The 280,098-nt window shown below is 49.7% G+C and overlaps 8 protein-coding genes and 1 long non-coding RNA gene across 14 annotated transcripts in view; 4 read left to right on the top strand and 5 right to left on the bottom strand.

Moving 5' to 3' along the window:
• The first annotated feature begins 1,125 nt into the window (after positions 1-1,125).
• Positions 1,126-55,763, top strand: FOXK1 (forkhead box K1). 2 transcript variants are annotated; one of them, XM_069870546.1, is made up of 9 exons: positions 1,126-1,508; positions 27,764-27,961; positions 38,114-38,270; positions 39,599-39,745; positions 41,429-41,622; positions 42,738-42,904; positions 43,599-43,874; positions 45,740-45,967; positions 48,254-55,763. In XM_069870546.1, the coding sequence occupies exons 1-9, from the start codon at positions 1,144-1,146 to the stop codon at positions 48,472-48,474; spliced, it is 1,953 nt and encodes a 650-aa protein (XP_069726647.1). In that variant the 5' UTR covers positions 1,126-1,143; the 3' UTR covers positions 48,475-55,763. The 2 variants fall into 2 exon arrangements, with proteins under 2 accessions (XP_069726647.1, XP_069726648.1); XM_069870547.1 differs by having other exon boundaries at positions 45,743-45,967.
• Positions 55,764-58,424: 2,661 nt separating this feature from the next.
• Positions 58,425-69,650, top strand: AP5Z1 (adaptor related protein complex 5 subunit zeta 1). The gene is made up of 17 exons (XM_069870398.1): positions 58,425-58,500; positions 58,955-59,092; positions 59,490-59,676; positions 60,930-61,074; positions 62,312-62,424; positions 62,920-63,088; positions 63,522-63,662; positions 64,037-64,074; positions 64,153-64,315; positions 64,578-64,756; positions 65,251-65,393; positions 66,237-66,386; positions 66,613-66,724; positions 67,123-67,220; positions 67,495-67,627; positions 67,807-68,021; positions 68,349-69,650. The coding sequence occupies exons 1-17, from the start codon at positions 58,460-58,462 to the stop codon at positions 68,617-68,619; spliced, it is 2,436 nt and encodes an 811-aa protein (XP_069726499.1). The 5' UTR covers positions 58,425-58,459; the 3' UTR covers positions 68,620-69,650.
• A 1,524-nt stretch (positions 69,651-71,174) lies between these two features.
• On the bottom strand, positions 71,175-96,386 carry RADIL (Rap associating with DIL domain). 2 transcript variants are annotated; one of them, XM_069870396.1, is made up of 15 exons: positions 96,369-96,386; positions 87,925-88,483; positions 81,868-82,130; positions 80,231-80,896; positions 80,018-80,055; positions 78,806-78,966; positions 77,991-78,103; positions 76,416-76,653; positions 75,719-75,891; positions 75,287-75,437; positions 74,740-74,930; positions 73,512-73,902; positions 73,076-73,215; positions 72,204-72,343; positions 71,175-71,576 (listed from the first exon to the last, which is right to left on the bottom strand). In XM_069870396.1, the coding sequence occupies exons 2-15, from the start codon at positions 88,472-88,474 to the stop codon at positions 71,471-71,473; spliced, it is 3,321 nt and encodes a 1,106-aa protein (XP_069726497.1). In that variant the 5' UTR covers positions 88,475-88,483; positions 96,369-96,386; the 3' UTR covers positions 71,175-71,470. The 2 variants fall into 2 exon arrangements, with proteins under 2 accessions (XP_069726497.1, XP_069726495.1); XM_069870394.1 differs by lacking the exon at positions 96,369-96,386 and adding an exon at positions 91,645-91,750.
• Positions 96,387-100,760: 4,374 nt separating this feature from the next.
• MMD2 (monocyte to macrophage differentiation associated 2) lies at positions 100,761-115,795 on the bottom strand. 2 transcript variants are annotated; one of them, XM_069870423.1, is made up of 7 exons: positions 115,707-115,795; positions 104,159-104,240; positions 103,315-103,475; positions 103,146-103,220; positions 102,785-102,886; positions 102,144-102,213; positions 100,761-101,154 (listed from the first exon to the last, which is right to left on the bottom strand). In XM_069870423.1, the coding sequence occupies exons 1-7, from the start codon at positions 115,751-115,753 to the stop codon at positions 101,140-101,142; spliced, it is 552 nt and encodes a 183-aa protein (XP_069726524.1). In that variant the 5' UTR covers positions 115,754-115,795; the 3' UTR covers positions 100,761-101,139. The 2 variants fall into 2 exon arrangements, with proteins under 2 accessions (XP_069726524.1, XP_069726523.1); XM_069870422.1 differs by lacking the exon at positions 100,761-101,154 and adding an exon at positions 101,191-101,575.
• Positions 115,796-119,959: 4,164 nt separating this feature from the next.
• WIPI2 (WD repeat domain, phosphoinositide interacting 2) lies at positions 119,960-145,677 on the top strand. 2 transcript variants are annotated; one of them, XM_069870409.1, is made up of 12 exons: positions 119,960-120,206; positions 129,583-129,665; positions 134,083-134,252; positions 135,477-135,573; positions 136,143-136,240; positions 136,685-136,777; positions 137,572-137,642; positions 138,575-138,682; positions 139,436-139,600; positions 140,559-140,666; positions 141,802-141,932; positions 142,763-145,677. In XM_069870409.1, exons 1-12 carry the CDS (start codon positions 120,133-120,135, stop codon positions 142,873-142,875), a joined length of 1,311 nt encoding a protein of 436 aa, XP_069726510.1. In that variant the 5' UTR covers positions 119,960-120,132; the 3' UTR covers positions 142,876-145,677. The 2 variants fall into 2 exon arrangements, with proteins under 2 accessions (XP_069726510.1, XP_069726511.1); XM_069870410.1 differs by having other exon boundaries at positions 141,802-141,899.
• Positions 145,678-161,036: 15,359 nt separating this feature from the next.
• SLC29A4 (solute carrier family 29 member 4) lies at positions 161,037-166,725 on the top strand. The gene is made up of 10 exons (XM_069870405.1): positions 161,037-161,228; positions 161,942-162,073; positions 162,187-162,300; positions 162,380-162,508; positions 163,004-163,078; positions 163,439-163,704; positions 163,783-163,918; positions 164,160-164,347; positions 164,616-164,856; positions 164,931-166,725. The coding sequence occupies exons 1-10, from the start codon at positions 161,069-161,071 to the stop codon at positions 165,071-165,073; spliced, it is 1,584 nt and encodes a 527-aa protein (XP_069726506.1). The 5' UTR covers positions 161,037-161,068; the 3' UTR covers positions 165,074-166,725.
• Positions 166,726-166,999: 274 nt separating this feature from the next.
• TNRC18 (trinucleotide repeat containing 18) lies at positions 167,000-222,810 on the bottom strand. Of its 2 annotated transcripts, none has more exons than XM_069870387.1 (28): positions 222,587-222,810; positions 204,564-204,689; positions 202,301-204,106; positions 199,230-199,332; positions 198,625-198,830; positions 198,260-198,406; positions 197,563-197,747; positions 196,370-196,793; positions 194,932-195,879; positions 194,118-194,293; positions 193,266-193,402; positions 192,682-192,810; positions 190,661-190,835; positions 189,294-189,657; positions 186,349-186,633; positions 179,158-179,397; positions 176,552-176,994; positions 175,575-175,739; positions 174,792-174,933; positions 174,242-174,359; positions 173,891-173,966; positions 173,522-173,630; positions 172,467-172,583; positions 172,013-172,177; positions 170,543-171,837; positions 169,961-170,197; positions 169,437-169,511; positions 167,000-168,876 (listed from the first exon to the last, which is right to left on the bottom strand). In XM_069870387.1, the coding sequence occupies exons 1-28, from the start codon at positions 222,786-222,788 to the stop codon at positions 168,670-168,672; spliced, it is 8,802 nt and encodes a 2,933-aa protein (XP_069726488.1). In that variant the 5' UTR covers positions 222,789-222,810; the 3' UTR covers positions 167,000-168,669. The 2 variants fall into 2 exon arrangements, with proteins under 2 accessions (XP_069726488.1, XP_069726489.1); XM_069870388.1 differs by having other exon boundaries at positions 194,118-194,290; positions 222,587-222,809.
• A 16,919-nt stretch (positions 222,811-239,729) lies between these two features.
• On the bottom strand, positions 239,730-245,777 carry LOC138727396 (uncharacterized). Its single transcript, XR_011338552.1, has 3 exons — positions 245,151-245,777; positions 243,726-243,857; positions 239,730-240,022 (listed from the first exon to the last, which is right to left on the bottom strand). It is a non-coding gene; the product is annotated as an uncharacterized lncRNA (long non-coding RNA).
• Positions 245,778-261,060: 15,283 nt separating this feature from the next.
• FBXL18 (F-box and leucine rich repeat protein 18) overlaps positions 261,061-280,098 on the bottom strand; it is a 20,169-nt gene continuing 1,131 nt past the window's right edge. The window contains 4 exon segments of the mRNA XM_069870590.1: positions 261,061-261,523; positions 273,598-273,816; positions 276,633-278,173; positions 279,061-279,261. Of these exon segments, the coding sequence (XP_069726691.1) occupies positions 261,367-261,523; positions 273,598-273,816; positions 276,633-278,173; positions 279,061-279,261 (2,118 nt within the window). The 3' untranslated portion in view covers positions 261,061-261,366.

Consider the following 280,098-nt stretch of genomic DNA (forward strand, 5'->3'; position numbering starts at 1 on the left):
GGGTTTTGATGGAATCATAGAATAGTTTGGGTTGGAAGGGACCTTAAACATCATCTATTTCCAGCCCCCCTGCAACAGGCAGGGACACCTCTCAGGCTGCTCAAGCCCCATCCAACCTGGCCTTCAACACCTCCAGGGATGGGGCAGCCACAGCTTCACTGGGCAACCTGTTCCAGGGCCTCACCACTCTCACGGGGAAGAATTTCCTCCTTACATCTACTCTAAATCTGTCCCTCTCCAGTTTATACCCATTGCCCCTCATCCTATCGCTACAAGCCTTTTAAACAGTCCCTCCCCAGCTCTCTCGCGGCCCCTTCAGGTACTGGAATGTTGCTCTAAGCCCTTCAGAGCCTTCTCTTCTCCAGGCTGAACAACCCCCAGGAGCCCAAGGTGGTGGTTGAGTCACCATCCCTGGAGGTGTCTAAAAGCCACATGGAGCCCCTCACCACAAGAAGGATGTTGAGGCTCTGGAGCGAGTCCAGAGAAGAGCAACGAAGCTGGTGAAGGGGCTGGAGAACAGGCCTTATGAGGAACGGCTGAGAGAGCTGGGGGGGTTTAGCCTGGAGAAGAGGAGGCTGAGGGGAGACCTCATTGCTCTCTACAACTACCTGAAAGGAGGTTGTGGAGAGGAGGGAGCTGGGCTCTTCTCCCAAGTGACAGGGGACAGGATGAGAGGGAATGGCCTCAAGCTCCACCAGGGGAGGTTCAGACTGGTTCAGTAAACAATTTTTCACAGAAAGGCCCATCGGGCCCTGGCAGAGGCTGCCCAGGGAGGTGGTTGAGTCCCCATCCCTTGAGGGGTTTAAGGGACGGGTGGACGAGGTGCCGAGGGCCGCGGTGTAGTGGCGGCTGCCCACGGTTGGACTCGGTGACCCGCGGAGCCTCTCCCAGCCCGGCGATCCTGTGCCGGCCCGGACGCGGCGCCCACGGCCCCGGGGCTCCCCGGGAGCGGCCCCCGGCCATGGCCCCGCGCTCCGCCGCACGGCGGCGCCGCCGAGCCCCGCAGCCCCCGCCCTGCAGCGCGGCGGGGAGAGAGGACGGGGAGGAGAAGGAGGAGGAGGAGGAGGAGGAGGCCGTGGCGGCTCCCGCCCCGCCGGCTCCGCCCCGGAGGCCGGCACGCTGGCTCGCTCGGCGGCTGGGAACATGGCCGAAGTCCGGGAGGACAGCAGCGGGGCGCGGGCTCTGCTGGCGCTGCGCTCGGCGCCCTGCAGCCCAGCCGCGCCGCCGCCGCCCCCGCCGCCCCCCGCCGCCCCCGGGCCGGTGCTGGCGCGGCTGCAGGGCCGCGAGTTCGAGTTCCTGATGCGGCAGCCGGCCGTCACCATAGGCCGCAACTCCTCGCAGGGCTCGGTGGACGTCAACATGGGGCACTCCAGCTTCATCTCCCGGCGGCACCTGCAGCTCAGCTTCCAGGAGCCGCACTTCTACCTGCGCTGCCTCGGGAAGAACGGCGTCTTCGTGGACGGCGCCTTCCAGCGCCGCGGCGGCCCGGCCCTGCAGCTCCCGCCGCAGTGAGAGCGGGACGGGGGGTGCGGGCCTGGAGAGGGGCTGCAGAGAGGGCAGGGGCCATGGGGCTGGGGGAGAGGGGCTGCAGAGAGGGCAGGGGCCATGGGGCTGGGGGAGAGGGGCTGCAGAGAGGGCAGGGGCCATGGGGCTGGGGGAGAGGGGCTGCAGAGAGGGCAGGGGCCGTGGGGCTGGGGGAGAGGGGCTGCAAGGAGGGCAGGGGCCATGGGGCTGGGGGAGAGGGGCTGTGGGAAGACGGGCTGGAGGACATGAGCTGCAAGGAGGACGGGGCCGTGGGGCTGGAGAGAGAGGGGCTATGGGGCTTGAGGGGAGAGGGGCTGCAGGGAGGAGAGGGGCCATGGGGCTGGGGGAAAGGGGATGCAAGGAGGAAAGGAGCCATGGGGCTGGGAGGAGAGGGGCTGCAAGGAGAAGAGGGGCCATGGGGCTGGGGGAAGAGGAGCTTCAAGGAGGACAGGGTCTACGGGGCTGGAGAGAGAGGGGCTGGGGGAAAGGAGCTGCAAGGAGGACAGGGAGTGTGGGGCTAGAGGGGAGAACAGGGGCTGGGAGGTAGAGGGGCTGCAAGGAGGTCAGGTGCAAGAGGGGCCGGGGAGAGAGGAGCTACAAGAAGGACAGGGGCTGTGGGGCTGAGGAGAGAAGCTGAAGGAGGACAGGGGCTGTGGGAAGAGGTGCTGGGGGGAGAGAGGCTGGAAGGGATGGGACTGAGTGGAAAGGGGCTGCGGGGAGAACAAGGGCTGTGGGACTGCAGGTTGAGGGGCTGAGGGGAGAGGAGCATCCTGCAAGGAGAGGAATGGGGAGGGTCCCTCAGCCCCACCAAGGAGACAAGAGAGCAGCCTGAGGTGATGATGGGGGCTGGCCGCTGGGGAAGGGGCAGTGATGGATCGCCCCAGCTCACAGGGGCCTGAGATGACCGTGGGGGCTGGCCTGTGGTGTAGGGGACAGGGATCCCTGCTGCACTCAACAGGCCTGAGAGGACAGTGAGGAATCCCTGCTATACACAGAGGACTTGAGGGGATGTTGGGGGGCCACCTTTGATGAAGGGGACAGCTTGGGACCCCTCAGCGCACAAGGGGCATGAGGGGTTGGTGACAGGCTGCCTCTGATGAAGGGGATGGTGAGGGATCCCCCTGCTCACTGAGGGGCCACTTGCTTGAAGTAAGTCCCAGTGGGTGAGGGACTCTCTGTGCTACAACAGAGTAACCCCTTGCCTGGTGGAGGTCCCAAGGTGGACGTGAGAGACGTCCACCTGGTGACCAAACAGCAGGTCCAAATCAGCGTCAACAAGGGATGTCCTCGACTTCCTAGCCTTGCTGCTCTCTGTGACTGAGAAAGAGGGTGATGTCAAGGCTGGGGCTGTTCCCTCAGGGAACCACATCTGGGGGAACAGTGTGAGCGCCTCACCTCAGGTCATGCCTCCAGCAGGCTGTTGCCCATGGTTATCGCCCTCCATGCTTTCCTGCCAACAGGCTCTTGTTCAGCTGGTGGCCCTTAAGGGGGTTCCAGGAGATAAATGAGTGAAGGACTCTTATGCGTGAGCTGAAACTTGCTACACCCAAGGCTTGTCTTCTCTGGAAAAGATCTAGTGGAAAAAGTTGAAAAACCACTTTGCCAGAGTGTTTATTTTAGGACTTGCAAGTTGGGCGTTGTTCTTGGTGTCTCTCTGGGGCAACAGAAAAAAGAGACTGTTGGGCCAGGCCAGGGGTGATGTTGCTCACCAGGACCCCTGCAGAGCAGGTGGCCAAGGTGTCTTTGCTTCATTGAGGAAGGGGATAGCACTGCAGAAGGGTTTTCTGTGCTAGCAGGGAGGTGATTGTCTGTGCTGTGATTTAGATAAACTCTTGCAGGAGAAAGAGGTTGACATTAGTCTATTCCTTCCTCGGAAAGCGTTGTTTATCGTTGCTGAGCACTGTCCAGCTACTGTCCAGCTACTGCAGTGCTTCACCCCGGGGGCGGCAGCGTGGTAGTGGTAGGTGATGTAATTCCCGTGTGCATCTCGTCAGGTCGTACCAGACAGACTGTGTCTAATGTCATTTCTGAGTGAAAACACACTGTAAAGGCAGCAGATTGGGGTTTTATGACGTTCTTCTCAGCTTTTTCTTGTTTGTGTAAAACATCTGTTTTCATCTGATGGTTTTTGGCTTTGGTACTGTTTACCTCCAGCACCGGGGTCCTGGAGTTATCCCTCTCTCGCCAGCCTGTTGCTCAGGGGAGGATTTTTTAATTACTCATTTCCTCTGAAGGCATCTTCATTTTGTGCTTAGTAATTCAGTTATAACTCCCTAGCTGCTTGCTCTCCGAGGCATTTTGGTTTGTAACGTGTTTCATTTTCTAAAAGATATGACCTTTAGTGTTTGCTTAATTATTCTTGCTTTGTAAAACAAGACCACCTGAAGCCCAGGGCATTTCTGTTGTCACTCCCTCTGGCTCTGGGTTTATCTGTGTGAGCTCTCTCCTCCCCGTCATTCTGTTTCTTCAGCTGGTTAATCATAAGCATTGTGCTCAAACTCTTTCAAGCAGCAGCTTGGTTGCTTATTTCTCTCCCCTTCCATTTGCTCGTGACTCTTGGAGTGGGAATGGCAGTTTTCCTTCTTCATCACTTTAAAGGGAGGAGTTTAACATACAGTTATGAGCTCTGCACAGTAAGGCATCCTCTTTGCTTGGCTGCTGTTTGAGCTACATAAATAAACTTGATGCTCCTCCCTTTCTGACTTCTAGAGTAGGAAAGTGTTTTGCATCAATCTAAAGGAATTTGCCCCTTTGCTTTGAACAGGTAAACAACTCCTTGCCTTCTGCTGGCCAGTCAAGGGTTTGTAACCCAGACCAGGGAAAAAAAAAATACTGTTGAAGCTTGGTATACACAGACCTGATTGAGGCATAAAACTGTTCTCCTGTCTTGAAAAACCAGACAATTCTGGTGTGGTCACCACACACACACCGCATATGTACACACATTCCTCCAGTAAACAAAACAAAGTGCTGGTTGGTGCCACTGCTTTTCTGAATGCTTACTTCTAGATAACTAATATCATCAAAAATAGGACAAGGTGAAGATAAGTCTTAGTACACAGACTTGAGAGTAGAAACTGTATTTTTCTTCTGGACATTATTTTGCAGTAGCAGCACTGTCCTCTTTGATACAGCCACACCGACTCCATGTACCAACAGAACATACAGCTTATGTTTCAGGAATTAATGGCCATTCCATTCAGTTATTGAGGTGGGAGATCCTTGTGATGTGGGGACCTCTTGTTGGTAATCTTTTAAGAACCAGTTGTTTGAATAGTTGTTCCCCCCTTTTTTTTCTTCCATCTGTAAAGGATAGCAGAAATATGCAAGGTCCTATTTCTTTTGGACTGATGCAGTCACTGCTGCTGTTCTGTTATAAGCAAGGGAGGTGCTTGTGTATCATGAGATCATGAATGGAAAGAGGGCTCCAGGAAAAAATGGGTGTATATTTAAGATGCAGTTCATATTATTTGTTAAAAAAATAGATCCTAGACTCATAGACTCTGTTTCTGAGGTTTTGTTTCACTTCACTTTTCCTGTATGAGACTTCTCTGTTATAAGCCCTCTTCTTAGTTTAGATGTAGTTATTCCTGAAATTTATGGAAGATTCTGCCAGGAGGGGTGGGGAAGGAAGGAGGAAGAGTTTCTGAGACCTTTCTTGAAGACTCCACGTACTTCCTAACACAACAGAGTTGTTCTGGGTCAAGGGCCTTTGAAAAGTTTCATTATCACTTTCTCCATCCAATCGTATGTATGGATAGTCGCCTGCAACCAGAATTTCACTGCTGGGTGGGAGCATCGTATGTCACAGCTGTGTTGCTACTGAAGATTGTATTTCACAGATGTGATGGCATAACTATGAACTATAGTTTAACAATAATGACCGACGACGAGGGCATTTCCTAGAGGTTAATGAAAATTAGAAACAAAATGGGTAGATGAGTAGAGGGCCAGCAGTACAGCTGAAGACCCCTTAATCTAATTAATTAATGTGCGCCGCTCTACAGCAGGCATTACAAATATAAATCAAAGTGAAATTATAGAAGAAGTTATATAAAAAATAAGTGCGTTAAATCATTATTTTGTTGTTTAGCTGTGCAGGAAGCTGAAAATCTGTGGATAAATTCTGTGTATTTTTCTGTTAAAAAGACAGAAACTCAAAACTACCAGTAGGATATACACTAGATTTTTAGAACTATTGATACAAACAAAAATGTAAGATGCAGCCGGAACCATTAGCTGGATCACTTTTTCCTGCTGAAAACAGTAGTTTTTACAAGTTTACAGAATCAGATCAATGCTTAATTATTTACTTTTTCTTTGTTATCTTCAAAATTGACTCAATTTTTAAAAGAAGTGACAATGATAAGTTTGAGATTTCCAGTAATTAATGTAAACATTTATTTTATTACACACGCACCAAACTGAAGGAACGAAAACAGTTGGAAGTAAAGCTTGCTAACCTGAATTTTAAGCAGCTATGGGTCAGGTTTTCAAATGCTCCTAAGTACAGAAGTTATATTGACTAAAAACTGCAAATGTTGATTGAGCGTAGCCTGATAATAGCACTTGAGCCTTCTGAACTGGAAGCTCAATAGACTGGAAAATGGTGCTTGTCTGTGAATATTTCGTGAGATATTTGCTTATTGCTTCTGTGACTATTTTGTATTTTTGCAGCAGTGCAAAATGGAGCAATGAATAGTGCAGCAGAGCCTGAAGTTTTTATTTTTCAGCATAAATGGATACTTCCAGTATGAGATTTTGAAGCGTAAAAATAAGTTTGTAAACTTGTATTTGTTTTAGCTTCTAGGAAATGGAAGAAATAAATGGAGTTTTTTAGTTTAAGCATGAAATACAAGGGAAGTAAATATATGGATGCATGAAATGAAATTAAAACATGGTGTTAAAATAAAAAGGAATTTATTATGTATATAAGCCCCACTATAAATTGAAAACTGACTGTGTGTGTGAAGTTTTATTAAGAGCATGCTGCTTTATTTGTAATGGGATTTTCCAAGGTAGTTAATAAACTTGACAAAAATAAATAGTCCAATAGTCTGAGCACATATTGAGGTGCTGATCCTGTAAAATGTTACGCATCCATTAATCTTGCTGTATTGTGAGTACATGCGTTCACTTTAGCATTTGGGTAGTAGGTGTCTGCAGCTGGGGTTTAGTAACCAAGCAGAAAGTTGGAAGCCAGATCCAGCAGTCTGTTTGTTTCCTTTTCTAAGGGTGATTGTACAGGCTGTTAGCCAGTAACTCACGACGCTAATTAAAGTAAAAAAAAAAAATTCACAGAATCTAGAGAAACGGAGATATGCACAATGTATCGCAGTGTTTTGGTGACCTCACTAACCACTCAGCCTCCATTCTTGCGGTTAGGATGATGCCATCATGGTGTGTATGAGCACGGGTATCCTTACATCTCGGCGGGAACTGCAAGCTGTATATACACATGCTAAGGAAATGCTCTGACCACATAACCGCGATTCCAGAACTAGTTGTTTCTGAAATGCTGCCTGTATGTGTTGACTCTGATAACGCCTCATGTAATTTTACTTCTGATTTTTTTTTTTTTTTTTTGTTCATTTGATATATATAGTTCGCTTTACTGCAACTTGTGGATGTAGGTTTTACTCTTACTGGAAACTCTTAAAAGATTTACTGCCTTAGTGCTCCGTCTGATGTGTTTCGTGCGCTTATTTGATTTCAGAGACTGTCTTTGAGAACCGGATTTCTGTTGCACAGCGAGATGGTGATAAAGGATTACTTGATTTTAATTACGGGGTTTATGTCAAGTAATAATTTTTGGCTAAGCAGCTCAATTTGTCATGGGTTATGTGAAAACATTTAAGGAAAGTTTCTCTCATGTGAAACTGCTGCTTGATTTGTTGATTCAAAAATAGCTGTGCTGGGTGTCAGGTTGTGAATGCAAACTAACGCCGTGCAAAACTCAGTGTACATGCTCTTATGCATTCTTGTAATCCAAACTTGGTTCAGTTTACCTGTGCCACACTCGCCTTGCGCATTCTTGTGCAGAGTCTCAGTTATAAAGGCTTAAAGGTAGATTTTAGCTGGTGCTGAGGTAACTTCTTCATGTTAAACAAGCTTTCAGTCACAACATGTATGCTTAACTCATTGTGGGGTTCTTCCAGATGGTACTGTTGTGGTTTTATAGAAATCTAGGGGTTGAATGAGTGTCAGTGTCTTTGATTATACAAAAACAGGAATAAAAATGATGAAATCTCTAGTAATTCACGTCTTAGTTGTTTTGGTGCCAGCTGTGTGAGCATCCTCACTGCAGAGCGTGTTTTGGCTTCTGCTGACAAATCAAAACAATGCCTGCTCCCCTACCTCCAGAAAACGGGACGCGCAGTCTTGTACCAAGTAACTGAAAGCATAACTGACAGCCAGATTAATGTGATTGTTTTCTTTGTAAGCAAGCTCCTACTGACTGTGCTCCGATAGCCATTTGGCATCAGAGCTGTTCTGTGGGATGCCAAATTCTCTTGCTCGGTGTTGCCGTTTCCTGGAGGAGTAGATGTGGTAACAGGATGTTGGTAAAGAGCAGGAAACAACTTGAATTTGCTACTTACACCATGCAAATAAAGCGTTATTACTGGCCCATGTGTAGTAGCTAAGCGTGTGCTATTGACAGAAGTTTTTGCAGCAGTTGCAGAGTGTGGAGCTTGGGGAGTGTGTTCAGCTGTGCTCTGGGGTGGTTGCTCTCAGTGCCGTAGGTTAACAAAAGGGATGTAGGCTGGTTAAGTGCTTGTTAAACCAGTGTCGGAGAGCTGACAGTTACCTCCAGCAGGCTTTCTCATTCAGGGTGGATCTCTGCTAGCAGCTGGCTCCAGATCAAGTTCTTCTGACACGTGCAAATTTTCTTGGAGCTCCTTCTAGCTCCTGTAAGTGCCTGAGCAGGTAGCGTCAGGTGTTCTGTAGTAAGGGCCAAGGGGCACCATAACCACAAAAGCTTCACCTTACTGCTGGATAGATGTGGATGAGCCAGCTTTCCCTTCCAATACGATTGGAAATGTAGCTTAAGAAAGAAAAATCATGTGCTTTGAGCTGGAGATGTTAATGAAAATGGAGAGGAATCATCTCCTTTTTTTTTCTGTACAGTTTCTTTCCTCTCCTTTTTCTTAATAGCAGTCCAGAGCACAGAAGCCTCTCTTACAGGCAGCCGTACCTTACACCGGCTTTGTTTTTTGAGTCTTTAGTTCTGTCTCTTGTCTGTCTGGCAATTCCCTGAGATTGCAGGCTCATGGCTAGGATATCCACTTCCATATTACTACTTTAAAACAATCAAAATATAAGTATGAAAGCTAAGTATGCTGTAGAGCTTAGTCTGCAGCGGTTAAGGTCTTTGTCTTACAATTGAATATGGGTAGGACAGCCAGTGAATGCCACAGGAAGACTGCTGAGCTTGTGCAAGGCTTTCTGGCTGGTAAACTTAAGTAGTTTTCAGGGTTGATTTCTGTATATGAAGTGGCTGGTGGGCCCTGATGTACCACACTGCGAGAGCAACACCAAGAGACGTGGGGAGTGAGAGGTTTTACAGTGATGTTTTGAACAAATCTGTAAGATGAAAAAGTTGAAGCAGTTTTTTTGTCTCCTGAATGTGGGCTATGAATACACATCTTAATGTACTTCTAGGCTTGGTTAATTGACTAATTGTGAGTACAAATTATTGCGTAGTCTTAATGCATCCACTTCAGTCGATAGTTCAGTATTAAACACCAAATAGTTCTTTCAAGTATTTGTAAGTCTTCCTATTTCAATTGACTGCAAACTCCTTATAAAAGCAAATAGATGGGATTCTTATAGAGCAGATGAATCTCTCACTTAAGTAAATATGAGTGAAAATTTCTATCCTTTGTTTTTCATAGTACAGATAAAATTTTACTAATGTTTATCCACTCTTGTCCACAAATGTTTTCTGCTAGTAATTTGCATCTTCAATTTCTTCAGAACAGCTCAATAAGGTGCGTGCATACATTGCTTCTGTATAGCACTTTATTTTTATGAAATACGTATTTTATTGGACGGTAAAACATTTAAGGGTCTTAATGGCCTAATTAATACTCTGCGTCCACTTCTGTCATGTGTATTTTGCTCTTCATTATCCTGCTGCTCTTTTTATCATGTCCTCATGCATTTTTAATCATAAAAATTTTGAGCTGTCTTGAGAGAACGCTCTACTAGAAGCCTGTTCTTTGAATATTCAGCAACTCTTAAATAAGATTTGATTGATAGTCCCTTCCCTCCCTACCCAATCTATTTTTAGTAATTTAAAAATGAGTTCAATTTCTTGAGTTGTCATTTGTGTATGTGTGATTTACTTTGATGCTTTCCCACCCTCACTTAAATGCACCAGATATGTAATTTTCATGTTGTTTGAGGACATCTTGACAGTTAAGGAGAAATAATGTAGAAATTAATTAGGAACACTGCTCTAGCTGAGGGAGCAAAATGGGACAGTCTTTATCTGGTTCTCCTAATATGTACTGTGTGATTGGGACAGGAGGATAAGTGGAAGAAAACTTCAAGTGCATTGTTACTACTTACTTTCCTTTTTGAAGAAACTTGTAGCATAAGAGACTGTTTTCAAGTACCAGTGCAATCCACTCCATCTTTCAGAACATAATTAGGAGAAAAAAACGTGGCAGAGGTGGTTTTATCACTGTGGAAAAGGATGTCCCTCGCGTTTTCTCTGCAATGGAACATTGTAGCTGTACCCTTTTTTTCTGCTTTGTTTCTCTTTAAAGAGAGTCTTGGGAAGTCTTCCCACACAAACTGTTTTAATCATCTATCTCCCTTAAGGCCACATACGGAAGCCACCAACATTTTGAGTAAGCAGGACTGGACTCCCTGCAGAGCCAGTTTGTACACTTGCTAAAGGAATTGTTCTTGAGCAACTTAAGGCCTTTCCTCTCTTGAGGGCATAGGAACTGTGGACTCTTAAACACTCAAAAATTCTGATTATGTGGGAGAAGAAAAGAACTAGACACAGAAAGCAGATTTTATTTCCACCTGATGGGTAGACCAAAAATGGTTTTGCTTTTCATATTCAGTTTGACATGTAGCCCAAGCTGGTATGAGCAGGCTCTTGGTGGGGGAGATGTGCCAATTGCTATTTATTTATTGATATTTTTCTTTTTTTTTTCTTTAATTGTTTCATGGCTTGTGTAACACAGTGTACCTTGGATTGGCTGCCTGCCCACCATGCGTAAAGGGGTGTTGACTGTCAACAAGCCTGGCAATTGGGTGGCTTTGCTTCTTTCTGTCTTGTCCATTCAGCTAATTACGATCTCTCTTTTTCTACCATGTCTCCCTCAGACACTGTCTAATGAAACAAACCCTAATTAAACTGTTTTAGCACTGCGAAGACCTGCAAAGGAGAAGGCAAAGGCTGGCACATGCTCTGCTGCTGATGTCTTCCTTTATGGAATATTAAGGCAAGCACTGAAGTTTTCTTCAGGCATTCTTGGGAGAAAAGTCCTTTTGTGTAGTGGTTTCATAAGTGTTGCTTGTGTTCTTTGTATTTTGTATAAACAATGCAATGCAAACTCTCTGTTAGAAATAGGCACAATCAAGTAGTTTAGACTTGCACATGGTCTGTTTACAGTTGAGCATCCCAGATCAGCACTCCTCTGCAAACATAGCCACAAAATGAATTTGGGAAACAAAATTGTTCTGATGGACAGTGATTCTGAATCCGAGGTCTCTTGGTGACAAGAGAGAACCTCTCTTCTCCAGGTGGTTCTCAGTTTCATCCTGCTTTGTGCTCCACTAGATAGTGTTACAAGTATGAGAATTTTTATTAAAAAATTATGGCAGAGAGGGGCTGGAATCCTGTTCCCTAAAAAGCTTGCGAACTGTGAAGTTGGTATGAGGCTTCCACGTAAGATACATCTGTTAAAGTAAAATCTTTGCCTCAGTATATGATACAGAATTAGGGAAATGAAGGGGAGCATTAGAATATGCCAGTAATATGACAAATTAACTCTCTAAAGTTTCCTGATTTAACAGTAGTGAAACCGCCGTGGCTGCAACTTACATATGTGCTGTCACTTCGCAAGAGTCACTGTCACTTCGGTTGGTTAAATTCCTTTCAAGAAAGAAACCCCTCAGCACAGTCGTATGCGCTGGCAGGATTTAAAATACCTTAACAATCTTGGGACTGGTTTACATTGTTAGTAGTCTTAGCCATGTCCTACTAGGTTGTTTTTCACATGCCAGTCCAGTACATCTTCTGCTTCTCCTGAATCACAGGAAAACTTTTCTTTTCCTCTTCTTTAGTAGGAAGGAAGGTTGTGCCTAGGATTCTCTTCTGACTTTTGTTTTCAGTGTCAGTATTTTGGAGGTTGTGGGTGGATGTCACTTTGTAGACATTTGTGTGAGAGATGCTCTGTGTTGCCCCAAACGTTTATTTAGCTGCAAGTCCAGAAGATGTCAGCTTTTAAAACATTTAAATTGCCTCCAGAGCTGCTTTTAAAACAGTAATCCTGGCTTCCTTTACTGGGTATTGATGGATTGTGAGATGTCTTCAGAGGGAGTGGAACACACTTGAGTGAGCATTTTGCAAAGTCTGCCTCCGTATGGATCATTTTTTATAATGTACATAAATAGTACATTAGCTCTTTCAAATCACTTTCTAAACGAACTGAACCAGCCTCAGAGGAAAATACATCATAGTCATGCTCTGTGTGTTAGAGCCCTCTTAAAGTCTGGCTGAATTCAAAGGTTAGTAGCATCCCACATGCAAGCTTTCTCTGGCATAGGTATGTGGGGATTAGGATGTTTTCTGGAGCTTTACAGAGGTTATTTTGTTTTGCACAGCCTTTGCTAATGTGTTTTTAGGTAGTTTCTTAGATTTGGAAGGGAAAGTCTTCTAGATGGCTTGTGAGAGGTTTCAAGGTGATGGGCCGGCTCCTTAAAAGCAAACCCTACAGTGATGAATGGCCCATTAGAAGAAAGTTGATGGCATTGCAAATGAGATTTACAGGAGAATTAAACTGCTGTAGTGTATCCAACAAAGATGCTGAAACAAGTGCCTCTCTCTGATGGTTATTAGATTTTATGAACCGATCTTTTCAAACAGTTCATTTTCCCTCCTTCCCCGGAGTATAAAAATCTGCCAGGGATCTGGATACTTCTAGTAACAAAGGAAGAGTCTTCCCAAGGAGATGGGAGGTAGGATGAAAATAGAGGTAGAATTGAAGTTGCATGTTGCCTGTGGCAGCTGTGGCCAGATTTCTGTGGTGAAAGCGGCAGGATCTGCGGCAAGCTGGAAATTCCCCGGCAGTTGAGCAAAGTTTTCAAATGCTTGGTATTGAGTTAGGTATGGAAATGAATAACCAGTGTAGAGGCCAGATGTGGCACTGCAGGTAGTTTCATGCTATCACTACGTATTTAATTCTCAGTGCACTGTTTAATTTCTTATTGAAAGCTGAACTCTTTGTAGAAGCTGTTACAGGGAAGTTCCCCAGGGTGTGGGTGCAGGTGGGGCTTTTTTTGGCATTGAGGTAGGTGTTAATTGTGGTTTATGATTGAAGGAGAAACATACTTAGTTGAGTGTTTCTGCCAAGATGAGCAGAGAAGGAAAACAGTTAATATTGACCTTTTTCATTTTAAACAAGATTAGTTGGAAAGCCTCTGAGGAGGGGTCTCGAATTTCGCAGAAGCAGGGAAGGTGTGAGATGCTGGTGGTGACCATTCTCTGCCGAGTCTTCTTGTGTTCCCTGCTGTGGTAGAATGGAAGCCAGACGTAGGCTCTTATCTTAAGGTTTGTCTTGGAGGGGGGGAAAACTCAGCACATCGTGAGTGGGGGCCAGACAGCCTTTTCTGGTGCAGAAACACTGTGGGCAATTGTGTGTGTTACAGAGCTACTAGTCACCATTTCTGTGACATCGCTGGAAAGCTACTTGAATGTCAGAGTGACTACTCACTCCTTGTTGCTGCTAGAATAGCCGGGGTCCTGGGGACTGTGTGTCGTAACTGGGGCCAAGAGCTGTGGTTTGACAGTATCCCCTAGGACAAAGGGAAAGTGAGAAGTCCCACAGGAAGGTGAGATGCATTCTCTACCTCTGAGCCTGTGGCGAGGGCTGAGTAAAACCTACTCCTGATCCAAGCCTGTATACAGTGTTTACCCTTTCCGTTCCAGAATGGAAATTTTGCCACTGCCTCATAAAGAATAGGTGTAGGACAAGGGTGGGGACAGCAGAATGCAGAAATAAGTGTCATTTTGCTTTGTTTCATATAAGTTGCCTTTCATTGTGTTCTTGAATTGACAGAGCAAGTTAGCATGGGGGTGGGTGGAATAACCTTATTTGTCACTGATTTGTATTGTATTATTTTTTTCCATAGCATAAAACCTTGGCTGCTGTCAGGCACACTAGAATGTTTATCTCCACAGAGTGCTATTTTCTTTTAAACTTCTGTTCCACTCCATAGCTCTGCCAGTTTGATCTTTAGTTTTGTTTAATGGGTATTTCCTGGTAGGGTTGGGATTTTGTTTTGGTTTGGCTTTTTTTCCTTTGAAATATCACATTTGGGATCTAAAATGGAAGTGCTGAACTGAACACTAGGATATGGTATGTATTGCTTTTTTTTGCCGGTGTTGTCAGAGTGGCAACCATATAAAAATGAATTTGTGTCCTCCAAATAGGCCCCAAACATGACTAAGTGCTATGCTGATGAAGAGTCCTCCAGGGGTTTGTGAAAATGCTGGATTGAGACATATCTTCACTCTCTGTCAAGACAGGAGTGAGGAGTATGATGGACACTGGCTGAACAGGACTCAAATCACCACTTTCATGCAGCCCATTTTACAGAGGTCCATGCAGGGCAATAATGACTAGAAGGTGTTCAGAAGCATTTGAACTGCATTTGTAAGAGCTACTTGTTCTGTCGCCCAGTCTAAACAGCTATCCAGCTCCATGATGAATGTGGTTACAATCCCGTGAGAGGTCCTGTAGGTCTTAAAAATACATAAACTGCGTAAGCAAGGTGGGCTGCACTTGTGGAGAGAGACAATTGGTCCTGTCCCTGTGTTGATTTTCATGCTAGCATGTGCAGTAAGCAGAAGGAGAGGAGTTAATTTTAACTTGATTAGCAACACAGAAGGGAATCAAGATGACTGCATTGTAAATGGCAGTGGGATGAGATCAATAAGGGTAGTTTATTTCCATGCATCTAAGTGGGTGTTCCAAGCAATTTAATTTTTATTTTTTATTTTTAGGAGAACCAAGAGTGTTAATGCATTTAATCCCTGAAATCCTTCTGTGGTCGCAGTTCTGGCTACTTTAATGTTGTTGCATGGTGGTGGTTTTCAAATGAACACCAGGTGCCTGTATCCTGTTCCTTAGCATTTCCTTGTTTCTCTTCTCTCTGTTACCTGATTCAGCAGCTAGTGGCAAGTGTTTCTTGGTACTGGACTCTCCATTTTTCTCCTACTCACCTTTGTTTATGTTCTGGAGCACGTTCAAAACTGTTTATGATTAAACATTGCTCAAACAGCCAGGTTAAGATTTATTGACATAAAGGAGGCTGGGAGGAGGGAGCAGCTGGCTGGTCTTCTGTGTCTGCTTGCAGCTGATAGTGATGGTATTGAAGTTGTCCATGTGTCTGTGCAACAGCGATGGTGCGTCACGCAGGCTGCCGTTCAGAACCACGGGGGCAAGGGGCTGACACCTGGCTGCACAGTCTTTTTTCCTTTTGTACATTACAGCGAAAGCTCCAGCAAGGGAGTGTTGTAGGTGATGCTTCTTCTGCTGGAGCTTGGGGTTCTGAAAACTTCCCACGGCTCTTGAGTAGGGAGCCACACACGCTGAGGACAGAAATTAGGCTTTGAAATGTGCTAATAGGGTCATAGTTGACAGGAGTTTTAAGCAGGGGTCCTTTTAAAAAAGACACGTACCCCTTAAAAGACAATGGTGTTATATGGAAAGCAGGGAGGTTTTTGCAATTTTAAGATTGATGATAAAAAGTGAGATGCACACATACCCAATTTTGCACATAATTTGCATTTTCTCTGAAGATCAAATATTTATTGGCTGGTGAAGCAATGGTTATGATAGGATCTAGACCTCTACGAGCTAGAATACCTGATTAGGGCAACAGTGGTACACAGGCATCTATATAGAGTCTCTTAACTCGTTATTTTTATGTATACAACCACACACACAACGAAATAACATAATGGGCTTGCTGTGTGTTACAGATGATATCAGGCAGTTGCAGTGCTGATAGTGAAACTTTCTGTTGCTGGCAGCCGACCTCATTTAAATAAAAGCATCAGCCACTCTTTGTGCCACCCCACTTCTTTGGTGGCAAACCTTCATATCAAGTGTTTGATGCCAGGCCACGTGTTCTGACACTTAAAACACCTCCCTGTTGCCAAGCTTCAAAATAAACAGCAGCTTATAGTTAATTTCTGACTTCAAAGACAGCTTACTAAATGTTCTCCAAGTTAGCTAGCTGGTGATGTCCCTGGGAATGCAACTGAAATGTTCTTCTCCACTGTTGTTTTACTGAGAGGCATGATAAATGAGATGGACTTTAATTGACAGGCAGAGTGGTGTTAGGTTAAGATGTGGCTTACCATATGACACAGAAAAAAGTTCACTGTGCCTTAATAGTTTGCTCAGAGGCACAAAGTTGTTTATAGTTAGGACTGCACTGGGGAAAGGAACAGCTTCTGTAATGGTATGGTAGAAGTGGGGCCAGGATTTGCCTTTGGGAAACTTTAATAATAAAAAAAAAAGGCAGCATTAATTAAAATATAGATGTCACTGATGATGCAGATTAATTTATACTGATGTAAAATCACATCTGATTTTTGTGAGTGTAGGCAAGACCTAGGCTTATCCATTTAGGACATTGGCAGACTTGCATTTGATCTAGCGATGCTTCAGACTGGCTGTACTCCATGAAATCTGCACTACGTGCTGCTCAGCTGCAGCTTGCTGGTTTGTAAAGGAATAGGAGGACTCAGAAGGGGAAGAGGAATTTGTCTTCTGATAGCAAGCCTTGTGTCCAGCATTCCTGGTTCGAAGTGAATGGCATATTTTGAAGCTGATGCCAATGTTTTGAAATGTGAAACTAAGCAAGATACAATTACAGCACCACCTCTTTGTTTCTCTGTGCCTGGTAGATGGGCAACAAGTAACTACCATGTTGTCTTCATGGAAGTATTTGATGCAGTGGTCTTTGTGATGAGCTTTAATAGAGTCCCTGACGCAAGTACCAAAAATCTGCCTTAATGGTATTTCTTATAAAAGCCAATTAGTGATATTCTTTTGATTATACCAAGGCTTGATTTCCGAGTCCACCTTTCATATTTATAATCCATCTGGAAATAATTGTCAAGGTTTTTCTAGACTAACATAAGTGTTTATAGTTGGGGTTTGGCATGTTTTAAATAGATAAATGAATTCATCCCTTGTTAGGTGTGGTTTATACAGTGTTCCCTCGAGTTTGTAAATAAGTAGTGATAACAATGATGGTATTTCAAGAATATCCTTCAGCTTTTCTGCAGGCATTAAGGTGAATGAAAAGGCACTGCTAGCTGGTTGCAGTGGTTTCTGCTGGAAAAGTTTCAGAAAGGCCATTTTTGAAACTGCACATTCCTGGCTCTTTGCACTCTGGCAGCTTTCTGTAGGAGGCTGGAGCAGCTTCAGGTAGGTTTTTTGGCATCGGTCTGAGCAGGAATACTCCAAGACCCATCCTGCAAAGCTAAGGTTAGTAGCATCTGGAAGAGACCAATCCATAACGTGAAGCTCCCAGGCAGGGTGGTGACTCCAGAGGAAACCTCCTCCCATTCCTGCTGGCTCTCCCCTAGCTGACTGAAACACAGTTTCAGTGATATTCTTTCCTGCTCTTCTATGAGGTGCTATTTTGATACTTGGTGGAATTATTCCCTGACCTTGTTGTGGTATTTCATTACTGAAAAGATGGCAACTACAGTATCTTATGTGTTGTTTTTTCCTTTCCTGCAGTGTGCTTTACTCCTCAAAAGGGAAAATCTGGAAGTGAAGCTGTGCTTAATATCTCCAGTAATTTCTGAAGAGTAAAATCAAAACATTATTAAAGAGATGTAAGGGATGTAAAAATAAAAATACAGCTCTTGATTCTTCACTACCAATTCTCCAGTGTGAAACCGCCTCAAGTGTTTTCACTTGAATGAAAAATTAAACTGCCACTGGTTGTTGGTGGTGTTGCTTGATTTTTTTTCAGTTTGCTCTGTGACAGCAATTAAAAGACTTGCTAGATAAGGAATTGTAGGGAAGATGTGTAGAAAAAGTTGATTGTTGAAATTTTACAGCTTGGTAACACAGTGCAAACTCTCCTGAAGGTTCTGCTTTCAACATCTAGTAGTTGGAGCCTCAAATAAAAAAAAAAATAAAAGAAAAAAGTGCTCATCTTCTCCTGTGCACAAATAAAGATGATCTGTATGAACCAAGCCAGCATTTTGATGTTTTTCAGACTGGGCTTCTAGCATCTCTTTTCCTTTTCAGTCTTCCTGACCAGGGTAGGAGTGTTTACTCTCTTCCACCTCTGCCATGTGCTTGGCTTCACTTGCTGCCTTTTCCTGGTGTGGGCAGTGGCTGAGCCCTTGCTGTAGGTGAGCACAGTGAGGTGGGATGTCTGCGGGGACTGGAGGGCCTGAAGAAACAAAAATAACTTCTGTGTACATCTGTGTGTGCGTGGTGCTGGCAGGGAGAGGTATCCCAGAGTTTGCCCATGCTTTTCCTGTGAACATTGCTGTCTTCAAAGGAGCTTGCTAAAATACCTATTTGAAAATCTGCCTGTGTGTGGAAGTGTTTCTCAATGTGTTTGAACCTTGATGAAATGGCATAAAGGGAAGCCCTGTGCAACGGAGCTCAATAGAAACATTCATTACAGCTAATTTACTTGGTGCTTTTAAGAGACATAGCTATTCATAAGTTGTGGTTTTGCCTGATGCTGCTGGTAGTATTTGTTTTAAATAGATACACTTGCCTGCACACGCTCTTTGCCCATCTGAAATCTTGTCTGGCCGTGTTGGAAATCTCATTTTAAACACAGTAATATGCAGTGCTAGGCAAATTGGAGTGTAACCTGTGGTGCCTTCGCATTAGGGGAAGAAATCCTTTACCATTTGTAAGGTTCCAGTTAAAGAGTAGCAAGGAGCATAAGGAAAAGGTCTTGGCTGTGACAAAGTGAAATGGCAATTTTAGAAGCATTATCTGTACTTGCTTTTCTCAAGGACAATCAATGAATAAACTGTGGAAGCTCGAAGTTACTAAAAAGCACTTATTTTGCACATGCAGATGTGCAAATCATCCCGTCTGGGATGACCATAAACCCACTCCTGCTCCTGCAGATGTGACCTGCTGGTTGCTATAGAAGAATTGCCATGGGTACAGGAAGCACTTGTTGGAATGTTGAAAACATTTTCGATCTATGCTTGGTCCTTTTGCATACAGCTGACTTTTCTGTTTCAGGAACTTTTGAAAATTTCCAGCCTGAGAGCATCAGTGTGATGGCTGATGTGATTCACCTGATAAAGACCAGAGCTCTTCTCATAATCAGAAAATGAAACACAGTTCATTCAAAGGCAAAGGCAGTGTTTGGATCATGTGATGCTGAAGTCTGTGGTTACGTGCTCTGATTTTTTTATAATCCATCATAAATCTTCAACATTTCTTCTGGTACCTCCTTTCCTTCCTCCCCATGATACTTGTCCCCTCCACTTCCTCAGTGCTAGTGCTTGTGTTGCCATGGAAGGCAAGGTCAGGGAACTGACCTGCCTGACAACTTAAGCCAACAAAAAAAAAATCATTATTTGAGGTACCTGGTTGGACTTGCTGTCCTGTTGCTTGGATGGTGCCATTAGCATCAGGGTGAAGAGGCAGTGGCTGGGTGCAAGGAATGGTGGTGGAGGTAAAAGAAATGCCTTTTACAGCAGAGAAACAGATTTAGAATGTGTAAAAGGAACTCTGCGTGAGTTTGAGCGGCATAATTGATACCTCTTTGGGGAGATTGATTTAAGGCAGAAGAAACCAGTGAGCTGCAGAATTTCACCTGATTGTCCAGTTACTCATCCTGGCAAGTCCAGGGTGACCATGGAAGGAGGAGGATTTCCAGCTATGTTGGATTCATTTCAGGGGAAGGACAGAAAATCTTTCCAGTACCTTGAAATTGTAGGCTAGTCAATACTAATTCCACTGGAACAGGTATTAGGAATCCCAGTGTCAGTTTGCCTTTACTAAACCTAGGTTTACATCAGCTGTAGTACAGGAACCCTAAGGAGCGGTTTATGTCAGGGATCTCACTATGGTGAAGCTGAGCTACTTGTGCATTTGTTGCTGGTACTTTTTCTGGAAAAAAGTTCCCAACTGAAGAAAATTAAAATTAATGAAGTAGAAATAAGACCACTCTGTCTTGAATTTGACTGTTTCAAACCTGTGCTCACCTATATCTGCATACAGACAGTTTTAGTTCAGTCTCAGCTGATACATGTACTTCTTTGTATATCTGTAATGTTAAGTGTGACAGTATGTATTAAATTGCATTAGAAAGCATGCAAGAAGAGTGATTTGTGAACTCAGGGAAACTGTGAGGTTAAAAACCAAGCCTCCTGATCTAAACTCATGTTGTGACTTAAAGTAATCATGACCAAACATTTCAATGGGTTGCTCTGCCTTTTCAGCAGTGACAGGTTGCTGTACTCCTTTATTTGCAGGTAATCTCAGTACTTTCTAAATCTAGTTTTCCTTCTGCTGTGTTAGAAATGGTGACTTCTGTAGATTTTCCTGTAATTAAACAATAGCGGATAATACCAGAGGTGTTTTTGGTGGGAGCTCTGTGTTTATTTCTTTGTCCTGCTCTTTCTGGCGGTGTGCTTGTCTTGCTCATCTTCAGATTGAATTTATTTGTTCTTCCTGGAATGAATGTGGATTCTGCCCTTCACCATTTACTTGCAGACCCTTTGCTTATCTCTTCTTGAATGCAACAAATTATTTGACCGACAATTACGTTACAGATGCCTCTCTGATGTGTGTTTGATAAAGGACTTAAAGGCAGGCCGTCAATAGGATTTCTGTTTTAAATCTGGTCAGATCAGTAGAGCAATTGAAAGGGAAATAGCAAATGCTGAAAACTCATTCCTTTAAGACTGTGGTAACCTCCAAAATGAAATAAGCGTTCTTAAAACCTGGCAGTTCTGCTGCCTATGTCCACTAGCCTAAAGAGATGTGTAAAGAAAGGAATTATAATGACTTAAATCACCATGGTGATAGATACACACTTGTTATGTTATGTGTGCTTAGATTTACAAAAATAAAATATATTTGTCTTCCTTCCTCCAGAATTCTTTCTGTAGTCTTAGTGCAGTTTTTTAACTTGGAATGCAGACAGCATTAGCCAAGTGATGATGTAACTGCTTTCTTATTGGTATCACTTACAGAGTGTTATTTAGGGAAAAAAATTTCTAGGGTAGGGAGTGGAACAGGAAATGTTGAATGATTTTATTATTGTTATTTTATTATAAAGGAGGGATGAATAGTACCTAATCTCCTGTGATGGCTCAGACAGCCTTCAGAGCTTGTTGTATGGTTTTATGGCATTCATTTAAACTAATATTCATTTTAATTCACTTGTGATTGAAAGGTGTTTTCAGTACTCATGTTTTTGTCCACCTGCTGCTGCAGATGGCTGTAGTTCCAGCAAAATAATAATTTTGAGCACAATACTTCCGATGATTATTCCTATCAGGGAGTAAGGGTCTCATTTATTTTTGTGAAGATGGAGAGAATTGATTTCATTATTTCACTTACTGAAACAGGGGAAACGCTTCTCAATATTTTGCCGTTGGAGAGTTTTGTTTTGTGCTGGGAATGCACAGCTTGCTGTGGAAAAGCTGAAGTTCTGCAGAGCATTGGTCTCCTGGGCAGAGTGCAGCATCACAACGCAACAAATCTTGGGCAATGAATGTTCCCAGGTCAGCTGTTTTGCCGTGGTCACAGCAATCAGCAAAGCCTTGTTTTCAAAGAAATGCGAATCTGAGGTAGTTGTTCTTGTCTCAGTTTGCTTATCTTTCCGAGGACAGACCTCCAGGGCGTAAGTACCTGTTTAGTTAAGTGAAGCAAACTCTTATCTTTCTCTAACCCAGTCTAGTTTGATATTGGGTGCACTGGTGCCTAAACTTTACCAGTGAGCCTTTTATTTTGTCCAAGGCACCTCCTTTCACATTGCTTCAAAATATCATGGGAATAGGGAATGGATTTATGACTTAACGGGAACTTGATTTTCATGGTTGTTCTTCCCTTAGTTGATTACAGAAGATGAAGAAAATTGATTACAGGAGGTAATTGGGGCACTTCTGTGTTACAGCTGCTACAGACAGTACCTGTTTGTTTGATTGTGGCCTGAAATATTGGTATTTATCCTACACATGGACTGAAAGGGTGAGAAGTATCCACTGTAACATTGTGTTGGGTACCTTGAAATACCTGGTAATGGTAATAGCCTGACAAAGATGACTGAGGGCAAATCCTCGCTTGTGCTGAGAAATCCAACATGATTTTGGAACTTTGTGCTAGCAATAATAACATTCTTCTGGGTACGCTATATGTAATTGACACAAAACACATTGGTTTCAGAGAAGTTACGGGAGCACAGAAGTAGCTGTTGTGTGGGGTTTGTTTGGGATTTTTTTTCTTTGATAAGGGTTTCTATGGGCATCCTTGGTCAACCTTTAGCTACTATGGACATAGTCCTGTTTCATCATGACAATTGCTGCTCTAATTAGAGCTCTGGCTGCCCGCCTTTGCTGAACCCAAGGATTTACTGATTGTAGCAATAACTGCCTTATCCTTATGAGCTGGGCTACTCTCCATCAGAATCGCAGAATTAGAATTGTTCAGGTTGGAAAAGACCTTTAAGGTAATAGAGTCCAACCTTTAACCTAACATTGCCAACTCCACCATGAAACTGTGTCCCTAAGCACCACATCCACTTGTCTTTTAAATACTTCCAGGAATGGAGACTAAACCACCTTCCGGGGCAGCCTGTTCCAATGCCCTTTCCGTGAAAATGTTTTTCCTAATATCCAATCTAAACCTGCCCCGGCACAACTTGAGGCCTTTTCCTCTCGTCCTATTGCTTGTTCCTAGGGAGAAGAAACCAACACCTACCTTGCTACATCCTCCTTTCAGGCAGTTGAAAGAGGGATAATATCTCCCCTCAGCCCCAGTTCCCTCAGCTGCTCCTCATAACCCCTGTGCTCCAAACCCTTCCCCAGCTTTGTTGGCCTTCTCTGGACATGCTGCAGCAACTCAATGTCTTTCTTGTAGTGAGGGACCCAAAACTGAACATGGGATTTGAGGAGCAGCCTCACCAGTGCTGAGTACAGGGGGATGTTCACTGCCCTGGTCCTGCTGGTCACGTCATTGTTGACACAAATCAGAGTGGCAGAGGGAAAGTCCAAGTCATGTGGCAGAGGGAGAGATTTAGGTACTGAGAGTTGGTGGTGTGGTAACAGTATCTGCAAGGTTAAAAAGAAAAAGGCAGTTGCAGCAAAGGGAGGCAGTCATGTGTAACTGGTTTTGAATGAAACCTCGTGTCTCTGTTACTGTTCTGATTCAAACTGTGAAGTGTCATTTTTAACAAAGCATTTCTTACAGTGTTTCTCGCTGGACCTGCACCTTGGCAGTGTTAGTAACATGGATGCTACTGGTGCATTTACACCCACAGCAGTCAGGAATAACAGGATTTCATAAATTATGGCAAGATAAAGTAGACAAAGATGGTACTGACTTGTTGATGACAGTGCATGTGTAACAGTCTTCCAACTTACCTTTCTGGTTATTCTCTTTTTGCATAATAAACTGGAATGATGTTTATATATAACATAACATATGGTAATATGTTATGTTTAAATATAATACATAACATATATAAATATAATTCCAGATTTTCTGTATACATTTTTGTGTGTGTATATATATTTTTCACCTTGGCTTTTTCATGATTTGTTGTTTCCATTTTGTCACTATGCTTTTCCCCAATGTAAATGTAAAAACATGAAAAAAATAGATCCATCATGATTTCCTGTCTCCTTTTAAAATGTCTTTAAGCAGCCTTTTCTTGGTCTCGTGCAGCAGATCCTAGCAGAGGTCATTTGGTGTGGAACAGCACGCCGGGTGCTCTGACAAAGAAATCAGTGACTGTAACAGCTTCTGTTGAACCTGGTGCTATGTTTTGGCAAATGCTTCTCCGTTTCCTTTGCATCTGGGAGTAAAAGGTGCTTCGAGGAGGAAGAGAATAAGTTGGCTTTTTATAGAGTCATGCAGGGTATGGAGTCATTTTGATGGGGTTTTTACCTAACCTTTTTTCTCTGAAGTCTGCTTTGGAGGTGACTGTTGATGTAAAGTCTAGTGCTTCTTAGCACTTTATTTTCAGCCCTTACAGGGATGAAATGCTTGTGGTTGCTGTCACTGGTTCACCACATACATGAAGGACGCCTAATGGTATGGGTGCTGTGTTGTCAGTGTGAGGAGCTTATCTAGGGAACTTTGGGAAAAACTGCCTTATTTTTTATAAAAACAATTTAAAAAATTCTAGCAACATCTTTTATATCACTGTAACCATGTGTGGCATGTGCAGTCCCCCTGTCCTTGGTCCCCAGTGTATATATAGCATGCATCCAGCGCTATGGACTCTGAACTGAAGTATGCAGCTGGGAGCCAGCAACCTTTGGAAACTTCATTGCTACTTAAGAGTTGCCTCTTGGGCACCTTTGGAACTATCAGTTGGCATCATTATGCTTTTTATGTTGAGTCTAATCTGTACTTTCAGACTGATCTTTTTCTCATGATGGAAATGTTAAGTAAGGAGTAGTAATTGCTATGCATCTTTGATAGGAATCATGCATCATGGATCAAATAGTGTAGCTCAGTTTAAATAACTTGAAATATATCCAGCAATCTTAAAGAATGCATGCTCAGTTCAGCTTGGGCTGTCTGTCTTGTCTTGCTTATCTTCTGTAGAAGTATAATTCTCATGGGCTTAAATCCTGCAGTAATGTATCCCATTCGTAAATAGGACTGCCTGATAAAATTTGAGTGCATCCTCCTTTGGTCAGAAATAGGTTAATTAAGGAAACAATTAGAAAATCTCATTAAAACTGCATTCAGGTTCAGTGTAATGAAAAGTGAGCTTCCCATAAGAAGATGATTCAGAAATCATGCTTTTCTGATTTCTCATTGACACAGTTCCCGAGTATTAGTATGTGTACACTGGCTTGAAGCAGTGTCTCAGGCTGTGCTGTTGTCACTGTTTGCATTACTGTGGTGTTTGTGAAAGAGACTGGAACAATAATGTTAATCCCAGGCACCTTCTTAGCCCTCAGGGAGGGGAGGAGTTCTGCAGGAATGTACAATCTATTTTGCATCGCATTTGCATTTTGTGGGTCCCAGATTTTTTACAGCAGTAAGAGCATAAATTCAGATAAATCATCCCCACCTTGGACTTGCAGGCAGTGTCAGTGTTGGAAGCCAGCAGAAACCAGGCTGCAGAAGCCTCCTGAAGCTGTTAGCACCCTTGCATATATCCGCTCTGATTTTCCTGGAACTGATTCCTTTCAAAATAGCCACATGCATGCTAGCTAGCATAATGTGTTAGCATAAAGCTAGTTGTATGTCCTGGGTTCTGCTTCAGTGCATTGGGAAGCTTGTCTTTCAAAAACCGAAATCACAGCAGCCAACAAATTGTTTGCTTGTGTAGTCAGCCCAGCCCAGCCTCTCTGATTCTCTCCCCTCATTCCAGTCTTAGATTGCGGGTAAGTCATGTGGCTGACTCGGAAATCTTTGGAGAGGCTTGCAATGAAAAGCACTGTTAGACAGGCCTTTTCAGCAGACTTTTACTGGGTTAGTTTAGACTTCGTATTTCAGCTTGACTCATGATTTTGGAAAAGCAACGGGTTTTTCTTAAGATTGTCCATACTCACAGACTGATGGGACTGCTTCACAGTGTTTTGGGTACAAGTATCAGCCTCTTATCTAACATTGTTACAGCACCAAGTACAGTAGCACTGAGGAGATAGTGGCACCATCACCTAGAAGCAGTAACATGTAGGAGATGTGGATCTTGCATTACTAGGTCCTTCTGAAAAGGAAGATCAAAGTCACAGTGGGATGGAGCTCCTGACTGGTATGAAGCTGCAGTGGTGATCTTCTGGCTTCAACAGTTCTGCAAAACTGCCTTAGGGCTCCGTGCGGGCAGGCCTGTTGAGATCAGTAGCAGGTTGGGATTGCACTGAACACTGGTAAACAAAGATTGTTTTGTCCTTGACTCAGCTGTTGAAAAATGCTGAGCACCTGGTGTTACAGCAGAGAATTCCATCACTCTGTGAAAGAAAGCTCAACTTCCTTCTGGTAAGGGCTTGAGAAATGATACAGGTTTGTTTACACAGGTATTGAGCCTTAGTCCATGTGGTGCTCACTGCAAATTTATGTATTACCTGCTTTTTTCTATAAGCACATCCATGCAGCAGTAGGAAAGCTTAAAATCCAGAGTAGCGTTTCAACAGGCTTGTTTCAGGTTCATCCTGGTGAGCTGCATGCCTGCTGCTGGGAGACATTGCAAGGCATGCACACTGCTGTTTCAAACTGCGCGTTTGTATTGAGTCTGCAGGGAACCATGTTTAGAAGGGTTAGATAAACACGATTAGGCTGCACTGCCAGCAATGATGTTCTTATTTAATGCATTAACGAGTGCAGGTGGCAGGACCTCTGAAGTGAATTAAAGCAATGCAGACTCCTGCTGTACGTAGCAGATCCACTGTCAGTACAAGCCACTGAATGCTGAGCCAGCTCATTTGAGAGATGAGGTGGGAGATGGGAATGAGGTGCCTGTGCCTGAATGATAATTTTGCACTCTTCACGGTGGGTTTCTGAACATTACCTTACAGCAGAACTAGCTTGTGTGGAAGAATCAAGAGCAAGAGAGTATGTCTTTAGAGCCATGATAGGATGTTTATCTGCATTTGTATCGATAGCAGTAAGATAAGGTGGCCACAAATATGGATTTACTTGCTTGCTACCTTGTTCTGTTACCTGGCAGGATTCAATAATGCCCTGGTTGAAAGAATTATGTTCAGCCTACACCAGCATTTACAGTGATGGAACGACACTTCCTGCGTGCTTTCATTTCCTCCTCCAGGCAAGATGCTGGAAGCCAGTACAATTACTGTGCTCTGCTGGCCTTTCCCACAGTGAAACCTGGTTTTTATTTCCTGCTGCTTTAACCTTACTATCAGTGATCCCTGGAAAGCTTGTATTGATTGTACATTATTGTCTAATTAAAGTGCAATAAGAATTGCAGAACACTTGCTCTTATGGCCTTGTGTCTATTGTAGACACTATAAATTAGAAAGCTTTCTGTTCAAATACGGGAATTGTCAGTGCTTATTTACTTTTGAATTTCCCAGAATTTCCTGAAGGCTACAGTTGTAGATGTATTATTTTTTCCCCTAAATAACAATTGGAAAGAAGTGTTATTTAGGGAAGAAATAAGGCCCTATAGGCTTGCTTGCAGGGGCCCTGTTCTGACCCTGTTAGCTATTACCCATGCTTTATAAAGGGAGGTACTTCTAAATGAATGTATTTTAATCTGAAACCTGCTAGCTGATCCTTTAGCATCGTGTGCAGAGATATAAATGGGTATTAGTTATACAATATGTAGAGGCCAGTCTTTAAATAGTGCTGACTGGTCTTACCTGGCGGCTGTTTGTTGCTCTGTCTGGACTTGATGGCTTTTGTACTCCATGTTGCTTGTGGTTTGATACTTCCTAATAACTTGTACCTTCATGAGTCATGTGCAAAGAGCTATTATAATAAAAAATAAATCCTAGGCCTTGATATAGCAGGAACCCAAGAGTTTGTCGTTGTAGTTCTGCATCTTGCTTAGTCATTGATTGAATACATGCCCTTGGGGAAATCACTTAGCTTATCCAAACCTTCAGCTTTCAGTTAATCACTACGTGATACATGATGCACTATGGTACATATGTAGAGATTTGTGACTGATTAGTAATTCTGGCCAGGACACTGGGCAGAAAGATGCTGTCTAGAATGGTGAACTGCTGTGCTATGAATGAATGAATGATTCACTAACTGCGTACAAAACCACTTAAATGTATTTGTATCAAATGTGAAACTGACTTTTCCCTTTCTTTCCCTTACAGATGTACTTTCCGATTCCCTAGCACTGTTATAAAGATCCAGTTCACATCTTTATATCATAAAGAGGAAGTAAAAGAGGAAGCCTCATCGCCTCCCCTTCGGCCACTTTACCCTCAAATATCGCCTCTGAAGATTCACATCCCGGAGCCGGATCTCCGGAGTGTGGTCAGTCCCCTCCCGTCCCCCACAGGCACTATCAGGTAAGATGTGAACTCTCCAAAGTGTGCGCTCTGGAAATTTCATTGGTGTTCTCTGACACCAGTCTGTCAGCCCTGTTTTGTTTGGTATAGTTGGTGCATGAAATGCCCCATTTAAAAACATTAGTTAAATATCTGATGTTCAATATTATGGGAGACTGCTAAAAACTGTGTTATGGTGTCTGGAGGCAGAGCACAAGGGTTTTGAGTTTGGTTTTTTTTGAGAGTTTAAAGGACTGGGGAGAACTTGAGTGTTAGTTTCACGCTATAGAGTTACTAATCTATCTTTGGCAGTGGAATTAGAAGTATCCATCAAGAGCTACCTATACACATGGAAAAGAGAAAGCAGACAAATATTTTCTGTGAGGACTGCCCGTTTTATTTTTATCTCAATCATACTCTGTTGTTGCTGGGTGGTGCTGATGTTATCTGAAGTCAGGGACAAGGGTGGCCATTGGCACATGGTTTCCTGGGAATAGAAGGAAATGGGGGTAGGATGCTGACCATGTACTGAGGGGCTGTAGCAATCTGAATGTACATCTGTGCAAGTATCCTGTTTTGTAGATAATCTGATTCATGAATGTGCAATAGAAATAACCTGAACATCCAGTTACTGTCTGGAATATTTTCTCTTTCTTCCTCAGCAAAGAGTTGTTTTTATGGAGTTGCAGAGTAATATCGTTTAACATTAAAGCTGTTACTTGAAGTATAATCAATTTCATAAAGTGAAGTAGACTCACGGTATAGGATGATGTGCTAGAGTTTTAAAACTTGCAAGCCTCAGAATAACCAGAGTGTACCTGGTAATAATAACGGCCTTTGGTTCGTTTTCTTTTCTGTAGGTTTCTAAAAAGGTAAAATACACAAACATCATCTGACAGTTAGCACTAATTCAGTGAGTAGTATTCAAATTTATATGGCTGAGAAGGACTTCAGTGTCACAATGAAGCCAGTTTGGTCTTGCATAGATCTGGAGGCGCTTGCTTGTTTGGGTTTTTCCCTCTGGTCTTGTAGAGCTGCACAGATGTGCAGTGCAGATATTCTAGAAAGAGGGGGCTGGACGTAACTGTGGTTTCAGTCCTCTGTTCAGGCACTGCTTTTAGTTTATATTTAACCTTCTCTTTTTAGATGAAGCTTGTTGCTGGGAGGGGAGGGGGTGGTTTCTTTGCCAACATATGGTAGTTAGTTTCCATTCAGTCATCTTGCGCAAAGCAGCACAGTGTGGTTTGCGTTACTAACAGAGGCTGTGTATTTTGACTCTGCCATATGCCTGCGACTGATATTTGACTCCCCGAGAACGTTTCTTTTGCATAAGGAGAAAGTGGAAATAGTAGTGTTGAATTGTGCTCGGCCTCTAATGGAGTGTTTACTGAGGATGATTAATGATTGCATCTGTTTGTCTTGAGCAGAAGCTAATGCAGCCAAGTCTTCAGAAAACCTCAAAAGACATCTGAGGTTTCACTTGCCAAACCCCTTTCATTTCCGAGTTCCTCTTACAGAGGAGGGGCTGACACATTTGTAAACATCCCTGCTCGGCCCCTTCAACCTTCCCCACTCCCTCTGCAGGGTCTCGCAGCTCTCCTACCCTGTGGGGCATAGTTTGGGGAGTGATTTGGGTGTTTGTACCCAAGAAAGGGAGTCGTCTTCGGGGAGCACGTAGCTACACATTCTGGCTTGCAGGGCAGCTGTCTGCTGTGTTGGTAGCTTCACAGCGAGGGTGAGGCTGGCACGGTGTCGTCTCCCCCTTCCCAAGGGCAGGTACTGGGAGGGCTGGCAGGGATGCAGTACGAGACCCACACCCCTCTCCCATCGCTGGCTTTGGGAGGTGGTTGCATGAGCTGGCCTCTCCTCCTCCTTCCTCTCCCCCTTCCAGTATTTACTTTCCTAATTTGGTGCGTTTGCCTCGCTCCTTCCTGATTGGCCCATGGAAAATTATTGCAGTTTGGAAATCCTGGGCAGGGTGAAATTTCCTTTTTGTAAACTGGTTCCTGGCCCCCTTTTCCTGCCTCCACCCCAATGCAGGGCAGGGGCTGTACCTGCACTCCCACTGCCAGATCCAGCCCTGCCCTCCTGACCCCCAGCCCTGCTCTGCCTCCCTGTTTACATTGCAGCTTGCTTCCCTGCAGGTTCCCCCCTGCAAGCATCTGGGGTTTTTTTCCAGCCTATTTATTTTCCTTTTGCGAAGTGCGCAGCTTAGAGGGAATGAGTTTTAGTTAAACAAAACCAAACCTGCTACCCTCAGCAGCTTTGCAAAGCAAGATTCTAGCTTACTCCTAGGGAGAAATGTGCTTACTGTTTTCTTCACTAGGTGTCTTATCTCCAGGAGGAGCCGTTTGTAGATGTGTTTTGAACACTGTTGTACAGCTTTAAGGGAAAATGTTGATTGGCAACATGCTGTGAGGCTTACACACAGGCATGGCTTATTTCTTCCTGCTTTGTGTTCAAAATTCCTTTTAAAAAAAGTCAGACTTGCATGTTCCAGAAAGGAAAAGGCCTCAGTGGTTGTAAGGACTTGTTAGAAGCAGCCTGTTCGTTTTACACAACATAAAGGGCAGAGCAGCACCAACTCTCCTCTCAGTAGATTCAAGGCATTGAAAAGCTGTCTCGAAACCATGTGTAGTTTTGTTAAATTTGGCTCTGCCTGTTGGGGGATAGAACTGACTCACAATTTGAGGAATTAAAGGGTGCTTTTTCGGTGCATGACTTTAGTGTTCTGCAGCTTGCGCTTGGAGGATCCTTTGGGTGCCACCCTTACCGGTGGCATGAAGTTCCTCACCTGTGCTACAAACACTTCACTTTGCCTGGTTTTGCTGTAAATCTATGATACCTACATGAATGTGACTCTATATATGTGTTATAACCTAGTTCCCAGAGTGTCTTGTGCTTGGATTATAAACAGATCCACAGAGATGAGATGTGATGCAGAAACCTATTATTCCTGGTCTCAAAGTCATGCTGAGTTGGAGTTTGGATTTATTGTGTTTAGTTTTCCTTTTAATGTCTTCCAGTTGGTGTTAATGACCCTGTAGTAGTATTTTCTGAATAGCATCTCTCCAGCACCACCCCTCAGGGTTGGGTTCTTTTAGTATTTATGAAAATGAAATTATTTCTCTGTACATGATTCCCCATTCTAAAAAGCAATTATGTTCTCACTGATATATTTAAAAAGAAAAAAAAGCTACAATAAAGAAATACTGACTGCTGTACTATGGAGGTCAGTATTGTTATTCATATTTTACTGCTGCTACTGCTGACTTATCTCTGCACCAGAATGAGTGTGGGCTTGAACAATTTGTTTTGTATTTGTTTATTTTTTCACTGAAAGGGCATGAATAGTGTGCTCACATATAGTCTTTATCGTGAAAAGAATATGCTTTGACGTGTAGGAGGAAGAGCCCTGTGAGAGCCACTGCTCAAATTGTGTCTAGTGAGGCTCTGTGCTAATAGCTAAACTGGTACATACTTTTGTGTGGACCCAAATTTGTATTTTAAAGAATTATTAGTACTTAATGAGCCTGTCCACATTCAGCCATTGATGGAAGGGTGAATACCTAGTTTACCAAGAAATTAATGCTATGAATAATGAAAGATGAGCTAGTATCCTTCTGTACCTTTTGTGTAATAAGCTTGATTAGTAAACCAGAAGATGTAAGCCAAATTGCCATGGTTTCAGAAGCTATATTTTTTTAAACCTTATTTCCTTTTTTTCCTTTTTTTTCACAAGGCAGAATTAGTTCAGTAACGTGTTGTATGCTCTGATAGCGGATTACTCACCGGTCTGCTCTCCAGAAACTGCAGTTATCTTGGTTTAGCCACGAACTTGTTTTGTGGCCTTTTAACAGGTCATTTAAATTCATTGTCTGATTTTTATTCATGTACAGTGTAATTACTACTTTCCAAGAGTGTGTAATAGATAAATTATGTATTGAGCTTTTATTCCGTAAAGCAGGACAGAAGTGTGTGAGCCACGTTATAGCAAATGTACAAATGCTGGCTACGCTTTGATTCAAACTTGGCTTGGAAAAACGCAGTGCTTTTTAATAGGCTCTAGGACAGCTGTGCAACACTATTTCAGAACACTTGGGATTTAATCTGAACCTGCACATTCCCTCCAAAAATACGGAGTGGGAAACTGAACGAACCCTGATTCAGTGGACCAATTCACTGACTGGAGCAGGATGCATAAATATCACCTGCTTCATTTTGTTCAGGCTTTCTTTCTTCCTGTAGCACTATTAGCCACTTAACTGAAAAGCCAGTAAAGAGCTCCGAGGCAGGTTTTTTGCAGGCTCTTTTGCATTGTCTCGGTTATCCATTACTTCCTGCACTTGGGCAGAGAGTAGATCTCGGGTAACTCCCACAGCTGGACAGACCGGTGATTATTTTTAATCATCCTGGTCTCCAAACCACAACCCGACTGCTGTGATGCATTTACATCACGTAAGAACAGCAACAATCTATACCAGGTTGGGGAGTTCCTATGCACATTTATTTCGGACAATGGACCACGTACTAGAGGAGATGTGCCAAGCCTTTTGTAGGAGGAAAGGCTGCAGATGTATCCAGCTCGCAAAAACTTCCTCTTCCCCGATTAGTATAAAATGTTCATTGAATCCACAGTCAGAGTGAGCTCACTTCCTTTTGAAGAGGGGAACCGCTGGAGCAGAGACAAGGAGTAAGAATTTCAGCTTTTGTGTATAGCTAACTTTCACTGTAGCTTGTTCAACAGTTTTGTTTTTCTTCAGCGATAAGTAGGCAGGGTAGCTCTCAGATTTCTCCTTTCACATCAAAATCCAGCTTGGTTTGGCAGTCTCACCACTTGTGATTGTTTCTGAAACCTGTCTGAAACATGCAACATGCAAGGACTCGCCTTTCTTTGAGTTATGTTTTTGGGGCTAGGCCGGGGAAGGAGAGAGCAGCAGAGGATTCTCACTCATTATTGCTGATTGGTGTATCATGGAAATACTTGTTTCGCAAGCCAGAGTGCTGTACTTTGACCTGATTCTTGCTTATTACATGTAGAAAGCATCCCTGTATCTTTTGGTGCCCCTTTTTGCAGTCTTATGAAGCGAAATATAGGGGTAGCCTGAGGTTTGTGGCGTTTCTCTAACCATAATTCTCATGTGCAGAGCAACACACACCAGTTTGCATTTGAAGAGGAGACTGGGGAGGATTTTGTTAAGAAACGGGGAATTCTCCCTTTGTACTCAATAGGGTCTTAAAAAAATACCTTCTCAGACAGGAAATCTGTATATTGGCGGGGTTGCCAAGGTTGTTGTAGTGCTTATCGCTGCTCTATCTTTTATACCTGCTGCACAATTGTGCACTTAGGCAGTTTTCAAGGGCACTGCCCATGCACATCCCATATCCTAAACCACAAAGTTGAAGAGATTATTTCTTTTTTCTCTTTAGTTATGCAGATTTCAAGTCAGGTGAGCATTTTAATGTGGGATGCATCCCAGGTAATCCTTCCTCTTTGTTATAGAAAGGGTAGGTGTTTTATCCATATCCCTGGTTAAATTAAGCCACTATAGCTTGATCCCTGCAGATATCTCCCTTGCACTAAAGGATGAAATTAAGTACTAAGGCAGCTTTCCTGCGTTCTCATAGCCTCTCACCTTCTGTGGAAACTGACACTGAAGTTTGGGAGTGTTTCGGTTCCCAGCTTGTTGATAGACTTGTACTGTGACCATAAATTATTTAACCACTTATTGCTTCCTTTTGAATTTTTTTTTTCTCCAGTCTATAAAATGTGGCTAGTATTGAGAGAGTCTGAGAATTTTAACATAAGGATCACTGTATGTGCTCAGGCAACAGATTCCTCCAGCCCAGTTTTCAGCTTCAGATGGGTATCTTTAGGGTAATGTAAGAACACAGAAAATATACCATAATGCAAACTTGCATGCAGTCTGCCTCCACCCATTTTCTTGGACCAGAGGCTGTCTCAGAGTGTGGACTTCCTGACCATCTGTCTGATAAAGCCCCTGATGGATTCCCCGTCTTCCTCCTTTCCCCAAGAACTTTTCCCAATCTCTAATCATCCTAGTTATCCCCATCAGTCTCTTCTCTGGATCTGCTGTACCCTTTTTTGAAATGAGAACAGACAAGCCGTGCACACAGTGGTGCGTCCTATCTTTGCACTCTGGTTCTTTAGTTAAAGCAAACTGCTTTGGGACATTCCAGCATAAATGCAGGAAGTTGTATCTTCTCCAGTAGCTGGTGTTTGTAGGCTTAATTGTTACTAAAAAGCACTGTGAACTTAAAAGGCTATATTCTTGTTGGCAGGAGTTGAAAGTGAATCATGATGCTACAAGACCTGTTGCATTCTCAATAGCCAGAAGTGAGCTGTGTGTTTAGAAGGCATCCTACCCACTACATGGATAAATGAGTTACAGACACTGTGTTCAGCTCTTACTTTTCTGGCCCTACAGCCAAAGAAGGGTTAACTATGAAATGGAAAATGTGCTGCAAAGGAGAGATGTGATTCAGCACGTGGTTGTAGACTGATTCTGAGCTGAGTATCAGCATCATGTTTGGGGAACTGCAGCTCAATGGCTGCCTGCAGTCAAGTGGTTCAAACTTGAGATGCTGAATCCTCAGTGGATATCAAAGATCTTTGGGACCTGTGGCATTAACCATGGTGCCATGGTGCTGCAAACTGCAGCTAGTTTGCTTATGCACTCTACATACTTCCAATGGTATAAAATATTTGCTCCTCTCCAAAATGCTGTCTTCCATAACAGACAAGCTTAACCCAAATTAGCTTGGAGTATGTGCTTTGTAAGCTAAGATTGCCTGCATGGACAGCAAGCATGGATCATAGCAGTAGGTTACAATGTCCAAGAGCTGGGTGAAGCTGCAGACTTAGCTCTGCTTTTCTCAGTCAAGGTTATAGTACCAAAATGGAGCAAGTTATCACCAAGTATTGATGCAATATTTGCATCAATATACATCAATGAATTGTAATCGCTGTCCCCATACTTGATTTCTGTTTTATAGCACAAACAGGTGTTTGTAGGGAAGAGTCTTTTTGTTCCATAATATTTTTAAAGGGGGTCTGAGTGCATGCAAGCATCTCTAGCCGGCCCCCAGCTCTGGGTGGTGAGGTGAATTCCAGGAACTCCAGGAAACTGAGGTCACTGCATTGTGTTTGCTTCTTTTCTTTTGACAGCACTAATGTTTAATTTTAACTTAACCCTCAGATGGATATTTTTAGTCAAACTGTTTCTTCACTCCTTCTGTCCTGTATTAAGGGAGGAACAGATCGTGTCTACTTGTTTTTTTCTAGTAGTCAGCTCTTCCTCCCTTCCCTCTGAAGAACTCTGAGGGCTTGAACATTTAACAACATGTTAGTTACCCTGTTTCTCTGCATGGGGCAGCTAAAAATTCATTGTTCTGTACCCTTGTCTCTTGATTTGATCATTGATCCAGGCTGAAAGGATGCAGATCTACCTGGACAGAAGTGCTTCATTCTGGTAAAAGAATAATACCTCTTGCAAATATCTGGCTACTGCTGTGGCTGTCCCAAGAGGCAGCTGCTTCTTTAGGGGGACTATCATATTTTTCAGTGACTATCTACTGGGAAAGGCTGGCTTTTCTAAAAGATAATGACACTTCAGGTTGGAGGGGCTTTGTCAGCACTCAAGAGAATCGCAGCCCCCTGCAGGTTAAGGGTTTGTCTCTTTGGTGTTAAGGGTTTTTTAAGAAAAAAAAAAAAAAGAGGTCATACTTAAAACTCATTATCGACCTCAGAAGCTAAAATTTGAGCAGCAAAACCTGGTCTACTTGCTCTTCTGCTCTGGAAGAAACTAATCTGTTCTTGTTTCTGACCTGCAAAGGACAATCTTTGAAGCCATACTAGTTTTGTTTGTGCAAAGAAATACAGCTGTGTGCAGAGCATGGGTTTACTGGGGAACTTTTCTCTGTTCCATATCTTTAACCTGAGTTACAGCTGCTGACTCTCTGGTTTGTTGTTCATGTATTTCTGCAGACAAAGAACAAAATCAGAAAACTCTGTTTCATCCTATTCCATTCCTAGTCTGTATTACAATAATTGCTTGGGTGCCAAGCACAAAGATAAAAAGCATTTTTGTCTTTTTAGTTTGTCACTGTTTCATGTATGAAAATGGCTTTCATTCATAATTATCTACACATTATATGAAGTGTGTATGTGGAAAAGCTATTGAAAAATGACAGGCAAATAATTAAATTCACACCAGCTCCCCATGTGAGTGCTAAGACATCAAGAGTGTCTTCTGTGGTTTAGCATTATCCACTTCCAAAGTAGGCTCAAAGCATGGAATAGCAAACTTTGATTCGTTTTCCTGCACAAACAGGTCTCTGCTTCTTGAAAGACTAGGTAAGAAATGCCTTTATCTCTGTCAAAGGGAAATTTAAATGTATGGGCTCATCAACAATATATACCTGAAAGCCTCACCTCTGGCTGCACTTCTGGATGGCATCACCCATCAATGCCAAGGACTGTTGATTAGTGCTGAAAGGGTTAACAGGTGCTGTGAAGGGGCTGATATATGGGCTATAGGTGAGCTTGGGTCTCCTACTGCAAGGGTGTGTTGCAGCTGAATATTTCTGTTGCCTTTTCCCTCTTCCTTGCCCCCCCCCCCGCTCCTTTAATTCACTTTTAAAAGAAACCAGTCTCAGTTGTGCTGAGCTCAGCACTGCAGCCATTTGCAAAGACACCACAAGGAGAAGCAGCTCTTCTCAGTTTCCAGGCTGGACTGTGGTAGGAAAAGGTCTTTCCTTCCACTGTCAGGTTGCTTACACACCAAAGGTATTACCCACTGAAGAAACTAGGGTTGTCTCACTGTTGTCTCTCCATCCACATGTGTATGTGCGTGAGAGGGAAGCTGTTTGGACAGTCACCTTGTTGAGGAAGGGACCCTGTTCTGTGTTTCTTTGTACAGCATTTAGCACGGTGCTCTGCTGAGTGTCAGGAACTGTATTTAGTTGTGTTGGGGATAGCACTGCTATCAGGCATCTGACTGGTAAGACAGTTGTTTATGCCAGTTTTACTGAATTCTGGTCCCAGCTGTGGGCTTCTGTTTCCATCGTTTCGTACAATTTGAACTGCTTCTTCTGATATGTAAATCTTGTGTGTATTGTTTCACTTTCTTGATCACTGTTTCCCTGCCCTTACGTAGAAAACACGTGGGGTCCTGGGAAGCGCTGCCCTGGCACTGCACCCCTGGATGCTGGACAGCACAGAATGGAGGAGAGAGAAGATGGGAACTTCAGATTCCCAGACTCATCCCTCTTCTCTCATCCTTCCAGCCCGGCAAATCAAGGATATGTTATCACTAGACAAGCTTTTTCGATTAGTTCCCATCTTGTAGCGCTCACTTCTGTGTGCCTGAGTGGAGCTGCAAATTATAGCTGCCTTTTATTTGTTTGCAGCAGCTTTTTATCAGCTGTAACTGTACCTGCTCAGTAGTTGTTCCTGCAATGCCATCTTGTGGTGGCCCTGGGACTCGAAATGTGTCTTCTCTCCATGCTAGCCAAAGCCCATGAGTGAGCTGATTGCAGCTGCCTTTTCTTAGCTGCCTTTGGGTGCTGGTGAGTGAAGGGAAACCCTGTCTCCAGCTTCCTGGCACTGATCAGCGTCTGATCTTCGGAAGCTCGTGTCATGTGTTAGATGGGGGCCTTCCTGGCAGGTGCCTGCACTGCGTGCTTTAACTATGATACTGTAAAACAACATAACCCATACCGCTTAAAAGAATTTATTAATTATTACCTGTGTTATGAGGAGCATGGTGTGTTGTTCATTCACAAGTTATAATAGCAAGCTGTTTATTTTGTTAAGTATTCATCCCTGATACGGTTTAAGTCCCTCACTATTTTAAGTGCCTCTCTAAACATAGAGGAGTTGATTAATACTTTGAGACTCTGCTGCTGTTATTGTGGGCAGTGTGGGGTGAGGGAGAGGGTGATCAGGATTCTGTAGAAATTCCAGTTTTATCTCTCTTTTTTTCTCTCAGTCTGTATAGGTTTTGGATAAGCCACAAGGGCAAAAACAAGTGCAGAGTGTATCTGCTTCTGAGTGACCTGGGAGCTTTACTGTGCCTTAGAGAATAAGAACTGCGTGTCCTGTTTATGAATAAACTAATGAATAACTCTGTTTTCTTTTTGTCTCTCCAGTGTTCCCAATTCTTGCCCGGCCAGTCCACGTGGTGCTGGATCCTCAGGATATCGTTTTGTTCACAACATTACCTCGGATCTGCAGCTGGCAGCAGAGTACGCCGCAAAAGCAGCATCAGAACAGCAGGCAGATGCATCTGGCGGGGACAGCCCAAAGGTTCAGAGAAACATTACTTACCCAGCAGCACTCACTGGGAGGCTTATTAAGACTTGGCAGTTTATTGCCTTTGGATGTAGTAAAAATATTAATTTAATATTTTTGTAATATTTAATAATGGTATATATGTAAAGATAATGTGCTAATGATGGTTAATAATAATGTTTTATGTAATATTTATTACCTTGGATAAAGTAAAAAGATGTTTAAGAATGTTCTGGCCATAAGGTTGCTGTGTACAGTGTCATCCAGGGGTTTGAAACTGTGCTTTCAAACCACTTATTAGTGGTAGGTCATGAATCTGCTTGCTTAGCTGCCCAAAATGTGTTCAAGTCATTCACTAGAAGGGTGAAGCAAGAAGAATTTATCTGCTTCTTTGATAAATCAAGAGGTGCATAAAGAAGAGGTGCATTAAAATCCAGTGCCTTGTTTTCTTCTTTTAATGAATGGTATTTTGCAAAACACAGTTGGAGAAAGGGGAAGCAGGGAAAGAAACCAGATCCTTGCCATGAGAAATTTGTATTCTGACTTTGATACAAAACCAAAGGTCTGTCAAGCAAGTGTTAAATGAGGAGAATATCAAGTAGAATTTAGATTTTAAAATAACTTAGTTATAATGGTAGAATTTAATTTTGGTAGGCTGATCTTCAGATCAAAGTTAAAGATCTAGATCAAAAACCACCTGATTTGGAATTGGGTGGAGAAGCGCAATACTAGATGTCTTTTTTTGTAGATTGAATCCTCCCTTAAGACATGAAGGGCTGTTCTGGATGGAGTAATACGAAGAGCTGGGAATATGAGATCTGGCAAACAAATTAAAGTTCCTAGAATGAAACAAATCCTGGTGGAGAGGGAAGGGACAGGATCAAGTTTCATATTGGGCTTGTTGCTGGGAGGAGAGCTAGTGGCATGATTGCATGAAACCTTTCTAACAAAGTGTAGCTGTAGCTGGGTAGAATTCAAAGCTATAGTTTCATGAGCACTGAAAGCAGTAAACATGCTCTACACCTTCTAACTCTTTGCTTCCAAGTGCTTGTCCTGACTTTTTGCTGTGCTGGTACAAGCATGTGTGGTAAATTCAGTGGTGAGTGGAACCAGATTCAGTTCGGTAGTCCTGCTGGCATGCAACCGTTTGTACTGAATTGGAAGGTGGCACTGTAAAACAGAAATGAAAGGGAAGAGCGTGATGCTGCTCTTAGTTGCCCCTGGTGCTCTCTTAGCATCTGTGAAACTACAGATCAACGCATTCTTTTGGTTTGGGTCATTGGTACGCTCTGGAGTAGGAATTCTTTGTTAGTGACTAAATTTCTGTTTGGCTTTTTCCACAGGATGAGTCCAAGCCACCGTATTCTTATGCTCAGCTAATTGTGCAGGCTATATCTTCAGCACAAGACAGGCAATTAACACTAAGTGGGATCTATGCCCACATTACCAAGCATTATCCATATTACAGGACTGCTGACAAAGGCTGGCAGGTGAGTGCTTGACACTAACAATCTTTTAAAATACTTTGACAGGGCTTATCTGCTTTGAAATGCATTTATTAAAGATTTAGGGCACTGGGAACAGAGCTGCTTTGACTATTCCCAGAGTGAATTTGTTTAACATAAGCTAACTAGTTTGTGAGTGATTAATTTTTTTGTATACTTTCTAGGGCAGTGTAGCATGTTACGTTTGGGCTCTCTGGTTTCTGAAACCCTTTTAATTGTTCTTGCTCTCAGTCATTCTTCTGCCCAGATGCTTGCCTGAATCTGGCTTAATCCTCAACCTTGTCTTTGTTTGGCATGATCAGTCAAAGCAGAAGATGTCCAGCCTAAAACTGAGGTCCCAGTTTTCAGTCATTATAGTACCTTAAATCCTTTGGGTTTTCCCGACATATCAGCTGCATTGTCTAAGTCACAGTTTGCAAGCTTTGAATCTCAGAATGGGAGCTTGGCAAACTTCAAGTCTGTACTTTCCTTGTGGGATTGAAGGAAATCTGACTAGCTTCATAGGAGAGTTTGAATATAGTTAACGGAGGATGAATCAAGCTTAAATGTTCACTTGAAGGCTGCTTTCAAAGTTCCAGAAACCTCAGCTCCACCTGCTTTCAGACTTTTTCTTGGCATCACACCTCTGAAATGGGCGTTTTCATTTGAATATAATACACTAATGCAGCTGGAAAGACTCTTGCAGCTGCTGATTTCATTGTGTTCAACTGGCAGAAGCAGTACTGCTTGGTGCACTTTGAGTACAGTTGGAATAAATCTGTTTCTGGCTCCCTGGCTTTTGTCTGTAGTTGTGATTAATTGTGGAATCCACTTTCTGCCATAACCTGCTCAGCAGAGTTGTGCTTTGTGAACCAGTTGCTGCATCCTGCTTCAAAGAGAGCTGCATTTCAGTGGATAGTGAAGTTGTCTTTCTCCTCCCCTACCAGTGGTATCTAAAGCTTTGCTTATGAAGCTGCTACAAAAGCTCTTGTTTTGTTTTGAAAGTGGAAGAGGAATGAGCTTGTGCACACCTGGGCTTACTGAGCCTTTCCTCTAGCCCAGAAGGCAGTGCTACACACAGTCAGAAGTGAGCTTTTGCAATGAAAGCAATAGTCTTGTCAACATCTGGAGAATTGTTGCGTTGCTAGGCTAGTGCCACATCAAAAATGGAGTCTTCTTGGAGCCAGCCATCTGAGGGCCTGTTGACTGGCTTGCCCTGAGGTGCAGGGCACTTTAGGGCATGTTTGGGCACCCCGGTGCTCATTTGGCAGGTAAGCAGTTAGCACAGGCACGAGCAGTTTTTGCCACTTGCCTAGAATAAAGCCTGTCTTTTGAGAGAGATCTTCTGTGGGTTGCAGTGATGTCCCCCTGCCCCAGCAAAAGCTCTGCTTCCATTGCTTTCCACAGAAAAGTCACTGCACTGCCCGGTTCCAGATGTATGTAAGTGATGGTGCAATACTAAGTAAACCCTTTCAGCATGGTTGGTAGAAACTCTTGACACGTTTCCCCAGGTTTTCTCTTGCAGTTCTGCAGCAACTTTGGAGGTGTGTGAGTTGAGTGACTTTTCTGTGGAAAGCACTGATTCTGACTGCAGATTTCATTTTCCCAAGCTGTGTGTTGAAACCCATTCATCTTTGTAATATGCTTCCTCAAAGCAAAATAATAATCTCATTCCTTTGCTTCCTGCAGAATTCCATTCGGCACAACCTCTCCTTGAACCGTTACTTTATTAAAGTCCCACGCTCCCAGGAGGAGCCTGGAAAGGGCTCCTTTTGGCGAATTGACCCTGCCTCTGAAGCCAAACTAGTAGAGCAAGCATTCAGAAAACGAAGGCAAAGAGGAGTGTCCTGCTTCCGAACACCTTTTGGGCCTCTTTCCTCCAGGTAACGTCAGCTTCCTCTAATCTCTATGCCAAACTCAATACAAAGAAAACAAACAAAAACTTCTCCTGAAGTACAGAGAGCAATCTTTACTTCTGTTTATAGCCTGAGGGATAATACAGTTAGGAAGTCCTGAGGCATAGTCTGAAAATTGCTCTGACTTCTTACAAGTTTACTGAGAAACATCCAGAACCAAACTTCAAAAATGCATCAAATAACATATCTGGTTTGGTGTCATTTCAAAGAAGATCAAAGGACTTATGAGTGTTTTCAGATGCCAATCTCTCATTTCAGGAAAACTGTGTTTAGGTGTGGATTAGATCATAGTGGGAATAACTTTAGTGGCATTTAAAATGCTCTCCTATAGGGAAGATCAGGTTGATCGTGGTTAGCAGCAGTGAAGCAATGGGAGGTGTTCTGTGTAGCCGCTCCAGTCAGCAGTGTAACTGCAGGAGAGGAGCTGTGCAGTTTTTTCTGAGCCCTGTAGCTGTGAAGATAAGACTTATAATTCAGCGCTGGCTGGAATAGCTTCATGTAACATTCCTCCCACACATCTCCCTTTTCTGTCTCTTAAAATAGGGAGGAAAAGGAAGAGACATTTTCAGCTGATTGCCTTTTCTGTCTTGTTTGTCGTTAAAGAGATGTTCAATTCCTCATGTGTTTGGCCACATGAGACCAGAGGTGGGAAACAAGTGGCTTGGGAGAGAGACATGATCTGTAATCATGTGCAGGGCCAGACACTTGCATCTATGGTGCATCCTTCTTCCTCTTTCTCTCCCCATTATTGTGAAACAGTGACCAGATCTTTTTAGAATGGCCTGAAATTATAAAGCTGATCTGAGCACAAGACACTTAGAGCTTTGATGTCAGCAGTGGAATGTTAAGCCTACCTTGAAGGTTTTAGTTTCCTTCAGCAAGGAATGACAGTATTTGGAGCAAGAGCATTTGTCAGGTTACTGTGTGTCTTTGAATGCTTCCCAGTAAGACTATAGTGGGTAGCGTGGAAGAAAGGCTGTCCTCCTGCTAGAGAATCCTGTACTGGGGATAACTATTGGTCTCTGCTGCTGCGTTGTGGTCAAAAAGTCTATGCTTGCCAACACTACGTTCTGGTGTTTCAGGAGTGCTCCTGCCTCCCCTACTCATCCTGGCCTGCTGTCCCCTCGCTCTAGTGGGCTACAGACTCCGGAGTGCCTGTCACGGGAGGGCTCACCCATTCCACATGATCACGACTTTGGGTCAAAGTTAGCCTCAGTTCCAGAGTATCGATATTCACAGAGTGCACCTGGTGAGTAGCTCTTGTTTTGTTAGAGGGTCACTTAATTGTGTCGAGTGCCTAGCTGAGGACACCACAAGAACACTTTTGCCAGCATGTTACAGGAGGATCTAGGTCTCTCTTCCCACTACTGTCAGAGACTGTTGATGCATATGCACCTTCAGACCATTTTTTATTTGTCTTTGGATGAGGGGGCAGGAGATAAAGGAATGTGTAGAAACACATGAGCTAACTTTGAATTAGGTGGCTCTAAAGAACTGACAGCAGAGTAGCTGTGGCTGCATGCAGCTCGCTCACACTAATTCACCAGCTTTCTGGATAAGATCATCTAGGCCACACAGAGCTCTGTGGTGCTGTGGCCAGGGCCCTGGTAATCTGTTAAGCCCTGGTAAGTATCTGCCTGTCAGCTGTGCTGTAACTTGGTGAAGTTGGAAGGTACAGCTCATGAAGTAAAGCTTGATTTTTTTTTTTTTGTGCTTGTTGTGGGTTTTGTTCACAGAAATGTGCTCAGATGGCAAGTAAGTTGTGGGGGTTTTTTTGTAAGTTAGGAAAGAGAAGAGTGAAGGTGGTATTTTTGAGACCTTATTTTATGTTCCCTCCCCCGACCCCTGCTGAAGGACTGAGTACTGCGGATTAGAAGTGCATCAGTGAAATGCATAGATGCCTTTTTGCCTTTCCTATTGATGTATGCTTCTCTTCTGTTTAGGATCTCCAGTCAGTGCCCAGCCGGTGATTATGGCTGTTCCTCCCCGACCATCCACTCTAGTGGCAAAGCCAGTCGCGTACATGCCAGCATCAATAATGACTTCTCAACAGCCTTCATGTCATGCAATTCACGTAGTTCAGCAAGCTCCCACTGTTACAATGGTCCGAGTTGTGACGTCCTCTGCAAACTCTGCAAACGGATACATCCTCACAAATCAGGGCACAGCAGGAGGAGAAGCTACGGGAGCAGTGTTGGACTTAGCTGGTGACCACCGAGGTAGCTTTTCAACTCCTTTGCTGTTCTGCTTAATAAGGCTTGAGCAAGCTTGAGGCGGGGGGTGGGTGGTCAAATGCTGTTTCAGTCACTGGGTGCTTAGCCCTTCATAAAAAATGTTTCTCCAGATAAAACTTAAAACCAAGTAAGAGCTCATCTATTTGATGTCTCCACCAGTGAGCAGGACAGCTCTGCTCCCTTGAATCCTGTGGGGAACAAATCTAACAGACTTTGGAGGCTGAAAAAACATACAGTGCTATAATTATTTGTGTTCTCCCCAGTATCAATATTATGCCAGTGTATTGGTCAGTTGGATGTGCTATGGGAATGTGTGGTTTTTCTAGCTAAAAGAGATTGCCCGGGGAAGGCTGAAACTCGCTGCGGCAGGATGGCCTTGTAAATAAAAGATTGAGCCCTTCTGCTCTGCAGGCCTGGATTCCTAGAGGAAAGCATGTGCTTCTGGAAGTGCAGGGAGGGCCCCATTAAAGCAGTCTTCAGAAACCAGTTGCAACAAAGGCCTCTTTTTTCCTAAGCTGGAAATTCCAGCCTTGGGGGATTTAGTGAGTTAAATGTTCTCTTGCTGTGATCTAGACAACACCTTGTCTGCTCACCATTTCAGAAGGGCTTAGTGCCACAAGATAGATGTGTGTTGTACCATCAGCAAGACTAGTTATTTGAATTGCTTTTATGTGGGCAGTGGGGCAATGGTTGTCTCCGAGGGAAAAGAAAAAATGACAAAGACCTTCCCCTAAGGCAGCAGCAGGACCACTGGCGTTTTTGGTTCAGCATTGGTTATTCTGCTTGAGTTTCACTTGCATTCTTTAGAAATTCCTGTCTGGATACCATACGTGTTCTTGAAGCGCTAACAGTTGCAGCTGTCTATCCATCACCTGCTTCCTTCTTTCATTCGCTAGTTGTTGCTGTCACTTGCTCTTTCCTCTCTTGTCCCTCTCTTATTCCCACTCGTTTCCTTTTCTAGCCTGTACCTTCCCTTTGTTTTTCCTGGTTGCTCCATTTTCTTCCTAATCTCCGTGCTTTCTTTGTCTTTCTCTCCCCGCTTCCCATCTGCCCGCCTGCTGGTCTCACCTCAGGGCTTCTGTCCCATCTAACTCCACCCTTGTTGTCTATTAATGTTAAAATGGGAGCAGTCTTCTCTTCCTGCTAGACTAACAAGTTTGTGCTTCCTGTCTGCCTTCTCTACTTTGAGACCCACAGAGCCCCTGGAATAGAAGAATGGCTCTCCTCTCCTGCATGCCCAGCAGAAGGCTGTCCTGTATCAGAAGGCTGTCCTGTATCTGTTATATACTGCTGAATTGACTCCTTACTTGTCCTGGGAAGGGAGATAAGTGGTTGAGTGCTCTCAAACAGTTATCTCAACCCAGGAACTGAACCTTTCTTTTTATTTTTTTTTTCCCCTCCCCCTTGGTTTCTTGCTGTACCTCCATAACCAGCAAAAGGTTGCAGTTCTGGGAAGATCTCTTTGTAAATTAATCTACGTGCGGGCCTGAGAGCAAGCTGTTGCAGTCTTGTGGCTCCAGGCATTGTTTAAGATCTTAATGCCTTCCCCTGCTGTGTGATACTGAGAACCAGGCCAATTTGCCTGTAATTACAAAGCAAGCTATGAAATTTGCAGTGACTGCTGTCCAGATCACAGCTATAATGCACCAACAAGGGAGGTGATGCCTTTTTAGGAGAAAACATCAAGTATATAATCTTGATTGGGTTTGTTTTTTTTTTTGCTCAGCAGCTTATGTTGTAAGAAAAAATATTCTTAATACTGATAGTGTGTGCAGTAGAGAATGTTAATGGGAGTGAAACCTGCTCCTAAGCCATGGTAGTAAATGGTTTTTGTCTGTTCTACTCTTAAGCAGGCATGGATGAAAAGCCAACGATCGCATTTGCCACGATACCTACAGCCAGCCGTGTTATTCAGACAGTTGCCAGTCAGATGGCACAGGGTGTTCCAGGACAGACGGTCACGATCCTTCAGCAGGCAGCTCCAGTCACCATTGGGCAGCATCAGCTCCCCGTGCGGGCAGTCACACAGAACGGGAAACATGCCATCCCCACCAACAGCATCACTGGCAGCGCTTATGGTAGGCTCGGTTCCCATTGCTTCCTGGGTTTTGATTGCTCTCTAAGCTTAGCAGCTAGGTAAAGCTGTAAGGGTTTTCGTTTCATAGTTATGTATCAAGTTATTCCATGTGTCCAACTCCAAGGGTATTCCAATTCTTTAACTCCTGCAGCTATAAATGCCAGTGATAGAGATCCTTCTGTCACCCTTAGTTTGCTCCTTTTCTCTAGTGGAAAAGTTTTGCTATCTGCCATTGCTCCTGAAAGTCCAATGTCTTTCCTTTGTCCTTGGCTGTTGTGTTTCCTTTGTCCTTTATTACTACTTATTCTCCGTGCCTTTTAAGGGTTACTTGTTGAAAGCGTTAGTGATTCTTGTGTAGAGCCTATTTTCATTTGTTTTCCTCCGGCAAAGAGCCTTTGTTTCCAGCACGCCAAACAATCGAATTTCCATAGTGCTCTTTAGATCTTGTGAAATATCACTCCATAGCGTGTTACAAAAATAACGTACTTTCCCATCTTAAGGTCTTAAAGCCTGAGAGAAATAACACCTATTTCATCAGGTGAATAAATGCAGGATTTTTTTATATACGAGATGTAGTCTAGTCATTTGTCGAGCCTGGTTTTTGAAATCACATGCTGGCCATGTCTTGGCAGCCTCTTCTTATTGCTTGCCCAGCACCTCAGGTTTTGTCCAGTCAAGGAAAATGGCAGGATAGCAATATCCAGGTTTCTTACAGCCCTTTTCAATGAGATGCTCAGCACCTGTGCTACCCCAGGCCTTTGCTAACAGGGAGCTTGAAATTAAGGGCACCGATGGGATCTTGATGGCTTCCATGAAGCAAAGTAGGGATGTTTCTACATAATTTTCTGCCACATCTATTCACAGTATCAGCTGGCTTGCAGTTGTATTATGGAAGTCTTACTGGGACAATGAAAAAATGATAGCAATTAGGTTTTTATGCAACTAGGCTATTAAGATATAAAATAGATCAGGTAGGTGGAGTTGCTGCTACCCAGCAGTAGTTTGTCTCATGAAGAACCAGACAGGTTTTTATTTAATGTTTTTATGTTAAGACACTCTAATCTCACCAGACTTCTAGCTGTCTTGTCAAACTGGAAGGTATTCCAGTTGCATCTGAGGGGGTTTTTTTTTGTAAGCAGTAGTGAATTTTCTTTTTGACAAAATGGAGCCTGGGCCTTTTGACTCTTGTCTGTGTGCAGTTAACTTCTTTTTCAGCTGCATGGTTTAGGTCCTCTAAGTCACTGAACTGTAATTGGTGTCTGCCCTCATCCTTGCCCTAGTTTTTCCCTTCATACTCTTGATACTGTACAGCCTCCTTCCTATGCCTTGGTAGAAGCTGCTGGGCTTTGAAGGCCTTTGTTCTGTTTGCTTTATTTATTTATCCTAGGGCTCCTTTTGATGCATTTAGCAGCGAACATGGTACTAATGTTCTGCCATTACGTCCTTTGCAAATCAGTCTGGAGGGCAGAGGACGTGCTGTCTCCCAAGCCCCCTTTGGCTCCCTCTGTGGTTGATGTAGAGTCCAAAAACTGCATGTGTGTTGTTTTCCAAACAGTGTTGTGTGCCAAAACCAGCGTGTAAGCACATTCTCTGTCTGGAACTAGAATTGTAGACATTTTTACGGAGGATTGCTACTTAAATCGTCTTTTTTCTCACCACTTTTCTGAGTGGGAGGGTGAGAGTTTTTGTCAGTACCAGAATACAAGATTGGGAGCCAGAAATTCCTACTTTTTGATCCCAGTTCTGATGGCAATGCATTTGGGTTTCTGGAGTAAGCTCCTTCCTGCCTGTCTTACAAGTGAGATGTCAATACACTCAGCGTTTGGGTTATAATCTAGTTCTTGACAGACTGCCTGTTCCTAGTGTGCAAACAAGGCATACTCTAAATTGAAGGCAAAGCACACAGATGATGTAACTTCCAAGAAGTTCTGAGTGTAGGTGGCGGGAGAAGAACCTTTCAAAGAGAGGGTGTGCTGTAATTTTGTGAGGGGATTGAGTCTGCCCTTCTGGAGATGAATGCTTAGCTGGCCGTGTCTTGTTTGACAATGGGTAGGAAGAGGAAAGTTCTCCCCTGAAAGGGTTTATTACCAACTTGCTGGCCTTGTCTCTCCCTCTCCCCCACAATCTCGGCTTTGTGCAAGCCTTACAAAATGGACTCAACAACAACACTTGAATATGTGCCAGCGATCACGTTTGACTGTAGTGTTTTGTTTTCTTGTTTTCTGGAATAGCAAACGCTTGTGCTGCTTCATCACATTAATTCTCTTTCTCTTGTCCTGCTTCCCAGCTCTTACAAATCCCTTGCAGCTTCTTGCAGCCCAGGCCAGCTCATCCACTCCTGTTGTCGTCAGCCGGGTGTGCGAGGCAGGGACCGAGGAGACAGCAGCAGCCTCTTCCAGTGAACCTGAAGTTAAAAGACCCCGGATAGAAGAGTCCAGTGGAGCAGTCCCAGCCCAAACTGGAGTCATCACATCTACAGTGCCACAAGGACAGGCAACCAGTGAATGAAGAATCGGTGGGAGGAGCTGGAGTGTTGCGGGGTGGGCATGGGATGGCAGGAGCCCTAAAGCAGCTTTCAAAGAAAACAGACCGCAACTGTTAACAGCTCAAAAGATAGCGGATAAAGAGCTCTTTTTAAAGTCAGGATTTTAAATGGGAGGTCAACAGCTGTTAAAATCATGAGGTGCCAAAAAGAATGGAAAACCCCTCCCAAGAACCCATACCTGGAACTCTGTTCTGTCTTTACCTATGGGATATTTTTTTCCTTTTTTTTAAAAAAAAAGATTCAAAAAAAAATACAGACAACTGATTGTATGACTGCTGGGATATTTTTAACTGTCTTTCCCCTTTTGGCTCCAAGGGGATGGGATTTGCAGTTCAGCATCTAAAGGAATGTAACCCAAATACAGTCTGCTCCCTGGAAAGAAAACTCCTCATTTTCTATGCCTTAATACTGTGCTTCTCAGAGCTTTGAACCATAGGACCATTTTAAAAAGGCCACCTAAGGCAATCAAACGCTGAAAGATGGGTGCAGTATCTCACAACAACAGCATTAAAGAAACATGGTACCAAGCTTAAAGAAAAAAGGCAGAATGTTTTGGTTTGTTAAAACAAAAATTCTGAATATGAACGAATGTTTATTTATGTGGAGATTCAGGAGGAAGAGTTAGAGGGCTCAACCACCTGGATTTTCAGATGCAATTTCTCTCCATTCCCTCTGAGGGAGAATAAGAGGAACTGTGTTAATTTGGTTCCTGTAAAGATATTAAAAAAAAAAAAAAGGGTTTTGTACCTTCAGTGATTTCTTACTATTAATCATCACTTGCTCTGGACAACAGCCAAAGTATCTTGATGACTGAGGATCACATGGGGAAGGGTGTCTCCAAAAGGTTCTGTGTGCATTTGATTGATCACATCCTGTGCTGGAGCACCAGATTTTGTTCAAAATATCACTGTAGGTGAAGACATTGCCAGTGTCTCTGTGGACTTGAAAATATTGGTTGTTCTGCACTAAAGCAGCTTGCCTTCACCTCCTGTTGGTAGTGTAGTCCAACTAGACGGACAATGGTGAGGAGCCTATGGCTGGATAGGAGATTGTCACTGACCCTCTGCCATTGCTAACAGCAAAGCTTTGCATTATTCTTCTGAGAGGGAAGCTGAGAGGTGGGCTGAGAGGTAGCAGAGTTCATACAGTGTTTAATACAAATTCTGTAAGTGTGCAGAGACCAGGGCAAAAGAGGCCTTTGATTTTCCGTGTGGCAAAAGTCACTGGAGGTCTTGAACAGGTTTTCCAAAAGGAATTCGGAGGTTTGCTTTCATTGCCTGGCTCCCTCTCCTGTCTCTCCTCCCTTGAGGACCATTTGGGTTGGCCAGTAGGAGGAGGTTTTTATTTAAACTATATTCCAGGCTCTTCATGCAGTACAAGTACATCTTACAGGTTAGCAGATTTGAGTCACTTCAGCCATGGGGAGCAGTGAGTGTGTGTGATGCCTTGTGACTGGCAAAGAAATCAATCCCTGCGTAGCCTCCAGCTCACCCCTTTGGGTTTATGCCTGTTTGCGATCCCCTTGGCAAACACGTCTTCTGGCAGAACAGCCAAGATCTTCTAATTTAGAAAATGTTATGGCTTTGGTAATGGCAAAAGAGACTTAAGAGGGATGGGATGTGCCTTTGATAGGTTATCCCCTTTCTGTACTGATTTGCTGTCATGTTGCTGCCTTGTACAATCTGGCATATGATCGTAGAGCAGAGAGGCAAGACCACCACATAAACGTGCTGCAGAAATATTTCCCCAGTGGGCAGTAAGGGATATTGTCAGTATGTCTGTGGGGATTGAGGGGGTAAGGCACATCCATACAATGTCTACTGGAATTTGGAGAGGGGAGGAGGAAATCCGCAAGGTAACAGCTGGCATCACTTGCTCCCTTCTAGGTTTCCTTTCTGTTTGCCAAATCCTATTCAATAGCCAAATCGCACCGCTTGAATAAAGCCCAGCTATGTTTTATTCTCAAGCCAACTGTTTTGTGAGAAACATCTCTGAAAGAAAGAAAATTTCTTGGTCTCATGATTTGCGATCACATTCTGCAGTTAGAGGCACACAAAGCGTTCAGGACAGTTCATTTATCTACGGCTAGGCTTTCATAATTTAAGTGTGTGCCTTTAGTGACAAGTTATTAGATTGGATTTTAGTACTCTGAAATGATTTTGTGAAGGAGGATTGTTACAGACCACAAAGTAATTGAAGCAGGCCAGCCTCCAACTGTCACTTTTCCTGCTAGGAAAGCTAGGTGCGCGGCATAGTGGAAAAGCACGTGGATTAGCTCTGTGTTTTGTAGCCTTTTCAAAGCCAGGATTCAATAAAGCAGACTTCAAGGAAGAATGCACAAGTGAGAGTGCAGCATAGTTTATCTGTGATTAATCATTACTTTTGGGTGACTGCTGGTTTAGGTCCCGGCACGCCTCTGAAACAGCCCTAAAGCTAGGGAGCTTTCCTGAAGCAGAGGTCTTTGAGTTTCCAGTATGTTGGATGAGTCGGTGCAAGATGGGAAACCAACAGAACACTATTTAGGATGTGAAACTGCCAGAGTTTTGTGGCTTTTTCTTTACTGCTGCTTTTCTCTTGGAAAGTCTGAATAATTAGGCCATAAACTTCTGTAAAGTAGTCCAGCACCATAGAAATACGTCACCGAATGGTGGTGTTTTCGTAGACCAGCTGCTGCTTTATAGATCCCTCTTGAGAGTCCATCCTCAGGTTGTGTGCGTAGGTCTGCCTCCTCAGTATTTAGAACAGAATAATACTTCGTCAGTCTGCCTTTTGTGACACTCAGTGCCAGCTGGTTAAAACGCGAGTTGAGGATAAACAAATGTCTTTGATCTGTTCACCCATTCTGCTTGAGGTATCTCGCTGTTCCCTATAGTTTGGGGGTTTCTTTTATCTTAGTGACAAAGACTAATTTTGCTTTGATTGCAGTCAGTTTATGGCAACTCTCGTCGCCTCAGTTTGCAAAAGCTGAATACAGTTGTTCTGGGGTTTATTCCACTGGAATTCCTTAGTTATTGTTTTCTCTTGACCTTGGCTCTTGTGATACAGGAAGCTTTTTACAGTGCGATCAGTTTAATCTGATTTACTGATACCATAACACAGTGCTGAGCACAGGACTGGAGTTCATGATTAGCTCATATATTCTTTTCAACTCTTTTTTTCTTCCCATATCCCTCCCTCCCCCATACTATTAACACTGTCCCCTGTAGCATATACAGTCATTTTTATCCACTGACAGGAGCAGTACCGTGCATTAAGCTCTGCCCAAGGCCTGAAGGATGGAAGTACCTGTGGGGTACATGGAGCTCCAGAGAAGGTTGAGAAAGGTCGATTTGGTCACTCTGTGTTTAATTTTCATGCTGTTTTAGACATGTTACTGTTGGGCACAGCTTGTTCAGGAGTGTGTTTTCAGATCTTTGTTAAAGCTTTGTAAGAGCAAAGAAATAGTTAAATAACAGCTGAAGCTTTTATAATGCTTTTGCAATCAATGCCATAGTCTTGCTTCGGGTATTGTGGGGAGTAGAGTTGAGTTTGCGTGTTGTAGACATCTGTCTTGTGTACAGATTTAGAACTATGATTAACAGTTAACTTTCCACATTTTTTCCCCTTTCTCAGTAGGGAAACACAAGCAGTAAAATAAAACTTGGAGCACAGAAGGTGAGGAACCTCTGTCTAAGCAAGTGAGAGTGTCTGACCTGAGTTTTCATAGTGTGGCATGGAACACTCCACTGACCACTTGAGATGTTAGGTGAAAGGCTCTAACTTCAGTTGGTGTTAGCGAGGGGGTTTCCCAGTGAGGTATCACTCTGCTGTACGCTAAAGTGTAGGTGAATGTCAAATCATAGGGTGAAAAGAGAGATGTCTCCCTGCCTTACTTAGGTTTGGGAATCTTGGAAGACTAGGATTTAACCTAGTAATATTTCTGTACCTTTTCTTAGAGGATCAAAAGCTATTTCTTCCCACTTATTGCATCTAAGGATTAAATTCCAACGGGTTGGTTGCTACACTTCTGCGTTTACAGCCCAGCACCTGTTTGGTCTCTTGCTGCAAGACAAGTGTAAGTGTAAGAAAAGAGTCACAAAGTGAACTGAAAATACTGTGGATTGTATTTGTACGTGTGCAAATGTCTTGTACCTCTCTTCCAAAGAAGAGTGCCAGCTTGGATCTTGGGGCTTTCTGAACAGGAGTCAGTGCTGAACTTTACCTTATCAAATGATCGTTTCAATCCAATTTGGAACTTGCCTTGAGTTTCTGCTCTGATGCAAAATCTTTCCAGTATTGTAGTCCTGCTGCTAATAAATTGGACTAGGGCATTAAGAATAGACCTCTAAAAGAACATGACAGCTTCGTAATTTTGCCCTTGCTCCACGCTGAGCTTTCGAGTTTGCAAATGCCATCCTGCAGCAAAATGATCTCTCTTCCCTTGCCAGGCAGCTCCTCTTTCTGCTCCCCATTATAGTTTTTCCCCTCTATTTGTAGTCGTTGCTGTCAACTCTGGAGTCCTTTAATCCAGCTCCTAATTTAATTCCATTGCTTGAAGGTCTGCATCTGGTCAGAATCTGTGTGTTAAGTTGCAGTTATACAACAGATTGTTCAGTCATGTAACTTTTTGTTTCCTTCTGGGTGAAAAATGATGCCAAAGCTGCTACTACTATAGCATACACTACTGTTGTAAAGTGTAGCTGACAATGGAGCCAGCTGTGCTGCAAAAAACAGTTACACTACAAGGTCATCTGGACTGCAGGAACTAATGGGATTGGGATGTGTTGCTTTCTTGCATTTTGATCTGGACCTGATGCAAACGTAGCTGTGACCTCGTGCTGGAGTGCCTCTCGCTCTCTGTGGCTGCCTAGTGGCTGTTTGGCTGTGTTGAGTTAGATCAGCGTCTCTCTGCTAGGTAGGTTGTTTGCAGGACAGTGTATGAGTCTGTGCACACATATATGAGGATATATGGATATATAATAATCAGTGGAAAATAAGTAGCTGTGATGCTGGGCTTTCTGTGCTAGGTTGGCTTTCACAGGGCAGTAATACAGCAGTGAGTGTTTCACTTTGGACTGAGCAAGACATTTTGAAAAATACTTGGTTTTCTTAGAGCACTATATTTAAATTCCAAATTTTTAATCCACTTTTAACCTTTGTATTTATATGTTCAGAAACTCTTTTGATACCTTTTCAATTTACCAACACTGAATTAAAACCCTTCAGAATGTATGGCTGGTCCTCTCCTTATGTGTCACTTTAAGTTTCAGAGCCTGAGGGTAGTTGTGCCATGTTTATCCCTTTGCTCTAAAGGTAGAATAAACCATTGACAATTGAGGGGTGGCAGCTAAGGAAGAAACCCTTTAAATATATTTTTTTTGAGAATATTAAATTAGATCTGTGTAAACATAAAATTTATATTTATTAACTTTGTGTGTGTGTGTGAGTGTATGTGTAAATATAGATATGTAAATGGTCCATGACTATTTCTTTATCGTAAATGGTACTTTACACAGAATTTTATGCAGTATCTTGGTAAATTCACGTACCAGGCACTGATTCTGAAAAAAACGATGTACCTATTTTTGTAATGAACATGGGCAGCTGGTAGAAGCAGCTTTACTTCCATGACTGCTTTCATTCCTCTCGCAGAGCAGAAGAGATGACTTGGTACTTGCATCTTCTTTGTGCAGGAGCCCTGCTTCTGGTTTCGTCACGCTTTCAGCAACCCCAGTGCATGCTGCTTCTCTGGCAAGAAAATCCCCTAAATGGCACTAATGAAAGCTGGAATCCTTACTCATGTCAAATTGTCTCTAGGTGTGATATCAGGGATTTCTTTACAGATTCAACTCTGTAAGTAATGGGACCTCATGTCTAACAGAGGAAATTGAAGGAGGGTCCATGAGGATGCTGGTAAGGTTGAGGAATTCCTGTCTGTCTGTTAGGTGGCTAATGTAACACTGGAGCACTATGAAATAGTTTCTTTTCCTCTGTGGTTAGATCATTCTCCTTTTATGATGTTTTTCTCTCTTCATGGAGCATGAGGTGTGTATCCCCTTAAAAACAAATGCATAAGTGTTTTTCTAATGTTCCCATTCACAGGGAGTAAATTTTACCTAACTAGCCAAATTTCAGTTGTGGTTGAACTCCACAAGGATCACTAAATTCACAGAAGTATGTGTTTTATTTAACCCACTTGGGCCTTTTGAGAATTAGTCTTAAAAGCAGGTGATACTTGGCTTCCTAATCCTAATTGCTCTTCCAGAAGTAGAAAATCCTTTCTCTGTAAGGACCTGAATGAATGCTTCACCGTGGTTTCTGGGTACTGTATGGTGGTCTGGCTGTGATACTTAAGGGAGGACAGGATTGGTGGTGAGAAGAGTAACAGGAGTAGGACCAGTGAAAGGAAACAGCTTTCCTCCTCAGCAGAAAACAGCCCTTGTGAAAACCAGACTTGCCCTAGTATTGGTTACTGCTTTGTGTCTGCTACCGAGTTAAGCAGTGCCCCCACTATCCCAGATTCTGACACCTTTGCCTTGATCCAGACCTTTCAGTCCTGCTTCTGTCCCTCCTCAGTTTCACTTGAAGCAGTCCGAAATGGAGCCTTACTTAAAGCTAAGGGCAACGTTGAGGAGAAATGTGTGCTGGCTGAAGAAAAATGAAATTTAAATGGAGCAGAAAAAGTGAGATTTCCTTCTGTTTCACTGCCTTGCTGCTAAAAGTCTGGTGCAGAACATCCTAATGTTCTGCTGATTTATATGCCGCTCTTCGAGGGTGGACAGGCTGCTAAGTAGGCAAGTTGGCTCTGTAGCAAATGAATTGCTGTAAACCTAAACTCGCTTTATCTTTTTTCCTCTCCCAAATGGGCTTGAAGTGGAGGGAGAGGACTAAAGTATTGTTCTTTGTGAGATCTTTTTGTTTTCATGGAAAAGAAAACAAAGAATGTGAAAAATATAATTCAAATATACTGATACAGAAAACAGAATGGCTTTAAAATACAAAAAAAAAAATCTTCTGAGACCATATATTACCTTGGGTTCTGGACATGACGTCTGTACTGTGATGGGAGTGGCCTTGTCCAGCCCAGCAGCCAACCTCCATATAGCCAAAACAACAACCCATTTAGGACTCTGTAGCTATCCAAAGGACTGTTATTCAAAGGACTGTTATTCAAAGGACTGTTAAAGGATAAATCAAAAGATGTATGTGAGCAATGGATGGTAAAGCTGCAAACTCAGATCCAACTCTGAGTATTTGCTTCAACAACAACAAATGCAGAAAAACCTGAATCTCCCTGTTCTGCATATTTGCATTCCCACTGAGTCCTAGGGGAAGGCTGCAGTGAAACAAGGACCTGAAGTACCTCAGTGGCTTGACAGAAGTGTTTTGCTACAGAGACCTGGGGGAGCCTTACCCTTTCACCTGGACTCAGCACTTAATTTAAATATGGGGTTGGATGAGGGAGCTAAAGCCATGCTTGCATTTCAGTTCCTGGTATTGCCTGTACAAGACACCTCCGGCCGGATGTTTTGGGGTTTGTGGGTTTTTTTTACAGCTGATATCAAAAGTATTTTTTGTGACTTGTTTTCGTTATCAGTGCTTTTTAAAAAGCAGGTGTGTATCCCAAGGGGAAAAGCTCCATCTGGGGCACTAGATGCAAAGTTCATCATCTTTATCTGGCTGTGCTGTAGCGCTGCTCCTGTGAGATGCTCCGCTGCACAGGCAGCCCCTGGTTCCCACAAGGGTGGGAGAGTGGCCTGGTCCTGCTGAGGAGGCTGCTGCTCACCAGAGGAGACGGCAAATGCAAGCATCCGAGGAGCAGGACCCGCATTTCCACATCAAATGGGATACAGTGGGTTTGGTTTTTTTTAATATGGAGCCATACATTTGTGGTTTTTTTAAGTAATTTGAGATCTGAATGTGATTTCTAATGTATCGAGAACGTTTAATATTTTAAAGCTATAACAAAGTTTTAAATTTCTACTATTTTTTTTTTTTCATTTATTTTAACTGTTCTGTTCTGTTACCTTAATTTGATGTATGTGGTTGGGGAATGTTGCTTCTCCTCTTAGCATTTGTTTCTATAACCAGAAATAAAATTATATATGAAAGAGAAAATGCCCTGAAATTACTTGCTGCTTTTGAGTGACAGACTTGCTTCCCTCCAGGGTAGCATTGCTGGGGTGAAGATTCCTGCAGGAGTTTGTATTCTAGTCCACCTCTTCTCACAATGTTAGGGGACAGAGTAGTTGAGTATTATTTTTCCTTTTACTGTTTCCATTAAATGCTTAGGAGGGAAGTGTATGTCTGGACACCTTGTACTGTTCCAGAGCTCACAGGTATTCTGCTTTTGATCCCTTGTCAGTTAACATACATATATGTGAGTGTTTGAGATCCATAATGCTTCCCACGGGGTTTATAGACTATTCCTCCAGCTCTAGCTTTCATTTTGTCATGAAGTGAAAAGTTATTTTGAAAGATAAACTATTTCTGGATATTTCCCTGTAATTTATAATAATTATTCCATTTATGCATATGAGGTCAGAAGATCATTCTTTATCCATCTACGTTATAGTTATTTTTTTCCTCCCTTGTCCTAACAGAGCTACAATTGAAGTTCAGGGTTTATTTTAAATAAACAAAGTCACTCTGAGCTCCAGAACTGGAGTATTTTTTAAGACCTCAGTTGACAACAAGTAGTTTGTGTGTCAGCCCACTGCCTGCCATAGCTCTGGCTGTTAATGGCTGGGATGGCAGGTGCTGCTGTGTCTCCAGAGGGCAAAAGGGAGCTGAGTACCAAAGGGCACAGCTCCAAGCTTCCTCCCATGACATCATCTCCTCACAGGGTGATGAACAGCAGGACAGTAAGAGCTTCTGGCTTGCTAGCCCTCAGGAGAGATGTTTCCAATGGGGACGGGACACCTTAATGCCTGTGTAACCTTGGGGAAGCTCTGAGGAGCACCTGCTGAGCAGATGTTTTTAACACCTCTTGCCCTTTATGGAGAGCATGGGTTTTGAACAGATAACACGACAAGCTAAAGGCATCTTCGTTGTCACACTTAAAACCCTGAGCTCTGCTAATTCACTGCCGTGTAGCGATGTTTCCCGTAGTTTTGAGTTCAGACAGCTGCCGTCTTTCATGTCCTGTGGGGTAGTCATAGAGCAAAGCTTCATCTTCACTCCTGAGCATGGTCAGGGGATGGAGAATAACAGCAGTATAGAATCATGGGATGGTTTGGGTTGGAAGGGGCCTTAAAGATCATCCAGTTCCAAACCCCTGCTGTGGCCAGGGACACCTCCCACTGGATCAGGCTGCTTAAAGCCCCATCCAACCTGGCCTTGAACACCTCCAGGGATGGGGCAGCCACAGCTTCCCTGGCCAAGCTGGGCCAGGGCCTCCCCACCCTCACAGTAAAAAATTTCTTTGTAATATCTCATCTGAATCTCCTCTCTTTCAGCTTAAAACCGTTTCCCTTGCTCCCATCGTTGCCTTCCCTGATCCAGAGCCCCTCCCCAGCTTTCCTGGAGCCCCTTTCAGTGCTGGAAGCTGCTCTTAAGGTCTCCCCAGAGCCCACTCTTCTCCAGGCTGAACAATTCTCCCAGCATCTCCTCATTCAGGAGCAGCTCCAGCCCTCGGGTCATCTCCGTGGCCTCCTCTGGACTCACTCCAGCAGATCCACCTCCTTCCCGCGCTGAGGACTCCAGATCTGGACTCGGGAATCCAGGTGAGGGCTCGGGAGAGATCCCTCCCTCGTCTCGCTGGTCCCATCGCTCTGGATGCAGCCCCTCGGCCCCGCTCTGCGGCCTGTGGCGGGACCCGGCGCCGTCTGCCCCGGGCTGGGACACCCCGGAACAACCCGTGCGGGCGGAACCTTCGTGCAGCAGCACCCGCACCCCCCCGGGTCCGGGGCGCGGGGACCGCCCGGTCGAGGGGGAGCGCTTTGGGCGCGCACCGGGGCGACGGCGGGCATGTTCTCAGTGGGGGCCGAGAGCCTCCTCAGGCAGGCGAGGTACCGGGGCTCTGGGGCACCGGGGGCTGAGGGACCGAGGGAGGGCGCCGGGGCACCCAGGGAGGCTCTGGGGAACCGGGGGCTGAGATATCGGGGCGGGGGTCGCTGAGCTACTAAGGGCTCAGGCACCGGGGTGGGGGGATGCTTTGAGGCATTGATGCTTTGAGGGCTCTGAGATACCGTGGGGGGCACCGGGGAGGGGGCTCTGAGATATAGGGGACTCTGGGACGTAGGGGAGGTCTCTGAGATACCGGAGTGGGGGGCTTAGAGATACTGGGGGATGAGGCACCGGGGAGGGCTCTGAGATAGTGGGGAGGAGGCCGGGGCACCGGGGTTTGGAGCCTGGGGTTGAAGGGGAGGATGGGCTTCAGCCCCGTGGTTTCCGAGGGCTTAAGGGTCTGGCAGCGACCGGAGGGGCCGCGGCCGGGGTGTCACTGCCCGCTGCCCCTGGCAGGGAGATCCAGGAGGAGGAGCTGCGCAGATTCGCCTCCCGCCTGGCCGCGCTGCTGCGGGGCCCCGAGCCGGGTTCCGAGGCCGCCGACTGCCTCCAGAGGCTGCACCTCGCCGTCGCCGCCACCAAGTACCCTCGCAGGTGAGTGGCTTGGCCCTGCCTGGCACTGACGACAAGCAAAGTAATAAAATAAAGAGGGAAGATTTAGTGATATCTTGGGGAGAAATGTTTTCCTGTAAGGGTGTGAAGGCCCTGGCCCAGGTTGCCCAGAGCAGTGGTGGCTGCCCTATCCCTAGAGGTGTTCCAGGCCAGGTTGGATCGGGCTTTAATCAACCTGATCCAGTGGGAGGTGTCCCTGCCCGTGGCAGGGGGTCGGAACTGGATGATCTTTAAGGTCCTTTCCAACCTAAACCATTCTATGATTTTGTTAAGACAGGGATACTGTCAAGGGAGATCATCCTGAGCCCGCGAACATGCAGGAAATAAATGTCTGGATCCTTTCTTGCCTTGCAGTGATGCTTTGGTGTGACTCTTGCAGGCTAGATGGCGAGTTTGTGGAACTGTTGCAGAAGGTCTTGTGTTCATCCAAGTGCCCTGAGCAGATTCAGCTGTTATGTGCTGCCATCCTGAGAGAGATGTCGCCTTGCAATGATCTGATCCTCTCCTGTGATGAAATTCAAGATACAAAGCTCTTGAGCTTGGTCTCTTCCATCCTTTTAGCTCAGGTAAATGACCTGCTAAGTCAGGAATCTTCCCTTGTTCACATGGATTTGCTTCCCGATTGTTCCTTGTTTCCTGAGCTCAAGGAGAGTGAAAATCAATTAAAAGTATCTAGATAAAAACAGAAGCGTTTCCATGTTTGTTTAAGGAATCTAATTATTCTGCTTTATGGAGGGAAAAATAGTAACTTCTTTGTGTTTAGCATTTGATAACAAATATTGCTTAAAATGTTGCTGTGTACAAATTGAGGTCTTCAAGGAGGTTTGTAATTAACTGGGAGCAGAAAAGAACATTTTGGTGAGAGCTGCTATAATAGACTCCAAGTCTGGGCTGCTTGAACCTGTAGTGCAAAATACTCAACACTAAATTTATTATTACTGCTTTTTCCTTTTATGGTACTGGCTTTCATGTTCAAATATAAAAATATACACATAGAACCTATAAACATGTAGGGCTATAAATGTGGTTGGTGCTTCAAAGGCCTAGATTCTCCATGGAGAAAAAAAAATTAGAACCTTCCTGTTTTCAGTGCTGCCTGCATTGACTGCGCTTCAGGGAATAAGCTGGAAACTTCTTTTTTCCACTTCTACTACTTCCTTTACTATTATCGTGCCCATTAAAGGTAAAATATTTTTCTGAACCCTTCTGTGACTTCTCATTCTGAGTTTCACTGTAAGGTTAGAAGTGCCTCCTATGTTTCCGATTACTCCTCTGAGTTGTGCTTAGCTAGAGGAAATGAAAACATAGAAAGAAAACCGGTCAAAAGTCTGGGTCCATCTGTCATCTTTAACAAAGTTGTCTTGGACAGAGCAGTTTGACAGTATCTCAGAGCCATGGCTGTAACAATCTACAGAAGAGGAGGCAGCTTTATTTTCCATGTTTTGCGGATGTGGACTAACCAGAGAGTCCTAGCACATGTCACAACAGTATTTTCTGTTCATAAATTTAACAATTGAGCTAGCAAACTGGCCACATAGGGAGTAATTCGTGCCAGCGCTCTCTGCTCTAGAATTGACGGATCATAGTGTTTAAGACATCTATTGCAGTTGTTAATTTCCGCTTCAGGTGATGATTGTCCATCAAAATACTCTCTCCTCCTGGGATCTGTGAATTCACTTTGCAGATGATGGTAAAATAGCCTGTGCTGTGAGTTCTTTTTATGTTTGACATTGATATTGGTGCGTGATGTAAAAGTTTGTATGGTATCAGTCTCTAGCGCTAGTACTCTGCCTAGCTTTACCTCTGCTTTATTTTTAAGGGAAATAAGAAGAATGAAGTGTTTGCTGTGGGGCAGCGTATTGTAAAAATCCTTGGAAAAAGACTGCCTGAGGGTGACGGTGCTCGGAACATTCTTCCTCTCCTGTCAAATGTCATCAGTCTTTCACCAGAATCTCTAACTGAAGGTAAATATAGAATCATAGAATGCTTTGAATTGGAAGAGACCCTTAAAGTCCATCCACTTCAACCCTCCTGCAGTGAACACAGACATCTTCAGCTCAGTCTGGTTGCTCAGAGCCCCATCCAAACTGGGCTTGAATGTTTCCAGAGATGGGGCATTGACCACCTCTCTGGGCAACCTGTTCCAGTGTTTCACCACCCTTATTGTGAAAAATTTCTTCCACATATCTTAGCTAAATCTTGTAGTCTAAAACCATTATCACTTGTCCTACCACCGTTGGCCCTGCTCAGAAGTTTGTCCCCCATCTTTCCTTCCACAAGGAAAGTAAACTTACTGAGCAAGGTATGTTCCACCACTCAAAATGGGACTGGACCTTCAGCTGTTTGGCTGCTTTGGGGGACTGAGTCTCTGTTCTGTATGGATTTGTGTCACAGTCACCTAGCTAAGGTCTCCAGGCACAGTAGGAGTGTGAAACTGCTGCTTAAGCAAGGTGAGATATAGAAACAGAGACGTGCTTGTGTATCCATTCACAGCAAAACAGAGAGAGCGAGCAGCAAAAACAGCCAGGGGTGCTCTTCATAAGAGAGGCAGGACTGTATGGGTAGCAGTGAGTGGTATATCCTGGTGAGTAAACTGCAGGAGAGCAGTCCAGGCTTAAAATGGTGAGGAGATGTGTTGTGGGAGTTCACTGTGAAGTTTCTGTGTGTCACGCGTTATGCAGGAGGCTTTAGAGAGGACGCTGGGCTGTATGGGCTAGATGAGCAGGCAGGATTACCTGCTTCAGCTTATGCATGTTCTCTGTGAGGGATTTATGCCTTTGTCTGCTGTGCTGAAGCCCGCCATTGCCTGGATAGATTTGACAGTGTTTATGTACCTTCCTCCTCATAACAGCTGTGACTGGAGATGAACAAGTACCTCTGAGCTGATCTGGTACCAGAAGTCCTTGGTTCTAGCACTTGCTTCCTGAGGAAACAGGCAGAACAATAGTGAGAATGAGACTGACCCAGTGGCTAGGTGTGAGAAAAGGACACAGGGCTCTGAACTGCACGTGAGCAATCCTGGATTCTGAAGTAGTACAGGGTAATCTGCCTTGGCGTACGCATTTCTTACTGACTGCTGGATCAAAGAGACAGTGATCTAGGCTGGAGGAAAAGCACAGCGATTGAGGGGTAGCATAGGTCTGTTGCAGAGGCTTCTTCTTTGCCCAGTTCAGCAATGACCATGTGACTTTCCTTCTACAGAACAGACCGATCTACTCAGTAAAAAGATGGCTGACTGGCTGAGGTATGCCAGTGTTCAGCAAGCAGCTCCTCCACCCTCTGGAGGCTTCTTCTCAAGTCCCAGAACCAGACCGGTGAGTGCTGAATTGTCGTGGCAATCTCACAGGGGCGTTTGTTAGTCAGGTACCTGCTGTTTTGGGTTCCTAGAATCAGCTTTTTTGGGGAAATGGTAACCTAGAAGGGCTGCCATTCTTTGTCACGTTTTGCGGGATAAGTGGTCAAGACACATAGGAAATCAAAATAGGAGGATTTATAGCTCCAAGATTTAGGAGATCTACTGTAGAGCCAGAGGTTTGATACTGTAAGTAGTTTTCGTGACTGCATATCTTGGTGCAAAAGCTGATTGCAAACAAGGCCTGTGTCAGAGAGAGGGGAGAAGTTTGAAGTGTACCAGCTGTGGAAAAGGATCCAGCACAGTTGGCTTTTCTCTCTCTGGGTAGCTGCCCACCTGCAGGTGCCATAGTACATAGAAATGAGGGTTACTTGTCTCCGTGGGCTGAGTGGAGTTTTCCTTGCCTTCTCACTTAGCTTCTGTCTGAGAATCTGACCTGGTGCATCTTCTCTCCCAGCCTGGCCCTGTCACAGAGGTGGATGGTGCCATCGCCACAGACTTCTTCACAGTGCTCTCAATGGGTCAGTACTACACACAGGACCAGTGGCTCAACGTGCAGGCCTTCTCCATGCTGCGAAAGTGGCTGCTGTGCTTTGGGGGCAAGGGGTTGAAGACCCCCAATTCAGGTACGAACTGAAGGACTGCAGGCCACTGCGGGTTGCACCCCTAAGATGGGAGTGTTTTCTGAGGTGATTAGGTGGCTGCACTAGCAGCCCAACAAGTGGCAGGAATATGGCAAGAGTTCAAAGCTCTTAGACTGGGAGCAAAGAAGGAATATCACAAAACCTTCTGACTGATCCTTGTTGACGATTCCATGAGGAATTACTCATTCAGTGAGTTCCCTGGTTTCAGGCAAAACCCCATGAGTCCCTGAGAAACAAAGGCCTGGGTGGTGAGATACTGAATCTCCATAGTGTTCTTGTAACACTCCCTGCTTCCCCAGCCTCCTTTTCTTCACAATGCACCTGGGAAGAGACAGCTCCCTCTCTGTTGCTGGGCAGCTGCAAGGGTTACACTGCCCATGATGTGGGCTGATACATGGTAACCTTTATTCTATAGGTGACAAATCAGGAATGGACAGGTCTGTTATGTCCATGGTTTCGACTACTCCCACATCTAGTCACCTACTGCCCCCAAAGGAGCGCCTGCGGGAGAAAGCCTTTGAATACTGCCAGCGGCTTATTGAGCAGAGCAACCGACGTGAGTCTTGCCATGAACCCTCCATGTAGCCCTCTTGGTGGTGGTCTTGAAAATGTGATGCGCTGCATCTCTGGGCCAGGATCTCACTCCCTGGAGTCCACAGTCAGGCTCTAGGCATGGAACCAGTTGTAGCCGCTGGTGCGAGTCATTGACAAGCCCTGAGCTGGGATGTTGGGAGAGATTTGGAAGTAATGGGTCATGTTCTACCTCCTACCCATGATTTGCAGGGGGGCTGTGGAACTTGGTTCTCATTAGCCTGGAATCAGGATCAGTATGTGTTCGCACCTGTCCTGTAATCTGGGTTAGCACTCAAACTGAGAGCCTAATATTCCTATTTGGACTCAAAATTTAACTTGGACTCCTTTCTATGGCAGGACCCCTGAAGAAAGATGATGGAGACCTGCAGAAAGCTGTAAGTACACAGAGGTGAGACTGAAGCTCTTGGAGTTGGGGCATCCCCTGTTCTGATTTGACTTTTGCTCTCCTGCAGTGTCTCATTGAGGCGGTGACAATCATGGACATCATCTGCAAACAGGACTCCTCCTATGTGTACCGTGCAGCGTCCTTCCTAAAAATCCTGCACGGCAGAATCTGCAGGGATGCCACTTATGCCAGAACACTGCTGCCCATTGCCCAGTTCTTCCTGAACCACAGTAAGTTATTAGCTCTCTCACCCTCCTCCACGATCTACTCTCATATACTCAGCTCAGCCAGTTGTCCTGGCAGTTTGTTGGCTGCCAGGGTTGGTAATTCAGCTCTGGCTGTACTCTGGATGAGTGATCCCACTCCAGGAGTCCAGCTGGACTGTCCTGGGCTCTTCAGAAGAACTTAACCCAAATATAACTTGGCCCCTAGAGCCTTTGTTGGCAGAGCTGCTGGGTAGGGTGTGCTCAGCTACATGCTCTGTCCTCCTAGGCAAAGTGGCAGCTATGGACTCCGATGTCATCTACACACACTTATTCACGGATATCCCAGCTCAGCTTTTCCACAACCCATCACTGGCCTTCGAATTTGTCCAGTTCTGCAAAGACAACAGCCAGCTCTTCACTGAGACCTCCAGCATATTCAAGCAGAGCTTCCCAAATCTCTTCAAGGTACATCTTACTGGAGCAGCACAGGAGAGAGCCTGCTGCATGGTCCTTTCTGTGCCCCAGAACCTTCTGTTTGCCTTTCAGTGCACCCTAGAGCCCTCCGTGGCAGTGCTAGGGAGAGCACAGGCAAGAAAGATGGGCAAGAAGGACTGTTATAAAAGCATGTTTGAAGAGAGAAGAGAGTTCTGTGTGTGGTGAGCACCGCCAGTGGAGGAGAGTCTGCATTAGTATTGCTGCCAGTGGGTTGGGAAGCACAGTGAGTGCAGCACTTTGTTTTTGGAAAATGTTAGTAAGTTGCAGCCTGCCAGCCTGAACCAGATGCCTGTGTTGAACTTCCAGCAGCATCCCAGATTTTGACCAATCCCTTAAACTTCTCTGATTTTGCTTTGCAGAAGTGACTTTCCCTTCCCTGTCCCTTTTGGTCACAGTGTGAGAATCATCTGTGTGCGTGATGGAGCAGCAGAGATAGTCCAGCAGTTTGTGCTTGTTCCTTGCAGTTCTTGGCATGGAACAGCCCACCTCTTATCTCTGAATTTGTGGACCTTCTCCCATTTTTGCTGGATGCAAGCACAGCCATTGAAATCTTCCATTTGCTGCTCGACCTACCCTGTTTAACTGCAGCTCTGGACATCCAGCTGAGGTAACGCTACCTTCCCTTCCCTTTGCTTGCTAATCAGGGTCTTGACAGTGATCATAGCGCAGGCTTCTCTGAGTCTTGGCTGCCCTCTGGCTGCTGCTGTCCTCACAGAGAGAGAGCCATCTGCTACAGTCAGGTTAACACATAGCTGCACAGATGTCAGCCTAGTTTTCCTAGTGGTGTGCTGTGCCTAGGAAGAGAAGGTGATCAGCTCTTGTACTTCAGTACCAAACCGTCTTTGGGCCTCAGGGAACTGTTGTTGTTTCTGTCTTCATATCCAGCTTCAAAACCATTGCCATATGCTGGAATGTCTGCCATGAGCCACCACCTCAACACAGAGATGTGTGCTGCCAGATCTTCCCTCACTGCTCTTACCCCTCTTTTCTGGCTTTGTTCTTCTGGAGGCATATGGAGATTCCTTCCTGAGATCAATAGGAATTGTGGGTCTCCAGGAAGATGGGATAGGATGGGGACTGGCTCTCGCTGCTGTACCTCTGCTTTTGCTTGTGTTCCTTGACATAAGCAGCTTTTTTTGGATTATTTATAGAAAAGGGGAGTCATCCCAGAGGCAAGATGCTGGTGATCTTCTGTGACTGATGGATACAGAGCTCCATTTTCTACTTTCCCAGGAATGATACAGAAGCAATTCTGGAACTATTGCCTAAGCCTAGGGTGTCTGTGCTCGTGACTTCTGTCATCCTGATTCTCTAGCTTTCAGAGAGCCTAGATTAGACCAATTTACTGTCCCTGTTTCAGTGGAAAGGGAGTTATTCTATTTTTCAGGATTGCAGCTATGCCTTGCCCTGTTCTCGTAATGCAGCATGTTCTCTGTGTACTCCCTGATAGGTCAACAGCTCTTCCTACCACCAAGAGGGCTGCCTGCAACCCAGCTGTGAAGCCAGCCACCTGTCTGGAAGCCTTTCACCATCCCCTTTACAAGAGCACATTCCAGTATCTTCTGCGCACCGAGTCTGCTCCGGAGGATGCCCCGGAGAGGTAGGAGGCTGCTGTAGGAGACTGCCATCAGGGTTCAACCATCCAGTTTGATTAGGCAGCTCTGGGATTGCTGGGAAAGGCCTAGCCGCTCTCAGCTGGGGTGAAGTGGGTTTATCTTCCCTATATTAACTTTGCCAAGCACTCAAAAGCCTTGCAGGGGCATGAAGAACAGCCTGGAGACTAGCTGGAAATAAGCTTTCAAGAGTAACTTTTCTGTTTCCCACAGCCTGATTCCACTTCGGCAGCTTCTGGGATCCCTGGCTGGCAGCCCCAGGGTCGTGCAGTGTGCAGAGACTGTCCCGGTCTTATTGGAGCTCTTCTTCAGGGTGGTGTCAGAGGTAGGACCACTGGGGGAGTTTGACTCCCAGTCATGCCGCGGGGACCTCTTGTTATGTGAAGAGTGGTCATAGATGTTAAAGCGTTAAGACACTGCACTTTCAGCAGAGGGGTACGTGAGGGGAGTGTGGAATGGTCTGATACTGGCAGGAAACAGCACTGAGCTGGCTGCTTCATCTGGAGAAGCTGAAAAGCTCCATGGTGTCAGGATTCACACTCCTCTCTCAGCCAGCTGTAAAGCAGATGGGTGAGAACAGAATAAGTGCTTGATACTTGTTTTGCGCACTGCTCTCCTCTAGCTTGATCATGCTCTTTCTGTGCCAGCCATCTTATCTGGCTGGTGAGTTAGAGTTTTGGCTGCTGAAGTCACTGGTGTTGCTGAAGCAAGGATCTTTCTCAGTTTGCAGATGGACCGCTGATAAACCAGCTGGTGGTGCTGCTGCTGCAGAGAAGTGACCAGCTCTATGAGATTCCAGCATTTAAAGATGACGTGTACAGGTGAGATGGGACAGGAGGCCCATTCAAGCTTCCGGCCCTTCCCCTGGCTGCAGCCTGGCATCCCAGGACAGCCCAGAAGCCTTTTTTCTTGTGACCCAGTCCCTTCTGTGACACATGTTTGGAGGGTTCAGAATGGAAACTGCACCTCAGCCCTGCTAGAAACATCCTGGCTGTACAGCCGCTGTGCCACTGGCTGGGTGCTGCCAGCCTGGTTTCGGCCTCATGGTGATCGCCTTGCCTGTGGTCTGACCTCTTGCCCATCTCTCTCGTCCAGGGTGCTGAGCTTGCAGCTGGTGGTGCTCTGCAAGCTGCACCCTGCACTCATCGTGGAGCTGTCCAAGGAAATTCTGGATTTCTCAGGAACAGTCAGTAACATCCAGAACAAGGAAGCCATCTTCACTCACATGGTAAGCGGGACCTGCATGCTTCTGCCACAGGTTATTCCAGCTGCAGTGCAATCTGTCAGTCACCTTCCATTTCCTCCTCTCCGGTGTCCTAGCAATAGCTAATCTCATTTGCCATTCCCTAAAAATTATTTGATCCCCTTTCCTTCTGCTGGCTCTGAGCACATCTGCCTTCCCTTCAGGTCTGGGCTATTGGAGAGTACATGTCTGCATCCTATGACAAGCGCTGCACTGTGGAGCAGATCAACCACTTCTTTGAGAATCTGGAGACAGTGCTATTTGAAATCACCCAGGTCCGACCACTGGCAAGCAGCCGCAGCTACCCGCCCCGAGCCATCAGTGTCCTTATGGCCACCTTGGCCAAGCTGGCAGCTCGCAGCCAGGACTTGATCCCCAGGTGAGGAGAGATGGTAGGGAAGGACAAAGGGCTCAAAGGTGCAAATCTCAGGGTCCAGACACAGGCATTCACTACTGTTCAGTAATCAAGCTTGGCTACCAATGGAACCTGAAACTGAAACAGGGCAGAGGAAGCAAGCTGTGGAGGAGCACAGTCTGGGGAAGTTGGGTTCATCTGCTCATTAATGCTCTGTGCATCAGGAGGAAGGGGTGAATAGTCGCCGGTGTTCACCTACAACAGAGTCTTTTGGAGTACACAGGCTTAAATAGTGACCTTGCTGAGCACAGAGGTCCTGCCAGCTGATCTTTATATCCTTCTGTCCTGCAGAACGTCCATGTTCCTGTCCAAGATGAAGACATTTGTGCAGAACTCTGATGTCGCCTCTGTTTACTGCAAGGAGGACCTTGAGCAGATCCTTAACCAGGCAACTGACCTTGTGAACCTACTGAAAATGCCAAGTATGGCTCAGTTTGTGCTCATGTCACCTGGAGACGTGGCCAGCACACGGTTTCAGAAAGAGGTGAATGACTCCTTCCCGTATGCCCTGAGGATAGTTACCCTTCTCCTAGAGCCGGTTCCTGGCTTCATGCCAGGGTGAGGGCATGAGGTTTCTGAGAGGCTCCAGCCTTCATTGTAACTCATCAGCCTCTGCTGACGCTCAAGGCTGAACTGACAATGCGGAACAGAGGATTGTGAATGACATGGAAAACAGGAATAAGAAGAGCTGAGACTACTCTTCTGGTTTGAGGCTGTTTGTATTTCTGTCTCCTAGCACCTGCTGCTTTTCTATCTCCTAAGTTTGTCTTATCTCTCCCTGGCCAGTATGGATTGAAAATCTAAGTGGATTTGTCTGAATATGGCAAGAGAGTGAATGTTTGCATTAATACCGTGCCCCTTTGGGGACTAACTACTTCTCTCCCCTCTGACTTGTTTCTCCCTTCTCTTCACCCTCTACACCCCAGCTATACATGTCTTCATTTATTGCCCCTCTGCATGCAGCAGATCAGCCAAGCAAAGGCTAGTGCGAGGTGGAGCAAGCAAAAGTGGCTCCATTAAGTCTGCTGCCAGCCCTCACTGCTCTTGTCTTACCGTCAGAGCAAACGTGTTTAGATACAGGAGACAGCTACCAGACTTGGGCACTGAGAGATTTATTGATCCAGTTCATTGTTGACACCAAGAGCATTTCTTAACATACATCAGCCCCATGTCAAACAGGCGCCATGCTGAGTTCTGTATCTGCTTGAGCAGTTTATACACATTCGAGCTGTACAATATTAACAAATGGGGGAAGTAAATAATGTCCTGCTGCTCCTCCCAGGAGAAGCAAGCCCTCATGCACAGTACTAAATAGCAGGGTTTATTTACAGTCTGTTTCAGTAACTGACTGCGCTGTGAGCAACATACAGCTCTGGGGCCGTTTCCCACCTCCGTCAGGCTGCGTGGGGAGCAGAGGATTGTGCTGGTACCACTGGAACTTGCCAGGGTGCAGCCTCAGTACTGTCTAGTGCAAACCAAGCCTCCCCCGAGCCCAGGCTCCCAGGGAGAGGGGAGGAAGGAGTGCATGCAATTTACTCAGGGCTCTAGGCAGCCTTTTTCCTGCCCTACAAACGTGCTGAGCTCTGTGGAGGATGCAGGCCAACCCACCTGCTTACTGAGTGAATCACCTGGAGCCTTGTGGGGCCCTGCGCCTTCGCTCACCTACCTGGTACCGCTGCATCAGTGGCAGGAGGGATGCATTCTTCCCAGTCCCTGCTGGGATGGCACCCAAGGCCAGCTGGCATGAGCGTGGCCTAGCGGAGAAGCAAGGCACTAGTGTCTAGGTGAAAGTTTGTCCTTCCCTAAGAAAGGCAGGCCAAGCTGCATTGAAATCCAGTAGTGGAGCATTTCGCTTGCATGGGGTTCTCTGACATCTCTCTCCTTAGCACAGAAACCAAAACTACAGCAGTTAAGTATCTGAGGCTTAATTAAGGCCAACCCTGTTAAGCATCCCTTTTATTTAGCATCACAATCTTCGGAGCGCTGTTGTTGTGAGATGCCACGTGAACATCTGATCTGCTGCCAGAGCCTAGGCCATGCTGGTTTAAGTGCAGGGTGTGATGTAGAGCTTTGTAGCAGGCTATTTTAATAGGGTTCGGCTAATCTAGGTCTCGGTGTCTGTCTATATGTGGAAATGAGGTCGACTTTATCCCATTAATGTTGCTAAAAGCACAGGGAGGACTTTGCAGGAGGGAGGCTGCGTGTGCAGGGAACTGGCCAGCCACGCAGTGGAGCTGCTACCTCGGTTCTGCTGACACTGATGGCAGCAGATAGCAGAGCTGTTTCTGGGACATTCAAGACTGACCTAAAGGAACCCCTGCTGCCCATCATCACCCGTAAGCGTATCAGCAGGACACACTTCTGAGATGCTCCGAGCTGGGCAGGAAACAGGACAGCCATACAAAGGTCTGGCAAAGCCAAGAGAGAGGACCAGGACACGGTGCCAAGCCGTCGTTCGTGTCAGCCATACCTCCAGCCTGGCCTTACGCGCTGTCAGGCTTGCTCAGGTCCCAGGTGGGACAAACCCACCGCTCCGGGCTTGCAGGGACCAGGAGCAGGCACAGAAACACTAACCTGGTCGTAGTGCCTTGGAAAGGGCAACAGCTCCAGCGTGAGGAAATTCTCTGCTGGGAATGCGCCGCGCTGCCGGGTCAGTCTTGAGGGCCTCCTGCCAAGATCGTGGTGCCAGAGCCACACAACAAATCCGCTGCATGAGCAAGAGCGAGAGCATCCTTTTCTTGCAGGGACTCCTGGGACTCCCAGGGAACTGCTGGTTGGCGTAGCCCTTTGCTGTAGCTGCTTCCCATCATGAAGCAGGTCTGGGGACAGCGTGCTTGTAGCCCAGCAGCAGAAAGGCACCTGACTTGAGGTATGACACCAGGAAACTTAACTCCTAGCAAGACATCCTGCTTTGGATTCTGCTCCTGGGTGCTTGTGCTACCTTTACCACCCCCAAAGCTGGGCACCCTTTTCCAGCCTGATGTGCCAGCACCTCAGGTAGCGACTGCCACGGTGAAACCCAGACCTGCCCCACCTGCTAATCTTCAAATCCTAAAGGTGTTTCAAGCCTTCTGCCTGCCAGTGTGAAAGATCACGCAGGGCTGCCAGCATAGAGGAATGGAGGAGCCTGCGGGATGGCACCCCCTTCCTGCTGCTGAGAAGGATGAGACAGTGTATAAGATGAGGGCAGGCAACTGATCAAAAATCACGTTCCCAGCCAGTGCAGGGGGAGAAGCGTGCACCACCCTTGCATGTCTTTTCATCCACTGCAGCACAGGGCAAGGCGTCGGAAAGCAAGTTGAGGGTAGTTGCTGAGTTCTAGTCCTCCTGCTTGCACTCCAGGCTCCTTGAGGTCAGCCTTAACCAGAGCTGTACTTGCAAGATGCTGCAGAAGGACCCTTGTACCACAGGAACTAGGAGGAAGAGGAGCTGGAACTGATTTTTTTGGCTATTTCCATGTCCGACTTGGCAACCAGAAACCGCAGCTTCTTCCCTCCCGAGCGGATGAGGTCCACCGCACTGCAGAGAGCAGCAACAGGGAGAGGTCGGTCAGTTCTGGTTTCCTGCGGGCTGTCAGCTCCCTGGGACCCTGCCAGGTCATGGACGTTTGCAAAACACCCCCCATTCACAGAACACCCCTGCTCTCTGCTTTAGGCCTGCTTGCTCTTACAAGCAGGACGTTTCTCTTCTGCCTGTAGCTTTATGGGGACCCTGGCCTCTATGCAAGCGCTGCCAGGATAAGGGGAAACGAGCCCCTGTGGGTACCTGGGCTCTGCCTTGGACAGCCAGGCAGGATGTGAGCTGCTCCATCCCACTTTGAGAGGAAGGCTGGAGTGGGATGAGCTCTGGAACAGCTCTGCACTGCTGAGACTCACCTCCGGGGAACTCGTTTGTTTCCCAAATGTTCTCTCCAGCTTTTGCTCCCTGATCCCTCTCCCAAACCTCTCCACCCAGCTGCCTTCCTCCCTTTCCAGTGTCCTGCACAAGTCACTACTCTCTCTGCAGCGTTCCCGTCGGGAGCTGTAGCACCAGGCACTTGGAGACCCTGTGCAGCTCTTTGCTGCAAAACAGCAGAAAATCCCTGGACTGGAGCATTAACCCATGGTGCCGAGAGCGAGCCGGCCCCTCCAGCGAGGTGCGACTCACCTTTGGTAGTCTGCCCCGATGAGACTGGTGCCGTTGACAGCCAGGATGCGGTCCCCAATGGAGAGTCTCCCGTCGGTGGCTGCAGGGCTGTCCTCGATCAGGGTGCGGATATAGATCCCCGGGGAGCAGAGAGGAGTGTGCTGTTTAACAGGGAAAGGCAGTGAGCGACCAGCCAGGGCACAGGGGACGTGAAAGGTTTGTGGTCCCAAAGGGATGAGCTCCCCAGGCAGGATCCTGGAAGTGCTGGGAAATGCGACGCTAACAGTAACAAGATGCAAGCCTTCAATTTTATATCAATTTATACACAGGAATGAGAGGTAAGGGCAATCTTATTCTATTTAATTAAGAGTAAAGCATTGTTGTCTTGGGACAGAGCTCTTTGCTTAATGCTCTCCCTGGGGCTCAATGATGCCCTGTTTCCTACCAGCTAATGTACGTCCTTAGTAACACAACCCACCGCACTGTCAGACTGCAACGCTGCCTTATGCAACGAGTGTCATTGCTGGCCGAGCCGTTTGGCACCCTGTGACCCCCCCTGCTGCCCTCCACTTCCCACGCCGCCCACTGAAGGGTGGAGAAAGACCATGGCCAAGTCGTCTTTCTTCCACAAGAGCACTGAGCCTGTTTGCTCTCTCCAGCTGCAGGACAGCTGTGATGGACTTTGGGTACATGGCACAGAGAGTGAGAAGCACAGATGTGCCCCTCCTAAGGGATCCCTGTGCCTCATTTTCCTGAGGAGACGCAGCCTAGCTCCTGCGGGAAGCCATTAGCTTCCTTGCTGGCTGTGCTTGGGGTATAAAATACGTCCCATGCGTCCCACTCCAGTTATATGGAGGGACATCAGCCTCGCCCCACAGTTGGTGCAAACTCACCAAGCCATCGATCAGCCCCATCCCCAGCCCGATGGGTCCTCTCTCCAGCTCCACCACGAAGACGTAACAGAAGTCATCTGTGGCAGAGCTGCGGCTGGAAGACTCTGGAGTTGGGTAGTCGTAGGGGGTAGGTGAGCATCCTGGCAGGGGAGAGACCATCTTACCACTCTGGCATCGCCCAAACCCAGCCTTACAACCTCCCACAAAACCTGCTCCCCAAAACCCCATCAAATCCAACCTCAGGTAACCCCAGGACCGCTTCTCTGCCAGAGCAGAAGCTGGGTGAGATGCTTTATTTGCTGTCACCTCCCCTGTCCAAGCCTGACAAGTCCCCACAGAAATGTGCATGCACGAGGGCTGCACAGGAGAACAGCAGCAACTACCCTCGTGCCCCAGTCCTGCACCCCCAAAGCAGGGCAGCGCCAGCTTTCGGTACCTTCAGGGGTGCTGCCTTTGGTGCCGTTCATCCCATTCCTCCGGGGGTCCTGAAGCCCCTTGCCGGTGCCTTGCGGGGACTCCAGGCTCCCAGTGTCGAAATTCAGGGGGGTGGTGGGTGGTGTCAGTAGGCAGGAGGGGTCTGTGGGCGCTGTGCTGGCCTTGGGAGCCGGACCCCGGCCCAGCTGCAGCTGCTTGAGCTTCTCCTGGAGCTGGGGCTCAGTGTCGGGGTGCTCGCAGGGGCAGCCGTTGGGGGCCAGGCAGAGCGGGGGGCCCCCGTCCGGCTCGGCACAGCCCCCCAGGGAGCAGCAGTCCGGGGTGATGGAACTCCCCAGGGCAGTGGCCAGGCTCTCGTTCACCTCCAGGACATCTGCCGTGGCCCGTGTCTCTTTCTTAAGAAGGAGAAAAATGCTCTGTGGGACCCTCTATGGGTGCTTTTCACACCCTGCCTGCACCCCCTACCCTGCCTGCACCCCCCTACCCTGCCCGCTCTGCCAACAGCTGCCAGCTCCAGCTGAAGCCTCAGCAATTCAGATACTTCCAGGGCTTGTCCTGGCTTCCCAGCACAGCTCCCACACCCCAGTTATCAGCCAGGGCTCTGTCGGGGATGCTCGCAGCCAGCCAGGATGGGACTCCTGGTCCTGCCCCTGCTGAGGGATCTCATTGGAGCAGGATGCTGGGGGAGCACAGCTCCCTGTGGCCCCAGAGCTGAGTGATGTCCCAGGATAACAGTGGGGGGGCTTGTGGGTGCTGCAGCCGATGGGAACAAGGTGGAAGAGGAGAAGGGGACCTGCTGGAGGGACGTCCTCCCCAGGGAGCTGGAGGTGAATGGCAGCTGAGCTTAACACCCACAGCACATCTCGCCCTCCCTGTGCTTTATACCCATTAGCTAATGAGCGCTCTGGTGCAAGCCTGCTTGGCTACACGGGGACAAGGAGCACAGGGGAACGTGCTGGGAGAAAGGGAGCGCTGCCTGCAGACATCCTCCCTTCTCCCCCCTCCCCACAAATGAGATTGCAGGGACAAGCCTGCCCTTCCAGCTCACCTTCCCACACCCCCCAGGCTGGGGGATTAGCAGCACTAAATCCTCCCAGCAGCTCTGCATTAGGTCATTGCTGCAGGTGAGGGCAGCGAGCCCTTAGTGCCAAGCTCAGGGGCAGTTCCAGAGAGACCCGAGACCCTCCTGCCCACCCAGGAGAGGAAGAGCCCCTCTGTGGGGTACAGGCTACCTTTGGGGGTGCTGAGCCTGGCCCCTCACCAGTCGGGGGGGTCTTGCTCTGCAGGCTCCAGAGGAAGTGGCGGATGTAAAGAAGATGCCGGTAGATGTTGTCATCCAACGTCTCCACCTCCAGGTCCACTTTGAAGCCCCCGCTTGGCAGGATGATGGGTGGATGGTTGTCAAAGGACTCCAGCATCTCATCTGGAAGGTGGAGGGAGGGAGGCAGGCTAGCGCTGGCCCGGGCTCCTGCCTCCCAGATCTCAGCCACCTGCAATCTCCCAGACCGGATTGCAGACATGGTGAGCTGTGAGGCAGCAGCATCCCTCACTGGGGAACACAGAAAGGGCCCCTAACCCTTCTGGGCACATTTTGCATCCTGTGCTGGACCCAAATCACAGGGCCATGGTTATTCCTTTGCTGCAATTACCACAGGACCCCACGGAGGGGAAAGGAACTGTCTTGTTTGGATTGTACATAAAAACTTTGGAGGTATCCTGGGAGTGACCAGAGTGTATACAGTGACCAGAGCAGCACTGAGCACGAAGCCAGGGGCTCACCGGGCTGGAAGGCGGCCAGGCTCTCCTCCTCACTGGGCTGCCATGCTGCGATGCAGCCCACGTCCATCACCGCCTGGCACTGGCTCAGCACCCGGTGGAGCTGCGCGGGGCTCAGCGCCGGGAACTCAGCTCGCAGGGATGGCCACGTCATCTGAGTGAGGAGACAGAGCACGGGTGAAGGGCAGAGGTGAGGAGCCACTTTCTCCGAGGGGCAGGGGATCATGAAGGGGACAGGAGGGAGAGGCCAGGCAAGATGGACTGAGGTCAAGCATCCCCTCCTTAATACTTCCCACCCATGGAAATACCACCCCGGACAGGGGCAGCTGGGCTGCAGAAGGGACATATCCCTGCAGGGATCCCCGGACACTGAGCAGGGTCTCTCCTGCCCATGCCCTTCTCGATGCCGCAAGCTCCTGGCTGGACATCCCTCACCTGCACCAGCTGGGAGCCAGGCATGGCCAGCAGGTTGGCCACACTGCTGAGTTTGGCAAAGAACTGCTGGGCGAGCTGCTCGAAGCCAGCACCACGCAGCCACTCCAGGAGCAGCCGCACGCCGGCCCGCAGCTTCACCCCCTGCGACCAGTGGAAGCAGCCGAGAGAGGAGCCTGCGGAGGCAGAGCATCAGTCAGCACGTGCCAGGGAACAACCCCCCCAGTCCAACAGCCTTTGGCCAGAGCTCAGCCCCTGCCCCAGGACAACAAAATAAATCCAGGTTAATGTCCCCAGCATCCTATAGCTGTAACCTTGTTGGTAGCTGGACCTCACAGGCAATGGGGCTGCTATGTTAACAAGGGCTAACAAGCACCTCAATTACAAAGCAGGCTGCAGTCGTTAATTAATGAGCTGCCCCTCTGAACAGCTCTCAGCCTCCCCTGCTCAGGCTCAGAAGGACAGTGGTCTTGCAGGGGTTAAACCCCTCCTGGGAACTGGGGACCTGGAGCAGCTGGGTCTCTGCTACCCAAACTCCTTCTCAATGATGCTGCTGAGGTGCCTCCAGCCCTCGCAAGCTGCTTAAAGCCCCCATCCCTCCTGTACCCCCTGAAGGCAGCACTGGGATGGACTGGAGGGTCTCCCGAAGGGCTGTTCCCCTATGGCTCACTCAGCCCAGGCTGAGAGTTCGAGGACTGACCCTTATCCAAGAGCTGGTTGAAGAGCAGGGTGTTGGAGAAGAAGAAGAGGTAGGCAAACATCTGGGAGGTGATCTCTGGGTGCACCTCATACTGGCGGAGCAGGTCCAGCGTCGCCTGGTAGATGAGCACGACCCTTCGGATCTCCTCAGGCAGCGGCGGGGTTGCCCGCCAGCTCTCCCGGCACTCGTTTTGGAAGGGGTTGCACTCCAGCAGGGCAGGGAGCGACACATACAGACACTGCAGAGAGAGTGGTAAGTTCACAGCAGACCGATTTTGTTTCTTCTTTTTCCCACAAACCAAACCCTTCCTCCCTCCTTATCACTGTGAGGCAAGCAAACCCCACTGGTGCTGCTCTGGCAAGGGGCTGATCCTGCTCAACCCCTGCCTCAATGCACTCCAGCTTTGTACAGGTGTTTAAATAGAGATAAAAATCATAGAATCATAGAATCACCAGGTTGGAAAAGACCCATCGGATCATCGAGTCCAACCATTCCTACCAAGCACTAAACCATACCCCTCAGCACCTCGTCCACCTGTGCCTTAAACCCCTGCAGGGAAGGTGACTCAACCACCTCCCTGGGCAACCTCTGACAGTGCCCAATGACCCTTTCTGTGAAAAAAATTTTCCTGATGTTCAGCCTGAACCTCCCCTGGCGGAGCTTGAGGCCATTCCCTCTTGTCCTGTCCCCTGTCACTTGGGAGAAGAGCCCAGCTCCCTCCTCTCCACAACCTCCTTTCAGGTAGTTGTAGAGAGCAATGAGGTCTCCCCTCAGCCTCCTCTTCTCCAGGCTAAACACCCCCAGCTCTCTCAGCTGTTCCTCATAAGGCCTGTTCTCCAGCCCCTTCCCCAGCTTCGGTGCTCTTCTCTGGACTTGTTCCAGAATGAGCACCTGTCACTTTCAGCAGTTGGAGGTGATGGCACGGGCTGGCTCAGCTAAAGGGACCTAAAAACTTGATCTGATCCAGGGCAGTGGCCGACCGGCTGGGCACGAGGGTGAAAGAAAAACCAGGACCGATGAGGGTGACTTTTCCCTATGGCTTAAACAGGAGAGCAACACCTATTTCCCACCTCTGCCAAGGCTAAGGAGGTGCTCGGGATGCAGGTGCTGCTCCAGCAGAGCGGCGCAGGAGCAACCCGTGCGTCCCCGTGTGCCAGCGCCGGTGGACAGGCAGGGCCAGCACACAGCAGCCTTTCTGCTGCCTCACACTGCCGCTCTGTTCCCCACTCCCGATGCCGCCCAGCTCTCGCAGTCCAACCACGATGGTCCAGGGGCCCCTTTCCATCACGCCCTGAATCACACCATTATGCCACGCTGGCCGGAGCCAAGCAGCTCTCCCCAAACGCCTCCCCTGAGCCGCTGCACTGCAGGCAGCGAAACACACCACGGTGATTCAATACTTTTCCTGGGCTGCGACCAAAACTCCGGGTACTTCAGCCCAAAAGAAAACACCTCAGCATGATGCAACTGCCAAAGAATCAAAACTTAAAAAATGCTCCTGCACAGCCCAAGAGCTGCTGGGGATGTTCACGCTGGTCCTGTGGGACACCACCACCTTCCCCAGGGAGCACGCACCTTGGAGATGTAGTAGACACACTGCTGGAAGGTGTACATGATCACCTCCTCCAGCACCGTCATCGCCTCCTCGCTGGCTGTGATGGTCGAGGAGAAGAGAGACTCCTTGGAACCTATGGGACAGAGAGGAGGACGAGGGAGCAAACCTGCAGCAGCAAGGCAGACTGAATTCACCACTCCCCAGATCCCCAGCATGGGGGTTATTAATGCTCCTGGTCTGGCATCATCTGGCATCCCCAACAGGGGCAAAGAGGTTCCTTTCCTCTCATCCCAGAGTGCCTGCCGGCATCTCCATGGCTCACAACACCGCTGGCAGCACCGCCTGGTACCGCAGCACGGTGGCCTCTGCCCCAGCCTTCCAACAGCCTGTCTGGCCTACAGATGTTTTAACTTGCTGCGTAGAGCAGAGGGTTTCAGAGGCTGATTTAATCCCTTTTCCTTTTTTTTTATTTTTTTCTTTTTTTGCTGGCATTAACACAGACTCACCAGCCAGCCTTTCTGCAAATCCAGATGCCCCTACAGCATCCCCGTGCACAGAAAGCCAGCCCTGAGGACCGAACGTGCCCTGCAGGCTGCTGTGTGGAAAAGGGAAGTTTTTCACAACCTGACCCCAAAGCTGAGCAGCACCGCAGCACGATGCAGGGATGCTCCTCCTGCAGATTACCCCAGCCTGCACTGCAGAGACATCCCTGCTGATGAGGATTACAGCGGGTTAAAGGAGCATCTCGGGGGCACTGACCACCACATGTGACCAGGAATTAGCAGAGCAAAGTCCCTCCAGCCGGAGAAGCAAGCAGGGCTGGGTCCAGCCTTACCTCTGACGTCCAGCTCCTCCTCCATGCTCTGGATGTAGGTGGGTGATTTCTGCTGGACAAAGTAAAGGACCTCGATGGCATTGGCCATCCAGAAGATGATGTGCTGCAGGTCTGGGAGAAGGTCCGTGATGGTGAAGCGGGACAGGGCAGCAGGGTCCTGGCTGGGGAGACACAGTGGGTGTTTCGGCTGCTGTTCCTCAGCATCCCCACACAAGCTTTTGTGGAGAAAAGAGCTATCCTGCGGCAATGTCAGGAAGTTTTTGCATCCCACAAGCCCAGCACCCTTTAAGGAGACCCTTTGCAAGCAAAAATCTGGTGGTTGCTGCTCTGTGGGACAGCAAAAGGGATTCTCTGAGGACCGGACCTGGCTTGCTTGGGGTGCCACTTTTTCAGGGGACACTCCCTGATAGAGCTGAACTGCAGCAAGTACTCATGGCTGAAGAGCAACTCTCCCTGAGAAGTATGTGCTGCTCCTGCCAGCTGTGGACGGTTAAACCCAGCCTGCCCGCACTGGGCTGTTCGAAAATAAAACAAAATAAATAAAAAGCATCTGGGAAGTTTCTCAACTGCTCTTTCCTGCTATAGGAAAGGCCTGGGAAGCATCCTCGGAGCTTGCCCTAAAGGAGAACTCAGAGCAAGCCCTAACAAATTCTCCAGATGCTGCTTTGGAGCCTGGATTGTGGAAATGATTGGGAAGCCAGCCTCACACCCTGCCAGGAGCTAGGTCCCCGCACCGCTCTGATGGCCCCAAGCGGTGCTCCCCCAGCTCTGACACCATGTGCCACCATCCCTGGATGCACAAATGCAACACCAGCCCCATCTCTGCTCCACAGAGGGGTCGTCAGCGTGAACAGGCTGAGACCCTGCACCAGGGTCACCCTTGCTACATCTCTCAGGAATGCTGAAGTGACATGCAAAGCCTTGGCCGGGTCTTGGATTGGAAAAGCCCCCCAGAGCTGCTGCAGGTCCATTACCCCATGCAAGCTCGTCTGGTTTTCCAGCCTGGCACGTTCCCAAAGAGGCACCATGGCAAAAGGACCAGAGAAGTGAATGCACAGGCTTGAGCAGAAAAAGTCAGCGTGCATCAGTGCCGGCAGGCTGGGAGGGTGGGTTTAGCCAGACACAGATTTCTCCCTCAGACAGAGGAAGAACTGAGTTGAATTCTCCCCCTTTCAGGGCAAAACCAGAAGGGGTGGCGGGACCCCCACTTACTGCTGGGACTGCTTCTCGGCCAGCTCCCGTGTCCGCTCCTGGGCAGGGAGAGAAGAGGAAAGCAAAATGAAAACCAGTGGGACGGGGCAGCACAAGCAACCTCCCAACCAGCACTTGCTGCTGCCAAGCACCAGGCTGGGAGGAGCCCCCGGGGGGGTGGTCCAGCAACACCCCCGCTCCACCAACATCCCCGTCATCCCACCAATGACTGACCCACACTGTCCTCTGGATCATTTTGGCCACTTTGAGCAGCAGCTGCCCAAAGTCACCCGGCTCGAAGCTGGTGGCCGAGTGCTGGATGCAGAGGCAGAGCAGGAAGGCAGGTGTCAGCTTGTGGTCATCCCCGCCTGGTTCGATCAGGGTCATGATGCGCCGCAGGAGCACATCCTCGGCCGCAGGCTTGAACTCCAGCAGCAGCTTTCTGCGAGGTGTCCTGGGGCCACCGGCAGGTGATGGTCCCTGGTTTTTGGTGGCAGGGTCCCTCTCTTTCAGCAGGCTGCCACACGCCCTGCAGACGGAGGAACCTTCAGGGCCGTTGGGGTGCAGGGCTCGCAGCCTCAGCAGGGTCTGCGCCGGCAGCGGCTGCGCCTTCATGGGGTCCTTGTAGAGGAGCAGGTAGTAGAGACCCAGGGAGAGGAGGTCCCCGTGCCGCAGCACAACCGTCCGGGCCACCTCGGTGAAGTTGACGGAGATGCCAGCACCGGTGATGGGCTCCAAAACCAGCTTCTCCTCTGAGTGATGCCGGGAAGGTCGGAGCTTCCTGATGGTGCAGTGCAGGGGTAAGATGTCGGGGGCTGACAGGCTGATGCTGGGCTTGCTCGCCTGCGTCCTCTGGCCCACCGTGTGCTGCTCGCGGTTCAGCAGGTAAACCAGGCTGTCCTGCCAAGCGGGGAGACACGGCATGAGCTGGGGAGAGGAGGAAGAGGGATCCTCCTCCCTGCTGTGCAGTGGGTGCTGCAGCCTCCTGCCGTCCCCAGCCGTCCCCATGCCTGCTGCATCTTTGCACAGCAGAAACACATTTCTCTATTTTCCTTGCTGCCAAGCAGGACAGCAGCGATCCCTGCTTTGAGCAACTTAGAGTACACAGTAAATGGGGCTGCTTGGGGCAGAAGGAGCCCTCCCTCCCTCACTCACTGCCCCCCTTCCCACAGCTGCTTCTCCTTCCCACCTTCTCCTCCCAGACTGCAGCGATGCCTGCATCCCCCTTCTAGGGGGAGAAGGGGACAGTGGGACCCCAATTAGAGCAGCTGCTCCCCAACCTGCCTTCTCCCCCTGCCTGCTCGCACACCCCGAGACAGCTCACATAACCACACTGTGCCTCAGTTTCCCCAGCTGTACTAACAGGACGGCTGCAATGCCACTGTCACTGTGCCGGAGAGCTCGGAACAGCCAGCTCCTCAGCAGGGAGAAAGTAGCCATTAACTATAAGAGCCGTCCCAGTCCTTTCCAGTTCTCCAAGTGCCTCCAGCACTGGGGAGCAAGGGCTCCCAGACATGCTGTCTCCTTGTCTGCCTCTCATTACGCTAAGCAGCCAGACAGGGCCAGGGCGGCTCAGGCATCACCCAGAGAATGAGGCCTCCCCTTTTCCTGTACCTGTACCCCTCCGGGGCATCGCGCAGGGGTCAAGGGTCCCAATTCCACACCCCTGGGGACAAGGCTGGCAGGGTGGGGGGGTTAAGGCTGCAAATCCCAAGCTCCTTTCCCAAAGGATGCTCTTCCCACCAGCCCATCACCCCAGCAGCTCCAGCCATGCGAGCATCCCCCCCCTCCATCCCGGGGCTCGGGGGTGGGAGGGGAGCAGGGGAAGGGGGTGCGGGGGGTGTGCGGGGGCTGGGGGGCGCGGTGCTTACATGCTGCTGGCTGTAGCCCTGCAGGAGCAGGAGGTGCGGGGACTGGTAGAGCGAGTACCGCATGCTGGAGCCGCTCCGCGCCGCCGGGCTGCCGGGCAGGGTGCAGCAGCGCCGGGGGAGCCCGTCCCGCTGCCCCAGGCTGGTCTCGCTGAGGCTGCGCCGCAGGGCAGAGGCGGGGGGGACGCGGAGCTCAGCCCCCGCCGGGCCCCGCCGAGCCCCCCGCGCCCGGTGCCGCTGCAGCCGCCGCGCTTGGGCGTTGATGCCTGCGGGGACCGGGCAGAGCGGCCGTCAGCACCCGGCACCCTGCGGGCATCGCCGCGGGGATGCTGCAACCGGGGAGCCTCCCCCGACCACGCAACCTCCCCCCACGACGATGCAACATCCCCCCAGGACCACGCAACCTCCCCCCAGGACCACAAAACCTCCCCTAGGCGATGTCCCCATGCCTGGGGGGATGCTGCACCGCAGAAGCCTCCCCCTGGACCATACAACATCCCCCTGGACCACGCAACCTCCCCCCAGGACCACATAACCTACCCCAGGTGATGTCCCCATGCCTGGGGGGATGCTGCACCACAGAAGCCTCCCCCTGGACCACGCAAACTCCCCCCAGGACCACAAAACCTCCCCCCAGGACCACGCAACCTCCCCTAGGTGACGTCCCCATGCCTGGGGGGATTCTGCACTGCGGAAACACCCCCCAGGACCACACAACCTCACCCCAGGACCACGCAACCTCACCCCAGGACCACGCAACCTGCCCCGGGACCACGCAACCTCCCCCAGAACCACGCAATCTCCCCCAGGACCACGGAAACTCCGAAGAGGACCACACAACCTCCCCTGGCTGATGTCCCCATGCCTGGAGGGATGCTGCACCACAGAAGCACCCCCCAGGACCACACAACCTCCTCTAGGTGATGTCCCCTGTCCTCCCTGAAGGGTGACATCAGGACATCAATGAGGGGAGCTTCGTGCCCCAATGCCATCGCTGAGACAGAGGCGCCCCAGCTCTCCCCAGCCCCCAAAGGCCACAGACCAGGGGGCAGCCAGACTGGGCTCAGCATCCACAGCATCCCCCACGCACCCCGGCCAGGCTGCCAGGGCTGGGGCGGTGGAGGAAATCTGTGCTAAAAAGGAACATAGCCCAATCTTTGCAATAAAAAAAAACAAAAGAGCTTGGATGCTGCTTTCAGGCCTCCAGCACTCGGTGGCCAGCTGCAAGCAAGAGCTGCAAGGAGCCCCTCTGGTCCTCCCCTGAGCATCATCCAGGCATGGGAGCTGCGAGCCGCAGCGGATCCTGCCCGCTTGCCGCAGGAACAAGCTGTAATTAACTTCTCGCAAGCATCAATTCGGGCCGAGCTGTCCGCAAGACGAATGGCAGCTGGAGCGAATGAATAGGCCTGGCCCAGCTGCACAAGCAGCCCCTCCGTGGTGCCCCCAGCCCCACAGGAGTCCCCACAGACCCCTGTGAGCTCTGCAGGAGAAACCAGAAGTTACGGGTGCGATGGGTGATGCTCGTACCTTGGGTGGGTAGCCTCCTGGGAGCAGGTCACCGGCAGACAGGAAGGATGAAGAGAGGGGGGAAAAAAAAACCTACAGGATTTGTTTGTGGGAGCAGCGCTGCAGCACGGAGCCAGAGTCCCGCTCCCGGCTTGGAGCAGGCTTCGGGTGAGATGTGGGGACAGCTGGCAGGATTTGGGGACAGCAGAGCCCGGGGCTGCTTAAAGGGACACTCACAAGCTCAGACCCAACCAAAAATGTCATCTGCCTTATTTGGTGAGGAATGGGCTGCCGGTTCTGAAATACATTTTTTGTTTGTTTGTTTTAAATCAAGTGCTCCTTTGCTGGCAAAATGAAAGAGATGGAGATGGGGAGGGAGGCGAGAGGAGAAAAATAGTCCCTGCTGTTTACATGCCTTGGGATTAGGGCAAGGCATAGCCAAGCCGGCCTGAGCGGCCCAGTGCCCTGCTTCCTTCAGAAAAAGGCACTATCGGCCCCGTGCATGTCGCCAGCACGGCACAGGACGCCTGCGCCCCGCAGATGTGGGATCCGGGAGGTGCAACAAGCCCAAGCCACGCCATGGCAAAGGTCACCTACCCCAAACAGGTCTGCAGGAGCTCCCTTTGGGAGCCCCGTCCCCAGCCCACAGCAGGGAAACAAGCCAAAAGGATGAAGGACGTCTGGGGAGATGCAGGTCCCAGCCCAATCCATGGGAGAAGGGCCAGATCCTGGGGAACAACTATTGCTGGAGCTCATCACACTGGGAGGGAGCAGTGGGGCGGGTACTGGGGCTGGGGTCCCACTGCCCAGACAGACACACCATCACCGGCCCCTTATCTACGGGAAAGGAAGCTTCTGTATTTATTCTGTGTAGGAAAAAGCTGCTTTTTTACTGTTGATAAAGCCCCCGTCACAGGCTCCCCGCTAATCCCAGAACTGCACTGGAAAGATAAACACAGCTCTTTTCCTGAGCATAACAAAGTCCCTCCATAAAACTGGTTTCTGTTTTCCCCAGTACTGTTTTCTCCTCCCAAGCATGAGCAGGTTATCCCACCAAAACACAACCCAAGCATCTCTGACACAGCGTGGCCAGGGCAGAGCCAGCAGCCGCTGAAGCCACACGGCACTGCGGATGGGAATGGGGTAGAATGACACTCTGTCCCTTAGGGAGAGTTGGGCATCCTGGGAAAGAGCATCACGCACTCCCCAGCCAGCATCCACTGGTTCCCTGCCTCTAAGCTCATCCTGCATCCCAGAGGAAAACCTGCTGGTTGCGGTGCCCGGGATCTTGGCTGGGATGGGCCTCTTTTTCAGAGTAGGAAAGAGGTTCCCTCTTCCTGTCTGAGAAATAAATCAGTCAATAAATAACTTCACAGGCCCCAGGAAAGAAGAAAAGCTTTGAATTTACCCAGGAGGGGCTAACACCAGGTTAGTCCATCCAAACGCAATTGCTCCGCAGACCCTGCAGGGAGTCCTCCCTGGATGCAGTGTGCTAAGGTACATATCAAAGGCAGATCCTCAAAGCTACCTGGCAGAGCCTCTTTTAATATAATAGCCTTAACGCCCAAGTTCCTTGAGGCGTGCACGTGATTCAGCCTCCTGGGAAAGCCCCAGCAAGCTCGGGACATGGTGAAAAATGAGGCTATTTGGGGGCATGAATGCCATAAAGGTGCCAAGTCCTGCACTTCTGTCCCAGCACCCTCTAGTTTGAGGGTGTTTTCTCTGGATGCTCCCCAACCGCTGCCTCGTTGCTCTCCGAAAGGAGCAGGGCTGGGGGGTAGCAGTGAGAGAGGCTGTCAACCTCGTTTACTGCAGAAAAGCTTTACCTGTGCTGCTAATTGCTGGCATGAGGAGTGAGTGCCTTCCTCCCCAGTGGGAAGCAGCTAATAAACTAATTAGGATAATGGGAAACTGAGCAGATAAAACTCTTAAGCTCTTTGCTAACAGGCCACAGATGGGTGTGGAGCCTTTCTCCCAGCCACCAGCTCAGCAGCAGGGCAGACAAGGATGCTCCAGCCTATGTGACACCAGTGGTCCCAGCTCTGCCACTCTAGAGACACCCTGCGGGTATTTCCCTGGAGATCCTGCTTTGCAGCATCCCTGTGCTTTTTGTTTTCCTATGGAGCTGCAAGCCCAAAATCCCTTTATTTTTGAACAGATGCCACATTTTCCACACCAGCGCCCCATGACCCTGGGCAGGCAGCCGATGCCTATAGGAAGGGAACCTCTGCCAGCTCCAGGCTGGTGACAAGGGTGACCCTGGCGGAGGACACTCAGTCAGTTCCCATCGCATCAGGAGTTTTGTGTCTTTTTGAGATGCTAGAAGAGGAAGAAGCATGTCTGCCTCCCCCACACATGTCGCATCTCTCCCACCTGCCCTGTGGCAGCTTGTGGATGGGATGGGAAAGTGTGGTTCCAGCCCTGCAGCATCCCTGCAGGCAGCATCACTGGCGTGGGGAGAGATTGGCGACAGAGCCTGCCACCAGAGCAAAGGGATGGAGAACTGAGATTTGAACAGGTAAGACAAATAAGGGCTTTTTGGCCTGCAGAGCAGACAGCTTAAATAAACAAGGGTGTAGGTGTTCTGTCTCAGAAGAGCTTGGTCAGCTATGGAAAATGCCCGAAGGTTAAAAAAAAATGGAGAATTTCCACCACCCCACCCAGGAGTGCCGAAACAAATGAAGTGATATCTACGTTGAAAGCATAATGGGCTTATTTCCAGATCCAGGGCACGCGATCCGGTCAGGAACTGCTGCTCCATCGGAAATCACCGAAGGATGCTGAGCCCAGTGCTGCCAGCCTCAGTGCTGCCTGCTCCCACACCAGGCAGCCTGGAGCCTGCTGCCCCCCTGGCCTGAACAGGAGCCTTCTCCTCCCCACAGCTGCCAGCACACCCAGGATCCAGGTCATGAGTGGGAGCAGTGCTTGCTGCAGCTGAGGGGGACAATTTGAGGCTGGGAATTGATGTGACCTTGGGCTCTGGCAGGGAGCTGCCACATGGCCCTCTCTGCCATGCGCTTATAACCGTTGCACTTGGCTCTTGCCCCTTCTTCTGCTCAAAAGAACGTGGCTTTAGTCACCACTTTCCCAAAGTGCTTAACGGCTCTCTGATCCTGGCTGGAGAAACAGCCAAAGAGAAGAGCAAAGCATCCATCTCCACAGCTTCCTCTCTGGCTCGAGCTGCTTTCCCTCAGTTTGCGTCACACGTGGAGAGGGCTGGGCCTGATCCTGAGCGTCCCCTCCCCGAGCAGACACGAGGACTGGACACAGTGCGGGATGGAGGGAGCCCTGTCTCCCCATCAGGTGCCAACAGGCTGCCCTGCACAGCGTTAATACACAGGCTGGGGGCTGTTTTCCAGTGCTCCATCCTCCCCATGTCAAGGCAGGAGACGGGTCCACCCCCAGCTCCCTGTGCTGGTGGAGATCTGCCCACAACACAAGCAACCCCAAAGCTGTGAACTCCGTGATCAGATTTCAGGGGACCCAGGAAAAATTGCAACTGCAAATTGCAGCTGGTGGGGCTCCAGCAGCCTGGGTTCTCTCCTGAAACACTCGCGGCTGTTTTCCTTCATGCCATGTACCTGAGCTCCTTCCAGCTTTTGTTAAAGCAGCTGGAAAAGGAGCCCCATTTCTGCCAGCGCGGGACAGGTCGGGCCATTTGTTTTATTACCAGTGGGGGGACCTTGGCTCTCATTTGCCAAGTGCCCGGGGTAATTCTGCACCATCATTAGGTTATTTGTGACAATTGCAACTCTTTCCCACAGGTGCGAGGAACCACTCCATGCCCATCCCAGCAAAACCCTCTGACTGATGACACCTCCTGTGCCTGATCCAGATGCCTCCATCAGCAGGTCAGACCCATCAAGGGCATCATGCAATTAAAAACCTGATTTAAAATCTTTCCGCCCCTGTCCTCGCAGGGCTTTCCGCTGAGGGCAGAAGGAGGGAAACTTCATTACTCTGTGCCAGGGTCGTTTATTAACGTGTTGGTTCCTAACGATGCACTTATCTCGTCCTGCCAGCCCTGGACTCCATCAGGCACCTCCAGGGTGTTCTCCTGCCCTACACTGCTCTCTTTTCATTACCTCTTCATTTTGCTTAATCACCCCTGCAGATTTGCCCGGGGTGTCTGGCCTGGGGGATGCCCATGGGGAGATGGGGTGGAAGAGGGAGGCTGGGACAGCACTCTGCCAGACATGAAGCTGCTCCAAGGCATGTGATGCCATGACGCTGGTTCACAGCAATGGGAAGAGGGGGCAGCACTGATGATCTCATCTGCTGCTGCGCATTTGCACGTGGGGATTTGGTACGGACCCCTAGACTGGCTGGGGAAAATGTTTGAAGGTAGCAGGTACTGAATTTATGCAGGAGAGTGCCAAGTACCAAGTCTAGCCAAGAACTTTGTAGCTAAAGCACAGCTCTTCTCCCACCCAGCACCACCCCATGCGCAAAACACGGTCAAAGCTACTCGTGTGGGGTGCATCTCCCACAGGCAGCTTCAGGAGGGGGTCACAGCTCCCCAGACCCTCTCCTCGCCCCGTGCCCAGCTCTGACCTGCAGTAGTGGTATCCACATCCTTGGCTGCCAGCTCCTCCACCTCCGCTCTCTTGCGCAGCTCCAGCCGCCGTGAGAAGCCCTCTCTGGGCTTCCAGAGGTCCTGGATGAGCAGTGGCTTCTCATGATCACCCAGGACCCTCAGCCCCTCTGTCTGCCACCGTTTCTCAGGGCCCTCGAACCTCCCAATGACGTCGCACAGGGCGTACTGTCCGGCACTGAGCTGGCTCAGTCCGTAGCGCTCCAGGGCTTCCTTCACCAGCTCCCGGGCGCCTGAGCTGCCCGTCGCCAGCACGCTCTTGTAGTTGGTGCCTGCACAGATGTTGCCCCCAAAGATCTTCAGGACACCGGGGGCTGAGAGCTGAGTGGAGAGCTCAGCTGGGTCATCTTCACCAGCTGCTGGGGAAGTGGAGGATGAGCTCCGGTCCTTGTAGCTGAGCGTCCGGTACAAGACTTGGGAGAAAATCCGGCTCTGGCGCTTCAGCCGGTTCTTGGATGGTGGAGCCATGGTGGAGGAGGACCCATAAAACATCGTGTGCGAGGTTGTCATGGGGCGTAGCTGGGCAGGGAAGAGGAAAAAGGGAAAGATCAGCAGTTTGGAGGCCAGATGTGCAGCAGGAAAGAGCAAGCAGGTTCTGGCTGGTGACCAGAGAGGAGCCACTGTCACCTCCAAGGAGAAAAGGGACAGCAGTGAGGGAAGGCCAATTCCCTTGTGCAACTCAAAATGTTGTCATCCAAGCCGGGTTCCCTGGCATCAGAAGTTATCCCAGGGTAGTTCTGTCCCTGAAAACATAGCCTGAAGTGATCCCAAATTTTCTCTGCTGTGTATTAAAAGGTCCTTCTTGCCCAAGCAAAATGCAGTGGGAGGAGAGTAGAGCTCAGTAAGACTTGGCAGGGCCCATCCCCGTCAGGAGCCAAGGCATCAGGAGTTACTTTCACTAACGAGTTTACGGAGCAATCCCATTTTTTAGAGGTGAAACAGAAAGCTCAAGTGCAAATTCAATCACTGCGAGGTCACTGCTAAATGCTTTTGCTCACTGAGAGGCACAGGGTGAAAATGGGCTTTAATTAGCCTTTCTAAAAATGTCCTGACTCTGGCAAATCTCTTAGCTGTTGCAAGTTTGCGGAGGATGCTACAGCCCATGGTGGCACCACTGACAATGCTGCCCTTGTCACGTTAGCCAGGCCAGGGCTGCTCAGGGCAGCTCAGGCAGGCAGTGACCTGGGGAGATGGACCATGCAGCCTCTCCCGGTGCACCTCGGCTCCCAGGAACAGGCTAGAAACCACGGTGCTCTTGGCTATAGGCAGATAGCGGTCCTGCCCAATGTCATTGCCAACGCCTGGGACCAGCTTTGAAATTGCATCCTGGATGCACAAACACTCAGTGCTTGCACAGCACTGACAACATCACCAGCTGCACCATGAACCGCTGGCAGGAAAGTCCAGAAAGAAAATTGGAGTGTTTCTGATTCAGACAGGACAAGGATTTCCCTTCACTTCCAGATTCACATGCAGGTAACAGGGATGCGCAGGGATTCTGTGCATACACAGGGGACTCTCAAAATGCCCCATTGCCATCTGTCAGAGCACTTGGATGCAGCTCTCGGCGTGACCCAGCTGTGCACGGCCAGGGAGACGCAGGGTGCCAGCAGGTTTCTGCATCTGCAGCCCCATCTCGCTCAAACATGATCTCGCCGCTGGCCTGAGCGCTATCAGGCAGAATGATGTCGGCCCTGGAAAGCCTCCAAACCACCATCTAATTCGGGAAGAAAAAGCGTCCCTGCTGCTAGTGGAAGAGGTCACCTTCTAACCCAGAAACAACCTCACCGCTGTGCAGGGAGGATTTGTGCAGGGAGGATTTCTGCAGGGCGTGCATCTCCCCATCCCAGGACCAGAAGCCCGTTGAATGCTGCAGATGGGGAAACTGAGGCACCAGCAAGCACTAAGTCTGAAGGAGCCATCTGGGATCTATGCAATCCTACCGCACCTCAACTCATCTCTTTTTATTTTCCCCCCAATCCCACCTGGACTGTGAAAATGCTGGGGTTTGTCCTTCTTCCCAACCTGCTGGCCCTGAAGGCAAGGGCACAGCTGCCGTCTGGGTGCTGCAGGGCAGGGAGGGGAGCCGGCAGCCACCCTGGCCCATCACTGAATCTGAGCTAAGTGATCAGCCTGTAAAACAAGGCTTAGCATCTCGTGGTTTGTACCTTGCCAGCCAAGCCAAGCATTGGCCCCAGCAGCTTCACCGCAGCTCCCTGGGTCTGGCAAAGGCTGTTCTTGTTCCTACCTTGCCGCTGGGGAAACTGAGGCAGAAGTTACAGCTCCCCTCCATGCTGCTGCTCCTCCTCCAGCTGAGCTTGGAGCTACTGCTGCTGCTAAGGACAATCCCTCGTGTCTGCTGTGACAACTCCTGGGAGCACTGGAGCAAATCTGACCTGGGGAGCAGGTCAGGGCACCGGCAGACAGTTGGGTTCAAGAACAACTTCCCTAGGCTGTTAGCACAGCCCCGCCAGCCCTCATTAAGATCAGCCAGAAGATAAACTACCCCAGTATCCCAGCAAGACCTTGTCATCAAAGATGCAAAAGACAAGACTTTGTCATCAAATCACTATTTTCAGTTCATGGATTTAATCTCCTCTGCCCTGAACTACCTCAAGCACAAAGGGAAACCTTTTAACATTTGCTGCTGGCAAGATTGTTCCTCCAAGCCTACATCACAGACGGAGTCACTACCCTTGCTTCTTGCAGGTCCCTGCCTGGTTTTGAATGTTATTTATAGCTCAGCTATTTTCCTGCTCTTTCCATCAAATGCAGCTCCTACAGGGGTAAAAGCATTTCACAGGGTAAAAAAAAAAATCACCTGTTATTCAGTGTGTGGAGCAATAGCAGCATGATTTTATCAGCACCGGCTCGGGCCACCTGAAAAATCACAGCCTTATCCCAAAGACAGCAAAATATATGTTCTTAATCCCCTCAAGGACTCGAATAAACACAATAAGATGATGATGAGATGGGCTTTCCCCACATCTGTATGCTGAGCCATCCTGGTCACGGGCATCTCCAAGGAGGCTGAAGAGAAAACCATGGTACGTGGGATGCTGTTGGGTCCTGCTGTGACAGCCTGGATGCTCCAGGTGGACCCAGCTACCAGGGGACAAGCCGGCAAGGGCATCAACTGTTCGGGCACATCTTCCCACAGATTAATGGGACGTTCTCCTGGATCTCCCCAGCCTGGACTATCCCCCTGTCCCTGTAGGCAGCCCAGTTCCCCAGCCACACTGTCGCAGCCGTGCGCTGTTGGAGGACACACACCTGCAGCTATAGAAGCATGATCCAGGCTTTCCAAAGCATCCCATTCTTCAGCATTCAGTGACATCTTCTCTACTAACAACTGTACAGGAATGAGCCAAATGCCTGTGACTGCCTCCCAGTGGGACCTCTATCCGTTATCTTCAACCTCCTTCCGCGTTGTGCCTGGCCACACCAAAACCTGCTATTTTCCCCAGCCAGCACTGTATTTCCCCAGTCTGTATTTATTCTGCAGAGCTATGACGCATGCTGTTGATGTTCACATGGCCACCACGTGTCCTTCCATCACCACCACCACCACTGCAACCACCAGGGACTTTCCTCCAGGCTCCAAGGTTCCTGTTCCCACCATGGGTGAGCAGCTCCTTCCCACTGCCCCCATTTAGCATCCAGTCAAAGCCTCCCCTTACCTCACCATCGTTCTCATGTGTTTTTTCTCCTTACATTCATCCTCTTCCTCAAAACAGGCCTTCACCCCTGTTGCACATCAACCCAGGCAGGCTTCTGTCACAGCTCTGCAAAAGAAAGAGGAAGAGCGGTCCAGGGCTGCTCACAGACATTGGCTGCTCACAGGGAGGTGGCCTTGGGGGGTTCAGAGATGCTGCAACTCCACTGTCAACATGAACCACATTTGCATGCAGGCCACTGAGTTGTATTTAAGTCCTACAGCTCAGCGTCTCGCTATATCCCCCCCTGCCTCAAACTAACCAGCCCAGGCACTCGCTGCAGCTGAGTGCTGCTGACCCTGGAGACCCACGAGGGATGTGCGGCTGGTGATGAGCACGTTTGTACATGTCCATCCAGCCACAGCCTGTAGATGGTGAAGACCATCCCAGCCTCAAGCTTGGGCAGGAACACAGCAGCTTTTGTGCAGAGAAACCCAGCCATGGTGATGCCCACCAACAGCATCGACTCCACTGCAAAGAGGCAGGGAGAGAAAAGCTAAAAGAAAAGAAACACAATCAGAAAGGAAAGGCAAAGGGGAAGTGATGGGACCACCAACAACCCTGTGACATTTATCTCCTTCTCCCAAGCCCACATGTCCCTGGGGATAGCAGAGTGGAGAGTCTCTTATCCATGAGTGGATAACGAGTCCTAGACCAGCTCCTTTCCTCAGCAGCCACAGTACACTGGGATGCTCACCAAGATTTGGTTTTCCTGAATTTCAGTCTGTTTTGCTGGACATTGAGGAGAGCCACCAAAAACTGTCCCCTCACCTGACCAGCAGGATCTGCAGGAGCCCCGTCAGTGATAACCAAAAAGGAAAGAAAAAAAGAAGCATTTGCAAAATGTCTGCAATGATTTCACAAGTGTTTCTCAGAAAGAGCTGGCAGGGCACAAGGAATATTTCTTTCTGTGGCTCCACTATGATTAAAGACAAAAGCGCCATCTAATTAAATCACCTAATCAGGGCCTCAGTGCAGACTCAATCCAGTCTCTCTTGCTGGTCCAGGGTAGTGGTGAGGGCGATGGGAGAAACTTCCCGCAAGGCAACGCATCGTAATGGGAAAGGCAAAGAGATGCTGAACCCACCTCTGCCACTCACCATTTCTCCCAATGATTAATTACTCCCACCAGTTAAATATTTATGCCTTATTTCCAGTGTGTCTGGCTTCAGCTGCCAGACATTGATTCTTGTCTTGCTTTTCTCTGGTCAATTAACGAGCTTTTGGCTACCATGTATTTTCTCCTCTGCCAGAGTATTTAGATGCTCTAATCAAGCATGCCCCCCATTCCCTTTTGATTTGATTTATGAGTAGACCAACCCAGTGCAGGCTCGTCTCTCACTGCAAGACATTTTCTGCAGCCCTTTGGTCCCTTCCCTTCAGTTCCCACATCTCCTCTGCTGAGATGGAGAGGCTGGGTTTGGCCGCTCTAAGCCCAGGTTTGGTTCTGATAGCGCCCTGACCAAAAATGCAAATAACTTCAATTTTTTTTTTCCAGAGCGACGTTTCCCATTACCCTGAAATTTTCCAGTTCCCCAGCACCGAAATCAGGACAGACACAGAGCTGCCCCTCAGGCAGCTCCTGCTGGAGGAAGGAGCCCCAGCATCTGCAAGCATCTCCTGCCAAAAGCGATGCGTGGTCAATTTATCCTCCAGATTAGGGAGAGGAAAACACGTACAACTCCGGTTATTATTTTTGGGTGCAGGAAGATTTCCATTTTCCATTCCGTTCCAGCTAGGATGCCTTTCTTGCCCAGTTTACTGGCTGGATTTGTGCAAACTATTAACGCTGTGCTGCTCTGGGTCAGCCGCAGGTTTTTCCAGAAATCGTTTTTATCTCCTTCCAGATTAGTGATAAAAGCACCAAAACGCCAATGGCTCGCCAGCAGCCAGCAGTGCCCAGCAGTGCTATAATCTCCTCTGGTAACTGCCTTTGAAATGGATCAGGTTTATTTAATAGCAGCTTTCTTAACACTGTATAATGTCAGCACTAAATACTGGACTGGACTGATGGTTTTAATACTGGAGAGTGCAGGTTTTTACAAGAATATCACCTCGCACAACTCAAATGCTTCGCTAAAGTGTATTACAGCCAGAGAGTCACCTCTCACATCGGAGACTGAAATCATTTTGACTTGCCAGCAGTTATTTTCCATATAGCCACGCTGGATGGCAGGAACTGCCGAAGTCTTTAATCAATTAAAGCCTGAGCCACGTTTCTCCCTCTTCTCCCTGGGGTGATGCTATCAAGCCAATCAACCTGTAGCTACCAGGTCATCTTATTGCCTTTTGGGCAGAGCAGCAACAGTATTAAAACACTTTTTAATCTTCTGGAATTTCCCCAGGGCTCATCCCAGCGCAGGCACAGCACAGATGGGCGGTGAGATTTCAGCTCTAACCATCCCAGAACAACCACCAGAAAAGTCGTTTCTCCAGATTTCTATTTGAAAAACTTTCCTTTTTTTTTTTGGATGGAAACCACTCAAGTCACAGCCTCGGTCTAATGGCAACGACCACAGCCTGGATGCCGTGAGCAGAGGGAGAGGCTGTCCCGGCACTGCAATGTGGAACAAATTATAACTCAGAGAGCAAAGGAAATGAGAACACCCTGAACGCGGCGGCTTTGACGTGCACTCCTCGGCTCCAAATCCTGCCCCTCTGCAGATCCCGTCCCTCCAGCCGAGGCTGCCGGGGCAGAGCCCGAATCCCTCTGTTCTGAATTAGAGCCCCCACTCCCCTCCATTCTGGATCAAGTCTCTGCTTCATCCTTTTCTTATGCGAGTTTTATCCATCTCATCTAGGGGCAGAGCGGAGGCTGACAATGTTGATGCCAGCCTGGGTGCTGTCTTTAGCCGGATCAAAGCGGGTAAACTCCTTACCGCCCTATTATTAGCAGCAGGCGCTCTGGGGGAGCGCCCTGGACCCCACAGCCCAGGGACCATTCAAGCAGGATAGAAAGGTAGTCCCAGTCCTGCAAAGATGAACTAAGTTTGTCCTAAAGGCAGCTATAGCTTCACAAATTATAGTGCTTGCGGGCCTGATTCTACAAAATCAACAGGAGTCCTTTTAGCAGGTTTTCTTTCTTTTTCCATATTTTTTTTTTAATTTTGCATCATCTTTTCAGGTTCTTTTGAGCCGCCAACGTGCATCAACTCCCCGGTAATGTGCAAGCACAAATGCCAGCCCTCTGCCCAGGCAGCCCTATTCACACACACACATGCAAGAAACATTTCACAGGAGAATTTGCTTTCTGCTGCCTTCCAAGCAGCAGAGTCTCGGTAGGCTGCCTAATTATAAGGTCTTAGCCATCATTTTTTTTCAGCGATAATTAACTGATCCTGAGAGCGCTGAAAATAAGCACTTTCCAAGCAAGTAGCAAACTCCCCTGAGTTTTCTCTGCCAAAGTTACAACTCAGCATGAAACTGCTTCAGCCTCGCAGGGACACAGACCATCCTGGCACCTCACTGCCAAGATCTGGGACGCCACGAAAGCCACAGGCAGCTGGATGCAGGTGAAACAGCTTGTGTGGAACGGCAGTGGGATCCCAAGGAGTGTGCAACGGGGAGAAGGACCCTAAGGGGTGTGCGATGGAAAAGGGATCTCAAGGGGTGCGTGATGGGACAAGGATCCAAAGGGGTATGCGATGGGAGAAGGATCCCAAGGGGTGTGAGATGGGAGAAGGCTTTCAAGGGGTGCGCGATGGGAGAAGGATCCGAAGGGGTGTGTGATGGAAGAAGAATCTGAAGGGGTGTGAGATGGGACATGGATCCCAAGAGGTATTCAATGGAAGAAGGATCCCAATAGGTATGTGATGGGACAAGGATCCGAGGGGTGTGCAATGGGAGAAGGATCCGAGGGGTGTGCAATGGGAGAAGGATCCGAAGGGGTGTGCAATGGGACAGGGATCCCGAGGGCTGTGCGATGGGACAGGGATCCCAAGAGGTATTCGATGGAAGAAGGATCCCAATAGGTATGTGATGGGACAAGGATCTGAGGGGTGTGCAATGGGACAGGGATCCCGAGGAGGCTGCGATGGGACAGGGATCCCGAGGGGTGTGTGATGGGACAGGGATCCCACAGGGTGTGCAATGGGACAGGAATCCTGAGGGGTGTGTGATGGGACAGGGATCCCGAGGGCTGTGTGATGGGACAGGGATCCCGAGGGCTGTGTGATGGGACAGGGATCCTGAGGGGTGTGTGATGGGACAGGGATCCCGAGGGGTGTGTGATGGGACAGGGATCCCACAGGGTGTGCAATGGGACAGGGATCCCGAGGGGTGTGCGATGGGACAGGGATCCCGAGGGGTGTGTGATGGGACAGGGATCCCGAGGGGTGTGCGATGGGACAGGGATCCCACAGGGTGTGCAATGGGACAGGGATCCCGAGGGGGGTGCGATGGGATCCCGAGGTTCCCCGTCTCCCCGCCCGGCGCCTCTGGGCAGGCGGCAGGACAGGTCGTGTCTCCAACGGCAACCGGACCAGCCTCAACCCTCGCCGCCGCTTTCCTCCTGCTCCAAGGGGACGAGAACCAAACATTCCCACCCGAGCGGCTGCCCGGGCGCGGGACGAGGTGTCGGGGCTGCTCCCGGGAACAGACACACACACACCCACACACACACACACCCCGCCCCGCTCGGGCAGGGTCCGGCCGCGCCATCCCCCCGTCCCTCCGCTCCCGGTACTCACCGTGCGGGCTCCGCGGGGCCGCCCGGCCGCCCCCCCCGGCCCCTCAGCGGCTGCAGCGCCCGGAGCCGCCGGGGCAGCGCGTCCCGGGGCGGAGCGCGGGCGGCGAGCGCGGAGGGGGCGCCCCCCAGCGGCCGGAGCCGGCAATGCCCCCTGAGCCCGGAGCCGGGCCGCCGCGGGTAGCTGACTCCCCGGGGAGTCTGAGAGAATCATAGAGTCACAGAGTCACCACGCTGGAAAGGACCCATCGGATCATTGAGTCCAACCATTCCTATCAAACACTAAACCATGTCCCTCAGCACCTCGTCCACCCATCCCTTAAACCCCTCCAGGGAAGGGGACTCAACCACCTCCCTGGGCAGCCTCTGCCAGTGCCCAATGACCCTTTCTGTGAAAATATTTTTCCTAATGTTCAGCCTGAACCTCCCCTGGCGGAGCTTGAGGCCATTCCCTCTCGTCCTGTCACTTGGGAGAAGAGCCCAGCTCCCTCCTCTCCACAACCTCCTTTCAGGTAGTTGTAGAGAGCAATGAGGTCTCCCCTCAGCCTCCTCTTCTCCAGGCTAAACACCCCCAGCTCTCTCAGCCGTTCCTCATAAGGCCTGTTCTCCAGCCCCCTCACCAGCTTTGTTGCTCTTCTCTGGACTCGCTCCAGAGCCTCAACATCCTTCTTGTGGTGAGGGGCCCAGAACTGAACACAGGATTTGAGGAGCGGTCTCACCAGTGCCGAGTCCAGAGGGAGAAGAACCTCCCTGGCCCTGCTGGTCCCGCCGTTTCTGATCCAAGCCAGGATGCCGTTGGCCTTGGTCACCTGGGCCCCTGCTGGCTCATGTTCAGTCGCTGTCAACCAACACCCCCACGTCCTTCTCCTCCAGGTAATTCTTCTTCTGCAATCCAACCAGAATCTTCCCAGAAGCAACTTAGACCCATTCCCCCTTGTCTTTTCCATGTGGCTCCTCGTTAAAAGGGTGTCTCCATCCTCTTGCTAGGTGCCCTTTATCATAGAATCACAGAACAGCTTGGGTTGGAAGGGACCTTAAAGCCTATTTTCATTTCCAACCCCCCTGCCATGGGCAGGGACACCTCCCGCTGGATCAGGCTGCTCCCAGTCCAGCCAAACCTCCAGCAGCAAAGAAACTATGGGTGAGGTAGAAGTTGCGGGTCAGGTTTCGGGGTAAGTTCAGCTGCCTCTGGAAGCAGGAAAACCTCCCCAGCTCAAACCTTCCCCCACAGGAGGGGAAACGACAGGGCCAGAGCAGGCAGGCAGGGTTTTATGCTGAAACCACGGTTGTGAGATGCTGGCAAGCCCTTCAGCCGGCCTCACCGAAGTTCTCCACACAGCTGGTGCAAAAGGCAAAGCAGCACTGCCCCCCGTCACCCCCCAGGCAAGGAGAACCAGCAGATGGCAATGTCATTCATGCACTGAGGTGAATCAGTGCTCAGCACTCATTGCCGTGAGGAGGACTTCACTGCAGCTGGTTGAGTGGTTCCTCTCGTCACCAGGGAGCGATGCCATGTGGGGCAAGTCAGAGAGAAAATGGATTTATTTCCAGATACTGCAGGAAAACTCATTTTGATTTAACAAGCAGGCATTAGTGAGGTATCTTGAGTTTTTATTTCAATCCTACTCCACAGGAAACATTCACTAGCGTTATCTTCCTTACATTTGTTTTTAATTTGATCCGATATCGTGTTAAATATAAAATACCAATCAAACAAGAATGGACAGTGAAAAACACGAGATGCTGAAAAGATCCCTCAAACCCTCCTCCACAGACATCATCAATGTTACAAGTTGTTTAAAATTAGTATAAAATAGGAGGACAATCCGATATCCTGTTCTGTGCCTCCCACACTGCTTTGCAGGGGAAGGAATTCAGAAAGCAAGGGAAAAGGGGGGGACTTCTCAATTGTGGAGAAGCCCACTCAGCATATCTGGGCTCAAGGCAGGGTGGTGATATCCCTGCTAGAGCCCATCCACCCATTCCCACCGGGCACCTGCCCTGCCCTGGGTTTTCAGCAGGAGGCTGAGACAAAGTGGCCTTGGAAAGGTCCTTCTGGCACCTCCCTGTCCATCAGGAGCCCCGGGTGGATTTAGGGCCAAAAGCTCCCAACAGCAAAATGGCTTCTGAAATAAATCCCATGGGGCAAAGCCCATGGACAAAGCACGATGATGGTCCTTGAGTATCCTCAGCCCAAGCCAGGGGGTGTTTCACTGGCATCTGGGACAGCTGTGTGCACGATTTGTCCCTAGGGAGTGAGGTCCCCAGGTGACAGAGGGGGAAGAGACCCAGGCACGCAGAGCCGCAGTGGCCACCATGCCCCACAGTGGCTCTGGGAATCCGGTTCCCTAAACTCAATGTAAATTGAAGCCCACATTTGTAAACACCAGTCATCCCCTAAGTGCTTCACAGGGTCCTCACATGAGCCCTGTGAGGTAGGTCGGTGTCTTCACCCCCATTTTACAGACAGGGAAACTGAGGCACAGAGACAACAAAAATGGCAGCTCCCACTCTGGGACCCCATATCCCACTATTCCAACCCCAAACATGCTCCACCAACTGTCAGTTACTCACAGCTCATCCTTAGAATCATAGAATCATAGAATGGCTTGGATTGGAAGGGACCTTAAAGCCCATCCTGTCCCACCCGCTGCCACGGGCAGGGACACCTCCCAGTGGATCAGGGGCTCCAAGCCCCATCCAACCTGGCCTTGAACACCTGCAGGGATGGGGCAGCCACCAATTCTCTGGGCAACCTGTGCAGAACCTCCCCACCCCCACAGGAAAAACATTTCTCCCTGGTATCTAATCTAAATTTCTCCTCTTTCAGCTGAAAACCATTGCCCCTCATCCTGTCCCTGCATTCCCTGATAAAAAGGCCCTTCCCAGCTTTCCTGTAGGGCCTCTTTCTGTGTTGAAAAGCTCCTCTAAGGGCTCCCTAGAGCCTTCTCTTCTCCAGGCTAAACAGGCCAACTCCCTCAGCCTGTCCTCCTATGTCAGGTGCTCCAGCCCTCAGATCATCTCTGTGGACCCGCTTCAATGCATCCACATCCTTCCTGTGCTGAGGACTCCAGAACTGGATGCAGGACTCCAGGTGAGGTCTCAGGAGAGCAGAGTAGAGGGGCAGAATCCTCTCCCTCACCCTGCTGGTCACGCTTCTTTTAATACAGCCCACAATTCAGTTGGCCTTTGGGGCTGTGAGCATGCAATCCTGGCTCAAGCTGAGCTTCTCATCCCTCAGCACCCCAAGTCCTTCTCTTCAGGGCTGCTCTCAATCCATTCTCTGCCCTGCCTGTATTTGCGTTTGGGATTGCCCAGGTGCCTTCTCCACCTCTCCATCTGTGGTAGATGATGGAGCAAGGGCTGGGACCTGGGAGTCTGAAGAGGCAGCAGCAGAGACCGGGCTCACACTGGTTTCTCTTTGGTTATTTGCTGCAAAATGGCATGGCACTGGAGGCTGGAGGGATCCTAAACTCTGCAGGAGGTGGGACAGAGCTGGGAACTCAGCTCCTTGATGCACTGCCAGAGAAACAGGAGATGCGGGACAGTGGCCATAAATCTCCTTTGCTTGCCACATCACACTGAGACCGCTGCAGATGTGATTAATCAAGAGGCCAAAGAGAAATGATGGGAAATCAATGTCTTCAGGGGTTCCCAGGGAAGGTGCAGGCAGGGCAGGGAGCAGAGCTGTTCTGCTGATCGGCTCCCTGCACAGAGCCTCGCACACACCAGACACTCCAGGCTCCAGCAGCTCTATCAGTGTGTATGGGGAGCAGGACCAGGTGTGGTTTTTTCCATCCAGCAACATCAGGGCTGCTCCTGACGGCTGGGCAGGGGCTCCATGACCCATTATCCTGCCTCGGGGTGCACTTCTGTAGCTGTCGTTAGGGGTTTAAAAACCAAGCATTACTAGAACCTCCCCATCACAGCTCAACTTCTAGGATCCAACACATGGATGAGAATTTTCCTTGTAGCATTCCCAGGAATGCCAGAAATCCTCCTAAAAGTGAAGTTAAATTTGATACTATGCAAGAGACTCATCATCAAACTGGGAGCAGAGAAGGCAGGTGCCCTGTGATCCTAATCCAAGGAGGTTCACTTGAGGAGAAAGAAACCCCCCTGATGCGGTTGGGCTGACCCCATCCAGGTGGATGTGGGAGCAGGATCCCCCCTCTGCTCCCTACCAGGCAAAGGCACATGTGCAGCAGAGCCTGGGAGCAGGTCCACACTGCAGGGCTGCTGCCAGCACCAGGACTGGAGAGGATAACAAAGTGCCCTGGGGAGAAAAGGTTTGTAGGGACTCCAAGGGCCCATCTAGGGGGGGTGTACAGATTTGTGCACTTAATACTGGCATAGAGAAAGGGGTTTGTAGACTCTGGGGAGCCCTGGAAGACATTCAAGTTTCAATTCCATGTAAGGCTTTGTTGACTCTGGACCTTCCCATCAAGAACCTGGGAGGGGGCAGCTAACACTGGCATGACCGAGGACCATTTAGGAGCCAAGCTGGGGTGGTGTCAGCATGCCCCCCTCCTTGGCTGGGGCAGCCACATCCCCAGGCACCCCAGGGGAAAAGGGCCAGGTCTCTCCCCCTTCCCCAACAGCACAAGTCCTATGGGTGGCCCATGCTGAAGGCTCTGGTGGCCAAACCCAAGGTGTCATTAGCTAGAGGCATGTGGGGCCAAGGCTCCAGTGGGTTGCTCAGGGTCAGGCAGGTGAGTGAAGCCTCCCCGGTGAGTGGTCACTCCCCTATCACCCACAGCCTGTTGGCCACCAGGTTACAAAACCTTTGCCTAAAAAAAAAATAAACAGTTCCCAAGGTTAAAAAAAAAAAACCAAAACCTGTTTAAAATCAACCTCCAGGCTCTCCTGACCCTGCGGGAAGGGCACTGGTGGCTGCTGCCCACAGAGTGAGCAGGTGATTCGGGGTGAGCCCACAGCCCGAGCTGCCTCCCTGCTCCTGTCCACGCCTGCATGTGCTGCTTGGTGCAAATGAAGTCTTTGAGGCATCTACCAGGACGTTTTAGCCTCCATCGCATCGGGCCGGTAGAGGTACCTCCAAATGGCGTAGTAGTGGATGCCAGCTCCGATGGCCACGAAGAGATGCCAGATGGCATGGGCGAAGGGGATGCGGCCGTCGCTTTTGAAGAAGACCATGCCCAGGCAGTAGGAGAGTCCACCGGCCACCAGCTCGGGGAGGCCATCCCTGTTGGGCTGGGAGAATGCAGGGAGACGGGGCTCAGCTGCAGCATGCCTGCCCTTTCCCCACCACTTCATCAGGACAAGAAATGTGGCCCTAGCTGCAGGGTGCAAGCAGGACCCTCGCCCTGCCTTCTGCTGCGGTGGGGACCCAGCAGCCCCGCTTTGCTGGGAGGATTTGAACCAACGGAGCGTGGGCAGCAAGTCTGCTGGAGGTGCACACAGTAACTGCTAGGCACCCAAACCACTTGCAAAACCAACTTGGACTACATAGCATTTGGGGCTGGCTTTGTCCATCACACAGCCTGGACGCTAAAGGCTCTGGTAGCCAAACCCAGGGTGTCACTAGCCAGAGACGTGTGGGGCCAAGGCTCCTGTGGGCTGTTTGGGGTCAGGCAGGTGAGTGAAACCCACCATGGCCACTCGCCCATCACCCGCAGCCTGTTGGTTGCCCACCATGTTACAAAACCTTTGCCTAAAAAAATAAACAGTTCCAACTGTTTATTACCAACCCACCAGAAACAAACTGCCCCACGGGGATTTCTCTCACACTGAGCCTGCGTGCTTCCCAGCAGAGACTTACCATGGAGAGAATGACCAAGGCAGGGAAGAAGCCCATAATAACGTAGCACACCAGCTCCACCAGCTTGTACCTGCGACCAACAGAGAAGCTGCTTGGAGGAAGGTGCAAAGAGCGTTGAGTTTTATGCCTGTAATGCAGTGGCTGTGCTATAGGAAAAGTGGTGGAGGTGCCACCGCAGCAGCTCTCATGTCCTCATGCGAGAGCCACATCACTGTGCCAGGGCTGGCACCCTGCTCCTGGGGTGATGGACCTCCACCCTGGCTTGGCAGCTGCCAGCTCAGAGCCGGGAGCATCGAGGAGACATCTAGGGCCTCTTTGCTTTCTATTTGGTGCCACCATGTGGAAGAAGCAACTCATGGCAGCACATCCCTGCTCCCACATCCCTCCCACCAAAGCTCCTCAAACCAAGGTGCAGATGGGGAAGGATGTGGTTTAAGGAAGTTCTCCACTGCCAGCTGACCAGGAGGCTGCCCCAGGGACCCTGTATCTATCTATCTATCTATATGCCTGCCTGTCTGTCTGTCTCCATCCTTCTTGCTCTCCCCCACGGCTTGACTGCTGTTGGGGTGTTAAGAGGGGCTGGCAGAGCTGAGCTGGGCTCTGCAATATCCACCAGCACAGGGCCAGGTAAAGGCACTCACCGCTCATGGAAGAAGAAAACGTAGATGGTCCCACCAGATGCCATGATCCAGATGATCCAGCGCATGTGGGAAGCCCAGGGACCCAACTCTCGCAGGTTCAGCCTGCAAGACCCAGGTCTGTGCTGAGGTGGGTCCAGGGCAGCACCCTAGTCCAGAGAAATGCTGCCCCAACCCCCATGGCTGTCCCACCAAAGGGTCTTCCCAACTTGTAAATTCAGCTTAAAGGGGTTGAAATCTACAGAAAAGGGAGGCTTTGTGGAAAGATGTAGAATACGGCCTTGAGTAAAGCCAAAATCCTATTTTCTGGTTTTTCTGCCCTCCAGTGGGTCCAAGAGATGGCCCCCACCCACCAGCAACTCACCAGGGAGCGTATGATGCCGCAATGAAGAAGTAGATGACCATCCTGTCAAACATATGCAAGCAGTGCTCCACAGTCCTGCAGGACGGACAGACAGACAGGTCACAGCACGTGGCACGAAGGGCCTCCAGACCCTCTACCCCTTTCTGACCCGAGCAATCAGGACTGGTACCTAAGATGCCTCTTCTTCCAGGAGATGGTGTGGAAGACAGTGGACACAATGAAGAGGCTGGACAAGCCAAAGCCATAGATCCAGGCTGAGATAGTTTCCCACTGGTCATCAGAGAGGACATAGAGGATGGAGCTGCCAAGGATACTGGGCAGGATCCACAGCTGGAAGAGAGAAGCAAACCTGTTGTTGACTCTCGGCATTTCCATCAAGCGGCTGTAATATAGTCTCTGCTTTGCGTTTTAGGTGTTTCTTTAACTTCTGGTCAAAGCTACCACCCATAAGGGGCAGGCTGGCCACCCGCACCAGCCGGACAGGGTCTCTTCCTGCATGGTGCAGCTCCAAAATAGCTTCTCCAGGTGGAGGTAGAGAGGAGGAGGAGGAAGGAACAAGGAGGATGGCTACCTCTGAATCATCTCCCATGGCTCAGAGTGGGAGCTGCCAGCTCCTGAGGGAAACCTTGATGTGAGGAGTGCTCACTTCCCACCGTTGCGTAGGCAGCCCCATGGGGTGCCTGTCATCATTTCTGCTGTGAAAAACACTCCAATTTCAGGGAGTGAAATTTTTGCAAAATACTTCTCTGCTAAGCCCACGGCCAGCTTCCACGGGGACATGGTGGGTGAGAGCAAGGGAGATGCACACCAGCTTCCTAGGGCAGAAGGAGGGAGAACATCCCCACTCCCCAGGAGAATCTGGGCCACATCTACCTCATCACAGCCCTAAGACCCTCAGCAGTTGCTCCGGGACTGAAGATGGACATTTTTAAGTGTTCCTTGAGGGTCTGCAGGAGATCCCCAGGGAGCTGAATACCATCTTGCCTCAGCCCAGGATAGGGACAGGGACTCACCGCATGTGTGGCACAGTTTGCTGCGTGCTCATACTCTGTTGGCTGGTACCTGCAGTTGGATGGGACACGGTGATTCATGAACCTGCAGGGAGAGAAACATGCTTAGAGGGTGGGGTTCAGGGAAAAGCCCTCTTAGAGGGGTCTGCACAGGGACACCCACCGACACCCCAGCCTGGAGCCCCACTTCAGCTTGGCTTTGTTCTGGCTTTCCTGCAGAAGTGACCTCGACGCTGGGCACAGCTTGTCCATCGAGCTGGCTCCAAATGCCAGCACCCCAGGTGCTACGGCTCTAGCTAAAGCATTTCCTGGTAGCTGCCGTTGCTTGGAGAGCAGAAGGCAGGAGCCAGCTCTGCCTGCTGCTGTGGGCAGGAGAGGGCAGTCACAGCAGCCGTAGGAAGAGCCCCAGCAGTGAAGAGGACACACAGCGAGACCTGCTGCGGGTTCCTGACCCATCTAGCGATGATACCCTCATGTCATAGAAGTACACCCAGCTCCAACCTGGCTATCCTCCAGGACACCTTCAGTTTCTGGGTACCATCTGCATCTGCCTCCTGCCCACAGGGGCTGCACATCCCCACACAGGTTGCTGCAGCGGGGAAATGCACCACCCTCCCTTCAATCATAGAATCACAGAATCACCAGGTTGGAAAAGACCCATCGGATCATCGAGTCCAACCATTTCCATCAATCACTAAACCATGTCCCTCAGCACCTCGTCCACCCATCCCTTAAACACCTCCAGGGAAGTTGACTCAACCCCCTCCCTGGGCAGCCTCTGCCAGTGCCCAATGACCCTTTCTGTGAAACTTGGAAACTGGTATCTTTATTTCTGTTTCTCTTAGCTTGAGGTATCAGCTTGCTCTTGGTGTTCAGAAGAATGGATCAATTTCCCCTGTCGGATCAACACAGAGTGATAAAAAATAGTATCAGGCTTGGCTAGTCCATTGCTAGGCACGTAACACTGCATTAAAAGGCAAATTAAATTTGCATCCATGATAACAGGTCGGGGCAAAGAGCTGCCTTCTTCAGCATCCTCTTCTGGCAGGTGCCAGCAGTGAAGGCTTAGCGAAAGGGAATAGAGAGTGATCCTTCCCTGCCTGCTCCTGGCAATCAGTGGTTTAAAGACCCTTTTCTGCTGTGACTCGGGTCAAGACAGTCAAGCTGAGCGGGCGCCGGCAGGGCTGCCCTGCAGGACCTGGGCTAATTGCTTTCTGACCCCGTTTGCTCTCGGCTCCAGCACCATCTGCAGCGTGTTTCACAGCTGGGCTGAGGAGCCTCGGGGTCCAGTAGAACCTTACTGCTGGGTGCAGGATGAACCCTCGGTCTAGGCACTGTGAAAGGCAGCAGAAGTCCCCTCTTCCCATCCCCAAGCCACTCATGCCCACGCAGGCTCCTCTGCCTGAGCTGTTCACTGCTCTCCATTACAAGTGAGCCAGGGTGGATTAAATAGCTCAAATAACAAGGATTTGAGCTGGGGGGAGCGTGGCCACAGCAGGCTTGAGCAGGCAGCAGTGACAGCCTGTGCTGAGCCCCCAGCCCCTGCCCTGACTCCAGCCAGACCCCAGCACCCTGGCAAGAAGCATGGTCACCATCACCAAAAAAATATCTTGAATTAAGAGGGGAACACAGAGGGGTTTAAGCTCCCACCACTCTGCAAACCCAGGACCTGTGCTAGGTAAATCAGGGCTTTGCAAGGTCGTGGCCAGGAAGCAACTGGGCTTCCCTGGGGACGTGGCTGTGCCTGGCATGAAGTTGCCTCCATCCCAGTGGACACCAGGGATGCCCTCCCCATCCGGCCACTCCAGCCACCAGGCTGTCTGAGCTCCCCGCGGCAGAGCCACGTGCCCCTGGCAGCAAGTCAGTAATGTCCCCAGCGTTGCCAGGAGACTGTCCCCAGCTCCCCTTTGCTTTCTGCTTCCCTTTCTTTTCCCTTTTAATAATAAGGTGGTGGAGGGGGGAAGACCAGACATCCTGCGTGATGTCACAGTTGCTGAGGAAACATATTTGAGGCCTTTTCCTTGAATTTATTTGTTTTAAGAAATCCCCTCACCATCTCCCCTCCGTTCTGGCAGTTGCTGTTCAGAGCAGTAACAGGGAGCAGCAATGGGCCCGGTTCTCACAGCCCCTCCCCAGGGTTAAGGGGTGTTTAGACCCTTTGGGAAGAGACCCTTGGGGTCCAAATATCCTCCCTAGCTCCGTCCCAAGAAGGGCCACCCCTGCCATCCCCAAAGGATGATGTCAAACAGCAATGCATCCCTGAAGCCCAAAGCCATGCTGGTGCCACACGCTGCAAACATCTGCTTTTCCTGGAGGGAGAAATAGCCTTAAGGAGGATATTTTTTTTGACTGGGGGAAAGATTACTCTTGTTTCCCTGCTCTGCTTTCTAGTAAGCATCATTCGTGAAGGACACGAGAAGGAGCATCGTGGATGTGGGACCTGCCTGCAAAGTGCTGGGCAAGCCTGGGTACAGCAGAAATACCAACACGTTCATTTTCAGGGATGGTGCATGGGAAGCAGAGACTTAAGGAGCTCCCGGGCACTTTTTTTTCCCAGAGCCATTTCTGGCAAATGCTACACAGACCGGCTATATGAAGATGGGAGGTTTGATGGGATCCGAGCACGGGTTATTCACTGCAGCCCGAGGGTTTTTGCCTTGCCCTGCTTGTGCCTACTTCCCCCTGGCCCCTTTCCCAGGGAGGGAGACTGAAAAGGGCCAGTGCAGCAGGCTCCGGCTGCAGAAACAAAGAGACCCTTGTCCCAGGCAGACGGGGCAAAGTGCAGAGCCGGCTTCCCAAGCTTGTTCCTTTCTCCTTCTCTTTCTCCCACTCTCTTTTTGTGGCTTTGGGATGGCGTTTTTTTGAGTTTTTTGGAAGACTCCTTCCCAAGAACAAAGTTCTGACCTCAAAAAATCAAGCATTTCTGCCTGTCTCTTGCTTTGCCAGGGTGGGTCAAAGAAGGTAAAAGGGGGATTAAATTAAATTATTCCTCAGGATGGGCCACGTGGAGCATTTGAGCTTCTGAGCGCACCAAGAAAACCTGCATCAGCCACTCCACAGGCACCACACACTCACGCAGACAGAGCTGTGGGACACTGCAGGAAAGCTGTGACCTGCACACATGGGGAACAGCACTAATGGAGACCCAGGTCAGGCTGCGTTTGGGAGAGATGGGGTTTAGTCCTGTCTTCAATACTGACTCTCTGCCTGGCCTCTGCCACAGATGCCACCCTTTCCCCCTCTCTGTGTATGGATAATCATTGTGATATCCTCTAGGCAAGCTGGTGGAAGTCTAATGTGAGGAAGGTGTAAAATCACCACTCAGATATGGATGGGGAGGTGTGAGCTGGCAGTTGCCTCTACTCCCATTGAGCAGCTCATCCCTTCTCTTGCTAGAAGCCAGTCCTGCACCTGACACCCCCAACCCTGCTATAAATCAGACTACACACACGATGTGTGGCTGAGTATCTGTGTGTTGAGGATCCCCCTATTCATAGCCAAGGCTGTGGCCATAGCTGTGACACTTGAAGAGCCACCACGTCCCCTTCACAAGCCATAAAGCACCAGGTGCCAGAGCCGTGTGTTGCACTGTGTGCTGGAGGGATGAAGGAGCACCTGGCATCTCCAAAGTTGCTCCCAGGTGATGTGAATCTCCCCAAACCAGCTAATTTTTACAAGTTTGACCTGCAAATGGCTTATAAAAGGGCTGGGCTTCCTCAGGGCTTGGCTTAATGTCTTTGGAGGTGGGGTGCTGGTTTGTTGTGTGTTCTCCCTCTTGCCCCAGCAGCTGGGGTGTTTCCAGGCTGTGTTCCCTGCTGCCAGATAGTTGACTGCAAATTGAGGGGATTTCTCCTTGTAATTGCATGTCAATGCTGTTTTTTTAAGTAACAGAGAAGCTGTCGAAGGACTATATCCTGATGGTGGCATCTTGTCAGAGAGGAAGGATGGAGCAAGCCTTTTGTCGGTGCTGACCAGCAGTGATGGTAAGTCCTGCTGGGGCTCTTCGGGTTGTCCTTTGGTAGAACAAGTGTTGGTATGACTGAAATGACAGTGATAAAGCAGATGTGTCCCTGTAGGGAAGAGTGACCCCATACTCCTCTTCAGTGCACGATCTGGATATGCTCTAATGAGCCCAGAGGCTGCATGCTCAGTGCAGATGCCAGGGCTTGGTCCTCAGGCGTGCGCTCACGTGTGAACTGCAGCGGCATCTCTGTAAGCTGGGGCTTGGTGTGTGCTCTGCTTCTGATCCATAATCTGGTAACGCTCCAGCTGCAGTCCCTGGTAAGAGGCTTCATCCCCTTGAGCTGCTCTGTGATTCATAATTAGCTTAGTCCCGGGGAGCTGTGTGCGATGGTGCAGCGCAGGGCTCTGAGTGCTGCTCATGGGCAGGGCACGGTCCCACGATGCAGGAGATGGAGCAGGACAGCAGGGATGTGCTCAGAATCCCCTTGAGTCCAAGACGTCAATTTATCAACTCAGTGACGTGGGAAAAGTTTGGTAGCCCTTCCACGTCCACCGTGATTGGCAGCTACTGGTGCAGAGCCCCCAAACTCTGCAGTACCACCCAGCTGCTTTACCCAGCCCAGAAGCAGTTCAGAAATTCTGCTTTTCTCTCCTGCACATTGACATAGGGATGTTTGCCACTGAGAAGCAGAAATGCAAAGGCTCAAGCTAATGCTGCACAGCGCTGCCATCTGCAGAGCCACCCACGCGGGCCTGTGTGTGGCTGCATGGCACCCTGTTCAGAGCTGAAACCTCTAGTTCCATGCCTGCTCCTACGCTAACATATGGTGTTCCTGGTTTGGAAAACTGAGCTGCACATGTTGTGTGCTTGCGGGTTGGTTCTCTGGGCTGGGAGAGAAGGGACAGCCAGGACAAGCCTGCTCTGTGGACTTCTCCTTTGAATCCAGCCCATCCCACATGAGTAGCAGCAAGATGGCACAGTATTTTCTTTTGTACTGCTTGCTGGCATCGTGCAAAGAGCTGGCAGCTTGGCTATGAAGCAACTGAAGCAGTAAACTGAAAGGCTTTTCATCTAAACCAGCATCTCAACCTTTCTTATGGGTAAAATAGCAGATCCCCAGATTTCTGGAGTAACCTGCACAGATGCCCCTAGTGCAAGCCTTGCTGCCACAAAGCAAGTCAAAACGGGCTGTAGACTGAATGTTCATTTATCACGTCTGGTTACTCTCATCCCAGTTTTGCTTGTTCCCAGTGCTCTGATGTGTGGATACACCTTGGGCTGGCTGCAGACCACCCCCTGGCACTATACAGCCTGTGGGCCATAAGAAGTGCTAAACAAGTCTGCTTGCCGACTTGGAGATGCTCCTGGATGGGGACCATGTGCTCAGCTGTGTCCATGCTGTGCCTGGCCCTGAAATGTCCCCTGTGAAGGGACAGTGACAATCCCCTTGGCACAGCCTGATGCCACAGCAGCAGTCCCTGCTGTACTTGGGGAAATAGAAGCAGTGTCTTGCCTCCTGCCAGCCTTGGCTCCTCATGTATGTACGTACCTCCTGGGTATATGAGGAGCCAAGGCTGGCAGGAGGCAAGACACTGCTGTTACCTCCCCGAGTACGCCAGGGACCACAACAAGGGTAGAGCCGATTCCTGTTCTTTGCTCCTTACCTTAGCAGAGAAAGCCACAGGAGGCTTCAACCCAGGCTGGGTGCAGGCAAAGACTATTTCTGCACCAGTGAGAGACCATAGATGTCTAGGAGGGCTTGGTGGGTAGGTGGAAATTCAGCAGGTAATTCCCAAGAGGGTCATAGCTGTCCATATTCCCAGTCTCTGCAGGGATATTTATTTTTTTCCTCCAGCAGACTTTCTGCTCTTTACATGGACAGTATCTCAAACTCTTCCAAGGCAATTCATGACCCTGCAACTACAGCAGAGCTGTTTGTTTATTCACAACAGATGGGATTGGTGAGTGTTTCCCAAATTACCTCCTGAGCTGGGACTTCTTGTTTCATTTGGTACTCATGAGACCTCCAACAACAGCTGATTACTCACAAAATGACTCTGATGTCCCAGGTGTTTCGTGACTGTTAGGAGGACTGTTTCCAGAACTGAAAATTGTTATTTTCTCTTTGCTTGTTTAGGAAGGCATTGTTAATGTTCCTTGTTGCCTTGCTGGTGTTGCGCTGAGCACAGAAGTTAGCAGGACAAATCCTGAGCTGGCTCTGCTGGGTTAAATTCTGCAGCAGCATGAGGTAGGCAGGAGTGAGCATGACCACCAGCCCCCTGCTTGCTGCAGAGGATTTGGGCAGTCTAGGGTCTGGAGCCTCTAACCCCGGCTGCCACTGTGACTGTGAAATTACAAGGGCAAGTTGTGGTTTCTCAGCTCTGTAACATCTCCCCATAGCATCCCCCGAGAGACAGAGCCTGCCTCTCGTTGGGAATTCCTGGATGCTGCTCAAGTACAAATGATGTCGGTAAATTATTCAGCAAATGCCTTCGGATAACAAAGGCACAGAGGGAGAATCATGCATTCCACCAGCCAGGCAAATAGATATTAGGATTTCTATTAGTATTATTCACAACAGAGCGCAGGGCTGTGTCTGATGCTGTGGTACCAGCCAGTGCTGCTGAGCGCAGCAGAGGAGGTAACTCCTTGCCCCTGACCTGCTGATCTCTCTCTGTACAAAATCCTTCCCTCAGCAGTAGCAAGCCTTGACTATAAGCTTGAACAAGAACACAGACTTGGATCCAAACTCTCCTGAAGGTCAGCACTGCTCAGCATAACTAATTGGCATCTGAAGCAAACACCAGGCACGTGACGCTTGTGGTATTGTGTTATCATGAGAAGTTGGTGTATTGCATAGAGCCTGTTGGACTCTGAATTATGAACATTAGACAAAAATAGGATTGAGGTTCAATTTCACCTGGACAATGGCAAAGGGAGACCTGAGATCTGTGTGTCTGGTTGTGCCTCTCTGCCTTGCACAGCCCCTGCTCTGAGCAGCCACCACTTTGCAGCACCTCTCTGGGTACCCAACCAATCTCCTTTTTCCACTGCAGCAAAGCACTCTGCAAGAGCAATGAACTGAAATAACAGTCGTGCTCTTTTCCCTTCCTTTCTCTAGGAGCTGTAGTTGGTTTGCACTGCTTTGTTTAGCTGTGGAGCTGGGGGTGTGAGAAGCGAGGAGAGCCTGGGAGCAGTCCTGGCAGAGCCCTGTTTCTTGTGTTCACCAACTTGCTGTGCTGGGCAGCAGCTTGAATTTCCCATGCATCAAGTTGGCTGCTGCCTCATGAGGCTGGCCAGAGTGACATGTGCCAGAGAATCACATCAGGCTGATATCCAACACCAGCTGAAGGAAGGAAAAGACCATCGGGGATCTGTTTCCTAGGCAGCCAAGAGACTGTCCTTTCCCCCAAACCACGAGACATGGGGCTCACCTTGCCTAATGCTGCGTATCTCCAGTGCTGTCATCCCCACCTGAGCCTGTCCGGCTGGGTCCTCCAACCCTCCCAAAGGAGTTAAAGGAGCGTTTCGAGGGAATACCCCATTGCAAATGATGCTCTGGGTACTTGTTGCCTTCCAAATACCTGCCTCAAATGATAACTGTGCCCTGTGCATCTAAACCTGCCTGAGATACCAGTGCTATCTTAAGAGGGTGTATGAGTCAATCTGTGCCCGCAGAGCAACCAATAAGGAATTGGTCAGTGACATCAGGTGAGCCTGGTTTCCCTAGGTATTTTGGGGACTCCCAAAAAAGGCACTCCCCTTGGAGTAGTGCTTTTTGCGGCGAGGGGAAGTCTGGCAGATCGTGCTGGGGATGGTGGGACAGGGCTGATGCTTGTGCTTCCACGGGGAGGAGCTTCAGCCTCTTGAGCAGCTCCAAGCTGTGATACCAATGCTGAAAGCATTTCCCTTCTCAGTGCTTCATCCCATGTGGGCTGTGGGGGAAGCAGAGCTCTTGAAAAGCATCTTTCTATGTGTGGGAGCAGAAGAGGGCTGCTTGCACTTTCATCACAAAGCAAAGGGGGTCCAATTCTTCCCAATGCAGTAGCTTTGCTCGAGCTATTAGCCTGGCATTGTTTTTCTTGTGTTTGGGGGCTGAACACCCCAATGTTTTCCCTCTCTCCTATTCCTGCTGGCTCTCTTCTCCCTCTCTTGCTTGGAGATGCTGGTAGAGTCATCAGCAAATGTCTCCTTGCTCAGTAATTACAGATGTAGGGAGCAACACGGAGGTCTTCCCAACTGCCTTTTCCCAAACTGAGGATTTGCTTTAAGCAAGCGTACAGTTCAGTTCTCCATCCTCTTGTGCCAGTAAGGATGTGCCAGTAGTTACGTTGTGGACACCAGGCAGGTGAGGAGAAGCCTGGACAATGCACCTACAAGAGGCATCAACTCTCCCTAACCTCCTGCTTCTTCTGGGCTGAGAAATTAATGTGGGTTTTCCTGGCTGTTCCACCATGCGCAGGGCAAGGCAAGCAAACCCAATAAGATTTAGAGTCTTTTACATGAACAAATCAAGTCATGAACTGCTTTCAGTTTATTGGGATGATTCAGTGCCCTGTGCAGCCTGCAGCTCCTAGCAAAGTCCTCTCCACTGGCTGATCTGGAGCCACTGAAGCTCGCCAGATCCAGCAGCTCTCTGCTTAATCATGTTTCCTTTCAATTACAGCTCCGGATGGCTAAAGTCCAGGAAGCATTTTGCACCCCTGTGGGCTGACTGGGCTTGATCCACAGATACATGGGCACCAGACCATATCCAGGGAAAAACTGGGCCAAAGTGGAGGCAAAGCCAGTGGAGGGGAGGGATCCGTTACCAACTCAGCGTAACCTGGCTGATGAGTTTAGGGATACAGCTTGCACCAATCTGTTGCTCTGTGAGGAGACCAGCACCATGTCTATAGGCTGGGAGAAAGGGAAGAAGAGACAGTTATTTACACACTCCGCCCCCAGGCTATCTGGTGGATGAAGCAGGAGGAATCGCATCTGCTCACACCCTGTCACTGTGTGCTGCTGCCAGCCTCGTGGCTGAATTTGGCCTGTGGGGCAGGAGATGGATATCACTCGCCATCCTGCAGGCTGCAAGCAACAGGAAAAGCCTTGCACCAACAGCACGTTCTAACTCCCTTTCCCCATGGAGGCAGATGATGGAAGAGCCTCGTGGACCCTGTAGCACAGCAGAAACCACAGCCAGCCTCATTTATAACCACAACCTGCTCAAATGGCATTGCCTATTCCCACCAGAGTGACAGCTTTTTGCTTTCTTCCCCTCTGCTCCAGCCACGATGCTTCATCTCTGGAGCCCAGCCAGGAGGGATTTGGGGACACTCTGGTGCCCCTCCAGCTCCAAGTTTTCTCCTGGCAGTTCAAAAAGTGCTCACATATTGACTGCTGCCTTTCATCTCTTTGTTCAAAGCCCAGTGCCTTCGCTGCAGCTTTTGCACAACAGGTCTTTCATCACCACGCTGTGCTTTATTTATTCCTTTTGGCAGGTGTATCAATAGCCAAGTTCCTCCTTTCTTGGTCCTCGCTCGAAATTGGATAAAACAACATTAAAAACAAAGCTGTTCCAGGTTTTTCTGGCACAAATAAAACTTTCTGCAATTTTTTTTTTTTTTTAAACAAAGAAGGCCACAGGCAAGAGTTTCTCATCCTCTGAAAAGATGCTGCAAGATGCTTCCACTGCCTTAGAGGGCACATGCCACTGAGTCCTGTGGCTCCCACTCAGCCCAATCCCCATCACAGAATCCTGGTCCTTGTTGCTCACGGGCAAGGGAAGCTCAAAGAGTGTCTGTAGCACAAAGGAAGGAGCAGCTCTCAGGGATTCTTTCAGGATATGCCACAGCAGAGCGTATCTGTGGAGAGGAGAGCTGGTGTGTGTGGTCAGGGGATGAGGATTAGCCAACTGTTATTTTTAAGCACTAGGCTAAGAGGATATCTGTGGTGATGTAGGTTAGCATCATGTGCTGGCAATTGCCTTAGTGTGTCTTGGGATGAAAGCCAAGGGAGTACCTGTCACCTGCTCCCCATCCAGCCTGGCATCCAGTGAGAGTCAGAGGATGCCCTGCAGATCTGACCTTTCCCACGACCCACAGCTTTGGCTCTGCGCATCGGCTCTCTCCCTGCAAGGCTTTCTTTAAAGCCTCATCTCCATTTAACAAGTTGCCTCCAGAAAGGATCATGACAGGTCTGAGCATGCTGATTTTGGGTACATCAAGCAACACGCTGGCAGGTGAGTTCTTCTGGGGGGTACTGGAGGCCGGGGGGCAGCTCCTGCTCTGCGGTCTGCCTCCTAAAGAGCCTCTGCACTGCTGCTGTGGGGCAAAAGGCAAGGGTTTCCTCCTGCTGGTGGGGGTACAGAGCTTTGCTCAGCTTCATCTGCCTCTGGCCCTGTCCTCTGCATGCCAGCTGGGGCAAAAGAAAGTTTTGAATTCTCTGTTTTCACGTGGAGTTTGAGGCTAGATGCATTGTGCAGAGCTGCTGGGTACCTCCTGCCTCTCCCCCAGGTAAGGGTTATTGGGAGGCAGCGACAGCACCAAAACTGTCTTTGAGCAGGTGCCCGTGGTTTGGGCAGTTTTTGGAGATGCAGGCATGGATTTTTCCCTCTGGGACACCTAGAAGGAGAGGAGCTGATGGCTTGAGGCATAAGAGGGAGGTCTCCTGCCCTTACCCAGCTCAGGTAAACATCCCTTGGAGAAAGTCCTGCCTGAAGCAGGCAAGAAACACCATCACCACTCCTTTCTGGACAAGTTTTCCTCTGGTATCTGACTCTAAGAGGACCACGGAGGGGCTGACAGTGGCAGCAGGAGAGCTGAATGCCCCGAGGAACTGTGCCAGCCTGTAGAAGCCTCCACAGTCACAGGGACTAGAAAAACTGAGTACCCCTAGCACCCTTCTGAGCCCCTTCTGGCCACACGTCACCTAGAGCTGCACGATCTGACTCATCCTCGGCCACCCAGCGTGCTGGAGGGCTGTGGGTGGCTGCTGTCCCCGTATCACCCATCATCTTCTGACTCAAGATCACATCTGATCCCACAGCCGCGTGTGGCCGAGTGCCCTCTGACCCGTGCCCAGCGGTGCTCACGTTTCTCCCTGCACAGGTAACACCATGAGGTTTCCTAGCGTACCTAAGCTTTTTAAAAAGAGTCCCTGCTGCTGCTGGAGAACCTCCCTGAGTGTTTCACGGAGGGGGAGAAGGTTCCACCACTCGTGTGCATCCCACGGGAGTCCTGCAGAGCCCCTGGGTCCGGGCTGGGGGAACTACCCCGAGGGGGCTTCACCTGGGTGCAGGGGTTCCCTGGGCCACGTCGGGAGGTCTGGGAGGGGAGCTGGGCTCCTGGTTGCCCGGCAGCCAGAGAACAACGGTGAAGTTCCACCCAGCGAAAGGCAACGAGGGCTCCTAAGGATGCTCGGAGTCGCTTAGGGATGCAGAAAAGTAGGTAGCCTTCTCCCAAAAGCCCATCCCGCACCTCCCCTGGGTTTTGGGGCGCACTGGGCAGCTTCTGAAGGTTCCCTCGGGGCTCTAAACCCCCCCGGGAGCCGAGCAGGGTGGGGCAGGGGCTGCCCTGGGGCTCGGGGACCCGACGGCTTTACCTGGCGTAGCGCGTCTTCTGGAAATCCAGGAGCCGGGATGCGAACATCGCGGCGGTGCCATGGGGGGTCCCGGGAGGGGCGACGGCGGCAGCAGCTCAGCCCCCGGGGCTGGGGAAAGAGTGGGGGGGGGGGGGGGGGAGATCCCGCACCAACCCCCGCGGGGCGGGGACGGCAGGAGAAGGGGCGGCCGGTCCGTGCGTCCCCCCCACCCTTTGGCTGCTCGGGAGAGCGACACGGGGAAAACAAAGGCCACCTCCGGGAGCGGGGAGGCAAGAGGAGGAGGAGGAGGAGGAATAAAGGGAGGAAGGGGGGGGGGGGATCCCGTCCAACTCTTCCCGGCCAGCAGCAACCTGCGCGGTCCCCCCTCAGCCACCCCGGAGGCTTTAAGCACAGCTAAAAATACACCCCCACCCCCCGTCGCCACCCCCGGAGGATCAAATAGCAGCAGATTTGAATTGAAAATGTGATTAAAGCACGGCGGGGGGAGGGATGGGCAAGAGAAAGCAGCCTGCCCGCTCCCCCGGGGGGCTCCGCGATGCCCCCGCCAGCCCCAGGGACTTGCTTTGGGGGGGGCTTTGCTTCTATTTATTGCATTTTAATGATTTCTTTGCCCCTCCTGCAATTATTTTCTAGAAGCCCCGGCAGGGTGGGAGGCTCTGCCCCAGCCCCATGGCCGTGGGGGGGCTGGAGTGGGGAGAACGTGGCCCCCACCAGCGTCACACGGTCCCGTCCTGCTTGGGAGAAAGGGGGTGAAGCCACACAACAGCAAGGCAAGAACTGGGGATCCCAGGATCCTCATCCCATCTCCATCCTAAGTCATCACCTCTCCATCCTTTGCATCACCCGGGGCAGTTTTCACGTGAGGTGACATCCCCATGTACATCTGAGGTGGGGCAGCTCAGAGAGGGGCTGTGAAGAGTGATGGGAGCTTGTCTGCAGGCAGGTGGGCATCATCCGTGTCCTCCTTGTGCCAGAGGCTTGCAGACACCTTCAGGCCACCAGCAAAAGGACAAGAAAGGTGACCTAAGGCCAGCAGCAAACTGGAGGAGGACAGCTCTGGTCTCTCCCGTGCATCTTCTCCTTGCTGATGCTATAATAACATTGGTGGGAAGGAGGTGGAACAGCCAAGGACATCTCAACACGAGGGGTTAGGATCATATGGCCATTTCCATGGGAAATCACATACACACACATCTCCCAAAAGCCAAAACAGACAAAAATTAAGGGTTCCCTTAATTCAAGGCATGAATTAATCCTGGCGCCCTCTGCAACCCCTTCTGAAAGCAGCTCATTAACCCAGGGGATGCAAAAGGGTGCGTGCTGCCTTGCAGGATGTCTTCAACACACACAAGTACCCTGGTTCCCAAGCACTTGGAGCCAGCAGCAGGGTCAGCCTTCCCACATGTTTCCTGTCACAGATGGAAGATGTGGCCAGGCTGGTGGCACTGGGATCCAGGAGGTTCAGAGGGAACAATCTGGGACTGCCGAGCCCTGCCTGAGAACGGCAGGTCTAAGCTGAGATGCAGAGTGAGATCATCTCCAAAAACCTCTCCCACGCTCTGCCAGTGAGCTGGGAAGGTTTTTTTTAAGTTCCTTCAAGATGACAGGCTTTGGCAAAGGCTATTTCATGATGCCTGTGCCCTGCCTTATCTTTCATGGAGCCTGAACAGAGGAGGGAGAGAAAATGGCCATCAATCTCATTTAATAAAACAACCCCATCCCTGAAGCCCCCAGCCCGCAGCTGGGGGTGCTGGCAAGAGACACCTGAAGTGAACCATCAGCCCCGAAATAGATCTGTCTCAGAGGGCAAAAGGCAAATTGAATGAAAAATAAGTTACTATTTTTGAAGTCTGAATCCAGTTGTTATGGCAACCAAAGCCTCACAAATCGTGCTGGGGAATGGCTCCAGGCCCAGCGCTGCCTCCTAACCCAGCGGCTGGAGAATCGCTGGCAGTCGGGAGCTGCTCCATAGTGAGATGCGAAGAGGTCCATGTTCATGCCACCCACACCCTACTGGGACGCATCCCTTCCTCATGAGACTACACTGCTTTTCTTTCCTCCCTCATCCCTAGTGCTCTCCCCACCTCTTCCAAAGAGCTGAGTAATTGAAATGATGTTAAGGAGAATTTCCAGAATTCAGAGGTACCCTGAATCCAGTGACATTTTTGTAATGTCACCAAAATGGGGGAGGGCCTTGTAGAGTTTTCCTTTAAACAGGGAAAGGGTTGTGAACTCCAGGCTCCTCCCCAAAATAAGCAAAGTCCCAAACCCTACAGGAGTCCCATAGCTGGAGACAGCTCTGTGTATTCTCCCTTGCTGCCAATCATGGGTCCCAGCAGGATTCCAGCTGTGAATGGTGTGAATATCTGCACTTTTGGGTGCTGTGGTGATGATGTTGGGCTCTCCTGGCAGCAGATGTCGTAATGGCATTTCCCCAGGGAGGGATGTTTTCCTGCACATTGAGCTCAAGCCTCAGGTTGTGCCAGAAGAGGTTTGGATTGGATATTAGGAAAAATTTCTTTACTGATTGAGCGGTGAAGCACTGGAACGGGCTGCGCAGGGCAGTGGTGGAGTCTCCATCCCTGGAGAGGTTCCATAAACATGTAGATGTGGCACTTCGGGACACGGTTTCATAGAATCACAGAACCATAGAATCACCAGGTTGGAAAAGACCTATCGGATCATCGAGTCCAACCATTCCTATCAAATACTAAACCATGTCCCTCAGCACCTCGTCCACCCATCCCTTAAACCCCTCCAGGGAAGGTGACTCAACCCCCTCCCTGGGCAGCCTGTTTATAGGAGGCATGTTGGTATTGTGTTGATGATTGGACTTGATCTTAGAAGTCTTTTCCAACTTTAATGTTTCTATGATCCTAAGCTGCTGGAGCCAGCAGATAAGAAAAGAGACAAGCTGGGATTAAAATCTGCCATCTCTCAGGGGCAGATGTAGCAGGGGCAAGTTGGGAGTGTGGGGAACAGGTGGCCACGGTCCATGGCAGGGTGGTTGCAGGGCTGCCTGGGGTTAAGAAATTTGGAGGAGTCTCCTCACCAGCAGCTGGTTAAAAGCTGGGGAGCCCAGAGGGTCCCTTAAACGTTACGTTGCTGGTGAAGGAGATGGCTCCATTGCTCCCAACCCCTTCCTGATGAGCTGGCCCCAGAGACAAAACCCCAACACCTGCTTTCCCCTAGCGTGACTCATTTCCGAGATTAACTCTATCCAGGACCAAGCCCTTGATTTCATTGCAGCTTCCAGATATTTGCAGTCTGGTTGTCTATCACAGAATCACAGAATAACCAGGTTGGAAGAGACCCACCGGATCATCGAGTCCAACCGTTCCTATCAAACACAAGTTTGTTTGTGCTTGCAACGTATTTAATTCCTGGACAAACTGCTCCCTGGATCTGGCAGCCCCGTGACTCCCCTTTCTCTGGAATTGTCTCCTGCCCACGCCTGGCTGTCCTGCGAGCTGGAGGCAATCATAGAATCATAGAATCACCAGGTTGGAAAAGACCCACCAGATCATCGAGTCCAACCATTCCTATCAAACACTAACCCATGTCCCTCAGCACCTCGTCCACCCGTGCCTTAAACCCCTCCAGGGAAGGGGACTCAACCCCCTCCCTGGGCAGCCTCTGCCAGTGCCCAGTGACCCTTTCTGTGAAGAATTTTTTCCCAATGTCCAGCCTGAACCTCCCCTGGCGGAGCTTGAGGCCATTCCCTCTCGTCCTGTCCTGTCACTTGGGAGAAGAGCCCAGCTCCCTCCTCTCCACAACCTCCTTTCAGGGAGTTGTAGAGCGCAATGAGGTCTCCCCTCAGCCTCCTCTTCTCCAGGCTAAAACTCCCCCAGTTTCCCACGCCGGGAGCCCCCTGGAAGGCGCTCTGCCCGGGAGCAGAGCCCGGCGGCCCCTCCACCCGCTGCGCCTCGGGGCCCTCCCGCGGCTCGAAGCGGAACTGCAGAGGCGCCGGCGGGCAGGGACCGAGCGGGTCGGACCCTGCAGGGTGTGTAGGGACCGTGACAGCGACGCGGCGGCCGAGGCCGAGCCCGCGGACGCGTCTGACACAGGCACCGCCTGAGGGAGGGTCTCCCATCCAGCCGCCGGCCCCCGCGGGCCCCGCTCGGCTTTGCACCCGCGCTTCCCAACGAGTCTCCCGACCGAGTTCGGCGCCACCGCGGACGCGCATGCGCGGCTCCTCCCGCAATACGCGTGCGCATTGCGGGTACGGTGGCCGCGGGGGGCGCAGGCGCAAGGGCCGAGGGGGAGGGAGGCCGCTCCGCCGCCCGCAGCGTAAACAAGGGGCCGGCGGCGATGAGGAGCCCGCGGGTGCGCGGCGGGGGCCGGGGCTGAGCCGCGACGAGTCTGCCCTGCCCGCCCGAGACGCTTCCCCCCCCCGCCGGACGGGGGTGGCGAGGGCCGTCCCGCCATGAACTTGGCCAGTCAGAGCGGCGACGCCGGCAGCGGCCATCTGCTCTTCGCCAACTTCAACCAGGACAACACGTAAGGGGGGGGCCGGCCTGGGGGCAGCGCGGCCTGAGGGGGAGGCCCTGGCCGGGACTGGCCTGGGGGGAAACTCGGTCTGAGGGGGGGACCCTGGCCTGACCTGGGGTGAAACTCGGTCTGAAGGGGGGGCCCTGGCCTGGCCTGGGGGAGAGACTCGGTCTGAGGGGGGGGCCCTGGCCTGGCCTGGGGGAGAGACTCGGTCTGAGGGGCAGGCCCTGGCCTGGCCTGGGGGAGAGACTCGGTCTGAGGGGCAGGCCCTGGCCTGGCCTGGGGGAGAGACTCGGTCTGAGGGGCAGGCCCTGGCCTGGCCTGGGGGAGAGACTCGGTCTGAGGGGGAGGCTCCGCCTGGCCTGACCTGGGGGAGAAACTCGGTCTGAGGGGAGGGCTCGACCTGGCCTGACCTGGAGGAAAACTTGGTCTGAGGGGGGTGCTTCGCCTGGCCTGGCCTGGGGAAGAGACTCGGTCCTAGGAGGGTGCTCCGCCTGGCCTGGCCTGGGGGAGATACTCGGTCTGAGGGGAAGGCTCCGCCTGGCTTGGCCTGGGGGAGAAACTCGGTCTGAGGGGGGGCCTCCACCTGGCCTGACCTGGAGGAAAGTCCAGCCTGAGTTGGAGGGGCCTGGCCTGGGGGTTCCCATCCTGCCTGAGGAGGGGTTGGCCCTGGTCTTGCCTGGAAAGAAACTGAGCCCAAGGTGGGGCCCAACCTGACTATGGGCCCGGCCTGGTCTGGTCTGAGGTGTGTGTCTTGGGGGGTGGTGGCAGTGACCTGATGGAGGACCCGGTCCGGCCTGAGGTGGGGGGCACGGCTGCAGAGAGGCAACACTTGAGGGGATTGTGGCCAGGGGGTGCTGAGGAGGCCTGGCCTTTGGGGAGCAGGGGGGTGTGGGGGCGTGTTCTCCACCCTGGGGAGCGTGTGTGTCCCCCTCCCTGTCCTGGTGACGTCTCCTCTCGGCCCTACTGCTACTCCTTCCTCTGTCAAGGAGCTTCACCACAGCCTTTGCGGCCACCACCACAAGTTGGGGCCGAGGTCACCCTAGTCACTGCAGCAAGGAGGGATGGAACAAGCTTCCTTCCTCCCCTCCAGTTTGTGGGGGCTGCAGAGTGTGGGGCAGGTCTCATAGGGCCATGCAGCAGAGGGCTAATGGGCTGCTTGAGCTGTGGTTGCAACATGTTGCCTTCTCCCTTCCCCAGGCTGCTGCCCTGGGGAGCTTTTCCTTCTTGTACTTGCGAAGCTTTGCTCACTGTTGCTGTGCAAAAGGTAGGGCTGTTTCTGCCTCTTGATGATGTCTGGCTCTTAGGAGGGCCTGCAATAACACAAAGACCTCAGTCTTCAAGCAGGTGCAAAGACTTCATCCAGAAGCTCATTGTAGCTCTTTCTTTATACAGCGTTTATTTTAATCTGCTTTTTGAAGCAGTGTACCGTGAATTAGAAGTATTTTTATGAGCCTGTGCTTTTTTTTTGTTTTGGAAAAGCAGCCCTTCTCATGTAGTCCTTGAAGTTGGATTTATTCATGTCAGTTCATCCTGCACATGTTGTAAGTTATTTAACCATTGCAGCATGTTTAGATTACATAGTGCATATTAATTTTTGGGGGTGTATTAAAAAGCAGTATTTTTCAACTTAAGAAATAGTTGGAATTAGAACACTAAAGGTTCTTCAGAGAAGGATTTGACTGTCTTAAATACCTAAGAAATGAAACTGAAGGACAATAACCAAAATAACTTGTTCTTGAGAAAGGAGGAGTTTTGTTTTAGGAAGTGAGTAAGAGGAAATGATCTCAGGTTGGCATCACAGAGGACAGTCCACGTGTGTGCTGGTGGTTTTTTCTTTTAACAGCTTGTTTGTTTTGCCAGCAACAATATCTTGTCCTTGCAAGAGAGATCTCTGAATGTCTTCAGCACATACTGTAGCGTATGGGGATTGTGAAGGTGAGATTATTTATGGTGACTGCCCAGACTAAGGAGAGATGTCACATCACAGAAAGAAATACTCTATTTGTTTTTGTAGGTTTTGTTGGGGGTGAAGAGATGAGCAAGTGGAGCTGGATAGACTTGAGACAAGAGACTTAAACAGTAAATAATTTATGATAAATGATGGGGGGTAGCAGTAGTCTTCTGTGTATTTGTAAGTAAATCATTATCTGTATGTTGATTCAAGCCAAGGACTTTTGCAACAGCTTCTCACATTTTTCCATTGAGTACTATATAGAGCTCACGCTGTCATTGTGTGTGTAAAACATGCCTGTGTTTTGCTCAAATACCACCCATTTCTTTCCTATTATTAGATGAAAGAAGTCATAATAACTAAGGAAATCTGTCACCTCTTTCTGTTGCATTTTACAAAGGTGATTATATAAGTTTTTAAGTTAAGTTGTGCTGTCCAACTTGGTGATCCAAAAGCTTCACTATTTCTCCTTCCTTAAGACAACTGCCTGTTTTTAATTGCACCTCAGCCCTGTGGAGAGCTGGATGTTGTTAACAAGATCACTGAGTTGTGACAAATAAACCTTTTTGATCGAGGGAGCTGCAGGCTCTGCAAGACAGAGGTAAAAAGAAAGTGAAAATGCTATAAGCCTATCCAGGTGGTCTTTGGCTTTTACACCTCAAAATCTTCCTTCAAGGAAGAGTAAGGTGTGATTAGTTTGTAACTTTGAGCTTTCGGGGAAAAAATGGGCAAGTGGCTAATGATTTCTTTCTTGCTAATCCACAGGTAGGTATGCTACTACATTACTTTTCCCATTTCATTTTTATAAATATCCAAAAGTATGCCTATAGCTGATTCTTTTAGTCTTCAGTATTCTAATGCCCATTGTGCAAGTAGATTAAAAATAAGGATCTTTTATACAGAGACTTTAGATTAGTTGAATTGTCACCAAAGTTAGCTTGTCGATTTATATTTTTAAGTGATCCAGACATGGCCCATATATCTTTAATTCAACGTCTTGGAATACAAAGTCTTTCTTGTAATCTTGGCATATTTTTGCATTTTCAGATACTATTACAGAAACAACAAAACTTTAAAAAGGCTCCTGTTGGTATTTTTTCGTCTCAAAATTATATGAATAGGATAAAAGGCCGCTTTGAGACAGGTGAGGCAGTTGGATGATGTGGAATAAATATTACTTCTTTCTAGTAGTGTCTCACAAGTAATCTCTCCAAGAAAAGTAGTAAGTATAAAACAATAAGTCTTGAGGGTGTCTTGTGAGCAGCTTCTTACCAAAACATTTGTCTGGTTTGGTAAGTGACCCAAATAACCAAGTTGCATTCTAGTTTTTGCACAACCACTAAATTCTGCTCAATTTAAGTTCCTTATACTAAATTTATTTGTTGCTTGTTTCCTCTCTTCCGTGATCTTTCTTAGTTTCTTACTTGAACAGAGAGACAAGGAGTCATCTCTCTGGGTTTATTAGTGTACTATTCTGGATATTCCCATCATCACCATTTACCAGGTGAGAAAGAGCTGAAAGGAACTTATTAGGAAGGAATTACACTATCCCATGCTGAACCTCAGAAAGGTAACTTATTTTCAGTTTACATTACAAATAACTGGAGTCCTTTTCCAGACAGGCAAGGTAAATGAATGTATGTTCTTTCAGCCAGTATGTGAAAGACAAGCTTTGTTTATGTCTTCCCAGTCAGTAGAGCTCACATCGTATTTAAAGGTGTGTTTGGTAATTAGAATATTTGCTGACAGACAGAACTGGAAAACAAATGACATGGGTGCATTGTTATTACATTTAAAGTTTTTACCTTCATAAGGTGCCAGTTCCACTTGTGCTCTGATGTGTCTTGCTTACCTAGACAGCAGAGCCGGTTGCTTTGTATCCAGAAAAACTGGTACTCATTGATGGTAAAAAAATAGGTGTCAAACTAACTTTTCCAAGGCATTATGAAGGGTTGATAATTAATTACTGCTTCCTGTAGGAAGAAGGTGCGTCTTGTGATGGTTTTTAGTCTGGGAATATTGGGTTGCAGGTAGTTAGAAGCATATTGTCAACATAAAAATTGCTGTTGCTTTTCCCAGTTGTTGGAGTCTGTGGTGACTGAAGCAGATATTGTCTGTCTTGCTTATAGTTATTTTCCCCAGACTTAACTTTATGTTCATGTTCATTCTTGGAAGCTGTAAACGGTGATGTTGTCTCTTGGAAAGTTATCTATGTTACGGCAAGTTTTGTCTTGCCTCTTTATTCCATATTGCCCTAAGCTTTATTTACATGACCGGTTTTTTGAATTGTTGGCTGGCTCTGCCTGAAAGCACTCTGTCTATAATGTAGTAGAAGCAGTTGGTTTGTGGCTTCTCTTTATGTTTTCATTAAGTAAAAACATGCAGAAGGTCACTTTCAGAAGATGTTGGTGTGCTTGTTTGGGCCCTGGCCCTTTTCCCTGGTGAATCAATCATTGCACAGCTTGGCATGACTGGCATTCTCTGATTGAGAGGCAGAAGCTCCAGCTTGCAGATAAAAAGGAGTCAACTGATCAGAATTTGGGTATCCCAGCAGAACCATGCAGCACAAGCTTGTAGATGATCTCAGTGCTAGGTGTGTTTTAGTAGTTGGAATTCTTTAACAACAGATTCTTAGTGAGAAGTACTGCTTAAACGTGAGTGCTGTTGGTGTTACTTCTGGGAGAACTAAAACTAAGGACAGATACATTTATGAAAAATTAAACTCCCCTCGTGTACTCGTACAAGCTTTAAAACCTGTAAGAGGCATCTGTCGTGTAAGTATGTCACTTTTTACCCAAAACATAATTTCAACATTTCAAAGCTTACACGTATCTGTAAAATAGGAAGGGAAAAAAAAAACCCACCCAAAGAACCTGCTTGTGAAATCAACACACTGTAGAGAAGTCTTAGTTGAATTTTTAAAACAAGTGATTAAGAGGCAGCACTATGAAACAAAATAGTTGCTGTAGTTCTGAAAACAGACTCCTGATGAAAGGGCGTAAGCAAGCCTTGCGTTTGGACTTGTAATGCAAACACTAGTCTGTGCCTTATTTGCAAGGCCTTCTTTAGTCTTGGCTTTCATTTGCGTGTGGAGTTGTGTGTGACAGGTATCTGTCCATGTATCTGTTCCTTCTGATTTATTTGGGTAAAAAAGCAGAATTAAATGAATTTCATTCTATGTTCCGAGCAAACACTTTTAGCCCTAAAGTTGTATTAGCATGCTTCATGCTGCAGAAGTTGTGTTGTGATTCCTTTACCATATGATGTTTGGGTCTCTGTAGCAAACTGCTTGTGGTGAGAGGAATAAGGGTTAGATGCTGAGCACTCGCTTCTCTGCATTTCTCCTAGGTTCAGGTGTCATTCACGCATGATCCTTCAGGACAAGAGAGCTCATTATTCCAAGGAGGTTTTAATTCTAAGCCAAAAAAAGGAAGAAAAGAGCAATCAGGTAGTGCTTGTGCTCAGGGAAGATAGCTGACAGAAGCAGTCATATGTAGTGTTACTTGCTGCTGTTGCAGTGGAGACAGATGAGGTGGGCTTGCCAGAAGAACTGTTCTTCAGTGTGTGATAATGTGGACAGACATTTGGCCTGAGAGTAGGGATGTTTACTTGGATTATGAACATTCTGTTGTCCCAGCATGTTGCTGCATGTTAAGTGATGAGCAAGTGTGGTCTTCTTTTGCTGTAGCAGATTTAAGTTTGTGTTGGTTTTCATTTAATATAAGAACAAATCTCCTGTGAACTGTCAAGAGTGTTGCTGATAAATCTGTTGAACATAGGAGTTTTTGTATTCAGCTCCAGTCCAAAATGGTCATTCTTGACCATTCTTTGGAGGCATGTCTGTAAGACGCTGGCTTTGGTTTCAGCAGACATTGGGGGTGGAAGGGAAGAAATAAAGTGTAGTAAGTTTGCTTAGTAATTCTTCTAATTTAATTTCATTTCTTCTTCTGTTCTTATTGTTGCTCCCTCTTCATCATAAGCCTTTGTTCACAGAATGTTTTGTCTTTGGAAATTTACTTTAGTTTTGAAATGAGGTGCAGCATTAGTATAATGAGACTATCGCAACAAAAGTAGATTTAATTAACTGGTTGTTTAAACCAGTAATGACTTCTGGAGTCATGTTTATACTGCAGCTGCAATTGATATTAATCTTTGAGAGAGCTGCCCTTAGTAGGATCTTCCTGATTAATGTAGAATATTTCTGTTTAGTAGTTAAGGTCCTGTATGATACGGGAAAACTGGTTTTCTTCCTTCTGTATGTATATTAAAGAAGCAAAAGAAAACCTGTATGATTCTAGCCTGCCTAAAAAAAAACATCCTTGTCTCTGAAGAGCCAGAGAAATTGAATCAGCTGATTTCCCACTGTAGGTGAGTGCACTTAAAGTGAATGTCAGCATCTTGAAATGAGTGTGTGAAATATCTCATAACACTGCTCGCTTGATGAGGTTAGTTTTAATTATTTACAATAGCTGCTCTTGAAAATACTCCCAAGATTTATGTAGTTTTGCCTCAGGCTACAGTATTATCTTTGAAAAAAAGTGAGTAAACAGTTTCATAAATCACAGCTATATTGGTAATTGTATACTGAGTAGACAAATCTTGATGATGAAATAGCTCCAAGCCTACGATCTAAGGTGTGTAACAGAGGCTACACATAATAGGGCTTAAAAACCCACCTGTGTGTAACGTAATGTTAGAAGAAAAAAGGCAATTTTTTGGGGTATTGATTTTATTTTCAATTTCAGTCTCTCAGCTTTTGAAAATTGGTGATAATAAAGCACAGCACCCACATTGTAAAAGGAGCTTCTGATAAACTGCAGTAGCTTCTCGTTGGCCACTGTCTGTCTGAGCAATAGCTGAATGGCTTATTGATCATATTTCTTCCCCATATGGCTGCACATTTTTTCAGAGGTGAGGTAATTTTGGCTAGATACTTGTTTTGTGGATTTGGCCATTTAGATTGCTATCAGGTGTCTTAAGGGCTTAAGTATAATATCAATGCGGGGGAAGATGGGGGATTTAAATCATTATAATTATGCTGGTATAACTCAGCCTAGCAACTTCTCTTATTACATATAAAACGCCTTTTTCCAATTGTTTCATAAGAAGTAATTTAAGAGTACATTAAAAGCTCACAAAACAAACCCAAACTCTCCAAACCCAAGAATGCTCTTCTAGAAGAGAAACGGGTTGTTTTGCAGTTATGCTTGTGTACTGAAATGGCTTTAATTATACTGACTTGAGCTGTCCTCTGTAAATAAAAGATTTATGACTTCATCACCTTGATCCCGAAAGAAATAACAAAAAGCAGTTGCCATGGATAGAAAGGTCCATTCTGTGCTTTTTAATTTTGGCTTCTGCTCAGTCTAATTACTTTTATCATGTACACAGCTGGCTTTCAGTATTATCTAAAGCTTATTTAGATGAGGTATAGATAGTCGGTAGGATGAGAAAAATGGTCTTGCTTGCTGGTTTCAGTGATACAGCAATATTCTGTATTTAAAGCTGTAAGTACAATACAGGAATCGATTCTGCCTAGTAATGCACTCACAGATAGCTGCTGCTTGGAATTTTCTGTGAGGAAATCATCCTGTCTCTTTTGTAGATACTGCAAGAAGCCTTGTGACCAGTTATTTTTAACTCAGTTGAGTGCCTGTTTACTTTCATGAAATGACAGGTTTAATGTCATTCTTTGTTAAACTTTCGAGGGAAGCATTAGATGATCTAAGAAAAGTCAACTCATTACTTTTTTTTCCAAATTACTATTTAATATTTTTTCACAGAATTTGGATTTTCATTGAGTTGTAAAAAAGTAATTGAGGAAAAACACTGAAGCGTCTTTGGCGACTGACTACCTACAGTCTGCTGAACGTACCGGTTTTGTTTGAGGTAAAATTAAATTCAGTATTTCTAAGGTGACTTAGAGGAGCAGCAACAGAATTGTTTTATAGCTGCTTCTCTGTCTCTAAGCCTGATATGCCTTTTTTAATATCTTTGTTATTGAATCTGGGGAGGCTTAGTTCTCTTTCCTGGATGGTGCATATTTTAATTTGGAGGTTTAGACCTTCTCAAATATAATTTCTTAACTAGACTGTGGCATTTTATATTTTCTTTCTAAGAGAGAAGGTCATACCATCATACAGAAGTTGATAACTTGAGATCTTAATTTCGGAGGGTAAGCCATTTGAGGAATAGTTTTTAATCTTCTGGGTACCTTGAATTTTAAAAAGGGCTCCCTTTGAAGCCATGAGAGAAAAATGCAGAAAGAACAAGAAATCTAGGAATTTGTATTGTATTCTAAATGCTGAGATAATCGCTGGTGCATCTGAATTGGAGAATCATCTGGCTGAGTTCAGAAGGGCATTTTGGCAGGCTGACTGGCAGGGTTGGGTTGGAGCCTTGTATTGAATGACTTGCCGCAGTTTGGCATATTGAAATACGCTTTATTGGGATTTAATTAGTTTTTCTCCATTTGTCTTGGCAGTAAGATTTAAGTGAACTATAAGCATGCTAATACACTTCTACGCAACTATATTTGCTGTTAATTTTCTTTTTCTGTGGCATAAAAGCATCTTCCTCATGGGGAGGGGAAAATAAGAATGCCATTGTCTGCTGCCTTGATGTCTAAAGACCTGCAAGACAAGCCTAAAGGTTTTTCTAGTTTAAAATTTAAGACCTGTCTTTGCTGACTGGAAAAGCAATTAAAAGGTCTGTGAGCTAAGTGTGAAAATTGAGTAATGGAGGAAAAGAAGGGTTTGTAGTCAGGTTTTTTTAATGTTCTGCTATTGTTAAAATCTGTGTAACATCAGTGACCAGCATTTTTAAGAGGGCACCTCTGATCAAAGATTCGGCATGAGTGTTTGTAAGACTGAGACTAACAATGTTCTCTGAGGGTGCTAGAATATCATCAGTAAAACCAGAGAAAATTAGAGTTGGCAGTCTTTAATTCCTTTTTATTTTTTTTTTAATATGAATGCTCTTTTGAGGTGGTTGGGGAACGTTACAGTATAAAGAGCAAAAAATCCCCAGACAATCCCAGTTTAAAAGGTCTTGGAGGTCACCTCTAATGATGAGGCAATGATGTAATTGGTTTGCATTACATTATTCAAGTCATCATCTTTCCTCCACATTCAAGGTTTTAGTTTGTGTGCAGAAATAACTGGTATGAATTGGGCAGCAGGCTTACATTAAGCTCTGAACTGTCATTTCATAAAATGTGAAGCAGGATTCCACACCTGGGTAATTCTGAAGCTCTTTGGCCTTTTCAGAGTTGAGGAGGCTGGCTATGTCTGTTGTGGCTTTTTCAGTCGAAATTTTATAGTTTTTCTTACTAGGCAAGCCCTGCTGGAGTTCTAGAATAGGGGCAGAATCTGCCCAAGGGTAACTCATAGCTGGTTTAGTTTGTTCCTGACTAGCTTATTTCTTTTTCAGATCCCTTGCAGTTGGCAGTAAATCAGGCTACAAATTCTTCTCTCTTTCTTCTGTGGACAAATTAGAGCAGATCTATGAATGCAGTGAGTATCTCCATTTTTTTTTTCTTCCTTTTTATCACCTCAGTTGGTTTAATTTGGAAAGAATGATGTTTCATTTTTTTACAGGTGATTTCAAATTGACGTAGGAGGAACCTTAAATATATGATGAAATATCACAAATAATTGATTGCTGGCAGGGTAAAACTATATATCAGTGTTCTGTCCTTAAATGTAGGTGATACATTGTGAAATTTGGAAGAGCTATGAGAAGAACTCTTTGCTTTTCTAGTTTTATGTCCAATACCCAGGACATGTAGGAGCTGGACAAAAAAGAATTTACTGGTGTGAAAGGGTGAATTTTGGGTCTTTATACTGGCTGTTGGGGCAGACAACCACTAATATATGGTTACCAAATAAAGCCTTGATTATCTTTTTCTTTAATCTTAATATTTGCTGTTAGAAAAATACTTTTTTAGCATGGTAGCTGTAGGGTTACTCACCCAAAAGAGTGAATAATCCAAATTTCCATAATTTCTCAATATCGATCACAGTTAAATAGGATATGAGATGGGGAGAAGTGGTATCCCCTGTTTTGCCAGCAGTTCATTGACTTCCCTTTTTTGAGGTGCTAATAAGTGAGGATAGTCAGGCACAGCATTCATAAACTCCATGTGAACAAAGGTACCAATAGCTGCGATGTCAGCGTTTATAGTACAATCCCAGTGTACCATGCTGCCCAACTGAGTTGTCTTCACACTTCGTTCCTTAAGTGACCTGACTGTGTGGCATCTTAAGTTTGAAAATGGTGTGTGATTCACATCACCTATTATCTGTGGCTGCAGCCTGGTTCTGTATACAGTCAATGGAATGAAGTAATTGTGAGGTTCAAATTGGGTGCCTGTGGTCAGGTTAAATTGTTTCAGCTGTTTCTGACTGTTTGAGTCACAGTCTGGTTGTACTGGTTAATTGGTGACTTGAACTCCATTTTATACCGTTGAGTTTAGGTTCCTGACCTCTATAGTATGCGAGGCGCTTACAGTATCTGGCCCAATCTCCTCCGAGGAGACTCAGTGAAGATGACTCCTGTTACACAAGACGCTGAATAAACAAACTGAACTTTGCAAGACTGCTTCTGCAAGGTAGTCTGTGAACTAAAAAGTACAGACCGGATAAAGTGCCTTGCTCAAAATCTTGCAACAGGCTGATAAAGCAACTGGGATTAGAATTTAGACCTGCTGATTCCAGTCTTGTCTTCAGACCGTTCTGGGATGCCTGTACTGGCTTAATGTCTTTGATGTTGTAAGTCTTTTCTTCCATGAATGTTAAATCCAAATATGTAGAGCACAGAATGTGAGGTAACATTAACTGGAAAATTTGATGGTTTGACCTGAGTAAGCCAGCCTGTCTTGACCTTTGCTCATGGGCCATGCAGTGTCTGCAGAAGATATAAATATTTTATATTAACTGCATACTTTTTGTATGCAATTAAATAGTTTCCCATTTGGGGCTTGCAAACCACACCTGTTTAAAACTTGTTATGGGGGAAGAGGGCTTCCTATGTATTTGGTATCTCCTTCCCACAAGGAAAGGTATCCTGAGGCCTCCCAGACATATGCCTCCTGCCTCACAGTTTAGTTTAAGTGGATCTAAAGACTGTATTGTTTGGAGCAAGCACTTTTAAGGACCCCTCCCTCTCATCTGAGATTGATCTGCCAGTTCTTGTGTAGGTGTCTAAAGTAAACTATAGAATATATCCTAGCCATCTTTGTGTTTGAGAGAAGGAGCGAAGAGAATGGGAGGTTTCTTTGTCTGCCCCTGTTGCTGACTTCTACTGTGACTCGACAAATTGCCTGGCTGCCAGCTGAGTTGACACCCACCCCCCCTCCCTGTAAAACGAAGAATTAGATTGCAGAATGCTTTAAGGCTTAATGAATGCTTATAATGTGGTTCATATTCTTGGATTAAAACTGCAATAAAAGCCCAGCTGATCATAATCTAGCTGGTTCTAACCAGCTCGTCTGTGATACTACACGCTTGTGTTTATGAATCTGTAATCCTGTTACGTATTTGCGTGTTCTTCTTGGGCTGATGGTACTTAAATCATTTTGCATTTGTTCTTCTTGTTGTTCCTACTGTATTTTGAATCTGAGTTTCTGTCAGTGCTCACTCATGTAGAGCAAAGGAGAAAATACAGATGGGGAAAAAACCCTGCAATTAACAGCATTGTTATAGGAATTACCTAGTGCTTCTAAACTCATGATTAATTCAGGTCAGCTGAACGTAGGATGTGCAGCGTAGCCTGGCATGCTGCTGCTCCTCAGGAAGCACGCTTGACTTGGCAGCTGTGAAGAGATTTTATCGCTTTTTCCTGTTAGGGGAAGACAAAGGAATGGAGGTGTAGCTTGTATTTTTCAAGTGAATTTAATTAAAAGCCCATCACAAAGCCTTTCTTTAAAGGTATTGTAGTCAGTCTTTTTATAGTGAGACTGAAGGGTTGTCTATACCTTTTAAGAGTTTTCGTTGTTGAAAGTTCTTTCTTCTGTCTGTGACTGCTTAGTTCTTGATAGTGTTCTTCCCTGTGTGCCTTCCCTGCTGCTGACACTCCCCATCAGTCCAGCCCAGGACAGTGCTTTTTCCATCTGAATCTGCTGCTGTTCCTCTGAAATACCAGTTCCGCCTGCCTGGAAAAGTAAAAAATCCCAGAAGCTCTATGTCTTAACACAGTTGCCTCCGAAGAGGGAGAAAGCTGTGCTCGCCCAGGAGCAGAGCGCCATCAGACTGATGGGTTTTGGGTCTCTCTGTTGGTCTTCTGACCCTTGTTAAAAGGGTGCCATTATTCTGAAGGACTCTAGGCTTAGATGGAAAGCTGATAACCTGTACTACAAAGCAGTTGAGAATCTTTTATGTTATTTGTCTGATTCAAGGAACATGCATCTCTGCAGCTGAAAACCTGTGCATACATTTATTGAAGCACATTTCTGTATTTCTTTTTCATGTGTTGTGTGTGGCGTCAGGAAAATGGATAACAGTTCCTTGAAAACAAAGTCATTGCTGAAATGCATTATCCCAGTTGCAAAAGGAAATTGAGTTTTCAAAGCCTCTATGAGCTGTTCTGTCCTTTCTGGAAAAGTACTGTATTAAATACAAGATTTAGATAGAAGTCAACTATGTTGCATAGAAAACCGAAAATGCTTAGTGTAAACCTGTTCCTTTTCCTTGTGGAGACTGTTTCTCTCATTCTCTCAGAAGAATGTAGACCATTAAATATTTTCTGTTCTTTTTCTTGAAAAAAACTGCCCAGAAAAAGCACTTTCAAAGCAGACATGTCACACAGTGATGACATTGTCGTATGCTGAGAATGCTGGGCAGAACTTTTTTGCAGGGAATTTCTGTCATTGGGGATGAGAACAGTCCCAGTTATTTAGTATGTCTCTTGGCCAAAACAGAAGCCTTCAGAAATAAGCTTTTTCTTTTTTTTTTTTTTACTTGCGGTTTTATGGTTTGGAATGTGTTAAGCATTGAGCTAATCCAGATACTGACTTCTGAAAAGTTTGGTTGTTCCATGGATCAAGGCCAAAGGCCCAAGTTGAATCAAGCCTGTCTTGATTTAGTTCTGTAACGGAAGGACAGATGTAGCCAGGAGCTGCGGGTAAGCTGCAGAGAGTGGTAGAACTGTCTCCAGCTTTCTGATGCTGTGAGAACTATGTCCGTCGTGTCTCTGGGGCTTCTGGAGGGGAGCTTCAGGGGGTGGGAGTGGGAAGCACACATGCCAGGACTTGGACACCTACCAGCATGGTCCAATACTGTAGTATGATGATAGTAATGCTGTTTTATGGCTGTGCATACACGCAGGGCTTTGGTGATGCCTGTACTTTGGGGGATTGTCAGATAAATGTAGAAATAAAAAATAAATATTACTAATAAATGGCTGAAGCAGTCTTAAAACAAATGAGTTTACCAGATTCTTTGAGTACATTAACGTTTCTTTATTCATGAAGATGTGTGGTGACCAAAGCCCCTGGAGTTTCTCCAGGGACCCTTCCATACGTAGTATGGCTTTAAAAATGAAACAAAAACCACACATGCCCTAATAAACTCCAAAACCTTTGCTTGCCTTGCTTCTGCAGAGATAAGAGAAGATTGTAAGAGTCTGGAAATTGACAGTTTGCTTTTTTTTTTTTATCTTCGGGGTTTTGTTCTGTTGGATCTTGGGTGGAGGGGAGTAGACGCTGTGTTCTGAAGCATAAACTGGCATGGCACTGGGGTGGGCAGTCTTTATAAATCAATATTTGTGTGGATTTTCTGCTTTAAAAACCTGCTATGTATTCTACTTTGAGCTGTTGTGGCAGAATGTTTGTGGTGTTAGACTGTATTTTCTTAGACAGTATTTCCTGTTGATGTGCTTCATTCTTCCCTGAAATCTCCCTGGGTTTTTTGCCTTCTTATTGTGGTTCCTCAGCTGACACGGAAGATGTGTGCATTGTGGAGAGGCTGTTCTCCAGTAGTCTGGTGGCCATAGTTAGCCTTAAAGCTCCACGCAAGCTGAAAGTTTGTCACTTTAAGAAGGGGACAGAGATTTGCAACTACAGCTACTCCAACACCATCTTGGCAGTCAAACTCAACAGACAGGTAAGTGGTAATTTTGACTAGGAAAGCATAGGAAGGGGTTGTGGATTTATTCTGGAACTTCCTCTGCTGATTAATGTCTCTTCCTTTGGTGACAGAATTGCTATTTGAAATTAACTTGTACTTTTTCAAATGTAGCTTCTGTATGGTGTCTCAGTACTCCTGTTTGGTCAAATATTTTTTGTTCTGTTTTTATGTATTTGCTTAGCAAAATGCCCCGGCTGAGCTGGGAATCCTTTGAGTAGAAGGTTGGACTAGAGGCCTCCTGAGGTCCCTCCCAGTTTGAATCATTCATTCTGTGATCCTAAATGTATGCAAAACTGACAGTTTCTTTCCAGGCCTAAACCTAGAGCTGTTATCTATTAACTTTTTATAGTTTTAAATACAGTATTAAAAAAAAAAATCGCTGAACTGTGGCTTGCTGTCTTACTAAATCATTTGCAGGCTATTCTGGAAGTAGATTTCTCTTTTCAACCAGTTCATCCAAAGCAGAGAGAACGTAATCTGAAGAAAAAAAATCTTGGTGCCCATCCCTACCTGCAAAATCAGGTTTTGGGAGGATGGGATTTCTGTTTAAAATCATAAGGGAATAGATCATAAAATCATAAGCTAATAGATCTCTGATATATAGAGGTGTAGCATTAAATGAGTTACTTCTTGTTAGTCATCCAGATATAGTCTAGAAAAGTGTAAATGAGCTGTTGAAGAACGTAAAAGTTTTTTTTTAAAAAAAAGCCTCTCACAAATGGTTAATAAGCTCCATAAGTGGTTAAAAATTTCTTGCATGTTTTTTCTGTTTTGCTAAAGCAGAAAATTGTTTCCACATGTGAATTGGCCTTTAAAGGGGAGGAAATGCATATGTAAGGGCAGGTACAGAGTAAGAATTAAGTAGCTTTAAATGAAAGTTTCTGGATTGCTGAGTTAAACTAGTAATGTAAATAATTTTCATTTAAATCAATTTACACTAGTGTGTTTGAAAGAAGTCAAGCGCACTGGTCAGTTCATGTGATCGAGTGTAGTGTTGCACTGTTGAGGCCTCGTCAAGAGGGTGTAACTTGTGTATCTTCTGTCAGACTCTTATTTCTTCCCATCAGGTGGATAACGACCTTTTCTCTATTGGAAGGTAGCTACTGCATTGTGGATACATTTTTATTTTTTTTTTAGAATTGTTAAATTAATATAGACTCCAGTTTGATATCAGCATTTCATCCTCTTTCCCATATCTAGAGGCTGATAGTATGTCTGGAAGAGTCTCTTTACATACACAACATACGAGACATGAAGGTATTGCACACAATCAGGGAGACGCCTCCCAATCCTGCAGGTATGTTGACAGGAGTTAGCATAACTCTGAAAAGTGCATTCTGTGTCAACATATGACATTTCCTACAGGAACTGTTGCAGTGTTAATTCCATTCTCAAATAAAAGTAACAACCAAATATATGCAATTTTTGTCATAAAGCCTACCCATTTAATCCAGGTGGGGTTTTTGAGGGCAAATAGACTCTACCTTAAGCGGCATCTTACCAGTATTTTAGTCTCCCAGAGTGCATGTGTTGAAATGTTAGGAAGTAGTAGTAGAGTGACAAATTTGATTTTGCCAGCGCTTGGTATAGATAAAGGCTTTGTCAGGTTAGTGCTTTAGGAGTCATGGCAGACGTGGGAAATTCTACTGCTTAATCAGTTGTTGTAGCTCTATTGGAATTCTTCCTTTTCTACTTTATGTTAAACTTTAATTTATGTTAAATAGTTGAGTAGGTTATAGGTTAACGCTGAGATTACTCATCTTTACTCTGTTTCTGTTGATACATGTGAGGATAGTTCCAGTTATCTTTTGTAATATTTTGATCGGAACGTGCCTCTTCCGAACTCTGTTTCTGTATCCCTTTTAGGGTTGTGTGCTTTATCAATAAACAATGATAATTGCTACCTGGCCTATCCAGGAAGTGCAACTATTGGAGAAGTACAAGTCTTTGATACCATCAATCTGGTGAGGATCTTCATGAATGTTGTTTCTGCTTCTAAAGATGCATTTTTTTGAAATTATTTAACTTGCTCAGACAGGAATTACTGGGCGCTGCTAACTAATGCGAATCTGTGTGTCTCTTAGAGTCAGGCTTCACAGAACGTCAGCAAAGAAAATGCAGACACTAATATTAGATTTGATAAGTAGAGTTGTGCAAATGGGTGGAGCAGAGTAATTTCTATTTGAACTGTCTTTTAAGTGCCCTTCTACTGCTTGTACTCTTGATGCACGTGCTTCAGTGATAATTTTATGTACTTAGCAGTTACTAAAACAAATATTGAAGCTTTGTACATAAAATAAGACCCATATTTTCCTTGAGTGCTCTTAAATATGCAGTTTTAAGCTGCAGACATGTAGCTTTTAACCTGTACTGTACTAAGGTTCTGTTTTATTGATTCACTCCTGCAGAGAGCTGCTAATATGATCCCAGCTCATGATAGTCCCTTGGCTGCTTTGGCATTTGACGCAAGTGGTACTAAACTTGCCACTGCATCAGAAAAGGTAAGGTGGCTTTTTATTGACTTGTCGGCACTGATAAAAATTTAATTTGATTCAAAGCATTTTAAGTAAGCTTAAGCATACACAAGTCCTTGCACAAGTGCCAAAAAAGAAGGCTTACGGTTATAATGGCAAATCTAAGTTAAGAACTGTTAATGATATCTCACACAATTTCTGTGCTGTGCAGCGTTGGATAATAAGGTTATTTACAGCCAGATTAAAATGTATTTCTTTAATCAGGGCAATCCTCTAAGTGTTTCTCCCTTTAATGCAGGATACTTATTAGTTGTCTTGTTTTGATGCTGTCTTCCTAATGAAAACAAGACAGCTGAAGTCAGAGTAAAGGGAGGTATCTCTAATCTTGGGCACGTGATGACAAATTGTCAGTCTGAGTTATAAATTAGCAAGTTGGAAGCCTCTTCTCTTTGGATAATAAGCTTAGACTATAAAGGTGTAACTGATGGCATCTGATAAAGGCACAAAAGACATCCAGGTGACTGTACTTGGGGTACTTGTCTAGTGTGGTCATTTTCATGAACAAATATGACAAAGAGCTGTTCTTGATGCATAGCTTGTTCTCTGCATAAGTGGCTCCCACCTCTTGTTGTTTCTCTGCTCTTCAAACACATCCTACGATCAAGCTCCATAAAAATTTCATGCTAGTATGTGGTGTGCATCCACAGCAATAAGTTAACAGCAAAATGGTTTGCTGCTTATAGTTGTACTCTGCTCACTAGAGCTAATACGCAGTGAGTGAGCTTGAAATGAGAAATGTTGGATTTTTTTTGTCTTTGCAGGGGACAGTAATAAGGGTGTTTTCCATTCCAGAGGGACAAAAACTCTTTGAATTCCGAAGGGGAGTGAAGAGGTAATGTTCAGCTGGGCTAATTATCTGAAAGTTATTCCTTAGAGTAGATTTCCAGTATGTTCTGCAATTGAGTCAGCATTCTGATTTTTCCCTTTGTCTTCATTCATCCCTGCCTCTGCTTATAAGAGCTTCAGCTTGAACATCTTCCAATTCACTCTTCTGGACTTGACTATTCTACAAATCAGTCCTGTCAGAATTGTACTCTCTCTTGCCTTTTAAAAATTTATTGGTGAGGGAACTTGTTTTAAGTGGGTCACCTTTGTAAGATAGATTGTATTCTTACGGCAATTGGAAGCAGTACATCCTAATACTCTTGCACTCCTCTAAATCCTCCTAGTGCTGTGATCATTGATGGCTATTGTGAAACAGTACTGTGATTTGTGGTAGTAGCAGCTCTGTAGTTCTACTGTACTTTATACAGAGACAAGACTGAGTTCAGGTTGTTGCTAATCAACCCCCATATCTGGTATACATCAGAGTTGAACATCATTAATGGAGATCCTACTCTTGAGGTGCTTTAAGAAGATATCAGAGAATTCCTAATGCTTACTATGGAAATGTTCTTTTTTTTTTTTTTCTTATTTGCAAAGCAGTGGTGACTGAGAAATCTGCTTAATTACTAATTAAGCCAAATACTTTGGCTTATAAGTCACCTGCAATCAGTGACAGGAGAAGAGCAGCAGGTGAGTCTACCATGCAGCCACATTTCCTCCCGGCTCTCACATTACAGCTTGTGTGAACATTATGGAGCTCCATAGTGATGAATGTGCAGAAAGGCTTCAACCTACCAAAATGGAGAAGTAATATCCCCTGAATAGTCAGTTCCCATGAGTTAGTTAAGACTAGCTTTCTTCTTGCAACAATTGGTACAGTACTAGAATGTCAAAAATAGTGCTTCATTATTTGTCCTTTATTTTCTCCCCACCCCCTAGGTGTGTGAGCATCTGTTCACTGGCTTTCAGCATGGATGGCATGTTTCTGTCTGCATCCAGTAACACAGAGACGGTGCATATCTTCAAACTTGAGACTGTGAAAGAAAAGTATGTTTCAAAAGTGCCTTAGAATTTTTTTAATTTTTTTTTTTTTTTGGAAAAGGCTTTAAAATCAATTATACTCAACATACGAGTTCTTCAAAGCATGGACAGTCTTCTTTTGAACACTTCTATAAAGTAAGGGGCATAAGAAGTCATTTATGAATCAGCAACTGCAGCTGAGCTGTATGCTGTTCTTCAGCAGAAATATTTTTTCTATTTGCCAGAAGAGAAATTTGCCATTGTTGGCAGAAGCATATGGAGTAGTTTAACGTTTTCAGTTGTGTTTCACCTCTTGTGACACCCATATGGGAAGAGCTGTCTTAGTAATGCCTTCCAGATGCTTATAGGGCTTTAAAAGGCCAGAGATAATGAAATAAGAATATTTGAGAGAGCAGTCTTGCACTTCTGTGGAAGTTGTTGGAAACAATGATTTGCTTAGTGATAAACAGGTGACTAAAATCTTGAAGTGTAGTGCTTTCCAGTAGATCTTGCTCTTGTATAATGAACCTTATGAAATGTAGTTTTATAAGCAGAAGTATCGGTTTACAATCAAACATGCTTAAATAACATGCTGAGGGTACTCTACCACACACTGTACCCTGTAGCCTAAATGCAGTGTATTAGAGTTCACAAGGGTGTTAATTTGTGAAGAGAAACAAATAGCTGCTTAATATCTTTAAAAATACATGTTCCAAAGTATTTACGCACCTTTCTAATGTGAAAGCAAAGTTGGTCAATTTTTTAACTTCTGACTTGCAGACCTCAGGAAGAGCCTACAACCTGGACAGGTTATTTTGGAAGAGTGCTGATGGCCTCAACAAACTATCTGCCCTCTCAAGTAACAGAAATGTTCAACCAGGGTAGAGCCTTTGCTACAGTCCGCCTGCCGTTCTGTGGGCACAAAAACATCTGTGCACTTGCCACGTGAGTAAAGAAATTGAGCCTGCACTCGCCACCCTGCTGGGTTGCCACGCTGCACTATGGAAAGACTGACACTGTAGAATGTAACTTCATCTCCAGCAAAGTAGGGAGCACGCAGGGTGGTGGATCCCCTGTAATCATTGCAAAGCCTCTTCCAGTTAAAAAGCTATGTGTTAGAGCTAACACCTCACAGTCCTGTGAGGAAAGGAGGGAAAAGCATAATATTTGGGTGAGAATAGGCTATTTCTAAGTGTTGCTTAAAGATATCATTTAATTTTGAAAGAACGATGTGGCGAAAAGGCACATGGGCTGGTGGTGTTTGCTTCCATTAGTGTTAGGAGGAGTGATACTGTATGGTGTGTTAGTGACTTTCAGAGTTGGGCAATTCTGGTTTTGAAAGCAAGTTAATGTTACTCTTCTCCCTAAAATAGCATAGAGTTCGTTAAAGTTAATTTTGAGGACTAAATCTAGTCTTTATGCTGTCTTCACCAAAGGCAGGTCCCATTTGGTGCAGCCACCAAGGCAATAAGCTGAGCAGTAGTAAACTTATTTTGTGGGAGTTTTATGTATAGTTTTTAGGCTAAATTGACCTTCATGTCTCTACTGTCACTCCTCTCATCTCAAAGCACCCTTTAAACAGTAATTAAGCCTTTTAACATTTCTGAATTAAGTAAATACTTCCTGATGGAATATTTGTCTCTGGAGCTGCATAAAACTTGATAACGGGAAGGTAACTTCTGAATCTGTTTTACAGGGTTATACATAAGTTGCTTGATCCCTGTGGTATCCCCCTAGCTCCAAAGTGTGACTATGCCTTACTATTTTTACACGCAATTCTTTCCTGGGTGTTCTGTGTAAATGTTAAGTGTTCCTTGTCTACAAGCAACAGCGTAGAAAAAATGGCTTAAAATCATGGAAGGAGAGGAGGGTGTACTTCCTTAAGTTCTCATTACCTTTCTAGAATCCAGAAGATCCCTCGATTATTGGTGGGAGCTGCTGATGGGTACCTCTACATGTACAACCTAGACCCCCAAGAAGGAGGAGAATGCACACTAATGAAGCAGCACAAGTAAGTCCACGTTAGTTGAACTCTTGTATCACATTTCCTCACAAAATCCAGTTTGTTCTTAAACTCAGTTCTGTTCTGCAAAAGTCTGACTTGGAATTACTCACTTCTTTAATTTCCAGACTGATGACATGACCAAGTAGCTTCAGAACTCCCCCCTCATATTTTCTTTCCTAGCATCTTCTACACTAAGCACTGCTTTTCCAGTGGAAACTTAACACCATCAAGTTGCAGTGAAGGATCAATCGCTGTTAGCTGTATGATCCTGTTTCCTCTTACTTGGCAGTTTGAGTTGAGTTCCTTAATAGTAATTTAATGTCTGACACCATCCTCTTCATCAATAAATGAAGCAGTTACAGACATGAGAGAAAGATGTTACTCAGACTTTACAGAGGAGGAATCTGGCCTATAAGTTTATTTGTGTTTTCTCTACTGGTGTCCTTACTGAAGTTCCTTGCATATAGGCCAGTCAACTAACGTTCTGTAGCAGTGCTTTGTTGTTTTTCAAAGGATTTTGGCAGGAATAGCTAGGGTAACGTACTCAGATTACTTATGTGATCAGTCATAGATTTAAATCCAATAACTCACAATGATAATTCAGGTTTGCAGTTTTGGTCAATCTATAATACTAGTCAAAAACCCGAACATTTTAAGGTATGACCTATAGTTTCAGTTGTGGATGAAGTGATACCTCATAGAGGGAAGTTTTTATTGAGTTCTAATTTCTGAAATGCTCTAGTGCCTTCACTAGAGGGTTTTCTAGTATATGTATGAAGAAATCCCTTTTGCTGTGGACAGAGCTGGAGACAGTCTAACACTGCTGATTGGAATGGTTACTATTATTTTTTTTAATCACACTCTTCTTTTGAGTCTTTTCTCCTAGCATCAGCTGCTAGGTTTTAGACCCAGATGCTGTGTCAGAGGCAAGCATGTCCCTGATGTCTTCAGTGTTAAGTACGAAGTACTGTAATATGCCTTCTTGACGGTCCTCTGGAATGGAGGGACCAGGTTCCTCCTTTGGCATCTGTATATGTATTACTCTTGCACATCTCACGAGATATTCCTCTGTAACTGTCAACTAAATCTGTACTATGCCCAGGTAGATCACCTCTCCAGTTAATCTCTCTTTGATTGGTAGGCTTGATGGCAGCATGGAGCCAGGCAACGAGATTCTAGAGTCTGCATCCCATGACCGGCCGTTGGTAGCGCAGACGTACAGTACCGCTGTGACTAAAGGTACATATGTGCCTTCCTCACCCACAAGGCATGGTAAGGAGAAGGCTGGAAAAGGGGCAGAGCGCACCTCTGCCTATTGCTTCTTTCTAGATGGCTGCATGAGCTCGTCTACTTCAACGCTGAGCTTTTCCTAACTGCGGGTGTGATGTGGAGCATTGGTGAGCAGTAGCAAAGAGCCCCTGTGATGTACAGTAGCTTCCTGTAGATAGATCACCCATCTTTGCTACTTTCTGGATAGAACTTTGTCTCAAATTGTGATTGGTTACTGTAGTGATAGTTGCAGTGCTTGCCAAATGGTTCTTGAGATGCTTTAATGGAATTATTTCATACAGGAGTTCTGCACCCAGACCTTGTGCAAAGCATCTGAATTATAGCCCCCTCCTCATTTTTTAACGAGGTGAATAAATGCCCTTTTCATTCCTTTATGGGAACAGTGACCTTTTAGCCTGATTCACTCTTCTGTTAAATCGAGAGGCCGAGAACTTGGTTAATGCTGCAGCTCTCTAAGTCAGTGGAGCTTTTCCCATCTTTGTATGGCCCTCGGGTTAGTGCCTCTGCAGAGGAAGGACAGTCGGCACCTATAGCATCAGAACTGCAGTTGCAGCCATAATGCATGAGCGGAGAGGAAGAAAGGCATCAGCCTGCCCAGAGCATCAGTACATGTTGCACACAAACAGAGGAGTTTAATTTTGATCATAAGCAGCTCTTGGCTGGGAGAAACGTGGTCATAATTAAAACAAACATAGGGTGGCAGTGAAACCATTGCACATAATCTCTAGTGCTTCAGCTCTAACCAGTCACTTTAGATCCAAGCCTTATTTTGTGCGGCCGACCACCCCAACAATTTGTTCTTTTCTCTCCAGCCTATACGGATGACCTGGGTGCCGTGGGTGGAGCTTGCCTGGAAGACGAAACCAACTCACTCAGATTGGATGAAGACAGTGAGCATCCTCCCATGATCCTTCGGACAGACTAAACTTTGACCTGTGAACTCACTCCTGAAGCAGAGAACACTGGCTTGATGTTTCTTGAGGAATCTCGTGTTATGCTGCTATGAACTGTGACATGAGTTGGGAGAGAGGATGACAGACTCTTACAGTTTTAAGTTGTAGCTGTAGTTCTAATTCTATACAATTGGAAAAATATATGGTTTTCAATTCAGTGGCTTTTAATCTTGCTTATCTATTTTAGCTGTGTTTATTTTTTTGTTGCCAAAACCTGCTGTTTGTGCAGCCCTCGGAGCCTACTAGCTTTGCATGCGTTCATGTGCCAAGCAAGCGTAAGAGGGGGGAGAGAGAAGCCACTTTATAACAAACTCAAGTTTGTATTTTTTTTATATATGTATATAATATTTAGCTTATATAAGGAAGGAGCAGAGAAGTGGTTCTGGAAGCTGAGACTGGTTCTGCACTGACAAAGGTCCAAATGGTTTCCTGAGCATGGGCTTGCAGGCATACCTAGTGACTGACATGCAACCTTTCAAATGCAATCGCCTATTTTTGGGTTCTCCCTTCCATTTCCTGGACCATTTTGTTAATTAAAATTCCTTCTGAATGTTGTGTATTTGTGGGACTGTTCTGTTTGCTGAGATGGAAAACTGGAAGTGTTTCCCTGTGTAATGATATATAGAACTTAGAAAGTGCCTTCACAAGGAAGAAAGGAGTTGCTGCAGGAAGAAAGCTAGAATGAAGGAATTGCTAGAGACTGGTTTTTACACCTTTAGTACTTGGTCTACTTATCTGTAGCCCATAGTGGCTGACAAGCTTTCGGGTTTTTTAGAGAAGACTTGGAATGCACTTTCTTTCTCTCCTATAGATTGTCCTGTTTGCTTGGCAGAGTAGCAATAACCTTTTTTATACTTTTTTTTATTTAAAAAAAAAAAATTATCCAAAGCAAGGATTCTGTCAGAATGGATGAAAGTCCTTGTAAAGTGTGGCAGCCCCACTCTTAACAGCTTTAAGGTTTTCAGCTGGAAGGCATTGCTCTTGGTTCTTGCCTCTTGACAGGCTGGAGCTGAGTGTACTGCTCTGGCAGTGAAGGTTCATGTTTTTTTCCAGATACTGATGTAAATATGAATGATTTTGAAATATTAATTTTCTTGATAACAATGCTTTTTTCTTTTATTTGTATTTTTTATTTTCCCTTTCATCAGAGTACCTCTTGTGACCCACTCTAAGGACTGGTTGTCTCTTTGGCAGTTTTGGAATAAATCCATACCTGCCCTGACCCTGGCTAGGGCTTTCCAAGGCTGAGCAGTGCTGCAGACTATATTTAGGGTTGTAACGTGCCTTCTCTTAAGTCTTAGATAACAGTGAGCGTTAGCGAAGTACTTGGTGCGTGTTACTTTTCTTTGCCAAAATGAGCCTGCTTTGCCTTTTGTGGATCATTGTGGGTTGCTTCCTTTTCCTCTACTGACTGCAAAGAAATGAAAATAAAAAGACAGGGAAAATGTAGATCTCAGGAGGAGGACAGTGATGGAGCACTCCAGCTACGCGTGAGCTGCCTGCCACAGCTAGACAGTGATGTGCCTTTAGGATTTGGTACTGTTAGAGTCCTCTCTCGGGCAAGAGCAGGCAGTGGTCTTTGTCCCCAAAGTCCTGTGTGGGCTTCCTCTGAAAGCGTGGAAGATGGTGGTTTTCCTGCCAAGAAAGCTGCTTGTATCAGTGAGGCTGCTGTTAGTCCATGTTAAGTGAAAGATGCTCTTAAATGAGCACATGTGGTAGAGAAGGGATCGGGCTTGTTTATTCACTGGAAGCCCTTGTCTGTCCTAAGTAGCTGGCTGGAGTGCCTTAAGGTGTCCTCTGCAGAACCCAGTACATTCAAAGCAAACCACTGAGCCATGCTGAAATCTCACATAGCCTCTTGACTTTAGGCTGTGGCTGACAACTAAATTCCATGGCCTGGAGTGAACCCTTTTTCTTGCTGCAAGTGCTGTCGGCTTTGCTGTGGAGCTCGTAACTGCGGAGTAAAATACAAGTTTGGAAGTAACCACAAGGTCAGTGAGGTTTGACAAACTCAACCACCCAAGAGCTGTCAGATGTCTGCTTGTTCCAGAGTAAAGTTAGTGACATTCCTGATAACATACTTGGAGACTTGGCATAGGCTCCACAAGCAGAGTTAGCAGCAAACATGCCTAAGCAACACAGGTTTGCTAAGCACACAAGTTTTACAACTCGAGCGTAACAAAGACAGTCTTACATAGCAAGATATACCCCTTCGTGTAATTACTGCTAAAAACTGAGAACGTGTGTCATACTAAGTTTACCCCCTTCTTAGCTTTCACGCCTTATGTTCCACAGGCAAGTTGAAGATCCCACATTCAGTGTTTTGTGTCTTCCACGTGCTGTAGTATGCGTCTGCACCTGAGCTGCACGTTGCTCAACTGATATGCCCTGCTTGGTTTACTCTTCTAAGTAGGAGCTGGAAGCCAGTTGAAGTAGTCATCTATCTTTTGGTTGTTGTTGTAACTGGAGAAAAAAAAAAATCTTTAGAGAGAGAAAATACTACTATAAAAATACTATTTAAAAATACTTAATGACCAGGATGGAGTTGATAGGGTGGGGCAGGTGGTTTCATGTAAGAGTGGTTGTCTTAAGTTCATTGCATGAGGATAGAAAGTTTTCCTCAGATAAAATGTGACTAATACCGTTTCCTTCTGATGGCCTTAGGCTCTCAGTAACCACCCTGTTGTGGTGTGCTACCAAAGTTAGAAGCCTTTCAGGCTGGGGTTTCATCCCTGTGACACAAAGATGTTTTCTTTTGGTTTTTTGTTTTGTTTTTTTTTAAAAAAAAAACAGAAATGCTGTTTGCAGCTGCATCCTCACCTGTATATGGGGCACATGATCGCACTTCTGGGCTCTGTGGATCAGGTAATGTCTAAAGATTTCTATCCTGATTGTCTCCCAGGCCTGGATTCCCCAGCGTAAGCCAAGGAGGCTCTAACCCTGTGCTGTAGCTGTGGGCTTAGGGTCCTACAATGTGGGAGCAACTGTCCAGCCCCTCTCATTTTAGACAGGCCTTCTGTGGAAGGACAGCAATTGTTCTGTGACTGTGTCTCACTCTAGATACGGACTGTGCTGCTTGATGGCTTTTTAACTCTGTAGAGGGTCGGGGGCAGAGGGAGACACCTGAAACAACCAAAGCTGGGGGGTAAGGAGCACGTAAATTTGGAATCCTGAACTCAGGTCTTAGTCTGCAGTGGGATCTGTTCCCAGTGAGCATTGTAGGGAGAGAGCGCTGTTTTTCCTGATGCGCAGACAGGTAGTGAGTGTGCATACTCTGCTGTCTCAACATCTGTTTACCCTTCTTTGTACTTCAAGTTCTGAGGCAGAAAGCCTTTATCTGCACTCGTCTCTTCTTATGTCACTGTTTCCAAAATACAACTGATAGATACAAATCTAGCAGTTAAAGGCTGGGCCTGGCAGAGGAGGAGGAAGTAAAAAGCAGAAAGCGGTTGGTAAATCTGTTTCTTCTGAGGCTCTGTTTGGCAAGGCATTTGTGGGAGTGCTCCCTCTGGGATCAGGGGTGTGTGTGTACCTCACTGCTTCAGGTCCTATGCAAGCAGGTTTCTTGGGCCATTTTCTGCAGAGGGTGGGGTAGAGGTAGTGGTCTTTCAAACCTACCTGAATGCAAAGAGATACCTGAGAAGACTTGATGCAGTGGTTGCTAGCTGCACAGGGGAAACTCACGTCTAACCTATACATAATAGTAAATGGGAAGGAATGAACTGCAGAGCCACCAGCTTGGTGAGTAGGTTAGCTTAGAGCCCTGAGAAGCTGATCAGCGGAGCACTCTGTGTTACATCCCATGCTGTGCTTTCTTGGCTTTAATAACAGCATTAGCACCAAAGCAGCATCCAGTAAGGCGGCGGAATTTCTTTCCTTGTAGGTTGCTGAGATATTCAGTTGCACCACTCGTGTGTGCAGATGCTCTGCTGCTGTTGCACAGCAACTGGAGTCTTGTGTCCAAAGCATTGATGGGCATTAATCTTCGCAGAGATTTATTTGGGAATTTTTATTCTGTACTCCAGCTGTCCTGGCTGGCAGTCGCCTTGATTTAACCTGTCAACATCCCAGAGCGAGGCAGAGTGTCTTCTTCACATGTGCAGAGCAGGCCTTTGTTATTCTGCAATCTGTGCTGCACCATGAAAGTCTTGCGATGGGGGGAAAGCATGGCTCTGACTAAATAAATCCTTTCAGATTACAGTTGCACAACCAAAGGAATTCAGCGAATTCCTATTTTTCTAACCGTAACATGCCTTCATTTTAACACTCTTCAAATTGGCAAATCTCATAATAGACAACAAGTTTTTGTTCAGGTTTGCAGGTAGCTACAGTTGTGCTTATTACAGGTATCTCAGTGCTGTGGCTTTGCCCATGTGGCTGCAGCGATCTGTACGCTGAGTCCCCTTGCGCTGCCTTTGCATGTGACCGACTCGTTCTCACTAGTGGGGACTTGTTCCCAAACCTGTGGCTCTGAGTTTCAATGAGGCATCGACTCAACCCTTTGCCTACCTGGATCTGTTTGCTCTTGCTTCCTCACCTGGAAAAATCCCTGCATCCTGCGGAACTCGCTCTGTTTGGTATCTGTGTTGATAAGTGGAAAAAGAAATCTGTCTTAACATTCCACCTCACCAAGTGTCTGGCTCTCACTGCTAGCCCATCGCTCTTTGTAATTTTATAACTGCCTAAGGAATTAAATCTGTGTTGTGATAAGTATTCTGTGTCTTCTTCCTTTTGTTTGCTGCTTGGAGATGGGGCTGGATAAAACCTGGGTGATGCTATGTGTGTTCTGTACTCTGTGGCCCAAACCAAAGGGCCAGCAGTGATGAGCCCCAGTCCTAGCCGTGCTTTGTAGCCGCTCTCAAAAGACACTGCCAGCTCGGGTTTTGCAGGGACTGGGAGAGGACAAGCTGAGTTTCTCCTGGCACATTTTGCTTGCAAATGTAATTTTCCCTCTCTTTTTTACCTCCTTAAAGCTGCTCTTCTTGGCACATGCACTTGCGCATTTTTCTCCTGCTCCTCAGGTGAGTTTAGATAACTTCCTTTTGTTTATGGGTTGCATCTGAAGCCGTGCTTTCAAATACGTACCCTGGCCACTGTGCTGTGTCACTCCAAGCTTGTTACTTCTCACCTTCAAGCCCAGGAGGAAGATCTGGATCGAGCCCACGCTGATGGGTAAGGACGCATCTCCTGCTTCTCTGTGTATCCTTCCTTTTGCAAAGCCACGATAGACACTGTGATTGGGGTCAACAAGATGAGAAAAAGCCTTTCTGCTCTTGCTAACAATGGTGGAGCATGTGATGATGAGACTTTCCTTGTTCTCCTACCTGGCTGTTCCATAGCGTGGCCGCAGCTGTGACGCTGCAGATGTCTCCTCTCCTCATCCAGCTCTGGAGGGCAATGCCGTCCTGCTGGTGCCACTCACGTGCCTACAAATGCTTCAGTGAAAATAGGTTGTGTTAGCTCAGATGAGTGTTTCTAAACTGTTCATTCGCCTTGCTGGTGCCGTTTCCCATCTTCTGCCTGGACCTGAGAGAAGATCTGAGATGATCTGCTGAAGGTCTGAGAGAAGCTGCTGTTGGACCTAGTAAGCGGCAGCAACTTCCAGCCGTGATGGTGATGCCGACAACTCCTGTGCCCTGCAGCCCGGATGGATGTGGTTATCCAGACCCACTGTGGTTTTGTGAGGTATGACTGCCCCTCTGCTCCTGCCCAGAGAGTAATGCAGAATATATTCCTGTAAGCATGGGGAAAATTATAAATAATATGGATCAAAGCCAGCCCTGAACTCTGCAGCCACCTTTGTGTTCAAATCGGTGGTTTCAGAACTGTCTGTTGGTACTAAGCTGGCCCATTGAGCCTGAATTCCTAAGGAAGGGGCTAAGAAATCTCATCTCCAATTATTTATCTTATTACAAGCAAACCTGCATCGATGCAGCATCGCTGGGTTTGGAGCAAGCGGGTAGAAAGCAGCTGGTGGGGGAGCAGCAGGCAGCAGCGCCGCCCTGATCCTGCTCCCTGTTTGGGAGCAGCTCATCGACGCTGCGGCACCTGCTGCTGGCTCAATGCTTACCTGTCCCTTTTCCATTCCACATCTAACCTCGTCTCAGCAAACCTTTTGGATGCCATTCTGCTAGGCCCTTGGCAGGGATTTCTTCAGCTAATTAATGGTGTGATGTGAACTAATGAGGGCTTTCTGCCCAGCCTCCTGGAGCTGAGGAAATCTGATGCCTTTTTTTTTTAGTGCTGCGCTTTATTAAGTACAGGTTATAATAAAAGATTTGGAGATTGCGAAGTCTACGTAAGTCCTTACCTAGGCTTGAGGCTTTTGGCAGTACTTTAGTATTCTGGATAGTGGTTTGTAGAGGCAACGCTGGCCCTGGGAGAGGAGGCTGCTGTTCACACAGGTCCGGGAGCACCGAGTGACACAGGAGAACGGATCCACCTTGCGCACATGGTGGGTATAGGCTGTCACCTTTGGGTGCCCGGTACCTGCTTGGCATCTCCTGCTGAATGGGGTGAGCAGGCAGCACGGTGTCACTGCCGTCCCCTCTGGTGCACTCGGGGCAGGCGAGCAGTGCTTGCAAAGCCCTTTGTGGCACTTCGCCGTCTGGTTGCGCAGCAACTCTAGATCAGAGGTGATATTTTATCAGTGGAGGGCAGCTGGAGCGACGTCCCGGTGGCAGCCTGGGGCTTCTGGTTGTGAAGGGGAGGGAGCTGGTGGCTGGGGAGCTGGAGGGAGCTGCTCTCCACCAGCACCCAGGCAGCAGATGGGGGTGCAGAGCATCCCTTCTCCCCTCTTGTCCCCTCAACAGCATCACAGCCTTCCCTCACCGCAAGACCATCCCTCCTCTCCCCTGGCAGCAGCATCCCTGCTCATTCTTCAGCACCATCCCAGAACATCTATGCTCTTTTCTCTTTTCCACGGCACCATCCCAGCCTTTTCCCTGCCTGGATCACCTCAGCTTTCTCCCACCGTGGAGCACACCTGCTCACCCAGTATCCCAGCCTTCCTCCCTCTGGCAGTACCCTAGCCTTTTCCCCTTGAAATATCCATGCTCCTTCTTCCCTTCCCTGGGAGCATCTCTGCTTTCTCCCCACCTCCAGATCATCCCTGCTCCTGCCCCAGTAGTTTCCCAGCCTTTTCTCCCTGGAACATCTATGCTCTTTTCTCTCCCTTCTGCACCAACCCAGCCTCTTCCCTGTCTGAATCATCCCTGCTCCCCCTGACAGCATCCCTGCTCCTTGCCCAGCAGCATCCTGGTCTTTCCACCCTGGAACATGCACTCTCCTCTCTTCCCTGGCAACATCCCAGCCTCGACCACACAGCTCATCCCTGCCCCTTCCCATGTTCCCTCTTGGAGCATCACTTTGGCCTCAAGCTCCACCAGGGGAGGTTCAGGCTGGACATTAGGAAAAGATTTTTCACAGGGAGGTTCATTGGGCACTGGAACAGGCTGCCCAGGGAGGGGGTTTAGTGGACAACATGCTGAGGGACATGGTTTAGTGTTTGATAGGAATGGTTGGTCTCGATGATTCTGTGGGTCTTTTCCAACCTAGTGATTCTATGATTCTAAGTCTGGAGCGGGGCTGGTTTGTAGGGAAATGCAACCCCCACGCTGTGACCCTTCTCTCTGCATCATCGGGGCACGGGGGGCTCTGCTCCAGGTGCCCCCCAGCCCTTCAGCCCCCGCGCTCGCCCTGTATGGGCAACAGGCACGGCAAAATCGCACAGAGCATCTCGTCTCTCCTCACCCGAAAACAATTTTGAAAATGAAAGCAGGGAGGCAGAGCTGGGAGACGTTATCTCACTCCTTTTTAACGTTTCTGATAGGAAACCGCCTTTCATCTCTCCCAGGGTGAAAGGCAATTTGCATTTCAAGAGGTCAGGATGTAGCTATTTCTTCTTACCATCTGAAATTAGTTATTAAAAGTCTATTTGGAAAGAAAACAATGCACGTATGGAAAGATGGCCTCTGCAGGCTCAAATTAACTGCTCCTGTCATCCCTGATTTCCCTGGCTGCTGCTGGAGGATGCTGAAGCGAGGAGGTAGGGGCTCTGCCAGTGATGCAAAGCCAGGAGCTCCTCTATAGCTGGAGCTGCTTTGCCCACGGGGAGCCTGCTGGGCTAAGGGGGACAGGGGTCTCCCCTGGGAATCGGGGAGCTTTGCACCCTGCTGCTGTGCACAAGAAACGCACCTTTATTTTTTTAGAAAAAAGGCGCTGTGGCAAGGATAATTCAATAACCATCTCCCTGCAAACCCTGCTCGCTGCAAGCTCCCGCGCTCACCCAGAAGCGGGACCTCAGCCTGGCCCCAGCAATCCAATTCTGTCTAATAAAAAGCCTCTGGCAGCCCCCAAGCTTGGCCGAGGCTGGGGTTTGCTGGGCTCTGCTCGCTTTGTTTTCTCAGCTGCCGCCTCTGCCCTCCCCGAGCTCACCGCTGCCGCTTATTTATATTGGAGTTTGCATTAGCAGATGCACTCTGGGATATTCAATTACCTAGAAAGAGCTGGAGCAACGCAAGGTTTGCTGGAGCAATCACGAGGGCCGGGTTGGCTTTTTCTTCTTCCTTGGGTTTTGGGGGTGCTTTGTTTGGTTGGTTTGGTTTTTTTAACTTGCTTTTAAAGGAAATGTGGAGATGGGTAAAGTGGTAGCATTGAGTAAAAAAAAAAAAATAAAAAAAATAGAAGAGTAAAGAAGGGGAGAAATAAATAAATAATCCTGTTTATGAAATGAAACAGCCTGGTAGAAAAATGATCTCCGGGAAGAAAGCAGCTCCCAGGGCTATTTTTAGCTCTTCTGTTTCTCCCCCAACCCCCCCCACGCAGGCTGTGGGTTTGGTGCACGTCAGTCCCGCTGCTCTCCTTCACCTCCTGAGTGCCAGGTGATGCCTTTTTTAGGTTTTTTTGCATCTTATTTGTAGTGTGAAGGCAGAGGAAAGAGCAGCAGCAGGGAGGAGAGACTGCGTAGGCATCACCCTCAGCCCTGGCTGGGAAAGCTGGGGCATAAGGTGGCAGGAGAAGGGGCAAGGAGGTGGCACCTGAGGTTACCCCAGAGCTGGAACTGGCCCTCCCCTCGCTCCCCAGCAGCTTCAGGGGCTGCTAGAACCACTCTCCAAATGCTGGGTGGCTGCAGTTGCTGGGCTCGCTGCAGCTCCAGAGGTAAGAGTCACGTTTGATGCTTCATGTCCTTGGTGACACAGCAACCAGGGCTGGAGGAGCCCTGGAGATCTCCCCCAGGTTCTCCTCCTCCCTCAGGCACCATTGCTCTTCAACCCCTCCCAGCAGAGCTTTCTTTCCTCCTCGGTTCTGCAGTTTTTCTCTCCCCCTGCCAACCCTCCCAACGCCCGCATCCTCCCTTCACCCCAGAGCCCCTCACGTTCCTCCTGGACGCTGCTGCTGCCCCAGGACCCCCATCTCCACATCTCCACTGCCCCCAGCTCTCTCCGAGCGAACATCCTCGTGGGCTCGCATCTTTGTGCTTTTATGGAAGAAATACATAATTCTTTTATTATTCAATTAGGAATTTAACACACAATCAGGTGATCGCTTTAAGAGGATTTCCTATAAGGCAGGATTTGAATAACCGGGCTACGAGTACTATATTCCCTTAACTGGTTTATTCCTTTATCAGATTTTTTTTTTTCCCCTAAGCACTTTAATGCATTTACTTTCCCATTGTCACCACTTTTCTCCGCGCTCTTCCTCCCTCCCCGAGCTTATGCAAATCCTCCATAAGGCGTTTAATGCGCAGTGTGTGTCAATAGTGCTGAAATCTTCGAGGGCATTAGGCTTCATGCATGCCCTGGCTGATTAAGAGGGGTGGGGGGGCCAGCCCAGCCCCCTTTCAGCCTCCACCATGGGGCCCCCAGGCTGGGAGCTGCATTTTTCTAGAGAAAAGGCTGGAGCTGAAAGTAGTTCTTTTTCTTTTGCAGGGCAAAAAATGTGAATAGGGAGCGTGGGGCTGACCCGTCTGCTGCTGTTTGCTGCCCTGTCGCTCAGCATTCAGGCTCCTGGGGGGTGTTAAACTGGTGGGGGGGAGCCTCTGCGGGTGGGATGCAAGCGGAGGAGGAAGAGGAAGGTGGTAAAATAGCCCACGAGCCAACATCAGCACCAGTTTTCTTGCACATCGCTTGGCAGCGGGTACGCAGGGTGCGTTGCCCCCGGGCTCAGGGTGGCTCTGACCAATGCCAGGGTTCTGGGCGACGTTGCCTGGCCTCGCTCGTGCTTGCGCTTTGCCCCTGTGGCCACCTTGTTGCCCTTGGGGGCTTGTTGTGGGGGGGTTGAAGCCTTCATGGATGTCTGACCTGCTGTACCCACTGTGGGGGGAGAGCCTGAAGCGCTGGCACCGGGGGAAGGGGTTGCTCTTCTCACCTTGGTGGAGTGTTCACTCTGAAACCTAGAGATAACTCCTTGGACACCAGGAAGGCTGGGAGGAGGGCAGGGGGGGGAACAGGGAACAGGGGACAGGACGAGAGGGAATGGCCTCAAGCTCCACCAGGGGAGGTTCAGCCTGAACATTAGGAAAAAATTGTTCACGGAAAGGGTCATTGGGCACTGGCAGAGGCTGCCCAGGGAGGGGGTTGAGTCCCCTTCCCTGGAGGGGTTTAAGGCACGGGTGGACGAGGTGCTGAGGGGCATGGTTTAGTGTTTGATAGGAATGGTTGGACTCGATGATCCGGTGGGTCTCTTCCAACCTGGTGATTCTATGATCCTGTGAATTAGCAAAAGGGCTGTGTTGCCTGTAACTTACAGTTTCCCCTTTGCCAGGGGGGCTCGGGCTTTGTGGCTGCTGGCAAGGCTCTTTGTGAGCCCAGCACTGGGTAGAGGAGGCACCGCTGATTGTCTCCTTTTTTTATCCCATCCTGAGACTCTTCCTGTTCGTGCATCAGTTATGCAAAGTTGCAATCAAGGAGCTGAATTAGCAGCTCATCTTGGATTAATTAGTGATGGATGCAAATTTGTTCCAACAAAGAAGGGGGCAGGGAGAATGAAAAGGCTGCAGGTATCCTTTCTGGGTCTCTCCAGCTCTCCCAGGCCAGTTTAGCTGATTTGGGTTTGGGAGGGATGCACGGAGTAACCTTTGCAGGAGAATTGGTTCATCCGAGTGGAAGAAGTTGGTCCTTGGCTTCGGGATGAGAACTGGGCCCCCTGAAGTTGATGCGGTCGTTGCTAACTCAGCTCCTGCACCTCTCCTGAGCTTGGGGCTCGGAGCAACTCCTCCTCCCACCCCAGTCCTGTTGCAAAGCTTGGGGAAAACCCAGTTAATCCTCACGGCCTCCAGTGCTGAGCTCCCGCCAGCACCGGGGATTTCTGTTCGCCTGCAATCGGATTGTGACAAACCCCTCCAGTTTCATTGAACAAATTCCCTGGCTGCTCCCCGCTTCTCGCGGGCCCCAATAATCCCCCAAGTGTAACCCCGGCCAAGCAGCAGCGTCCTTGTTTAATCCCCACTGTCTCCGTGCGAAGCCAGCGCTGCCAAGGATGCTCCCCGTGCCAGCAGGGCACGCTGGGCTGGCGCTGGGAGCAGACCCCAGGGAAGGACACGAAGGCTGCGATGCTATTTAAAGGAGCTTTTCCAAGAGGGGACTGCAGGCTTGAGAACAGCCTCTCTTTCTCATGAAGTGGAAGAGATGATGCTCCGGGGAGCGCTGAGCATGGTGGCTTGGGAAGAGAGGGCTCGGGTGTTTCATTTCTTTGCGTGATGTCCCCAGCTCAGCGATCTCGAGCAGGGTGTCACCCCCTCCAGCTGGTACCGAGGGGACGTGGCAGCCTGGCAGGGTGAGCACAGCTTGGGTAAGGAGCTGGGCTTTGCCACTGGGTTTCTGCAGAGCAGGCGCTGGAGGGGGCAGCTCGTGGCTGTGCCCACAGGGATGGGGACAACAGGGACAGACTCTTCCCATCATCCCCAAAGGGTTTAAAGCTGTGGGGTTTGCGGTGTGGTGGGATGCAGACACCTGAAAGATCTCTCCTTCCTCTCACCTCTGCAACAGCAATGATTAATAAGACCTGACTGCGCTGGAAGGGCAAGAAAAAACTGCGATCCAGGGGATTTCTGGAGACCATCCTAATCCAACATCTCTGCGCCAAATGAACCAGCAGCGTCTTATTCCGCCCAGCAGGATTAATCAGTGTTCGACCAGGCTCCAGGAACGCGAGGTGAGGCTCTGAATAGCAAGGAGCTGTGGTGAGATGGCCGTAGGGTGTTAGCTGGTTCATGGAGCTGAGGAAATTCCTCCTCGTCATCCGGCAAACGCTGCCAGGATGCACCCGCTTGTGCCGGGAGCTGGGGGAGAGGCAGAAAAAAGTGGAGAAGGCAAAAATATCTCTAAAACTCTGTGGTTTGGGTGAGGGATGCTCTGTGGCCCATGTTGCTGGATGTGGCAGGGCAAGGAGAGACCCTGGGATGGGGTTGTGGGTCCGGGTTGTCCCTCCTGCCGTGTCGCTCGAAGGGACCTTGGTCTCAGAGCATCGTGCCTGGCAGGTTCTCCTGGCTGTTAAAGTGGGTCAAGCGGAAACTCAAGGAGCACGTGAACTCACCAACCTCAAGCCAGCTCCATCAAAGCTGAATTATTCAGGGCCAGTTTAAAAAATTGAAAAGCTCGGCAGAAGTCAGGGGGAACCCAGCTCTTGGGACAACCTCCCCTGTGCCCCCATCAGACAGAGGCAGCTCAGATTCCTGTGCTTGGAGGGCACCTAAATCCTATCACCCACACAGGCCTCTGGTACTTTGAAAGTCATTTGAGTCTAAAACTGCCCTTGGGGATGGAAGGCAGAGAGAAAGCAGAATGGATAAGTTCACCCTGATGGACTCATCTCCCCATGGTCTCCCCCAGCTTCCCCAGAGCTGTTCCCTCTGGTACCCAGCACGGCTCCCTTGTGTCCAGGGCAGAAACAGCAGAGAGGGGAAAGCCCTTTGTTCCTCAAAATGTGGCTCAAGAAGTTGTGTGATTCTAGATGGGATGGTGAAAGGGGCTTGTTATTTGCCGTGAGGTGTTTGGTCACAGCATCTCCCTGTGGCTCAGAGAGAACCAAGTGCATTGGGGAGCTGAGATGCTCCCTTAATGCTCCCCCTGCTTTTACAGGACTCCCCAGCTTCATACCTGGGGCTTGGGGTTGGGGAGAACCAGCTCATAGGGAGAATCCCTGCAGAAGGCGGTGAGTAATGCTGCCTGGTGCGTGCCAAAGCAGCAGGGCCTCGCCGACGAGCCTTGAAAAGGCGAGCACACATATGCTCCAGCTCGTCCTGCTCTTTTTGTAGAGCACTCGCACTGTCTGGGTGCCAACCAGCAGCAGGCGTGGCTGGGGAACCCCCTCCACACTCACCCCTTTTCTTGAATTCCCAGGATACCTGACAGGGGGTGATGGGGTCTGGCGTAGGGCAAGGGGATGCAAACCAAGAGGGAGGTGTTTTGAGGTATTTTAGCAGTGTTACTATCAAATCAGAGCTGAACAAAGCCAGCCAATACAGGCAGCTTGAAAAATGCCCCCTTGCACTCATGCGCTGAGCTGTGCAAGTGCTCAGCCCAGGGGGGAGAGAGGAAGCTGAGCCCCTAGCCCTGCGCAGAGCTTCGCACAGCCGTCCGGCTTGCGCTGAACCAAACCCCAGGTATTTCAGCCAAGGAGAAAAGATGGAAATTTCCACCTGGCCTGTTTTCCTCCTGAGATGAATTTGCAGGAGCCCCTTTGCCCAGCCCTCCTCCCAACAGAAGGGTGGCTGAGGAGGCACAGCCGGTTTTGTCTCTGATTTCCTCTGGTGTGAGCAGCAGCAGCGTATCCCGCCAGCCCCACGCGCTGATTTATACAACACAACATTTATTGACTGCAAGAAAATTGTAATTCACAGCCCGGCGCGTTGCAGCCACAGCATGTGAGCAGGGATGGTTCATCCTCCTGCTGCCACCATCCTCCCGTGCCTCCGGGTGGGGAGAACCCAGCAAGGGCTGATTCCCCAGGGCTCTTGCCCATCTCAGTGGGAGGGGGGTACCTGCTGTGTTGTCCCTCCACCTGTGCCTTCCTTCTCCTGCAAGAAAACCCGACAGCATCAAATCCCTGTGATGTTTTCTGCAGCCTTGGCCAGCCCTCCCAGCTCAGGAGGGGTGGGGACACCCGTGGTGTCCCTGCCTGGAGCTCCCTCTTTGGGGACCCCCATCCTCTCCTTGCACAGATGTCCCCGCTACCCTGTGTTGTTGGGTCCCTTTCTCTGCTTCCACTCTCTGGTCGTGCAGAGGAGGAGAGACCCCTTCTTGCTTCCTCAGAAAGCTGGCGAGCTTGCTGTGTTCTGCTAGCCAGAGCTGTGATCCGACTGTCCTCCCCTTCCATCTATTCTTCTTGCTGCCTGTCTGTCCATCCATCCATCCATCCTTCTGTCTGTCTGTCCCTGTCCATCCATCCTTCTGTCCATCCATCTATTCACCTGTCCGTCGGTCTGTCCCTGTCCATCCATCCTTCTGTCCATCCGTATATTCACATCTCCGTTGGTCTGTCCCTGTCCATCCATCCATCCATCCTTCTGTCTGTCTGTCTGTCCCTGTCCATCCATCCATCCATCTTTTCATCTGTCTGTCCGTCTGTCTGTCCCTGTCCATCCATCCATCCTTCTGTCCATCTCTCTGTCCCTATCCATCCTTCTGTCTGTCCATCTATTCATCTGTCTGTCCGTCTATCTGTCCCTATCCATCCTTCTGTCTGTCCATCTATTCATCTGTCTGCCTGTCCCTGTCCATTCATCCATCCATCTATTCATCTGTCTATCCATCTATCTGTCCCTGTCCATCCATCCATCCTTCTGTCTGTCCATCTATGCATCTCTCTGTCCCTGTCCATTCATCCATCCATCTATTCGTCTGTCTGTCCCTGTCCATCCATCCTTCTGTCTGTCCATCTATTCATCTGTCTGTCCATTCCTGTCCATCTATTCACCTGTCTGTCTGTCCCTATCCATCCTTCTGTCTGTCCATCTATTCGTCCGTCCATCTGCCTGTCCCTGTCCATCCATCCGTCTGTCCGTCTGCCTGTCCATCCATCCATCTGTCTGTCCATCTATTTATCTGTCTGTCCCTATCCATCCTTCTGTCCGTCCATCTATTCGTCTGTCTGTCTGCCTGTCCCTGTCCATCCATCCGTCCATCTATTCATCCATCCATCCTTCTGTCTGTCCGTGTGTCTGTCCCTATCCATCCTTCTGTCCGTCCATCTATTCATCTGTCCGTCTGTCTGTCCCTGTCCGTCCCTCCATCCCCGGAGCAGCTCACGCTGACCCCTCCAGCCCCTCTTTCCCCAAAAACTGCTCCCGGGAGGGGTGGGAAGAGCCCCCGCCCCTGCAAAAAACCTCATTCCCAAATTAAATCACCGGCGCTTCCTTCCTCATTAATCTCTTCGCCATCAGCCCCAGGCGCCTCCCGGCGGAGCCTCCCGCGGGCCGGGGGCGGAGGAGGAGCGGGAGGAGGCGGGGGGGCAGCTCGGGGCGGCCCCGCTGCAGCCGCAGAGCCGGGGGGCTCCGCGATGGCGGCGCCGGGGGGCTGAGCGGGGCCGGGGCCGCCGAGCCAGCGCCGGGGAGGAGGCAGGTAAGGAGAGCGGCCCCGACCTGTTGGGCACGGCCGGGGCCGGCGGGGAGGAGCCCCCCCCCCGGGATCCCTGGCCTCCCCGGCTCCCGAGCATCCTTCCCCCGGCTCCCGAGCATCCTTCCCCCGGCTCCCGAGCATCCTTCCCCACTCCCGAGCATCCTCCTCCACTCTCCACCATCCTTCCCCACTCCCGAGCATCCTTCCCCGGCTCCCGAGCATCCTTCCCCGCTCCCGAGCATCCTCCTCCACTCTCCACCATCCTTCCCTGCTCCCGAGCATCCTCCTCCACTCTCCACCACCCTTTTCCACTCCCGAGCATCCTTAGAATCATAGAATCATAGAATAACCAGGTTGGAAGAGACCCACTCCCCCCTCATCCTTCTCCTTCCCTGCTCCCCCCCATCCTTCCCGGCTCCCAAGCATCCTTCCCCACTCCCCAGCATCCTCCTCCACTGTCCACCATCCTTCCTGGCTCCCCACCATCCTTTTCCACTCCCGAGCATCCTTCCTCGCTCTCCACTATCCTTCTCAGCTTCTGAGCATCCTTCCCCACTCCTCAGCATCCTTCTCTGCTCCTCAGCATCCTTCTCCACTCCCCACCAACCTTCTCTGCTCCCAAGCATCCTTCCCCACTCCCCACCATCCTCTCCCTGCTCCCCACCATTCTCTCCCCGCTCCCCACTATCCTTCCCCCAGCACAGTTTCCTCCCCGCTCCCTCCCGCCAGGGGCTTCTCCTTCATCCCCACCAAGGGGATGGAATCGCCTCGTTGATGTCAACTTTGGTGCTTGCGAATCTTGGGGGGACCCTTTCACCTGAGCAAAAATCTCTTCTCTGCCTTGAAAGGGGAGGCTGTGCTGCCTGGGGGGTCCCTTGGGGTCGTGTCCCCCCCTTCTCTGTACCTGTGGGTGGCCTGTCCCTGTCTGAGCCCTCCCACCCCTGCCCTGATGCAGAACCCTCCCCTCCCTCCCTGCATCCAGAAGGGCTGCAGGGCTCAAGGCTCCTCCTGTGTAGATTAAATCCAAAACAGAGGGTTTAAATCCAAACAGAGGGGAAAATCTGATTTAGCAGGGCATGGGGACGCGGATGGGTGCTGGAGGGCTGGTCCAGCACTGTGACCACGGCTCGAGCACATCCCACTCTGTTCCAAGCCCTTGTGGCATCAAGAAGTTTGGGCCACAGCAGGGACAGGGCATTTCCAGGCAGTGAGTTCTCCATCTGGGATCTCTCCTATGGAAAAAAATCCCTGCAACGGGCTTTGCCAGCATCCTGGGAGCTGCTCCCTGTTGGGTTTTATTACCTGGGGTAGCACCAGGTACAGGAGGGTGCTCAGTGAAGGGAATCACAGCCAGCTCCTCCGTGAATGTCGGGATGGAGTGATGTCCCCAGTGGTTCTTGGGGACCACCCTGGCGTGGTGCAGCGTGGGGACCCCAGCCTGGCTTTGTCCTGAGCCCACGGTAGCACCGCTCGGTGTCCCTAGTCCCTGCAGATGCATTTGTGCCTCTAGGCTGATGCTCACAGGGTCTGCGGGCACCCATCCCGGGGCCCCCAGCACCCAACCCGTGCTGGCAGCCAGGAAGGTGCTGGAAAACCTCTCTGCTCTTGCAAACGTCACGTCTGGCAGGGAGACCAGAGAAATCACTGTCATTGATTTTTTGATTTTTTTTTTTTTTTTTCCCTTCCTTCTCTGCCCTAACCCTCTGTCTTGGAGGCAGTTTTTCTTGCAGCCCCCTCAGCTGGCTGGGTGCTCAGCGGGCACGGAGCAGGCTGGCATCTAGCGACTGGCACCGGTAATACAGAAGGGGCCCCGCATCACCCGGGGCTGCTGCCACGGCCAAGGGGGGTCAACTACAATTTGAGTGGTTCTGGTGGGTTTTCTGGAGGATGCCGAGTGTTCCGGGCGCTCGTTTGGGGATGCGTTTGGTGAGGAGCTTCTTGGTCAGCTGCTGGGGTCTCTCTGGTGGCTCTTCGGAGCATCTCGCTGCTGGGCTGTGGTCCCTTGGAAAGCAGATCCAAACCGCTCACTTTAAAAGCTGAGTTGCGTCCCGTCCTCTCCCTGAAAAGGCTGCAGGGGTGTCTCTCCCCAGGCTGGTGCCTCTGCCCCAGCCCCAGGCAGCAGAGATGCTGAAAAGGGTCATAGACCAGGGTAAGTGTGTGCTGCCTGTGCTTCCCGAGGCCGCTGGGATCTTTCCTGGCAACCGCCCTCCAGGAGCGGATTTCACCCATTAATTTCTCTAATTGCTTTTGGAAATCTCAGCGGTGTTTGGCGTTGGTAGCATCCCAATGAAGTGCTGAGCCAGGCTGAGGCGAGCGCTGTACCTTGGGGGTGGCTCATGTGGATCCCCTCATCACCACTCACCCCTCTCAAGCCAAACTCCTGCCTCGTGGATCGAGGGACCCTGTTCTCCTTGGGGAAAGCGTCTTTCGAGATGGAAAAAACCCACAGGAGACGCAGCGATGTGGTGGAGTGGTGAAGGATCAGACCATCCCCATGCCATCTGCCCCTTGCAGACCCCTGGCATCGCCCAGGGGACACAGGAGATGTGACCAACCTCTGTGCCCCAGGGGTGTCACCGCTCTCCCTCCCAGGTCAGCGGCCACTATGGGCTCTGTGGGAGCTGAGCGCTTCAAGGAGCTGAGCCCGGCGGGGACGCCCGAGGGCAACGTGGTGATGAGCTTCAGCTTCGACAGCTACCAACTGGAGGAGGACGAGCTGCAGCGGGGCAGCCAGGCCAAGGGCATCCTCACCTTCATGGAGCCAGGTGAGGGCAGCCACAGCCCCAACACGCAGCCAGGAGCAGGTTCCCTGCTGGTTTCTCACCCATTTAGGAGCTTCCTGGGACAGGTTTAATAGCCACGAAGGGCTTGAAATGCCACAAAACTGCCTAAAGCCTATTTTTGGACCTGTTTGTACCCACGTGAGTCACCACAGCGTCACGAGGGAGGGGGCTCTGCAGCTTGGCAAGGGGCTGAGGCTTCATGCCCTGGCTCTTCTGCTTGGTTCATCCCCAGCCTGCAGCTTTGTCCTTTCCCCAGTGTGGCTCGGGGGAGGCCCTGGGATGTCCCTCAGGGCAGCCCTGTCCTCCTCCACAGCCCTTCAAGCCCTCTTGTGCCTTGGCTTTGGCTATCGAGCCTTGGCTTTGGCTATTGACTCTGCCTGGCGCTCAGGTAATTCAGCTGCTTTTACAACTCATCAGCCCTCATAGCCCAGTTGTTTTCCTGCCTCTCCTTGAAATGCCTTTATTTAGGGAGGGAGTTTAGGGGTTGGGGCTGTTCAGTCATGACAGGTGCAGGATGCTGGGCTGCTTGCGGCTGGTAGGACAACTGGAGCCATGATGCCCTCATTTGCCGTAAAGGATGTAGAAGCTTGAATTGTCATCCTACGTAGCCTACATGCAGGGTCTGCTGCAGGTCCTATGGGTGCAGGAGTGCCACTTTCACATATTTTTTCTCTTTCTTTCCCCTTTTGTGGCAGTTTCTGAGGAGCCCGAGCCCCAGGATCGATACCATGGAATTTACTTCGCCATGCTGTTGGCTGGGGTGGGATTTCTCCTGCCGTACAACAGCTTTATCACCGATGTGGACTACCTGCACCATAAATACCCAGGTAGGTCTCCAACAGCTGCAGCACTTCTTGGTGTCCGCAAACCTAGGGAGAGCTTGGCCCTGCTTCCAGGGGAGCTAGACCCCTGCCACCCTCGGTCACCTGCCTCTCTGCAGGGACCTCCATCGTCTTCGACATGAGCCTCACCTACATCCTGGTGGCCTTGGTCGCCGTCATCCTCAACAACGCGCTGGTGGAGCTGCTGAGCTTGCACACCCGGATCTCTGTGGGTGAGTGAGGGTCCCTGCGCCCCTTGGCAGCGCTGGGCACACATTCCTCTTACCACCTGCCTCCATCTCCCACCCGCAGGCTACCTCTTTGCGCTGGGGCCTCTGCTCTTCGTCAGCATCTGCGACGTCTGGCTGGAGCTCTTCACCCGCAGGCAAGCCTACGCCATCAACCTGGTTGCCGTGGGCATCGTGGCCTTTGGCTGCACAGGTATGCAGGGCAGTGGACAGACCTGGGGCAAGACTAACCCTCCAGACAGAGGTGGGAAATAGCCCCACCCCCAGAGCTGTGGTCTTCTGGGACAACCTCTTGCTCTGATCCCTATAAGATGCCCCTTGCGTCCCTGCACTGTCCTCTCCACCTCTGTCCAGGCACGGCAGGACTGGCCAGGGGCATCAGCACCAAACCTCTCATCAGTCCCTGACACCATGATGGCTTTGCCGTTTGGGCTACCACGGTGGCTTCCCAAGCCCCTGCACCTGGTGGCCACTCGTGGTGGGAACGGCTGTGGTGGGACATCCAGGGAGGGTAAAAACTCCCCTACTTTTGGGGCAAAGGGACTTTGGGTGCTGCAGTGGCTCTTTGGGAAGGGTGCAGCTCCTGGGTGGGATGGCCCGTGGGCCCCTCCGGGGTTTCTTCACCCCTCCTGGCATTTTGGCTGCAGCAGTAACCCCTCCTTCTCCCCTGGGCATGTCTCTCCTGAAGTGCAGCAATCCAGCTTCTACGGCTACACGGGGCTGCTGCCCAAGCGCTACACGCAGGGGGTGATGACAGGCGAGAGTAAGTACCTGCACCAGCATCCAACCGCGCGGGCTTGCTTGGGGGGACCCTCCCTCGCCTTCTCCTGGGGCTCCTGCAAGTCAAACCCAGGCCCCTGCTGTCCCCAGCCCAGCCAGGTTGTCAGCAGATTGGGGATACCCCAGGTTGCTCCCCAGCAAACTGGTTTTTAATGGTTTCTAAACTACTTGCAAAAACTGCTGGGAGCTGGGAGGTGTCTGCCAGGAGCTGGCTCCATTACCCCAAGATCATTGCTCGCAGCTCCTGGAGACACCATGTCCCTGTGGTTGTGGGGCTGCTGGGGAATCCCTGAGTTGTGGGGCTCACTGGGATCTGGAGCTGACAGCTCTCTTGTGCCTCCAGGCACGGCTGGAGTCATCATCTCGCTCAGCCGCATCTTCACCAAGCTGCTGCTGTCAGACGAGAAGGAGAACACAGTCATCTTCTTCTTCATCTCCATCGGCATGGAGCTGACGTGCTTCATTCTCCACCTCTTGGTGAAGCGCACCCGCTTTGTGCGCTACTACACCACCTGCCCTCGCAAGGGTCTCCCTGAGCACCGAGGGGCTCGTGACCACGGGACAGGCTACCGTGTCCACCATGACGTTACCACTGAAGACGTCCGATTTGTAAGTCCAGGGTGGGTTTCCTCGGGGGTCCCTCTCCCCACTGGAGCTTAGCACTGGTGTCCCCTCTGCTCCACGCAGGAGAACCGGCCACAGGGGCAGCCGAGCTCCCCTCAGGGCAGCCCGGGCCCCGAAGCAGAGCTGGCCGGCAGTGGCACCTACATGCGCTTTGATGTCCCTCGGCCTAAAATCAAGAGGAGCTGGCCCAGCTTCAGAGGTTGGTAGTGGGGTCAGGGGGACAAGCCATGCCAGCAAGGTGGGTTTGCAGCATTTTGCAGGGCAGAGTGAGCGATAGGTGGCCTGTGGCTTGGGGAAAGGATCATCTCTTTCTCAGTGTTACCAAAAAGTTGGGGCATTCTCATCTCTGGAAGCCACGGTTGGGGTGCGGGCAAGGCTTTCAGGTTCTGCGAGAGAAGGGCTGGAGGTTTTGGCTAAGCTGTGTTGCCCATCCCTGCCAGACATGCTGCTCCACCGCTACGTCGTATCCCAGGTCATCTGGGCCTACATGCTCTCCATCGCCATGACCTACTTCATCACGCTGTGCCTCTTTCCCGGGCTGGAGTCGGAGATCCACAATTGCACGTTGGGGGAATGGCTCCCCATCCTCATCATGGCCATCTTCAACCTCTCCGACTTCGTCGGCAAGGTAGGAGAGAGGCCAGCACCACTGCAGTGGGGCCTGCCTCCTTTTTTCTGTCTTCTTTCAACGTTGCTTGGCTCCACCGAGGGTCATCTCCACCCCACGGGTGTCCAGCCCAGTGTGAAGGTGCTCGCTGGCACAGCCGAGGTTGGGCTCCTGCAGCTGTTTCTCCTCCCACCATCTTGTCTCCTCCTTGCTGCCCCATTTTGAGCACCGTGTTGCCCTCCTCAGCTTCCTCACACGGCCTCGGTTTGGTCTTTGCCGCTTGCTGCAGATCCTGGCTGCCCTGCCCTACGACTGGAGAGGGACCCACCTCCTTGTCTACTCCTGCCTCCGCGTGGTCTTCATCCCCCTCTTCATCATGTGCGTCTACCCCAACGGGAAGCCCACCTTCGGCCACCCTGCCTGGCCCTGCATCTTCTCCCTCCTCATGGGCATCACCAACGGCTACTTCGGCAGCGTTCCCATGATCCTGGCCGCTGGGAAAGTGAGCCCCGAGCAGCGGGAGCTGGCAGGTAAGTCCAAGCCCTCCCAGGAATCCCACGTGGGGTGGCCAGAGCTCCCTGACACCACGCGTCCCTTCCCACAGGGAACACCATGACTGTGTCCTACATGACGGGCTTGACGCTGGGCTCAGCCGTGGCGTATTTTGCCTACAGCCTCACCAGTACGTCTCACAGTACCTGTTTCTACACTGAAACCTCCAACGGCTCCTTTACGTCAGGATACTGACCCCTGGGGCAGGGGCGATGGGGACACGATGGGCCGTGCTCCTCATCAGGGTCTCCACCACCCCTCTTGACCGATGTCAAGACCGACCAGGAGTCAGAAAGCTGCCCCGGGGCAGACGGGGACCATCATCCCATTGGCGTGGGGCCGTGGCATCCCAGAACAGGGCCACTTCTTGGGGTGACATTCCTCCTCCACCCCAGGGGACAGTCTTGTTGCTCTTGGGGGGCTCCCCCTCAGCCAAGTGCAGCTCTCCGGTGAGATGGGGTCTTCTGTTTGAACCAAGCCATGGCCGGGAGGAAGAAATACTGCCAAATCCCAAAGGGAACGGGACCAGCACTGGGGAGGAGGGTGACATGGGTGATGAGGAAGAGAGGAAGGAAACGTTTCTAGAGTCCCCAGTGGCTGTGGTGGGTCTTTGCTATCTATGATGGTGCTCCAGCTTTTCACCAAGACTGGCATGAAATCACATTCCCTCCCCAAATACGCCAATCGCTGTGTAAGACCCCATTCACTTCTGCCGATTGGAAAAAAAAAAAAAAAATCTCTTTTTTCTCCTGGTTGCATCTTGTTTTTGCTCCTTCAGCTGTGAGAGAGGCAGGGTCTTGCCTCTCCTTCACCCCATACTGTGGGTCTGCCCCATTGCCACAGAATCATAGAATCACCAGGTCGGAAAAGACCCCCTGGATCATCGAGTCCAACCATTCCTATCAAACACTAACGGGGCAGAGGAGGGTCTTGAAGCCACAGCACTGTAGATGCCCCCATGGGTTCTGCTGAGCTTCGGGGTTCGTTGCAAGGGACAGAAATGGAGCTGATGCCAGATCAAATGTCTTTGCAAGCTGCCTTTGCCACGCCCCTGGCACCGGCGCAGCCTGGCACTGTGGGCACTTGGCTGCTGGTGATGGGCTGGCAAACCCAGGGTGCTGCCTGCTGCCCGTCCTGTTGGGTTTTGAGGTGCCCTTTGTGCTGGTCCCCATCTCCCGGGTCCCCCCTGTCACCTGAGGCAGCTGGATTTGTCGCTGGGTCCCATCAAACTCCTGCCTTGCAGGGCTCAGGGTAGGGGAGGTGCTGGGATGGTGGCCCCAGGGGTCCGGGGTCCCATCCCACCCATCGCTGCCACCCCACGGGATGATCGGACAGGCAAGGGCTCCACCTGTGTTGGGTCTTTCCCTGAACACAAAGCAGGGGCTGAGCCAAAAAGCAATCATTGCCAACCAAAGGGAGAACCCCCACCAAGTCAGGACAAGCGAGACGAAAAAAGATGCTCCAGGGGGCGGCTTTTTTTTTTTTTTTCAATTAATTTTTTTTTTTTTATGAAAAAAGATCACACGGAGTTCTCCAACAAACAGAATGCCAAAAAAATTGTTTGAAACAAAACATAAACGAAACAAAACAAAAACAAAAAAAAGACAAAAACCTGGCTCTCCTTTCCTCTCGATTGTCTGAAATATCCTTGTGTTCCATAGAAGGCAGTGGGTTTTAAGTGCTTTCTATTTAACATTAGCATAAAATCTCTCTCGCGCTCGCTCTCTCGCTCTTTAAAATATGCTCACACAATTTGCTTCTAGAATTGTACAGTACACTTTGAGCGTGGGGGGGGTGCCTGTTCCCAGATCATTTACAATCACAATCCAACAGGAAATAAAAAATAATATTCTAAACGTCAGACTGTGTTCATTTCTGTCGTTGGTTGTTTTTTTTTCCTTTGTGGTTTTTTCTTTTTTATAATTTCATAATTTTTTTTTCACAGTTTTAAAAAGTTTATATTTATATTTATATATATATTTATATTTATAATTAAAAAGTTGAATCCATTTAAAGACTTATAATACAGGAGGGCTAAAGAGTCTTTTGGTACATTAAAACTGTACAGGCTAGAACCGTCACTATCCGCTGCACCGAGGTGCCGGTGCCACAGGGTGGGGATGGTACGAGCTCAGCACCATGTGGTTCGTTTAAAGGATGAGGGGTAACTTCGCAGGGGGGTCCCTCTCCCCCGAGCCCCGACCTCCAGTCTCTGGTACGTAGCTGGTGCTAGGGCGGATAGTTTCCAATCTGTTCTTAAGCGTCTCCCCACCAGAGCCTGGGCTGTCGCTCCCGGCCGAGCCAGACCCCGTTCTGCGTCCTAGCGCTCTGTAGTGCGAGTCGGTAGTTGCAAAGATCAGTGCGTCTCTTGGAGTTTTGTTTTAAGTGCAAGGATGTTGTGTGGTTCTTCTCTGGTGTCCCCTCCAGCTGGGTGCAACCCTGGATGCTGCATCGTTGTGTGGTTCTTCTCTGGTGTCCCCTCCAGCTGGGTGCCACCTTGGATGCTGCATTGTTGTGTGGTTCTTCTCTAGCATCCCCTCCAGCTAGGTGCAACCCTGGATGCTGCATCGTTGTGTGGTTCTTCTCCAGTGACCCCTCCAGCTGGATGCAACCCTGGTGCGGTGGTGGAGATGTCATGGGTCCAGCAGGTGCCTAGCAGGAGCGAGATGGTGGGTCTGCTCCGCAGAGGGAGGAGGCGATAGTAGAGGCTCTCTGGGAGCCACTGGGAGGTTGGCTGGCTGGCTGGAGCAAGCTGAACAGTCCCCTCCCCAAGCCCAAGGTGGCAGCAGGGCTCTGGCTGTGGAAACGCCGCAGGTGCTTCGTGCTCTGTGTCCCCATTCCCTTCCAAAGAGGGGTGAGGGCTTCCCAGGAGCTCTACATCTCTGCTCAGGCAAGAGTACAGCTGGGCGAGGGATGCTGAAATCCAATAGCCTGTGGCCTTCTTTGCTCCAAGATGAGTTCTTCGCTCGTCAAGTGTCACCCCATGGCCATGCACTTGCTCCCCACGGCACCCTTCCAGGGCAGGAGGGATAGAGAGGGATGGAGAAGACGGGTTCAGGCTGTTTGTTCAAGGCAGTTGGAAGGCAGCATCCCAGACTGGATGTTGACTCATCTTCCACCCAGCTCCTCCCAGCCCGCAGGACCTTTTCTGCCATCTCTGTGCTGGGGCCAGCTCTGTCCCTTTGTGCTCCATGCTGCTGGCCAGGGGCCTCCAGGGAAAGGGAACCGCAAAAAGGAGCTGAGAGGATCGAGACGAGGCATGGAGAAAGACTCATCTCCTTTCTCTTTCACCCTGTCCTTCCTAAAGGGTCATGCGAAACTAAGAGGGAAAGGGAATATAAGGACGGAGAGGAGCATACGCAGAAGGTTAGCGGGCGTCCTTCCACGTACAGGCGGCTTCTGAGTTACTGATGGGGGCAAATGACACAAAAGGAATCCCTCTTGTCAGGGGTTCCCGCTGGTGAAATGATCACAAGACCCATGTGCTTTCCTGGACCAAAAGGAGGAAGGAAGAAGGTGGTCAAGTGTCACCTTACTTAAAGCCACTTCGAGAAGAGTCTTGGGGTTCAAGCACCACCACCCTCCAACAGCATCTTCCTTAAGTCCTGTAACTGCTTCCCCAAACCCATTCCCTCAGCCCTCTCCTTCCTCCTCGTGTCTCTCGCGCTCTCCTGTCTGTAGTGTGATACAGAAGTCATGAGCATTGAAAGAAACAATCATGTCGTCTGAACAGGCACGTCCTCAGGTTTGTCCTGTCCCTTCCCAGGGGGTGGCATGTGTCCCCTGGGCGGTCAGCAGATGACAGGGACCCCATCGGTGTTGAAGATCATGCCCGTAGTGGGCTCATAGGTTCCTGCAAGGTAGTAGAGGTCCTCACTGTCTTGGTATTTCTTCGTCTTTAGCATCTGCTCGTACTGATCCAGACCAACAACAAGACACTTGTGTGAGATGGTCTGGACATCGTTTTCATCCACGTGCGAGGACTGGTAGAGAGCTCGCTGCATTACAGGAATGGAAGGAAGGAGGTAGAAAGAAAAGAGGCAGTTATATCTCACAGTATTTACAGCATCATCTTCAACATGCAGGAAAAACGTCCACCCCAACTGGACAGAGCTTGTGCTCACACTTCAGCTGAACTCCCCACGCATCCCCACTGCCAGCCCAGGCGAGGGACACCAGGAATCTGCACGAGCCCACAGCCAGCGTGGACACAATCTGTCCAGCACACTAACCCTCAGCCTTCGCTCTCGCTCAGCTCCCACCAACAGGAATGCTGCAGCTGCTGAGTGCATGGACGAGCAAATACAGAGGCCGGGAGTTTGCTGTCCTCATTTCAAGGATGCAAATGCAATGATGAGTGCTGGATACCAGCCCTGTGTTCCTCCCAACACCCAGCACCTGCAGCTACTCCCACCCTCCCCAAAACACCCATCCAAAGTCCAGGGCATTTGGACTCAGCAGCTGAGGCAATAAACAAGAGCCAGAGAAGCCTGGGGATCGTTTCTCCAGCAGCATTTGTTTTGGCTTCCCCTCCCAACCCTTCCCCAACTTCACCAACCTCCATAAAGTCCTTCCTCTGGTTGGATGCCTGCAAAGCTGTGGACAGACTCCTGCCTGATTTCTGATCCCAGCGCTGTGCCCAAGAGGAAAAGAAAACAGAAATGAAAAGCAGGTGAATTAGTTGGTTTTCAATGCCAACACCTCTCGCCCACCACATGTGCCTCCACAACCTCAACCCCTGGCAATAAATCCTAAGAGCCTACTGCAAACCACACTGCATGTGTGTGTTAAATTCAGTGTTTATGAGCACCGGGCCAATCGTTATAACACCGTAAAGAGAGTCGATCCAGCCTTCAATGCTGTCTTTGGACCAACACAAAAGGCACTATTTCCTAGTACAACAAAACCACCGTTCCCCTGTGTAAGGAGTAAACACCACAGGCAAGCCCCTCCACGTGAAAAGACAGAGCCACCCCCATTACGATACCAGTACCAGACTGGGCTATGGGTGTTTTCATCATCCTTGGGAACAAAAGGGAACAAGCAGCTTTGCAGCCCTCGTGGCAAAGGAGACCAGCTTACCTTGCCTTCGTTGAGTTTCTTCCCAGGGTTGGTTTCTTCTGGGTGATAAAACCATTTAACTCGGACCACCATGTTATTCCCCCATGACTCCCACATGCTCTGGATCCGGCCAATGTAGGGCAGGTTGGGGCGGCCAGCTGAGAGGAAGACCGCACAGTCTCCGATGCGGATTATCTCCTTGCCCCGGACGATGGCCTTGTAGAAGAGCTTCCTGGCTTTCCCTTTCATTCCTCGTCTCTGCCAAGAGAGGATCATGCAGGTGAGCAGCCAGATATTGCCTAGGTTTCCCCCACCCATCACTGCTTGCCCTGTCCTGCATCCCACCCTTTGCTGTCGGCAGAGCCACGGCATCACAGGCATTGCCACAGGAAATAAGGCAGGGGACACGCCGTGCAGGACGGCTCTTCCAGACACAGTGAAGGCCAAACCCAGTCACCTTGCAAACTGGAGACCTTGGCCAAGGACACATCATCCCAACAGGGTTTCACCACCCCAGGAGAAGGGAAAAGGCATAAGCAACAAGCACCACAAGGCAAACACCAGCACAGAGCGGTATGGAGCAGAGGGAGAGGCTCCGATTACCTGTGTGGGTTTCCCAAACCACTTCCACAGCTGCCGTGCAGGGAGGAAAGCAGCAATCTTGGGCCTGTTCTCCACCGACGGCAGTCGCTGGCGCTTGGCCAGCTCCTTGGTGGTGGGCAGGTGGATGCCCTCCCGCTTTTTGGGTCTGCTCTTGTTGCCGCTCTGCTGCGGTGCCGGCTGTTGCACCGGCTGCTGCACCGGCTGTTTCTGGTTCTGGGGGTGGGAGGATGCACGGGATTTCCCTGCCTGCTTGGTTTGCTTGGGTGGGAGGGTTTGCTGCACCGAGGAACTTGGCTGAGCCTCAGCTACTTCGTCATCAGAGCTACAGGAGGAATCTTCATCTGTAGTGGAGGAGGAAGAAGAGCTGGAGCTCGACGAAGAAGAGGTCGATGAGGCTGAGGAAGAGGAGGAAGAAGAGGATGAAGAGGAGCTGCTGCTAGAAGAGGAAGAGGAGGATGAATTGGAGGAAGAGAGAGGGCTGGATGCTCTCGAGCTGGCTGAGCTGCTGTCCTGTGCTTCCCCTCGGTTCTTCTCAGCGTCCTCTTCTCCCTCTGACTCTGAGCTGCTGTCGCTGCTGTTGCTCTCAGACTCCTCCACAGCTGCTGGAGCTGCCGCCTTTTCTTCCTGGTCCTTCGAAGCAGCAAGGCTCTCTGCTGAGCCATCGAACTTTCCTCCGAAGCTGGCAGAGGAAGGGTCTCCCTCAGCTGCTTTGGCTCGTGAAGATTTCTGCTTGCCCTCCGCACCCACTGCAGGGGAATAGCCCAACCCCAGGAGACTCTTGCTGTCTCTGCAACTGGCCAGGTTCGAGTCCTCCAGCATCCTCATCGCCTCCTTCATCTTCTTTGTCTTTGGAGACATCACGCCCTCATGGTCCAGCTTGATCAGGATTTCACTGTCATGCTTCCTCTGAGCTTTGACCATGGTGCCAAAGTCCTGTGTCTCTTCTGTGGGCCGCCCTTTCTTGGCCTTGGCTTTCGATGCTGAAGCATCACTGGAGCCAAATGCCGCTAACGACCCTGGGAGGTCGCCGTAGGGCTCTGTGCCGAGGATGCTGCTGAACACAGCAGGCTGGTAAGTGGGCTGGGGGGGGCTATGCAGCTTAGCCGAGATCTTCATTTTGCTGGCTTTTGACCGCTTTTCCTCTGTGGGAGCAGGAGAGCCTCCAGCCGGCAGCGGTTGCGATTTTCGTGACCCCTTCATGCCTGGCTTGCCCAGGCAGGCTGGCTTCTCTGGGACTGAAGAGGTAACAGGTGAGGACTCAACCTGATCCTTCTCTTCTGGCAGGGCAGCCTCTTCTGCAGGGGGAGAGAAACACAAAAGCATGATGCTATCCATCCAGATAGACACTATTAGCTCAGACGAAACCCAACACCAAATCTTCCTCCAAGCAACAGCTTTAAGTTAGGGAGAGCAGTGGGGAACTGTGCAAGGACTCCGTCAACTCCAGGTCTGGCAGTGGTGGCAACTTACCAGCTTTTGCCTTGACACTTGGCTTTCTCCCTCGTCCTTTGCCCTTTGAGACAGGCTCCTCTGACCCCAGTGTAGCTCCCTCTTTTCCTTCTCCAGTGTCTTTGCTGGATTTACGGCTACGGCGCTTGGTGCTGGGCACCAAAAGGGCCGGGGAAGGCTCAGCACCTGAATCAAGCCAAAGAGATCGTCAAATGCAGTCAAACAACACATAAACCAGAGATTTGCAACACAAGGAATGAATCCCTACCAGTTCTGCAGTAGGGACTGGGCTCTTTTCCCTATGGATTATATCCCACCTCAGCTCTGCATGCCCGTAATTGATGGTGCAATCTTTGGGACTGAAAGTCTGTGAACTCATCCCAGAATCTCAGAGGCAGGTGGCCCAAAACTCCCTATAAAATTCCCATAGTGGGAAGTGACATGCAAAAATAAAAAATTAAACAGCAAAACTCACACTGGATCTTGTAGTCAGGTGGGAGAAGCCGAATGTGAGACAGCGGGATACGTCCCGTGTCGCCATCATCAAACTCTACTGTGATGAGATCACCATCTTCCTCCAGATCCAGGGCTCCTGTGGGTTGGGGGAGCAGAGGTGGGATCAGGGACAAACAGAAGAGTACAAACCCCTCATCAGGGGAAGTGGGAATACAGGGGAAGACGGGGATCCCACGCCAGCTCCATAACACCCATCCCCTCTTTGCAAGGCTGTGCAGGAAAAGCTCAGAACGCTCGTTCTGCAATGGAAAGTCCCTGATAATACTAAACCAGACCACCTAGTGTAAAATTTCCTGGTCAACAGCACCGCTCCAGAACATGACAACCATTCTGGTTTGACTTCCCACCTCTTTCCCTTATTTCCTTTCATTCTTGCAGAAATTTACTTCTCTGTTTTCACTGCAGTATCTTTTTTGGGACCAGCATTTTGTAACTACTCTCAACAATCACAAGCTGCTGCTTTTCACCTTCTCTCCAAGAAAAATAAGCTGTGTTCTCATGCTCCCTCCTTGCACCAGGATCACTCATAAATAATTCTTCCCTTTTACACACACAGTGCAACCAAGAGTCCAAAAGCAATAGCAGCCACAGTAGAATTGTCCAGAGCTCTTCACTGGCTTCTAATGGAACCAGATGGAGGAGCTGATATGTCAGAGGCAAAGCTATGAGCCTGCAGGTGTTTTAAAAAAACTCCACAACCTCAGAAATCTTCAGTGCCTGGGCTGGAGTTAATTCTGACTTTTTGAAGTGTGCTGAATTTCCCTGATATTTTAAGATCTCAAATTGCTCAGACCTCTTCCTATGAGAGCACATCTCCTGGACCAACAGGATGTTACTAAACCAGCATCGTGATTGAGGCAGGCATGACCCGGAGGAGAGGAATAGGCCAGGCTCTGACCTCCAGGACACCCACATCAGACCTCAGGGCTTCCCCAGAGAAGTTTGACGTCCCTCAGGACACACAGGACTGAGATATCTGTGGTTCACAGCACAGAACAGCCAGCGTGGCCTTACCTCGGACAACCGTCCCAGGGTAGAGACAGCGGTACTGCTGGCTCCAATAGGCTGCAATCCTTGTGCCCTCGGGCAGGAACCGCACTGAAGGTGGTTTTACATCAATAATCTGCACAGGGCAAGAGAAAGGTAATCACTGAGGTTCTCAGCACCAGCACTGACCATCCCACCACACATGGAGTGAAGCAAAGTAGCTCTGGAGAAGGGAGGGGATGGTTTCTCATAGCAAGGGGAATTGTGTCCAGGCTGGAGACAGGATCAGGGCATCCCCACAGAGCCAGCCTGGCCAGGGGGAAGCTTCCAACAAGCCTTCTCCATCCCAAAAGAGGACTCGGGCACCAAAGACAGGCACCCTCTGGCCTCACATACCGCTTCCTGCAGAAGCTGCTCCAGGCAGTAAATGTGGGGACGGTTTCCCCTCTCGCCTTCCACCACCACACGATATCTGAAACACAAAGGCCTGATCAGACACAGCATGTGGAAGAAATCACCCCGATCAGCCAACACCTCCCTCTGAGCCCTACCACCAGTTTAGTTTGAGAGCCTTTAATGAGAGGTAATTGGATTTTCCTCAGCGCTGATAAACCAGACTAAACTCTCCTTCCATCCCTGCCAGACTCTCTCCAGCCAGCTTTACACAACCCCCAAATGGATCCCTGTAGCAGCTCCGTCCCCACTCACAGGCAGAGCCTGGGTGGATATGGTAGCTCTCCAACTCACATGTCTGGTGAATGCACCGTCTTGACATGCCCAGCGTAGAGCAGCTTGTCATCCATGGGGATGAGGACACGCAGACCATCTTTCAGCTCATCCTTGTCAATTATGCAGGAGCGGGGAGCTGTGAGAGCAAGATGAGGATTACAGAGCACCATATGTGAAACAGCAACAGCAGAGGGAGAAGGAAACCTCATACTCTTGGTGTCATCCTCCCATAGGAAAACACCAGTTAGCCCTTTGTAGAAAGGGCTCTCTCTCTCTCTCTGGTTCGCTCTTGGCAGTGAAAAATTTTGCTCTCTTGGTAATAATAAAGTATCAGTAAATAAAAAAAACCAGGGCAGCTCAGAGACTGGGCTTCACGTTGACATCACAGTAGGTCACTCTAGTATCGCTTGGTTTTGGCAAGCCAAACTGACTGGAAAAGCGGTGTCCCCACCATAAGATTCATGGCTTTGCATGAGGACTGTGTGAAAGCAGCACAGTCCTCCTCTGAGCTACCCTGGGAAACTTGGCCAGCTCCTCTACCCATAAAATTAGCCCCCCAGCCCCTCACCTGGTGTGGGCGGTCGCTCAACCAGCATGCTCAGTGGGATGTTCTCATCCTCTGAGAAGCTGCTGTCTTGGTTGGGTTCAAAATCCTCCTCTGCCGCCATGCTCTCCATGAGCTTGCTGACAGCTCCCCCTTTCCCCCGGTTCTGCAGGAGATCAAGCAGCACGTCAGCTGGATGACAACAGGCAACAGTGTGATCCCATCTCACCTTCCTCCAGCCACAAATAACCTGAAGGTATTGGGACAGATTTGTATCCATCCCCAGCAACGTTAATCACACACAGATTTAAGTGGGTGCACTCAAACTCGCCTTTTCATTGAGCAAAGAGCCCCATGATCCATTTCTTGCTGTTACATGCAGACCATAAGCATTACAACTCAGAAATCATGTGAGAAGACATGGTAATATGTGTTACGAGAGAAGACGGGTCACAGCAATGGATCAGAAACCAGGGTGACCTGGCTCACCCTGTGCTGAGGAGGGCAACTCCATCACCACCTCTTTGGTCCTTGCTATCCATGAAGGCTCTCCCTCCTCCCCCATGTAAATCTTAAGAGGAAATTCTGCCTGCTCATTAATTTGATAGATGAAGTCAAACAAACACCAGAGGGTAGCAGCTGGTACTACTCAATAGCACTCCTCGGATTTTAGGCAACCCAAAGCAGCATTTTGCCTGTAACACAGCCAGCAAACTCGGCATGTCTGTTCTCCCTCCCTCACAACTGCAACAGCCCAGGAAAAGCCAGGAAGCCTCCAGTTCACCTAAACTAGAACCAGCCTCTCACCTCTTTTTTCACCTCCTTGGCTTTCACTTTGGCTTTGCTCTTCTTGGTGGAGCCCAGGGCATTCGCCAGGCTGACACGAACATCAGATGGGGAGCTAGGGATGCCAGGAGGAGACATGGACGAGGAGGAGGAGCAGCAGGGTGTTTCTTTACCCTTCTTCCGTTGCTAAAAATAAAATGCTCCCATCAGTAAAGAGAGGACTGGTAAAGATATTGACCCAGGGAGAGGGGGAAGATGGAGCAAAGCAGGTTGTGCACAGGTAGGGTGACATTCAGCCAGCAGTCATTGCACCAACCACACCACAACCTACACCTCCCAGCTCTGCTTTCAGACTTCACAGGTTTTGGGAAGAGCTTTTCACTACCCTGGAGCGCAATTCCTCCCCGTCAAACCTTCCCCCAAAGAGCTCCAAGGAGATCCCATCTGGCCTCATGTCACAACTAACTTGTGTAACTCTTCCGACAACTGGTGCTTCTCTGTGATGCTGCCATGAACTGAATCAGAGCTGGAGGGAGCCAAGCTTTCAGCCAAGATGAAGAGCCAGAAACCCAGAGATCACTGCCAGAACTGAACACGGACAGCCCTCAGAAGGCACCATAAAAAAGGTGGACTTTAAAGGCCAGCTCAGCAGGTGGGTAAGGTTGTGCTGAGACTGGGAGAGAGATTTCACAGGTGCTTTAATACAGGGTGTCCACTCTGACCAATACAAGCAGGATGGATATGGGACACGGAGGCTGACCCAAGTAACCTGCCCTGTTCAAACGTAACAGGCTTTTACACCCCCCAACTCAGATCCAAGCCTGGCAGCTCCTCCAGTGTAGGTGGGGCTCGCAGGGATAACAAAGAGCAGCCAAACAGCTCTGGGGCCACCACAGAGACAGGACTCAGCTCTCCTCCACCCAAGCTGAGTTAATCGCCCTTCCCCTCACCATCAGCTCCCATGCGTCTCACACCAATTCTGCCAGTGCATTCCTCACCTTGCTTAGCTCCTTCCTCTCCTTCCCCTTGCTGCTCTCCTTTTTGGGGCTCATGGGTGCCCCCTTGCCACAGCGTGCAGGCTTGGAGACCGGAGTGGAGCTGGCAGGTGCTGCAGGGGTCAGCATGGTGGAAGACATGGTGGCATCATGGAGGAAGATCCGCTCGCTCCGGCGCCGGTTCCACAGGTCGTCATCACTGACCTCCAGCCCGAACTCAAAGCTCAGATCCTTGGGGGACTTAAATTTCTTCAGCTTGCGGCCTTTCTCAGACCCAAGCTTGCTTTTGTCAGTGCTCCCAGATCCTGAGTCGAGGCTGCTGGATGCCTGGCTTGGTGGGATGCTATTTGCCTCCAGTGGCCCCTTCTTTCCCCGCAGCAGCCCTGAGGGTGACTTCTTCCTGATCTTGATCTCACTCTCCGAGTCGGTGTATTCAAACTCTGTCCCTAGGTGCAAAGGATTTAACCATCAGTCAAAGCCCTGGTTGAGCCAAGAGGGGCCTCACCCTGCTGGAAGCTTCAGGGCTCCATGGGAGATGCTGTGCCTGTTCAAAAGAAAACTTGCTGTTCCCGTTTCCAATTCCACATACCTCAGATCTACATTTTCATTCCATAAAACACTTCCCTGAAAATAAGTCTCCCCTGCCATAAACCAGAGCCCACCCATTCAGGCAGTGTGGTTCAGTGTGTTCCCTGCCTCCATTTTCTCCCTTCTGCAGCCAAAACCCTGCAGGAAAGTTCCAAATAGAAAAAATACTCACAACATTTGCCCCTCCACAAAAAAAGTAGCTTCTTGGTTGAAGCAAAGCAGGAACCCCAGAAGCTGAGCCTTCCCACCCTCCCAGTGGGAGTCCTCTCCAGTCTCACCTTTGTTCGGGAGAACAATCTCTTTAACAAAGTGAATAAGCCCCATATTTCAAGCTTATTTTTTCCCATTGGTCACCAGACACCACAAATCTTTCTATTGGCTCAAGTAGTCACCTTAAAGGCAAGAGAGGTAAACGATCTTTTGTCTGTGGCAAATGGAAATCCCCTCACATCGGTCTCTGCTCAGCATCATGGGCACAGCAGTACCAGAGGCTTGAAATATTATAGAAACACCAAGATGTTCAGCAACATGAGCAGGAGGCAGGCAAAGCACCGTGGGATACAAACACCCAAGAAGAAACTTGCCCAAGGTCATGCAGTCAGTCTGCATTGAAGCAGGAGACTCAGTCCAGATTTTATAAATCTATTTACTTCATAGGACCTCATGGGGAGGCACAGCACCTCTGAAGATGTGTAGAAACATCAGCAGAATTTGATTCTCTCTCTCCCAAAAACCAGCATTGGCCAAAGGTCTCTCTTGTATCCTCGTCCAACCTGCTCTGGATCTGCCCTCTCTGCACTCTCATTTGTGTGACTCTGTCATCAGACCAACAAGGTCTAAAATGAGACCTCGCTCAGCAGAATCTCTTCGCAAGTTCAATAGTGAACAGCCCTGCTGTGATAACCACTGCTTGCAGAAGACCCTTGAGAAAGGACATGCAGGACTGAACAGCATTCACGTGGGTAAATGAAAACGTATGAGACACATGCAGGGGCAGCATCGTGTCTCAGCCCTCCTCTCTCAAATAAGCTCACTTTCCTGTGTAAATTCAGTCTGCAGGAACCTGCTCGCATCTTCTATCCAAACCTCTTCCCTGGAGACAGCCCCAGCATGAACAAGGAAAAGAGCAAGCCTGTCAAAATCAAAGCTGGCAAGGCTCAAAATGAAAAACCCACTGGAAACGACACCACCCCTTCTCCTTTCTCGCTGCCGCATGAGACAATTTCTCGACACTTCCAGTTTCAAGGAGGGCAGGTTACAAGATGATAAATTCTTAACAGAAGCTGTTAGAACAAGTTGGTAAAAGCCTAATATAGCAAGGAAACAGTGCTAGAACAAGCCAGGCTCCCAAGAAAGACATCATTTTCCATTCTGAAGCATGCTATAAATTCCATTACCTCTTAATAAATATTAATAGACAATTTATAAATGGAGCATATGTAGATCTGTCTGACTGGGAACAATGTCACCAATGGGCACTTGTGCAGCAGGGCATGGGGAGGGGAAGAAATGAAACTGCCAATTATGTGTAACACCCTGAAACTGAGACAGAGACAGGGACAGAAACACAGGATCTGGCACTGCAAACACATGAGCGGAGGTTAGGAATGCTTCTTTCAAGTCTTGCTGCTCGGTTTCTATGAGGAAGCTGATGTGATGGGCTGATTGAAGGGGTTTTTCTTCCGCTTCAATGTGTCGGCTTCTTTTGGGCATCTAAGGTCAGCTTCCTTCCCTAAAATGTAACAGCACTTCACCGCCTTCAGCACTGTGTCCAAGGGGACACAGTATCCCATCGCCTGCCTGCAGCATGACTGCTCAGGATTCACCAGGCAGGAAAAGAGGAGGCTCTGAGGAAGCCACAGGCAGCTGCCCCACGGCTCCCCAAGCACCAGGACCAAGGAGCCAAAAGCAAAGAAAGAGCAAGGCTAGTCTGGGCAACAACCTGCTCTCTTGCAGCACAGCAGGACCTCCCAAACCTTCTACTTTGCCCCCATGGTGCCAAGCCTTACCACACAACTCACCCATCAGGCTCTGCCGCTCCTCCTTCTTCTTCGCCTTCTGCTTGGCCTCCAGCTGGATGATGGAAAGTGGAGGGGGAACGATGGGGCTGGGCATTGCGCTGGCAGCAAACCTGGCTAGAAGGCCCAAGCCACTCTCGTCAAGGGCAGGCGATGAAAGCCTGTCGGTGCCATCTGTCCCATAGTCCTCTGCTTCCTCCTCTTCTTCTTCGTCCTCCTCTTCCTCTTCCTCTGAGCTAGAATCTAGCACGCAGAAAAGAAGGAGCCCATTACAAATCTCACGGAGTTGTGCATCAGCCACATTTCCACCCCAAACCAATAACTGTCCTGCTGCTCTGTGCTCACACAAGCACTGAGCCGTCCATGAGCTGAGCCAGAAGGTGCCGGCCACGACACACACGTGTCTTTGCAGCAGTGTAGCCGTTATCACCCTGCCTGCCACCACCCTTGAAGGACATCGCAATACAGACTACAGCAAAGAAGACCCATCAAGACAAGGGAGGGAAGAGTAGGGCGCTGGCAGAGACTTGAAAAAGATGCCACGCACCCCTTCCCTGCAGCTTTCAGGAGGAATTAAAAGCTTAATTCCTTTGAAAATCCCAACCTCAGAGCTGCGGGATTCCCCTCCCACCCACCACCTCTTCCTCCGTAACAAAATCCATTAGTTTAATTGGAATCAGAGATCAGCATGGAAGGGGAATACCAGAGATCAGCTTGCACCATGGCAGGAGGGAAGGAGGACACAGAGAGGAGAAGGGGCAGGAGACAAAAATGCAAAGCGGAGGAGGGAAATACTAAGAAAGCAATGGATTGGGAATGCACAAGGGGGGGAAGTGTACGTAGTGTTGGAGAAAAGGAGTGTTTAAACGCTCTGCCTCAAAAACTCTCTGTGCCTTTTATTTCCCTCTCTACAGCTCAGGCTAGGGAAGCCCAGCTCAGCACAGGACAAAGAGCTGCCCACAGCCCAAAATCTAATTCTGGCAAAGAAATCAGCCTTGCTGCCTGCCTTGGCTGGCACTCGTAGTGAGCAGTGGGCTGGGATTTTCCTTAATGGTGTGCATACAGCAGGTATTTTGGTGGTAGATACTCTGAGAGTGGCACCTCTCCCTTCCTACAGCACTTCCCAAGAGCCTGTCATCAGCTCAAAGGCAATTAATTTGAACAGCATCTCATCCAGTTAGCACTGGCGAGCAAGAATCACTGCACAAATGCACATATATCGCACACACACACATATACACACACATATAGGAGCACATAAAAATAGAGATATTTGGCTGCAAAAAGGGGGTCTGGAAAAGTTATTTCATTTCTCTTGAAATTGAGGGCTTAAGTAGGATCATCGAGGTTGCTGGAAAATTTCCACCGCTAGCAGAAGCCTTGCTCTCCCCACCTGAGCCCACACGCCTGCTCCCCACCAGCCGCTATCCCTGCGTCACAAAGCCAGCAAATGACAAACCAGATCCCTTCAAAATGAGCTGGAATGAACATGAAAATCCTTTTCTTTTCACGTATGCCCTCTGGGATCAATAAAGACGTCCTCAACACTTAGTTGCTAAAAAAAATATATATATATACACACACACAGTAACACAAGTGTTATTCTTGCACTTTGGATTATTTTTCCATGACACTAGAAATACCAGGAATATCAGAAATCAGTGTTCTTATCCCTGCATTTTATCGCCTAGAGTAACAGCCAGCTATTGGTATTTATTTATTTATTTTTAACAAGGAAAGCCTTTCTCCGTCGCGTACATCAGATAGTTACAGAATACTAATTTTTAACTGCATAAAAATCCCCTTCCCATTTCAGTCGCTCAGGCTGGTTCCTTGTGATATAAAAATGTTACTAAATCTACAAACCTGCAGTAAATACCAAGAAATCCACAGCCCTGCTCACTCCTTGCATAAAAACCACATGCAAAAAAAAAAATCTCTACAGCAAATTAGGATCAGGTTCCTTCCCCTACCAAAAAAGGGGGCACAAATGCTGTTTCTCTATAACGTTTTGCCAAAAAGAAAACAAATCCAGATGAATCCAGCTATTCTGAGACACAGAAACCACCTGCCACAAAAGCAGCAAAACCGTGTTCAAGTTCGGTGATACACGATGGGGTATTAAGACCCCCTCCACACATCCCATTTGGCTCCGAAATTCAGCAATTCTCAGCAAAAACAGGAAAAAAATTTAAAAATCTATCTATACAGCCCCTCATGCAGGTTCTACAGATTCAGCAGAGCAGAGAGCAGCTCGCTGAGCAACTAGGGAGGAAAACACGCAAAAAAAGGGGAAAATCTGCAGGAAAATCATTCCACAACCTGCCCTGTGTGATCTCCCCCCAGCACCCTTGGCTCAAAACCATTTCTCCCTCTGGCATTTAAAGATTCTGCATGTGCTGGGGGCACAAGAGAGCCCAGCAGCTGCGGTATTTCAAATGCATCAAGGTAAAACAGATTTAAAAGCCAGGATGAAAGTGGCTATTACTCACGCTACAGCAAACGTGCGATGCCATAACGCACCTGGCAGTTATTCTAACCTCTTTCGAATATACGGTGTCACACTATGAAAAGACAACTGAAGATAGTCTCGTCAGCATTTTTTGCCAACACACTTATATTTATATCTGCACAGGATTCAATTTTCAGCCTGGAAATAAACACATTTTAACACCTTCACAGCACAGATCCATCCTCCTCCACCCCTGATGGCGAGGGCGGATCCTGCCAACTCCATTCCACATGCCCAGCACCATCCGTGCTCCTCATCTTCCAAGGGACAAAAAACTAACAAATGAAACAAACCCAACACATTTGGGGCTCTGCTCCAAACCCACACGATTCTAAACCTAAGTCCTCAATTTCATGGTCATGGTGGTAAATAAGCTGCTGGTGCTCTACAGGCATCTCCAGAGCTTCCTGGAGAGACTCACAATGCCTGAATTAATGTGAAGCTTAAGTTTTACTCCTACTGTTCCCAAATTATGTGTGGGCTTAAAATGAAGTATGCACAGATGCCTTAACACAATCAAAGCCTCAATTTTTTTCTCCCGAAAAGGTGCTTTTTAGTTAACAATGGGGAAAAAAGACATTTAAATAATTTTTTCCTTCAACAGTAATTCTGTTAACACTGAGCAAGGGCAAAAGAAATAAATACTCAAAGTTCAAAATATCTTTTCTAACTGACATTTTCTAAGAGCGTGTATATGTGTGTATATACCCACACACGCAACCACACGTGCACATACAACTCTACAGCCAAAACAAACAATAAATTAATATTTAAACGCTACTGATGCCAGATAAACTGGGGCCAAAGAGGATGTTTTCCCGATAATTTTGACCTGCATTAAATTAAAAAACAAACCAAATCAAAACCACTAAACTTTCTCATTGCTATTAACAGCTAAGCTGTTATGGTATTTTACTGTAGGAGAGCAGAAGATGAAGATTGGTTAATGATGAACAGAAATTGGTTAAGCAATTTGGTTTTTAAAGACTGATGTAACAAGATGGATTGAGGGGGATGCGGAGAGGAAAGGCTTGGGAAAGGGGAGTAAAAACACACACTTAAAGAGTCATTTCACATTGTAAAAAAAAATAGCATGACTTTCTCATAACACCAAGCAGGCCTACGGCATACAAAGCAGGCTAAGTACAGGCAGACTTTAGACAGCTACTGGGTCATCAACATCTCATTTGTGTGACCTGTCCAAATTCTGGAGGCTGTTTATTTTTGAACGTCCAGTTTAAGATTGTAACTTTTTTTTTTTTTTTTGTCAAACACGCCAATTCTCACCATTGGAAGATTATTTCCTCCCCATATGTGCTGTGCTGCTGACTCCAGAAGTACTTTTAAAAATATTACAACTACCACATGGTAATGACTGTGTAGGGAACTGGTTATTCCTCACTGCTGGGTTTTTTTTTATTGGAATAAAAACATCCTCCAAATCAGGGAAAGGAGAGCAGGAAAGAAAGTACTGATTTCTTAGTATTTTTTCAAGGAAAGAGGAAAAAAAAAATTATGAGGAGGAATTATTGGTCTTCGGCCACTGAAAGCTCATGATATTACCCATTTCACGATTTTCAAAGGTCTCGTGTGGCTTTGGCCCACATTAGAGGTTTCCTCTTCAAGGTCATGGGATGAAAAATCTCATGCTTTGCCTGCTACCAGAATGGCAATGTAGAGTTTGGTCTGCAAGGAAGTAGTGTCCCTACCTCTTCTATGCCAAACCAGATGAAAATAGGTGTTGTTGCAGCCACCCCTACCTCTGACACAGGTATCAGCAGGGTCAGCCAGTTACCCTGATATTCTGAGTCTGCATCGTGGCCCAGAAAGATTTAAAGGCAGCGGCAGAGCCTTTGCAGGCAGTTCCGTGGCTTCTTGTCTTGGACCCATCTGCAAATCCTCCCTTTTGCTGGGTTAAGGGGTTCTCCAAAAGAAGGGATGCAAGCAGTAAAGCATTTCTGGAGTCCTCAAACACATACACACAAGCAAACTTTCCATGCAAGGCTCTTCATGGACAGAGGAAAGTCAGAAGTGGACAGCAATCATCTTCAAAATTAAAATAACCAAGAGAATGCAAAGAGCTACGTGTCATTATTCATGGAGGCAACATCGCAACATCTGAGGCTGACAGATGACATAAAGAAAAGTTATTTTGCCTACCTACATAACAATGGTCAAGGTTCGGGTTCATGGCTAGTGACCCTCGCTGAGAAGTGTCTGCCCTACAACCAGCCAACCACTTTGCTTCTTTAGTGCAGCGTGAGAGCAAATGCAAGAGACCGACACAGACATTCAAAGCATCATGGATAGGGGCAGGGGTGAAAGGGTTGGTCAAGCAGCTGCAAGGAGAAAGCGAGCACTTCTAGAAAAGCTGAGGTTATTAATCGGTTTAGTATCAGGGAAAGCCATTAGAAACCCTATTACCCAAATATCCCTTCAAGTCATTCTGAGAAAGAACAACCAAAAAAAAAAAATTTGCAGAAACAAACAAAACTGTAATCAATAATCCCTCCCCGCCTCCCCCTCCATGCCCTCCTCCCACCCCAGGAGGTTTTGCATCTTTGGTTTCTTCCCCACCATTAAATGACACTCCAGAGGGATTTACAATGCATTTCCCCATTTGTTCCAGATTCCCCAACCTCCTCCCCTGTCCCTTCCCCTCCCCAGATTTTATCCCATAAAATTGGGATTATTTTTTTTTTTCCTAAAGCAGACAGGTGACTTGAAAAATAGACAAAGCCAATTAGGGACAAGTTACCTATCTGCTTACCTGGAGCAAAACCAAAAAGCTAACCCCAAAAACCCTCAAGAACTTGGCACCTAAAAGGGATTGATATCCTCAAAATTTCCAACAGCAGCAAAATAAACAAAGAAAAGATGCAGGAAGGAACAGGGAAGTGAAGAATGGAAGTTAACGCAGACTCTTCATGGAAGTGTGGCAATCTCATCCTTACACAAATCCCACTATCCTCAGAACTGTTTGGGTTCTCTACATAACAATTTTCTTCTTTTTTTTGAAACATACGTTTCTCTCTTTTGAGTTTTCTTTGAAATGCATTGGTGGGTCCAGCCCAGAGCCACATCAAACCAAATCAGCATTATATATCGTTCTGCTGTGTTTGGCCATGTATTGGTTTTTTTTGAGTTTAAATTATCTTTTTTTGGAGGTTGGGTTTGGAGGGAAGAAAAAACAAAGAGGTGAATGGAAAGGATTAACATAAAAAAAAAAAGAAAAACAAAACAAAAGCAAAACTATCCAGCCCCATTTTCAATTAACAGCCCTCCGAGCAGTGCGAAATACTAAAAGGCTTTTGCCGTGCTACATCCAGATCTGCTGTGTAACATCGATGATAACAACTGGGGATGCTCTTGCTTAGCATTCAGCCCAGATGAGCTACTTTCTTGTGGGAGCCGAGGGCTCATTAAAATGACCTTTCCCCATGATTATTATTTAATGAGCGTACTCTAAAACAGAAACCCCTTGTGTCTCTGGAGGAAAAGTCTCAAGTAATCTCTTTTCCCACTCAAGTACTAATGACAGGCTGACGAAAAAAAAAGCTGCAAGAAAAAAATTGGGGTGAGGGTTAGGGAGGGAAACTGCAGAATCAAAATTAATGCGGTAATTGTCACATCCTTGAACACCGTCGGTTATGTCTGGGCATCTGAAAAAAAATTACCATGCAAAAACTTGCCATATAAATTTTAAAAAGTGAAAAAGAAAAATTTCTGCCTGTTGAATTTCTGCCTGGGGATCTCACACCCAGCACCCTCCTGCAGCAGCAACTAGGACCAAGCGCCTGCACATTTTATCTGCCTGCCTCAAGAACCTATCAAAACAAAAACAAACTGAAAAAGAAAAAAACAAAAAATGAGTGAACAGAACAAAAATGAAACTAAAGGGATCAGGAGGGAAAAGCCTAGGCTTTGTCTGGACAAAGGCAGCAGGGATATTTGAATAATAGAGAGTACCCCAGACTAGGTTAATTCCAGTTCTACTCATGGGGAGTGGGAGCAGGAGGGGGATGCAGAGCAGGATGAAGTGAAGCGGCAACCTAATCGCCTGATAAGAGACACAGCAAGAGAGACAAGGTACACAGGTTTAGTTAAAAATGAACTCGATATGTTTAATAAAGCTTGGTATACCAAATCGCAGTACAAACATCAAGTCACACGGCCACACAACAGTATCCCGGTATTAAAATAAAAGGAAGAAGAGAAAGGAAGAAAGAAAAAACAAAGGAAAGTAATTAAAAAAAGAAAAAAAAAAAAGCTCCTTCCAAACCTCTACAAGGCCCATGCCAAAATAAAATAATAAGAAATAATAGTAAAAATAGTAATAATAATAATATAATGGTGGTGGTGGCAGCAAGGAAGAAAGTGAGGGAAAAACTGAAGGGAGGAAGGGAATAGGAAAGCAGGGAGAGGTGGACACTAAAACCCATTTGATATAAAAGCTCTAAAAGAGCCAGCGAGTAATAATATCACAATGATACAGGTACAAAAAAGGCAAAAAAATCAATGTCGGTCTGATAAAGCAGGCTACGCTGCCAAGAACAGAGATGGTCGCCCTGGCTCCGACCATCGAAACGTCTGACCCCGAGCCCTGGCTTCCCTCGCCCCCCGCCCGCTCCCACACAGGCAGAGGGGGGCAGTGGGGGTTGCATTTGCTATAAACTAGTAACCTTGATCGAACGAGTCCTCCGAGGAGTCGCTGAAGGAAGATCCAGCCTCAGCCTCCCGCAGCAGCAGGCAGAAGGGCTGCTTCCGTCCCGCCGCCGCCGCCTTCGGCTTCAGCGGCCGCTCAGCCACCACGCTGCGGGGGACAACCTTGGGGCCACCGGCCACCCGGCTGCCCTTCCTGGCCACCGCGCTGTAGAGACCCGGTGGCCGCGGCTTGGGGGCAGACGGGGGCTGTGCCGGCCACTCGTCCCTCAGGGATCCCTCCTCCTCCTCCTCTGAGTCTGTATCTGCGGTCAAAGCGGGTGGGAAGAGCGTTACAGCAGAGAAAGGGGGTTTGGGAGTCTTTTTGGGGGTGCTTTGTTGCATCTTTTTGTGAACAGGCCGTAAACCAGGAGGGAAAAGCAGCTGCAGGAGGAACAGAGTGCTCCTTGACGGGAATGGTTGGACTCGACGACCCACTGGGTCCTTTCCAACCTAGTGATTCTATGATTCTACATCCCCCCCACCAGACTATCTTATCACCACAAGTCTCAGGCTCCGCAAGTGGGAGCCAAACAAACACAGAAACACGTGTTTCCTTCTTTTTGTCAGAAATAGACACTCTCCACCTAGGCCAAATGACTCCTGTCCTCCCTTAAGACAAGATCCAAGGAGCGTTTTTAGCTCAGGAGCAGAAAACTAAGGTAGATGTTTCTGCTATGATGTCCACCAAAGGTGCAGCAATGCCAACAACTGGGTTATCAACCTGAATTAGTCTTAACCGTGGTCATGTCCAACCACTCTGACCTACATCTCCCTTTCTACATAAACCAGCTCTCCCAGAGGGTTTTCGACACGGCAGCTGGAGCGAGCCCAGCTGCCAAGCAGGCAACACAACTAACTCCAAATGTCTAACTCCCAACACGCCATCCAAGATGCTCTGTGGTGTGCAGTATAAAGGACACCGAAACGGAGCAGGGATCAAACATCTCCATGAACTGTTGCTTTACAGAATGGGTGGTGAGAAGTCATTCAGTGGTCCCCTCCAGCATCTGATGAGTGGAAGGAGACATACACAATACCCTTGGATGCAATAAAAGCAGGTATGAATGGTCACCTCACTGCTTGTGAATTTCACTGTGAGCTCCACAACATTAGAGACAATGTAGTGGGGACCATTCCAGCCTGTGAGCCGCAGCAGATGCTCTTCAGTATCAGCCCAGGTTGGGCATTGCTCCACACCTCCACCACAATGGCTGTGGAGATGAACGAATGAGAGGCGGCCACTTAGGAGGCCCAAAGGCCAAATACGCAAATGATTTGGGGCATGTGACTTCTGTTAAAATTGGTGAGAAGAGGATGCTCAGCTTGCCCTTTGGATCCATGCCCAAGGTTTTGAGGACTCCAACTAGAAAATTATGAGGTTAGGAGGCAGGAAGACTTGGCACCAGTCCCACTTCTCCTCCTCCATAAGAGCAGCCCACTAGTCATGGGAGGTGTTGCCATATGCTCGACCTGCCTCCCCAAATCCATCACACTTGAGTGACCAAACGACAGCCTAAAGCCCTTTCCTTGAACCCGCACACAGCTGAAACACCATGCACCAAAGCTGAGCCATTTCAGACTCGGTTCCTCAGTGACAATTCTCCTATGCTGAGATTTGTGTGGTTAAGGAGTACATTCCTATACCAGGAGACTTACTGGAAAGGACAGGGGTCTGTCAGCTCTTTTAGGTCTGAGAGGCAGGTTTTGTTCATGAAACCACAGTACCAAAGTACAAGGGCACTGCAAAAGCTCCCTCTGCCAAAAGCCAAAGCTTTTAGCTCCAGCAACATTCCATGCCTCCTATTCCTATTAGCTCCAGAGCTTCCAGTTCAGGAGCCATGCAGCTGTCCCTGGGTGTGAAGCACGTTTAAGAGCAGAACTGTTAGGTGGTTGTGTACAGTACGACTAGCCAAGGGTTGTGCTCAAGTCCAGTGGACACAATGGCTCCTATTTTGCCATGTACATGGCTAACTCACACCAAACATTTGTTCAGCTGGAGGATCCCTACCTCATCATTTTCCCATTAGTGAAATTTCTAAACCAATGTTTTGCCCAGAAATACATTTGCTACACGTACAAACACTCCATAAGGGTTTTAACATGAGACTTAACTGCAAGAAAAGGAAAAGATGTGTATCCAAGTGAGCTAAGACAATCATGCAACCAGTCCTCAGACCATAAAGTCCTTCACGTGCTCTCTGTCCCATAGTCTGCCTGAACCATTAAGGACTCTTCCACCTTTGGTTCTACTGTTTTCCACACACTAGCTGCAATTCTGATTTTTCCTTCTCTAACAGGGGCCCCTACCTCTGCTCTGTTTCAGAACCTCTGCCTCTGGTATACTTTGGGTTCAGAAATGGCAATCAGAACACAAGATGCCGGCATGGAGACGAACACTGATGAGCCAGATGGGAAGGCTGAGCACAGTCAGCCAGGAACCAAGCCATTACACTGAAGGGCAGGAGGATGCTCACAAACATCAGAGTCTCCTGGCAGGCTCTGCCTTCTCCAACTGATTTCAGGGCATAACTCTAAAGCAAATCCCCCTCAACTCAACACCGACTTCAAAAGTCAACCGCTGACCACCTCCTGGAGCACAGGCTACGAGTACTCCTCTGACAGGTAGAAGGAAAGTGTCTACTCCCACCGAAACCAAGAATGTGGGTCAACTTCTTTTTTAAAGCATGTTATTCCCTTGCCATTCAGTACAACACAAGCAGAGGCACTGATATTGCCTGCTTCTTGGACAGCAAGCTGGGCAGACAACTCGATATACTGACCCCAAATATGCAGCAGCATTGACTAGCCAGGGTTAGCAAAACCAGATCCATCTCCAATGCCCCTTCCAAGAGGCCAGAAACCCCTGCCATAAGCCCCCATAACAGATTACACCATAAGAAGAGAGAAATGAGGAGTTACTTACTATAGGAGTAGCTGCTAACTTCTGATATTGCTGGTGAATGGGAAACTTTGAGTTGATTTTTGACTTTTAATCCCACCTCCATCTTCTTCATTTTGGCAGCCACTTTGTTTTTACCTTCCTTGGTGGCTTTCAGCGACAGGCCCAGGTTCTTGCCCAGGCTCTTCTTCTCCTCCTTACTCGGCAGAGCTTCATGGGGTGGGAAATACCTGCTGCCACCTCCACTAGTTTTTTGTTTTCCTCCCAAGCAGTCAGAAAACTTGAAGGGGGATTTGAGCTTGTCTTGTTTGGTAAGTGAGAGGGCCTTGTCAAGCTTGCTGGCCAGCTGCTCCTGATCTGATGGTACCTTCTTCTTCTTGAGCTTTAACTGCCGAGGTGAAAGGAGGACATACAGGTGAATACAGAGTAGATACCATGGCAGACCAGAGGGATTTTACTAGCTCTCTTAACAGTCCCTCATGAATGCTGGTTAATAAGGCCTCTAAAAGATGGGTCTTAAGCCCAACTTGCCATAACCCACTAGCGCTAGGGAGGAGGAAGATGTCGTCATCAAAGAGCACAGCTTTAGCCTTATCGAGCACTACAAAATTGCAAGAATAGCCTAGAAAAATACAATTTTCTTCCAAAAGAAAGATGTTCATAGACCAACACATTTGGGAGTTCTTTTTTCTCAGCATCTTCTGTTTTTTAGGATATGCGTGGGTTGGCTTTACAAGCTTTTCTCTAAATCGCAAGGATTAAAACTTTTCTTTTCCCAAAACGCCAGCCAAATAAATACGGATTTCCACATAATCAACCAGCTCCAGAGGCTGGGATGCCAAAAAGACCCAAATACCTCTCAGCAAAAGCATCAGCACCACTGCATTACAGCCAGAGCTGTTACACCCTTTTCAGTATTTTCTTGCTTCTTGAAAAAAGTAAATACACTTTACATGTGCTAAGGCTAGATAACAGCAGCTGTAACCCAGTACTTTGCCTGTATGCGTTTTGGATTTCATCAGCAGCTTAAAGCTCCAGTAAGTATCTCGTTGCCTCAAAAGGAGAAGAAGAAAACCCTGCATTTTAAAATAGCAAGATTGTGCTCCCATTTCTTCCCTCGCTTCGGGAAGTCCGTTCCCCACCACTATCTCGACAGGCAAAGGGGTCAGACAAGCACAGCTCTGGATTCAGAACTAGTGTAGCACGGCAATGCTCTGGCTGGCTCGAAGGCACTTTGCCCCTTTGCAAACACCCCTCTGCTGCACAGGCAGCTTCTAAACCCACATGAACTGAGAGCAGACGCTCTAAGATCAGAAGGAGTTAGCCAGTGCAAAGCAGGAAAGAGATCTGCTTTTGGCCCGTGGTTCCGTGTCCACCATGAAGGCACTGACCTCATTTGAGAAGCTGGGAGCCACATCGTGCTCTTCCCAGCTCTGGTTTCTCCCTTTCATCTTGCCACTGCTGCTCTCCACATCCTCGTCCTCCTCCGGGAGGGCCCCTTTGTGCCTCTTCTTCATGCCCTCACCAGTCTCGGAGTCTTCAGAAAGCAACAACGACTTGCTCAGTCTGCAAGCCAAGCACAGGACGGGTCAAGGTCGGGGGCTTTCCTACCTGTGATACCCACCTAGCGCAGAAGTGAGGTTAAATGCCTCCTAGGACAGCAGGGATCCTCAATGGGAGCCAAGTCCACTGTGAAGTGGCAGCATTTTGGACAAGGTCTTCCACCAAACAGGAGAGCCAAGGAGCCTTTCTTGCACATCCCTGGCCACCAGCACAGATGAGGGTGGCTGAAATCAAAGACCTACCAGGTGGTCTCTGAAAGGAACCACTTGGTGTTGAGTAACAGCTACCGAAAAGTGCCTGATTTGGTACAGAGCAGGAGAGGGAAGGACAGACAGCTCCACTGGGCCCTCTAGGTTTTTTCCCACCTCTACTTTACAGAATCTGTCTGTGCACAGAGATTCTCGAGGCGCAGGGAGGTGCCTCACTGCCCAGAAACTTGCTCTGGTTGCTTGGGTATGAGCAGGGAGGTGGTAAGGAACTGCCACACAGGGTGACACGGTGGGACAAGGGCACTGCAGGGACTGGCTTGCCCAAAGAATAGGCAATGATGTTCTTTACAAGCCTGGCCCCTCTGCGAAAGGCATTTGTGACCTACATCTTCAGTCTTACTTCAGGATTTGGGGGAAAAGGAGAGGGTAAATTAATAATAAAAGAACAAACTAAAAAATAAAGTAGGTAAGACTACAAGCACATTTTTTACTGCTCCCCAGCTGTCTCCAGTAACTGTGTGATGGATAACCAGTCAACACCTCAAGACCTCTACCAAGCCTCTGTTAAAAGTTCTCATATGCCATGTCCTTCACGCTAAGCCTGCTGGCCCACGTCATACTATCACCACAAAGCCGCTGACATCAGGCAGCCTCCTCAGCTTCCAGGCATTTTTCCTGCTCACCATCCTCTCTGCTGACCGCCACAGACAGCTAAACCAACACCTCAGGCCCTGGGTGAGGGTGCATCTCCATGCCCATGTCAGGCTGTTCAAGTACTCCTGCGATGCAGGGACACGCACACACAACACTATCATGCACGCACACATGCAGAACTCCAGTCACCTCTGGATGCCTCCAGCCTGTCCAGCCATCAAACACGAAAAGCAAAACAGAAAGCCACCAAGAGGACAGATTTTCAGAAGGACACAGTCAGTGGAAGCTGGACACCTGAATCTAATGTGTGGTCTTGAAAGGACATCTCCAAAAATATTTAGCACACAGGGAGGCAGCTTGGAGATGCCTTCCTATTGGAGAGAGCCGGCCATCTAGGGATGGTTCCATGGCCAACAGTGGGGAGATGCAGGCTGGACTTGCAAAAGAGAAAACAGAAGAAAGAATGATGCAAACATTTGAAAGAGAGAGGTCAGGCGGAACCAGCTCCCACTGATCAAGGAACAGAAACGAAGACAGCAGAAACACAGCACAAGGCCCTACAAAGTAGATAACCTGGAAAAGCTCTGTCCTTCCAGTTTTTGACATCATCATCCTGGTCATTAACTCTACAGCACCATCTGCTCTCCTGAAAACACACAAGGACGCACTCCCTGATGCCAAGAGCTCACCTAGAGGTCCCTGCCCAGCCGGCTGCTCCGGATCACCTCACTGCTGCTCACCTCAGCCTGTCCTACGTGCACCCAACACCACAGAGCAGCAGGAGGAACTGCGCTGGCACAGTATTCCCGCTGTGAGGACACACTCATGCTAAATGCACACACTTCCACAACACCACTGCTGCCAGAGACTGGCCTGCCAACACAACGCCACAACAAGCCCCCGCTGCATCTGAGATGCTCTCCCCAAGTAAGACCCTGGTGCAGCGACCCTGCCATTTTCCCATCTTCCCCAAATTCCAGCCTTACTTTCCACTCTTGCTGTCACTCTTCCCTCTCTCCTTAATGGGTGACAGAGCGCTTGATCCAAGTTTCCTCTTCCTGGGCCTTCCAGGGCCTCTTCTCGCCAAGCTTCTACTTTTCTCGTCATGCTTTTCCCTTTAAAAAAACCACACGCTTCACTGTTAACCAAGGCAACAAAAAAAAAAAAAAGCAAAGAAAAAAAAAAGCAAAATCAAATTTTGCAACCAAAAACAGGAAAAGAAAGAAAGCAAACAAATCCAAAAAAAAAAAAAAAGAAGAAAAAGGGGAAAAAAAATTAAAAGAAAGCAAGCAAGAACGGGAGCCAACCCAGAACCTTCGCCTGTCACCAAACTGCTAAACTGAGCTTCTGAAGTCAAGGTTGTCTCTAATACGGTCTCCCAGCTGCATTCACCAGTGATCGGGTTGTTGTGTCACTTAGCCTAGGAGTGTACTGTGCAAAGCTCTGGTGGGCCATACCAGGAGAAGAGGAGACAGGGAGGGATGGAGGGCTGTTTTCTGTCCTGGACCGAGAGGCAGCGAAAGTGCCCAGCTGGAAAAAAAAGAGACCAAGTGAGCAGCCTGCGACTTACTCGGAGTCCCTGCGGCGCTGCAGCTTCACCAGCTCCCGCTGCTTCTCCTTGTATCGCCGCTGCAGCTCCGCCAGCCTCATCCTGTAGTCCAGCTCCATCGCATCCATGTTCTCGATGGCCGATTTGATGGAGTACATCTAAGAGGGGGCAAGAAGGTCAGGACACCTACACTGGGGTGGAGCACACCGGGGTGTCCTTGTAAAGGCCAAGATCTGCAGCCCAGCAGCAAAGCCCTCTGCTTCAGTGGAGCAGAGCACCCTCGCACAAGCACAGCCTAAGAGTGGTATCCGAGCAAAACCTGCCAAGAAAGATGTTCTGTGGCTCATGCATGGGATGGTATCAGCTTTGAGGGAGAGCAACCCTGGGAAAGAACCTGCAGGATAAAATGCACCCATGGAGTCTCTTTTTCCTTATTTAAAAAGACAGATCAAAACATTCCCTGTCTTGGAACACTTACTTGCAAGGTACAAAATAAGTTGTCAATCTCTCCCATGGGGAAGAGTCAGCAAAGAAAAAACAAGGAAAAACCCTCCTGCCACTATCTTTATTTATCCCCCCCAGCCAAAGCAGTAACAGACGAGCTCCTGCTGGCTTTGTATTACAAACGCCACTTCTAGGGCTGCCGAGGGTCCTGCTGAGATCAATCGTATTGATTCTCAAACAAGGGAGGAAGCTAAATTGCACCACAGACTCCTGCACAGCCTTGAAAGCAACATGAGGGAAGCGCTGGCTCGCGCTGCTGAATGCAGAAGGGCAGCACGAGCCGGGTGGCAAAGTGTGGCTGGAAGAGCAAGTGGCGGGGAGTGGATGCACTGTGGCTTTTCAGGCTCAGCCACACTAAGAACTACTTACAGGTTCATCTTTTTTCTGCATCCAGCTGTACTTTTTGTTAGGATTCAGCTCTCGAGGCAGCCGGATGGTTTTCAGACTTTCCATAAAGGGGGTGGAAAGCACTTCCATGAGCATGTGGGTGCTGGCAGCCAGCAAACTCTCCAGCGTTGGCCGAACAGGGAAACTCTCTGGGCCTGCTGAGGACAGAAAAAGAAGCTGTAGAGGTTCGCTCTCCGCCACTGACTTTCCAGCAAGCACAAGGAAAGGCTGATGCCCCTTTCTGGACCATGTCAGCCTAAGGAGCCTCCCAGCCACTCTTGGCCTCCACCTGAGATCTCCCGTTGTACCCAGCCATGGTGCAACTAGCAGTTCCTATCACGTCTCGCCTCAGGAAGTTACTGGAAGGTGAGATCTTTTCAGGACCTGCCAAGCCCTTGGAAAGCATCATCTAGAACTACTGGGGCCTCTTGTGCCAAGCCCCAACAGACTGCAGACTCAGGCCCTGCCAGAAGGGTGTTACCCTGGCAGCTCTTGTCAAGTGGGGCTCCGTTTCCGCTACGCATACCACAAACTGTCTAGACATGGTGAGGGCCCTTGGAAGGGGAGAGCAGTACAAACACCACACGTAGCTCAGCCTAATGCAACAAAAACCCAGCTCCAATCCAATCCAAAGTACCAGCTGCTCCTGCAATTCAGGGCAATGCTCTCCTTGCTGCCTGGCTGAGGTTACAAGAGATGCCGCTCCATTCTTCTGTCCTCTCTGAGAGCACTGGGACCATATGCAGGGAGACCCAACCTGGCCCAAGGCTGGCCAGACAGAGCACTTGCAACTTACTCTGCATTTCTTGTTTCCTTTTCTCCAGCTCCATCTCTGCAATTTCACTCAGCAAAGTGATCCCCTGCAGGAAGGAGTGCTCCAAGGTTTGGTCAGGTAACACCTCCACCTTCACCTGGGACGCAGCGACACTGGTGGTGGTCAACAAGGAACATGCTTGAGGCATTTCTGTGGCAGCCACCAAAGCATTCATCCCAGCCAGCGGGTCGCCCGGCTTGATGTCCAGAGCTGGGATTTGGCAAGAGATTGCCTCTTCCGTGTAGGAAGGGATCTCTGCTCCCTGCTCCTCGTCCCCAGGGGACAGGCTGGGAAACTCCCTCCCCCGGGGCACATCAGTGCTCTGCAAATCCATGGCTGCAGAGACCTCCTCCCGCTGGGGTGTCAAGTCCATCTCTGGCGGCTCGTTCTCTGTGTGCACGAGCGAACCGTCATAGTCCATGTGCACAGAGCAGGTTTCTGCTCCACTCCCAGTCTCTTCCTGAGCCTCTGCTTCTGCAGGGCAGGCCACAACCTGGTAAGGAGGTGGGCAGCTCTGAAGGTCTTCCTGGTCCTGCTCCATAGCACCCAGGGCTTCACCTTGATGCAACAGGAGATTGCAATTGTCCACGTTCTGCACTGGGACAGCTGTGGAGGTGGCGATGTTCAGAGTCCCCATGTCCTGCTCACAGATGGCTTCCTGGCTTTCCTCCATCTGCACCTCTGATTTCACCCTCTCTTCCAAGGACTCCTCTTCTGCTGGTGCTTGGATGGGCTCTAGCATTTTGGACGGAGACAAGTGGATGGGCTTGACCTCTGTGGAAAGCTCCATGTGTTCAGAGCCTTCAGCAGGCAGTGGGACATCAGGAGCCAGGACATCTGCATCAGATGCTGCAGTGGGCTGGAGGAGGTAGGGATAGTGTCTTCCAAAGGAGGGAGGCAGGGACTGGAATGGATATCCTGGGGGGATCTCTGCAAGACATCAGAAAGGACAGGTGTGTAATGGCCCAGCCTTCAAAAAAACCTCTCTTGCTAAGGCATAGAGATGCGTTCCCTTCATCTCGTCTCTCCCTATTCTCAAGCAGTGGCTGCTTTGGACTCCTCTCTCCTGACCAAGGTGCCACAGGCATCAGCACCCCAGAGGTCCCTTCTGCACCTTTCCAGCGCTCTCCTGCAACTGGAAAAACATCTGCCTCCTTCATCCTTCACGCATTCAGACTTCAGCCCTCGAGGAACCAACCCAGGCTCAACCCAAGGGAAGAGGACAGCCCACAGCCCCAGACGCTGCCAAGACCCAAGCACTGATCCATCAACACCATCCCTGGTTCTTGCCTTTCTCCTGCCTGTTAGATGAGCTACATGCTTTTCTCTAGGGGAAGGGATGGAAGCAGGAAAGAGCTGAGGAGAAAAAGGGGGGCAGGCACAAACACAATGGGACTCTGCCAAAGCAGGGCTTTCTTACCTGGGAACAAGGCCTGATATGGACCAGCAGCCTCTTTTTCCAGCTCCAGGTCTTTCTTCTCCACAGTCTCAGGTGCCTCTTCCTTTGGAGGGATGGCAGGGGCAGGGGGTGGAGAGGCGGGGGGCGGGCTGGAAGGATGGGAGCTGGGGGTGGCGGGGTAGGAGTAGGCTGGCTGCGAAGGTGGCTCCTCCATCTTTTGGATCACCTCAGCTTTGAGCACAGACACAGGTGAGGCTCTGGGAGAGAGGGGAGGTGGACTCACAGCCTTGCTGTAGGACGTGGAGGCACTGGGCGACAGCACAGGTGGTTTTCGGTGCGCCAGTCCCGGGGCAGAGGAGGAAAGGCCTGATTTGGCACTGTCCAGGCTCCGTTTTGTCACCTTCTCTTCCATATCCGCACGTTGCTCATTCGCCTTCAATCTCTCCTGCAGCAAAAACAGAGCAAAAACTCAGCATGACATCTCCACCTGTTCCTGGAAAGTGGCACAGACCTACCACCAAGCAAGACCAAGATATGGTCTTACCAGAAATGCATTGGAATAAAACACATTCGCAGTGCAACACCATTTTAAGACCAATCTGATGGAGTGTGACACCAATCTGTGACCGCTTTCTTTACAAACTCACAGCTCCAGGAGTCATGTGAAGGGTGTCTGAGCTTTCACTTGCAACGAAAGCAAACCATTTCTACTTCTAAGTCTCCAGCCTAGCAGGCACATATGTAAAATGAAGGCTGAAAACCAGATGACTGCTATAAAAATTAAATGCGTGTAAAACACCCAAATGAAAGTTCATGACTTCCAAAATCATTTGGTGAGCAGGAGCTGGCTCCAGGATCCAGTGTGATTGCTGTCAGTATTGCAGCTGCTTCTCTGAATTTTGTGAGGAGGTGGCCAGGGATGAAACCACTCAGCTAAACAGAGACATCCCTAAGGAGGGAACCAAGGTCACGCTGCTGCTGGGCAGCTCTCCTGACAGCACTGCTCAACGGCTTTACACCAACCCCCTCAAAACCAACACCAACTGTGCAGGATCCACTGAAAGTCTCACATCCCACAGACCAGGGTAGGATTGCTCAGTGCATCCATACCCTTGAGACACATTTGCAATACTGGCACAGCTGCTTTTTTTACCTCCAGACACCCCAACTTCAGGCCCATTTCACGTCCAAACAAGAAGCTCCTGGAAACGTACCACGAGCTGGGCGCTCCTCTGTAGCTCCATAGCATGGGCCGCTTGCTGCTGCAGAATGTACAGCTCGTGCTGTCGCAGCAGCTGCTGGTGGGAGAGGAGCTGGAGCTGGTGAGCGTGCTGGAGGGAGCTCCTGGTCGGGGGGTACATGGCAGGCCACAGCGGGGGTGCCCGCTCCATCAGCTCTGCTGGGGAATGAGCAGAGATGCAGTCAGAGAGGCAGAAGGATGGGGGTGGCTAGAGGATTCAGCATCGTGCAGGGCAACTGTCTCTACCCCAGAGCCAGGGTTTAGGCGATTCCAAACACTGGGCTACACAGAAACGCAACCAGAAATGCAACAGGCAAAAGATTCTGTCTTTCCCTTAGCAGCCCCACTCCCATCACCCCATGGGTCCTGCCATCTGACTTGCTTCGCTCTCTACACACCCTTGGTTTGACTGTCCCTGGTTGAGCCCACAAGTATTTTCTCCTAACCAAGGACCCAAAGTCTACGGGGTCCTGCAGGGGATGAGGTGCTCCTGCTGAAGATTACACATTTCCATCTCCGAAACACACCTAACGAGGCCAGCTCACACCCACCCTAGAGCTGCAGCTGCTGGTCCCCACAGGTACGTACGCTCCTATCTAGCTCTCTCCAAAGCCTGTTTCCTCTCCACAGACGTCAAAACACGATCCTCGGGGATGTGCTCACATTCTTACCAAAGTGTGGCAAGTGCTCGCTGGGGATCACAACAAGCTGCCCCGACTGTGGGTCTCTGGCAAACTGGTAGGCGGAAGGGAGAGCTCCCCCCATGGCAGGGGGGAAGCCTGGAGTCATGCCCTGGTGCAGGGAAGGGTGACCAAGTCCTGGAAGAAGAAACACCACAGTCACAATTCAAGCAACGCTGGCAGCTCCTACCCCCATGAGAAGTCATCTACCATTTGACTGCTCCAAACCACCTTTTTCCCTTTCCCCTGCGATCAGACAGCAGTGTCCATGCTAATGGGCACTTAGCAACCCCTCTCCCTGGACTACACTGTTGTGAACATGCCATGGACACATCACTCCCTTCCAGGGCACTCACCGTAGGGATGGCCAGCCAGCCACATGGAGGGGCTCCCTGTCCTGGGGAGCCAAGGGTGAGCTGCCAAGTGGGAAGCCGGATCTGCAGACCAGCGCCCAGAGCCCGTCAAAGCTGGGCCTCCCGTCACCATGAGGTTGGAGTTCAAACCATTCGTGGCACAGCCAGATGGGTGTATTCGGGCAAAATCTGCCAGCTCCTTGCTCTCTCTGGTCATGGGAACAGCAAGAAAGAGAGTGAGAAAGGGTCTGAGTGATGCAAGTTACTGCATGGCTGGAGGAGTCCAGGGGTACAGACCAGTCTGCTGAGCGAGTGTGTTTGCAGAATAGGGTCAGACACCCAAGGAGAGCTGCAATGGAGTGAGTTAGTATCACATCAGAATAAAACATCCCATCCCTCCATCCCTTCGGAGCAGGCACGGATTTGCAGCAGTTTGTTAGGACTGCTCTGCTGCAGATTCAGGATCTGCCTGGTACCCGACTCAGCGCTCCCCTCTCCACACCAGGCTGGTGCCAGGAGCTACAACCCTGTCCCCTCTCCAGACAGGCTGTTCCTGAGCACTGCATGTGGCACTGTGGCAAGAGAACTCACCTCCCTCCAACCCTCACCTGAGCAGCTTCTCCTGATCCCGCTCCAAACGCCCTGCCAGGAGGTGGCTGTCCCGGTGGCGGTTCCTCTCATCCCCGCAGTCATCTTCTGAGCGTCCATGCCCTAAGAGACAACCCACCACCATCAGACACGAGAAGGAGTCTGGGGAAAGCTGCCCCATCTCCTCTGGGCATGGAGAGGCAGTAAGTACCCTGGGAGCCAGCACACCCCAATGCCACTGTTGCCAAGACTTTATCATGCTGTCTATGCGACCAAGATATTCTCACTAAGGTGGCTTCTGGGTAGCACTCAGATGCATATGGTTTGCGGTTCGTGTCTCCAAGCCATCAAGGGACCCACTCCGACGCCACGTCAGTCTCCCAGGACAGGGCAGCCACCAGTCTGGGAGCAACAGGACCAATGGGACCTTTTTTCCTGAAGGACAGTGGCAGATTTCCCATCTCAGAAGGAGAGGAGTCCCAGATAAATCCCTGCATTGAAGTATACAGCTCTGCTTAGCACACCTTGTAGGGGAGATTTTCTCTCTGCATCCTATGAAGCATCTTGTGCTCTTGCAAACCAGCCTGGGAGCACTGGGCATGCTCTGAATTCCTGTCCTTCTGTAACAGGCAGAAACAAAACTACGGACCCTCACAAAACCTTTGTGCTCCACCCTGTAATTCAACCTGTTAGCAGGAATCTGCATCCACCACTGAGCTGTACAAGAAAGGGGCTGGTGAGGCAGGGACACATATGGCAGACGAGGGCAAGAGTCCAAAAAGGGGGGCTGGATGTTTGGCTGGCAAAACGGCTTGTCCAGAATCAGAACAGCCCTTGCAAACACAGCCTGGCACGGTGGCAACTCTGTCTGCAAGAGATTAAGAAACACCTCCACAGGAGCAAACAGCAGCTCTTCCCTTGGCCCTGCCAGGACCAGGTACCCTTTTCTTATTTTATTCAAGGTCTCTACCCCCACTATCCAATTTTAGGCTTCTTTTTCCCTAGTTTTTTCCCCAGCTTCTTTCTCCATGGGTGTTTTTTTCCACAATTCCTGTTGCACCTCTCCAAGTTACGCTTTGGTGACAGGATCCGCTCCTAAATCCCACTTGCAGTGAGCAGCTGGCCAGTCCAGTGGGGCCAGGAGGAAGGTGTCTGCTTCCCCCCAGCTCCCAGCGCGCTCTGCCAGCCCATCCCCTGCCTTGGGTGATGCTCTGCACCCCATAGGGCTCAGTGGCGCAGCACAGCCTCGCACGGCTGCACCCTGGCTCCCTGGCAGCCCTTTCCAAGGTCCTTGCTCTCCTGTCTGGATAAGGTTTGGCACACGGGAAACCATCTCAGAACATCAAGTCTATTCTGTTGACAGGCAGCCTTTTCAAGGAGGGCTCCACTGTGCATTTCCACAAACCTGGACAGCCCGTGGGTTTTTTTTTGCTGTCAAGTCTCCAATTCCCTCAGCTTTTACTGTCAGAAGGAATCCAGGAACAAGACAACATCTCCCCCAGCTCTTCTCCCCAAGGCTCCCTCCCTGGACTTCAATCAGAAAGCAAAGATGCTTTAAAACCTGGCACACACCTCTTCCTCCCAAAGGACTTTCCAGGGTCACCACATTTTCCCTTGCAGCCTGCCAGGACACCGCAGGCAGTGGCTGTCCCCAGCTCACTGGACAATGCCCCAAGCAGCCTCTGTTGTTCTGTTTTACTACCCAGCCTCCACCTCCAGTAATATGGAGCAAGCCCTTGGTTAACTCGCAGCCTCCCTCTTCTCCTTGGCACAAGGTAATCTGACCACCCCTTCCCCACCAGCCTTTTATTAGAAACCTATTATTCTGTTCTTTTATCTCCGCTCCTCCTTCTCCCATCAACACTACCTGCACTCTGCTATTTATAGACAGGTTTATCACCTTTTTCTCATCCCCCTTCCAAACACACACACTTTCTTATTCGTCTAATTCCAGCCTAGCTCCAGCCCTGCCGACAGGACAGTCCCTTTTCCGTACAGACTGATGATTGTCCAGACAGTGAATGATCATTTTGTCCATATACACAAACATGACGCATGGACTACATCGAAAAATTCAATCAGTTATGCACAGAGGAAAGGCTTAAACCCGTTTCCTTGACAACCAATGCCCAGCACTAAATACTTGCATTTTACTTGCCAAATACTACAGATTAGCCAACTAAAGCCTGCTTTCTCCTTCTTAAAAGGTCTAAACATTCAAGCACCGTCCACTCAGCGCAAGCAAGCTAATGTTATTAGACGAATATCTCCTGGCACACAAAGGGGGGGCAGCATTTGGGGGGCGAGAGGAGGAGAAAAGCAGTCTTGTTTTCTGTCTGAAAGCCAACTGCATCACTTAGCAACGAGCCCGGAGGTCTGCCAGAATTCAACCCTTGTTTGCAGCCTTTTAGTTCAGCTCAGTAAATTACATTTAACGCAAGCTGGGAGGGTCTGGGATGACTGAACGGCTGAATAAACAGCCCCCTGTGCTGCCCACGGGGTCCTCAGCCGGCTCCTGCCCAGCACAGCGAGGGCAATGGGAGGCAATGGAACAGGGAGAGGGGCTGCCAGCCAGGAAAAAAGCACATCTTACCACTGAGGTTTGGGAAAGGGGAGCAAAGGCAGAAAAATGGGAAAGGCAAAAGCTGAAAATGGAAAGCCAACCATCGCTCGCCAGCCACTTGCTCTGGCATCACTCCTTGGCACGCCAGAGCCGAGCTCTCCCTGTGATGGGCAGCCCCCAGGCGTTTCCTTGCTACACAAGCCAAGCAGAGCACCAAAAAGCTGCCAGTACCATGGCTTAAATCAAACCCATGAGATTAACACACCAGCACAAAGGTGGATTAAGGGGCTTCTCCATCACATCCTTTGCTAACAGGAATCAAATACATGGAGAGGTTTTCCTCGGAGGTGGACAGAGGGGATGGAAGAAGAGAAAGGGGACTCTGCCTCGCATGGGGTGTCTCATTCTCTGCTATGACTTACAACGTGCCCTTGACTGAGAGACAAAGGGAGCTGAGGATGCCCAACTCAGCTCATGCCACACAGTCTGCACTGGTGGGAGGTCCTGAGACAGGTCTGGAGAACCTACCTTTGATGCTGCTGAGAGACAACGAGCGATCCCGATCCGCCAAGCTGGGGGCCAGTTTGCTGCTGCTGCTGCTGCTACTGTTGTCCTTCTGCCGGGCCACAGCCACGGCGATGCCAACGGGCAAGTGCCTCACCTCCACCTCGCCCTGGGAGCCAATGCTCTCACGGCCAAAGGATTTAGCACTCTCGGGTCTCTCAGGGTCCCTCTTCAGCTGTTTTGCTGGCTGCTGCGACAGCAGCTGCTGCACTTTGGAGGTGCCCAGTTGCGAAGAGTCCAACTTCATGTTGCCCAAGCCACCAAAGGGGCTCTTCTTGCCACAGCTCTGCCGGGATGAGGTTTCCTTGGCAAAGCTGCCGCTGTACTTGATGAGGCTCTGCATGGCCGACCCTTCGCCGTGGGAGGCGGGGTGGAGGACATCCGCGGCACCTCGTGAGCCCACCACCGAGGACCGCGGCAAGCCGCTGGGGTCAAGGTAGACCTTCTTGGCTTCCTCCTCCGCCCGGGAGACGTGGTTGTGCTGCGCGGCCAGCACCGCCATCTGCGTGGTGGCAAAGTTGCCCATCTCAAAGGGCTTCCACTTCTGCTCAGGCGGTTTCAGTTGACCGTGGTCCAGGTGCTGCCTGGAGGAGTCCAAAGTGCCATAGACCTTTGCTGCTTCTTTGGAGCTGGATCGCTGGAAGCGGTCCCGCTCACAGGGGCGATGCTCTGCCTCCGGACTCGGCTTCAGCAAGTCCTTGGAGGCCAGGAACTCCCTGCTCTCCGGAGAGCCCAGCCCCGGCCGGTTGAGGAAGGGCTCTGAAGTGACCTGTCTCTTCAGCGCCATGGAGTTCGCCCTGATCACCGAGCCCTTCTCCCGCAGAGCCTCCATCCTTTTGGCATCGCTGTGGCAAGAAAAGTCCTGGGACAAGAGCGTGCGGGAGGCATCTGTGAGGCACCGCTCTGTGGGCGACTGCAGCACCCCCACCTTGCCGAGGTCCTTGTCCTTCACCTTGTTGTCGCGGGCCTGCGAGGCGATTTGGATGGGCCCGCTCCTCTCGTCGTAGGCTTCAACCGAAGGCACGAAGGTGGGGGCGATGACTTTGTGCTCCCTCCCCAGCTCCTTGGCCGGCGGGAAGATGGTGTACATGCTGGAATGGACGGGCTGCGGAGGGAATGTTGTGGCCGACGTCATCTTCCCAGGCTGTGAGGGGTGTGGGGACGGGCAGCTACAGGAGACGTGCAAAGCACCCACGGAGGGCAGCAGGGGCTCCCCGCGCTTCAGCCGCTCGGCGTGGGCGTGCGTGGAAGGCCTCATGTTCTCATCGTGCCGAGCAGGATCCTTGGCACAGCGGTCCTGCTCGGCACCAAGGACCTTCAGCATGGGGTCCCCACCACCGTTGCAGTTGCTGAGGGAAGAGCTCTGCAGCGGGTTCTTAGATTTGGGTTCCCCACCACCCGTGCCCCGATTTGGCATGTGCTCGGCCAGGAAGGGCGAGAGACGCTCACCAACCTTCACCGCCTTCTCCACCACGCTCACTTTCCGGTCGCTGTCAGGCTTCGTGTCCTGTGTGAGGTCTACCACGCTGCGGGGCCGGGGCTCCTCCTTTGGCTTGCCTTCCTTCTTGGCAAAAGGCAGGGACAGATCGCTCCGGCATGCCCTCTCCTTCCCACCAGGGTCTTTCAGGCTTTCTTTCGAGCTCTTATGCAGCTGCCCAAGGTCCTTCTCCCGGAGCAGAGTGCTCGGTGTGTGGCTGCCCGCAGTCCTCGAGAGGGGAGGCTGTGGGTGCAAAGCGGACTGGCCGGCGTGGCTGGACAGGTAGAACCCATCTGCAAAGCAGAATCAAACAAGGTTACCACAGGCCTCTGAGCCCTTCAGTCCTACACAGAAACAGGCGAGAGGTGGAAAGCTGGGAGGGAACAGGTTTCAAGGACGCTTCAGACATGGCTAGGAAGGACCAAGGCAGAGAAAACCTGGCAGGAACCTCCAAGTGGCCCAGGAGGGGCTGAAGGACCCTTCTATCTCTGATGTACACTGAGCTTTGTGATAGGGCAGCACATGGGGGCTTCAAGAAAGGACCTGACCAGGTTCCCACACAGCACAGCCACGTCAGAGACCTCGGTACTGCTAAGACCAGGAAACATCCCTGAGAGGCAACCCCAGGGGGTTTCTGCTCTTCACCCTTGACCTCCCAGCACCCAATAGCATCCAGTCAAGTAAGCACAAAGGACAGGACGAAAACCCAAGGGTAACCATGAGGAAGGGTGCACGGGGACCCAGACTCACCTTTCTGTGACTCGAAGAGGCTGTGCTGACCCAGCTGAGCCAGGAGAGGACTGCCGGCACTGGGGGGCTCGAGGTGGCTCAAGGGAATGTATGACGGGTAAAGCCCATTAGGCAGATGGGAAAAGCCTGCAGAAAATGGGAAACAGAAGAGGGAAACATGTTTAAGCCCAAGCGGCACGCCGCCTTGGAACAAACCCCGCAGGAGCACAGACTGTTGTGGCTGTCAGTCCCTCACGCACCAGGAGTGGCGGCTGCAAGGACGCGTGTGGTAACACGCACTGCACAGCGGGGCAGGCACAGCCCGTGCTGAGAAGCTCCTGCTTCAGCTACTGACCCACCCTGGAGGGTCCCCAACTCGCCCCTTGCACCTCTGCGGGGCTCTAACTTTGCAGCTGGTGAGCTGCAAACGGAGCATGCTGCTCTCTGAGCCGAGTCTTAAATGTGCAGGCAAAGCAGCTAAACCTCCTGGCTGATAAGCTGGTTTATCACAAGTACAGCGACCTGTGGGTGCAGGCACTCCCCAACACGCTTCCCCCTCTTGCCAGCACAGCTTTGCCAACACAGCCCATCCCTGCTGCAGCTGCCCAGCACGGGCTTTGGGAAAACATGAGAGCATCCTCCACAGCAGCTCACACAAAGCACAGTGTCACGTATCCGAGCCCAGCATCTTATCCCAGAGGAAGGCAAAACAGAGCAGAAAACTTGCCATCCATCTATGAGTTGAGATGAAAGCAGTGAGTCCCCAGGACCCCGCTGCCAGCGGTCTGGATTCCATCCTACACACTAGGGCCTCCTCCAAGAGTGGCCCCCCCAGCAACGTTCTCATGCAAATAATCAGCAGCAGCATTTCAACAGTGAATGCAATCACCATAATAGTGGTAATAACACAAGCTCTTGGCTCCAGGCAGCAATTCCTCTGCAACACTGCCACCAAACGGCATCTGTGCAACACTACAAACCCCAACGCTCTGCGAGAACCAGCATCCCAGTTGGTGCCATCACTTAAAAACCGATTAAAAGCCATCAGGAGCGTCTGAAGGAGCCAGTCAAGCCCTGTGCAACTCTCATCCCTCCCCCTCAGACTCCATTAGCAACCGACTTCCCCCAAATTCAATGAGCCTACTGAAAGCAACCAGGATGGGAGTTTGTCAGGAGTCCAACTGGATCAAAACAACATCACACCAAAACCCAAGAGGATGCAGAGAAGTTCAGTCCCAAAGCCGCACGTGGAGCACCATCTGCACGAGCAAGTCAATATTTCACATTATTTAGACAGCCAGGATCTCTTTTGCATACATGTTTGCATCCCGGCACACGTGCTTCACTGATGCGGTGCTCCGCACAGCTCCTGGCCCAGATCCATCGCGCGACAGCTCCCAGCAGCATCACCCGCACACGCCGACCCTCCAGCGGCAGCACCAGAGGAGCCACTGCGGCCGTGAAGATCAACACCAAGCCTGGTCCCAGTAGATAAAACCTGCCATTTAATCTGGTGTAAAAGCACTGAGTGCTCACACACATTCCCACCTCTCCTTGGTAACCCCAAAGCCTTCTCTCTGGAGCATTTCCAAGCATATTTTCTTATTCCAGGGCTGGAGAGAGCTGGGTAGCACCCAAGGGCACGGACTCTGGGTTAACTGTGAGCAGCTCTGTTCTCCGGCATGTTTGCCTCGGCCCTGCTGCGCTGGCACCGAGCCAGCACCTGGAGCAGAAGTGACACATTTCCGAAGAAACCCGAGTCCCATCTGGCACAGCACATGGTTGCAGCACAGTAAACCCCCTGGAGCACCCCATGCAACACCCGCCCGGCAGCCCAAGCCACCCCCACGTGAGCCCCTTCTTCCAGCCAGACCTCGATGCCGGCTGCAGCCACTCCAACCGGCAAGAGCATCGGCACGGGGATCGCAGCGAGACAGATCCCAGGCTGCAAACACCACCGTGCTCAGGCGCCCATGGCCTGTCCCCACTCGCACACAGTGCAAGGACATGAAGCCACTTGCGGAGCTTAAGAGGAAGGGGAGACGATGAATCCCTGCCAGGCAGCACAGCGACATCTGCACACAGGTTTAAGCTACAGATATCCAGACTGGTAGCTGTTTTGGTACCGGTTACATTCCTGGTCCTGCTGGGGTAGCTCTGCTTGCAGCATCTTATCCTACGTAGGGTCAGGCCCAGCCCCAAATGCTCCAGGGCTTCCTCCACACCCAGCTTTATCACATCCCGCAAACCAGGACGTGGCCTCAACCCAGGGGCTGCAGGAGGAGGCATTGGAAGGTCGGCCAAAAGAATCAGGGGATGAGGAGCTGTGGAATGACAGTGGCCAAAGGGCAGGTGAAATCCCCTCCAGCTGCCCAGCATAGCATGAGCCATCACAGTGGTTTTCCAGCTGCCGCGTTGCAGCAGGGAGCAGAGCGATAACGAGTGGCTTCATGAGCAGTCCAAGCTGGAGAGAGGTTCGACTTTGCAGGTGGGGAAACTGAGGCACGGGCAGGTGTGAGGAGCTGCCTGCACCACCCAGCTGACCAGCAGCAAAAACCAGAAAGCCATCCGAAGCCCAGCCTCCGGTTTACCAGCAACACTGTTTTCCCTTCCTAGGTGCCTGGAAGGAGAAGCTGCCCAGGCTATATTTACCTGGCCTGTTCCCTGCCAGGAACCAGAGCAGGGGGCAGGGATCTGAGCCACAGCCTTCCTGGGGATGAACTCAATGCAAATCCAACCCCGAGGCACAGCCAAAGCTTCCCTTCCTCTGCACAGCCCTCCAGCACCAATACTGGACCGGCGTAAGACTCGCACACAGCCTGAAACCTGCTGCCCCACTCCCCGGGGCAGCACCTGGAGGGGAAGCTGCTCCTTCATGCTCCAAGTAGCTGCATTTGCAGGAGGCAGCCGCAGGCAAGTCGCTCCCTCCTTGGATCTCCGTGCCAGAAAGCGATGCCAAGGGGAGAAACTCTACCGCAGTGAGCAACACACGGCTCACCCCAACCATGGGCTTCTGCCAGGAGAAAGGGAGGGGAAAGGGGGAAACCACAACCACCTCCATCTGCCTGGGGCCAGAGTGTTTGCTGAACCAGCGCAAGATCCACTTGGCCCAGGGACACGCCGACAGGTCTCGGCAGGCTGAGCCACGCTCCTCCAGCCGACTGCTCACCAGAGGCGCGCTGGCACCGCACCGTGGGCACGGAGGCACAAGTTGGCAGCACTGCCAGCACCACACCAGCTGCGCCCCCCTTCCCTTCCTCACCACGCCAAACGTGCGTGCCCATCACCGTGGCCTCTGGGAAAGGCACCACCAATACGAATCCCATGCGGGTGCTTTGCTGGGATGGACACATGATCTAAAGCAGCCTAGCTCAGCGGGCAGAAGTTTTTAAAGGGCACAGAAATCATCCCTTAAGCCACCTTAACCCTACAAGAAGGTGACAGCACATCCCAGCTGGGCTGCCCAGCGATGCTCCAGCAGGTGTAGTGGATGGGCATGGGGGACGGACACACACCTGTCCCCTCCTTTCCAGCTCCAAGATGAGTGGGTAAAATCTACCTGTTTTCACGACTGAGACATAAATCACCAAGGACTGTTATTAGAGGAACTTGGCGGGCGCAGATGTGCCAGCCCAGTTGCAAACATCGTCTTTGTTCAACTCTAAAACAGCACAAGGGGAAAGAGGTGAGGCTGGGTGACTCACCACCGAGAGGGGATGTGACCGATGGTGAGATGAGATACCAGCAACCGCACAAACCGCACACAAAACGTCTGGAGGCCAGAGGTCGCGCCGGGGGAAGCAGGAGGGAAACGGGCCCCACGTGCTCAGCCCACTCAGGGTTTGCCCAAAGCTCACTGGGAGGAGGGAACCGACAGAAAACATCGCTTGGCTGAGGTGGCAAGCAGGTGGATGTGCCTGCAGCAGAGCAGGCCACTGCGTATCGCTGGTCACCTGGAGTTTTTAACCTGCGGTCACTCTCCATCTCAGCCCTCGCAGTCCCCAGGCCTGAAATTCACTCCCTGCTGGATGCGTCAGCCAAGCTTGAGTTGTGAAAGAGCCAGGCAGGAGGGGGACATGCTGGAGTCGAATGCATCCCCACCACGGACGTTGCTCCAGCTGAGGGGCCAAGCTATATGCCTGATGGTGACAAATGCATGTGGCAGCGCTGGGAAAGCAGCTCCATCCCAGCCTGGCTGCAGGTGACCAGCCAGCACCTTCACAGCATCCCCACGCTACCCTGCTGATCCAGCAGAGAGGTGATGGCTCTCTTGGGCACCCATGAAGGGTCAAGGACAGCAAGCAGGAGCAATACAGGGACACCGCTCAATGGGGAATGCACTCCAACAGTCCAGTTTTCCAAACCGGCTCGCAGCACCAATGCACCAGCAAGAAGCAGCATCCACAAAGCCTCCACTCACACCCAGGGCTGACTCTCCGATCCCTGCCATCGCCTCGAAGAGAATCACACGACAAGACGCAGTGTGTGACAGCCCTGCTGACCTGGACAAGCAAGCAGGTGGCCGTGCGATGCCGGTTGCAAAGTGCAGCCTGGAGCTCAGCCTTGGGCACGAGCCTCCTTTGCCCCAGAAGCCACAGCCCTGTCACCGGAATAGCAGCGGCTTCCAGAGCCCCAGGAGAGGTGAAGTAACTCTGCCCCAACAGCCCCATTTGCCCGTTATGGGTTTCTGCCACTTATGAAATATTTCCAACCGCCAGCATCTCACCCTCTCCTCCACAGGCTGTGACAGACAGACACACTGCCAGGAAGCAGGTTGGCACCACAAGGAGCTGTGCAAGAAGCGGTGGCCACAGAGCTGAAAAGCCTACTCCCATGGTCATAGAACCATTAAGGTCAGAAAAGATCTCTAAGCTCATCCAGTCCAACCGTCAGCCCAACCCCACCACGCCTAGTAAACCATGTCTATGACCTCTACATGATTTTTTAATCCCTTCAGGGGATGGAGACTCCACCACTACCCTGGGCAGCCTTTGCCAGGGCTTCCCCACTCTGTCAGTAAAGAAAGTTTTCCTAACATCCAGTCTAAACCTCACCTGGTGCAACTTGAGGCCGTTCCCTCCTGTCCTATCACTCGTTACTTGGGAGAAGAGACCAACATCCACCTCACCACGTTCTCCTTCCAGGCAGCTGCAGAGAGCAATGAGGTCCCCCCTCAGCCTCCTCTTCTCCAAGCTAAACAATCACAGTTCCTCATAACCCCTGTGCTCCAGACCCTTCCCCAGCCTCACTGCCCTTCTCTGGACACGCTCCAGCAACTCAGTGTCCTTCTTGTACTAAGGGGCCCAAAAGTGAACAGACAATTCAAACAGCCAGCACCAAATATAGGGACATGATCCCTTCCCGGCTCCTGCTGGCTACATCTGATACAAGCAAAAAATGGTCCCTCTGGTGCAAGCCCTGAAGGGCTTGGAAACACAGCAGCGCGGGTTTGGTTTTATTTCCATGGGATGTTTTCACGGCTGGTACCTGAGGGAGATGTGCAGCCCTGCTGCAGCTGGGCTCTGGCACATCGCTAGAGCCGCAGCCGCCGCTGGCTGGGAGCACGGTCACCTCTTCCCTGGTCCATCTCCCAGCGATTCACAGGCAGCCAACTGGGACAGCTGTCCATGCCACAAACAGCTGGATAAACGCTTACATCCTCACAAGTTCCCATTCCCTGGCAAGGAGGGAGGGAGACGGGGAGAAGTCCAAGCACAGCGCGTACCCGCCGGCTGCCAGCCCCCACAGCCCTCCCACCGCCAGCTGCCCGCGCGCACCAGCACCAGCGCTTCCCTGACCCTCTCCCTGCAAAAGCAGCAGCTTCCCAGGGGAGACTTATTGAGGGCCCCTCGCTTCCAGCACACCCCTCCCCACCTCTGCCCCACAGCACGGGGCCACGCCGACGTTTCTCACACACATATTTACGGCTGCAAACAGCTGAGAGCCCGGCGTGCTGACAATGTAAATCTTTGCCACCTCCTCCTCTGTCTGCGAGGGCAGCTCCAGTGACACCCGAGGCACCGGAGACACCTTGACTCTGTGCCACGCACGAGACAGCAGCAATACAAGCTCCTGAACACACCAGGCTGAAACCAAAGCCCTGGATCAGATGCGACTGGACCGCAGCGGCGGCCAGTCCCCATCCCCACAGCCCAAAGCCACTGCCACCATCGCAACCCAATGCCTTTCACCCCAAAACCTGACCCTGCTGTATTCACACCCCACGCCACACGGCTGGCAGTTGCTTCAGAGCCTTAATTTACAGCCTCAATTCTCTGCACCCCCGGAAGGTCTTCAATCTCATCCCCTGGATCCAGAACAGCCAGATCAATTTAACTCCCCATTTAATCTTCTAAAGGCCCCGGCGAGCTCAGAGACAGCATCCTCCAGCAGGGAGTCCGTGCTCCCGGCCTTTGCTGGCTCGAACACCACTGCGCTGCTTTCCTTCAGCTGCAAAAATCACTACCTTAAAAGCCAAGGCGAGTTCCACCCCCTAGCTCAGCACAGCTCTCTATTGTTTCTTCTAATTTCATTTTATTCCACGTGGGAATCTGTGTCCAGGCTGCTTTATTTTTAAGTGGTTCTTGCTCAATATTTACTATTGCTTGCAGCTGCGTCAGCACAGGAACACTGCGTGCTCCCGACGGGTTTCCAAGGAATCCTCCCGCAGCCTTTACCCCGTGCCGATGCCGTGCCACGATTTTCCTGCCGTGCTGCCCTCGCGGTGAATCCCAGCACTGCCTCCCGCAGCCACGGCACGCCAAAGCGTGGGGTGTACGCACAGGGCAAAGTGGGGGTCCCTGCCTCCGTGGAAATAAATATCACCAAGCTGAGCCCTACTGCACACCTCTTCCTCAGCTGGGAGCAGGAACAGCCCCAGTGTCCCGGAGAAGGTGGAGGAACCAGGAAGAATTGGCTGCAAGGGCTCAAGGGATCGGTACTTGCACCCCAGCTTTGCCCCCAGTGTCCCCTAGACTCGGTTTCCACCAAAATAAACCAAATGCAACCTGAGGTATTCCAGAGCTTCAGGGCATGGGGCCACAGGAGGAGGACACTGATGAGATGCCCTGAAGATCTCCCACAAGGTCACCCACCAGCTCCCTGCTGAAAGCACCTTCACGCAGGAGAGCAAGAAACCTTTCAGATGGGGACATAAATCCCTCTGGCAGGGGGAAGGTGGTTCTTCCTCCCGCCGGAGGGACCAAGGTGGAAACCATGAATGGACAATATGATGTCTGCACAGCCTGAAACACATGGTCTGGGAAGCAACAACCTGGTCCTACCTTAATCCTGACACACAAACACTCAACCCAGTGTCAAAGCTCCTGGGTCACTGTCGGCTGACACAGCAGAAGCTTCTCCTCTGCATCCCCAGCCTGAATTTCCCCACCACACTGGATGTCTCTCTGCTAGCATAATTAAACCTGACACCCCAACGGGGGTCCAACAAAACCTCCAGGCTCTCACTATACAACCAAACAGCTTTCCTCAAATACCAGGGAGCCGCTCGGTGGGGTGTTCAACTCCACATTTACTAAGATGCTGTATGAAAATTAAATAGTAGAAATTTTAACTCTCAAACTGATTAGCAGAATCCCCAGGAACGACAAGCTTGGCTGCTAGACTGTAGTCACACTTTCCTCTTCTTATTTTCTAGGAGGGCATCAAAACACCTTTGCTCTGGTCCATATTTCATAACGTTACAGACCCTCCAGCCATCACTGGCCGGCACAAGGGCCCAAGAGCTGACTCTGCTCTTGGCACTGGGCTCACACTCGCATTGCAGGTGTTCCCCCTTCTTCGTAAGTGCAGAAATTTAATCCACTTTTTTTCAAACAAACAAGTCCCTGCTTCCCTGCAGCCTGCACAATTCACCCACTGACAACTCTGAGCCGCTGTCCCGTGCCTTCGTTAGAAAAGAGCTCATTACCCTTCGCTGCCAGAGCCAGAAGAGCTACCACCTCTCGTTAGGGGTAGATTATTGTGGGATGGCATGGGTGCTGGTCCCCACATCACCTGCACCGAGTGCCTGCCAGCAGCAATTAAATCAGCCTTCAAAGAGCGAGCCCAGCTTTCCCAGCACCATTAGCCATGCCCTGGAGGGAACACGCTCTATTTTCAGCTACAATGACTTAAGACCAGGTCACCAGCAGGTTAAATGGGACTGTGCAGCATTATCTCCCTGCCCTCCCATTGAGAAATTAAACACCGCTGCATGACGGGCAGTGGCCAGCCCCGCGGACGCGCGCTGGGGCGTCCAACAAACCAAGACTAAATGCTGCCTGTCCTCTCCTCCTCCCGCTTCCCATCGCCGGCTGCGGCCGCCAACTGCCCCGGCAGCCTCTCCGCTGCATGGCGTGAGGTGCCACCGCGGGATCACCCCGGGTTTGTCCCTGCCTGTCCTCCTGCCCAGCACAGTGAGGGCTCGCAGCCAGGACGGTGCGCACCATGCCCAAGCCTTGGCGTGCTGGAAGGAGCTCCAGCATCCCCCCAGTCCTGCAAACCCAAGCCTACAATGTGCCAGACCAGGGCTGCTCATCTCACCCAATCCTCTAGAAATCTGGTGGCCCGATTCCAAGTCCCCAAGCCACCAGTTTCACCAGGATTTCACCAGAGCCACCAGAGAGGTGGCATCTCCCCACAGCAGCTCAATCTGCTTTGGCAGCCACCAAAATCCAAGCAGCCACCCCTCCACTAACATCTGGCAGGGAGGTGGCAGCTGGACACGGGTTTGGTTTGCCTCCCGGGCCCCTGCCAGGCGCAGGCAGCACAAGCTGGGATGACTCAAAGCCCCAGGAGACGCAGGCTCTGTCGCTGCTTATTTTAAACCTCCTCGTCTGCAAAGCGGCTGCTGTGGCTCAGCGCCTCTCAAGGCGTCTGGCGGAGTGGAGTGGCACTGTAAGGGAAACTGAGGCATGGAGCAGCACAGCATCCTGATTCGGCCTGAATGCTGCAATGCCAATGCGTGCTCGGCAAACAGCTGGCAACCACTGTACGACACAGGGTGTCCCTGCAGCGAGAGGAGATGGCTCCAAGAAACACCCCAAGGCTGGAGCAAGGACATGGCCAACGACCCAATCATGTTCAACTGGCTTCCGCTTCGTGACTTCTGCTCAGATATGACACAGCCAGGACAGAGCAAGGACTGGAGGCACCCACCTGTACTGCTCTGCGTGCCACAGGGGCAAACACATCCCTCTACCAGAGCCCACTGCTGACCTCCACAGCACCCGCAGCGACCAACACCACCCTGGAGGAAATTCACCAACTGGCTGCAGACATCTAAGAGTGGAAGAACGAGATCCACAGATGGAGCATGATTCCATAAGCCTCTTTTCCTTCGGAAACCAGGCTCAAAAGCTCAGCCTCTCCCCAATGACCCCATGTTCAGCCCTTCTTCCTTCCAGAAGCTCCTGCTTTCCCTGCATCCTCCTGAACATCAGCTCACGCCACCTTTTCTGCACTGAAAAAGCACTGAATCATGACGTGATGGGATCTCTGGGGCCAGCAAACGCCCAGCACCACACACCTCCCCGCCGCTGATAACAGGAGATAAACGCAGAGGCAAATATTATGGCAGTGTGGTTTAATTCCTGATGAATTATGCAAATCCATATTCAAATTGAAGCACAGCCCTTAGGCTCTTGACAAATTGCCAACCTGGCCCCAGTGTCAGGAGGCAGGGACAGCCAGCACTCCATCAGGTGAAGCACTGATAGATGCCCTCTATATGTACACATACACACCCAGAAGTATTTGCACATCTCAGCGACGAGACCAAGGAGCCCCCGAAAGAACCATCCAAGAGCATCTTCTGCAATTCTCCTTCCTCCCTACTCTGTTTAGCCGGGCCAGAGACAGCCACCCAGCTTTCGTGTCCTTCACAAGATGGAAGCAGCTTGTGTTGACGGTGAGATTCAAAGCAGGAAATAAGATAAAATTTGCCGTGGCTGAGGCTGGGAAGGAGGGGAGGGAGGCAGAGGCGAGCAGGAGGGAAAAGCCTAAAACACTTGTGCCAATATGAGTGTATGTGCTGAAGCTGAGGCAAGGAGGGTATGTCCATAACTTAGGCGTAGAGAGGACTCATCTGATGAAAGTCGGAATTTCCGATCCCACACAAACCCTGAGCATCCATTAAAAGCAGCAGAAGAATCGCCGCTTTGTGTCACTAATCTCATTAGGAGAAAGCCCCGCTGTAGTGCTGGGATTGCAAAGGGAAACCCCAGCACGATGCGCTTGCCCGACAGAGCGGGGCCAGGGGAAGAGTGTGCTGGGCTTTCACCAGCACCCCAGGAAGGTGCCTGCACCCATCTGTACTTGCCTGCCTGGATCTATACTCACTGGAGTATTATCTGCTTGGCTCGCGTGTGAGCTGGCATGTGGGCTCCCTCCCCCCTGATAACCCAGGGGCTATTTCATTCCCACACGCTACCGGCACCGCCTGCAAGCAGCAAAGAGCCGAATCCCTTCAAAACCCTTCTTTCCAAGCACGCTGCCCATTACAATTTTTTTTTTTCTTAATTAAAAGCAATTAAACCAAATGTATTAAAAGCATATTCAGCCACGGGGAATTCTGTTAAAAAGGGATCGAGGGCAGAAAGGGAAGCACAGGCAATACATCTAACCGCCAACCATAAAAAGGGCTCTTTGCTTGCAGGAACGTGGCAGGGGAAGATGGATGGTGGCAGAAGCAAAAGCAACCTTTACAGAAGTTGCCAGGGATACAGATCCAGAGAGATGAGGTCGAGTGCCTTAAAATCTCTGTCCTCCCCCTAAAAGGCACATTCTCTCCCAAACACACCACTTTGCTCCTTCCTTTGCTCCGAGCCCACCATGTTCAGCTCGCCTGCCTGCATTCAGCTCCCTCAAAATGGCTCTTTGGCCACTGCTACGCTGGCAATAAAATCTATTCCCAAGGTCATTTCACTCTTTTGCTGCTATTTCAAGTCTTGCTGGATTTTTAACAAAAAACAGCCTCATATAACCGAGCTCTCCTTCAACCCCTCCTTTCCGCCCATCACCACTCCGATCTAGAGATACCGAACTCACAACTACCTTTCACTTCCCATAACCGTCAGTGACAACAGCTGGAGAGGAAAACCAGAGCATATTGTGCACCCAACAGCTGATCCTCGCGGCGTGGGGAGAGAGCCCAACTGTCACTGCCGCGGCGTTGCCGTACGGCAGGGCTCCTGCCGCACCGTCCTCCCCAGCCAGCACAGACAGGGATGGATAGAAAGGGTTTGTGCGGTTACTTGTCTCTCGGCAAGAGCTGGAGAGAAGTGAACGATAAGCAAAGCAAATAAATAGCAGAGATGTGTTTTCCCCAGCCAGTGGGTGCGTCGCGATGCCTGCAGACATCCAGGAGTGCCATTGCAGAGCAAAGCCAGCCAGGAGCACAGGGCTGGGAAGAAACAAGGGGAGAAGGAAACCTCCAAATCCCCATCGCCAGGGAGAGACAGTGCTCCCCTCACAAACTTTGCTTTTGGAAGAGCATCACAGCTGGAAAAGCCAGCGAAGGGCTGACACAGCTGGACACGGCGCTGCTCCCTCGCCCCAGCGCGAGGCAGGGAGCTCAGGGCTGCTCTTGGCTCCCCTGCTTCCCCGACGCTGCCTGCATTTTCGGGTCGGTTCAGGGCCCGCCGTGCTCTCCATTTCAGCAGCGAGGCAGAACAAAGCGCGCCCTTGTCCTCAGCACCTCGAGCAGGCGATGCTGGATCGCGTTACCTAACCCAGACCAACATCACCTCGTCTCAGCAAGGCAGCTTTCGTGTCAGCACATGCCAAGCTGGCCCCGATTCCCGGCACCACCTCCCGCCCGAAGCTTTAACTGGACCAGTTTAGTACGTGCCGAAAACACACGGGGCCTTGTTTCAACTTGTCGGGCGCTAACCCCAGCTAAAGGAGGTGATCCGACACCCTCCTGCCGGTCGCAGCCGAGCCGAGCCACAAGGCACTCACCTGGAAGGCTGCTGTAACGATGTTAATTCCCCTTAACAATGTTCATTTCCATATTCATCAAAAGATGGTGAAATGACAAGATGAGGGGTTATTTACTATATAATTATAAACTAATTTCAGCCTTACCCTGGGTTATCCTAGGAAGGAGATCTAAAATTTCCCTTACGAAAGCCCTGCTCTGCTAACCACGTCTGCAGCGAGATTAATTCCCGGTGATTTCCATTTCTCCAACAGCTGCTGTGCTGGGAAAGAGCAGGAGCCTGTCCCCAACGCCAGGGTCCTGCCCAGTGCCCCATACCATCCCCGGGTAGGATTTCTAGCGCTTGCACATCCTCCAGATCAAATTTTCACTGGCACACCACCCACTGCGGCTGGGACCAGTGGTTGTCCAACCCCACCAAGGAGACTCGGCACCAGGTAGGAAGGAGAAGGACTGCTAGAAACTGTGCTAATAAAACACATCTCTGCCAACACCGTGTACCAGAGGTCAGGTTCCTGCCCGTTCAGCTGGGGAAGGTGTTACAAACCCCAACAAACACAGCAGAGGATCCCACAGGACCTTGCTCCGAGCAAGTTTACGTCACCACGTTAGCCCTTGGGCTCTTGTCCATAGTCCGAGCCCAGTACTTCTACCACCAGCCGCTTGGGATGGGAACCTCAGCAGGGTCAGAAAACAGGGTGAACAGTCCTTCCCACCCTTCCTGAAGGATGGAAAAGCCACCTGACCACCAGGACCTTGGGGAAACCCCCGGGACATCAGGGAAAGAAGTTACCAGGAGCACATGGTGGGAGACTCAAAAACACAGAAGCCCCTCCGTATTTCATCCCCACAGCAAAACCGAAGAGACCGCTCCTGCCTTGCTCACAGCCTATGAGTTGGCCGCAAGCCCAGGGGAGCTGCAGGGGCATCACTTAATGGCCAAGCGCTTCCTCCACCCCCGGGGATGCCGGGCGTAAACCGGAGAGCGTGACGGGTCAAGCACAACATTCCTGCCCAGCACAGACCAGCATCTTCTCTCCAAGCCCTGCTGAGACAAACACACTGGCTGCTCTGCCTGAAAACACATATTAAAAAGCATCTAATTTTACCAGGGCCTCAAGGGAGGAGAAACATCTCCGCAGGCAGGGTCTCTGACCAGTCCACACTCCTCCTGGTGTTACCCAGCGAGCCCCTGCCCCACGGAGCCCCCTGCACTCAGCCTCTCGCACCACCCCCTGGGCGGGCAGGGAGACGAACCGCAATTTCAAGGGCCACTAAACACCCAGCGTATTTTCCTTGCAGCATCGAAACACGACCAAGAAGAGCCGCATCCAACCACAGCCAAAATCCCACTGCTGGGCTGGGAGTCCCCTTCTTCCCAGCCCAGCTACTGGGAGGAGTGGGGCACGGCTCAGTCCTGCATCGCATTGGTGCTGTCTCGGTGTCTCCAGTCAGCATAGATTTTAGCGTGGATGCAGTTTAGATGAGCAAACTGTGCTTCTGCTGGCACTGCCGACGGCAAAGCCTCCTCTGCAAAATGTGCCAGCTCAGCAAAAGCACAATTTGGCCATTATAAGGATGGCTACAGTGGGATTTTGCTGGCACAGCAAAGCTATCCTGGGGGGGAAGGGTATTATTTTTTTCCTACTCTCCTACCTGGCCCAGCTGTCTGGAAAACTTCTCCCTGGGCAGAGCAAGCCTGGAAGCAGGGATGGTCTCCAAGCCGTCTTAAATCCCTGCATTCGAATGCACATACTAATGTGGAAGTCGGAAAGCAAGCAACCCAAAAAATCTCCCCCTCTGTCTGATTCCTTTCTTTCTTTCCTTCCAGCCGCTGGATTTAACACAAAGCCAGCTCGGCTCGTACAGGTGTGTCCCTTCTCCCAGACACTGGAAGGTGCTCCTGGAGCATATTTTAATGGAAGAAGCTGGACATCCTTTAATACAAAGAGGGATTTGTTCCAGTAGCCCCCTGCACACACATCCCACCCCAGAAAGGATACCTCAGTACATAGCAAAAAGCAGATTTTTATTATTTTTATTATTATTATCTTAAACTCAGAGAGTCTTTTTTTTGCATGCAGACAGTATTTGCTCACAGGGAGCCCTGCTGCTTGGGCCCACAGCAGCCCTGCGTCACCGAGTCCGAGGGAGCCTTTTCCACCTCCCCCAAAACACAGAAGCTGCCAAGAACAACGCGCCCACTGTGGGATGGAGTCGAGACCAGGACGTTCGCTCGGACCCGAAGACGGAGGGGCAGGGAAGCAGCGAAACTAGAAACCCCCTGATATTGTGAGCCGCGGGCTGCAGAGCAGAGCAAGCTCAGCCGCTTGGCTCCATCGATTGCAGCCTCTATTTATGCAATGTCTTCCCGGCAAGCTCGACCGCTGCCAGGGATGAAATTCCATTGCGAACAGTCACCATCCTCCCCCAGCCTTCGGCAGGGCTGGGAGCACCCCACTCTTCCTCGGTGCCCAGAACTCCAGTTAAGAGCACCCCACAGCTCCCCAGTCCCTGTAGTCCCAGTCAGGAGCACCTGTAACCCCAACTGGGAGCACCCTACTGCTCCCCGGCACCCCTAACCCTGGGCAGGAGCACTCTACTGCTCCCTAGTCCCCATAATCCCAGTCAGGAGCACCCGTAACCCTCATCATGAACACCCGGCTGCTCCCCAGTCCCCATAAGCCCAGTCAGGAGCACCTATAACCCTCATCAGGAGCACCCCGCTGCTCCCTGGTACCCGTAACCCCAGTCAGGAGCACCCCACTGCTTCCCAGTCCGCGTAACCACACTTGGGAGCTCCCCACGGCACCTCATCCCCTCCAACTCTGGCCAGGAGCACCTCACTAATCCCCAACCCACATAAAACCGGTTGGGAGCACCCTGCTGCTCCGCAGCTCCCGTAACCCCATTGCTCTTCTTGGGAACCAGGCGATTCCCAAGCACACGGGGAAAAGACGTGGGACAGCAGCCCCGCAGCCGAGCGCTGGCTCCCTTCCCGCCTCAGCCTCCCTTCGCGCCCTCCCAACAAAGGGGCTTCTGTCCCCATTCTCTGGCTCGCACGGCGGCAGCCGAAACGCTACCATGGAATAGAAACCCCCAGAGAAGAGCCAAGGGTGCAAGGGTCACTGGACACAGCCCAGGCACCCGCGTTCTGGTGCTGGGGCTGCTGGAACGCGCAGAGGGTGGAAGGAAAATAAGAAGTCGGCGCCGGCGATAACTGGATTCTCGAATACAGCCGATCGCGCTATTTTTACAGGGGCGTATTTATTTTAGGAGGACGCTGGGGCAGATTCAACAGTCTCTTTCTTCAGCTCGGCGGTATTTAAAGATCGGTTTGAACTGGCTCTATTTAAAGGCTTCGCCTCCTGCCCGCTGTTCTTAACCCCTTGCACAAGCTGTTGCTTTCCACCCCTCCAAACCCCTCCTAAGAACAAACCAAACAAAAAAAAATACACAACAAAAAAAAAAAGCACACACATGCACAACATCAACATCGTGAAGGCAAAGCTACCAAGGGCCCGTCTGCAGCGGGAAGCTATCAGCATTCCCAACAATACTGGGAAAGCCAATCAAAAATACAATTCCCTGCCTATCCATCTGCTATGGGGTAATGGAAGTTTCGACTGCTAATTGTACAGAGCTTTTTAATGGAAGTTTAGCTTCGCCACGAATCGCCGCGCCAAAGCCAACCTCCCAGCGCAAGCTTTGCTCGTGATCATCCCGGAGAGTCGGGAACCAAGGGGGAACGGGTAGGCATGGGGGGGGGGTTAAAAAGAGAAAGGAAAATAAAAATAATAAGAACACATTACAAAAAAAAAAAATTTGAGGGATCACAAAACCCATTCCCTCTGTCAGGGGCCCCAAATCTAAGGCTCGCTCCCAGCCCAAGGGCTTGTGGCACAGCGGGAAAGCTCGTAGAGAGAAAACGCTTTGTTGGCTCGGCTTGGTTGGAGCTTGGAGCCTCCCTCCCAGGCTGCCTGGATTTCTGGGAAACACCAGAAAAGGAAACTTTGGGAGGGGAAACAAAAGAAAACAAAGAGAAAAAAAAATATCACCCAATTAAAAAAAAAAAAATCAACAACAACAAAAAAAGAAACAACAACCCGCTCTCGGTTTGGCTTGAGATTGTCCAGATGAATTTTTGCAGGGATCTTATTCTGCTTTAGCAGGAGGTGGGGGAGGAGGGGGGAAAAAAACGCCTAGGACAAACAAATAAAAAGAAAAAATACAAAAGGGAAGGAAAAAAGGTGGAGTTTGCCCATGTGCTTGGCTTCCCAGCCGTTTGCTGCTTTACACCTCTCCTCTTCGCACCTGGGAAACTGGCACTGCTGCCCAGCCTAAAACTAATAAATCTTTTTCCCTCGATTCGGGCTGCTTCCTTCTCTGCAGATGTTGGCAATCAGGTCTGCAAATTTCAAAGCCATTCAGCCCGGACGGTTGGGAGAAAAGCAGGTTTATTATTGCAAAACCTGCCACCCTCCCAACGCCTAAAGTAAACTCCGAGTCACCCCTCCACGCCCAGGGGAAAGAAAGGGAGAAGAAAAAAAAAAAAAAAAAGAAAATAGAACCAGAGAGGGAAATGAAACGGTCAGAAATCCCTGCAGTCCTCGTAGGGCAAGCTCGGGAAACCCGCAGGCAGGAGGGTGCGGGCAGAGACCCTTGTGCTGGGAAAGGGAGCTCGGGAAGCGAGGGGGAATAAAAATCCATTTAAAAAAGCACGTAATTGGAGAGAGTAAATGAAAATCCGACTGAGAAAAAAAAAAAAAAAGACCAAACCCTGCATTTTCAATATCTGGTTGTTGGGTTTTTTTTTTTTATTTTAATGGACAAGCAGCCGTAGGACTGCGCGGGGAACGGCGAGAAGGGGGGAAACTACAAAATATGCAGTCCCTGCGTGGAAGTTGTGTTAAAAAAATCCTAATTACAAAGGGGAAAATAAAAGAATAAGGATAAAAAGAAAGAGATGGAAGCCGCCCTGCCGGCTGCGCTGCGGGGACCGGGCAGCGCCCGCCGCTTCCAGCCCGGGAACGGGGGAATTTGCTCGGGAACGGAGGGGAATTTAGTGAGAATGGGGGGAATTTACCTAGGAATGGGGGGAATTTACCCTGCCGGGAGCTCCCCGCGGGGCAGCGAACCCTTCCCCTCCGCACCCCGATCCTCCTCGCTCCCAGCTTTCCCGAAAAGCCGATTTATCCCACAAAACAGCCGCCTCGCTCGGGATTTTCCTCCGCGCTAACAAAACCGTGGGCAGGGGGGAGCGCATTTCTCCCCGCCCCGTTCCCCATTTCTTCCCCCTATTTCCCTATTTTTTTTCCCCTCGTAATCCCCTATTTTTCCCCCATGATATCCCCTATTTTCCCGCCCCATTCCCCTATTACTTCTCCCATATTTTTTCCCTATTTTCCCCCTATTCACATATTTTTTCTCCCTTATGCCCTATTTTTTTCTCCCCCTAGTCCCCTATTTTTTCTTCCCACCCGTCCCTTATTTTTGCTCTTCTTCACTCCCCTATTTTGGTACCCCCAGTCCCCTATTTTTACTCCTCTCCAGTCCCCTATTTTTGCTCCCCTCCAGTCCCCTATTTTTGCTCCCCACACTCCCCTATTTTTGCTCCCCCCACTCCCCTATTTTTCCCCCCTCCTCGCTCCCCTATTTCCCCCCTCCTCGCTCCCCTATTTTCCCCCCTCCTCGCTCCCCTATTTTCCCCCCTCCTCGCTCCCCTATTTTTCCTCCTCTTCTCCCCCATTTCCTCACTCCCTCCCAACTACTTCTCCCCCCAACCCACATCCAAGCGAAGCCGAAAAACCCCTCGCAGAACAACACGCTCCAAACCCGCAAACGCACCTCAAAAATCTCTTTATCGTTACTACATTTTTTTTTCTTTTTTTTTTTTTTTTCCCCCGCGGGCGGAGGCTCAAGAAAAAAGGGGATCCGGGGGGAAAAAGGGGGGGGGGTGTCAAGAAAAGGGGGATCAAGGAGGGACTCAAAGGGAATCCGGGGGAAAGGGGGGGCTCAAGAAAAACGGGATCCAAGGGGAAAGGGGGGGGGGCTCAAGAAAAAGGGGATCCGGGGGGAAAAGGGGGGTGTCTCGCATCCTTACCCGGGTGGGAGTGGAGGCTGATGCCCGAGGCGAGGAACTTGCCCGGCTGGAGGGCGGCGGGGAGCCCCGCGGCCATGGCGCCCGCGGGGGGGGCCAGGCGGCCGGTGGCCCCCAGGCGGTGGCTCTCCATAGCCAGCCCGGAGAGCAGCGGAGGGGGCCCGTGCACCGAGCGGGGGGGCCCGAAATCTCGGCCATCCATCATCCAAAACTCGCCGGCTTCAAGAAGTCTCCAGGATCCTCGCTCGCCGCCCGCCGCCGCCTTTTTTTTTTCCCCCCACCCCCCCACCCCCCCCCCCTCTCCTTTCCCTCCCACCCCCCTCCTTCTCCTTCTCCTCCTCCCCAAAAAATCAGATGGTTTTCAAAAATAAGGCGTCCATGGTGCGGTGCAGGGAGCCCAGCCCCGGCGCGGCGCTCTCGGTGCTGCCTGAAAAAGGAGAAAACAAAAAAAAAAAAACCAGGTTGGGGTGAAAAAATTTACTCCCAGCACCCAAAATAACCCCCCCCCCCAAAAAAAAAAAACCCTCCCGCAGCTTCCCAACGCGGAGGAGGAAGGGGAGGGGGGAGTAAGGAGGAAAATAATCCAAGGAAAACTTGTCGAAAAGGGCGGATTTATTTAAAAAGTATTTTTAAAATAATTCAGATTTTCTTTTTCTTCTCAAATAGGTGGGATGTGGGCCCCCTGCTCGCCCTCAAAAGGCAAAATGGGGCCGGAGAGCGCAGCGCGGCTCCAGCGGGACCCTCGTTCCTCCCCGCAGCGCGGGGAAAGCGACCCCAAAACACGCCAAAACCCCCCAAAAACCGCTCCGAAATGTCCTTTTTTAAATTATTTCCCCTCGGTGGGGTCGCTTTGCCCCGCCAAGAGCCGCCGGGGCAGCGGGAGCGGGCGGCTGCGCTCCCACAATCCCGATTTTTGCTTCTTTTCCCCCATTCCCGAGGCTCCAAAGCGTCGCCTGGGGTTTTTATTTCTTCTCTCGTTTGTTCCCCAGCTCCGCTCCCGCTCGGGAAAACGAAAAAGCGGTGTTATTTCCGAGAGGAGCGAAATAGAGCTGTAAATATATAGATTTATGTAGAAATATATCGAAAATGCATCGACAGGAGATAGAAAATAGATAGAAAATAGGTATATTTCTACTCGCAGCTCGATTAAACGATTCCCCCCTCCACGCCCATCGGGTTTTGCAGCGGGATAGCAAAAAAAAAAATAAACAATGAGAAGAAAAAAGTGGATTTTTCTTCTCGTTCCCGGCGGTACCGGAGCCCCGGGAGCCAGAAAGGGGGGGAGGAGGTGTGGTGCCAGGCCAAGAAATGATGAAGGGGAAAAAAAAATTAAAATAAAGGCAGAAAAAGTGCAAAATTATTTAAAAAAAAAGGTTCCCAAAGCGGTGTGGTGGTTTGAGTGAAATTATAAAAGAAAATCAGCCGTGCGGGCGAGGCGAGTCGCACGCCGGAGCCGCGGAATGGTGAAAGAAAAGGGAAATGGGTTAAAAAAGAAGAAAAAAAGGGGGTAAAAGGAGCGAGGGGATGGAGATGCGGGTCCTACCTCGGCTCTCAGGCCGCCTGCTCGCGGGGCATGGCGGCGCGGGGCCGGGGTTCGCCCTGCCCGGCTCCGCGGCTCCGCTCGGCTGCTCAGGGGCAGCGAGGGAGCGAGGAGGAGGAGGAGGAGGAGGCAGCGGCGGCCGCGCCATGGAGCGGCGGGGCCCCGCCGAGCTGCGGCATCGCCTCCGCGCTCGCTCACTCACACACACACACACACACACACACGCAAACACAGGGCTCAGCGGCGGAGAGGAAAGAAAAAAAAAATAAATAGCAAAAAAAAATAAATAAAGGGAGAGGGAGCGCGGGGAGGGGAAAAAAAGAACGGGAGAGAAAAAAAAATAGAAAGGCAAAAGGGGGAAGGGAAGAGGGGGAGGGAAGGAAAAAAAAAAAAAAAAACGGCGGCGCCGGGCCCGTGAAACACGCATTGTTCCCCGCGCGGGAGGGGGCGGGGCCTCCGCCCGCCCCTGCGCCCCCATTGGCGCGCGCGCTGCCCGTCAGCCGCGGGTAAACAGGCGGCGGTTTCCAGGCTCCCCCCGCCCGCCCGCCCGCGCGTCCCCCCCCCTCCCCCTTCCCCTCACGGGGTCCCGCGCTCTAAGGATGGCGGGGGGGGGGGGGTTGAGGATAAAGAAGGGGGTGAGAATAAAGAGAGGGCGTGAAGGGGAGGGGGCGTGAAAAGGAAAGGGGGGCTCAACGTGACCCCCCCCAAGCCCCTTACCCTTCATTATGCGCGGGGCCGAGCGCCTTCCCCCCCCCCCCAGGCGGAGGGGTGGGATGGGATAGGATGGGTGTCCCCCCCCACCCCCGACTCCGTAAGGCGATGGGGAAGCGAGCCCTCTCCCACGGCCCCGTCGCGGACAAAGCCGCCTTTCAGGCAGCGAGGGGAGGGCCCCTGCCCTCCCCGCCCCCCAAAAAAAATGTAAAAAACAGAGTGAAAAGGAAACCCGGGGGAGGGGACACCCGCACCCCCCCCTTTCCTCGCCACGGATTGAGCCAAAACTCCCGTTTTTCCAGCTGGGCGGGGGCACGGCCCCTTCCTCTTTCCCAACTTTTACTTTTCTTCTTTATTTTTTTACTCCTTTCTGCGCTCCGCTCCCCCCAAAGTGGGGGGGGACGCCCCATCCCCCCCCCCAGCCTCCCAGTGCACCGCCCCGCTTCTTTATTTAATTAAAAAAATGAGCTTTTATAACGAAAGGAGGGGGGAGGGGAAAATCTATAAAACCCAGTAGAAATTAAAAAAATATTAATACTAAAGCTGCCTCCCCCCCCCCCCCGAAGAGTTTCGAGGCGCCTGCTGGGGCAGCAGCCAAAAAACGAGAGAAATAGCCCCAAAAGCGGAGCTGGCACCCCCCCCGCGACACTTTGCTGCTTACTTTTATATAATAATACGTGGGTTTATTTATATCTAAGAGCAAAACCCGGCTGCGTCAGAGGCGAGGGCTCAAGCCCCGGTGCTTCCAAGGGGAGGGCTTTTTTCTTTTTGCCTCGTCTCCTTTAGTAAACCAAAAAAAAAAAAAAAAAAAAGCGGGGGGGGGATATTAATGGCTTAATCGCTTTTATGTGGCTTTAAAAGCATATTTTATAAATGTTTAATGCCTTCACGCCCGGACCTCCCCGCCGCTGGCCCCGGCCAGGGGGGTTGAAGTGCCATAAATCAGCGAAACGCTGAGAAAAAAAACGAATCGGGCGTGGCGGGGGGGGGGGGGGGAACGGTGCCCCCCCCCTTCCCCAGGCTCCGGTCCTTCCTCCTCCTCCTTCTTCTCCTCCTCCCCCAGTCTGGGAGCCATCTTGTAGCAGCAGCAGCATCTCCAGGCTGGGACAGCGTTTTAACCACCAGGCTGCCCCCCTCCTTGCAAAAAAAAAAAAAATTAAAAAAAAAAAGCCCCCCCCCCAATTTATCTCTCTATTCACATTTGTATCATTTTTATTAGTGCTGCGGCTGCCCTGGGGGCGGGCACCGTTTTCCCACCGTTTTCCCCACCGTTTTCCCACCTTAACGCTTCTCCCTTTTCTCTTTATTCATCCCAAACGGGACCACCCCCCCCCAACCCCCCCCCCCGGGATGGGGGTCACGGCAGTGGGATGGGGGGGCCAGGCTGGACCCACAAAGTCCCCGGAGCATCTGGGAGTTGGCAGCCGCTTGCACCTTTTCTCCGCAAAGCGTGACCGCAAACACCGCTTTTTTTTTTTTTTTACCCAAAATACCGATTTTTAGGAGATATTGGGGGGGGGATCCCGCGAGCAGCCGCCCCCCCCCCCCCCCCCCGGCTCCCGGCGGTTCCCACGGTGCCGACCGCCCCGGGGCCGCCCCCGCCCGCCTGCTCCTCACCCTCCATCTCCCCTCCCGTTCTTTTCCTTTAGTTCTCTTTATTTTCCCTTTTTACCCTCCTTTTTCTCCCATTTTCCCTATTTTCCCCTCCTCCGCCCCCTTTTCCCCCATTATTTTCTCTCTTTTTCCCATTCCCCCCTTTTCTTTTTCCCATTCCCCTCTTTTCTTTTTCCCATTCCCCCCTTTTCCCCCTTTCTCCTCTTTTCTTTTTCCCATTCCCCCCCCCTTTTCCATTTCCCCGTTTTTCCTCTTTTTTTTTCTTTTCTCTCCCCCCCCCCCCCCTTCAGACACAATCCCCATCCCCATGGAGCCGGCAGAGCAGTGAGGGGCTCTGCCCCCACCCTGGGGATGCAGGTAGGCTTGGGGGTGGGGGGGGGAAGATTAATCTGGGGGGGTCGGGGGGAGACTGGGATGGGGGGGAAACTATCTGGAGATGTGGGAGGCAAAACCAATCGATGCCCCCCTCCATGCATCTCCCCACATTTTGGGGGCTGCCAAAATTGGTGGGTTTTTTTAAGGGGGGGGGCTCACACGTTCAATGCAAACCCAACGCTTGACTTTGCATCCTCAGGCTGGGAGAAATTCTCCCCCCTGGAACCCCATCCCAAGCCATGTGTTGGACACCCCCCCTCTTCCCAATAAGCCCTCCCCCCCCCCCCCAGGATCTCCATCCACAGGCTGTGCATCCTTTTCGCCCCGCATTTTTAAGATGCTTACTACACGTTTTCAGGGTGGGTTTTGGAGCTATATTTAAAGCATGCAGTCAGTGGCTGGATTTAGAAAACCAGGCATAAATCACATTAAAACACGGACGGCGACGATCCCAGCGCGGCGGCAAAGCTTTGCCCTCATTTCATTCCCCCCCCCCATCTTAAAAGCAGAACCGAATCCAACAGCAGGGTCCACCCCCCCCAAAATAAAACCTTGTGGGGGCAGAGGTGGGATTTGAAAGCAATGGGGGTCCCTGATAGGATTTATTCTGATGAATCTTGGGGGATTTATTCATCGATTGGGGGGTTGTTGAGTTCAAAAGCTCGGGGTCCCTCCCCACCCCGCCCCCACCTCCTGCAAGGAAAAAGCTGCCATCCATGGGGAGGGGGCTGCGGGGTGGGGGGTCCTGATGAGGAGATCCCCGGGAAACAGCTTGGGAATGGAGCGAAGAATTCCTGATTAATGACCAGAACAGCTTGGGATTTCGTTTTTCTCCATAAATCCTGACTGATTATAAACCCTGCGCTCAGCCTGGCTGCAGGCTTTGAGTGGGGCAGTGGGGAGCTTCAGAGATTCCCCCCCACCAGGGTCGGTACCCAACACCTACGAGTGGCTGGGGGCTGCAGCATCCTCACACCATCCCAGCTCCACTGCCCCACTGGTGTGGGAGAAGGGCTGGGGGGGGGGGGGGCGGGGGACAGGGACATGCTTGGTGCCCCCCCCGACTTTCACAGCGGTTCCAATCCCACAGCTCCAGCGTTTGGAAAGCCAAACATCTCCCAAACCGCAGTCTGGTTTTCCAGTCCAAATAAAGTCTGATGTATTTTTTCCCTGCCTGGCCCGGGAAGGCGGGTGTGCATGCACAAAACCACCCTGATTTCCCTCTTTGCCTGTGCAATTACTTGTCCCCAAACCCTGAGCTGGGACACCAACAACCCCTCCCCAATGCTGGGTGCCCTGTGCTTCTCACACCCTCCTCAAAGCCCCCAGTATCAGGCTTTTGTTACAGCTGGACTGGATTTTTGATAGATCAGGGTGGGTTTCTTTTATTTTTTTTCCCCTTTTCCCCAGTAAAAAGGTTTTCTAGCCCAATATCAGGACAAAAAAAAAGAGAAAATAAAGTAGGGAGGAGGGCTGACATCCATAGCCCATGGAAAGCTCTGAGAGGAGTGCGAAGCCCAAAGCTGTAATTACTGCCTGTGTTTTTGGGCTGCAGACTGGCTGCTAAATTGGGTTTAAGGCACAGAAGCAGCGGTTACACCTTTCAACAACAACAAAAAAAAAATGTGGTTTAGCGGAGAAACATGCATGGAAAACCTCCCCAAATCTACAACCCTCATATAATACCCCACCACAACAGGTTCTGCATTTGTGAGTTTAAAAGAATCCTACATCCAGGCGAGCGGGAATGCTGAGCTCCGAACAACACGATCTTCTACATCAACAAAGTGAATTGGGGATTTTTCCCTTGATATGTCAGTTAAATCAAAAATACCCTCCTGGATGCAGGACACGAGCGAGCAAAAGGCAGTAGCATGTGCTATTTTGAGGTCTGATATAAAATAGATACCTTCAGCTTCAGCATTTCTCCGTAGCCCGACCCACAGGAGCAGCAGGTACTTTCATATGCATACAAAACATTTTAAAATGGAAAATATTCACAGCTGCTCTTGCCGTTTTGATGCAGGGGGGAGGGAGGAATCGTGGGGCATGTTAAGGAGATATTAAAAGCTGTGGTTTGAAGCTCCTAAAGCATTTGCTCAGCGGGAGATCCAGAGAAAGAAGTTTAGAAGTTAACTGCATACTTGTATGCCTTTGCTCTGTCCTTCTTAAAATTCACCTCTCCTATCTGCTTCTAATTTAAACAAGCAGAGCCCTCCAGGAACTGGAAAATCCAGATTTGCAGCATCTCGCAGGGAAAGACAATTTCCTACATGCTCCCTCCGAACTCGAGGGTCCTGCTGAAGGTTAAACTCAGGAGTGCCAATGGGTTTGCACCATGTTAATCTCCCCCAATAAAAGACCTGGGGAACCCCCATGAAAACTGCCCCGATGTTGGTCCCTAGCTTCGTTCCATCCCTTTTCCAGAGCCAAGCAGGGATTTCACCCCTGCTGCCAGCAGTAAGCGCTTGTCCCCGTGCCGTGCCTTGGCCTGCTCTGGCTTCCCCGCCTGAAAACAAGGTAAATCCATCCACCTCCCCGGGGTACATTATCATGGCTTAAAATTAACACTCACAAACATATTTCCAAATCCCTTCATGAAAGGCACCAGAAGCGCTCGGTGTTATTAGAATAGATCTTTCGCCTTTTAACAGCTGTTAATTGCCATTAAAACCAAACATCCACTGCTTTATTGGACCAGCACCTGAATTTCCATGCGTTGCATGTGCTCTCGGGCTTGCTTTTCCACACGTGCCCGCCTGCCAGGATGAGGTGTGATCGCTAAATCCTACCTCAGCGGTGGTTATCTTGCATGCTGGGATTCATTTTTGGGTCCCCCGATGCCAGGATTGTCCTGCGCCCGCCGCACCGTGCTGCAAATGATTGCGCCAGACATGCCGTCATTGCAAAAAACTCAATTCCCCCAGGACTTGCTAGGAGAAAAGAAGATGGGATGCAAAACCTTCTTTCCCAAAAATACCCTGAAGAAGCAAGCAGGAACCTGCCCGTGTGGAAATGGGTCCCTAAGGCTGAATCCGGCCCGCAGCTGCCAGCAAAAGCACGTGCTGGGTGTCACAGGGATGGGAATAGCCTGCTGTGACGAACGTGGAGTAAATCAAAGTCATTAACAGGCGGGGCGGCGGGGGGAAGGCTGGCAGCCCTGCGGTCCCTGCAGCCACACGCCTGGGGCTCCTTTCCCCACACCCTTTGGGGTGCACCAAGTTGACCCCATCCACAGCATCACCTTGCGGCGTGGGGTCTGGGACCACCACGCAGAGAAGCCGAGCACCAAGCAGAGGAGAAACCCCAGGGAAAACATTGCAGCAGGAGTTTTCCCTGTGTCCAGGAAGCCACTGGCTCCTCGCATCCCTCGTGGGTGTTTTATGCACCCAGCAAACAATCACACCCGCCTGGGAGCCTCCAGCACCACACCGGGTACCGAACTGCTGATGCTAATACACATCAGATTGATTCAGCAGGGCAAGAGGGGAATAAATATCTGTGTTTCCAAGCCCTCGAGCATCTTGTTAGACCCCAGTGTTCCCTCTCACCCCGAATGCCAGCCCCAGGGTGTCCATGGCTGCCTCCTGGGATTATCCCTCTCTTTTGCCATCACAGCCCCGAGTGCAGCCAAGGGGGAAGGAGCAATTGGACAAGAGGAGCCCTCTCTGCTCCACAAAGCTCATCGGCCAGCAGTGCTGGGCTGATAATTATTATTTCCTTAAAGACAAGATGAGCAGCTATAGACAAAAAAAGTCTCCTCTTGTCAGAGCTGGAATTTGATGTCCTAACGACTGTTTTGTACTGTGCCTGTTAGAGGAAAGCGCTCAGCAGGAGGGGGAAAGAGAGATTTAATTATAGAGCTGCATTGTGATTTTGCACACATAGCTGGCTGTTGTAATCAGGTTACAAGTGTATCTGATTTTCTTCCCTTCCCTCCCCTCCCTCTTCCTCCTCTTTCTCTTCCTTTTCTTTTCTTGTCTTTTTATTCCCCCCCCCCCCCTTTTCCTTTCCGTGGTCCAAATTAGTTGCTTGTGTTTGGGTGTTGCAGAGACAAGCTGTTATTTGGCTTCGCCCAAGATCTTGATCAAGAGAACAATGTTTCCGAAGAGCCTCGGCAGCCTTTTTTGCTGGAGAAAGCCTGGGTCCCAGCTCCAGTAGAAACCCCTCAGGCTGTGCCAGGCACTGGCATCCCCCCACCCCGGGGCTCCCCTCCCACCACCGCAGCGAGGGGCACACACACAGCTGCCCCTTCCATGCTCTCCACCAAATTCCTGCAGATCCAGGATTCCCTCAATAAATAGAGGCTTCTGAAGAAGAGGAGGAGCCGTATTTACCTCCGGTGGGGTGGGAGGAGGAAAAGAGAGGAGGAAAAGAGAAGAGAAAATAACGGTTTTAAAAGCAACTTCATATTTTTTCTATCCAAGGCAAGTGATAGCGCACTTGGATTGGGGACTGTTGTTGGGTTCATTTAGGAATCCATTGTTGTCCATGTGAATTCTTTTTTACATTTCAAATAACAGGATTATTTCCCCAGGGGGTAATATCCTGTAATTTGAACACAATAATGGGAATAAATTACTTGCTTAGAACTAATAAGGACAGCCTGATTCCAATATATATAGGAACTGTAGCAGCTTTGGTTAGTTAAAGTGTAATTGTGTCGACGGATGACATTTTCTTTCAAAGGAATCTGAATGACTTTTAATTAAATTTGCTGGGGGTGGGGAGGAGAGGGAAAGATGCACTGGGAGATCACGGCTCCTGGGGCTGCTGGCAAGTCCCAGCCACAGCACCCCACGCAGGGCATCACCCTGTGGTTGCGGAGTTTCTGAACCAGGCACATAAGCAGGGAAGAAGGAAATTGTCAGCAAGCCCCATGGCAAAAGAGGTTGCAGGGCAAGGAGAAGGGACAGTTTAGCATTCCTGGGAGAGCAGATTGGCACCATCCAGACTACACTCCCCAGCCACCACTGAGCAATCCCCAGCCTCAAGCACGGATGCTGCATTTTGGCCATCGCTATTGGTGCAGGGATGCTGCCAGGAGAAGCTACCGGGCCCCCAGGGGCATCTATTCTGCCCCTCATCCCACCTTGTCATAGCGTTACCTCAGCAGGGACAGATGGTGGGATGAAGGAGACGAAGAGGGTGGAGCGATCGAAGGGAAGTTGGGGATGGAGGGGATAAAGAGGGTTAAAGGATGGAGGGAATGGTGAGGATGGTAGGGGATGAAGAGGGTGGAGGGGACTGAGGAAGGATGGAGCCCAACCCATTTCCCGAGCTCCAGCCTGGGCCAGGCAGCAGGCAGGGCAGTGCTCGTCTCCTGCTCAGGGCACTGCTACGGTTCCTCTGCCTGTGTGGAGGAACGGAGGAGCTGATGAAGGACAGGAGGCACCAGCAGACAGGCTGCTAATATTGCCACCTCGCTCCAGGACGCTGCCCCGTGGGAGTCCCCTGGGGAGGGCAGCTCCTCTCCCTCACCCCAAAACGCCCCTGCAAGCCCCAGACTCTACACCTTTCCCGACCACTGCCTTCACCGCCAGTTGCTCCTCAAGTTTATTTTTGAATCAGAAGCGCGCGAGGTTCCCTTTGGAGGAAAAAAATAAAAAAAAAAAAGCATCTTTCAGCTGCAGCACTCAGAAAGCCAAGTTCCTGCCCCAAAATATCTGTGAGAGGAGCATCATGCCGCTGCCAGCAGCTCCAGCCTCCTCCAGGACTCATTTTCCTCTGTTTATCTTGAAAATATTTCTGTGCTGAGGTCCCACCCCACGCGGCAGAGCCCTCCGAGGCCGCCTTCAGTCTGACACACGGCCTCTTGTTTATCCAGAGCGAGTTTTACAAATAGCTTATTAAGCCCAGAGGTCTGTTTGCCACAGGAAAACCTCGCGAGCAGCCCCTGCAGCCCCCACTGAGGCTCCTGCCAGGTACCCCCCAGCCCCTCTGACATGCATTGAGCGGCTCAGGCCTCTGCGGTCACAGACATCAGTGTCTGCCAGGTTTGGGAGTCTCCCATGGTTTAAAAAAATAACAAGTGTGTTGGTGATGGAGCTCACACTGCCCTCATCCTCCCCCTGCTCCCACGGCCGATGTCCTGGCTGGGATTTTGGCGTGGTACGGAGTTACTGTGGCACTGCCGGCTCCGGAACGTGAGATCCCGTGATAGCAGCCATGGGGTAGTTGCTGCTTTTTGCAAGACCTGGCTGCAAAGGCTGCTAGTTGTGGGGGATTTGCAGGGGTTTGGGTTGCAGGGAGTGTGTGTTTCAGGGTTTGCTGAACTCGTCACGCTTTGGGGGTTGCTGAAAATGTACCCAAACCCGTGAGAGGCAAGGACAGTGGGATGCTGCATACAGTGGTCCTGGCAGGAGGCTGGCAAGACTGTGCCTCAGTTTCCCTGCCCAAGCCTCAGTTTCCCTGACCTGGCTGCCCACCCAACCCTAGCAGCCCCCAGGATGGAGCTGGGATGGAGGGTTCCAGCCCACACCAAAGAGCATCAGGGATGTCCCACGTGGCTCAAGCCTGACCACGGGTACCCCTGTGGCCGCAGGGGCTGCAATCCCGTGCCCGAACACCTCTGTCCCTGCTGCCACTGCTGCCCCTGGGACTAGAAACCAGAGCCCAGCTGTGCCCCCTCGCTGTGCCCACTCCCACGCCCTGGACTCAGCACCAACCTGGGGCTCCCACCCCGAGCATCCCTTCCCCGAGATGCCCTAAAGCATCGCTCCCAGAGCACGCACCCACGCAAAACCCCGTAACACAGACACATTCATAACCTGGCTGATGAGATTAAATTACCTTCCCCTGGAAGAATAAAGGAAGCATTCAGCCATTTTTCTTAATGTCTTTTCCTCTGCCAAGGCCAGACACCATGGTGATGGTCGCGTACAGAGGCAGGGAAACACGAGCCCTCGCCTCCCGCTCCGAGGGTGACCCGGATTCACCCCACATTCCCCCTCCCCTTCTCTGAACCTTTAACACCAGGGAAAGCACACGCTTTGCTCACCCATCACAAACTCCCTTACCTTTTAATAAAACCTCTAGGAGCAGAACTCAGGCAATGATGGCACAAAGGCAGCCAAACCTTCTCCCAGGACATTAATCATTTTCTTTGACACATTTTGCTAATTAACCAAAACATTTGCCTCATCAGGGGAGAAATTGGGGCCTGGGAAGAGAAAAAAAAACAAAACATAAGAAAGGGGAGAAGTGGGATGGGAGGAAGAAATGGGGAAAGAAAGAGCTGACGTTGCTTCTGAGCCACCTGGAATCCCTGGGATTCCACCTAGCTGGGAGAAACCCCATCCCCATCCTGAGGTTACTGGGACACGGTGGTTGCGATACATGTTTTACCTTCCCCATCCCATTCCTTAATACCCTGGCTATTACATATTGCTGGAGCAGAGGGTTATTTAAAGACGCTGTTTGGAGGTTTAACTCGCTGCTTTATCTTTTACACGGCTGTTAATCCTCGGGACACATGTTTCTTATCAGCTGTTGATATTAAACGTACATTAAGTATCTTATTAAATCACAGTGACTGGCTCCACACAGACTGTTCCCCCAAAACCAGCCCTGGGGGCACCCCAAAGGCAGCCGGGGCACCCCAGCTCGGACACTGCTTTTGCAAGCACAACCTGTTGTACCCAACAGGGAGAGAAATACAGCAGGGTGAAGGCTCCTCTGCAATGGGAATTCAACCTTTAAATGGGGTCTGTGAGCCCCTGAGCAGCCCCTGCTCCCACATACAGAGAGAATCCTTCGTATTGTTTTTAAAAATATATAATTTTTAAGGGTTTTCTGGCAACACCGCAGTGGCTAGTGACCACAAGGATGAGCTCATCCCAGACAGGACCAGCTACTGCCTCAGCACAACATATTTTTCCAAGCCCAGTTTTCACAGGAGTTTTTGGGGGATAGAGACTGTAGAGAAAACAACCCCCTGTGAAATCGCTCTAATCCACCGCACCGAAAGAAAACTCCAAAGCATCTTCTTCCAGCCCAGCCCAGTCCAGCAAAATATTGGTTCCATTACTTAATATCAGCTCTAGGTCTGAACCCCTTGGGAAGAGCAGGGCAGAAAACCACACAACATGATCCCTGTTCCTCCACAGAAAACAAGCGTAATGACAACCAAACTGGGTGAGAACTCTCCCCTGCACTGTCAGGGCACCCACCCACGAGTGTCCTCTGCCCAGGGTGGCCCGGCTTTTCCCCATCGATGAGCACCAAGGGAGCAAGAGCTGCATCCCAGAGCCAAGACAGTCCTTTAGGGAGCATTAAAAAAACAAATCACAGCTCTTTGCCTCTCTTCAGCACGAGCTTCTCATTGCTGCGGGATGACACACACTGCCCCCTCCAAAACAAGGCACTTTTTCTGTTTCTAATTTGGGGGTTGGAAATAATTTTCCATCCCAGCTTCCAAACTAAACCATCCCCCCACAAACCCCCTGATCTGCTTTCCAGAGAGCAGTGGTGGGGTGGGTGCTCTCTGAGAAAAGGGTTAATGTCAGGCGGGAAAGCTCACAGCAGTGAGCACCAAGGAGCATCCTTCTCCATGCTTGTTTCCAAGAAAAAAAAAATCTTTAAAAGCCAATTTGGTTAAATATAGAGTTGCCCTGGTCTCCTTCTGTGATGAGCTGGGGCTGGTCCCACCAGGAAGGGGCTGTGCTCCATCCCTGCCCTATGAAGGATGGTGGGAAAAAGAAGGAAACATTTGGAAAGCAGCGCAGTGCTGGGAACCTGAAGCATAAATCAGCATCATTCACCATTTCAAATGTTTTAACCCAAATCTGCCAGTGGATCCTGCTTGCTCCCTGCAAGGCAGGAAGGAGCTGAACTGAAATCCCACTTCACCTCATCCTGCTTGGCCTTAGGGACAGCAGGGATGTCCCAAAACTTCTGGGCTGACTTACACCCCGTCTCCATCCCTGTCACTCCGGGTTGTGTCACAAACCTTTCCGAGAGGCTCTCGGGGAGCGCGGCGCAGCCAGCGGCACTGGCCGGCGTGCCAAAACCAGCACACAAGGAGCTGGCGTGGGGCGGTGGAAACCCTCCAACCTTTCTCCGCTGTTGTGTAAGAGCCGCTTAAAAATAATAATCCCCAAAATATTCAACCCTGGGAGCGCGACTGGGCTGCTTCCCAGGAGGAGCGTGGATTGCGCAGCCAGCCCCGCACACATCCAAGGAGCAGAAGACGCCTTCAGGTATGTTGAGCTGCACAGGAAGGTCAGGATCCCAGATGTTTTCATACCAAAGATCTTTAAAGAAAAAAAAAAGAGGCAGAGAGAGGCACTGAGGCAGAAACGCCCGTCATGCCGAGCGGCCACTGCAAAACAAGCATTTTTCCGTGAGTCACCAATGGAAAGACCAGATCAGGCATCCCGCGGGTGGGCTCTGTCCCCGCTGTGGCCAGGAGGATGCTTGGCTAGGGGATGCTGTGTGAGCGGCTCCGCACACCTTCGCTGTGCAGGGCTTGGCCCTGGGCTGGCTCGGGATGCCGGACCCTGCCGGGGGCGCTTCCTGAGGCTGCTGGTAAAATTGCTTTGGGATCACTCTGGGATGGAGTCAATAGAAAGCCCCAAGCACTGAGGGCCTCTGGATGCAGGGCCGCATCCTAACAGGGTTTAGACATGGGGAGCGGTGTTTATTCTGTACCAGCAATGCTGGATTTTCCTGCCCCCCATCCCATCTTCCCAGCCACCAGCACTTCACATAGAGACCCGACGTGTGTGCCCTCACCATGGCATCTGGGCTGCTTTGCTGAGCCCCAAAACATCTGGGGACTGAAGGAGGCAGCAGCAGGGGAGAAATAAAACTAAATAAAGAAACGAAAGGAGCAACCCAAACCAAACAGGTTTGATTAATCGGTGGTGGGAAGGAGGCGAACGCGTTGACAGGCAGCGCAGGAAGACCTGGGGATTGTAAATCCCATCGGGAGTGGATAAAGCCGATGTGCTTCCACGCGCTGGGAAAGCGGGAGGTTATGAGGAGGGCGGGTGAAGTTTAGGGGGTTTTTTTGTTTATAAAAAGGGAGCTATGAAGGGGAGGGAACAGCACAGCCCTGACCCTCGCTGGAGCAGCACCCAGGGCAGGGTGCCGGCCGCATCCGAGGGGCGGCTGGAGCTCCATCCCGTCATCGTCACTCACAGAATAACAGCAATTCTGGCTGTGTTGTGGGTACAGAAACGGCACGTACTTGTTGCTGGCTGGCTTTCCTGGCAGTCCCAGCCAAGATTTGGCTGCATAGGAATTTGGAAGCTGCCTTAAATCCAGAAAGAAATGAGAAAAAGCTGAGAGTGACTTTCAGAACAGAGTTCAGCTGTGAATCTCTGCTCTGCGACAGCTTGGAGCAGGGCAGCGGCCGCCCTCTCCACATGGACAGGGCTAGGGAGGAGGTTGGAAACGCAGCCTGTGTGTATCACATTCTCCTCCACGGGGACATCAGCACCCCTGGACTCTGCTACCTCCCTCCTCCCTCTCCCCAAAATGCCTCCTTAGCTGCGATGCACCTCAGCATCCAACCCTCCATCCCAACTGCCCTCACCGAGGTGGCCGTGACGATCGATAGCACTCGTATGAAACCCCATAAATCCAGCTCACCTTCACCCCTGCCAGCAGCCGCTCTCGCCCTGCAGATGTGCCGGCTCAGCTGTGGACCGAAGCTGGGCTTCACCTTGACCTCAAGATTGACAGGGTGGCGATGGCTTTGCTGGGAACACCCGTGGTTGGTGGCCGTGCTTGCTGCTCATTTCAGAGGTATCGAGGAGGAAGGGAGTGAAAAAGAGGCAGGAGGTGCTGAGCGCTGTAAAAATCAGCAGTAAAAGTGCAAAGACATTAAAAGCCACTCTAGACCCTCATCTGGATGCTTGGGAATATGCTCCCCTACCTCTGGAGCTCAGCACAGGCAGCTGTCCTCATCCAGGGTCAGTGCTGGGGCCGTCTCAGCCCCATAGCCATCAGGACTCTGGTTTTGGCTCTTCATGCTCCCAAATCCATTTCCAGGGACTTGCCTGCTTTGTCCTGATCTATCGTGCTCATGAAGAATCAGAGTTTCTTGGGAAAAACAGCCCCAGGGATGGGGGATTACCTGTACCTGGTCAAAAGGGACAGGTGGACGAGGTGCTGAGGGACATGGTTTAGTATTTGATAGGAATGGTTGGACTCAATGATCTGGTGGGTCTTTTCCAACCTGGTGATTCTATGATTCTAAAACTGCTCCCCACCCTGAGTTTTGGCTGCACATGGGGACAACCACACCAGCTTCAAGCTGGAAATTGGGCTAAACCACCACCATTCCAAATCCACTCTGGTTTTCCAGCCAAAGCTTGGCTTCCCCAGCAATATCCCCACACGGAGAGGGTCCCAGAGGTGGCTGGTACCCATCCCCACATCACCGGAGGAGGCTCTGGGCTTTGAGTAACCCCTCGTTCTGGAAAGCAAAGAGGAGCAGCAAAGCGCTCTCCACCGCAGTGATATTTTCTCTCACTTAGGAGAACGTATTTAATTAATATCGCCATTACCCTGTGCACTTGCTGTATAAACAAGACCTCTCCTTGATGGTTTAAACGGCCTGAAATCACACACCTTAATTAAGGCCTCCGCCAGGGTAAATAACCGCCCTCACCCTTCTGCCAGGGGGAAGGGGAAACCCAGAGCGAGGAGGCAGCTTTGCTGCAGGAAGGAAAAGGCTCTGAATATACCCCCAGACCCATCGACTTTGTGTTTCCCAGCTCCCTTCTCCTTCAGGGATGGAGACCAACACAGGGGACCCCACGGTGTGTCCCCTGCAAGTCCCCATGTTTGCCCTAAAGCGATTTTTCTGCCTTTTTGCCCCAGCTACAGGCTCAAGCATCGCCCTCTCCTACACAGCACCTGGGACACGACAGGTATTATTCACCCTTCCAGCTGGGTTTTAAATATCAATCTTTTAACTCCCAGACTGGAGCTGGTAGGGGTAAAATCAAGTCTGAGGGGAACGGGGTCCCAACAGCAGCACTCCCTGTTTCTCAGGCGTTTCAATCAGCCACTTGAGCATCGTTTGGGGGAGAGAAGCGCTTTTATATATTGGGCTGCAGCTCACGCTGCCTCTCCTTGCCAGAGAAGCCCTTGAGCATCATGAAAAGGGCTCAGCTTCACTGGAAAGCTGCTTTCTCGGCAAAACCTCAAAAAAAAGGATGGTTTGGGATGACCAGGGGATGCTCATTAGGGATTTGAGGCTGGCTTTGGACCCAAGTACCCCCACCAGCAGTGTAGACCCCCCCGCAAATAAAGCCTTTTTTGCTAATTGTTTATAATCCACTGCAAAGAGGGGAGGGGAAAACGAATCCTTTCGTGTCCTAACTTATGCCCGGACAAGAAAATGTCATTAAACTAAACCAAACAAACGAATCAAGAGTCAAAGAAAAAAAAAAAAATCACATTAGCCCAAAGCATAAATCCCAGAGAGGGGTATTTACAGGCTGAATTGCCAAGTGCATCAAAACTGCAGAGAATCCGAAAGGCAGATAGCCATAAAGGCAGACAACGGCCCTGAAAAAATGCTTTGATTAGGATCTGGGCAGCATTCAGCCCAGATGTTCATTTGTCAATGAAAGGGGGATGGGGGGGAGGTGAGAAAGGCTTTAAATTAATCTTTATAACTAGAAAGGAGCTTGTAATACACACCATATGGGGAGAAACGTCCTTCAAACCCCTCGCCTTCCCCCAGCCCGGCATGTTTGGAGTCAGGCTGGGACCCCCCGTCCGGAGTGTGTCCTCCCTGGCCCCACCGCTGTTTCATCCTCTATTTCCTACATACACCAAACACCCCACGAGCCCAAAATGCTCGGCTTGCCCCCCACCCCTCATCTTCCACATGTGCTTTTTTTTACCGTGAACAAAACAAACTGCAATTCCTCTTCCAACACCAGCTCGCTTTTATTATTTTCCCTCCCCAGATTCCTATACCTGCTCCCCCCTCCCTCCGATATCCACATGTGGTTTCTTTTTAACCCTTCCGAGATGGCCACGGAGGGAGGGGGGAGGAGGAGGAGGCTGTTTATTAAATGCCAGCCATTCAAATTAATTCCCCTAATGGACTCGCCGACATCATGGTGTGCATTTAAATGAACGCTTTGTCATATTTCATAGCCAACCTGCAGCTCTCTGCAGAGCAAACCCGCTGCAAAGCCCGGCTGGGAACAGCAGCGATGGCAGGGACAAACCTATGAAGAAATAAAGAAGAATTCAGCACAAATCCCAAACGTGATCTTGGGGGTGACAACAGAGCTCAGGAAGCTCTTGGAAATTTGCAGGTGGGGTGCAAGACCCTGAGCAGGGCAAAAAGAGCTGCGAGACCACAATGAGAGCTTCTTGACTGCATGGGAGTAGGGAAAACCCTCTCACTGCTCAGGTAGGAGGGACTGGAGATCCCTCAGCCAGGGCCAACATGAAGGCACCGCTTCCCAGCTGGTGTTTGGGCTCCACCGAGGTCCTGGGGAGCCAGGGAGGAGGCAGCCCCGTATCCACCCCACGCCCACGGGCGATGCATCCCCCTGGACCACTGATCTGGGGGCTGGCAGCAGAGCTGCCCGGTTGGCGTCCCCTTCTCGCGGCGCAGGCTGGGATGCTGAAACTCAACCCCTCCTCAACAAGCTGTTAGCGCTGCAGAGGCGGCCGCCCCGCTGCTGGCCGGGCATCCCTGCTGCTCTTGAGTAAACAGGCCTTCCCCCCACCGCCCCCGGGACAGCCACAGGTTACTCGCCTTGGCTTTGGCTTCAAGAGCTCCCCGTCCTTTCATCGCCTTGATGGAAAGCCAGGACGCGCACACACACATTCTTGCTCGCAGCACCGGCCACGTCGTGCTTGCGACTTCTCCTTCTGTCTTGTTCCCTCTCTTTCTCCCCGTTATGAGCTGCCAGGGGGGATTTCTTTCCACCTTTGAGGGTCTTCCTCCATTTCATAGAATCATAGAATCATAGAATCATAGAATCATAGAATCATAGAATAACCAGGTTGGAAGAGACCCACCGGATCATCGAGTCCAACCATTTCTCCATCCTACCCTGCTCGGCTTCTCCAGGGGCCAGAGAACGAGGTGGGGACTGTGGGGAAGCATTGCTGCTCCCCTCCTGTTTGCCTCCTGTTTCTTTGCTCTTGCACACCACGAGGGCCAAGGGAAGGGGGCACCTTCGTGATCCAGGACTGGGATGGGGGTGGCAGCCCTGGCGATGGGTTTGGCATGAACAGGAGAGCAGAGGGAGCAGCTGGGTCTGCGCCGTCCTGCAGGCTGAAGGTCACTGAGCACCAAGGAACGGTTGGACTCGATGATCTGGTGGGTCTCTTCCAACCTGGTTATTCTATGAAAGCAAAAAGGATGAGAGCGGGCGCTGGTCCGCAGGCCCGGCACAGCAGGTGGGATGCTGGTGGTTTTGGAGGAGCAGAGAGCTCTGATGCTTTGAAAGCAAATATTAAATCAGATCCAGTCGCTGATGTCTGACCTCACGGGGTATCACCGGTCTAAGTAAAACAGGGGGCGAGGGGAGGGAATGGCTCTCTTTATAGAGGATCACAGGAGAAGCAAGAGCATCCAAGCAAGAAACTGGTCTTAAACAAACAGGATCTGGCTCGGAGGGGCAAAGTCCTGGGCTACAGCAGCAATTCGGGGCTCCTCGATCACACCTGGAGCAAGTGGCCAAACCCCAGCGAGGACACATGAGATGTTTGGATGATCATCCACTCTCAGTAATACCCCTACACAGAGATTTCTTCTCTCACCCCATCTCTGACTGTGGCTGTGCCCCTGGCTGCTGCCCAGTTGCACACCCTGCTCCTGGGGGTCCCGGTTTCCCCCCCTGCTCATCCCAGAGCAGCAGAGCTGGGGAGGGAAGGGGAGAACACAGGCGTGCGGCGCTCGCTGCCCACCCCAAACCCAGAGGGCTGGGATAAGATGGAGCTGGAAAGAGCAAACGAGCCCAGTGATGCACCCCGAGAGCAGGGAATGAGGGGGACACAGTATCCCCATCTGTCTGTCTGTCTGCTCTGCCATGAGCACGGCAGCCCCTGCTACAAACACAGGCTGCAAAAACGTTAATAATAGTCATCACAGCAGCCCTTTCATTTTCTTTCGATATGAAAATAAACCGGCGCTGTTTGCAGAAGGTTCTCATTTAGGGAAACATCTGGAGTCAGCACTTCTCCCCCGAAGGGCAGCGAAGGGTTCAGAGGACACCAGCCCTCGCACTGGGGAGGAAGAGGAGGAGGAAGGAGCCGTTTTGCTGGGTCCCCCAGGGAAAGGACACTGAATGTTTCTGCTGGGTGTCTGCTACCTGGCCCTCAAGCAAGCACAGCACCATCCCAGCCTGGGATGCAAACCCCTCTGGCAGCCTCAGCGGGAGAACAGCCCCTCCAGGTCCCAAAAGTGGTGGGAGACGGGCAAGCATCAGCGATGCCTGAGGTCATCCCAGGGCCAAGGAGACTCTGGGGTTTGGCTGATGGGAAGGATCCTGGGGACCGAGGGGACAGGAGGAGCAGGGCTGCTCCCCTGGGCTGTGAGTGAGGGGGGAAAAGGGCCTGGAGAGGGGCAGCACGGCTGGGCACCGCGGCTGGCATCACAGCCCAGCCTGGGGGTGCCACCCCAGCACAGGAGCATCCCCAAGCCAGTCACACCTGGGATGCGAGGGAAGCCCTTTTGCCACCCTGGAGATCATGGGAGAGGAAGAATCCAGTCTCATCCCTTCTCTCCTTCCTTGGCAAGTCCCCAGAGCCAGCAGGACGCTGGGTCCAGGGTGGGATGCAGGAGCGGGACTGCGCCCCAGCTGGCCTGTGTCCCCCCGCCCGGGACAGTCCCCACAGGGGCTGCGGTGACACCGAGCTGCAGTGACATCTGCTGGGCTCCCACTTGGGGAAGCCCTCCAGGTCCAGGCTGGCTGCAGACGCTCCGGCACCGCACAGTCCCGTGTCCCAACCGGGGCCCACGATCCCGCAGACCCCAGGGGCTCCGGCTAGGGGTCCACGTTTCCAGCCCTGATCCCACACAAGACCACCCTGATCTTCTCCAGCTCCCATCCCGACAGCTCCACTACGTGTTCCAGCTCCGAGGAAAACCCCAAACCCACTGCAGCCAGAGGAGAGGGACGCAACCCACCCAGCACCCTGCCAGGGGCTCCAGGGGGGAGGTTGTGATGCTCCTGGGAAGACCAAAAATCTGAAAAAACTGCATTAAGGGAGAAAACACTCGGATTAGGAATGGGGGTAGGGATGGAAAGGTGGGGGGAGTTGTTTATCTAGAGCTGATTTTGATTTTCGTCTTTCAAATATCAGCAGGATGCTGAGCCTCGCCTCATTATGCAAATAGAAGCAATTAGAGCTCACCCAGGCTCTGCCCACGTGATGGGTTTATGGCACTCGCACAAATCCTTCCTGCTACATGAGAGGAATAACAACAGCTCCCCTGCGCCGATGCTTTGGTAAGGGAAGTCTCAGAGCCAGGACAAGCCCCCAGCATCGCCACCCCCGGAGCCTCCCAAAGCACTCAGGGGAGGGTTTTCCCAAGGAAGAGTCTTCCCCTCTTCCATGGAGACACCAACCCACTGGCAACAAGTCCTCACCAGCTCTTGGAATGGGATACAAGGAAGGTTGGAGTGGGAGAGCATCACTGGGAGCAACATTGAGGGGCATGGTTTAGTATTTGACAGGAATTGTTGGACTCGATGACCCGATGGGTCTTTTCCAACCTGGTGATTCCATGATTCTAGGAACATAAAAGCCCTTTTTTGCACCAAGTCGGAAAGTCAGGCCCCAGCAGGGCATCCCTGTGCTTTAGGGCTGGTGTCTGAGCAGTTGTGCTTTGCTGAGCACCAGCACAAAGAGGCACAACAGAAACACCTATATTTCCTCAACTAGGGTTAAAAATCAGGGAAAACTCACCCACGTACGCCACAGCAGCCCCAGTCCCACCTCATGTGCAGCAGGATGCTGGTGCGGGGGCCGGTGGCAGGAGGCAGGGATGTGGCTCCACTCCCCATCCGGCACTTCGCCTTCCCAGGGACACACACCGACCTGCAGGGACCAGGCACACGAGCATAAATCAGTCACAGCTCCCATAAATCCATCACCTTCCTCCTGATTTACATCAAGGTATCTGGGTGGATTTATTCCCACTACCTGCTTTGAGTTTTCTGTTCCCAGAAGAGCACGAAAAAAAAAAAAAGATTGGCTCTTTCGATATTGATCTTTCTCCTAAATCTCTTTCTTTCTTCCTTCTTCTTTTGGATGCAGATGGAGATTGAGGAGCCCAGGCCAGGCCCCTCACCTCTGAGGACAATTTCTGTCTGTGTTCCAGGGGGAGGAACGAGCAGTGGGAAGCCCACAAGTGCTGCTCGAGGACATCACCGATAGCCAAGGGAGAGCTCCCAGGCACCTGGCTGAGCCTGGACCAGGCATCATGGACCATTTTGCAGTGTTAATGCATTTAAGGTGGTCAGCTTCCATCAGGAACGCCCTGGCCTGCATCCCTGTCCTGGCTCCATCCCCGCACTAGCTGCCCCAGGGATGGGAAGGGCACCCAGGAAGCCCTTTCCACCTCCCCCAACTACAGCTGCTCAGGCTCACACCACAAGGCAGCGCGATTGTTGTGGAGAGACATGTTTCTACAGCCACAGGATGGTATACAAGACCCCTCATACCTGTCCTGAAGGACTCAAGGGTGACCCAAAGCCATAGGAGTGATCTGGAGCTGCCGTGGGGAACCCTGAAAGAGAGATGCTGGCTCAGAGCTTCTCCACACACTGAAAACACTTAGAGGCACTGTGTGTGACACCAGACATGGAAGATCCTCCTTGGGGCGACCACCAGAGGACAGGGTTTGGCTCAGCCATCAGCTGCGGCGCTCCGGAGGCTTCCCGAGGAATTGGAGCTTTCCAGACCTTCTCCCTAAGGTGCAGCGCACAGGCTGGAACGGGGGCTTGCAATGAGGCTGCTTTAGAGGGTCTCGTGCTTGCACAAGGTGCAAGACCCATCGGAAAGACGCCTTCACCTCCCAATGCAGCTCGCGCCAGGGCTTGGCCACACCACAAGGAAGCATGAAAGCTCCAGTGCAGCCAAAAAAGAGGGGTCAGATACCAACCACCCCAGGGCTTGGCACGCTCGTGGGTTCCACGGAGGAGCTGAAGAGCCACGCAGGGCAGCAATGGGCTCCCCAGAGCGGTGCAGGCAGCGGGATCCACGGGCAAAGGGCTGAGGCAGCACCAGGAGTCGCCCCCGGCCAGGCCACTCGGCAGGCAAAGGTTGGGAAGGAGCTTCTCTTCCGTAACAAGAACCGAGCAAATAATTCATAGCAGATAAATAATTCACCGGGAGTTTAGCCTTCCTCTGGCAGCAGATTGTCTGCGAGCTGTTAGCAATTATCCCGTATTTATTTGCGATCCTGAATTTTTAGTTGAATTATTCAGACAAGTTGTTGTTGGGCTGAGGAAAAGCCCGGGGAAAGGAGGCGATACCTGAAACGACAGGAAAAATTATCGTCAGAACGAGTCTGTGGCTCGGGAAGAGACGTTGTTGTTATGATTATTTAGCATCTGTAGTGCAAGAAATACCCAGAGCTGCCAAGGGCCCCGGAGGCAAAGCAGAACCGAGCGGATGGAAGCAGAGGAGGCACCAGATCATTCCATTTCCACCACCCAGTTCCACTTCCAGCCAAGAGCCCATGGACATCCCTGGGTTTTCTATTTCCTACCAGCAAATTCATCTGCTGGGAGATTCGTAGAAGAGGGCGCCGAAGGAAACGCAGCGTGAGCAAAATAAATTCACGTTTCTGTTCGGATGACTATCTCCAAAATTGTTTTAATGAGGTTTCTCCCTGGTTCATTCAGCAGCGGGACCGCTCAGTGGCTCTTCTACAGCCACACAAACCCACACGGTGGGGACCCCCACACGGGTCTGAACTCATCCAGAGCCACCAGCCCAAGGACTCGGTCCCTGCCTCCCGCACGCAAACTGGAGTCGTCCTGCAGAGACGCAGAGAGGGGCTTGGAGGAGGAAAACCCTCAATATCCTCAGTTCAAGTGACAAAGACGTTTCCTTGAGCGATGAAGCAGTGCTTCCAGCAGAAGGGAAGAGGACCAGGATTGCAGGGAGTGAAAGGAGCCACAACCAGCAGCAACAACCTCGTGCTGCGGCTCCTCAGGCTCCGGCTGTTGGATCCACTCCTGCTCCCAAGAGGTTTGGCTCTTCCTTTGACCAGAAAAGATCCCCCACAGCATCGAGAGCACCAGCTTCTGGCCCTTGCCCTGGCAGCTCTGTCTACTCTACATTCCCAGAAGACGAGACCAGAAGAGGAGGAGACTCGAAGCTCACAAGGCAGCCTGCCACCCTTCCCAAGCCATGGCCATGGATGCTCAGCTAGCAGGTGGGCTGGAATTGCCTCTCTTTAGCAAGAAACAGCAATAACTCACCCCACTGCAGGCTACAGACCCTAAACCTCCCAGCTGCAGAGAAAAGCTTGGCAGGTGACTCTTGAAAACACCTGGAGTCACCGTGGAGTCTAATACTAACAATAAAACCAAATATCATCTCCTAGTTGGATTTTTTTGAGCTCATCTTGTGATTTTAAGTGCTTAATTCACATTTACCGGCTCCTGGGGCTGGTGTTGACTGTCCCAGCGGTGCAGCCAAGGGGTCTTGCCCGTTCCCATGGTGGAGGGCAGCTTTGGCAGAACCAGTGACCACTTTCTTGCCTTCCCAGGGCCACTCCAGGCACCACCACATCTCACGGTGCCCAAGGACCAGCGCAAACACTTTTCCCAGTGCCTTCAGAGGGCTGGTGTCCCAGCCATGGTCCTCACTGGCAGCACCAAGCATCCCCCCAGAGCCAGAAGCTTTAGCAAAGCCCCATCCTCCACCAACCAAAGCTTTGCAAGACTCCAGAATGAACAAGCTTCTCTCTCTGTGAGCCAAGTGCCTTCGGCTCCAGATCAATGACATAGGTAAAAAGAAAAAAAAGGCAAAGAAATTTGCATGACTGTTCCTTGACAGATGTTTCGTTCCACAAAAAGAACACAGCTCCTCTGGCTGGGCTGAGATCCTCAACAATAATAAGCATTTCTTCTATTTTCTCTCGAATTGCTGGTCATGCATTTAAAATTATTTCAAAGAAAGAAAGAAAAGAAGCGATCCCCCAGGGAGGTTCTGACTGGGAGGCACAGTCCCCTGGAGAGGCACAGGGGGAAGGAGGAGGCACCAGGCAACGCAAACTGCTCTCTGGGCTGCCAGAGCCCACCCAAAGGGGGAAGAAACCCACAGGAGGGTTTTCCCACCACCCAGAAGGGACCCACTCAGAGGTGTCACGCGCTGCCTTCCTCCACTTCTTGCCCCTCACGCTCACCTGGCTCCTGCCAGTGCCCAGGATGCTCAGGTGAGCGGTTCTCAGCCTGCAGGCACCTCCAGCCCAGCTGGGACAGCTCAGACAGATGATCTCAGTGAGTCAATCTACACAATTTAGCCCAAATTTGATGAGGGAGCAATTTATTACACGCCACAAACTGTCAGGGCTGGCAGTAAAGAGGCAGCAGCGGCAGCAGCTGCGGCAGGAGGGGAGACGAGAGCAGAGGTTTGGGCACAGGGAAGGACCTCAGGGCTGAGGAATGACCCCTCCCTGCTGAGGTTGAGCAGGTCCCTTCAGGAATGAGTCCCTGAAATGAGTCCCCAGCAGCACCAGGATGGGAGAAACAGAGGCCAGGAAGGATGAGGACCAGCTCGCACCAAGCTTCTCTTCACTTATCAAGTCAGTCACTGGGTCACGCGTCACCGGTGCCTGCTTGGTGTCACTGGCCACTGCCTTGGCTCTGTCCCCTTCTCCCAAGCTACTCCTTGGAGCACAAAGAAGGCAACAGCACAGGTTAATCTCACCCATCTTCCTTACCAGAACCACTGCAGAGCGAGCATCCATCTCTCCTGCGTGCTATCCTGCACAATAACCACCAGCTCCTGAGATCACATCCTACCCAAACAAGCTGGTGTCCAGAGCTTGGTGTCCTACGTGTCCACTGCTGACGGATCAGAGAGGAAATATGAAGGCTCTGGAGGTGCTGGTGCCCTCGTCCTCCCCCACTGCCAGCCTGGGGGTGCCCATAGCTGCTTTCTTGCTCCTGCACGGCCCTGAGGAGGAAGATGGGGCACAGCAAGGAACCCCCAGAGTCCCAGGATGGGGAGAGAAGTGCAAACAAAAAAGAGCTTCTATACAAAAAACACATACTTCCACCCCAGCTGATGTGCAAGGAGAGGAAAATGGTTGGATTCGATGATCCAATGGGTCTTTTCCAACCTGGTGATTCTATGATTCTATGAAAAGGGTGAGGGGAGAAAAGTGACAGCTGGAATTTCAGAGAACAACGTGGGGAGAAAAAAAGGAAGAGGGAGGAAGACGAGCACAGTTGAGTCGCCTGCGGTTGTCAGCCCTTGTCAGCGGGAAGGTTAGTGATCAGCCAGATCTGAAACCAGACAAAACTATTTCCACATGTCAATAAAACCCCAAGAGCTAAAGGTTTGCAGGGCTGTGAGGCTCCCGCACTGCCTCTAAAACAAAACAGGAGAGCTGGGAAGCTCACCCGGGCAGGAGCTGGGGCGTGGAACGGAGCGCAGTGATGGCATCTGACCTTTCCTTCCTCGTCCTCATCCCTCCTGGCACTGCTCAGTCTGCATCAAAGGGACACATGGAAAAGCAACCAGGGAATACAGGTATTGTTTAGTGGGGCCGGCGATGCTCATGAGAGGGAGGGTCTCACCTCCCACGTGAGTCTGAAAGCTGAGAACCTCAAACTCATCTCACTTGTGTCCTCAGCACGATCCGGGATCAGAGGGTTGAAATGATGCCCTCCACCCTGAAAACAGCCCCGCGCCGTAGCAGAGCCAAGGCAGCCGCCTTCCCGGGGAGGGTGACGGCTCCAGCCCTCCCCACGCTGAGATGGGGACGTTCTCCAAGCCACAGCTGAAAGGGACCTGCTCCCACCTGTGTCCCACCGTGCGGTGACCTTGGCTGAGCCTTTAACTCACCCAGAACTTAGTCACAGCAGCTGTAAAACCCAGTGCAGTCGCCGGGACCTTGCTGGAGAGGGAAGCAGCTGCTGCCCTGAGCCACTATAAATCACCGCACCAAAAAGCGCGGCACCCACCTCTCCGGCTGTAAATCTGCAGGAGCAGAAACCAGAGCGGCTTATCAGGAGAGGCCACATCACGGCCCCAGCCCGGCTCAGCACTTGTGCTGCCCACGTGGGTCCTACCCGTCGCCCTCCTGCTCCTCTCCAGGGAGAGGAAGAGGATGCCCAGTTAATATCGATCAGCAGCAGCGCTCGCGGCCCTATCGCACGGGCAGCTGGCACCTTGCTCTGCTGAGCTTCCACCACGCAATGCTCAAGGTAATCTCCATGATCTAAGAGGTCTTTTCCAACCTAGTGATTCTATGATAATCGCCCCTCTGTGGCCCCGGAAGGGATCCCCCAGCTCCAGGCTGTGAGCAGAGCTGAGCTGACCCTCGGCACGTCCCCAACTCCTCCGTGCGCCCATGCTGTTTCCCAGCCCCAGTGTCGTGTCTGTACCTGCACCTCCACACCCTTCCCACCACCTGGGCAATGGCCACAGCACAACCCCTGTCCCTCAGGAAACCTCTTCATCCTTTGCTCAACAAGCACGAGGCCTGGACTCTTGTATATTTTTCCCCCTCTCTTAATTTAAGAAACCTTGGACAACTCAGTCCTTTGGGAACCTCCTGTTCTCCAGTGAATACAGGAGGCTGAATTAAAGACAGCACTGCCATCTCCTCTGGATATGGGAGAGGAGGCCAACAAGGAACACATCCGAGGACAAATTTTGGATATAAGAAGGCGTTCTACATGGATGGGGCTCTGAGCAACCTGATCCACAGGGAGGTGCCCCTGCTCATGGCAGGGGGGCTGGAACTGGATGAGTTTAAGGTCCTTTCCAACCCAAAGCATTCTATGATTCTATGAAAGTAGCGAGGCAGGGATGGACCCAGGTGTGTTGGGACATCAGGAGCTGATTGAGAGCCAGTGATGGTTGAAAAGGCAAACGCAATTTTCAATTTGGGAAGCGTTTTCAGTAAAGACGGAGGAACACAAGTGCCATTAGACCAGGCAGGGAGAAACTTCATCTGAAAGGCAAATATTTCAAGTCCAGTAAAATCTTTAAAAGGACAGAAGACCTCATCCAGCTGAAGGTCAGTACTGATCCAAGATGAAGGGTACAAACCAGTGTAACTTAAAGAGGGTGGGAATCTGAGATCTGCTTCCAACCATCAGAGCAAGAAGATGATGGCACAGCCCTGCATAAGAACAGCAGGTGTGAAACACCCAACTGCTCAAAACAGAGCAGGACCTGTTCCTCTGACATGGTCACCAGCAATAACAGGAGATGACAGTCAAACTGGAGCCTTTACCCAGCTACAAATGAAGAGAGACACATTCTGATTAAAATGCTGGGCACCGACTTAAAGCCTGATTGCAATAGGCTGCTCACACATTTGTTGACCAGCTGAGCCGTGCTCCTGCGGAGCTTGTAGGGCAGGGGTAGGATTACGCTGGAAATGGGAACATTCCTCAAAATCATACACCCTGATCCCAACGGCGTCGATCATCCTCCCCATGGGAAATGAGCTGCAAAAGACGACAGGACAAGAAAGAAAACGGTAATGAGAGATTTGGAGTTTGAAGGTACTGCTGAAAATGGGTCCCAAGTGCAGAGAAACATTGTCTTGAGTTTTAAAAGAATAAAACCTGGTGCAAACAGCAAAGCTTCTTCAGGAGGCTGGTGAAAACCCTGCCCTCTGCCAGCACTCTCAGCGGTCCTCACTTCCCACCCAGATGAATCTAGTGACGTGCTGCCCCCACCACCTGCAAACCATGGAAGAGCTGGGAGGCTGGAGACACAAAATACCTCTTCATCACACTGGGGACTCTCAACTACCGTCACGAATCTGGTTTGTGAGGCTCATCCAGGCTCCTTCAGCTGCAACAAGCCCATGTGCTTCTGAGAAGGCTCCAATCCCAGAAAGGACCTTAGGAAGCCACTCAGCTCCATCCACACCACAGCAGGATGTGATGCACCCCAGGCTTTGCTGGCTGGGAAGCGCTGGTAGGAAAGCTGTGCTCGGCACAGCCGTCCTGCATGGGCACTTCCACCCTGGAGGGAGTGGAAACCACAGCAGGATTTTACGACAGCATTAAACTCAATGTCCCCAGCACCTTTAGTGGCACAGGTCCTGCTCGGAAAGGTTATTCCAGCCTGAAGGGTAGATTTACCAGAAACAAATCCAAACAGGGGAGCAGCTGCAGGGCTGTTTGCAAACCTTCCGCTAAGCAACGCTGGGGCCTCCAGCACGAGAGGGCCAACAATTTGTTTCTTCCTCTCTCCTTTCTTTGTCCTAGTAAATTAAAAATAATAATAATGGTAGTAAACTCCCCTTGGCTTTATCCACCCTCACCAGAGCAGATTCAATTAGCAGCTTCCCTGAGCGTCAGGGGTGTGATTTACTCCCAGAACGGGATGCGTTAAGGTGCAGGGCAGCAGGATGTTTCCATTTGCCCCCCAACCAAATTCCCATCCCCAGCCATTCCTGCCACTGAGGATCAGAGAAGCCTTCCTGCTTCGCTTCCTTGGTAGCAGGTTTGGGAAGCTGTGGTTTGGTTAAAGAAGCCTTAAATAAACATTCACCTAGGGGAGCTCACGCCAGATTCCTTTCTTCATGCAAAGTGGATGCCATCACCCACCCATGGGATGCTCTGTAGGTCCAAGCATCCCCCAAACCCGCGATGATACCCACGAAGCTGCTCCATAACCTGAGACAAACAGCCAAAAGCGCCTTGAAATATCCGTGCGCAAAGTGAATTCCCACAATACTGGTGAGGCTGAAACCTCAACAGGTCCCGTACCAAAAGGGGCCAGTCCCCGGCGTGGGATGTGGCTGGGGCAGCTCCAACCACCCCACCCCAGCATCATCCCAGCACCTCAGCCCCGCAGAGGACCCGAGAGCACAAGCTCTCCTCTTTCCACCCACATATCATCCTCCCAGTGCTCTCAGCTGGGTTTTCACATCGCTTCCCAGAGCCAAGCTCCCAGCGAGGGCTGCGGCGTCCGCACAGAGGCCGGGGAGGAGAGCCAACATCACATCAAGCCCTCGGTATCCCGCGATTTCTACTCGATTCCCTGGTAAAGGTGCCGTAACGCAGGGCTTATTTATACTTCAAACCAGCTTGTTTGTGTAATTGCCAAAAAAATGTAAAAAAAGGACACAAAACAACCCTGCTACAATGACTAATTAGCTCGCTCCTGCCTCGTACCCTGTAAACAAATGTATTTGTAACCAATTTGCAAGCACTTTGCATAAGGGGCCCAGAACACTCGTGCCTGTTTGATGCATTTTGACATTAATTTGATAATAGCGGCTTAACAAGGAATCCAGGCTCCCAAGCTATAAATATGCTGCTTTTCCACTTCCTTTTATCTGCACAGTGAAATAATGTTGTTTTTCCCCCTGCTGCAATAACCACCATCCAGCTCTTTCATGAATGCCCTTTACGTCCTTTAGCATTTCCAAGGCTTTTTTTTTTTTTTTTTTTCCTCCTCCTGGAGAAAGTAAAAGGGTTTTATTAGTTGTATTTTTAATTCCTGTTCATGAGGGGGAAGGAGAAAGGAGGATAGAGATTGTGCTCTGATAATGCAGCTTCCAGGAGACGGGGACAAGAGCCTTGTTTGTTCAGAAACACTTCTCCATCCACTCATGCTTCAAAGGAGAGAGAAAGTTCATCCTTCTCCTCCTCTTCTCCACTCTCCACAGTCCTCCTGCTCCATGCAGGCCCTCACTGGCACACCAGGAAGAAAATCCAAGCGTGTCGAACAGGGAACAGGACATTAGAGTTCGCACCGGTGCCAACCAGAAAGCCACCATGGCCCCAGCCCCATAGGGTGGCACCACAGGACCCTCCGCTCCGAATCTCTACTAGATGGGACAGCAGGGTCAGCCAAATCCTGCTGCTTTCCCACTTGGCACCCAGCAAGCCCAGTTAAACCAGGCAGCAAAACCCTAGTAGGGCAGAACACGGAGACAGAGGGATGTGAGGGGAGGAGGGGGCAGCCACTGTCTCACCTCAGCACTTTGGTATGTGGTAGAAATCATTAACGAGCCAGACCTGAACATACAAGGTCTTCTTTCCCCATCACACGGCAAACACAACCTTGTCCTCCACCGGCAGGTCCCACTGACCCTCTTCACACAGCTGGGTCTGGAGGAGGAGCAGGATCTGGGAACCGTCCCACAAGGCCTGAGATCCACAGGCTGATGCCAACCCAAAGCTCTCTGACAGCTCAGGGACTATTCAGTGCTCTGGTCACCCAGCCCCATCGAGAGACAGTCAGGAAAAGAGAAAGCAAACCCGCAGGGCAAGCCAGTAGCCTTCCTAGTTTTATAGTTTCTCCTCTTTAAACACATCTTGGATTGCCACAACCTAGCTTGAGGCAATTGCCCAGCCTCCTCCTTCCCCACAGCAAGCAGAAGTGTCACTTGCCCCGTGTCCCTGACTCCTCCCAGAGATCAGCACTCCATTCCCCAAATCCAGATTGTACAGGCGAGGGCAAACACAGGAAAACAAGGAGACATCCAAGGGACTGTGGGAGATCTCTCCCAACGCCAAACTGAGCTCTCCACCACTCAACCCTTCATACCTCCATTCCAGTTCCCCTGCCTGGAAAACAAGTCGTGTCCCTCCTTGCCAAGAGATAAGCTGGCAGAGGGCACAACATCAGCACCAGCTGGGAACGGGGCTGCTCCTCACGGGCCTAACCCAGGTTTCCTCACACCAATTCATCCTATCGACCACGGCCCTTTCAGCCATTTCCCCTTTAATTCCTCCTCTGGGATGGTTAATGCTGAAACCCCGCGACAAGCCCTGGTGAGATAAGTTGGAGGCTTAGCAGAGTCCAAAAGCACATTCTTTCCTCAGCCTCCTCCCTACTTATCTCATTCCTCCCTCCCTCAAAAACATGTTTAGATAAAAGTTATTGGAACAATAAAATCCATAAGTTAAATATGACCGCAAGAGGGCTGGAGGGAGGGACTCTGCTCCATGGCCTGGTGAGCAGACCTGCCAGAACTGAAAAACAGAGGAGAGCCCATGATGCCCTCTAAAAGCCAGTGCAGGACTTTGGTCACTGTGGGGAGAGACCACAGCTCTCCCCCAGCCCTGCCAGAAGTCCTCCACAGACTCACTCACCTTTTAAAAGCTGATCACGCACCAATTTTGAGCTATCTCCCACTGCTTCGCCTACCTGGAGTGAGTTAAGCACATGAGTACATGAACTGCGCCGTTTCCCATCAAGCTGTTCCTCCTGCGTGTTTGATTTGTGGATTCTTTAATCCAAGTAGGTGCTGCCAGTACCTGAAGCCTGTTTCTCTCACATATCGCTCTCCTGCACCCTAGAAACAGCAACGCAAGAGACAGATCAACAGGATGCAGGTTTTCTTTAGTATTGACCATCCTTTCTCCGCAGAGAAGGCCAGCGGCTGGCGGGGCTCCAGCTGCTGCGTGCACGGGGCTGTGGTCCAGCACATCCACCCCACTGCCCTCCACCCCTTCAATATCTGGTGGCAACAGGCCACGACCTCAGGCCCCCAGCACCCAGAAACCACACGTCTGCTCTGGCTGCAAGGAAGGTTAACGTCTACAGAGTTTCCATCACCACGAGCAGCCCAGGCTCCCTGCTTCCATCATATCAGCTTCCACAGTCTCACCCATCCCAACTCAACTGTGTCCATGCAGTCACGGTGGCATTAATGGGATTTTTGGCCACCCTGGTTGACATTTAACCATAGAATCACCAGGTTAGAAAAGACCCATCGGATCATCGAGTCCAACCATTCCCATCAGTCACTAAACCATGTCCCTCAGCACCTCATCCACCCGTCCCTTAAACCCCTCCAGGGAAGGTGACTCAACCACCTCCCTGAGCAGCCTCTGCCAGTGCCCAATGACCCTTTCCATGAATAATTCTTTCCTAATGTCCAGCCTAAATCTCCCCTGGTGGAGCTTGAGGTCATTCCCTCTCGTCCTGTCCCCTGTCACCTGGGAGAAGAGCCCAGCTCCCTCCTCTCCACAACCTCCTTTCAGGTAGTTATAGAGAGCAATGAGGTCTCCCCTCAGCCTCCTCTTCTCCATGCTAAACAACCCCAGCTCTCTTAGCCGCTCCTCATAAGGCCTGTTCTCCAGCCCCTTCACCAGCCCCTTGATTTCAGCTCTTGGCTTCACACAAAGAAGCGGCACAGGTCCAGCTCTTGGAGTGGTCAGAGCAAGGTGCAGGTTGCAGCCTGAGGTTTCTCAGAGCAGCAAACCTTCTGCAAGTCACCGCGGTTCACTTACCCAGTCATTTTGTCCCACAGCAACACGGCTTCACAGTTGAGTGCTCAGAGATCCAGGGAGGAAAAGCATTTCCTAAAAGCAAAGTAGCTCCTTTAACATGCAGCTGAGCCTCCAGCAGCATCCGCAAACCTCAGACCTGGGGGAATGGAGCTGGAAACCCCACCAGCAGCACTCAGCCCAACGCTCTCAGCTGGTGACACTTCCACAGCTCCCAGTCCAGACTGGGGCTAGAGCCGGGCACGTCCTCACCGCACATCATAAAAAATGCAACCCCAAAGCACGTCTCCCAGGAGGATGGCTCTGTGCTCTGGTTTTAAAGGGAAATAAGAGGCAGGAAACAATGAGAGACCTGGTTCAAAATCGGTTTCACTCTTTATTTGAAGTTTTACATGCCACCAGCGTACATGAAAGTTGCACATTCAGAATTCGACTCACTACTAGAACGAAGGGCCAGATGAAAACACAAGCGTCAAATGAGCGCACAGATGGAGGAGCCCGGACCGAGGAGCTTGTCGGTCTTTGCGACCAGGCTGCTCCGTAGCCTGATGGCACTGCAGGTGGCAGAGGCTGAACCCGCAGTTTTGAGGGCCACCTCCCTTGGCCATCTCCAAGCATTGGTTGCGACCTGGGTCTTCTACAGCGGCACCGTTCTCTTTCAAAAAGCTAAACAAGCGGTTTTGGTAACATCTCTAGCAGAACCAAAGGTGTTTGGAGACCAACTGCCCATTTAATGCTTTTCTGAATTCCCCTTTCTATCAGTGCCAGCAGTTTTTACAATGAGAAACAATTTCCACCCGCTGTTTATAGGGAGAGACGACAGAAATAGGGACTCTTACACTGACATTTTATTTTCAAAGAAAGTTTTGATAGAAAAACATTTTCCCCAGCAGCCTTGGGCAGGGAGTTGCAGCTTCCACTTCAAAGGACAAACTTCAAAAACAAATCCAGTGTCCTAATGGTTTTGTCCTACATTACTTAATTGTCATACAGCTAATTAGCAATGCCTGATTTCACATTCTCTGTACATAGATGAAGTTCACAAAAGAAGGGGCTACTTAAAACAACAAATAAAACAAGGCACCAGGCAGCCAGACTCCGACAACATTAACATAAAACGTTACACTTTACCATTTAAAAAACTGAAATAAACCCCCCATCATGATTAAACCTATATTGATCTGTCTGCCTTCAGATCTCGGAGCTTTGAATCCCTGCAAGGAAGGGGGGAGAACGCAAGGCGGAGAGCGGGGGCTCAGCGTTCCTATCTGTGTATGCATTTTGCCAGCGTGCTGCAGGGATTTTAAAAATTCTAATTATTTCCCTATCACCAAGTAAGCTGGGGATCAATAGATGGTACCAACTGACCCCTTTCCTCGAGTGTCAGGGGGAAATGAAAAAAAAAAAAGCAAGGGGAGGGTGAAGGGAGAGCGTCAGAGGTCAATGCCACAAAACAATAGATATTGATGTCTCCATTCATTTCAAACAGCGGAAAGGTCAATGCCTCCCTTGCTTCATGTTTTATGGCTGAAATCCTGCTGCTAACAGCAACAATGTTAGTAGTCAGACCTCATCCATCCTTTTTTATTATTATGATTATTTCTAACCAGGTTGGCCATTTTGAAAATTTGACGAAAGCTGGGAAGCAGCAGTGAGGGGGGGAAGAGGGCAGGAGGAGAAGAGGAGAAGCTGCCCTGGAAATTAATGGAAGGGATGGTTTTCATTAGTTTTGGAGCCTGCCTGTCCCCCTACCTGTGCTCCGGTTTGTCCCTCGCTGCCCCCTAAAAAAATGAAAAGGGCCCGAGGCAACATCCCTTCACTATTAATCATTATTCCCCGTACAACATCCCAATTGGTTTCTATGGAAATGATTCTCCTGCTGGAGTAGCCGGGCTGCCTGTGCATCTCATCAAAGGGACAAGAGCTGCAATGGAGGGAGGTTTGGCTGCACACGGCTCCCTGCGAGCAGGGGCGAGGAGCCCTGGCTGGACACTCTCCACTGGGACCGGCCAAGGGGAATGTCCCTTGGGTAGCCAGAACAACCGTTCCACACCGATTAACTCCGCAGATGGAAAAGCCCCGCAGTCCCGAGGCCGTAGGGGAACACCCCATCCTAAAAAGGGCTGCTGGGAGAAAGCACCTAGCACGGCACAATGCACCGTCCCATTCTTGTACGTTGCCGCAGGAATTTTGTGCCTCTGAAGATCAGCACAGAAGGGATGGATCCTGCTCTGCTCACCTGGGAGTTTCACAGGCCACAGCAGAGGAGGAGGTGGTCGTGTGAACCGAAGAAGCGAGTAGGGTCACTGCTCTGCTACCCACAGCCTACATGGGCAGCCCAGCCCCTCCCTCCCTCCTAATCTCACTTGGGGTGGGGGGAAAGTACTTTCAACTCCAGGATCTCCCTCACACAAGGTCTATGAAACCCCCTCCTCTTGCACAAGTGGGAAAACTGAGGCTAAGCCTCACAGGCACATCTGACTTCCAATTCCAGGTCCGTATCACACTCCTTCCCTGCCTCCTTTCACCCACATCTCTTCCGAAGAAAGAGATGCCAAACCACCCTGCTGAACCACCTCCCAAACAGCCGAGGGATCACAATCCAAGCTCTCCTGAAGGGAGCAGTGGCTGCCACACAGCTCCCCTACCAAAGGGAGCGGTGGACACGCTGCCATTTTCTACAGAGACCGTGAAATCAGCTTTGCAAAACAGCTGAGGAAGCAATCCTTTCACTTATTGGCCTTCTAAGAAGTTGACCATAACACAGATGATGTAGCCCCACCACATTCCCCACAATGGACACCCCTGTCACTCTTCAGGTCCAGACTCTCCCAGCCACATTGCTAAACAAGACTTTGGACATCAGCAGAGCAGCAACCAACTCCTGATTTTATGCATTAATGGCACTTGTCCCAGAATATCCTTCTCCCAAAGACGCGCAGACACTTCACTGGTGGTCAAAGGAAAGATTACTTCTGCAGTCCTCAAAGACTGGAGGTCTGATCTGGAGCGCAGCAAAAAAATACGCCAGCAGGGACTGGAAATCCTGCAGACGCAGCCCCTGTGAGAAGGGCACCTTCTGTAATTGAATTCATTTGTTTTAGACTATGGACAGTGGCATCAGCAGGCTCAGAGATCACCTCATTAGATGCTCACAGATAGCGGGAGGGAGATTTCTGGAGAGGTGGGGAAAGAGACCAGAGAAAAGGAGGGAGAATTTAATATTAAATAAAAGCTAGGAACAAACCACCCATCTTTCCGTTCTCTTCTCCTCCTCTAACGCCGCACGCCAGAGTCTCAGCGCTGAGTGGGCTCTGAGTCCCATATATTGCTCTGCTCAGAACATATGGTGCTATGTTTAATAGCCCGTCTCTGCCAATTGGGGACTATTAGGGTGGGTTCTTTTCCCAGTGTAAATGTTGCAGAATATAAATTGTAATTAACACCGATGCCAAAATAGCACTTAGAGAAAATAAGCACATTATTAACATCTGGTGAATCCTGCCTGGAGTGCAGAAGCAGCGGAAATTCTCACTCACCAGAAGAGGATTTGTAGTAGAGACATTGAGCATTGGCCCGGAGTTGGGGAGTCAGGAGTGGAAGGAGATTTTAGCTCTTTATCACTATTTGTGGTGCTATCTTTATTACCTGTTGGTGACCTTTCCTAGCCCTGATTATAACTAGTAGTGTTCGCATCAGGACTTCTGACCCTCTTGTGTGAATACAGATGTCTAAACATTATACTCCAGGCAGCAGAATAACGGCGTTATAAAACATGCCTGATTGCCTGCCCCGATCTAGCAAGACACGAGGCAGATGGGTATCGCTTTGCCAAGCGAGAGGTCTAGGTACAGCGTGTTTCATCAGGCTCCTCAAACCCCCAAGACCAGAGGGTTAACAGCACCATTAAGCAACAGATGTTTTCTGCACGCCGGTGTTCCCCCACCCAGGTTTTCCAGGGGACAGGAACAGGCAAGCTGGCGGTTCTGCCAAACTCTGCCCAGCACGTATATGGAAGGGAAATCCCTGCTGAGAGCGGCAATGGCCTCGCTCCTGTAGCACATACTAGATGCTGGGATTCCTCCACAGGACAAAACAGGTCCCCTTAAGCACCAGAGCTGGCACTCCATAGCCCCAGCCTTCCCTCTACCCTGCCCCAAGGCTAGAGGCACAAGGAGGCGACAGCAGCTTTGCAAAGGCTCGCTGCCTAACCCTTGCTAGTTATTTTGGGGAAGAAACGCAGACAAAAGCTAAGCAGAATTGGAGTGGCCTGAACTGGACAGGGCAGCGATCGCATTCCGGGCAAAAAGTACACCTGATTTGCTGAAGTGAAGGAGGAGGAGAGAAGAGAGCTGTTGGAGAGGGAAGAGAGGGATTCAAACAGGCTAACAATATGACAAGAGGTAGAGGGAACGACCTCCCTGGGAGAGCAGGAGAGCAAACAGTGGCAGGATGCCACGAACAGGACACCAGCTCCTCACACTCACCTGCACGGTGTCTACCCTGAAGCAGAGTCTCCCAAACTTTAGGAGTGCTCGTGGCTCAGCCGCGGCTGTTCCCGGAGGGAGCACGAGCAGCCTCACCACCTTGTTACCAGCAGCAAACCAGAGACTCTGCTGGCACCCTGTCCTGAGTGGGAACGGGAGGGAAACGCGGGGCGGACAGCAAAAGCACGCAGGGAGTTAGTTTTAGCATCGCACAGACCAGTGCTAATAGAAAGCTAATATTAACCTGCTCTTTAACACCATAACCTATCTGAGCACAAGGATTACCACAGTCTGGTGCAAGATTTACAGCAGCAAGACAGATTTCCAGGCAGGTTCACACCCGACCGATGGGAAAGTAAGAAGGAAAAGTCCTCCAGAGCAATGAGGTGCATTGTGGTCTTAAATCAGACCAAGCTTCCTATGAACCACTGATGGGAGAACATCATTTGGGAGATGGCATCTTGTGGAGAAAATGCCAACAAGGAGACGGGTACATCATCTTTGGACAACACTGGGCCCCCCTAGAAAAGCACAGCTCAACACATTAGGAAGTGTCCAGGTGGAGAAGTTAGTCAGCTCCGGTTGAGAACTGTCCTGCAGCAGACAGACCCAGTGTGCTACCACAAAACACTCCAGTGGAAAGGAAATCTGACTGCCATCCAGAAATATCACTCCAGGAATTCAAAACTCGGCTTTTGGTACAGCTGTCTGATGCTTTCAAAAGTGCTCAGTAAATAAGGCAATATGAAAGTGATCCAGACCACTACTGATGCCTGAGGAAGTTCTGTGGAGCAGAGAAGCTGACTGAAATCACACTGTGAAAATACTTCATAACATCTCTAAAATTAGCACGAGCCCAAGGCATGGCATCTAAGGACAGAACTGGAACACTACATTCTCATCTACACCGCAAGACAGGTTGCATTTAAATCAGATCTGAGCCTCAACTTATTCACTGTGGGCACCATCTACCCTAGGAAAAGGATTTCCAAAAGAGCCGAGAACTTCTTCCACCAGATCAATGGAAACAGCATCAGCAAGAACATATCGTGGTCCAGGCGCTAATGATCTTAATTTGTTATTAAATAACAAAAAAAGAATCCTTGTGGTACTTCTCAATCCAGAAAACCCTTCAAATACCTGTGACTGCATGTGTGTGACTACAAATGCATACCTGAAACACAGACAAGATGTGATGCACATCAATTGAGCAACACATTTTTGTGCCTCTTAGCTGGCTTAGGCTTTCTACTTTGCCAAAAATAGACTGAAGCAAAGAATGATTCCCACCACTATCACAAAGCACACTGCGAAAGTACACAGGGTCCCTTAGGAAATACACCAGGCAACACAAGGAGAGAGCATTGTTAAGTCAGTTTATCTTACCTTTAACTTCAGTAAAATAATGAAGCAATTCATATTAACTGCAAGGAAATACTCATCAGATTCCAGAAGCCTTTGAGACAAGATTTTCAGATGCAAGCAATATCCAATAGATGTTTCCCCACTGCAAAGGACCAGCTTTTTTTTTATTTTGCAATTGCACCTGTTTAAAGTGATTGTACGGCATCCAGGGAGGTGGCCGGGAGCTGAAGATGAGGAATCCAGGCCAACAAGAAGCTATTCCATGTGCTAACACTGACCGTCCTTTCCACGCTGTGACAGTCACCACCACAAGTTGGGAGGTTCCTCGGCCACTCTGCTTTTAAACAAGGTAATTTCATCCAAGTGCCGCATGGGGACATCTCTGATCACCTCTGTCAAGTCCTCGTGAAGCAGAGGGAAAATGACGACATTCAACGCAGGGCGGTCTGCCTGGAAACTAAATCAGACACAGGTTATTAGCCAAGGAGAAACACAAATTCCCCAGTGCAGGAGAAGGGGATTGCACAGATGTAGATCGTGCAGCGGTAGGGGCAAGGATGGAGTGCTCAAAGGAGGCAGGAGGGGCAGCTGGATGCCAAGGTTTCCCACCCTCCTGTGCGTCACTGCAAAGCGCAGGCTGGGCTTGCACCCTTTTCAGGGTGACATGAGCCCAAACATGGGAAAAGAAGAAAAGTTTAAATAAATAAGTAAATAAATCACAACCTACAGGTATTCTTAGAGAATCAGAGATCCCAAGAGCTTTGCCCAAGCTGGCCAAGGTGCTCAGAGATAACATTTAAACCACCTACAAACCAGCAAGTTGCAGAGCCATTAAGAAAATCAGGCCAGAGCAGTGCCAGGCATTCCCTCGGGGCTGAACCTGGGATTATCACTTCAGGCTGGGTAGTTCTGCATGCAGAGTCTACACTCTGCAATTAGAGCACAAGCAAGTTTAGAAAGCTCAGATCTGCAGGTGTGTGTGTGTGTGTGCGACTTCAAGCGCGCACACACCCTGCAGCCTCCTTTTTAATCCAAACTGCAGAAAATCTGTCTTGGCACCACAGGATTTTTTGCCACTAGAGTTTTGGGTTCCAGTTTCTGAATCTACAGCCTCAATTGGTCCCCACTTAGAGAAATCTGCATTCTTCAGCCCTCCCAGCTCTTCTTGCCATCATCACACCACTGCCTCTGCCTTCCAGCACCTTGCAAGCGAGAGGTGCAATACGACAACATAAGAGAGGAGCAGCAGGGTTAGAACTACAGAGCAGAGGAAGAGACCAGCGCAAGTTAAAGGCATTTATACAACGTAAAAGGACTTTTTTTTGTGTGGCTCTAAGTCTCCATCAGCAAGTACTCTACATGATAGTAACCTGCTGAGTAAGAGAAGATAGGGGAAGAGAAACAGCATTACTCAGTGCAGCATAACAAGAGTTCAGTCCTTTAAAGCTGGGAGGTAAAGAGAAGTTATGATATAGCTTAAGAGTTACACCCTTCAGATTAAAAGACTTATGACTATTACCCCATGCCATCACGATGCTTCCTCCGAACCCCGTGACGAGGGCCAGTTTGTTATTGCTCTAAAGGAGGCAAAGCCAAACTGGCAGCATCAGTATCTCGAGGCTGAATGGAGTTGTGGGTTGTTGAAACAAGGATTCACTGCCCAACAAACTTCTACAATATAGACGTGTGTTTGGAAAATTCCCAGCCCATCTCTAGCACTGAAATGGCCAGATTTCTGTCAAATGCAGAGGGAATGGCTAGAGATTTGTCTGCTGGAAACACGTGTGACAACCCCAGGTGAAGAGCAGCTGAAGAGAAGGCCATGAGACACAGGCACTTCTCAGGGAGAGGTGAGGATGTTCCCATCCACAAACAATTTGGAGTAGAGCTGCCAAAAACACAGCAGAGAAACTCCCATTCCAAGGCTCGTTGCTCAGTCCTGGTGGGTTAATTTGCCTGAACCTCGGTAGCTGCAGGAGTAAGGATTTCCAGCAGCAAAAAAACTACCCAGGGCAATTTTATATCTTTCTGCATCACAGACCTGCCCTTCATGCCTAAGGGCTGGCAGAAAAGGACACCGCTCCTTGAGTGGATCTGGGGCTTGTGTAGGAGCTGAGCGGTTTCTTACTTCCACAGCCCTGCTTACAAGAAATCAACCAGCAAATAAGTGCTGATCTGGGAGGCAGTTGGTAAAGCCTGCAGTGAAATTACACAAAATACAGCAAATGCCTCTTTTGACAGCCCCTCCTCTGCCTCAGCTCTTCATGTTTCTTATCCAACACCACAGTCCTGCAGAGAAAATCATGTTAATAGACCAAGTTTACTGAAGTTCAGCTGGGAAGAAACAGCCGTCTCCCCAAGGCAAAGAAACCTCTGCCTCTTCCTTTGTATATAGACTCGCCCAAATTAGATCTGCACGCTACCTTCTCACCATATACAAATTGTAGTTTATAAGCAGCCTTTACACGTAGCTATAAAACTGAGAACCTAGACGAGTTTACATGACAATCTGCCACCAAGACAACTGAGAAACCCCCAACACAGTAAGGACACCTTCCAGAAAGGCTGGGCTGATATGAGAGGTTTGAACTTGATCTGGAAGACAAAAGAAAAGAAAGCTTTGTAATTTTCTTCCCCCCCTCAACAGGAAACTCAATATTACTGCAAACCTTGTAAATTCCATACCCAGCAAGTTGACGCCAGAGAATTCTTTCCATGTACAATTTGTGTGATTTAAGAAAAAAAAAATCAAATGCACATGGCTCACTATTATTCTCAGCTAAATGTGCGTGCAAAGCCTCTCCTTTAACTGCCTGTTAAAAAACACCCTGATTTTAACGAGCAGCTGTCATAATGTTAAACTGGGATTAGCAGTTCCCAAAAGCAGACTCACTCTGCAATCTACACTCCTTTAGTCCTTCCCCGGAAGGCAATTCCTTTCTTCGTACACCTGTCCAGGTGGGCTAGATTAAGTGAGAAGCACTTAGAGCACTGGTTCGAAAGGCCCCAGGCACGGGGAGGAGATAACAAGAAGGGGAAGAGATCGAGTTAATGAGTTGCAGAATAGCTCCTGTAATCTTCTTGACGGTTTTTTCCTCATTCCACACCTGGATGGACTTCAAACTGGATCTACCTCTGCAAGCTCACGGCTTGTAAAATGAAAACCCGAAGGACAGAGAAGGATGTCGACCTGGGGAGACAAAAGAGCTGCAGTTCCAGGCATGAAACCCTGCTTTTTTTCTAAGGGAAAGAAGCCAAGGATATGCTCGCTTGCTCTCTCCTACAAAACCTCCAGACTAAACTGATCATGGTTAATTAAACGAAAGCAAGTTTTCTAGGCAACTGAGTAGCAGCCCCTTCAAAACAGATCCTTTAATCAGAAACAACCACCAGGATAACAAAGAAAATACTCCTCTGCACATATATTTTCCAGCATAGCCTCTGGTCCAGCAGATTCAACACTAAACCAACAATCACCCAGCAGGAACTTTTACAAAGAGGTCTCTGAAGTGTCCTCGTTTGGATGTGGACACATAGTGGGTCTGGCTTCAGTGGCCAGCTGGAATCATCCACGAAGCTGGGAAACAGATAGTAAAGCGCACCCTGCATCACAAGTTCCTCCTGGCATCAGCAGAGCTATAGCCTCATGTTACAGATAAATCTTGAGCACGTGGCTGAAAGGGTTAATGGTGCTTTGGTTTTTTGCCTCCAAAATTATCCCAGAGCAGGTGTGGACTGGACACAGGAAGGTTATTTTCAAGTGAACAGCTTGGTAAATAGCATAACACTACGGTCTCAATTACTTGCAAGCAACGTGGCAGGATCCAATATGTAGGTCAGGGACAAAGTCAAAATGAAAGGGAAGTCAGAGAAGTCCTCTAAAGCAAGGCTGCACTTCGATCAGATTTCCTCGATTTTAGCAAGACAAAAGGGTCACTCCCTGGAATGCAGCTACCTCCTGGCAAACACACTGTTCTGTTTTCAGACCCACCTCTAGAAAGAGGCCAGTTCCCAGGATTCCACCTGCCAACAGAGCCAAAGGGCAGCCCAAAGCCATAGGAGAATCCCACCAGCCAGCTACATTATGACCCTCTGCAACCCTTTGACCACAGACCCCAGATGATGACAGCTCTGCTGCATTACGTACTGCTCAAACATACCTCCTCTTACTTGTAAGGAAGGGGCAAGGCAGTTTTTAGGACCGAGGAATCTATTTCCACTTGAGATTTCCAGAGAAACCTAAGAAAAGCCCCACATCAAGTTCATACATTTCAGCACATCCCACTCCACAAAAGCTGGCAAGCAGGATTAGGGGCACGCAGGGTATAATTAAGCACTGGCAACAAAAGCAGCACACACCAGATAAAACAAGGAAATGCAGCGTATCAGGAGTGGAGCAACGCCAAACTTTTGACCTCCACAATCTGAGATGAGCTTACAGGAAAAGAGGCTCTAGAGAAGGAGAACAAGGAAGGAAACCAGGAGAAGCTTGATACGGTGGAAGAGCACCATGGGAACAGAGCAGATGTGGACTCCACAACCCAATCTCTGCTGCAGTTGCACACCTTCTCCCCCCTCCACTTGGACTTGCCCACAGGCTGGTGAGGTGCTTCTACAGAGGCCCAAGTTTCCCAAGAGAGGAGAATTCAGACTCACTTTTTGCCAGGTTCACAGCTTTTTCACGTGCTTGCACAAAACCCTTGTTAATCCTCTGCCAGGCACAGCATAACTGTTTTCTCTGGAAGACTTGCTCACATCTGAAAGTTCAAGCATGGCATCTGTCTTGAGAGCTTCAGCCAGCGTACCTGAGCCAGGCTGGAAACTCCAGTCCCTGAAGTATGGCACAGAGGGACAGAGGAAGTGCCAGGACAAGCTGGAGCAGCCAACAAATGGCACGACCCAACACCCACACTCACATTTCTCTCACCTTTTAAGAGAAGGCCAGACATAAACTTAAATTTTGTTCCACAGGCCTTGTCCTGAACTCAGTACCAGGGAACTGCAAAAGCTCTCTTTGCTTACAGTGATTCCAATAGCATAAAATGAAGCTTCTCCACAGCACCTTCCAGTCACACCAAAGAAACTGTAGGTGGGATTCCCCCAGGCCCCTTACTCTGTAAATAGGGAGGAGCCTTGCTCCCCATTCATCCCCCAGAAGCCTCTCAAGAGGGGTCCATAGCCTCCAACATAAAGACTCTAAAGCAGACCCATTCCTTAGTACCATTCTCACTTCCAACCTTGCCAGAGTACCAGCACTGAGCAGACTTCACGTTCTAACCTCATAAACGGACTTAAAAAGTTCCCAAGGAAAGCTATTATGATTCCTCAGGTTGATCTTAACTCCACACAATGAGATATTTCCTCCATAAAGTGTTTCTCTTTAAGGAAGTTTTCCATTCTATCATCTCTACACAGACAAACTACATGGACAAACCAGCAGTCTCCTAAGATCTCCCGTTTCCTCTCACCTCCAGGCCACCCCATTACAGCCACCAACGGGAGACGGAGGGACATAGATGGGGCTCTGGAAGCCATTCGCTCACAGAACCACCAACTCTCCCATTATCTTCAATGCAGCATCCTCTGACACTTTATCACGTCATGGGGAAGCAGCAACACACGTCACACTCACCCTGAGCGGAGGCAAATTACATCTCTACTGTGGTTTCTTTCTGTAAGGCATGAATGATGTTCCACTAGACCTCCAGCAAGCTGAGGTTTATATCAAATGTGCTCGCAGATTGAGGTTCGTAGATTATTTTGCCATCTGAACTCTGCATCAGTCAAATGTGACCGGACAAGTAGAGGGGGAGGGAATAAGAACCCAAAGAGCGATGCCAGAGCGCCCAGGACACGTCCTAGGGGAGTGCTCTGCCAGAGCAAGCTGAAAGTTATTTCCTAATCTCTTCCACAAATTAAAAAGCTACTGCAATAACAGCTCAATTAGATTTATTTTACTATGGAAATGCTTTAAAGCTGCAGTTAATGCTTCCGCTCAGCCTTTTACACCCTCATGAAGAGAAAGCATGACAGTACTCTTCCAATATTATTTCTCAGCCAAGAGAGAGAGAGGAGGACACTCCCTGAAACCTATTTCATGCACAAACCAATCTACCCTCTGAGGAGGGTTTCAGGACTGAATTCCCTTCAAAACACACGAAGCAGCAGTCAGAACAAGCCATTTGGGTCAACCACGGGAATGCATTTAGTAAGAGGGATGTTGCTACTCTCAAAAGAAGATAAACATTAATGTGCCAAATTGGGGATGGTCCCACAGGCCGTGCTGGCTTGTAAAGTATCTGAACCCACCCATAAACAACATCCCTGGTCGACGCGAAGGTGTCCAGGCCACACCTCAAGCCGGGTAAGCCTTCGCCAAGCCCACTAAGGAATTCTTGGGTAACTCAAGCTGACAAGGATGCAGTTTGTTATTCAGTCTGTGACAGAATGATTCAGGGGTTTCTAAGAGCAGGAAATGAAACAGACAATGAAAGCTGGAACAGGATGCTAATGATTCACTACACCAGCCTAGCGATACATTAAGCCTTCTGCAATCAGACGCAGGGCCTAAGCCCACAGCGCGCTTTAGGCTGTTGGGGTGGGATTGGGAGCAACCGTGTGGGCTCTGGGATCCAAGAAAGCCAGCAGTGTGCTGCAAGAGACTTTTTCAAGGTCAGCAGGGAGAAAAGGCAGTCAAGAGATGAAAAAATACCAGCTTGAAAATCTCAAGTAAGCCCTAGGTGGTAACGCCGGCATTTTGCAGTGTCAATACAATTGCGGCAGTCAGGTGGGCAGCGCAGGGCGCTGGACGGCTCTGCTGAATTCAAAGATGATCTTGCACTCGCTTGCTGCCCTAACCACCCCCTCCCACCCAATCTACCAGGAAAAACAATTAGCCAAGAGGGCTTTTCTGAGGCCAAGCAAGTCCAGGCAAGAGGAGTACTGCAGGGATATCCAGGGCAACAGCAACAAAGAAGGGGAGAAAGCTTAGCTCCAAGGTGAGCAAAAATCTATTTGTGATAGTTCCAAGCCCTGTGGCTAAATGCCAGGAGAGGGATTGGCTCGTTCAGCATTTTCCAAATACTCTGTTTCACCTCCGTGCTCCCACCTGGAAGCCCTATTTCAGCAACTGAATCCCAGGAGGGTGCTTCATCCCTTCAGTGAGCACCATGGCTCTCACCGCCACACAGGGCTGCTGGAATCAGCAGTTTAAGAAAAAATAAGAGTTTCATATTAAAAAGGACAATAACAAGCTGGGGAAAATATAGGTAATGCTATAGAAGCTTGAATAGCAAGATCTAATTCAGACTGGAATAGCTATTCCTGGAAAGCAGCAGGAGTCCTATTGTCAAAGTCACTTCAAACTAAGCATGGTCACAACCGACACAAGCAGAATGAGGAAGGTTAAGGTAGTGTTTTGTTTTCTATGGGTCTTGGATCCCCAGAACAGGCAGATTGTCCTAAAACAGTAAAATTCTTTGCACCTTCCAGTCCTGGTTAACTCTCGGAGTCACTTGAGCCTCACACTCCCTTTGCAAAGCCATTTGCTGGAGTTGGGTAACCAGCATGGCTTGGGGACCAGGACAGAGCTTGAACTAAGACTGCCAGCTCCCTACTCCGACCCCACAGGTCTTGGGGAACGCTGCAACAGGACCTCAGCCCTCTGCACCCTCTCCCAAGAGCTGTCAGACCCCAGAGACGACAACAGCTCTGTAGGGAGATGAGAGCAGCTACACCCAGCTATCCACTCACCTCCCCAAAACACAATTCAGCTACGTTGCGATCTTTCACGTCCTGACCACACTCCCTACCACGGCTTAACTTGGATTGCATGTCTATAAATCACAGTTCACCTCTGTGCCTCAACACTTTTCCCCTATGTATGGAGAATCTCTAATGGCATCACACTCAACAGATTTTTTTTTTTTGCTTTGTGTTTTTTTTTCCCATTGTTGCTTACTTGATCTTCTCCAAGGTGTTCCATCAAGGACTTTTCACAGGCTTTTATTGTCTGGTGTTGTAGAGTCCTTGAAATCATCACAATGACAGGAGCTATCTAAACACTTAAGCTATCCCCCTCAAAATTCTAAAGGAACACACTGGAAAATAAAACCTGCCCTTGAGGCAAAGGGGATGTTTGCCAAAGCATTTCCTACCCCCTCTTTCCAGTCTGTTTTCTGCTGCTAAGCTTCACCAGGAAAGCAAAGTCTCCTGCACATTTGTGAGGTCCCCACTAACCACATCATGTAGCTGTGCAATCCTGAAGTCATCCAAATTCCTTGCCCGCAAGATTTCTGGGGCAGAGCAATACAGGCGTATAAATACGATTATTTAGCATGCAACCCATCAGCAAGCAGGAGGTCGGCTTCCATGGGTCACAGCTCCATCTACTGACTGTTCCACAAATAACAGTGTAGAAATCCTCCGGGAAAGCAGCTCGAAACCCTCAGAGCGGGCATTGGACACGTGGATCTTTGCAAGCATGTAGAAAGAATTCCAGCAACTCATCGTAATAGAGAGATGCAAACCTCCCTTTTGTGCAAAGAAGCCTCTTTGCACAGCAACAGGTCTGGGGTCACACTTGGTCCTACAACCGTGGGTCCAGGAATTGTGATATTTTAGAGTTTCTGGAATTATAGAATCATAGAAACATGGAATGGTTTGGGTTGCAAGGGACCTTAAAGACCATCCAGTTCCAACCCCCCGCGATGGGAAGGGACACCTCCCACAGGACCAGGCTGCTCAAAGCCCCATCCAACCTGGCCCCAAACGCTTCCAGGGCAGCCACAGCTTCCCTGGGCAACCTGGGCCAGTATCTCATCATGAAGAATTTCTTCCTAATGTCTAATTTAAATCTTTTCCCTTCCAATTTAAAGCCGTTCCCTCTTGTCCTGTCATCCCATGCTGTTGTAAAAAGTCCCTTGCCAGCTTTTCTGTAGCCCCCTTCAGGTACCGGAAGGCCACTATAAGGTCTCCCAGAGCCTTCTCTTCTCCAGGCTGAACAACCTCAACTCTGCCAGCCTGTGCTCACAGGGGAGGTGCTCCAGCCCTTGGACCATCTTCGTGGCCTCCTCTGGACCCATTCCAACAGATCCACATCCTTCTTATGTTGGGGTTGCCAGAACTGGACACAGGACTCCAGGTGGGGTCTTACAAGAGAGTGTATTATTAATTACCAGTGTAGTGGTTTTAACAGGAGAGTTATTTAAACAAAAACACCACCCGCTCGGAGCTAAGTGCTTTGGCAAAGTTAGAGTGCAAGTGCAAAAGAGAAAACGTGTTTGTTGGATCTGCTGCTCCCTGAAGGGTGGCAGCAGCTGAGCACCACATGAGAAAAAAAAACATGTCATTTTACAAAGAAACTGAGACCAGACCACTGTCACGTGAAACCCGAGGAAGATCAGGGAAGTGGATATGGATCACTGAAGCCACATCTCCCACTCTAACCACTACGACCTTCTTATGTGCACAGAGTCTCTCTGTAAATCATAAAGGAGATTACCCCTCCCATTCACACAGAAGGAAAAAGAATAAAGAAAAACACCGCAATGATTTATCTGCCCAGAGGGAAACAGTCTTCTCTAAAGCTCAGAGGAGACTTTGTCCTTGCAAGCCTCTTGTTTGCTGATGAGGGCTCCAGATGAGCGCTGTTCTGCTTACTCTGTTTCATTGCAAAAGAGGCAGAACTGAATCAGAGGCTTTTAATGACTTAAATACGTAAACTAATTTGTCCCAAATAGCAGCAAACTTCAACTGGAAAACTGCCTGCAGGAAAGCTGGACACCACAGGGCCTGGTTTAGAGCTGTCACAAGACTAGTAGACACGAGAACAACTATTTTTCTGGGGCCAGTAGAACAGAAATACATAGTATTCTTTAGTTTACATGGAAAGGGAAGAGTTTGAGGATCAGTTCAGGCTTTAAGCCATCGGTGTGAAGCAGGAGATTTAATACTTACACTCCCATCACCACACCCTGTATATATATACACCCTTTCCCAGTACAACTCAGCAGCTGAAACCAGTCTGCTCTCCCCAAATCTGTCCCAGCTTCTTCAGTGACCTGAACCCTCCCATGCATCCATCTCTGAAGGAAGATGGCATTTTCATGCCCACTCAGCTCTCCCACCAGCAAACTACTGGTGCATTCCCAGCCCTGGGCCTTTCCAGTTCCCACTTCCATGTTTTCCCCTTTTACAGGCATCAGGAGAATGGGAGTCACTTTGGTCCTTTCTCCCTGTTCTAAAACAGCACTCACTTGGCTGCTCTCATCCCAAACCAGACCACCTCTGTAGTCTTAAAAGAGGAACTCCCACCCTTAATGAGTCTTGAGGAATAAGGATCAACTCCTCCAGGAGAAAGGGAGGAGACAAAGGCAGGCTCACAGCTTTGCCTTCCCTGCTCTTTCCTCCTCCTTCCCACATTCTCTCCATGCTTTCCCTACACATGCAGCATCTATACGTATTCCATATCACCTTATTTCACTCTGGCCCAAGGATATGTAAGTTCAAACTTGCTGCCCAATGGGCTCCATCAATTTAAAACTTGGATTACAGAGGCACTAGCAGCACATTTCTAAAGGAAGCCATGCTGTGTGACCTAGAGCCTTCTCCACAGGTTTAAGCAATGAACTAGCTCACACAGTCACAGATTTTACTGCATGTCTCTGCCCTTGGAGTAGCAGATAAAATGCAGTCAAGAGGAAGTCAATTCCTGACCCCATCTGAAGGCACATTTGTGCAAAGATGAGAATGGGATCACTGGAAAAGTCACGTGGCTACCGACACTGATGGCTCGTAGAAGACTCCAGGCTTTGCTTACACATCATCTTCTGTATTTTGTTCCTTCCACTTTATTACTAGAGACAGTTGCATGAGAACAGGATCTTTGTTGCTTAGGAGAGCATCTGCTCCCACTGCTTATCCTCCTCCTGCAGTCATAATCTTACGTGACATCAAAATCGTTTCCAGAGCCACCAATTACAATGTCATAGAGGATTATGACTTCAGGTGTAGAATTTGCAGTGGGAGCAGATGCTCTCTTCAGAAAGAAAACCCACACTGCTTCAAAAATCCCATTTTCATACAATGTCTCTATTAATAAAATAGAAAAGAAGAAAAATAGTCTGACAGCCAGAACTGTAGCTAAATATAAAAATTGTTTTAGCATTTCCACAAGGCATCAGCTGCTCTTTGGAAAGTTCCCAGGGTTTAAATTATTAAGAGGTACAGAATGTAGTGAAAATCTGCCCAGGACAGAGAAAAAGAGGGAGAAAAGAGGGAGAAAAGACTGCAGAACAGCGTATTTCTGCTCAGAAAGTGGACATTAAAATTTTGGCCAGTGCTGTAATGGCATCTCAGAGGGGAGGGGAATATCAAAAATGGAAGCAGCAGATCCTTGGTTCTTTCTAAGGATCCCCAAAGCACAACTGAAGTCCACGAAGAAACGTTTTTACAGGTAGGAAAAACAACCTCAAAGAATCCTTGTCGCATTACAAGGAATTTACTTAGATGTTTCCAACAATCACTACCCCAGAAGGACACAGAGTCTTTTAGAGGCAGCAACGATCTACCTCGTGTGCAGTTTAGTAGGTAGCTAACACAGTCACAAGCTCTTCTGGATGCGATCCGTGGAAGCAAGCCAAGTGTAATAAGTCAGTTTGAAGCCGGAGAAGGGCTGGGTGGGAGGAGCACCCTTTAGGATGCAGTAATAACGCTGTGCAATTTGAAATTTTTATTAGAGCTTAACAGGGCAAAGCAGCAGTAGGTGACAAAGAAAACAGACTGAAGGCGGAGGAAAAGCCTTCCAGAAAAAAACATAATAATGGGAAGTCTGTTGCATGGGAAATATTTTGTAAGATGACTGCCACTATTAGAAGGTTTCAAAACGCCAAGCGTAATTAAAAGCTCTCTTTTCAAATGCAGTTCACGGCTCACACACAAACGTTTCGCACCACGTGAGCCTTAGAACGCTGCAAGGGGCCAAGCAAAATGCATTTAAGAACTGCCAAACGTGCAAAGGCAGTTTGTACTGATTCTCCCTCCCACACACCCCGCAAAGAATAACCCTTCACAACAACCCTTTAAAGGCTTTGAATTGTGCTGCCAGGGGATTATCAGTAAGTGACATTTATAAGTGACTAGAGGACAAAGAATTATCTTAGTCACTTGTGGGAAAAGAGGAAAGCTTCAAGGTCAAATCTCTCAGTACTTAAAATGTCGGCAGATGTTTTGTTTATACAAAAAGTGTCATTTGATTTATGATGGAGCTTTACATCCAGAACTCCAACTCAGCCAACGGAACTCAGAGAACATGGGTGGGAATGGAATCAAAAATTCATATAATACCTTCAGATATTTCACCGATTCGCTCTTATTAAAATAAGAGGTTGGTTTGTGTGCCAAGTGGTTACACAGTACCTATTAGCTTCTTGGAACAAGTGCTCCAAGCCATATAAACCTTGGCAAGCAAGGAAATGGAGATAAATCTTCAACAGCTCCAGAAATCCCACATCAACCCCTTTCCGCACTCACCTCCGGACAACAGATTGCTGGAGGTTTTTGCAAACGGTAAGAGATTCTCCCATAAACATGTGGCACATGATGACCTCAAGGCAGCTGGCCATGAATGACATCACTGCGTCAGACTGCAGAGTCCCATTCCGGGAGACGATGCAAAGCCGCTGGAGAGAGGAGCAGTGACTCAGTGCCTGGAAGAACTGGGCACCCGCACAGAAGTACGGCTGTTCCAGCCTGTAAGAATAAACAAAAAACAAGTCAATGTTCATGCTTGGGTTGCTTTCAGAAAGAGGGAAGGCAGCACATGCATGGGGGGCTGGCGAATGGAACAACCGGTGTCCCCCACCGCCTGTTTCACTTTCACATGCGATAACCTGCTTGTGACAGTGCTATGGCACAACAAACCCGACTTTGCCAGCTCAGACCTCTTGCTAGTAACTATTGAACATTCTGTGTTAAAGGACAAGGACACTAATAGGCAGAAAGGTCCTAAACTGCAGAATTCCAGTGCCCACAGGGAGTAATCCTAGTGTTGCAAGTTTTCCACAAAGCACGTTGGGTAAGATGGGCCTTAGCTCTGACCAGCAGATCCATTCTGGTCTTACGACGAGCACAGCTCGGCTTTTGTTTCCTGACATCCACCGAGCAGTGAGTGCAGATTTAAGGACTTGCTGCTCTCGTGCACCCAATGCTAATCAAACTGGTCATCTTTGGTTTACTGCCTACAGAGAAGCAGGTATGAAAAATTCACAATACACAAATGGCGATGCAGAACTTGGGCCTCTGAGCCAACACACTGACCACAACCAACCCTCCTGCATCAGAGGACGGCAAAGGATCAAAGCTACTGCTCTCCCACAGGAAAAAGAACCATTATCAGTTCAACCTTTACCCTGAACACTCGGCCCAGAGAAGAGGGACGGGATCCTCCATTAAGGCTACTCACAATCTTGCATCACAGGACAAAACCCAACATGGTGAGGCCATACCTGAGCCCACAAGTGGTCTGTGATTTAACTGGCAGCATAACAGGATGACGTCCTTCCAGAAACCAGCCTGCAGGAAGCAGAACCCGCTCGGGGCTGGCGCTCCCTGGACACAACATCTGCTTAGTGCAGATTTACTGCAGGGCCTCAGAGCACTTGGGAATCTCAGTCATTGGGTCAGCAAGGCCAAGAGCTCCAAGAGGTTAATCCACTACGTGATAACAGGCTGTCGGTCCCAACCTGATCTGGATAATCTCTGCATAGGCTTTTGTAGTACACGGGAGAATCTCAGCAACTTAATCCTGTTAATTGATAAATTCTTCTGGTTTAGAGCCTCAGCCTGTGACCGCTGGTCAGGTAGCATCGCCTGAAGAGACCCCAACAGCCCTGAGCGCTTTGGGTAATAGCTTAAAATTACTATTGAGGAAATGGGAATCCCTTCCTATTTTTCAATAGTGTTATAGGTCCCTTAAAAGTTTAGGACAAAAAGCACAGAAGCCCCTACAACCTCCCAGCAGGTTTCTAGATTAATCTCTGACAGGAGAGCGAAACTTGCAGTACTGCCTTTCACTCGCTAGATGACAATGTTGCTTTGGAATATCTGTTTAAACTCAGCGTGGAAAACGGGAGTGGGGAAAAAAGGGCAGAAGCAGCAGAGAATTAGCCAAATGAAATGGAACCTACATTACGAGGAGGAAGTGTTAAACATAAAAATCCTCTTAAACCTATATAAAACCTTGGACTTTACTCAAGAAAGAGTAATGACAGCTTACATGGCAACGCCTGGCTGTTACAAGGAGACAGCCTTGTTCATCCCTTATTCAAGGCTCTGTGCTGCCTCTCATCTTTATCACTCTTGGCCTCCATTTCAAAGTCCCTGGAAACTACAGGGCCTGGACTGAGTGAAACAACACTGCCCACCCAAACCTCCTGTCCCAGATCTCAGTTCTTCCACAGCTGTTTAGCCTCCTGAATGTTAAAGATACATTCACGTGACCCAAGCCATTAAGCAACTGAATTTCCAACAGCTGCCATCCCTTGGATGAGAGACCGACACGCTCCTTGCCCGTTATAAATACGGAGCGGTGGAAAATAAAAGCCCTCCCGAGGCGTATTAGCCACCCTGGCTCCTTCCACTGTTGCAATGGATCAGGAACACACACAAACACCAGTCTCAGCTGATGAGCAATAAGTGTAGTCCCACCGTCTGTCTTTGCGATCACAGGAATGACCTTGCAGTTACTATTGTTAGGCATTTTACACCCATTTTGTGAACAGAGGATGACAAGAGGACTGACAGGTTTTAGCAGTTTCACCAACAGAAGCTGATATACAGAAAAAAAGCAGCATATTTCTAAAGCAATAACCTTTGTACTGATATGGACTGGAGCAAGGAAACCATCACAGTTCACGCCCTTTGCTTTCACAAGCACATTTTGGCTACTGTGAAGCTCCTTTATGCACCCTTTAGTATCAGATCCTTGGCAGGATCCTTTAAATCTTCCCAGGAGAGGAACACCAACAGGACAAACTCTAAATCTGGAATGTTTTCTATGTATTATCAAGAAAAGAAAAAGAAATAAAGGGCAAGATTTTAATATAAACAGAAGGCATAAAAATATCTCATTGGAAAACCTAAGGAGAACTCCACATTATCTAGATATTGTAGGAGTCTCATCCTTCCTGGAAATGTAAAGGATGCATGTGCACACAAAGCCAAAAAGTCAACAAAGGCAAAGAGTATTTGACCTAGCCCTGACATGCTGAATGCTCCCAAATATGCAGCATCCACTCTTCCTTATCTGAAAGGAAGGCAGTTGCAGCATAAAGACTTTTTACACTTAAAACACTGGTTAAAGGGCATATCCTGAGCCCTCAAGGACCGCATGCGATATCTTCCTGCTCTCAACAAGTCAGGAAAGAAAATCCCCAGTTCTCAAGCTACTGCAGCCTCTTTTGACCAGAACAGAAACATTCACGGTTTAACACCAGCCACAACAAACCACGCACCGCATTTCTGGAGATCCACAAACACAAGGGAGATGTCCAGCGGCAGCCCCTCACCTGAGATCTCTCAAACACTTGCAGTGTTTCAGCATGTCCATGAGAGCAGACATATAGACCACCTTCCCCATCATGCCCAGGTTGGCCAACGAAAGAGTCCGCAAGTGCTGGCACTGCAATCCGATGTTAATCAGCCCAGAACCTGTAAGAATATTTGGCAGTTGTGCTAAGGTGAGGCTCTGCAAGTAAGTCAATTGGCTAATGGCAGCCACCTCTGAATCCCCCACGCTTTGTGCCCGGACACAAGGAGGCAACGAGTTCCGAATTGCTGGCTCGTTGCGGGGCATGGCAGAGGAAAAACTGGACCCAATTATTTCCAAGGTTTCCAAACATCGGAGGCTTCCCATCAGAGCCCAGAAAACCGAAGACTCTATCTTCTGATTTGCCTGGTCCGCTAAGTTCCTTGGATACGTCTGTATCCCAATCCGCACTTTCTTTCCGAATGTTTGAGGCACCAAATGAGATGCCGTTGGAGGCTTTTCCACATTAGCAGCAACATCTGTGATGGAGCAAACCGGCAGTGCTAGTGAGAGCAGGTGTTTTAGCCTGGACAGGAGCTGGCACAAGTGATTCCCTATGCTTCCCGAGCTGTGATGGTGAGCGGCAGAGAGGTTGAGGTGCCTAAGGTTGCAGCAAGACACAACCAGGCTTTCCAGAATGCTACTGTCAATGTCATCTTCTGCTTTTCGGAACAAGGACTCCGGAGCCAGACAGTGAACGCAGCCACTGAGATTCAAACTGGTCAAGCTTTTCAGGTCTTTCCCACCATTAATAACCCTCTGGATCAGGTGACCGCCAGATAAGGTGCATCGGCTAAAGCTGAAGTAGAAAGGGTTGTTGAATTTCAAGTGTTGCAGGAGCCCAGAGCCATTAATCCAGGCTTTGGGCAATTGTAAAGCATCCAGACGTACATTTCGAGCCATAGAGTCCAGGAGGTTTTTAGTGGCTCCCGTCTCTGCAAAGCTACCAGGGGCAGAAATAAGGAAGGCGTGAAGGTTCTCCGGTGTCCGATCGCTTAGCACCGCCAAGTAAAGCCTCACCACCTCCTGATTAACGTAGCCAGGAGCCAGCCTGGCATAGAAGACGCGGAGGTTCTGGTAATGGGGCACATTGCTCTCACCTACCATTAGCTGCCCAGACAGAATAAAACCTTCTCGTGAGCGATCAAGGATCTCAAAATAAAGCAGCAGTTTCTCAAGGCTAGTGCAGCATGGAACGACACCATATGACGGAGTGTAAAGGGTTTGCTTCAATTCTGAGACACGGCTAAGAGTGGCTTTACACTCACTGCTTAGCTGACTGGCATCAAAACCTGGGTTTACATCTATCGCCAGAGAGCGCAGGTGCTGGAGTGTGGACAGCATCTTTGAGAGACGGAGAGAGGTGATGTGGCACCCAGACAAGTTCAGTTTTACCAGGTTCTTGCACCGTGTTACGTGATCAATAGTGGAGCTGGGCAGCCAATAGCACCCAGCCATGTTCAGCTGGTAAATCTCTTTTCCGATATCCCTCATCAGCTGCTTCACTTTGTCTTTGTTCACCTGTACTCAAACAAAACCAGATTCAATGAGATATACAGCAATGGTGTGCACTGACTCAATTTCACGCCTGATGATGGGAATAACAGTGGTTAGCATTTAGATTAGGCAGCTCATCCAGTGGCCTCAGGATGTTAGCACAGCCTAAGAGTTATTCCACAGCTGGTAGCTGGCTTAGTCTGCCATGCTTTGCACTCAAGATTACAGTTTGTCCAGTTTCTTAGCCTGTGAAGTTCCACATTACTGATTATGAGGCCAACTCTGTTCAGCAGGCAGCAGTGGAATAGAGGACCGTGCCCATTTCCTAGCAGCAAAGTTATTCCAGCAGAACTAGCCATCTACGGAAACTCAAAGAATGTCCCCATTTTCCTTCATCCAGTTTCCTCTTCTGGAAATGAGTAAACGAGGCCTCCCCTTGCCCATACCTGGTGATACAGTTCTCATAACACCTATCACCCTTCATTCCCAAGCTTTAATTTTGTTATAACACAACACAAGCTCTGGCTTGGCTGACTGCATGCCTGATAGCAATACGAACAAGAGGTTTTTTTGCACAACGATATGGAAAAATGTTTTTTGAGGCCATGGTAACTTTACACAACCACAGCTACAAATGGAAAGTCACGTTTACTTTCATTTCAGCTTCCAGAAACACAGAGAAGATAGTTATATAAAATACCGTCAGTGAAAACTAAGGGAGCACAGAGCTGTTCTAACAAAGCATTCTGGAAAACAAATGCTTTTATAAAACAGGTACATTGTTTATTTGATTTCAGCATTCAAGAACAGTTCATTTATGCAGACACATTGGAAAGTTCGACTTGTCAGCATATTTTCAGAAGTCTGATTGGTCTTTATATCTAACAGAAGAAGAAAGCTATTCTCCCCACCTTATAGTCTTCCTGAAGTACAACAGTATGCGTTAGGCTCTTGTCAAGGCAAAGTGTTGCGAGTTTCCTGCAGGTTCTCCTGACATTCAGGACAAGGTCTGTGCAAGGGACGTAGCTTAGGATGTGCAAAAGGATCTCATCCGAGAACTCCATCAAGTTGACGCCATTACTTTCCTCCTCACTCTCCCCGCTTACAAGCTCCTGGGGATAAAAATGAAAAGAAAAAGGAAAAAAAAAAAAAAGAGAAAAAGAAAAGCTACTAGTTCAGAAACTTCAGCAAAGCTTGTGAGAAAGCAAATATCCTGACTCTCATAAGGACTTATCAAGTGAGACAAAACAGAAATGCTTGAATCTTTAAGTACTTCCACCTGCGTGAAGAAACCAAAAGCTTTCCCTCAGAAGACAACACGGAGGCAGTACCAAACTCCACGCAAAGCCATAGCACCTTCACTCACTCTTTCACTGTTGGCTGCTTTAGAATGAGGAGAAAAAAATTATACAATCATTTGGTTGGGAAAGACCTCGGGAAAAGATCATCAGGTTCAACCGTACCTGTCCACTACTAAACCATATCCCTGAGCACTTCATCTACCAGTCTTTTAAACACCTCCAGGGATGGGGACTCCACCACTTCCCTGGGCAGCCTCTGCCAGCACCCAAGAACCCTTTCAGTGAAGAAATTTTTCCTAATGTCTAATCTGAACCTCTCCTGGCACAATCTGAGGCCATTTCCTCTCTTCTGTCACTCATTACCTGGGAGAAGAGACCAGCACCCACCTCATTACAACCTCCTTTTTGGCAGTTGAAGACAGTGACGATGTCTCCACTCAGCCTCCTTTTCTCCAGGCTGAACAACCCCAGTTCTCTTAGCTGTTCGTCTTAAGACTTGTGCTTAAGACCCTTCACTGTATTTACATTCATTCCATTTACTTTGCAGTGCGGAAAAGCGACTGTCTCTCATTCTTTCCATATGTAACACAGTCACCTCTGTCTACATCTTTCCTCTAATTGCCACTGACTTCCATAACCTTAACAGTT

The sequence above is a fragment of the Phaenicophaeus curvirostris genome, chromosome 16 (assembly GCF_032191515.1).
Source record: "Phaenicophaeus curvirostris isolate KB17595 chromosome 16, BPBGC_Pcur_1.0, whole genome shotgun sequence".
NCBI lineage: Eukaryota > Metazoa > Chordata > Aves > Cuculiformes > Cuculidae > Phaenicophaeus > Phaenicophaeus curvirostris.

What these genes read in the sequence shown, in the direction of transcription:
- SLC29A4 (XM_069870405.1), top strand. Translation starts at nt 161,069, where the DNA reads ATGGGCTCTGTGGGAGCTGAGCGCTTCAAGGAGCTGAGCCCGGCGGGG. An exon ending in CCTCACCTTCATGGAGCCAG is followed by an intron (nt 161,229 to 161,941) that starts GTGAGGGCAGCC and finishes CTTTTGTGGCAG; the next exon opens with TTTCTGAGGAGCCCGAGCCC. An exon ending in TCTCCGACTTCGTCGGCAAG is followed by an intron (nt 164,348 to 164,615) that starts GTAGGAGAGAGG and finishes CGCTTGCTGCAG; the next exon opens with ATCCTGGCTGCCCTGCCCTA.
- FOXK1 (XM_069870546.1), top strand. Translation starts at nt 1,144, where the DNA reads ATGGCCGAAGTCCGGGAGGACAGCAGCGGGGCGCGGGCTCTGCTGGCG. An exon ending in GCCCTGCAGCTCCCGCCGCA is followed by an intron (nt 1,509 to 27,763) that starts GTGAGAGCGGGA and finishes TTTCCCTTACAG; the next exon opens with ATGTACTTTCCGATTCCCTA. An exon ending in CTTAGCTGGTGACCACCGAG is followed by an intron (nt 43,875 to 45,739) that starts GTAGCTTTTCAA and finishes TCTACTCTTAAG; the next exon opens with CAGGCATGGATGAAAAGCCA.
- AP5Z1 (XM_069870398.1), top strand. Translation starts at nt 58,460, where the DNA reads ATGTTCTCAGTGGGGGCCGAGAGCCTCCTCAGGCAGGCGAG. An exon ending in GTTGAAGACCCCCAATTCAG is followed by an intron (nt 63,089 to 63,521) that starts GTACGAACTGAA and finishes TTTATTCTATAG; the next exon opens with GTGACAAATCAGGAATGGAC. An exon ending in AAGCCATCTTCACTCACATG is followed by an intron (nt 67,628 to 67,806) that starts GTAAGCGGGACC and finishes CCTTCCCTTCAG; the next exon opens with GTCTGGGCTATTGGAGAGTA.
- MMD2 (XM_069870422.1), bottom strand. Translation starts at nt 115,753, where the DNA reads ATGTTCGCATCCCGGCTCCTGGATTTCCAGAAGACGCGCTACGCCAG. An exon ending in CAAACTGTGCCACACATGCG is followed by an intron (nt 103,476 to 104,158) that starts GTGAGTCCCTGT and finishes TCTCTCTTCCAG; the next exon opens with CTGTGGATCCTGCCCAGTAT. An exon ending in TGGAAGAAGAGGCATCTTAG is followed by an intron (nt 103,221 to 103,314) that starts GTACCAGTCCTG and finishes TCCGTCCTGCAG; the next exon opens with GACTGTGGAGCACTGCTTGC.
- RADIL (XM_069870396.1), bottom strand. Translation starts at nt 88,474, where the DNA reads ATGACAACCTCGCACACGATGTTTTATGGGTCCTCCTCCACCATGGCT. An exon ending in GTGTCTACTACATCTCCAAG is followed by an intron (nt 76,654 to 77,990) that starts GTGCGTGCTCCC and finishes CTCTCTCTGCAG; the next exon opens with TGTCTGTATGTGTCGCTCCC. An exon ending in CAACCAGCTCTTGGATAAGG is followed by an intron (nt 75,892 to 76,415) that starts GTCAGTCCTCGA and finishes CTGCCTCCGCAG; the next exon opens with GCTCCTCTCTCGGCTGCTTC.
- WIPI2 (XM_069870409.1), top strand. Translation starts at nt 120,133, where the DNA reads ATGAACTTGGCCAGTCAGAGCGGCGACGCCGGCAGCGGCCATCTGCTC. An exon ending in AACTTCAACCAGGACAACAC is followed by an intron (nt 120,207 to 129,582) that starts GTAAGGGGGGGG and finishes TTTCTTTTTCAG; the next exon opens with ATCCCTTGCAGTTGGCAGTA. An exon ending in AGAGCAGATCTATGAATGCA is followed by an intron (nt 129,666 to 134,082) that starts GTGAGTATCTCC and finishes GTGGTTCCTCAG; the next exon opens with CTGACACGGAAGATGTGTGC.
- TNRC18 (XM_069870387.1), bottom strand. Translation starts at nt 222,788, where the DNA reads ATGATGGATGGCCGAGATTTCGGGCCCCCCCGCTCGGTGCACGGGCCC. An exon ending in GTCTCTCAGCAGCATCAAAG is followed by an intron (nt 199,333 to 202,300) that starts GTAGGTTCTCCA and finishes GTTGTCTCTTAG; the next exon opens with GGCATGGACGCTCAGAAGAT. An exon ending in AGTTAGCAGCTACTCCTATA is followed by an intron (nt 186,634 to 189,293) that starts GTAAGTAACTCC and finishes CTTTGACCGCAG; the next exon opens with ATACAGACTCAGAGGAGGAG.